Below are 288358 nucleotides of genomic sequence, written 5' to 3' on the forward strand. Positions count from 1 at the left end.
ATTAAGCTATGAGGGGCCAGGAATTCATGCTCACCAATGCAAAGCAAAGCCTGTTGTTTTAGCAATTGCGAGTTTTGAGGTCTGATCTCCTGTCCTTTGGGGTACTCCGTTGCCACGTGGTCTTAGGGCGCGGTGCTGGAGCTGCTGCTGCGACACACCTTTCCTCTCCTCAGCTATCGTCGTCGCCTCGTTGCGATGGGTTCTCTTCTTCTTCTCCCTCGGGCGGTCGTCGGCGGTAACATTGCGATTATGGGGCGGTTGGCGAGTTTATTGCTGGTTTGATTTTACTACCCAAGCGTCAAATGCCAGTGTATTCGCTATGGCGTGGACACCTGCGTTTAACACCAGCTTATACGCAGAGTTCAACTAGCCAACTTATTCTCACTTTCCATACATATATTTTCTTCCCCCAAGCGCCAGCTTATAACTAGGCGATCGGTCTTTTGTGTGTCTTCTGCTGCCCTTCTCTGCTCTTGTCGGGTCTTTACCTTTTTCTTCGTCTCGCTTCGTTTCGCCTCGTTTCGCCTCGTCTTGCCCTTTTGTAGCCCGTGTGTCCTGTATGACTTTGGACTCGGGTCTCGTCCCCCACCCGCAATTGGTATGGATGTCCTTGGCTGTTGAAAACCCAATGCGGGGAGCGAGGAGAGAACCCGCCACGAGGCCAGGGCATGAGTACGAGCGGCAGCAGCCCAAGACCAGACAAGAGGCCATTGTCAAGAGAAGAGAGCGATTGCTACTAAGGGCCTACAATTATACTCTTTCCGATGGCCCTTATCTGTGATCCAAATCAGGTCAGTCCATTGTTTCACTTTTGGCGGGCTGTTTTAAATGATTATACCAATCTAAACTAACTAGCTTTAGATGGCCGTTTATCGCACCTGATGGCCTGATGTTCGAGTTGTATTGTCATTAATGCATTTTAATCGGCCTGTCCAGCTTTGATGGCTTCCTTAAGCTGTTTCCGATTATTTATGCGGACAAACTAATGGCCTTGCTCTTAGGCCTAACTGGGTTGATCTGTTCCAGTCTGACGAAATGCATATTCAATGTTTGCCTAGCTGTCTGGCCCTTCAAACACAAAAGTCCTTTTCACAGAAATGCATTTTAAGTTTCGATTTCCCAAAGCAGCCTGTTCTGTGCTGCAGAGTCCAAGCTTGTAAAATCTTACAGGCTTTTGGTCACGAGGTGCGGACGCCATCTTTTGGGTACCCTTTTTAAATTGTCCATAGGGTCCCTTTTTGTTAATAACCTTGGGGGAATGTGGAGATTTTGAGAACCTTACAGTCCCCCCTGTGATACTAAAACTTGCTTGAAGTATCATCCTTACAAGGTGAGCAAAATTTTCTGACCCTTCATAGCCAACCTTCCCCTGTAATTACCTATCTAATATACCCACAACACATGCACTTCCCATTCCGTGAAAATGTAGTGTACATAAGTATACATAGAATAATTACAGTCTTTTACACACATCCAAGCATGGAGGGGGTTCATCATGCCTGCACCACTTGGTACACATACATCTTTATTTACAATGCATCGCAAAATCTTTAATAAAAACAACAAACACAAAAAAACAACAATCTTTAATCAAAAATGCAAGGAAAAAACTCAAACAGGTGTATCTCCCTCCACCTTCACATAATGTTCCTTCCAGCTCCTCTGGTTTCGGAACTCTAACAACTGACCTTTTCCCTTGCACTGGATGCAGACTAGATACAACGCTATCCCTAACTGGCAAACCACGAGAATGTGAGAAGCCAGTCTGATCCACGAAGGGACCTCTATGTTATTGAAAATGTCCCACCAGGGTGGAATCACAATATCCAATATCTTAGCCCCTATCTCTACTGTTTTCTGCTCTAGAGTGTAAAAATGTTTCTGTGAAACTATAACGGCCTTGAGTATTTTGGTAAGGTGTTCAGGGAGAGGGGGAATTTCGTAGCCAAAATGTGCTACATACTTCTGCAAATTGGTAAAATTCTCTTTCACAGTGAGGTGAACAGTGGAGGGTTCAGGAATGGGGACAATTCATTCCTGGGCCACTTGAACTTCTGCCTCGGGTTTAAAACAGAAACTGCTGTCACTAACTGGAGACCAGCTATGCTGTCCATATTGGTAGTGGGACGCTCCTGTGGTGACACAATATGTCCCACCTCCTATATATGCTACCTACGGGGGAACATGGCCTTGTGCCATTGCCTCCATGGTACAATTTATAGGTTTCGCGCCAGCAGCTCTGAACCCGCACTGCGGCTTTGAATAGGCATTCAAGTGCTGGGGACACAGGATTATGTGTGCTCCCCGGCTCCGGCACCCTGAGAGGTCAGTACCTGTCATAGCGTGCTCCCACTTTATGACGTAAGGTGGGACCGCTGTGAAACGAATGTGTGCACCCCCTTGAATGACTCCAATGTTCTTGACCCTGTATATTGGCGCGGGTCGGGCTGTCCTACCCATGACCGGCATCCTAACTTCTACTCCCATGATCGTGTGGTTGGACCGTCCACAATCTACTGGGACCGGGTAGGCTTCGGAAGCTAGCCAGAGTTGGCACAGGCTTAATGCATTCTCAAATGGATGGAGGGCTGCGAGGTGTTTGTTGCTGATCCAGGAGGGGACTAAACCCTGTTTTAAATCCTCCAGATTACTGCGGCCCTCGCCCAGCAACCACGCCCCATACAGCATGCACATGTCATTCTGCGCAGCCTGGTCAGAAGCATTTCTGTCCTCCCTTATGCGGGCAGTTACCATCTTTGCATGCTTCTCCAACTCCGCTATAATCTCCTTTAAATGGACCGTCACGGCCTGGTCCTCATGCAACTCCGAGCCCACTACTTTGTTCTCATCCATTAATATCTTCCTTAACTGTATTTTTAAACCGTTTATCTGGGTCTGCAGCTCTATGTCATCCAGATTGTTGATGATAGAGGACCCAGTGTTAAACGCAGTAAAAACATCATTCCATACTCCCCTTCTTTGTCTCCCTGCATTACCCAAAAACTCGCGGGGTGTGGTGTACAGTTCGGTTTTGTCGACGTTGGCGAAATCGAACTCATATAACTTCCTGAACATGTCCTTCAGTAGGGCCTGGTATAGCTGCTCTGTTTCTTTGGGACACCACTCCGGTAAATGTACCTCGGTGAGATTTAAAATCACGGAGGTTACCGCGTAGTGTACCCCCTGGCACAGCACCTGATCTGTAGGCACTAGCACCAGCCCATTCCCTGGTCCCTTGGTGGTGGTGGGGCACCCTTCCCTGTGTATCCTCGCTGCCGGCGCCATGGGCGGGGGCTTATGGGGGCGGGTTACAAGCTCAGTGGCATTTACTGGGATCGGGGAGAATGGGACTGTGCACGCCTTCAGGCTGGTATCCCACTTCATCCCCTCCCCGGCGTCTTGCCACTGCCGGTGGAAAATGATGGATATGCCTGCGGGGCAGACCCTCTCTGACCCCCACATACAGATGTAAATTCCTTGATCCGGCTCCCACCACTTGTCCCAACACACACTTAATCCCCCGTGGGTCCCTGTAATCGTCCGCTGGGTATTGTTCCCCAACAATTCCGACTCGACTGCGGGGTTTCTCATATTTTTGCTCAGCTTCCTGAGCCACCACGACCTATCCAGAGGAATGTGTCCCTTGCACGTTAGACATACACGCTTCCCTATGGTGACGCTGACCCTTGTGGTAACAACCCGTACCCTGGGGCACAGGAGGGAGGCCTCCCTGTACGTGAATCCGGTCTGGCTGGAGTACTGAGATGAATTGGACCCCAGCCACCCCGGCCACCTTCCCTTGTGGATGTAGACGGCGGTCTCCTCCATCTCCCGTTCGCCGCTTCCGTCGGTTGCTGCAGGTGCCCTGTCTCCAGAGCACCCATAGATGTGGGATTCCTCCACATCACCCCTCTTTCCCAGGCTCAGTCCCATCAGGGCGAGTAGGATTACGATCCCCTTCATCCCGACAGTCTTTCTGTAACAGATACAAAAACATACAGCCAGGTCCCTAAGAGATTCTCTGGCTTGGGTGAAGCATGGTTGGGTCTCGCGACCTCGACCCAAATACACACACTCTTAGCAGACTATGACTTATCTCAAACTACCCATCACCTTACTTAACTTAAACTAAAACACCCAAACTTAAGCTAAATACTTAAACTTAAATACAAACTTACATTACCTAAACTATGTACATCCGCCTCCCGTCTCTGGGCGGCCAGGCTAATTCCTGGTTGGACTGCGGCACACCGCTTCCCCCGGCGTGGCTGCACCGTCCTGCACTTTTGATCCCTCGCTGCCCGTGGCTGCTGGCTGGGGACCTCTGTCCTTTGACTTCCCCCTGACTCGGCAGGCTGCCCCTTTAAACTGGGGAGTTGGTGACTGTAATGATCAATAACATGTCATTCTATAGTGGACACTAGGTGGAGCTGTAGAGCTGTGTAGAGCTATATATAAGACTACACTACCCAGCTGTATATATATATTAAGACTACATTACCCATGAGGCACTAGGCTACCCACAAGGCAACAGTCAAGATGGAAGCCTCTACAGATACTGTACCAGTCCACATGTGCTCAATCAAGTAACTAGCAAAAGCTAGCTGTGTTCATAATAAGAATGTCTATTTATTAATGAACATAAGATTGTACCAGGGTGGTGAAGATCTGCTGAAAATTGTGAAAAGCGACATGGAGAATTTGAAGCCACTAGAGCATTTGAAACTCACAGGAAACATCGACTACAACTGGCAGACTATTAAACAACAATTCGAACTCTACATTGCAGCCATCGGATTCGGTACGAAGCCAGACGCAAGGAAGATAGCGTTGCTGCTTACGGTTGCAGGCCCACAGGCGATAGAGGTATTTAATACATTTGTATTTAACCCAGTGGAGAACAGAGAAAAATTAGAAGATGTGCTAAAAAAATTTGATGCACATTGCTCTCCCAAAAAGAATGAGACCTATGAAAGATACATCTTCTGTTCTCGGACACAGCAGCAAAATGAGACTTTTGATAGCTTTATAACTGATCTGAAACTGAAAGCACAGACATGTAATTTCTCTGAGCTCAAAGCATCCATGATTCGTGACCAGATTGTGTTTGGTATTCATGATAAAAAAGTCAGGGAACGTCTGTTGAGAGAAACCGAACTGAATTTGGAAAATGCGGTGAAAATATGCCAAGCCAGCGAGCTAGCTCGAAAGCACGCGAAGACTTTCAGTGAAATCAACAATGATGCGATTGTAACGAGTGATAATGCTGCTGTCAGTGCTGTGCCCTATAAGGGGAAGAAACATGGGCAGAACAGAAATGAAAAGCAATCGGAGGATGAAATTTTTAATTGTAAACGCTGTGGTTACAAACACCAGTTAAGACAATGCCCAGCGTTTGGAAAAATGTGCACAAAGTGTAATGGAAAGAATCACTTTGCCAAACAATGCTTTTCAAAAGTACAAACTAAGAAAGGGCAACGAGTTAATGTGATTGAGGACATTGATTTAAGTGAGACATTTTTTGTAGGAATGGTGTCATGTGACAATATCAAAAAGGATACAGAAAATGTGCAGCCCTCAGAAATGGACAATGCTGAACATAAAGTTAATGCAGTAAAAGAGGACAAATGGATGATCCCACTGCAGGTAAATGGAGCATTAGTTACCTTGAAACTAGACACTGGGGCAAAAGCAAACTTAATCAGTATGAGTGACATTAACAATATGAAAGAAAAGCCCAAAATACAGAAAAAGTCAGTACTACTGAAGGACTATAATGGACAGAAAATAGATAGCTTAGGTGTATGCAGACTTAAAGTGACAGTCAAAGACAAAGTGCATCATCTCATGTTTTCTGTTGTGGCTGAAAGGCTTGATTCACTACTGGGTGACAAAGCTTGTGAGGATTAGAACTGGTCAAAAGAGTCTACCGTATAAACTGTGCCATAAGCAGACCAGATGACTCGGTGGATTCTGTAGTGAATAATTTCCAGGATGTGTTCAAGGGATTTGGAGTTCTACCATTCACTTACAAGATCCAGCTAAAGCAGGATGCTCAGCCAGTGGTACATGCTCCACAAAGAGTTCCAGCACCCCTGCGTGACCGGCTCAAGAATGAACTGGACAGAATGACCACACTAGGAGTCATCAGGAAAGTCGAAGAGCCAACAGACTGGGTTAACTCCATGGTATGTGTAAAGAAAAAGAACAATGATCTAAGAATATGCATGGATCCAAAGGACTTAAATGCAAACATAAAACGTGAACACTACCAGATTCCCAAGCGAGAAGAAATCACCAGTGAAATGTCAGGTGCCAGATACTTTACAAAGCTCGATGCCTCACAAGGATTTTGGCAACTAAAACTGGATGAAGAGAGCACCAAATACTGTACCTTCAACACACCATTTGGCAGGTATTGTTTCCTCAGAATGCCTTTCGGGATAATATCTGCATCTGAAATCTTTCATAGAGCGATGGAACACATAATTGAAGGTCTGGAAGGAGTTCAGGTCTATGTTGATGACATCATCATCTGGGGCTCCACACTGAAAGAACACAATGAGAGACTGACTAAAGTGCTACAGAGCATACGCCGGAATGGACTGAAGCTCAACAAAGCCAAGTGTCAGTTTGGCGTCCAGGAAGTCACTTTCCTAGGAGATAATCTATCTGGTAAAGGAATAGAGCCAGATATGGAAAAAGTAAACGCCATACTCAAAATGCCCCGACCCACTGACAAAAAAGGAGTGCTACGCATCATGGGGATGATAAACTTCATTGGAAAGCTCATTCCTAACTTGTCAGCCAAGACAGCCTGTCTGCGAGACCTGCTACATAAAACAAATGAGTTCGCATGGACAGAAAGACATGAACAAGAGTGGATAAACCTCAAAACAGTGCTGACAACCACACCTGTACTCACCTTCTTTGACCCAACAAAAAGAATCAAAGTGTCAACGGATGCATCAAAAGATGGCCTAGGTGCGGTCTTGCTACAAGCAGAGGGTGAAGATTGGAAGCCTGTTGCCTATGCCTCCAGGTCTATGACTGATACTGAGTGTCAATACGCCCAGATTGAAAAGGAATGTCTAGGCTTGGTAGTTGGACTAGAAAAGTTTCATGGCTACATATATGGACTTCCCACCTTCACAGTTGAGACAGACCACAGCCCTCTGGTTGCCATCATAAAAAAAAACCTGAATGAGATGTCTCCAAGGATTCAATGACTCATGATGAAGCTGCAAAGATATGACTTTGAACTGATCTACACACCAGGCAAATACATAGTGTTAGCAGATGCACTATCCCGAGCACCCACAATGAGTCGTGTGAGCTCTACTGAAGAAGACGTGGATGTTCATGTGAGTATGGTCACTGCTGCGCTGCCCGTGTCAGACACAAAATCAAAGCAAATAGCAGAAGAAACAGTAAAAGATACAGTATTACAAACAGTAATAGAGAACATTCATCATGGTTGGCCAAAAGGTTCCTGTCCAAAATATTTTCACATAAGGTCAGAATTGAGTGTCGCAAGTGGACTATTACTAAAACAGAACAGAATAGTCATTCCACAGGCTCTACATCAAGACATGCTCAAAAGGATTCATGAGGGACACCTCAGAATTGAAAAATGCAAAAGGAGAGCAAGAGACACTGTTTATTGGCCTGGCATAAATAAGGACATTGAGAACATGATAGGCAAATGTGAGACATGTCAGAAACACCAAAACAAACAAGCAAAGGAACCAATGATAGTAGCTGACACACCAACAGCAGCATGGCAAAAGGTTGGTATGGACCTTTTTCATTTAAATGGTAAAGACTACCTAATAGTGATTGACTACTATTCTAACTATCCTGAGATGGCGCTGCTCTCAAGCACCACAGCAAGCAGTGTCATAATGCATGTGAAATCCATCTTCGCCAGACATGGAATTCCCAGGATTGCCGTTAGCGACAATGGTCCGTGCTTCAACTGTAAGGAGTGGCAACAGTTTGCAGCACATTATGACTTTCAGCACATCACATCCAGTCCTTTGTATGCTCAGTCAAATGGTAAGGCAGAGAAAGGTGTTCAAGTTCTCAAGCAGCTGCTGAAGAAAGCGACAGAAAGCAAGTCTGATCCTTATCTCGCCCTGCTGAGCTACCGAGCCTTACCTTTAGACTGTGGTTCTTTACCTGCTGAACTACTAATGGGTCGCAAGTTGCGCACCATGCTACCCTGCTGTGCAAAAGAACAGCAAAGTGAGGAACTGAGACAGAGACTTCAACTGTTAAAGCTGAAACAGAAATCATACTATGACAAGTCATCCAAAGCTCTAAAACCATTGACAAGGGATGATGTTGTCAGGATTGAGGATCCAGATGCATGGAACAGGAAAGCTACAGTTCTTGAGGAAGTAGGACCAAGGTCATACACTGTTAGAACTGAGGAAGGACAGATTCTCAGGAGGAACCGCCGTTCCCTCCTAAAAACACAAGAGACTATTCAAGACCAGATTGATGACAATGCCGCAACTGCATCTTGTCATTCACCGACAGAACAATCTCATGAAGACACATCAGACTTACCCGTGTTGAGAAGATCCACACGTGAAGTAAAAGAGCCTGATAGACTTAATCTTTGAGTACAATGTAAAACTTTGAAAATGTGTTGACTGTTTTGAAAATGTTTATGTTTATAGAGCACTAACAAAAGTGTTACTGATATTATCTTTATTGTTTTCTTGAAAGTTGATTGATATTGATTTTGTTAAACCTCAAAGAAAGGGGGATGTAATGATCAATAACATGTCATTCTATAGTGGACACTAGGTGGAGCCGTAGAGCTGTGTAGAACTGTATATAAGGCTACACTACCCAGCTGTATATCTATATTAAGACTACATTACCCATGAGGCACTAGGCTACCCACAAGGCAACAGTCAAGATGGAAGCCTCTGCAGATACTGTACCAGTCCACATGTGCTCAATCAAGTAACTAGCAAAAGCTAGCTGTGTTCATAATAAGAATGTCTATTTTTAATGAACATAAGAGTGACCATGGCTTTCTCGGCTGGGGCGTCCGTGGGGACCTTCTAGGGACTTTGGCGGGTGGGGCTTTCCTGGCTGATGGGCCTTTAACCCGAACCGCTGTCCCCTCCGGTGCGGCCTTTGGGCTAACCACTGCCGCTGGCCGGGGATCTTCTTTCTTAAGCTTGACCTCTCCCAAACCTGGGCTAGGGGCAGGCAACTCTTTGCAGCCTGTTGCTGTAGGCTGAGAGTCTCCGCCCTCAGGTCCCAAAACTGGGTCCGGGGCGTGGTCTTCGCCCTCAGGTCCATACTCCTCTACACCTGGGTTAGGGGCGGGGTTTTTGCCCTCAGGTCCCTCCTCGTCTGGATCCCAGAAGAGCGGAGGGAGTGTCCCAATCGATGGGCGGGATGGCCCCGCCCTTTAAGCAAGCCACAGCGCCTGCCTGTGCAGTCTGTGAACTCGCTCCTGCTGCAGGCTGAGGATTTTTATCCTCAGACCTTACTCCAACTGGCTGTTCTTTCCTTTCAGGTTTGAACAGTTTGCACTGGTTGATATAACCAGCAGCCTGTTTGAAAACCTCGTCTACTGCCCCGAGCGGGCCTTCTAGGGATTCCCCGTTCTCTTCCCTTACTGGGACGGCTTTACAGACGGGATCTTGGGCTTGGACCTGCTTTAGGTCCGGGGCTAAAGCTACCCCCTGTGTGCCTCCCTTGTCCCGGACTGCGGCTACCGGGCCTGCTCTACAGGGATCCCAGAACTCTCCTTCCCTGGCCCTCTGCTCGGCCACCTCGTTGGTCCTTTGGTTACCCTCCCACGTTGTAGGGAGGGATCCTAAAACTATGGTCAAAAGTTTGGCCATTTCCCCAGCCTGCTCATACCCTGTGACTCCCATTGGGCTAAATGGGGCCTCGTTAGACCTGGGTGGATTGGTCGGGTCTTCCGAATGGACCACCGTGCTGGAAGCTCCAGTGTCCACTGAATATCTCCCCTGCACCGTCTCCACCCGCATCTTAACACAGGGCCTGTTCCCCTCATCGTTTTCAAGGGGACACAGGTCGACAGGCTGCGCTGGTTCTCGTCATGGCTGTGGGTTGGATGGGGCTGACGGGGTCAGCGCACCTGTAGTGACTGCTACCCTCCCTTGGCCAGTCAATATGGACCTCATGGCGTCCAAAAATGACTCGACTGTGGCGGGAGGAATTCCTGCCTCTGCCTTTTGGGCTGGGCCCATGGAATTCTTTCCCTTGTTGTCTTTTCAAGGGTTTTTGCACTCCTTCCGCCAGTGTGACCATCCTTCCCGCACCTGTAACAATTTGTCTTTGTGTTGCGGGGGTTAATCCCTTCCTGGTGCCACTCTTTCCTACCCGGTCCGGGTTTTACCTCATGCACCTTCCCCTTGGGTGGGTGTGCATCAGTTTCCCTACCGTTTTTATAGGCTAGAGTCAACTGTCTGATCACCGTAAGTTCAGTGGTCTGGGGATTTTTGGGGTTGAACCAGACTTCTGCCTTGGCCCGGACCTGTGGCAAGCTGTTCGCCACCAGGCAACGGAGTCAATGGGCCAGGGGATCCCCATTCAGGAACCCCCGGTTCGGCGCCCCCGGACAGGCCCTCCGGTGGCAGCGGGTGGAGGTGGAGCAGCGAGGCAGAGCGACTACAAGAGGCCCCAAAGGCTCAGGTAGGCCTCAGTGCGGCATCGGCAGCGGGTGGAGGTGGAGCAGCGGGGCAGAGCGACTACAAGAGGCCCCAGAGGCTCAGGTAGGCCTATCGAAGTCTCGACTCCCGAGTAAGACACTTTAAACACAAAGTATCGTTAAAGACAGGCTTTATTTGCTTGCAAGGGAAGGGTTGTGTAGTCAAAGGCTACATCAGAACTCTTCCAAGTAATACAGAATTTGTAACATATTTATACAGTACAGAAACAAAACAGGCTTTCTATGCCACATGACATAGTATTGAATCATACCTGATTACAAAGGCACAGACCTTGCAAATTACTGAAACAACGTATTCCAGGCTTCGTTAGAATAACGAACAGAAATACCTTGAGATAAGATTAACTAATCCTTTATTATGGGATCCTTCTGTTCTCCCACTGTACCAACTGAGCCTGTGGGCCGAAATTTATCTTATCCTGTCCTTGGCTATTTGTTTGGTAAACGAGGCTCCTTGTTAAGCTTGTCACAGATAAGGAGTACGTATGTAGCATTCCTAAATTGTCTCATCCCCTTGAAACTGATTAGTGAATCATTCTGTCGGCCATTTGAGTTTTTATTCTATGCCCAGGAAGCCATTTTGTGTCTAAGTGAGAAACTGTACTTCCACATTCTTCCCTTTTGTCCTTACTAGGACAACATAACTGAAATTAACCTATTCCTATTGGTCCTCATACCAAATTTAGATTTTAGCCAAGGATACCGACTTCTTTGCCGTTTTGAACCATCCTCGGGATATACCTGTATTGATGGTTGACCTTATCTAAGATCGTCTTTCTTCTTTGTTTATTCTTAGTGTTTGGGCGTGTGTTCTTGTAGGGGTTTAATTATGTTTGATTTGATTTCAGGTTTATGTCTTTATATAGTTCTGCAGCTTATGTTAGCCTGCAGTGTTCTAATTTTCCTGCAGCTTATATTAGCCTGCAGTTCGGGTGCCACTACGCACCTTCTAAAAGGATAGGGAACAGCAGCTTATAGAGGAGGACTAATTCATGGCCCACACAATTTATACCTAACCTGTGGGGTTCTCCTAAGCACACTATGTAAGCCCCCAAAGTGCGGACCAAGTGATATACAAGGTCGACGTCACTGGCTTGTTGTTGAAAGGAGTCCTCTCTCTTTTTCCTAGCCTGCAGTTCCCATTTGAGTGGAAAAATATGTTTTACAGAAAGAGGAGAGCATGTGGAATATATATGTATATATTTTGTCTAAGTCTTCTAATCCTTATACAGGTAGACTATCCTTTATCCGAAAACCTCGGGACCAGCCGAGTTTCGGATAAAGGAGAATTTCGGATTTCGGAAGGTGGGTTGGCGGGGGTCCGTGGGGGGGTCGGCGGGGGTCCGCGGGGGGGGTTGGCGGGGGGTCGTGCGCACGACTTACGCTGACGCTCAGCGTAAGTCAGTCGGGGTCGGCGGGGGTCGGGGTCGGCGGTTGTCGGGGCTGGCGGGGTCGGCGGTTGTCGGGGCCGGCGGGGTCCGCGGGGGGGTCGGCGGGGGGGATTGGCGGTTGTCGGGGCCGGCGGGGTCCGCGGGGGGGTCGGCGGTTGTCGGGGCTGGCGGGGTCGGCGGTTGTCGGGGCCGGCGGGGTCCGCGGGGAGGTCGGCGGTTGTCGGGGCTGGCGGGGTCGGCGGGGGGGGTCGGCGGGGGGTCGTGCGCACGACTTACCCTTTATCCGAACTTCCGAAACCGGAACCCTCTAAAAACCGAAGGTTTTTTCGTTCGTACGCACGACTTGCGCTGAACGAAAAAACCTTCGGTTTTTAGAGGGTTTCGGTTTTCAGAAGTCCGGATAAAGGGTAGTCTACCTGTAATTGTATTTTATTCAATCATCTCAGTTCCTCATCTAGGGGACCATTCTTTTCCTCTACTGACTTTACTTCTCTCTGTATCATCATATTCATTGCAGGCAAGACTGCCTTGCCTAACCTATTGCAACAACACTTAATTGTTGTGACAAACAGAGCAATGCATACAATTAGGGCTATTACTACTACCAGTTCATGCAATAATATTTGTCCTGCTGATCCCAGCCATCCTCCCAATATCCAGTCAGCCCAGCCTTGGTTCTTTGGGTTTTCATACTGACTTACTGCGTCTAGCATATTCGTAAGACATGTACAAAAAAGTATGCACGTGTAATTCTCGTTTCTTTCGGGATCTTTCCCCATCTCCTTGGCATATTAGACTCAGTAGTCCGATTAGTATACAAAATATAAGTAACGTCTTCATTGTTAGAGTCTTTCAAAATTCAATTGTCTCTATTCGGTGCCTTCTTGCAGTGGGATGCGTGAATCCAGGAAGATCTTTCCTTGACTTTTACGGCTGTGTTTGTAGTCAGGAGCACTTGATATGGTCCTTCGAAGCGTGGTTGCAGACCGTTCTTCCTTTTAAAAACCTTCACGTAGACGTCATCTCCAGGTTCCAAGTCGTGGCACTTTCCCTCTGCTGGACTCGTTTGAGCTTCCTTTACCTGTTGGTGAAAGCTGGAAATACATTTAGTTAATGCGATGCAATAGTTTAGCATAGCCTCGTCCATTTTATGAATGTCCATTTGTTTCACCGTAAATGGTGCTGAAAATGGCAGCCTTAGGGATCGTCCCATAACAATCTCATGTGGAGACAGTCCATTTGTCCTGTTAGTTGCTGCTCGCATTATCATCAATGCTAAGGGTAATAGTTCGACCCATTTAAGCCCAGTTTCACTGCAAAGTTTAGAAATTTTATTCTTCAGTACTCCGTTATGTCTTTCCACCAGTCCTGCGGATTGTGGATGATAACTGCAGTGAAAATGCTGGTTAATCTGCAAAGCTTTACATAGTTCTTTTATAATCGCTCCAGTGAAGTGCGATCCTCTGTCGCTTGAAAGCTGCATAGGTATTCCAAACCTTGGTATGATTTCTTTTAACAAGCACTTTGCTACTGTTACAGCATCATTCTTTTTACATGGGAAAGCTTCGACCCATCTTGAAAACATATCTATAATTACTAACACATACTTAAATCCTAAACATGGAGGTAATTCAATAAAATCCATTTGTAAATGTACGAAAGGGCCTGATGGATTTGGGTGGGAGGCAGCCTGTACTTTCTCTGTCTTGCCTGGATTCATTTCCTGGCAAATGGTGCACCTTTCACTAATTTGTTTTGCAATTGCCGAAATACCTGGTGCATACCATGTTTGATTAATATAGTCTGCCATCCCCCCTTTGTCCGCATGCGTGAAAGCATGAACGCATCGGGCAATCCATGGAAGTAAAGACTTTGGAGCCACCATGCGGCTGTCATGGTGAACCCATACTCCTTCAGGCGTTTTAAAGCAAAAATCCCTTGCCCAACTTAACACTTCGTCCGGGTTAGCCTGTGACTGAAAGGCTAAAACATCATTAATAGAAGGTGGGTCATTATCTGATTTTTGTTGACGCAAAACAAAGGCTGAGACCTGTGGCCCTGTATCTGACAGAGCGGCTGATTTAGCAGCTCTATCTGATCGCTCGTTACCCAAGGATATCTGATCCTGACTGCCTGTATGAGCCTGACATTTAATAACTGAAATCTTAGTGGGGCACACTAGAGCCTTTAAAAGATATTGATTTGCTCAGCATTCTTAATAGTTGATCCTGAGGAAGTTAGAAACCCCCTTAATTTCCAGATCTGTCCGTAATCGTGAGCAACTCCAAAAGCATACCTGGAGTCGGTATAAATGTTAACAGTTTGATCAGTAGCCAATATACAAGCTCTGGTAAGAGCGAAGAGTTCTGCTTGTTGCGCTGAAAAGGATTGAGGTAGTGAGAGTGCCTCCACAATCGAGTGATCATCTGATATGGCATATCCAGCCCTAGGTGATCCCTTGTCATCCCTAAGGGCTGACCCATCTACGTAGTACGCTAAGTCACTATTGGAGATAGGAGTTTCTGATAAATCTGTTCGGGGCTTAGTCACCAATTGGGTGATCATTTCGCAGCAATGTGGAGTTCCGTCTTCTTCTGTGGGTAGCAGCGTGGCTGGATTCAAGGCCGAACATCTTTGAATTAGGAGGTTAGAGTTGGATAATAACTCAACCTCATATTTACTGCTGCGGGCTGATGTCAGATGTTGAGTGGCGCATTTTGTCAATAGCACCTCAACTGAATGTGGCACAAATAAAATAGTCCGGTGATTGAGCGTGATACCTTGAGCTTGTTGTACAGCATAATAGGCAGCAGCTAGAATTGGCAGGCATCCAGGCAGGCCGCATGCAATGGGATCCAATTGAGTAACTGTCTTTTATACTCGTGTCTTTTCCCGTGCCTTCATAAAAGGCAGTGCAATGCAGATTCATGTGCCAGCTGTCTAATTTCAAATCCTTCTGGTACTCTGAGACTGTTCTTGAGGCACATTGCAGTGCTCCTACAATCATCATTAATGTGTGGCTTAATTCTTGGTTTTTGTTTGTCCACTGGTAGACGATGGGAGGGGAGCATTCTTGTAAAGGGCACATAGTACATCTATCGGTAGGGATGTGCACCTGCAGTCCTTTTTCTGAACAAATTATTGTTGCCTGCATTTTGCACAGCAAATCTCTCCCTAAAAGGTTCATGGGGGCTTCACCTGATAGAAGAAAGGCATGCTAGCCAGAGAAATTGTCTGCTTGTATTTCTAATGGTTGTGACCACATCATAGTCTGTGAGACGCCGGAAGGTCCTACACATGTGACATTCTTTCCCGTACACGGAGTTCCTCTAGCGTATTGCTTTGTTAATAGTGAGGTTGTGGCTCCTGTGTCAATGAGAAAAGGGACTCTAATGCCCTGCATTTCTATGGATAAATATGGCTCATCGCTAGAATTTAGTGATACTAAGGGTAACTGCAGGAGGTGGGTAACGTCTGAGGCTGCGTCTCTGCGTCATGCTGAATAATTTTGCACTGGCATTCCGGATTGTCCTTCCGTATTTTGCGTTTCCCAGGGGTTCCCTGTTGTGAAATTTGCCTGCGGACGATTGTGAACCTGGGCTTGGGTATTCATATTGTCGGGTGCACCTTCCCAACCTTGATTGTGCGGTTTTGGGTAAGGGCAATTGGCTTTCCAGTGGCCGATCAGACCACAATTAAAACATGAGCTTGTATTTCCTCCTCCGTTCCACTGGCCCCTGCCACCACCTCCTCTACCCCTGCCTCTGAATCTGCCTCTGTTATACCCTCTACCTCATCCCCTGTTTTGACCCTGGTAGTAAATAGTAGCCTGGGCGATCGGGGCTGGAGAAGCTGCCTGCTCCATTAACAAAGAAATTTTACTCTTTTGATCTTTATTCCTTTCCTGTATTCCTTTCAAGATTTGTGTCAATTCAGGAATGGTTTTATGTCTCCAGTCAAGGCAAACTAAAGTCAATGGTTCCTTAAGTTCTGTTCTGAGGCCGTTTACAAGGGCGTTAATTAAAGGGATTTGGTAATTTTCTTTTGTCATACCCGAATGCTGTCCCATAACTGTTTCCATTCTTTCTATATAATCCTCAACGTCTTCATCCCTTTTCTGAGTTGTCTCAATTATCTTATCTAGTGTTGATTATATTCTCCTGACTTACAGCACTGGGGTCGGGTGATTCACCACCCGCTGCGCCTTGTTGTTGCACTTCGTATTCAGGAGGCGGGGCTGGTCTTCTGAACCATCCCTGATCCTCGTCATCACTGGAATGAGTCGTGGGCATGGGAGGATATTCATAAGGGAGGAGCGGTAGGCTTCGGGTTTTGTCTTAAAGGCATTAGCGTAACCTTTTCTTGTTTAATCAATTTATTCATTAGATCTCTTTTCTTATTTTTGTTCTCAATTTTACTAGCTAATATGCTGCGTTCCTTACGTTTTTCTGCTTCCCTTTTCCAATCTGAGAAGGCAGACCAATTTACTGACTTTGCACCCCTTCTCCTTGGGTCTCTGCCTGCTAGGCAGTTTTCTAGACACGTGATTCTATCTAGATTAAATGTACCATCCACGGGGAAAGGGTGTCTGTCTTTCTTGGTCCATCTAACCCACTTAGGTAAATCATTTATGGATATCTGACCATAGTAGGTAAAGACATAAGAAGCGGGAGTTCCTTTTTCTGGGATCTTGCTCTGTGCAGCTCCCATCTTAGTTAGTTTTTTTTTTTTTAAACTAGGCTCTCTTCTTCTAGATCGCAAGTTTCGCCCCTTACCCCCTTACGACTATTACTGACTGTCCAAAGGACCATAAGTGATGAAAAATAACAAGTAATAACAACAGTCAAAGAAATGACAAGTAATGCAGCTGCCCAAACAGGCAAACAGACCAAATATTCAGACATTTATCTTATACTCTAAACTAAACAAATAGTCAATTCTCAGTTTGCGTTGTACGCCACTACAAGCTGAGTCCTTAACATTTAACTTATACTTTATGTGAGAGTCTTCTGTCTTAACATTGTCAATAGTCAACAAACAAAACGGAAAACAATGGTTGCGATAATTCTTAACCTCTATATTCATATAAAATCCTTATGCTTTAATGCGAGGTGCTTGAACCCTCATAGAAGGTATCTCAACGGAGAATAGTCCTGAGCCTGGTAATACAGGTCATTAAAACACAGTGACAATCCTCAAACGATACTTTCTGCCGCAGGACTTTAACCCTGGCTCAAGGGACCCACCCTTGATACTGCAGTTTTAACTTGGTACCTTATCTGTCTGGGACTCAGCCCTGTCGACTTTCCTCTTGCCTTCTTTGCCCGATACTTTTTTTTTCAAAGACTTGAGTTGTCAGTATTCTCCTCCTTTCAGTGGTCAACAATAAAAGAAGCAAAAGTTACAGGATTCAACTCAAATCTGAAACACGAGTCTTAACTTGATCGCAGTACTCCCGTCGGAAGAAACAGACCACACCAATTCAATATCTAATGAGAAATCCTTTTATGTGATAAAACATCACTGTGGCCATTCAGGATCTGTCATTGGAGATTCACGATGTCCTTGTCCGTGACTTACCGAAAGGCAGCAAGCGATCTCGGTGGAACCTCCAATTAATACTGTCGAAGTCTCGACTCCCGAGTAAGACTCTTTAAACACAAAGTATCGTTAAAGACAGGCTTTATTTGCTTGCAAGGGAAGGGTTGTGTAGTCAAAGGCTACATCAGAACTCTTCGAAGTAATACAGAATTTGTAACATATTTATACAGTACAGAAACAAAACAGGCTTTCTATGCCACATGACATAGTATTGAATCATACCTGATTACAAAGGCACAGACCTTGCAAATTACTGAAACAATGTATTCCAGGCTTCATTAGAATAACGAACAGAAATACCTTGAGATAAGATTAACTAATCCTTTATTATGGGATCCTTCTGTTCTCCCACTGTACCAACTGAGCCTGTGGGCCGATGTTTACCTTATCCTGTCCTTGGCTATTTGTTTGGTAAACGAGGCTCCTTGTTAAGCTTGTCACAGATAAGGAGTACGTATGTAGCATTCCTAAATTGTCTCATCCCCTTGAAACTGATTAGTGAATCATTCTGTCGGCCATTTGAGTTTTTATTCTATGCCCAGGAAGCCATTTTGTGTCTAAGTGAGAAACTGTACTTCCACAGGCCTCAGTGTGGCATCGGCAGCAGGTGGAGGTGGAGCAGCACGGCAGAGCGACTACAAGAGGCCCCAGAGGCTCAGGTAGGCCTCAGTGCGGCATCGGCAGCGGGTGGAGGTGGAGCAGCGCGGCAGAGCAACTACAAGAGGCCCCAGAGGCTCAGGTAGGCCTCACCAATCTCCAATCTCAGGCAAGGAGAGAGGTAAAAGGTATTCAAGGTGTGACGTCACCACAAAACAGGTAGGTGATTGGTTGGAGTATTTCTCTCGTTTTAAAACTTTAAGTCTGTGGTTTATAGTTTTTAAGGTTGCTGTGGTGTACCAAGGCCTTTCTGGTGCAGAGTGACTGTTGGTAAACCATTTAACTGGTGTAACTAGAGGGATTGATTTAATTTAAATCCAATTAATTAAAGGGGATACTAGCATCTAAAATCGGGCAGAGTGTGTCCATAACTAACAATAAAAAATTTAATTAATTAAATAGAATGGAGCAGGTGATGTGTTACTGTTGCGAGATATGGGAGCCGGTGAACCCCATTGAGGCTCGCGGTGATTATGTCTGTGACAAGTGTCTGCTGCTACAGGAACTCCAGCTCCGTGTTGATGAGCTGGAGTCTGAGCTTCAGACACTGTGACACATCAGGGAGGGGGAGAAGTACCTGGACTCTGTGTATCAGGAGGTGGTCACACCTATGAAGTTAAGTAATTCAGATGTAGCCCATGGTCAGGGACAGGACGGTGTGACTACGAGTGAGGCAGGTACGGGGATCCAGGAGGTAGAGCTGGAGGAGCCGCAGCCCTTGCTCTTGACCAACAGGTTCGAGGTTCTTACTCCCTGTGGGGACAGGAGCAGGGACTGCAGGGAGGATGAGCAACCTGGCCAAAGCACTGTGGATTGGGGGGCCATTCAAGAGGGGGGAGTAAATAGAAATGTTGTCGTGGTAGGGGATAGTATTATTAGGGGGATAGATAGAGTTCTCTGCAGCCGAGAGCAAGAGTCCCGAAGGCTGTGTTGCCTACCCGGTGCCAGGGTTAAGGACATCTCCTCTGGGCTGGAAAGAAACTTGCAGTGGGAGGGGGTGGATCCAGTTGTCATGGTCCATGTTGGTGCAAACGACGTAGATAGGACTAGGAAGCCGGTTCTGTGAAAGGAGTATGAGCAGCTAGGGGTCAAATTAAAAAACAGAACCTCAAGGGTAATAATCTCTGGATTATTTCCTGAGCCACGAGCGAATTTGGCTAGGACAAATAAAATTAGAGAGTTAAATGCGTGGCTCAAAGACTGGTGTGGGAGAAATGGGTTTTGCTTCCTGGGACACTGGCACCAGCACTGGGGCAGGAGGGAGCTGTTCCGTTGGGACGGGCTTCACTTGGCCAGTGCTGGGACTAGAGTCCTGGCGGATCATATAACTAGGGCTGTAGAGAGGGCTTTAAACTAACTAGTGGGGGGGAGGTTCCTAGAGAGCAAATAATAAAAATGACAACAGAGAAGGTCATAGACTTAGGTAGCAGTGGGGAAATTAAAAACCAGAGTGTGTCAGGAAGGGGCAGAAGGTATGGAGTAAAAGGTAAAGTAATAAAAAGGGCAAAAGCAGGAACTAAGTGTCACAAAACATATTTGAAAGTTCTCTATCTGAATGCACGTAGCATTCGTAACAAAATAGACGAGTTAATGGCACAAATAACTACATATGGGTATGATCTTGTGGCCATTACAGAAACATGGCTGCAGGGTGACAATGCCTGGGAATTAAACATACCAGGTTATTTAACGATCAGGAAGGACAGGCAGGAAGGAAGGGGAGGTGGGGTGGCTATGTTAATAAAGGAAGGAATCACTGTAATACAGAGAAATGATATTGGGTCAAAAGATCAGGATAATGAAACAGTTTGGGTGGAGGTAAGGAATAATAAGGGGAAAAAAACACTAGTGGGCGTAGTCTATAGGCCTCCGAACAGTTGCAACTCTGTTGGACGGAGTATCAATCAGGAAATAGTTGAGGCTTGTAATAAGGGAACATCTATAATTATGGGGGATTTTAACTATCATATTAATTGGACAAATCAAATTGGGCAGGGCTGCCTTGAGGATGAGTTCATTGACTGTATTAGGGATGGGTTTCTTGAGCAGTATGTAACTGAACCGACCAGGGGGCAAGCAACCTTAGATCTGGTCCTGTGTAACGAGACAGGATTAATTAAAAATGTCCAAGTAAAGGATCCCCTTGGAGTGAGTGACCATAACATGGTTGAATTCCATATTCAATTAGAGGGTGAGAAGGTTGGATCTCAAACAAGCGTGCTAAGCTTGAATAAAGGAGACTATGAAGGTATGAGAGTGGAATTGAGTAGAGTGGATTGGGAAAATAGATTAAAGGGTAAGACGATACATGATCAGTGGTGTACATTTAAGGAGTTATTTTACAACTTCTAAAAAAAATATATTCCACTGAGAAGAAAAGGGTGTAAAAGAAAAGACAGCCATCCGTGGCTAAGTAAAGAAATTAAGGATAGCATTCGACTAAAAACAAGGGCATATAAGGTAGCCAAATCTAGTGGGAGGATAGAGGATTGGGAAAACTTTAAAAGACAGCAAAAAGTAACAAAAAGATTGATTAAGAAAGGGAAGATAGGTTATGAAAGTAAATTAGCAAAAAATATAAAAACAGATAGTAAGAGTTTTTATAGTTATATAAAAAGAAAAAGGGTGGCTAAAGTAAATGTTGGTCCCTTAGAGGATGAGACCGGGAAATTAATGGTGGGAAATATGGAGATGGCAAAAACACTGAATGAATATTTTGTATCAGTCTTTACAGTAGAAGACACTCAGAATATCCCAACACTGGACAAACAGGGGGCTATGGGGGGGAGGAGCTAAACACGATCAAAATCACTAAGGAAGTGGTACTCGGTAAAATAATGGGACTCAAGGCGGATAAATCACCTGGACCTGATGGCTTACATCCTAGGGTCTTGAGGGAAGTGGCGGTAGGGATTGTGGATGCATTGGTAATAATTTTCCAAAACTCCCTGGAATCAGCAAAGGTCCTGGCAGACTGGAAAACTGCTAATGTAACGCCCTTATTTAAAAAGGGCAGTCGACAGAAGGCTGGAAACTATAGACCGGTTAGCCTAACATCTGTGGTAGGTAAAATATTGGAGTCCATTATTAAGGAGACAGTAACAGGACATTTGGATAATCATAATTTAATAGGACAAAGTCAGCATGGTTTTATGAAGGGGAAGTCATGTTTGACAAATTTGCTGGAGTTCTTTGAGGAAGTAACATATAGGGTGGATAAAGGGGAACCAGTGGACGTAGTGTATTTAGACTTCCAAAAGGCATTTGACAAGGTGCCACACAAAAGATTATTGCTTAAGATAAAAAATCACGGGATTGGGGGTAATATTCTGGCATGGATAGAGGATTGGCTATCTAACAGAAAGCAGAGAGTTGGGATAAATGGTTCATTCTCGGACTGGCAATCAGTAACTAGTGGTGTTCCACAGGGGTCAGTGCTGGGTCCCCAACTCTTTACAATCTATATTAACGATTTGGAGGAGGGGACCGAGTGTAACACATCAAAGTTTGCAGATGATACTAAGATGGGAGGGAAAGTAGTGAGTGAGGAGGACATAAAAAACCTGCAGGGGGACATAGACAGGCTAAGTAAGTGGGCAGAGATTTGGCAGATGGAATACAATACTGGAAAGTGTGAGGTTATGCACTTTGGCAGGAAAAATCGTAGAGCAAGTTATTATCTTAATGGCAAGAAACTGGAAAGTACTGAAGTACAAAGGGATCTGGGGGTCCTGGTGCACGAAACTCAAAAGGTTAGTATGCAGGTGCAGCAAGTGATTAAGAAGGCCAATGGAATGTTGGCTTTCATTGCTAGGGGGATAGAATATAAAAATAGGGAGGTATTGCTTCAGTTGTACAAGGTATTGGTGAGACCGCACCTGGAATACTGCGTACAGTTTTGGTGTCCATACTTAAGAAAAGACATACTTGCTCTCGAGTCAGTAGAAAGAAGGTTCACTCGGTTAATCCCGGGCATGAGCGGGTTCCTCTAATGAGGCCTTATGGGTAGAACTTAAAAACAAAAAGGGGGCAAGCACTTTGCTGGGAGTGTACTATAGGCCCCCAAACAGTCAGGGGGAGATAGAGGAACAGATATGTAGGCAAATCTCAGAGAAGTGTGAAAATAATAGGGTAATAATAGTGGGGGATTTCAACTTCCCCAATATAAATTGGGATAGTCAGAGTGTGAAAGGCTTAGAGGGTGCAGAATTCTTAAAGTGCATCCAGGAGAGCTTTTTGAGCCAACATGTAGATAGTCCTACAAGAGAGGGGGCGGTACTGGACCTAATTCTGGGGAATGTAGCCGGGCAAGTGGTGGAAGTATCAGTAGGAGAGCATTTTGGCGACAGTGACCATAATTCGGTGAGATTTAAGGTGGCCATGGAAAAAGACAAAGACAGCCCGGAAATAAGGGTTCTAAATTGGGGGAAGGCCGATTTTAATATGATAAGGCAGGATCTGGCCAAAGTGGACTGGGAGCAGCTACTTATAGGAAAATCCACATCAAAACAGTGGGAGACTTTCAGAAGGGAAATAGAGAGAGTACAACGCCAACATGTTCCTGTAAAGGTCAAGGGTGGGACCAACAAGCAAAGGGAACCTTGGATGACAAGGGATATACAAAAATGCATTAGAAATAAAAGGGGGGCTTTTGGCAGTTACAAAAGACTAAAGACGGAAGAAGCCCTAGAGGAGTATAAAAAGTGCAGGGGCATACTTAAAAAAGAAATTAGGAGGGCGAGGAGGGGCAATGAAATAACACTGGCGAGCAAAATAAAGGAAAATCCTAAGATGTTTTATAAGTATATTAAGGGCAAGAGGATAACCAGGGAAAGGGTAGGGCCCATTAGGGACCAAAGTGGCAATCTGTGTGTCGAGCCAGATGATGTAGGCGGGGTTTTAAATGAATTTTTTGCATCTGTGTTCACTATGGAGAAAGACGATGCGGACATAGAAATCGGGCAAGGGGACTGTGACATACTTGAACATATTAGCATTGAGAGGGAGGAGGTGCTAGCGGTTTTAGCAGGCCAAAAAGTGGATAAATCCCCAGGCCCGGACGAGATGTATCCCAGGCTGCTGTGGGAGGCAAAGGAGGAGATTGCAGGGGCTCTGACACAAATTTTCAGAACCTCTCTGGCCACAGGGGATGTACCAGAGGACTGGAGAACAGCTAATGTAGTACCATTATACAAGAAGGGTAGCAGGGATAAACCAGGGAATTACAGGCCAGTGAGCCTAACATCTGTGGTAGGGAAATTATTGGAAAAAATTCTGAGGGACAAAATTAGTCTCCACTTGGAGAGGCAAGGATTAATCGGGGATAGTCAGCATGGCTTTGTCAAGGGTAAATCATGTCTGACAAATCTGATTGAATTTTTCGAGGGGGTGACTAGGGGGGTGGATGAGGGAAATGCTGTGGATGTGGTTTACATGGACTTCAGTAAAGCTTTTGACAAAGTCCCGCATAGGAGACTGGTCAAGAAGGTAAGAGCCCATGGGATCCAGGGTGCCTTGGCGCGTTGGATCCTAAACTGGCTGAGTGGCAGGAGGCAGAGGGTGATGGTCGAAGGTTGCTTTTGTGACTGGAAGCCTGTGTCCAGTGGGGTACCTCAGGGATCGGTGCTAGGTCCCTTGTTGTTTGTAATCTACATAAATGATTTGGATGAGAATGTAAAAGGTATGATCAGTAAGTTCGCAGATAACACGAAAATTGGTGGGGTGGTAAATTGCGAGGAGGAAAGCCTCAGGCTACAGGACGATATAAACGGGTTGGTCAGATGGGCGGAAAAGTGGCAAATGGAATTTAACCCTGAAAAGTGCGAGGTGATGCATTTTGGACGGACAAATAAGGCAAGGGAATACACAATGAGTGGTAGGACCCTAGGAAGTACAGAGGGTCAGAGGGACCTTGGTGTACATGTACATAGATCCCTGAAGGCAGCGGAACAGGTAGATAAGGTGGTTAAAAAGGCATATGGGATACTTGCCTTCATTAGCCGAGGCATAGAATATAAGAGCAGGGAGGTTATGATGGAGCTGTACAAAATGCTGGTGAGGCCACAGCTGGAGTACTGTGTGCAGTTCTGGTCACCTCACTATAGGAAGGATGTGATTGCTTTGGAGAGGGTGCAGAGAAGATTCACCAGGATGTTACCTGGGATGGAGCGCCTCAGCTATAAAGAAAGACTAAACAGGCTGGGGTTGTTTTCCTTGGAGCAAAGAAGGCTGAGGGGGGACCTGATTGAGGTGTACAAAATGATGAGGGGCATAGATAGGGTAGACAAAGAGGAACTTTTCCCCTTAGTAGGGGGGTCAATAACAAGGGGGCATAGATTCAGGGTAAGGGGCAGGAGATTTAGAGGGGATTTGAGGAGCAACCTTTTCACCCAGAGGGTGGTTGGAATGTGGAACTCAATGCCTAAAAGGGTGGTAGAGGCAGGAACCCTCACAACATTCAAGAAGCATTTGGATGAGCACTTGAAATGCCATTGCATACAAGGCTATGGACCAAATGCTGGAAAATGGGATTAGACTGGACAGGGATGGATGGGTGTCGCAGACACGATGGGCCGAAGGGCCTCTTTCTGTGCTGTAAAACTCTATGACTCTATGACTCTATGAGGGGATGGACATATGAGGAGAGGTTGAGTAGATTGGGACTCTACTCATTGGAGTTCAGAAGAATGAGAGGCGATCTTATTGAAACATATAAGATTGTGAAGGGGTTGGATCGGGTGGATGCGGGGAGGATGTTCCCAATGATGGGTGAAACTAGAACTAGGGGGCATAGTCTTAGAATAAGGGGCTGCTCTTTCAAAACTGAGATGAGGAGGAACTACTTCACTCAGAGGGTGGTAGGTCCATGGAATATGCTGCCCCAAAAAGCTGTAGAAGCTACATTATTACATAAATTTAAAAGAGAAATAGACAGTTTCCTAGAAGTAAAGGGAATAAAGGGTTACGGGGAACGGGCAGGAATTTGGACATGAGTCTAGGTTCGGATTGGTCATGGCCCTGTGGGTAGCGGAGCGGGCCCAGGGGCCATGTAGCCTGATCCTGCTCCTATTTCGTGTGTCTAATTCTGTTAGATTCAGGAGATGGTTCAGTGATAGTAGATTGGCGGTTAGGATCAGATCAGCCATGATCTTATTGAATGGCGGAGCAGGCTCGAGGGGCCGATTGGCCTACTCCTGCTCCTATTTCTTATGTTCTTATGTTCTTATGTTCTTATGTACACCGGCCATAACTGGTCCGCGAAAGCCTGCGGGGTTTCCCCGGCGAGCTGGACCGTCTTCTTCACACGGGAGAAAGGACTTCCCTCATTCATCCCCATGGCCTCCAGAACTGCATCCCTGAGCTCCTCATACCCGCTCTGCCCCTTCTTACACTCGTCAGAGAGGGATTGGAGGAGACTACTCTCCAGGGAGAATAGCAGCATCTTGGCCTGCTCAGCGCCATTGCAGTCGTTGACGCTGGCTGCCTGGTCTATGTCCCTGAAGTGGATCGAGGGGTCTCCCTTTTCAGACAGCTTCAGGATATGGTTGACCATAGCCCTAAGCTGTTGGGTGCTATAGGGTAATACGAACTGGTTTTGGAGGGGTCCTTCATCGTCGCCATTGACGGGTGGGCCGAACCTCCGATGCCGCACTGGGCACATCGGTCCCGGCTCCGACCTCTCTGGCGGGGGTTGCTCCACCTCCGCTTCCACCTCTGGCTCCAACCCCCCTTGCTGCCAAACCTCGCTGAAACTTGGCGCTACGGGTGGTGGTTGTGAGATCTCCTGTCCCTCAACTGGGTCGTCCCTGGGCACTACCGGTGACGTTGGAACTGTCCTCCCCTCGTTCCCCATAAAATCCACCAGGCCTGCCTTTGGGCTTATGAGGCATACCATGCCTTTTGCCTTCTGGAGGGCCCGGCTCAGATTTTCTATCCGCTCTTTACAGGGGCTGTGGTCTGCCTCCTCAAACCCCTGCTCGCTCGCTAGCTTGTAAGCGGCCTTTACCTCCTGTACATTCTCTTCCTGTTCCCTAATCTGCCTTGCCAAGCGGGCGTTCTTCTCCCGCAACCTTAACTCATTTCCCTTGGCCTCGGTGACTTGGCACCGTAGGTATTCCAACTTGGCCTTGTGTTCTCCCATTAAATGCACTCTCTCCTGATTCAAGGCCTGCAATGCTACCAATAACTTCTCCCCTGCTAGAGCCTTATCCTGGAACTCCAGGGCTGACTCCTTTAACTCGGCTGCCTGTGCTGCAACGAGCCTGTCCAAAAGCTGGACCTGCTTTTTGAAACACATCAGCCAGACTGCCTTCTCTAAGGACTTCTTGTGTTCCTTTCCCTCTGTCCACTTAGCTGCTGCATCTACCGGACGCCCAGCCCTTAACAGAGTGATGACCCACTTCTTTGTGATATTCACCTTGCTAAACACATAATCAGGAATCCTTTCCTCCATCATGGTTTGCTCATCCGAACCATTGTCTACTGTATCGCAACCCTGTTGCTGGTGTCCTGCCGGGGTCGTCATTTTCTGTAGGGGGTGGTTGGTGGCGCGTGCGCCCAGTCAGTTATGCTTCTGACTGTCTCTGAGCGGTTTGAATCGCTCCCACACCCCTGGGCTCTAGACACCGGACTTAGGTACAGGCGGCGATACAGAAAACTCGAGTAGACAGGTGGTTTGGTGTAAGAAAACCAAGATTTTATTAAAACAGAAACGAAAACACAGTCTTATGAGAAATTACTGGTAGAAAAATTACAGGCATATAACAATAATTATAGTTATACAGGGAATGGGGAACACACGGCACATCCAGGGAAGAACAACTACTTTAACAATCCCCTTATCCTTACCCCACCCCTATACCTAACTAGATTAAGCTATGAGGGGCCAGGAATTCATGCTCACCAATCCAAAGCAAAGCCTGTTGTTTTAGCAATTGCGAGTTTTGATGTCTGGTCTCCTGTCCTTTGGGGTACTCCGTCACCATGTGGTCTCAGGGCGTGGTGCTGGAGCTGCTGCTGCGACACACCTTTCCTCTCCTCAGCTACCATCATCGCCTCGTCGTGATGGGTTCCCTTCTTCTTCTCCCTCGGGCGGTCATCGGCGGTAACGTTGCGATTATGGGGCGGTTGGCAAGTTTATTGCTGGTTCGATTTTACCACCCAAGCGTCAAACGCCAGTATATTAATTATGGCGTGGACACCTGCGTTTAACGCCAGCTTATACGCAGAGTTCAACTAGCCAACTTATTCTCACTATCCATACATTTATTTTTTTCTCCCAAGCGCCAGCTTATAATTAGGTGCTCGGTCTTTATTAGTGCGTCTTCTGCTGCCCTTCTCTGCTCTTGTCGGGTCTTTACCTTTTTCTTCGTCGCGCCTCGTTTTGCCTCGTTTTGCCTCGTCTCGCCCTTTTGTGGCCCGTGTGTCCTGTATGACTTTGGACTCGGGCCTCGTCCCCCACCCGCGATTGGTATGGATGTCCTTGGCTGTTGAAAACCCAATGCGGGGAGCGAGGAGAGAACCCGCCACGAGGCCAGGGCACGAGTACGAGCGGCAGCAGCCCAAGACCAGACAAGAGGTCAGAGTCAAGAGAAGAGAGCGATTGCTACTAAGGGCCTACAATTATACTCTTTCTGATGGCCCTTATCTGCGATCCAAATCAGGTCAGTCCATCGTTTCACTTTTGGCGGGCTGTTTTAAATGATTATACCAATCTAAACTAACTAGCTTTAGATGGCTGTTTATCGCACCTGATGGCCTGATGTCCGAGTTGTATTGTCATTAATGCATTTTAATGGGCCTGTCCAGCCTTGATGGCTTCCTTAAGCTGTTTCCGATTATTTATGCGGACAAACTAATGGCCTTGCGCTTAGGCCTGACTGGGTTGATCTGTTCCAATCTGACGAAATGCATATTCAATGTTTGCCTAGCTGTCTGGCCCTTCAAACACAAAAGTCCTTTTCACAGAAATGCATTTTAAGTTTCGATTTCCCAAAGCTGCTTGTTCTGAGCTGCAGAGTCCAAGCTTGTAAAATCTTACAGGCTTTCGGTCACGAGGTGCGGACGCCATCTTTAGGGTACCCTTTTTAAATTGTCCATAGGGTCCCTTTTTGTTAATAACCTTGGGGGAATGTGCAAATTTTGAGAACCTTACATATTCCATCACACTCCTTACTTGTGCCTTGTAGATGGTGGAAAGGCTTTGGGGAGTCAGGAGATGAGTCACTCGCCGCAGAATACCTAGCTGCTGACTTGCTCTTGTAGCCACAATGTTTATGTGGCTGGTGAATGGTGATCCCCAGGATGTTGATGGTGGGGGATTTGGTGATGGTAATGCCGTTGAATGTTTAGGGGCAATGGTTAGACTCTCTCTTGTTGGAGATGATCATTGCCTCGCACTTGTGTGGCAGAAATATTACTTGCCACTTATCAGCCCAAGTCTGAATGTTGTCCAGGTGTTGCTGCATGCGGACACAGACTGCTTCATTATCTGAGGAGATGTGAATGGAACTGAACACTGTGCAATCATCAAAGAACATCCGCACTTCTGACCTTATGATGGAGGGAAGGTCATTGATGCAGCAGCTGAAGATTGTTGGGCCTAGGACACTGCCCTAAGGAACTCCTGCAGCGGTGTTCTGGGATTGAGAGGTTTGGCTTCCAACAATCACAACCATCTTCCTTTGTGCTATGTATGACGCCAGCCAGTGGAGAATTTTTCCCCTGACTTAAATTTTACTAGTGCTCCTTGATGCCACACTTGGTTAAGTGCTGCCTTGATGTCAAGGGCAGCCACTCTCACCTCACCTCCAGAATTCAGCTCTTTTGTCCATGTTTGGACCAAGGTTGTAGTGAGGTCTGGAGCCGAGTGGTCCTGGTGGAACCCAAACTGAGCATCGGTGAGCAGGTTATTGGTGAGTAAGTACCTCTTGATAGCACTGTCAACGACATCTTCCATCACTTTGTTGATGATTAAGAGTAGACTGATGGGATGGTAATCGGCTGGATTGGATTTGTCCTGCTTTTTGTGGACAAGACATAACTGAGCAATTTTCCACTTTGTTGGGTAGATGCCAGTTTTGCGACTGTACTGGAAGCCCTGTCTACTCTCTCAGGTGGACGTAAAATATCCCATGGCACTATTTCAAAGAAGAGCAGGGAAATTATCCCCGGTGTCCTGGCCAATATTTATCCCTCAACCAATTTAACAAAAAGAGATTATCTGATCATTGTCACATTGCTGTTTGTGGGACCATGCTGTGCGCAAATTGGCCACCGCATTTCCCACATTTCAACAGTGACTCTACTTCATTTGCTGTAAAGCGCTTTGAGACGTCCGGTGGTCGTGAAAGGCGCTGTATAAATGCAAGTCTTTCTTTCCCACACCACTCCTTTAGCCACATGTTCACTTCCCTAATCAGCTTATCCATATGCCAATTTGCCCATAGCTCAGGTAATAATCCAAAGATTATAACCCTTGATGTCATGTTTTTTAATTTAGATCCTACTTCTTGGTACTCTCCAAACAAGACCTCTTGCCTACTCTTCCCTATGTTGTTGGTCCCAACATGGACCACAACGACTGGTTCCTTCCCCTCCCTCTCCAATATCCTTTCAAGCCAGTTCGAGATGTATCTCACCCTGGCACCAAGTAGGCAACATACCATTTGGGACTCTTGATCTTGCTTACAAAGGATGCTATCCGTCCCCCTAATTATAGAATCCCCTACAACTACCACATTACGCTCCTCCTCCCCGCTTAGGACAGCCTTCTCCTCCAAAGTGCTATGATCCTGTTGGGGTGAAAATAAATTCACATCTAAACCATGTAAAAGTAAAAAGATGCAGTTTATTATCAGAGCTCTGGGAGAAGCGCCTTAGACCCCGCGGTCTGTGTGAGCACCTTCTCGTTCTCTCTTGGTTGGTACAGCTTTTTATTCTATTTTCATCCAATCACATTGTATTACAATAATCACCTGATCACATTGTATTACAATAATCACCTGATCACATATGGATTCTTTTCAGTATTAATAAAGGTTAGTTACATCTTACTATGCCTTTGGTTACAGGTCAAATTCCCATGACCCCTATATTCTGCTGTGTCTACAATTTTTAGCTAAAGCAGCATATTCCTTATCGCTTACGCAAAACGCACATATTCTGTCTGGTCCCACAACTGCGTCCTATCTTGGTTTTTCGAAGCTTCTCACATTGTTCTTTGTTTTAGTTTCGCCTCTTTACGTAAGTCAATTTTTATTGTGATATTTCTTATCTTATTCACTTTCACATGGCCCCACTCCTTTGTTCTGAGTTTAATTTTGCTGGCATCACTTAAGTAGTGGTCACCTCGGCTGTCCGAATTCTGAGAGGTTCAATTTAACCCCTTCAATACAATAGCTAATTAATCCTCCCCTGCAATGATTCTGGCGGTTAGGCCCTCGTGACCCTTCTTGGTCTGCAATACTGGGTTGCAGGTCATAGGTTACAGTATCAACAACTCGTTTGTAACTGAGCCCATTCTTTCTGTTCTGTTCCTTATTTCTGCCACCTGTGTTATGACGTCTGGTTCTACAGTTGCTAGGCTGAGGTTTCTTTAATAATCTACGCAAGCCATTTTGTTTCTTTATGTTACTACTTTAAGTTTAGCTGATTTTATTAAATCTTTCTCACAGTTCAGCATTAGCTGTGTGTAGCTTGGTGGCTATGCCTTATCTTATTCTTGTAAGGCTCCATTGTATAAAGTCCTTGAGCTGGGCAGACATTTTATCTCGCCACCTGGCTTCTCCTCAGCTCTTAGTGATTTCGCACATAACCCCTTTCTCTTTCCTTTGTAATTTGTTTGCTTTGCATTTTAAACACTGAGAGGATTTGCTTTTAACCCTTTCAATCCGCATTCTGGCTGTCCTTCTGACAATTATTCCCAGTAGTGTTTTTGACTGAAGTTGAATTTTTTTTTGTATAAAGGATAGTAATTAATGTTATTTTTATTGGTTATTTAAATTCATTTTAATTTATTATTTCAGTTTTAAATTAAAATGTTTATCTCTTTAATTCATAATCTTTCCTACTGGAAAACAATTGTAAACATAGAAACATAGAAGATAGGAGCAGGAGTAGGCCATTCGGCCCCTCAAGCCTGCTCCGCCATTCAATGAGATCATGGCTGATCATCCAAATTCAGTACCCTGTTCCTGCCTTCTCTCCATATCCCTTGATGAGGAGGTGGACATATGAGGAGAGGTTGAGTAGATTCAGACTCTACTCATTGGAGTTCAGAAGAATGAGAGGCGATCTTATTGAAACATATAAGATTGTGAAGGGGCTTGATCGGGTGGATGCGGTGAGGATGTTCCCAATGATGGGTGAAACTAGAACTAGGGGGCATAATCTTAGAATAAGGGGCTGCTCTTTCAAAACTGAGATGAGGAGAAACTTCTTCACTCAGAGGGTAGTAGGTCTGTGGAATTTGCTGCCCAGAAAGCTGTGGAAGCTACATCATTAAATAAATTTAAAACAGAAATAGACAGTTTCCTAGAAGTAAAGGGAATTAGGGGTTACGGGGAGCAGGCAGGAAATTGGACATGAGTCTAGGTTCGGAATGGTCATGGCCCTGTGGGTAGCGGAGCGGGCCCAGGGGCCGTGTAGCCTGGTCCTGCTCCTACTTCTTGTGTTCTAATTCTGTGTTAGATTTCAGGAGATGGTTCTATTCACAGGGATTAGTGGAGACATCGAACAGGCTGCCAGCTAGGTGTCCTTCAAGAGTAAATTGGGCCTGTTCCTGGCTGGGGTGGAGATCACCTTTTACAGAAGGTAAGTTCTGTAGGAAATACAGGGACAGAGTGATCTCCTGGACGAGTTTCGATCGCCTAGATGGGTCGGAGAGGAATTTCCCAGATTTTTTCTCCCAAATTGGCCATTGGGTTTTTTATCTGGTTTTTCACCTCTCCCGGGAGATCAGATCGGTTCGGGTGGGATGGAGAGTGATAATAGATTTGAGGTTAAGATCAGATCAGCCATGATCTTATTGAATGGCGGAGCAGGCTCGAGGGGCCGATTGGCCTACTCCTGCTCCTATTTCTTATGTTCTTATGTTCTTATGTTCTTATCCCTTTAGCCTTAAGAAATATATCCAACTCCTTCTTGAATACATTTAATGAATTGGCCTCTACTGCCTTCTTTGTTAGAGAATTCCACAGGTTCACCACTCTCTGGGTGAAGAAATTCCTCCTCATCTCTGTCCTAAATGGCTTACCCCTTATCCTTAGACTGTGACCCCTGGTTCTGGACTCCCCAACCATCGGGAACATCCTTCCAGCATCTAGTCTGTCCAGTCCTGTTAGAATTTTATAAGTTTCAATGAGATCCCCTCTCAATCTTCTAAACTCCAGCGAGTGCAAGCCCAATCGACCCAATCTCTCCTCATACGTCATTCCTGCCATCCCAGGTATCAGCCTGGTGAAACTTCACTGCACTCCTTCCATGGCAAGAACATCCTTCCTCAGATAAGGCGAACAAAACTGCACACAATACTCAAGATGTGGTCTCATCAAGGCCTGTACAACTGCAGCAAGACATCCTTGTTCCTGTACTCAAACCCTCTCGCTACGAAGACCAACATACCATTTGCCTTCTTAACCACCTGCTGCACCTGCATGCTTACCTTCAGCGACTGGTGCACAAGGACGCCCAGGTCTCGTTGCACTTCCCCTTCTCCCAATCTATTGCCATTCAGATAATAATCTGCCTTCCTGTTTTTGCCACCAAAGTGGATAACCTCGCATTTAACCACGTTATATTGCATCTGCCATGCTTCTGCCCAATCACCCAACCTGTCCAAATCATACTGGAGTTTCTCGGCATCCTCCTCACAGCACACACGCCCACCCAGCTTTGTGTCGTCTGCAAACTTGGAGATATTACATCTAGTTCCCTCATCTAGATCATTAATATATATTGTGAATAGCTGGGGTCCAAGGACCGATCCCTGCGGTACCCCACTAGTCACTGCCTGCTACTCGGAAAAAGAGCCGTTTATTCCAACTCTTTGCTTCCTGTCTGCCAACCAGTTCTCTATCCAAGTCAATACCTTGCCCCCAATCCCATGTGCCTTAACTTTACACGCTAATCTCTTATGCGGGACCTTATCGAAAGCTTTTTGAAAGTCCAAATACACCACATCCACTGGTTCTCCCTTATCTATTTTACCAGTTACATCCTCAAAAAATTCCAGTAGATTAGTCAAGCACAATTTACCTTTTTTAAATCCATGTTGACTTTGTCTGATCCGGTCACTTTTTTCCAAGTGCTCTGCTATTACATCCTTTATAATGGACTCTAGCATTTTCCCCACTACCGATGTCAGGCTTACCGGTCTGTAATTTCCCGTTTTCTCTCTACCACCTTTTTTGAACAGTGGGGTAACATTAGCTACTCGCCAATCCATGGGTAATGTTCCAGAGTCTATCGACTTTTGGAAGATGACCAGTTATTTCTAGGGCCACTTCCTTAAGTACCCTAGGATGTAGATTATCAGGCCCTGGGGATTTATCGGCCTTCAATCCCATCAATTTCCCTAACACCATTTCCCAACATTAAAAGCTTTATCATAAAAAATAGAAAATGCTGGAAATACTCAGCAGGTCAGGCAGCATTCGTGGAGCGAGAAACAGAGTTAACGTTTCAGGTCGATGACCTTTCATCAGAACTGGAAAAAGTTAGAGATCTAACAGGTTTTAAGCAAGTGCAGAGTCAGAGAAAGCGTTATTAAAAACTTTATTTCATTGATTTTTAGGTCTTTATAAAATTTCAAGTTTCATGTATTTCCAGATTGTGTTTCCTAACCAGAGGCTCATGAAAGTTCCTGTCGCAATATAAGAAGGAAATAAAAATATAAGAAATGAAGAATATGGATAATTTTATGTTTCATTATTCAATAGGTTTTAAAATTTGTTTGTGCTGCTTTTTATATTTGTTTATCTATTTTTAGAACTGGGCTGTTTGTTTAGATATGAAAGGTGTAATGGGTTACAGGAAGGCAAATCAGTATTGACTCATTGTATTGGGTTACTTAGGCTAAAAGTCAGCAAGATGCCTATCACAACATTGTCTGCAGTCATGGGTGGTCTGGTAGTGCTGACTTTGGAGCTGGATAACGAGGTGTACAGCAAGAAAGCCAGGAGGGAGCAGGAGTGACTGTGACAATAGGGAGGAGGAGGAGGAGGGTACTGCACGGAAGCCCATAACCATAGTGGGTATTCAGGGAGCACTTGTCTTACATTAACTTCACTGAGGAGCAACGTATGATGCGCCTTCACTTCATAAAGGAGGCTGTCGCCAAGCTATGCTACTTGCTGCAGCCACAACTTGAACCTCGCACCACGGCATGGACAGCACTGCCTATGGCTGTCAAAGCCCTTAACTTGTACACCACAGGCTCCTTTCAGGCTGCAACAGATGACATGAGCAACATCTCATAGTTTGCAATCCACTGCTGTATTAGGGAGGTCACTGAGGCTGTCTACACCTGGTGGAATAGATATATTGACCCAGAAATTCGGGTCCCCACGCGTGAGTATGCACTGGGTACTCACGCGTAGGCCAAACAAAAGTGCCGGTTTCATGTATGCACTGCGCATGTGCGGGAAACCTGAACTTCCATTCCCTTGAAAGAAGGGGTTGACAGGTGGAACGCATGCGCCGGAGAGGCAGCGCGTGCGCATTGAACTTACCTTTTTTTTGCAGGTTTCTCCGGGAGGGTAAGTCTCCAGCAGTTACACTTTTGAAAAGCAGGCGCAAGGCCTGCTTTTAACAAGGTAAGTGGTGAATTAATTAAAATTAAAACATTTTTTCCACAGGTTTATTATTTTAAATACTTTAAAGAAGGGTAAGTTTATTTTTAGCCCCGTTAGAAAATGTAATTAATTTTTTCAAAATTTTAAATTATTGTTTAAAATAGTTATTTCATATAATTTATAGTTATTTTAAACATGTGGGGGAAGAAATTCAGTTGTTAGCGCCACCTGTTAGCGCCTTAAGAGGGCGATAAGTGGGGCGTGAAGCGGCTAGCGCCCGGGCACGGCAAGACTGCGCCTCTCGCGAAATAGAGCAGACATTTAGCGGTGGCGCAAAACCGCAAAGCCCGCTCAGCTGTGCGCGCAGACCCTGACATCATTTCATGGTGCAACGCCCTTGGGGCGCCTCGAACCGGAACTTCAGTGGCGCCCTCCTCCTTTCCGCCTGGCGCTCCCAGCGACTGGTTGAGTGGAACGGTTTCCAGTCGCTGTGGGGCTGGGGGGGCGCTATTTAAAGGGGGCTCTTCCTGGCTTCTTTGTGGTAGCCACTTTTGGACCACTCCTTCTGTGAGAGAGAGAGAGATTTGCAGAGAGACAAAGGGAGAGAGCTTTCTGCATTGAGTCAGCGCTCGCACAGGTACTTCTGGCTTCGGCCCAGAACTTTGTAGTTGGTTTGATTTTTCACTGGCATAACCTTGATGGCCACATACTATGGGGGCTGCAATGGGTGGAAACGTTGGGTTTCTCCACTGCCTTGAGAGGGCTCAGAGACGCCGAGAGAGAGTGCCAATCATGGCCAGACGGAGGAGGGCCAACAGGCATCGGCACAGGAGGCCTTACCCTCCCAGGGTATTCCGCCAACAGTTCTCCCACCTCAACATGTCTGAGGAGCAGTGTTTTCAGAGGCTTCGATTCAGCAGGGAGGTGGTCACTGAGCTCTGCCACCTGCTTCAGCCAGATCTGCAGCCTCAACTGAGGAGCAGGACGTCTCCGTCGGTGGCAGTGAAGGTGACAGTGGCTCTCAACTTCTATGCCACTGGCTCCTTCCAATCCGCTACTGGGGACATTGCCAATGTTTCCCAGTTCGCGGTGCATTGCTGCATCCGCCAAGTCACGAATACCCTCTTTAAAAGGAGACATCACATTTATTCCCCATGACCCTGGACAAGCAGCAAGAGCACGCAATGGGATTTGCAAGAATAGCGGGCTTCCCCATGGTCCAGGGCGCCATTGACTGCACGCATGTGGCTTTGTGGGCGCTGCAAGAGAATGCCGAGGATTACCGCAACCGGAAGGGGTTCCATTCGTTAAAAGTCCAGTTGGTGTGTGACCACAAACAGGTGATACTAACTGTCAATGCCCGCTTTCCAGGCAGCAGCCACGATGCCTTCATCCTGCGCCAGACTTCTGTGGCAGACCTTTTTGAAGCTCCGGCTCACCCAGGAGGCTGGCTTCTCGGGGACAAGGACTATCCTCTGTGCACCTGGCTGATGACCCCGCTCCGTGTGCCCAGCACCCCTGCTGAAGAACGATACAATGAGAGCCATCAAGCGACCAGGAACATCATTGAGCACACAATCGGCGTGCTAAAGCAACGGTTCCGCTGTCTGGACCATTCCGGGGGAGCCCTTCAGTACTCACCTGAGCGAGTCTCCCATTTCGTTGTAGTATGCTGCATGCTGCATAACCTGGCAATCCTCAGGACTCAGCCACTGCCACCAGACATTGGAGCACCAGCAGAGGAGGAGGAGGAGGAGGAGGAGGAGCACCAGGACGGGAGGGAGGCACAAAGTGCAAGGGCCATCCATCAGCAGCTTATTGCAAGTCGGTTCTAGGCCCCCTCTGAGGGAATGGCTTGTGCCATTGAAAGAACATGAATGGAACCGTTCCGCAACCCCTGAACCGGTCAAGGCAACAAATAGTTCAAAGAGCAAACATGCACAATCTGAATAAAGACACTTCTTTATTTAACAAACTGTGTGCCCTTCCCGCATGACAAAGTAATAGAGAACCCCTCCGCAAAAAGCAATCAGAAACATAACTGGCTCTCACAACCTGGAGACAATGAACAAAAGAGTAAACAAAAAATGACCACAATCCTCGGCCTTCACTAAAAAAATTAACAGCATTTTGCCACACCTCCTACTTTTTGCCCTTCGAGGGTGATCTGCTTCGCTTGCGAGATTGGCCCCTTCCCACCCTGCAGCTCCTCCACAATGGGACCCCAGTGGTTGCAGCAAGGCTGGGGGAAGGCTGCTGGGTGTCAGAAACTGAGTCGGCAGATGCCCTTGGGGGACGGCCTGGACCAGCTCTGGGCCTGGAGGGCCCGGCTGCTGACTGCTCCAACTCTGCATGGGCGGCAGCAGTCTGTCCTACGAGTGGTGGCAGCTGCAGTGGAGAAGTGACAGTGTTGGCAGCAGGAATGCTGCCATCCTGACAGAGGACAGGCACTCCCTGGTCAAACGACGCACTGGCACTCCCATGGGGCAGCACTGCAGCATGCGGAGCAATCTGCTGAAGCACAGACTGCTGGCCTGCTGCGGCGCGGCGAGGGCCCCGGCGATTTGTGCCCAATCCAGCGAGGGTGGCAGCAGTCAGTGCTCGTGTGGCCTCAATCTGTGTCTGCATCAGACCAGCCACTGACTGCATTGCACCACTAAGCAGTTGCGTGGAAGCTGCCTGTGCTGCCTGTGCTGCACCGAACTCCTGCAGACTCCTTGCCAGTGCTGCACCGAAGTCCTGCAGACTCCTTGCCTGTGCTGCACCGAAGTCCTGCAGACTCCTTGCCTGTGCTGCGCTGAAGTCCTGGACACTCCTTGCCAGTGACTCAATGGATTTGGGCATCCTTGCCACTGCAGCCATGAGCTCAGTGTGCCTGTGCTCCGCCTGGGCGCCCAATTCAGCGAGGAGCCGCACCTCTTCTGCGCTCACTGTAGCAGGACTGGAGGCCAGACTCTCCCTCCGGGGAGAAGGCCGCCGAGCTACCCTACCCCGCCCCCCCCGGCATTGCTGCAGCCCGCTGGGCCCCGGAGCTTCACCCTCCTCAGACCCTTCCCCCCTGCTCCCCTCCAGGGAAGACGTGTCCCCATTATGGCCATGGGCTGCCTCAGCTGAGAGTGGCACTGATGGTCCGGCTTCCTCTTCCTCCTCGCCTTCAGAATCACTCACAGTGGCAGTTTGAGGGCTCGCCTGCTCACCTGGCGAATCAGCATCTGAAAGCAGGGAGGTACAAGAGTTGCTTTAGCGTGAGGACAGGGCGGCAGTGAGGGAGGCATGAGTGCTGCAATGCACTGTATTGGTTCGATAGTGGCAAAGGATGCTGGTGTGAGGCACAAGTGGAAGGAGAGAGGTCAAAAAGGTGATGACCTTACTATTGCTGTCCAGAACGGGGTCGGCATCTCCAGTGGCGATGGGGCCAATCATCTGGCCTGCCATAATGCGCTGGACTCGCTGCTCCAGATCGCTGAGGTCTTGAAGGTGAGACCGGCCTCCCCTGGTCTGTTGCTGCTGCCTCCTGTTATGGGCCAGCTTGCCCTGCAAGAGAAAGGACGGGCTCTGAGTACAGTGTGAAGCCCTGATCTTGGCTGAACTGCCTCCCATGGTGGAATAGCCCTTACAGTGTGAAGCCCTGATCTTGGCTGCACTGCCTCCCATGGTGAAATAGCCCTTACAGTGTGAAGCCCTGATCTTGGCTGCACTGCCTCCCATGGTGGAATAGCCCTTACAGTGTGTAAAGTGCTGAATGTGCGTGTGAGTTTCATGAAAGGCCCATAGGTGTTGGATGAGGGCTGGGCATTGGGGCTTTCAGGACCCCTTGGCCATAAAGCGAGGTGCACATGCAGGGATGAAGAGGATACTGAAAAGGGTACTCACCCTGACGACCCGAGTGAGGTCGTTGAACTTCTTCCTGCATTGCACAGGGGTCCTAGGCACCATGCTGCTGGAGGTCACTCTGTGAGCCACCTCCCTCCAAGCTTTGCGATAGTCGGTGGGCAGCGGCCTCCTGCCACTGTCCGGAAACAGGATAGATCATCTGCGCTCCACCGCGCCAACCAGAACCTGCAGGGCCCCCTCACTGAACCGCTGCGCTCGCTCCCTGGCCCGCTCCATGGTCCTGGGCGTTAGAATGTGGCAGCAGGTCTGTCCAGGCCGAGAATCAGGGCTCTGATGTGCAGGGTGTGGCTGCAATCCAAGATCGACCCTCCCATTTAAGAGCTGACCGGCGCCAGCATGTCTGTGTGCAATCGCTAACTGGCTGCACCTACGCTGCGCCCGCCCTTGGTGGTAGCACCTCGCTTCTCCAGCTTAGCGCCTTAGGACAGTCGTGCAGCGCCTGTTTTAGCGCTCCAAGCACCTCCTGGGGCGAAGCAGGTCAATTTAGCGGTAGGTGGCGATAATTTGCGCCAGGCGCCAAATTTCGCACCCGCTCGAGTATAATGCCCCAAACATGGCGATACTGAATTTCTCCCCCGTGATCTTTAAAAAAAAATTATTTGAAGTTTTAGTTATGTTTTGGGGCTTATAGCATTTATTTATAGGTTTGACAGCTCTTCCTGTCAAATTTATGAATGAAGCATTCCCTGCTACCATTGGCTCTCCATGGCCCATGTGATCCCAGGGGACGCTTTGAACTAACTGCGCCCCTGGGATACACAAGCACTGTGCGCCGGCAGTTGGAGGAGGTCCAGGATCGGAATCGCACGCAGGCCCACAGCTCAATGGCCGGCAAGCAAGATAAGTGCAGGTCGGAGGCTTGCACCCGCGGGAAGCCTCCGACCCGAATTTCTGAGCCATTAATCTCTCCATGGATAGACTGAAGCAGGATGAGAGAGCACTAGTCTTCACTTGCATGGCAGGCTTCCCCAGATTGCAAGTTGCCATAGATTGCACCAACATACCCTTGCATGCTCATATGCCACATTTATTCCAGCCAGGCCATCAGGCCACTGACTGGCTACAGGGCGACGAGGGCTATCCCCTCCAGACATGGCTCATGATTGCTGTTAGGAACATGGGCACAGTTGCAGAGCTGGCCTACAACAAGCTCCATGTTGTTGTGTCCGTGTATAATAAGACACAGACTGCAGGAGAAACGGTACAACAGGTGTTTACTAAACGTGGCTCACACTGGAACTGATCTGTACAGATTACTGCTCAGTGTTATATACAGGTGTGGTCACTGCCGGTACTGCAGTATACATGAGCTGTAAAAGATAGTCCCCCCCTTAAAGGTATATACATTACAATTCCTCCCCTTTTAGATGAACAGTACCATAACACTCATTTAACAATTAAATATCAAACTAATTACAATTAACACTTTTAACATGCAACATTAGCTGAAAATAGTCTATTTATATATTCAGTCTTTGGGGAGGCTTCCTGATCCTTTCTGGATAGTGCCTTTCCCGAGTGTCTTGCTCTTGGTGTGGAGGCGATTCTGGTCCCCTGTCGTCGGTTGGTTCATCAGCTTCCGATGCTACTGTTTCTGGGGTAGATGCGACCTGTATGTTGGGTTCATCACCAGGTACGTATGGGCGAGGCATGGGGTTGACTTGTTCCTGTGACTAGGATCTGGTCAGCATGGCGTCTCACGATGCTCTCCCCAACGTCCACTGTGTACATTAGTGGGCCCTGCCGTGTGCATATCATTCCTGGCTGCCATTTTTCTGTTTGGTAGTCGCGGGCCAAGACTGGTTGCCTTACATTGAAGCTCGTTGTTGGCTTCTCATGGATGTACTGGAATTGCTTACTCTCAACATCTCTTCGTACGTTTGGTCTGAGCAAATCCAGGCGAGATCTTAACCTTCGGTTAAAGAACATCATGGCTGGGGCCTGGTTGGTGACTGCATGTGTCGCATTCTGGTAGGCGAACAGGAAATTGTCCACCTTGTGCTGCAGCGGAATGTTGTCATTGTACATAGCCTTTATTGCCTTCTTAAAGGTTTGTACGAACCTTTCAGCCAATCCATTTGTGGCTGGATGATACGGGGCGGATGTGTAATGCCTTACCCCATTCCTTTTCATAAATCTTCGAAACTCTTCGTACACAAACTGTGGTCTGTTGTCGGAGCAAACCTGTTCTGGCAAGCCATTCCTGGCACAAATGGTCCGTAGGACTGCAATAGTTTTCTCCGTGGTGGTGGAGGACATTTTGATGACCTCAGGCCATTTCGAGTGCACATCCACGGCTATTAAAAACATTGAGTCCATGAATGGACCAGCAAAATCAATATGCACCTGTTGCCATGGAGATGAGGGCCACTCCCATGGGTGTAGAGGGGCCTGTGGTGGTGCATTTTGGACTTTCTGGCATCCTGAGCAGCTCTTGGTCAGGTCCTCGATTTGTTTATCGATTCCCAGCCACCACATATAAGCCCTGGCTAGGCTTTTCATTTTTACCCTTCCCAGATGACCCTCATGAAGCTCATTGAGCACTCTATCCCTTAACTTGGGTAGAATTACCACTCGGGATCCACACATCAAGGTCCCCTGGCACACTGACAGCTGTTCTCTCCTTGTCGAGAATGCTGGCAACAGTGAGTCGCCATGTGCTGGCCATCCCTTCACCGTCAAATCATATACCCGAGACAGTGTCGGGTCATTTCGGGTTTCCTTTTCGATACAAGCGTTAGTTACCGGTAGGTATTCAACTATAGACGAATGGAATATTTTGACAGGATCCACTGCTGGTGCTTCCTCTGCAGTAGGCAGTGGCAGGCGTGATAGCTCATCAGCATTTCCATGCTGTTTCGTGCCCTTATATTCAATCTCATAGTGGTGCGCCCCTAGAAAAAGTGACCATCTTTGTAGTCGTTGCGCAGTCATCACCGGAACGCCCTTCTTCGGATTAAAAATGGAGACAAGAGGCTGGTGATCAGTCAGCAAGGTGAATTTCTGCCCGTGCAGATAGTGATTGAACTTTTTCACTCCCCACACGAAGCTGAGGGCCTCCCTGTCAATCTGGGCATAGTTACGCTCGGCTGAGGTTAGTGATCGTGACGCAAAGGCTATTGGCCTCTCTGAGCCGTCCGAGAATTTGTGCGACAGCACCGCTCCAATGCCGTAGGGTGACGCATCACATTCAACCGAATTGGTAATGCTGGGTTGTAATGGGCCAATACCTCTTTTGATGTGATTAGTGTTTTGCTCTTCTGGAAAGCTCGTCTACATTCGTCACTCCACTTCCATGGCACCCCAGTTTGCAGTAGGGTGTTCAGTGGGTGTAGTATTGTAGACAAATTTGGCAAGAACTTATGGTAGTAGTTTACCAGCCCGAGGAACGACCTCAGTTGTGAAACGTTTTCCGGTGCTGGAGCCTTGACTACTGCCTCAATCTTCTCTGGGGACTTATGTAACCCCTCTTTATTGATAACGTGGCCACAATACGAGATCTGTTTTCTAAAAAACTCGCATTTGGGGCGGTTAGCTCGGAGCCCATATTCCTGCAATCTAGTGAGCAGCTGCTCCAGGTTGGCAAGGTGATCACTGTCATTTTCGCCCGTGACCAGGATGTCGTCCAAATAACACTGGGTCCCTGGGATCCCTTGCAGGACTTCTTCCATTGCCCTCTGCCAAATAGCCGGAGCTGATGCTACCCCGAATACCAGCCGGTTGTATTGGTAGAGACCTTTATGGGTGTTGATTGTGAGGTATTTTTTTGATGCTTCTTCTACCTCCATTTGCAGATACGCCTGGGCCAGATCAATCTTAGTGAAGCGTTTCCCTCCAGATAGCGAGGCGAAAATATCTTCAATCCGCGGAAGTGGATATTGTACGGTGTGAAGGACCGGGTTCACTGTTACCTTAAAGTCCCCACAGATGCGAACCTTCCTTGGTTCCCCAGGCGTGCTGCTCAATGACTTTTTCATCACAGGGATGATGGGTGTAGCCCACTCGCTCCAGTCTACCTTGGACAGTACACCTGAACGTTGCAGACTCTCCAGCTCTGCTTCGACGGCTGGGCGGATCGCATAAGGTACCGGTCTGGCCTTAAAAAATTTTGGGCTTGCGTTTTCTTCAATTTTAATCGTCGCTGTCATGCCTTTTAGTGTTCCGAGTCCTTGCTGGAACACTTCTTTCACGTCCGTTGGGATCTTTGACAGTCGCCCAGGTGTGACGTCGTCATCCTTTTTGTCAGCCACAGTCAGTGCCTGTATGGAATGCCAATCCAGTTGTATTTTGTGGATCCATTCACGTCTCAGTAATGGTGGTCCTCCATCTTGCAATACATACAGGTCTAGTTTTGGTGTTTCCTTACCGTTATATATAACGGTCACCCTTATTTTTCCTTTGGTGTAGACTTTTTGCCCCGTGTATGTCTTCAAAATAATTTTTGTGTCTCTCAAGGGTATGTGTGAGAATAGCCGCTCGTAGTCCCGTCAGTTTATGACTGTTAGGGCTGACCCTGTGTCCAATTCCGTCTTTACCTGGACTCCTGCTATCTTGAGAGTGACCCAAATGGTTCGGTGATCCTCCATTGTGATCACATTATGTAGTTTCAGACAACTCAGTTCCCTGATTTCGGAGTCGTTATCACTCTTTTGTTCGTCTGAACTATTTTCCGTCATCTTATGTACCTTCTTGTACTTTCCTTTGGTAGGTTTCTTATTGCTGGTTTTCTTTCCCGACCTGCAGACTCGTGCTATGTGTCCTACTTTTCCTCACTGTCTGCACACTTTGTCTTTGAACCAGCAATCATTCTGGTCGTGTGTTGTTCTGCTGCAGCGATAGCACTTCTCTGTTCCGTATGTCATTTCGTTTGTGCCATATTCTTGCGGTCTCTGTTGTATCTCTGCAGCGCCCCGTGCTGCTGCTTCATATGATACCGCAATGCTGAAAGCCTTGTCCAGCGTAAGGTCCTTTTCAGATAAAAGCCGTTTCTGGGTTCCTTCACTTTGAAGCCCACACACAAACTTGTCCCTTAAGGTATCTGCCAGTCCCGCTCCAAACTGGCAGTGTTTCGATAGTTTGCGCAGTTCTGTTAAATAATCAGCATTGCTTTCATCCTTATGCTGGTTCCGTTTGTGAAACTTGAATCTTTCTGCTATCAGCAGCGGTGTGGGGTTTAAATGTTCTTGTAGTATCGTTACTATGTCTTCAAAACTCTTTTCCATTGGCTTCGTTGGGGTTACTAGATTTTGTAATAAACCATACGTCTTTGCACCCATTAAATTTAACAATACTGACGCTTTCTTGTCATCTGACACCTCATTTGCCTTGCAGTACACCTCTATTCGTTCGACACATGTAGTCCAATCTTCGACTTCATTGTCAAATGCGGTGATACTGCCACTCTTCGGCATTTTGGGTGTGGTTTAAAATGGCGTCTCCCAATGACTTAAAATGGCGTCTCCCGTGCTTTCCTTCCTCCCCCGCTGCTGCCAACGCCGCTCCCGGCGGTTCTCGTGGCAATGGCGGTGCCCTGTAGGTTTCGCGCGCTTCTCCTGCACTGCTGCCAACGCCGCTCTCGGAGGTCCTCGTGGCAATGGCGGCGCCTCGTGGGTTTCTGCGCATCTCTCTCTCCCTCTCTCCGACGCTGCTCAGCCCCTGAACACCGGTTGTGTCCTGTGTGCTCTGCCCTCTCTCTCTCTCCCCCGTCGACGCTGCTCGGCCCTTTGCTGTGCTGCTCAGTCAGCTCTAGCCCGCCACTGTCCGGGAAGGGTCTGCGCACTACCTGTTGCCAGCCCGTTTCGCTGGACCACCTCGACTGGAAAGCCAAACCTGGCTCTCGACAGCCTCACCCGCAATTCTCGAGTCTCTGCTGGATGACTGGGTGGTTGCCCGTGGTCGACACCCGCGTCTCTGGCCTTGACCTCCAATCCACTGATCTCCAGGAACGAATCCCCGGGAGGTGATGCAGAGTTGCAGGTAGGTTCGAACTTGCCTTGTCGCCAATGTTGTGTCCGTGTATAATAAGACACAGACTACAGGAGAAACGGTACAACAGGTGTTTACTAAACGTGGCTCACACTGGAACTGATCTGTACAGATTACTACTCAGTGTTATATACAGGTGTGGTCACTGCCGGTACTGCAGTATACATGAGCTGTAAAAGATAGTCCCCCCCTTAAAGATATATACATTACAATTGTCACCACCAGAAGCGTGATTGAGCAAGCAATCGGCGTGCTCAAGCAACGTTTCTGCTGCCTGCACCGTTCAGGAAGAGATTTGCACTACACACCTGAGCGGGTTTCTAGATTAACTGTTGTCTGCTGCAGACATCATGAGGGACCAGACTTTACCAACACTTGGGCAGCAGTGAGTGCAGCAGGAGCAGGAGCAACATGAAGAGGAGGAAGAGCAGAAGCAGCATTGACCAGTAGCACCCATAGCTGCCAGAACTCTCAGAGCAACTTATCGAAGAGTGCTTCTCCTGAACCATCTCTCCCATTTGCAATACACCAACAGTCTCGCTATCCTTATCACCACCATCCTTACTACCACCATCCGATTGCCTTCCTTCAGTCCAGCCTTATGAGTCTTGACCCTATCTCACAACAAATATAAACATTAACACCAAATCCAGAACAAAATTCAAATTTAGCAAACACTCAATTCCAACTGTATCTAACAGTTAACAGAAATAATTAGGAATCACCCATTTGCAAATCCTTCATGCCTATCATCTGTCCTTGTTTACCTATCTTAGTGCTCCTACAAATTGTTTCCCCAGTGGCTACAGCCTGGGAACTGGAAGTGTGGAAGGCAGCCGAGCTTCCATTGGGTGACCTCAAGCAGCTCTGGGCCTTGAGGGTCTAGTTGCAGACTTTAGCATCTCGGCGTGGGCCAGGGCAGCCTGGCTGAGCTGTCTGTGTGGCACTAACAGAAGGAGTGACATCGACCCGTGGATACTGCTGCAGTCAGGTGAAGAAGGACGGGTGTTATGTCTGACATTGGTGATAGGTACTCGATTGCCTTGGCCTGAGCACATGGAGTTTGATAGTGCTGTGATCATTGTATTATGTATAGGTATTCAATTGCTTGTGCCTGGAAGTGTGTGTGTGTGGCAGCCATATTAAAAGCAGCATGAACTGAACTCACTGACGGTCTCTGGATTATCTTTGCAAACGCAACATTTGGCGACAAGGATGGCTGAAATCTCTCTTCCACCACCTCCTCCCTTCCTTGCACTACCCGGTGAGCCCCCGATCCCATGGGTTCGCTGGTTACAGTCCTTTGAAACCTACCTCATTGCTCTTGGACTAGAAATTGTGAGTACGACTCGGAAAAAGGCACTGTTATCCCATTGCTTGGGAGCGGAGGGCCAGTGTGTTCTTGGGACATTATGCACAGCAGACTCAATCCAAACATATGATGAGGCTGTGGCTCTGTTAAGCACACACTTCTCTGCCCCACAAAGTGCCCTCCTGCGGCGATTCATTTTTAGACAGCGTCACCAACTCCTCGGCGAGTCAGTGCATCAATACGTGGCTAATTTGAGGGGGTTAGCTAGCTCGTGTAAGTTCGGTGCATTACAAGATGAGATGGTGCGTGATCAACTAATAGAGCACACAAACTGATACGCTTATCAATTACTCCATAAAAGGCGATGAATTAGGAAAGTAATGAAAAGGTTTTTATTAACTAAAGAACAGAGCATGCCTCTCGTGGACGACTGGTTCCAAGAAGGAAGTGGGTTGCCGGGCAGCCACCTTTATACCAGGTCATGTAGGCGGAGCCAGCTGAGGCATGCATTGGTACACAGTGAGTAGCAAGAGGTAACAATGTGCAATAACGATAACAGTAGTGAACAACGATGAAAACAATAACAGTGGTTTACCACATTCACCCCTTGTTTAAAATTGAGTCCGGCGGGGTGAAGTGTACTAAAAGTTCGTGTAGGTAAGTCTATCAGGAGGCCTTGTATGCCATCCTGATCATCGTAGCAGCGGCGGCGGTGCTGCAGTATCCAACGTCGAGTCTGGTGTCTGAGTGGTCGACGAAGGGTCCTGGGGCTCCGGCATGCCGTCTACAGGGGTTGGGTTGGGAGAAGTGGTGGATAATAACGGTGGTGATTCAGGGGCGCCCGAGAGTGCGAGGTCTCGTATGGAGACCGTGTCCTCACGCCCGTCTGGGTATGCCACGTAGGCATACTGGGGGTTGGCGTGTAGGAGGTTCACCCTCTCGACCAGGGGGTCCATTTTATGGGTCCTCACGTGCCTCCGCAGTAGGACGGGCCCAGGAGAAGTCAGCCATGTCAGTAGCGAGGTTCCCGATGTGGACTTCCTGGGGAAAACGAACATTTGCTCATGAGGGGTGGCATTGGTGGCAGTACAAAGCAGTGACCGGATGGAGTGGAGCGCCGCAGGGAGGGCCTCCTGCCAGCGAGAGGTCGGAAGGCCCTTAGATTTTAAGGCTAAGAGGACGGCCTTCCAAACCGTCGCGTTCTCTCTTTCCACCTGGCCGTTCCCCCGGGGGTTGTAGCTGGTGGTCCTGCTCGTAGCAATACCTCTCGTGAGCAGGTACTGACAAAGTTCGTCGCTCATGAAAGATGAGCCCCGGTCGCTATGTATATAGCTGGGGAACCCGAACAAGGCGAAGAGGTCATTCAGACATTTGATGACCGTGGTACTGGTCATGTCTGGGCAAGGGATGGCAAACGGGAAATGGGAGATCAACAATGTTGAGGAAGTACACGTTGCGGTCAGAGGAAGGGAGGGGCCCCTTAAAGTCGATGCTCAAGCGCTCGAAGGAGCGAGTGGCCTTGATCAGGCTTGCTCTGTCTGGCCTATAAAAATGCGGTTTGCATTCGGCACAGATTTGGCAGTTCCTGGTCATAGTTCTGACCTCCTCGATGGAGTAGGGCAGGTTGCGGGACTTAATGAAGTGGCAGAATCTGGTGACCCCGGGGTGGCAGAGGTCATTGTGGAGGGTCCGCAGTCTATCAACTTGCGCGTTGGCGCATGTACCTCGTGATAGAGCATCTGGGGACTCATTGAGTTTCCCGGGCCGGTACAAGATATCGTAATTGTAGGTGGAAAGTTCAATTCTCCACCTCAAGATCTTGTCATTCTTGATTTTGCCCCTCTGCTTATTATTGAACATAAAAGCAACTGAACGCTGGTCAGTGAGAAGGGTAAATCGTTTTCCGGCCAGGTAATGCCTCCAGTGTCGCACCGCTTCCACAATAGCCTGGGCCTCCTTTTCGACAGAGGAGTGTCGAATCTCGGGGCCCTGGAGGGTCCTTGAGAAAAAGGCCACGGGTCTCCCCGCCTGGTTAAGGATTGCAGCTAGGGCGAAGTCGGATGCATCGCTCTCCACTTGGAAAGGGATGGACTCATCCACGGCGTGCATTGTGGCCTTCGCAAGAGTGAAGGCTGCACACGCCTCTGATGTCAGGGGGAAGGAGGTGGACTTGATGAGAGGTCTGGTTTTGTCCGCATAGTTGGGCACTCACTGAGCATAGTAAGAGAAAAACCCCAGGCATCTCTTCAGTGCTTTTAGGCAGTGGGGGAGGGGGAGCTCCATAAGGGGGCGCATTCTGTCGGGGTCGGGCCCGATGGCTCTGTTCTCCACTACGCAGCCGAGGATGGCAAGGCGCGTGGTGTGAAACATACATTTCTCTTTATTGTATGTTAGATTCAGCCGCTGGGCCGTACGGAGGAATTTCGCTAGATTAACGTCATGGTCCTGCTGGTCATGGCCGCAGATGGTGACGTTATCCAGATAGGGAAAGGTGGCCTGCAGCGCGTTCTGGTCAACCATCCAGTCCATCTCCCTTTGGAAGACCGAAACCCCGTTGGTGACGCCGAAGGGGACCCTAAGGAAGTGGTAGAGGTGGCCGTTTGCCTCGAAGGCAGTATACTGGCGGTCCTCATGGCGGATAGGGAGTTGGTGGTATGCTGACTTAAGGTCAATGGTGGAGAATACCCTGTATTGCGCAATCTGATTGACCATATCAGATATGCGGGGAAGGGGGTATGCGTCCAGCTGGGTGTACCGGTTTATGGTTTGGCTGTAGTCGATGACCAGGCGGCGTTTATCGGCGGTCTTAACGACTACAACCTGGGCTCGCCATGGGCTGGTGCTCCCTTCGATAATGCCCTCCTTCAGGAGTCGCTCCACCTCAGCGCTAATAAAAGCTCTGTCCCCGGCGCTGTACCGCCTGCTCTTGGTAGCGATGGGTTTACAGTCGCGGGTGAGGTTAGCGAACAAGGGGGGGGGGGGACTTTGAGTGTGGAAAGGCTGCAAGTGGTGCGTGGTGGGCAATTTAAAAGCTGTTGGTTGCAGACTGTGAGTGGGGGAAGGGGTCCACCGTATGCCAATGTGACACTTTTGAGGTGGCACTGAAAATCCAACCCTAGCAGAACGGCAGCGCAAAGACGGGGCAGGACAAGAAGTTTAAAATTTTTATATTCAGTGCCCCTAACCGAAAGGGTCACCACACAGTAGCCGCCGACGTCCGTTGAATGGGACTTGGACGCCATAGAAATCCGATGGCGCGTTGGCAGGACCGTGAGGGAGTGGCTACGCACCGTGTCGGGGTGAATAAAACTCTCCGTGCTCCCGCTGTCAAACAGGCAAGTAGTGGCGCGGCCGTTTACCGTAATGTCCATCATGGACCTGGACAGATGATGAGGGAGGGCTTGATCCAGCGTAACGGAGGCCAGTGTATGGCTGAGTGAGCTGATATGGTCGTCCGACGGGACGGTGGTCGAGTCCGGAGACAAATTGGCGGTTGAGTACGGCGGGCAAAATGGCGGCGACCATGATTCCGATCCCCACGCGGCCGGAGGTGCACAAAATGGCGGAGAAGATGGCTGCCCCCACGGTTCACACGCGGCGCTGCTGGCGTTCGCGGGTTTCCCTCTGCAGGCGTTGGCGTAATGGCCTTTCTTCCTGCAGCCAGAGCAGGTAGCGGTCTTCGCCGGGCAGCGCGCTCTGGGGTGTTTTAACTGGCCACAGAAATAGCATTTTTGGGCCTGGTTACGGGACATCGTTGCAGTAGTTGGCACCGGGGGCGGCGGTCCCGGTTGCTTTCGGGACATCGCAGCAGTAGTTGGTACCGGGGGCGGCGGTCCCATGTCCCAAGGTCGCGATGACCATGGCGCGGCCCCGTTACGTGCGTATGCTTCGAGGTTTCGGTGGGCCGCATCTAGTGAGAGCGCGAGGGCTACGACCGTCTTCAGGTCGAGCTCCTTGCTTTCGAGCAGTCTCTGCCGGGAGTAGTCGGACTGGAGGCCCTTAACGAAGGCATCACAGGTAAGTCCCTCCGCGTGCGCCGCAGCCGTTACCGCCTTACAGTCGCAGTCCCTGCAGAGCGTCTGTAACGCCCGTAAAAATGCCTCTACCGATTCCCCCGGTTGCTGCCTGCGGGATCCCAGGAGGTGTCTGGCGTAAATCGTATTCACTGGGCGCGTGTATTGCCCTTTTAGCAGGTCGAGAGCCGCCGTGTACGTAGTAGCGTCCCGGATGAGTGTATATACTTGAGGGCTCACCTGGGCGGTCAGGACTTTTAATTTGTTCTCCTCCGATGTCACGGCGGAGGCTTCTAGGAAGGATTCAAAGCAGCTCAGCCAGTGTTCGAAATTGGTAGATGAACCCGCCGCTTGGGGGTCGAGGTCCAGGCATGCTGGTCTGAGGGCTCGCAGCAACGCCTGCTGTTGTTGCTGCTCAGTTCCGGACATTTTACTTTTAGTTAATAAAATTGATACGCTTATCAATTACTCCATAAAAGGCGATGAATTAGGAAAGTAATGAAAAGGTTTTTATTAACTAAAGAACAGAGCATGCCTCTCGTGGACGACCGGTTCCAAGAAGGAAGTGGGTTGCCGGGCAGCCACCTTTATACCAGGTCATGTAGGCGGAGCCAGCTGAGGCATGCATTGGTACACAGTGAGTAGCAAGAGGTAACAATGTGCAATAACGATAACAGTAGTGAACAACAATGAAAACAATAACAGTGGTTTACCACACAAACAACGTGAGAGTGCGTGAAAGACTGTTACTCGAGTCCGACGATCTGTCGTTGTCACAGGCAGTCAACATTGCCTTTCAAGTGGAGTCTGCAGCCGAATGTGCAGCGAAATTAGCACACACACCCAGTGACAGCGCCCTCGGCCCCGACAGCTCTGACACGATAATGCTCGCGCGACGGCAGCAACGCGCACTACTGCGGCAACAGTGTGGAAACTGCGGATCTCGTTCACATGCTACCAGAGCGCAGAATTGCCCCGCGCGCGGCCAAGCCTGTTGCAATTGTGGAAAACAAAATCACTTTGCCAATGTCTGCCGCTCTGCCCCGGTTGCTACAAATGAACACTCTCAGTCCTCAAGCAGTTGGCCTATAATTCACAACGTGAGCTCTGGGCCAGTAGTGGCTTTCAAATCATGCACAATTAACCTGAATGATGTGTGCATCCCGCTGTTGTTGGATACCGGTGCCAGCGTCTCACTGCTGAATGTGGACACATTCAAACGCTTTTTCAGCTCCCTGCCACTCTCTGCGCCCTCCACTACCCTTTGTGGGTATGGTAATTCGAAAATTGGACTAGTGGGCTCAGTCAACCTCACAGTACGCTATGGAACAAAAGTTTTGCCAGATTTTTGTTTTCATGTGGCACGCCAAGGAGCTAACCTGATGGGACTGGATCTTTTCACTGACCTGGGTTTTTCTCTCTTGGACACCGGTGGGTCTGCGATTCTGCACGTCGCCTCACCGTGGTGCCAAACATGGCCAGCACTCTTTGAGGGTCTGGGCTGCCTGACTGCCTTCACCCACCAGCCCATGGTTGATTCCACCGTTACCCCTGTCATTCAGCCACTGCGCCGCATCCCGCTTGCTCTCCGTGACGGGGTCACAGCTGAACTAAAGCAGCTACTGGAAGCCGGCATCCTCGAACCAGTTGATGCCTCCCCATGGGTCTCCAACCTGGTGGTCGCAACGAAAAAGTCAGGTGGTCTACGTGTCTGTGTCGATCTTCGAGCAGTGAATAAGGCCGTAATCCCTGACAAGTATCCACTGCCCACGTCAGAGGAACTCACAGCGCAGTTCTATGGTTCCATCCTGTTCTCGAAACTGGACCTTCGACAGGGCTATCTACAGGTTCCCCTCCACCCCAGCAGCAGGGACCTCACTGCTTTTGTGACACATGCTGGCGTCTTTCGGTACACTAGGATGCCATTTGGACTTAGCTCTGCACCCAGCTGCTTCCAAAAGGTGATGGCCTCTGTGCTCGCGGGCATTCCTGGGGTGGCCATCTACCTGGATGACATCGTCGTGCATGGGCCCTCGACCTCCACTCACAACGAACGCCTTCACAGAGTTTTCGCAGCTCTAGCAAAACACAAGCTCACACTGAATGGCGAAAAGTGTGTCTTTGCTGTTTCAGAGATCGAATTTGTGGGGTTTCGGTTGTCGGCTGATGGTATATCCCCACTCCAGTCAAACGTGGATACCATTCACAGCATCCCAGAACCCAGCTCTGCAGCACAGGTTGCCTCCTTCCTTGGCATGACTGGGTACTACCTGAAGTTTTTGCCCCAGTACTCAGCCACCACAGCCCCACTGCACCAGCTCCTGCGAAAGGATGAGCCCTGGGTGTGGTCACAAGCCTGTACGGAAGCTGTTCGCCTCCTCAAATCGCAGCTCACGTCGCCTCCAGTGTTGGCTCACTTTGACGTCGCCAGCCCCACCCTAGTCACCTGTGACGCGTCCGCTGCAGCTGTGGGGGCGGTGTTATCGCAGATACAGAATGGAGTGGAGAAACCAATCGCCTTTGCCTCCCGAGCCCTTAGCCCCACCGAACAGAAGTACTCAGTAGGCGAGCGTGAGGCGCTGGCGTGCGTCTGGGCATGTGAGCAGTGGCACCTGTACACGTATGGCCGTGCCTTCACCCTGCGAGCCGATCACCAGGCTCTCACTGCCCTGCTGTCGACATCCGGCACGGGCCACAGACCACTGCGTCTACACCGCTGGTCTGACCGCCTCCGCCAATACAATTTCAGTCTCCGGTTCACACCAGGACATGACAATGTTGTTGCAGATCTGCTCTCCCGCACTGTCTCTGCCCCAGCCCCACTCGTCGGGTCTGAACAAGTGGAACAGGATATCGTCCAGATGCTGCACACGCCTCTTCAAACCACAGTCTCTCTCCAGGAGCTCAAAGAGGCCTCTGAACAGGGTCCGGCCCTCTCCCAGCTGTGCACCTTCATCAGAGATGGCTGACCTCACAAGGTGCCTGAGGAACTGTCTGCGTACTCCAGAGTTAAAGAGGAGCTCTCCTGCTGGAATGACTCCTGTGTTGCACGTGGGCTCTGCACTGTGGTCCCAAGTGCCCTTCGTGCGCGTGTTTTATCCATGACGCATGAGGGCCACTTGGGCATAGTGAAGCTCACACAACGATGCCGAGACCTAGTGTGGTGGCCGGGTATCGACAGGGAAATCGAGGCCCTGGTCAAGGACTGTGCAGCCTACCTTGTAAGTGGCAAGACTGGCCACCAAGCTCCCCCACCCCTGCAACCCCTTGCCTGGCCCTCTCAGCCCTGGGAGCACCTGCAGCTGGATGTCTGCGGGGAGATCCATGGTGTCCCCCACCATCAACGGTTCCTATTGGTGACCTATGACCTGCACTCAAAATGGCCAGAGGTCACTGCCATGGGCTCCGTCACCTCTCGGGTCATCATTGATATCCTTGAGTCCCTCTTCTCCCGCTGGGGGCATCCAAAGGCCATCACCACAGATAATGGCCCCCAAATGGTCTCTTCAGAACTCTCCTCTTACCTTGAGAGCAAGGGCATCCGTCACATACACACAGCGTACTACCACCCCGAGTCAAATGGGGGGGGTGGAGCGTTTTAACCAGACTCTGAAAAATGGCCTCAGAGCACACCTATCCCAGGGGTGTGCGTTTGACAAGGCCCTCCTCCACACACTGCTGCACTACAGAGCCTCCCAGCATTCCACTACAGGGGTCTCACCCGCATCCCTCATGCTAGGCCGTGAGCTCATGCTGCCCCTTGGCAGGCTCCGCCCCTCGCTAGCTCAGAGCCCTGCTCCACTGGCTCAAGCCACAGTCGCTAGACAGCAGGAGAAGATGAAACTCCGCTTCGACCAGTCGAAGAGGGCCAAGGCGCCCAACATCTCAGTCTCCGATTGGGTCAGAGTCCGCAGGCCTCACCGCAATAATAAGATGGCGTCATTCTGGTCCTCCCCTCTCCAAATCAGCCGGCAACTTGGACCAGCCACTTTCTGCCTCACTGACGGCTCTCGGTGGCATGCCAGCCGCCTTCGGAAGGTGCCAGCACCCCCTGATGCGGGATTATACGGACCTAACCCCCAAGCCTTACCCCCAGAGTGGCGGGATGCACATGTGGCTCAGCCAGCCAACCCTCAAGCAGATGTTGTGCCTCAGCCTGCTCCTCACCAGTCCACACCTCGGCCTGTTCGTACACGTTCTCGCCCTGGCCACCTACAGGACTTTGTCACTACATTTCATGTTTGAAATTCTGTGAGGGGGGAGGAAATGTTATTGTAATGTCCGTGTGTAATTGAGACACGGACTGCAGAAGTTGGTTATAACAGGTGTTTACTGAATGGAGACAAAACTGGAACTACTATACAAAGTTACTACACAGGCTTATATACAGGGATGGTCACTACTGGTACTGCAGTATACAGGGGCTGCAGAATATAGTTCCTTCTTCAAGGTACATACACTACAATTCCTCCCCTTTTAGCTAAACAGTACATAACATTCGATTAATAATTAAATAACATATTTACAATTACAGTTGCTATATACATTAGCTGAAGTTAATCAATTATAAATTCATTCTTTGAGGAGGCTTCCTGATTCTGTCTGGATAACGCCTCTTTGGGGTATCAGGTTCTTCTGGCAAAGTTGATTCGGGATCAACGTCGTTGTTTGGTTCGTCTGCTTCCAATATCACCGATTCTGAGGTAGATGCAATTGGTACTTCGGTTTCATCACCAGGTGTATAGGATCGTGGTGTAGATTTGACGTTTTCCAGTGACTCTAGAATCTGGTCAGCATGGCGTCTTACAATGCTCTCTCCAACGTCCATGGTATACATTAGAGGTCCTTGCCGTGTACAGATTGTTCCTGGCTGCCATTTCTCTGTGCGGTAGTCCCGGGCCAAAACTGGTTGACCTATCTTGAAACTCCTGGTTGGCCTTTCATTCGTTTTCTGAAACTGCCTGTTCTCCACATCTCTTCTGATGTTTGGCTTAACCAAATCCAAGCGGCATCTTAGTCTTCGATTGAAGAACATCATGGCTGGAGTTTGGTTGGTAACCGCATGTGTCGCATTCTGGTAGGCAAACAAGAAGTTATCCACCTTGTGTTGTAGGGGTATGTCTTCATTGCGCATTGCCTTGATAGCCTTCTTGAATGTTTGAACGAACCTCTCAGCCAATCCATTGGTGGCTGGATGATATGGGGTGGATGTGTAATGCTTAACACCATTGTTCTTTAAGAACCTCCGGAACTCTTCAGACACAAACTGTGGTCCATTGTCGGAGCAAATCTGTTCAGGCAGCCCATTTCTGGCGAATATGGTTCGTAAGACTGTGATAGTTTTTTCTGTGGTGGTTGAGGACATTTTTATTACCTCTGGCCACTTTGAATGTGCATCCACCGCAATTAAAAACATCGAGTCCATAAATGGACCAGCAAAATCAATGTGTACCCTTTGCCATGGGGATGAGGGCCACTCCCATGGATGTAGAGGGGCTTGTGGTGGGGCATTTTGGACCTTCTGGCATCCTGTACAGCTCTTGGTCATCTCTTCGATTTCTCTATCGATTCCCGGCCACCACACAAACGCTCTGGCTAAGTTCTTCATTTTTACCCCTCCCAGATGACCCTCATGAAGCTCATTGAGCACTCTATCCTTCAACTTGGGTGGAATTACTACTCTGGATCCACACATCAAGGTTCCTCGGCACACTGACAGCTGTTCTCTTCTCGGCGAGAATGCTGGCAACAGTGGTTCGCCATGTGCTGGCCATCCCTTCACCGTTAAATCATAGACCCTGGAGAGTGTCGGGTCATTTTGTGTTTCCTTTTCTATGTTTGCATTCGTCACAGGTAGCCATTCGACTATGGTCGAGTGGAATATCTCCACAGGATCCACTGCAGGTGCTTCTTCCAACGTCGGCAACGGTAGGCGCGACAATCCATCAGCATTCCCATGCTGTTTAGTTCCTTTGTACTCGATGTCATATTGGTGTGCCCCTAGGAAAAGGGACCACCTCTGTAGCTGTTGTGCTGTCATTATCGGGACGCCCTTCTGAGGGTTGAAAATGGAGACAAGAGGTTGATGATCAGTTAGTAGAGTAAATTTCTGTCCGTGCAGGCAGTGATTGAACTTCTTCACCCCCCACACCAGGCTGAGGGCCTCTCTGTCAATCTGGGCGTAGTTACGCTCGGCTGCAGTTAACAAGCATGACGCAAAAGCTATCGGCCTCTCTGAACCATTAAGGGATTTATGTGACAGTACCGCTCCAACGCCGTAGGGAGACGCATTACACACCAGTCTTATCGGTAGTGATGGGTTGTAGTGAGCCAATACATCTCTTGTACTGATCAGGCCTTTACACTTCTGAAAGGCCCGCTTACATTCATCGCTCCATTTCCATGCTACTCCAGTTTGTAGCAGGGCATTCAGTGGGTGCAGAATTGTGGACAAATTCGGCAAAAACTTATGGTAGTAATTCACCAATCCGAGGAATGACCTCAGTTGCGACACATTTTCAGGCGCTGGAGCCTTAACTGCCGCTTCAATTTTGTCAGGGGACTTATGTAACCCCTCTTCATCAATCACGTGGCCACAATACGATATTTGTTTCTTAAAAAACTCGCACTTGGGGCGATTGGCTCGTAGCCCATGTTCTCTTAGTCTAGTGAGCACCTGCTCTAGGTTGGCAAGGTGTTCACTGTCATTTTCACCTGTCACTAGGATGTCGTCCAAGTAACACTGAGTCCCCGGAATCCCTTGCAGGACTTGTTCCATCGCTCTTTGCCATATAGCCGGAGCTGATGCTACTCCGAGTACCAGTCGATTATACTGGTAAAGACCTTTGTGAGTGTTTATCGTGAGATATTTCCTAGAGGATTCTTCAACCTCCATCTGCAAATATGCTTGCGCTAGGTCAATTTTTGTAAAACGTTTCCCTCCAGATAGTGAGGCGAAAATATCTTCTATCCTCGGAAGAGGATACTGTACTGTGTGAAGGACTGGGTTCACAGTCACCTTGAAGTCCCCACAGATGCGAACCTTCCTTGGCTCCTCAGACTTATTGTTTAACGTTTTCTTCATGACAGGAACGATGGGTGTCGCCCACTCGCTCCAGTCTACCTTAGATAACACGCCTGCATTTTCCAGATTCTCCAGCTCTGCCTCGACGGCTGGGTGAATTGCATACGGTACCGGTCTTGCTTTGAAAAACTTGGGAATTGCATTCTCTTCTATTTTTATCGAGGCGGTTACGCCTTTAAGAGTTCCCAGTCCTTGTTGAAATACCTCTTTAGCGTTAGCTAAGATTTTTTGACAATCGGCCAGTTGTGACGTCGTCATCTTTTTTACCAGCCACAGTCAGTGCCTGAATGGAGTGCCAGTCTAAACTTATCTTTCTGATCCATTCACGTCCCAATAACGGTGGCCCACCATCTTGCAGCATGTACAGATACAATTTCTGTATTTCCTTGCCGTTGTATTCGACAGGCACCCTTATTTTCCCTCTGGGGTATACTTTCTGCCCCGTATATGTCTTCAAGACAATGGATGTGTCTTTCAAGGGTATGTGTGAGAATAGCCGCTCGTAGTCTCATCGATTCATGATGGTCAGGGCTGATCCTGTATCCAATTCCATTTTAACTTGGGACCCTGCTATCGTGAGGGTGACCCAAATGGTTTGGTGATCCTCTTTTGCGATTACGTTGTGTAGTTTGAGACAGTTTAGTCTCTTGTTCCCGGATTCACTATCGCTCTTCTGGTCTTCGGAACTACTGTCCGTCATCTTTTGTACTTTCCTGTACTGTTCCTTAGTAGTCTTTTTGTTGTTGTTAGTCTTCTTCCCGGACGTGCAAACTCATGCAATGTGTCCCATCTTTCCGCATTGCCTGCATGTTTTGTCCTTGGACCAGCAGTCCTTCTGGTCATGGGTTGTTCTGCCGCAGCGATAACATTTTTCAAATCCCCGTGCCATTTCATGGGTGCCGTATTCCTGTGGCTTTTGCTGTATTTCCGCAGCTCCCCTTGCTGCTGCTTCGTACGATACTGCCACGCTGAAAGCCTTATCTAGCATCAGCTCTTTCTCTGAGAGTAACCTCTTCTGGGTTCCTTCACTCAGGAGTCCACAGACAAATTTGTCCCGTAGGGCATCTGCCAGTCCTGCTCCGAACTGGCAGTGCTTTGATAGCTTGCGTAGTTCTGTAAGGTAATCAGCATTGCTCTCATCTTTATGCTGATTTCTCTTGTGGAATTTAAATCTTTCTGCTATCAGCAGCGGTGTAGGATTTAGGTGTTCCTGTAGGATACCAACAATTTCGTTAAAACTCTTCGCCATCGGTTTGACTGGAGTGATCAGGTTCCGCAATAGGCCGTACGTTCTTGCGCCCATTAAGTTTAGTAGTACCGATGCCTTTTTCTCATCGGCTACTTCATTTGCCTTGCAATATACTTCGACTCTTTCCACATACGTGGTCCAGTCTTCTATTGCATTATTGAAGGCAGTGATATTGCCAGTCTTCGGCATCTTGGAGATCTAAGATGGCGCCTCCCGCGCTTTGCCTTCTTCCCCGATTGAACAAAATGGCGCCTCCTGCACTTTGCCTTCTTCCCCGCTGGATTAAGATGGCGCCTCCCGTGCTTTCTGCCTTTTCCGCTGCTGCCAGCGCTGTTGCTGGCGTTTTTATGCCTTGATGGCGAGGCCCTATGGTCTTCGCACGCTTCCCCCCGTGCTGCTGCCAACGCCGCTCTCCGCGGTCCCCGTGGCAAACTGCAGCTCCTCGCGGCTTTCTGCGCTTCTAATTTGTTTTTCTTTTCTTTTAATTACTGTTCCCGTCGTCAGAGCAGACCCTATGGGACACTTCCCTCCCTCTTCTCGGGTCTGTACGCTGCCTGGCTTCATAGCACCGGCCGCGCCCTGTGTGCTCTACCCTCTCTCTCTCTCTCCTCTTCCCGACAACGCTGCTCGGCCCCGTTGAAAAGCCACCCAATCGAGCTCTAGCCCGCCGCAGCCCAGGAAGGATCAGTGTACTACCTGCCACCAGCCCAATTAGCTGGAACACCATAGACTGGATAACCAAGCCCAGCTCTCGACAGCCTCTCCTGCAAATCTTCGAATTCGATGAATCAGAGGGCGGTTGCCCACGGTCGACGCCCGTTTCTTCTGTTTGTTTTTTTTGGATTTCTTCCTTCTGGCTTCGACCTCTAATAACTTCGCTTCAGGGATGGATCCCCGTGAGGTGGTGCAGAACTGTAGGTAAGTTCGGATCTGTTCGTCACCAATGTAATGTCCGTGTGTAATTGAGACACGGACTGCAGAAGTTGGTTATAACAGATGTTTACTGAATGGAGACAAAACTGGAACTACTATACAAAGTTACTACACAGGCTTATATACAGGGGTGGTCACTACTGGTACTGCAGTGTACAGGGGCTGCAGAATATAGTTCCTTCTTCAAGGTACATACACTACAGTTATGTCTGACATTGGTGATAGGTACTCGATTGCCTTTGCCTGAGCACATGGAGTTTGATAGTGCTGAGATCATTGTATTATGTATAGGTATTCATAAGAACATAAGAAATAGGAGCAGGAGTAGGCCAATTGGCCCCTCGAGCCTGCTCCACCATTCAATAAGATCATGGCTGATCTGATCCTAACCTCAAATCTTCTATCATTCTGCATCCACCCGAACCCATGTGATCTCCCAGGAGAGGCGAAAAACCAGATAAAAGACCCCATGGCCAATTTGGAAGAAAAAAATCTGGGAAATTCCTCTCTGACCCATCTAGGCGATCGAAATTCTTCCAGGAGATCACTCTGTCCCTATATTTTCTACAGTACTTACCTTCTGTAAAGGCGATCTCCACCCCAGCCAGGAGCAGGAATAAAACCATCTCCTGAAATCTAACACAGAATTTGAACACAGTAGGAGCAGAACCAGGCTACACGGCCCCTGGGCCCACTCCACTACCCACAGGGCCATGACCATTCTGAACCTAGACTCATGTCCAATTTCCTGCCCGCTCCCCGTAACCCTTAATTCCCTTTACCTCTAGGAAACTATCTATTTCTGTTTTAAATTTATTTAATGATGTAGCTTCCACAGCTTTCTGGGGCAGCAAATTCCACAAACCTACCACCCTCTGAGTGAAGAAGTTTCTCCTCATCTCAGTTTTGAAAGAGCAGCCCCTTATTTTAAGATTATGCCCCCTAGTTCTAGTTTCACCCTTCATTGGGAACATCCTCACCGCATCCACCCGATCAAGCCCCTTCACAATCTTATATGTTTCAATAAGATCGCCTCTCATTCTTCTGAACTCCAATGAGTAGAGTCCCAATCTACTCAACCTCTCCTCATATGACCACCCCCTCATCCCCAGGATTAACCGAGTGAACCTTCTTTGTACTGACTCGAGAGCAAGTATGTCTTTTCTTAAGTATGGACACCAAAACTGTATGCAGTATTCCAGGTGCGGTCTCACCAATACCTTGTACAACTGCAGCAATACCTCCCTGTTTTTATATTCCATCCCCCTAGCAATAAAAGCCAACATTCCATTGGCCTTCTTGATCACTTGCTGCACCTGCATACTAACTTTTTGAGTTTCGTGCACCAGGACCCCCAGATCCCTTTGTACTACAGTACTTTCCAGTTTCTTGCCATTAAGATAATAACTTGCTCTATGATTTTTCCTGCCAAAGTGCATAACCTCACACTTTCCAGTATTGTATTCCATCTGCCAAATCTCTGCCCACTTACTTAGCCTGTCTATGTCCCTTTGCAGGTTTTTTATGTCCTCCTCACTCACTACTTTCCATCCCATCTTTGTATCATCTGCAAACTTTGATATGTTACACTCGGTCCCCTCCTCCAAATCGTTAATATAGATTGTAAAGAGTTGGGGACCCAGCACTGACCCCTGCGGAACACCACTAGTTACTGGTTGCCAATCTGGGAATGAACCATTTATCCCAACTCTCTGCTTTCTGTTAGAGAGCCAATCCTCCACCCATGCCAGAATATTACCCACAATCCCATGATTTTTTATCTTGAGCAATAATCTTTTGTGTGGCACCTTGTCAAATGCCTTTTGGAAGTCTAAATGCACTACGTCCACTTGTTCCTCTTTATCCACCCTGTATGTTACTTCCTCAAAAAACTCAAGTAAATTTGTCAAACATGACTTCCCCTTCATGAAACCATGCTGAGTTTGTCCTATTAAATTATGTTTATCCAAATGTCCCGTTACTGTCTCCTTAATAATGGACTCTAACATTTTACCAACCACAGATGTTAGGCTAACAGGTCTATAGTTTCCAGCCTTCTGCCTACTACCCTTTTTAAATAAGGGTGTTACATTAGCAGTTTTCCAATCTGCCGGGACCTTTGCTGAGTCCAGGGAGTTTTGGAAAATTATTACCAATGCATTCACAATCCCTACCGCCACTTCCCTCAAGACCCTAGGATGCAAGCCATCAGGTCCAGGGAACTTATCTGCCTTGAGTCCCATTATTTTACCAAGTACCACTTCCTTAGTGATTTTAATCGTATTTAGTTCCTCCCCCCCTAGAGCCCCCTGTTTGTCCAGTGTTGGGATATTCTTAGTGTCCTCTACTGTAAAGACTGATACAAAATAATTGTTCAGTGTTTTTGCCATCTCCATGTTTCCCACCATTAATTTCCCGGTCTCATCCTCTAAGGGACCAACATTTACTTTAGCCACCCTTTTTCTTTTTATATAACTATAGAAACTTTTGCTGTCTGTTTTTATATTTTTTGCTAATTTACTTTCATAATCTATCTTCCCTTTCTTAATCAATCTTTTGGTTATTTTTTGCTGTCTTTTAAAGACTTCCCAATCTTCCATCCTCCCACTAGATTTGGCTACCTTATATGCCCTTGTTTTTAGTCGGATACTATCCTTAATTACTTTACTTAGTCACGGATGGCTATCTTTTCTTTTACACCCTTTTTTCCTCAGTGGAATATATATTTTTTGGAAGTTGTAAAATAACTCCTTAAATGTACACCACTGATCATGTACCGTCTTACCCTTTAATCTATTTTCCCAGTCCACTCTAATCAATTCGCTCTCATAACTTCATAATCTCCTTTATTCAAGCTCAGCATGCTTGTTTGAGATCCAACCTTCTCACCCTCTAATTGAATATGGAATTCAACCATGTTATGGTCACTCATTCCAAGGGGATCCTTTACTAGGACATTTTTAATTAATCCTGCCTCATTACACAGGACCAAATCTAAGGTTGCTTGCCCCCTGGTCGGTTCAGTTACATACTGCTCAAAAACCCATCCCTAATACACTCAATGAACTCATCCTCAAGGCTGCTCTGCCCAATTTGATTTGTCCAGTTAATATGATAATTAAAATCCCCCATAATTATAGCTGTTCCCTTATTACAAGCCTCAACTATTTCCCAATTAATACTCCGTCCGACAGAGTTGCAACTGTTCGGAGGCCTATAGACTACACCCACTAGTGTTTTTTTCCCCTTATTATTCCTTATCTCCACCCAAGCTGTTTCACTATCTTGCTCCTTTGACCCAATATCATTTCTCTGTATTATAGTGATTCCTTCCTTTATTAACATAGCCACCCCACCTCCTCTCCCTTCCTGCCTGTCCTTCCTGATTGTTAAATAACCTGGTATGTTTAATTCCCAGTTGTGGTCACCCTGCAGCCATGTTTCTGTAATGGCCACAAGATCATACCCATATGTCGTTATTTGTGCCGTTAACTCATTCATTTTGTTACGAATGCTATGTGCATTCAGATAAAGAACTTTCAAATATGTTTTGTAACACTTAGTTCCTGTTTTTTCCCTTTTTAGTACTTTACTTTTTACCCCATACCTTCTGTCCCTTCCTGACATGTTCTGTTTTTTAATTCCCCCACTGCTACCTAAGTCTATGACCTTCTCTGTTGTCATTTCTGTTATTTGCTCTCTAGAAACCTCCCCCCCACTAATTAGTTTAAAGCCCTCTCTACAGCCCTAGTTATATGATTCGCCAGGACTCTAGTCCCAGCACTGGCCAAGTGGAGTCCGTCCCAACGGAACAGCTCCCTCCTGTCCCAGTACTGGTGCCAGTGTCCCAAGAAGCAAAACCCATTTCTCCCACACCAGTCTTTGAGCCACGCATTTAACTCTTTAATTTTATTTATCCTAGCCAAATTCGCTCATGGCTCAGGTAATAACCCAGAGATTATTACCCTTGAGGTTCTGTTTTTTAATTTGACCCCTAGCTGCTCATACTCCTTTAACAGAACCATCTTCCTTGTCCTATCTACGTCGTTTGTACCAACATGGACCACGACAACTGGATCCTCCCCCTCCCACTCCAAGTTTCTTTCCAGCCCAGAAGAGATGTCCTAACCCTGGCACCGGGCAGGCAACACAGCCTTCGGGACTCCCGCTCTTGACTGCAGAGAACCCTATCTATCCCCCTAATGATACTATCCCTTACCACTACAACATTTCTTTTTACTCCCTCCACTTTAATGGCCCCCTGTAGCACGGTGCTGTGGCCAGGTTGCTCATCCTCCCTGCAGTCCCCGCTCCCGCCCTCACAGGGAGTAAGAACCTCAATCCTGCTGGACAAGAGCAAGGGCTGCGTCTCCTTCAACACTACATCCTGGATCCCTGCACCTTCCTCACTCGTAGTCACACTGTCCTGTCCCTGACCACGGACTACATCTGCAGTAATTAACTTCATAGGTGTGACCATCTCCTGAAACATAGAGTCCAGGAACTTCTCCCCCTCCCTGATGTGTCGCAGTGTCTGAAGCTCGGTCTCAAGCTCCATAACATGGAACTTGAGTTCCTCTAGCAGCAAACACTTGTCGCAGATGTAATCACCATGAGCCTCAATGGGGTCCACCGGCTCCCACATCTCGCAACAGTAACACATCACCTGCTCCATTCTATATAATTAATTAAATTTCTTATTATTAGTTATGAAGACCCTGCCCGGATATAGATGATAATATCACACCACTATTCAATAGGACTTACCAACTTAAAGGTATAAAAGAGAAGAGAAGGAAGAAAACCAACCAACCAATTCAATTGCTTGTGCCTGGAAGTGTGTGTGTGTGGCAGCCATATTAAAAGCAGCATGAACTGAACTCACTGACGGTCTCTGGATTATCTTTGCAAACGCAACAACAGGGACCGGTCACCTCCAGATCCAGGCCTACAATCAACATCAGTAATGACCAGCCGCATGGGTGATTGTAAGTTTCAGCCAAATCTCTAAGGGGTTTTTGTCTGTGGTTTGTTGGTTTTAATAGTTTTGGGTTGAGCCTAAACATTTGTGTCGTGTATATTTTGTTCCTGTAAATCCAGAGTCCAAAAATCCTTATAAGGCACAAGGGAACTGAACACCTTACATCGGTAAAGTGACAGAAGATCAGTGGGAGATGTTTAAAAAAGAACACAAGGTGCGACAGAACCAGTTTATACCCCTGGGGGGGCAAGAGCTCTACTTGCCCCCAAAAAACAGCCATGGATGACTAAAGAGGTAAGAGACAACAGAAAATTAAAAGAAAAAGCATACAAAAATGCAAAAAATAGCACAAATCCTGGTGAATGGGAGAGATACAAAGAACAGTAAAGGGTGACAACACAGACAGTAAGAACTACAAAAAAGGAGTATGAAAAGAAACTTGCAAGGGTATCAAAATCAATACAAAAAACTATTATATTAGAAAAAGGAGGGTGGTTAGAGCAATATGGGCCCCGTAAAAACTGACAATGGTGATATAAATGAAAATAAGGAAATGGCAGATGTGTTGAAAAATTACTTTGCGTCAATATTTACAATAGAGGAAGAGGATAGCATACCAGACATCCCAAGGAAACTACCAATGAATCAGGGACGGGGGCTTACCAAAATTAACGTAAGCAAATTAACAGTAATGAAAAAAATAATGGCACTAATGAGTGACAAATCCCCAGGACCAGATGGTTTTCATCCCAGGATTTTAAAGGAAGTAGGTGAGCACATTGCAGTTCTGAGCACACCTTAGGAAGGATATATTGGCCTTGGAGGAAGGATAGCGTAGGTTTACCAGAATGATACCAAGGGTTAAGTTACAAAGACAAATTAGGGTAGTATTCCCTAAAATTTAGAAGGTTAAGGGGTGATCTGATCGAAGTTTTCAAGATATTAAAGGGAACAGATAGGGTAGATAGAGAGAAACTATTTCCACTGGTTGCGGATTGTAGGACTAGGGGGCATAGTCTAAAAATTAGAGCCAGGCCTTTCCGGTGTGAAATTAGGAAACACTTTTACAGACAAAGGGTGGTAGAAGTTTGGAACTCTTTTCTGCAAACGGCAATTGATGCTGCGTCAGTTGTTAATTTTAATTCTGAGGTTGATAGATTTCTGTTAACCAAAGGTATTAAGGGATATGGGCCAAAGGCGGGTATATGGAGATAGGTCACAGATCAGCTATGATCTCATTGAATGGCGGAATAGGCTTGCTAGGATTTCAATGGATATGAAAATCAGGTAGGTTCTATAACGGGTGAAAGTGCCATTTCACTAGTGTACTGCCGGTGACATTTAAACCTACCTCTAATTTGCTTAGAATTTCCATGTGCAAATCGTGACAAAAAGTAGATAAGAACAAAAGCAAAATTACATCAGTACATCAACAAATGTAAATATAGTTCAAGAAGTGCAACTTTCAAACCCTAATACGTAAAGGAAAAAAATAGGCACACATTAATCACAGGAACACACACTAATTATGAATGAGGAAGGCTTTTCATCCCATCTTATTTTATCCAGCCAGAAAACCCTACAGTCCTGCTCAGGTTCTAATTGTTCTTAAATGATTCCTGCATTTTTACTTCCGGACACTTAGGCTGCGATTTTCCGAGTGTAGGCGGGTTGAAGGCGGGTTCGATGTTCGGCGGGTTCCGGTCCAGCTGCCGGTTTAATCCGCTCTGAAATAACAATTTTGGCTTAAGTGGGCTGATTAAGCCCATCGTGCATGCTACCCGGCCCAATCAGTGGGTTCTGGTCTGCTGCTCGCCTCTGCTGACGTCTTTCAGCCAGCTGCATTTAAGGGGCCCATGCAGCCTTGTTGTTGCTCAATCCTATTCTGCTGCTTCTCAGTGTGGCACATTTCAAAATGAATGATCTGCAGCCTCAACTGATGACTAGGACGTCTCTGTCAGTGGCAGTGAAGGTCACAGTGGCTTTGAATTTTTATGCCACCAGCTCCTTTCAAGCAGCTACTGGAGACTTCGCCAATATCTCCCAGTTCGCGGCCCATTGCTGTATCCGTCAGGTCACAAATGCCCTCTATAAAAGGAGATGCCAGTACATCTCTTTCCCGATGACCCAGGCCAAACAGCATGAACGCGCATTGGGCTTTGCAAGGATAGCGGGCTTCCCCATGGTGCAGGGCGCCATTGACTGCATGCATCTGGCATTGCGGGCACCGCATGAGAATGCAGAGGTTTTCTGAAACCGCAAGGGGTTCCACTCCTTAAACCTCCAGTTGGTCTGTGACCACAGACAGCTGATACTCGCTGTCAATGCCCTCTATCCTGGCAGCAGCCATGATGCTTTCATCCTGCGCCAGACTGCTGTGCCAGAACTTTTCCAGGCACCGCATCAGCCAAGTGGTTGGCTCCTCGGGGATAAGGGTTATCCACTCTGCACCTGGCTGTTGACACCGCTCCGTAACCTCAACACCCCTGCTGAGCTGCGGTACAATGAGAGCCATCTCACCACCAGGAACATCACCGAGCAGACGATCGGCGTGCTCAAGCAACGGTTCCACTGTCTGGACCACTCAGGAGGAGCCCTGCAGTACTCGCCTGAGTGAGTTTCCCTCTTCATAGTTGTGTGCTGCATTCTTCATAACCAGCCAATGCCACCAAGCCTTGGTGCACCACCGGAGGAGGAGGAAGAGGAAGAGGAGGAGGATGATCAGCAGCAGCACCAAGGCAGGAGGGAGGCCCACAATGTTGAGACTGCAAGGGCCGTCCATCAACGACTGATAACAAGCCGCTTCTAGGCCCCTAACTCAGGAAATGGCTTCTGGCATGGAGAACAACATGAATGAAAGCAACCCGCAACCCCAAAGCCGGCCAAGGCAGCAATGATTCCAAAGGCCAAACATGTACATTTTGAATACAAAATCTCTTTTATTTGACAAACTCTGTGTGTGTCATTTCTTCATGACAAACTAATAGAAACAAACACAAAAGATCATTCATTAACATTACTGGTTCTCACAACCTGGAGATAATGGCCAAAACACTAAACAAAAGTTTTAACATGAACCTCGGCCGTTAATAAAAACATTCCCAACATTTTGCCAGACTTCCTACTTTTTGCCCTTCGAGGGTGATCTCCTTCCCTTGCGCACTTCCACGCTTCCCAACCTACTGCTCCTCCGTAATGGGGCCCCAGTGGCTGCAGCAAGGCTGGTGGAAGGCTGCTGATTGTCAGAAACTGAGACTGCAGATGCCCTTGAAGTATGGCCTCGACCAGCTCTGGGCCTGGAGGGCCCGGCTGCAGACTGCACCAATTCTGCATGGGCGGCAGCAGTCTGGGCTACAGGCGGTGGCAAGTGCAATGGGGAAGTGACAGTGGTGGCAGCAAGAATGCTGTCATCTTGAGAGAGGACAGCACCTCCCTGCTCGACCAACACACTGGCACTCCCACGGGGCAGCACATCAGCATCCGGAGCAATCTGCTGGAGCACAGATTGCTGGCCTGCTGCGGCGCAGTGAGAGCCCCGGGGAAATGTGTCCGAACCAGCGATGATGGCAGCAGTCAGTGCTTGCATTGCCTCAATCTGAGACTGCATGAGAGCAGTCTGAGATTGGATAACAGCAGCCAGTGACTGAATTGCAGCACTAAGCAGTTGCGTTGAATCCTCCTGTGCTACAGCGGAGTGCTCCACACTCCTTGCCAGTGCATCAATGCTTTCAGGCACCCTTCCCACTGCACCCATGAGCTGAGTGTGCATATCCACCACCTGGGTGTTCATTTCAGCGATGAGCCACTCCTCCTCTGTGTCCAGTGCAGCAGGACTCGCTGGCCTACTCTCCCTCCGGGGAGAAGACCCCCGAGCTTCCCTACCCCCATCGTGTTGCTGCAGCCCGCTGGGCCCCGGAGCTTCACCCTCATCAGACCCTTCCCCCTTGCTCCCCTCCAGGGAAGACGTGGTCCCAGTGTGGGCATGGGCTTCCTCGGGAGAGGGTGGCGCTGAGGCTCCGTCTTCCTCTTCCTCCTCGCCTGCAGCTTCACTCCCACTGGCAGCTTGAGGACCCGTCTCCTCAGCTGGTGAATCACCATCTGAAAGCAGATAGGTACAAGAGTGGCTTTAGCGTGAGGACAGGGGGGCAGTAAGGGAGGAAGGAGTGCAGTGATTTAGTAAGTTGGATTGAAAGTGTCAAAGGCTGGTGTTGTGAGGGACAAGTGGAAAGAGAGAGGGAGAGAAAGCTGATGATTTTACCATTGGCGTCCCGAATGGTGTCGACCTCTCCAGGGATGACGGGACCGATCACCTGGCTTGCCACAATCTTATGGACGCGCGCTTCAAGATCACTGAGGGGTTGCAGCTGAGGTCGCCCTCCACCCGTCCGTTGCTGCTGTCTCCTATTATGAGATAGCTTGGCCTGCAAGAAAAAGGACAGCGTCTGAGTAAATATACAGCCATGGTCTTGCCTGATGTGCCTCCCATAGTTCAATAGCCCTTACTCTATGCAGCCATGCTCTTGCCTGATGTGCCTCCCATACTTGAATAGCCCTTACTGTATGCAAGGTGTGGAATGTGCGTGTGTGTTTTATGAGAAGGCCATAGGTGTTGGATGAGTGTTGGGCATTGGGGTTTTAAGACCCTCTGGCCATAGAATGAGGTTGAGGTGGAGGGATGGATAGGTGTTGAAAAAAAGCCACTCACCCTGATGACCCGAGTGAGGTCGTTGAACTTTTTGCGACATTGAGTATGGGTCCTGGTCACCATGCTCCTGGAGGAGACGCTCTGAGCCACCTCCCTCCACACTCTTCTGTAGTCACGTGGCAATGACCTCCTGCCACACTCAGGGTACAGTATAGATCTTCTGCACTCCACTGCACCAACCAGAGCCTCCACGGCCCGCTCGCTGAAGCACTGAGCTTGTTCTCTCACCCTCTCCATAGTCCTTGGCTGGCACAGGTCTCTCCAGGCTGAGATTCAAGGCTCCAATGAACAGGGTGTGGCTTGAGAGCAAGATCGACCCTCCCCTTTAAGAGCTGGCCAGCGCCAGTGTGTCTGTGTTTCATCGCTAACTGACATCACCTGCGCCCACGCTCTGAGTTAGCACTTCGCTCCTCGGCCTTTGCGCCTTAAGACAGGTGTGCAGCGCCTGATTTAGTGCTCCATTCACCTCCAGGGGCGATAAAAGCCAAGTTTGTAGTCGGAGGCGATAATTAGTGCCAGGCGCTAAACTTTGCGCCCGGCCGATAATTGCGCTCCAAACGTGGCGATACCAAATTTCTCCCCCTCACTCCATCTTTGTGTCCCTCTAAGCATCAATGCTATGGATTCTCTAAACTCACTCTATCAATCTCGCTGAAACTCCACTTGTGTCCCTCATTGCAGGAAAAGAGAGCCCGCAATAAGGGGGAGAGGGGCAGGACAGGAGGAGGGCCACCTTCGATTGCCCCCTTGACCACCGCTGAGGAGGCTGCTCTCGACATCATCAAAGGTGCTGAGGAGCTGGAAGTGGGGGACGGAGAGACGGGCGCAGTAGAGCATGCTGGTGACAGAATAGATTCACAACCCTCTCATTTAGATTGCATGAGTGACTGACATGGCATCTGATGTTCATACAGATTGAGGTCTGATCAGCTGCACAATTTGATGTGCCTGCTACGTTAATATCACATGTATAACTCATGCCTTTACTCCCCCACAGAACCATCGAGAGCCCCCCCTCCCCACTGTCTAGGAGGAAGAGCCGGAAGACTCCTCAGAGGAAGCTGCAACCTCTGAGGGTGCAGTGTCAGCAGAATTAAGCGCATCCAGCACCAGTGCAGAGATGCACACCTCAGTGATGCTGTAATCGTGACCATCTTCAAGAAAGGTGCCAAGTCCGATTGCGGTAATTACAGAGGAGTTTCCCTGCTGTCTGCCACAGGGAAAGTCATCGCAAGAATCCTCCTCAATTGCCTTCTCCCAGTGGCTGAAAAGCTCCTCCCAGAGTCGCAATGTGGATTCCATCCACTAGGGGGCACAATGGACATGATCTTCACCGCGCGCCAATTACAAGAGAAATGCAGGGAACAGCACCAACTGCTGTACATGGCCTTCTTTGACCTCACAAAGGCCTTCGACACTGTCAACCGTGAGGGATTATGGAGTGTCCTCCTCAAATTCGGCAGCCCTCAAAAGTTTGTCACCATCCTCCGCCTGCTTCACGATGCAAGCCGTGATCCTGACCAACGGTTCCACCACAGACCAAATTCACATATGGACCGAGGTCAAGCATGGCTGTGTCATCGCACCAACGCTCTTCTCAATCTTCCTTGCTGCAATGCTCCATCTCACCCTCAGTAAGCTCCCCGTTGGAGTGGAGCTAATTTACAGAACAAACGGGAAACTGTTCAACCTCCGTCGCCTCCAGTCCAGATCCAAAGTCTTCCCATCCTCTGTCATCAAATTACAGTATGCAGACCACGCTTGTATCTGCGCAGACTCGGATGTCGAACTCCAAACCATCGTTAACACCTTCACCGAAGCGTATGAGAGCATGGGCCTTACACTAAACATCCGTAAGACAAAGGTCCTCTACCAACCTGCCCCCGCCACACAGTACTGCCTCCTGATTATCAAAATCCATGGCGAGGCCTTGGACAACATGGACCACTTTGCATTTCTCGGGAGCTTACTGTCAACAAGGGCAGACATCGAAGACGAAGTCCAACACCACCTTCAGTGTGCCAGTGCAGCCTTCGGTTGCCTGAGGAAGAGAGTGTTTGAAGACCAGGACTTCAAACCCGGCACTAAGCTCATGGTCTACAGAGCAGCAGTGATACCCGCCCTGCTTTATGCCTCAGAGACATGGACCATGTACAGCAAGCACCTCAAAGCACGGGAGAGGTACCACCAACGCTGCCTCCGCAAGATCCTGCAAATCCATTGGCAAGATAGGCGCACCAACATCAGTGTTCTCGCACAGGCCAACATCCCCAGCATCGAAGCTTTGACCACGCTCGATCAGCTTTGATGGACGGGTCACATTTTCTGCATGCCCGATACGAGACTCCCAAAACAAGCGCTCTACTCGGAGCTCCGACATGGCAAGAGAGCCCCAGGTGGGCAGAGGAAACACTTCAAGGACACCCTCAAAGCCTCCTTGAAAAAGTGCAACATCCCCACTGACACCTGGGAATCCCTGGCCCAAGACCGCACAAAGTGGGGCAGAAGCATCCAGGAAAGCACCAAATACCTCGAGTCTGTTCGCCGGGAGCAAGCGGAAGCCAAGTGCCAGCAGCGCAAGGAGCGCACATCAACCCAAGCACCCCACCCACCTGCCCCTTCAACCACTGTTTGCCCCACCTATGACAGAGACTGTAGGTCCCGCATTGGACTCATCAGTCACCTGCGAGCTCATTTTTAATGTGGAAGCAAGTCATCCTCGGTTCTGAGGGACTGCCTAAGAAGAAGAGAGACGCACACCTCGATGGGTCAATCGTGAGATAGAGTAGTGTTGTCACCTTGTGTATCACAGCTCACAAGTGAACATCAGCAGATGGTGGAGACAGGGACAGCAGTGGAGAGTCCTCGTCAGAGGCCGCAGGATGCTCCTAGCTCTGCTCAGCTGCATGTGAACCCCGTGCCTCTCGGGTCATCCAGAAAGAGATTGGTGCTGGAACTTCACCAACAACTGCAGGAGTCTCTGGCAGGTTTTGCATCCACAGTAACTGTGTGTGTGCAGAGAATGGAGGAGTCCATCTCAAACATAAGCAATGCCATGGTGGAGGCAACGGCGCATGAACATGCTGTTGTGTATGCACCTTTAAGAGAATAACTGGTCTCAGACTGCAGTACCGGCAGTGACCACCCCTGTATAAAAGGCGCTAGTGAGCCTCTGTTGTTTTCAGTTTCACTATTGACTTCCATCAGTAAAGACGTGTTTTGTTCAACTCCTGCTGTCCGTGTCTCAATCATTCACAGACGTAATACTGGCGACGAGCAGATATGAACCTACCTACAGTCTGCACCAACTCCTGGGATCCATTCCTACAGCGAAGTGAGCAGAGGTCGAGGCCAGAAAGAAAAGAAAGTAAGAGGCAGTAGAAACGGGCGTCGACCGTGGGCATCCGCCCTGTGTTGCGGAGTTGAAGATTGCTGGAGAAGCTGTCGGAAGCGGGGCCTGGTTCCTGTCGACGGTGCTTCAGCTAATCGGGCTGGTGGCAGGTAGTGCACTGGTCCTTCCTGGGCTGCGGCGGTCGCGAACTCGAGCGGGTGGTTTGCAACGGGGCCGAGCAGCGTTGTTGGGAAGAAGAGAGAGAGAGGGTGGAGCACACAGGGCGCGGCCGGTGCTACAAAGCCGGGCTGCATATAGACCCGCGAAGAGGGAGGCAAGAGTCCCACAGGGTTGTTCCACGACGGGAAAATAATAAAAAAAGAAATACTAAACGCGCAAGAAACCGCGGAAAGCAGCGCTAGCAACAGCGGGGAAGAAGGAAAAGCGCGGGAGGCGCCATCTTAATCAGCGGGGAAGAAGGTAAAGCGCGGGAGGCGCCATTTTGTTAAATCGGGGAAGAAGGCAAAGCGCGGGAGGCGCCATTTTAGATTTGCAAGATGCCGAAGACTGGCTGTATCACTGCTTTTGATAATACAATAGAGGACTGGACCACGTATGTGGAAAGAGTCAAGGTATATTTCGAGGCAAACGAAATAGCGGAGGAGAAAAAGGCATCGATATTGCTAAACTTAATGGGCGCTAGAACGTACGGCCTATTGCGGGACCTGATTACTCCAGCCAAACCGAAGGCAAAGAGTTTTAATGAAATTGTTGCTGTCCTACAGGAACACCTAAACCCTGCACCGCTGTTGATAGCAGAAAGATTTAAATTCCACAGGAGAACTCAGCATAAAGATGAGAGCAATGCTGAGTACCTTACGGAACTACGCAAGCTATCAAAGCACTGCCAGTTCAGAGCAGGACTGGCAGATACCCTACAGGACAAATTTGTCTGTGGACTCCTGAGTGAAGGAACACAGAAGAAGTTACTCTCAGAGAAAGAGCTGACGCTAGATAAGGCTTTCAGCGTGGCAGTATCGTATGAAGCAGCAGCCAGGGGAGCTGCAGAAATTCAACAAAAATCACAGGTATACGGCACCCACGAAATGACACGGGAATTTGCAAAATGTTATCGCTGCGGCAGAACTAACCATGACCAGAAGGACTGCTGGTCCAAAGACAAAATATGCAGGCAATGCGGGAAGGTGGGACACATTGCACGAGTTTGCAGGTCTGGGAAGAAGACCAGCGACAACAAAAAGGCTACTAAGGAACTGTACAAGAAAGTACAAAAGATGACGGACAGTAGTTCCGAAGACCAGATGAGCGATAGTGAATCCGGGAACAGGAGACTAAGCTGTCTCAAACTTCACAATGTAATCGCAAAAGAGGATCACCGAACCATTTGGGTCACCCTCACGATAGCAGGGTCCCAAGTTAAAATGGAATTGGATACAGGATCAGCGCTAACCGTCATGAATCGACGAGACTACGAGCGGCTATTTTCACACATACCCTTGAGAGAGACATCCATCGTCTTGACGACGTATACGGGGCAAAAAGTATACCCCAGAGGAAAAATAAGGGTGCCTGTCGAATACAACGGCAAGAAAATACGGAAATTGTATCTCTACATACTGCCAAATGGTGGACCACCGTTATTGGGATGGGAATGGATCAGGAAGATAAACTTAGATTGGCACTCCATTCATGCAATGATGGTGGATGGTAAAAAAGATGAAGATGTCACTCCTGGACGATTGTCAACAATCTTAGCTAACGCCAAGGAGGTATTTCAACAAGAACTGGGCATGCTTAAAGGCGTAACCGCCTCGATAAAAATTGAAGAGAATGCAGTTCCCAAGTTTTTCAAAGCAAGACCGGTACCATATGCAATTCGCCCAGCCGTCGAGGCAGAGCTGGAGAATCTGGAGAAGGCAGGCGTGTTGTCTAAGGTCGACTGGAGCGAGTGGGCGACACCCATCATTCCTGTCATGAAGAAAACGTTAAGCAATAAGTCCGGGGAGCCAAGGATGATTCGCATCTGTGGGGATTTCAAGGTGACGGTGAACCCAGTCCTTCACACAGTACAATATCCTCTTCCAAGGATAGAAGACATCTTCGCCTCATTGTCTGGAGGGAAGCGTTTTACAAAAATTGACCTAGCACAAGCATATTTGCAGATGGAGGTTGAAGAGTCCTCTAGGAAGTATCTCACGATAAACACTCACAAAGGTCTTTACCAGTATCATCGATTGGTATTCGGAGTAGCATCGGCTCCGGCGATATGGCAAAGAGCGATGGAACAAGTCCTGCAAGGGATTCCGGGGACTCAGTGTTACTTGGACGACATCCTTGTGACAGGTGAAGATGACAGTGAACACCTTAACAACCTAGAACAGGTGCTCACTAGACTACGGGAACATGGGCTGCGAGCCAACCGCCCCAAGTGCGAATTTTTTAAGAAACAGATATCGTATTGTGGCCACGTGATTGATGAAGAGGGGTTACATAAGTCCCCTGACAAAATTGAAGCGGTTGTTAAGGCCCCAGCGCCTGAAAATGTGTCGCAACTGAGGTCATTCCTCGGATTGGTGAATTACTACCATAAGTTTTTGCCGAATTTGTCGACAATTCTGCACCCACTGAATGCCCTGCTACGAACGGGGGTAGCATGGAAATGGAGCGATGATTGTAAGCGGGCCTTTCAGAAGAGTAAGGACTTAATCACGTCAAGGGAAGTATTGGCTCACTACAACCCAGCACTGTCGATCAGACTGGCGTGTGATACATCTCCCTACGGCATTGGGGCGGTACTGTCACATAAATTCCTTGATGGTTTAGAGAGGCCGATAGCTTTTGTGTCACGCTCGTTAACTTCTGCCGAGCGTAACTACGCCCAGATTGACAGAGAGGCCCTCAGCCTAGTGTGGGGGGTGAAGAAGTTCAATCACTACCTGCACGGTCAAAAATTTACTCTACTAACCGATCATCAACCTCTTGTCTCCATTTTCAACCCTCAGAAGGGCGTACCGATAATGACAGCACAAAGGCTGCAGAGGTGGCCCCTTTTCCTAGGGGCACACCAATATGACATCGAGTACAAAGGAACTAAACAGCATGGAAATGCTGATGGATTGTCACGCCTACCGTTGCCGACGGTGGAAGAAGAAGACCTTGCAGTGGATCCAATGGAGTTATTCCACTCGACCATAGTCGAATGTCTCCCTGTGACGAATGCAAACATAGAAAAGGAAACACGGAATGACCCGACACTATCACGGGTCTATGATTTAACGGTGAAGGGATGGCCAGCACATGGCGAACCACTGCTGCCCGCATTCTCGCTGAGAAGAGAACAGCTGTCAGTGTGCAGAGGAACCTTGATGTGTGGATCCAGAGTAGTAATTCCACCTAAGTTGACGGATAGAGTGCTCAATGAGCTTCATGAGGGTCATCTGGGTGGGGTAAAAATGAAGAATTTAGCCAGAGCGTTTGTGTGGTGGCCGGGAATCGATAGAGAAATCGAAGAGATTTGCAGGATGCCAGAAGGTCCAAAACGCCCCACCACAAGCTCCTCTGCATCCATGGGAGTGGCCCTCATCTCCATGGCAAAGGGTGCACATTGATTTTGCTGGTCCCTTCATGGACTCGATGTTTTTAATTGCGGTGGATGCACATTCAAAGTGGCCAGAGGTAATAAAAATGTCCTCAACCACCACGGAAAAAACTATCACAGTTTTGCGAACCATATTCGCCAGGAATGGGCTGCCTGAACAGATTTGCTCTGACAATGGACCACAGTTTGTGTCTGAAGAGTTCCGGAGGTTCTTAAAGAGCAATGGTGTTAAGCATTACACATCTGCCCCATATCATCCAGCCACTAATGGATTGGCCGAGAGGTTTGTCCAAACATTCAAGAAAGCTATCAAGGCAATGTGTAATGAAGATATACCCCTACAACACAAGGTGGACAACTTCTTGTTTGCCTACCGGAATGCGACACATGCGGTTACCAACCAAACTCCAGCCATGATGTTCTTCAATCGAAGACTACGATGCCGCTTGGATTTGGTTAAGCCAAACGTCCGAAGAGATGTGGAGAACAGGCAGTTTCAGAATATGAATGAAAGGCCGACCAGGAGTTTTAAGATAGGTCAACCAGTTTTGGCCCGGGACTACCGCACTGAGAAATGGCAGCCAGGAACGATTTGTACACGACAAGGACCTCTCATGTATACCGTGGACGTTGGGGAGAGCATTGTAAGACGCCATGCTGACCAGATTCTAGAGTCACTGGAAAACGTCAACTCCACACCACGATCTGATACACCTGGTAATGAAATCGACGTTCCAATTGCAGCTACCGCAGAACCGGTAATATTGGAAGCAGATGAACCAAACAACGACATTGATCCCGACTCAACATTGCCAGAAGAACCTGATACCCCAAAGAGGTGTTATCCAGACAGAATCGGGAAGCCTCCTCAAAGACTGAACTTATAATTGCTTAAACTTAACCAATGTATCTAGCAACCGTAATTGTGATTGTAATTAGTTATCATTTAGTTGTTAAATGAATGTTATGTACTGTTCATCTAAAAAGGGAGGAATTGTTGTGTATGTACCTTTAAGAGAATAACTGGTCTCAGACTGCAGTACCGGCAGTAACCACCCCTGTATAAAAGGCGCTAGTGAGCCTCTGTTGTTTTCAGTTTCACTATTGACTTCCATCAGTAAAGACGTGTTTTGTTCAACTCCTGCTGGCCGTGTCTCAATCATTCATGGACGTATAACATGCCACCATGAAGAGGGTGGCAATCTTCTTGGAGGACATAAGTTGCCAGACTCACCAGAGCATGGTGACTCTTCTAAATAGATGGTCTGCTATGGAGGATAGATGGGCATCTATTGAGGAGAGACACCCGAGGTACATGGACATCCCCGTTATGAGGACTGTCAGTACAGAGACGGTTCCTCATGGCCCCACTGATGTGCAGCAAGGTGCTCTCCAGCTACTTGCTAGCAGTGAAGTGCGGGCGACCCATGAGAGGGATGTTGGTGGTCGACAACAAGGAAGTGTGGGCTCCTATCCAAGCGCTCACACTCCCATGCCACTGTGGAGCCCTCGGTCAGAGCCCCAGATTCCTCACCCAACTGAGATGGCCGTCTCAGCCCCTGAACAGCCGCAGGAGGAGCAAACTGTTGCCGAGCCATCCCAGGCTCCCAAACCCAGAGGATACCCACCAAAGGTGTTGAAGCAGGAGCAGCATGAAAGTGAGCAAGGTGCCTCAACATCTGCTGAAGCCACAGGGGAAGCACCACGTAGAAGCACCCATAAGAGAAAGTTAACACACAAATAGGCGCAAGGGTAGTCACTTGGGTGTTTTGATGTAATACAAATTGAAGATGATCATTGTCATTTCAATTGTAATAAAGAAATGCGATGGTAAACCTTAAAAGAGTTGGCCTATGTGTGCCCAGAAATGGAAGTGTCACAGTGAGGTATCAGGGCACCTTTCACCTGTAATGATGGTGGTGAGAGTGATAGGAACCCACAGTTTATTGTACAGGTGGTGTAGGGTACGTTAAGAAGGCGGCAGCCACATGTGTTTGCTTTGTAAACTTAAGCAAATCTGGCATGGATAAGTGCATCCTTTGCCTCACGGCCAGCAATGTGCTTGCGTGCTGGTGGAACTGGCACATCTGCCTCCGCAAGGTCTTCCTCCTCCTCCTCCTCCTGCTCTGAGGAGGAGGCTGTGCACTGAGTCACTTGTTCCTCAGGCAGCGGTCAGCCACGCTGCTGTGTGATATTGTGCAGTGCACAGCAGACCACAATGATTCTGGAAACCCTGGCTGGTGCATACTGTAGGGCACCACCAGATCTGTCGAGGCATCTGAATCGTATTTTGAGCAAGCTGATGATTTGCTCGATGATGGTTCTGGTGGAAATGTGGCTCTCATTTTAGCGCTCCTCAGCTCCTCAATGACGTCATTAGCCACATCTTCAGGGGATAGCCCTTGTCTCCAAGTAGTCATCCGGAAAGTTGGGTTGGCGGATAGAAGAGCTGAGGCACAGTAGACTGCCGCAGGATGAACGAGTCATGGCAACTGCCAGGGAACCTGGCGCAAACATACAAACTGTTCTTCCTGTGGTTACACACCAGCTGTACGTTAAAGGAGTGGAAGCCCTTGCGGTTGACAAATACAGCTGGGTTGTGATGGGGTGTCCTAATAGCCACATGTGTGCAGTCTATGACGCCCTGCACCCTTGGCAAGCCTGCCATATTTGCAAAGCCAACCGCATACAGTGTTATACTTGCTTCATCCTAGATAGCGTGGATAGGAAAGACTTATTTCCCCTAGTAGAGAGGTCAATAACAGGAGGCATAGATTTAAAGTAATTGGTAGGAGGTTTAGAGGGGGGTTGAGGAGAATTTTTTTCACTCAGAGGGTGGTGGGAGTCTGGAACTCACTGCCTGAAAGGGTGGTAAAGGCAGAAACCCTCGTCACATTTAAAAAGTACTTGGATATGCACTTGAAGTGCTGTAACCTACAAGGCTATGGACCAAGAGCTGGAAAGTGGGAATAGGCTGGATATCTCTTTTTCGGCCGGCACAGACACGATGGGCCGAATGGCCTCCTTCTGTGCTGTAAATTTCTATGATTCTATGATTCTATGAATTGTCAAAAGAACCAGAGGGGAGATGAGGAGAATATTTTTTTACACAGCGAGTTGTTGAGATCTGGAATGCACTGCCTGAAAAGGTGATGGAAGCAAATTCAATAGTAACTTTCAAAAGGGAATTGGATATATTGCAGGGCAATGAGGAAAGACCGGAGGAGTGGGACTAATTGGATAGCGCTTTCAAAGAGCCGGCACAGGCATGATTGGCTGACTGACCTCCTTCTGTGCTGGCTGATTTTATGAAAGAATTCCACTCTGTAAATTTGCAGCTCTTTTGCATTCAGCATCACTGCATCATTCAACTGAGTGCTCACTTCACTGGCAGCTGCTGTGATGCCCTCATTTTAAGGCAATCCAGCTTCCCAACACTGACTAACCCTGAAAGGAAAGTCTCGGGGTGGCTCCTGAGAGAGCAAGGCTCTCCTATGCAGCAATGGCTAATGATATCTGTGTGAGATCCTAGAATGTGTGCGAAGGACGAATATAAAGAGGTCCACATAGCCAGTGGTCATAATTAAGGACACAGTTGTGATATTGAATGTTCACTTCAAGTTATTGGATGGATGTGAGGACATTTTGCAATATAATGCAGCTAGAGCTTCCTGCTGTACAACTTTTGCCTTAAAGAAGATTGTTCCCATAGACTGGATAGAGGCTTTTGTGGTGCCAATATTTAACTAGGGGAGTAAATTCGAACCTGCGAAAAACAATTTGGGCTAGATTTTCAGTATAGACAGTTTTGGGGCGCTAACCTTAGCGCCCGCCCGAAGTTAGCGCCCGCCCCAAAGTAGCGCCCCGTTGCCGGAAATTCAGTGGCTTCGCCCTAAGAGGTTGGTGGAGCGCTAAAAGAGGCGTTCCACTACTATCTTTAGGCGCTAAGCCGGCGGTGCAGAGCGCAGCGCCCGAGCTCGGACGCAGCGCACGGCAGACACTCTGGTGCCAGTGAGCTCTTAAAGGGGAAGGGTGCATGTGTTTTTTTCAAAGGCAGAGTCTGGGGGGGAAAACAGGAGGAGGAGGAGGGGGGGGGGGAGAGAGATGAAGAGGAGGAGGAGGAGGAGGAGGAGGAGGAGGAGGAGGAGGTGGTGGTGGCCGGAAACATTAATACACCGTTCACTGGAGCCTTCCACACAACACATACAGACTGCCTTTTATAGTGCAGGAGGAGTGCCCTTTAATTTGTGCTCCCCAGGGTGTGTTGCGTTCCATTTTACAAACGCTCTGGACGCCAGCCGCACAATGGGGCGGTCCGACTGAAGTTTGGATTCGGGGCGGCCAAAGGGCGTTGCACGAGGATGTGACGTCATTTTCTGCGCGCGCATCCAGGCGGCCGCTAAACTTTGCGCCGGCGCTAACGGGCAACTTAATTTGGGGCGGGGCGCAAACTGCGCTGCGCCCGGGCGCTACATGCATAGCGCCCGAAAATCACTTCTCTTAAGGCGCTAACTGCTGGCGCAAGCAACTGAAAATCTAGCCCTTTGACTTTAGTTGTAGGTAAGTTGTTAGGGATGCACTGTATATTTACTTCTAACAAAGCAACAGGTATTAGGGATTTTTGTAGTGGTTTTTAGAAATCAAAGTCCTGTCTCACTAACCTGGTAGATTTGTTTCAAGAAGTGACAATGTTGGTGGATAATGGTAGCCTAGTAGATATTGTATAGCTTGATTTCCAGAAAGCCTCGAATAAAGTGCCATGCAGAAGGCTATCAAATAAGGTTTTAGGTAAATAAGGTGTGGAATCGGTGGGCAGGTTTTATGCAGGATACTGATTTGCATGCATTCTCATAGGCAGAGGGTAATAATTAATGGAAATAGGTCTGCATGGGTTTCTTTGTTGGGACCTCTTCAGCAATTTTATCAATGGTTTGAATGAAGACGTCAAGAGAACAATTATCACGTTTGTTGCTAACTCAAAGTTGCGTGTGGATGTAGGTTAAACTAAATAGGATATAGGCTGATCTTTGGGGGAAAGGACTCGTGTGGCATATATCCTTCAATGTGGATAAATGTTGTGTGATGGATTAGGGTTCCAGTAATTTCAGGCATGTGTATACCCGGCAGAGTTACCTGCTTAATGTTGCAGAGCAGGAGAGGGACCTAAGGATTATAATTGACAAAATATTGAAGGTTCACCACCAGTGTCGTGAGTCCATAGGGAAAGTGAATAGGATAAGGAAAGTGAATATGGTTTTAGTGTTAGAGATGCGGTAATTGTGTGTGTTCTTACTTATAATTTACTCCTCAAATCAATAGGGTTCGCAACATTGAATGTCAGATATCACAGATTTATTAAGCATACTTTAATTAAACATACATTAACAGCAGTACTGACAACAAAATATTGAGGCCCTGGAAATGGTCCAAAGGATGGCTATCAAAATGATACCTAGGGGGAAAAATTTGGTATCAACCATTTTGGGGCACTAACATTGCCCGGGTGCTAACTTTAGCGCCAGTGAATGCGAAATTGAGTTTTAGCGCCCCAAGCACTTTTCTCAGGATGCTAATGTCGCAGAGCGGGGTGTTACCTTCAGAGCGCTAATCAAGTTCCGCGCTGTCAATTAGAGAGTCCTCAGACAGACTGGTGCCTTCCAATTCTTAAAGGGGAGGTTCAATCATGCTGCTTGTGAACTGGGCCTGCAAGGAGCTGCAAGCCTTCATTCAAGCAACTGATGGCTGATCAGAGGCCCAGAGAGAGAGAGCCGGTTCAGCGACCACGCCTTGGAGGCTCTGGTTGCGGCTGTGGAACACCAACGGGCAGTGCTCTTCCTGGACACTGGCAGGAGGTCATTGCCACAGGCCCTTAGGAGGATGTGGAGGGAGGTCGCCCAGCACATGTCGGCTAGAAGTGTGGTCCACAGAACTCCCACCCAGTGCCTGAAGAAATTCAACGACCTCACTCGGGTGGTCAGGGTGAGTACATGCTTCAAAAACCTTTACATGCCACCATCTCAACCTCACTCTGTGCACACACTGTATAAACCGTCACATCCCCAACACTCAGCCACCAACTATGCCCTCCTACTAAAAGTCACATTCACATCTCACGCCTTGCATACATTAACAGCCATTCAACTATGGTAGGCACATCTGCCAAACACATAGCTGCACACTCACTCACACGCTTTCCTTTTTCTTGCAGGCCAAGCTTGCTCACAACAGGAGGGAGCAGGTATGAATGGGAGGAGGTGAGGCAGACCTGCGCCCCTTTACAGACCTGGAGGAGTGAATGGGCCGCATCATTGCCGCCCAGGTCATGGGCGCTGTGGTCATCGAAGACGTCGACCCCCTTGGGGACAGCAACGGTATGTTCATCAACCCTCCCTCTTCTCTCATACCCCTTCCCCCTCACGTCACAAGTCTTTCCCACTTTCCATCTAAGTATACTGTCTTCATTCCTTGCTTCCTTCCTGCCCCCTCCCCTGACCTTAACCCCACTCTTGTGCCTTTATGCTGTCAGATAAGCAGCCACCAGCTGACCAGCCTGTCCCTCAGCCTCCCAGTGGCAGTGACGCGGGAGAGGAGGAGGAAGAACAAGCCAGAGCCTCACTGCCTGTGTCTCCCAAAGATGCTAGGTCCGATAATGGGGTGACGCAGTCGCTGGAGGGGAGCAGAGGAAATGGCTCTGATGTGGGTGAAGCCCCGGGACCCAGCGGGCTGCAGCAATGCCACGGGGAAAAGAAAGCTCGGGGGCCATCTCCCTAGAGGGTCCTGGTCCTGAGCTGAGGCTGGAGCTCTGGCTGCAGGAGGTGACAAAACTCTGTGACCACCTCCTTGCTGAAGCGGAGCCTTCTAAGGCACTGCTCCTCTGAGAGATGAATGTAGGAGAAGTGCTCCCGGAATACCCTGGGAGGGTAAGGTCTCCTCTTGAGAGCCCTGTTGGCCCTCCTCCCTCTCGCTACATTTTGCAATCTTTCTCTCTGCCTCCGCTGCCTCTGATGGTGATGCTGGAGGGCCAGGTCCAGTGCCAGTAAAGCCCCCATTAAATGATGGAAATGTTGCACTTTCAAATGTAACCCAAATGAAAGTGATAAATTTTTCTCAGCCAGAATACTCCTTCAAGTTGAAAACGATCAAATGGGTCAAAATGCCTGTCTGCTTGTTCAAACTGACAAGGCATAATTGTTTGCCGACAAAAAAAAACTCGGAAGTTGACCCCTTTATATAGTGCTCCTCCAGCACTCATCCGACTGCATTCTGCCTCCTCTACCTGTCATTGCTAATGGTAGGCGCTCAGGCAGGGGGCGAGTGTGAATTTCTGAGCCGGGACGTCATGACCTCCGGGCGCAGGAGTCCATGGCGCTAGTGGTCACCGCTGCCACAAACCTTCAGCTCAATCTCACGGGCGTCGGTACTATTGCCGTGCTCGGTCGCAAAGCTGGTGGCGCCTTGTTGGCGCCCCCCGGAGGTGCTAACGGGAGGCACTAAAGTGCCCAATTTCTCCCCCCTAGTTTTAGGGCTCTTAGGTATCAGGAACAGGGCTTTTTTTTACTGGATAAGTGTAGACTTTAAGATGATACGATTGAGATTTATAAAATGTAATGGGGAATAAATTATGTTCAGATGAAAAAAAGAGAAGTAAGTTGGGACTAGCTAATGAGAAAAAACTTTGTTTTGTCACTAAGCTTTTGAAATCACCTATGTTTCACACAATTCTTACAATAGTATTCCCTAAGACCTGTTTAAACCCGAGACTTTCCCCCAGAAATATAGAGATATCAATGGTGTTCTGCAAATTGAAGACTGTGCATGATGAAACTTTACATTTTTACTATGGCCTGGACTTTCCGGGGCCTATGACCGCTTATGCAGAGCACGCGCGAAAACCCGAAACTTGCGATCTGTCAAGTTTCAGCTTGACCGACCGATCGTCCGCACCCGCTGGAAATGAACATTCAGTGACGCAGAGCAACGAATGCCCACGAAACATAGAAACATAGAAACATAGAAGATAGGAGCAGGAGTAGGCCATTCAGCCCTTCGAGCCTGCTCCGCCATTCAATGAGATCATGGCTGATCATCCAAATTCAGTACCCTGTCCCTGCCTTCTCCCCATATCCCTCGATCCCTTTAGCCTCAAGAAATATATCCAACTCTTTCTTGAATATATTTAATGAACTGGCCTCCACTGCCCTCTGTGGCAGAGAATTCCACAGGTTCACCACTCTCTGGGTGAAGAAGTTCCTCCTCATTTCAGTCCTAAATGGCTTACCCCTTATCCTTAGACTATGACCACTGGTTCTGGACTCCCCGGCCATCATAAACATCCTTCCTGCATCTAGTCTGTCCAGACCTGACAAAATTTTATAGGTTTCGATGAGATCCCCCCTCAATCTTCTAAACTCCAGTGAGTATAAGCCCAATCGACACAATCTCTCCTCATACGTCATTCCTGCCATCCCAGGTATCAGCCTGGTGAATCTTCGCTGCACTCCCTCCATGGCAAGAATGTCCTTCCTCAGGTAAGGTGACCAAAACTGCACACAATACTCAAGGTGCGGTCTCACCAAGGCCCTGTACAACTGTAGCAAGACATCCTTGTTCCTGTACTCGAACCCTCTTGCTACGAAGGCCAACATACCATTTGCCTTCTTAACCGCCTGCTGCACCTGCATGCTTACCTTCAGCGACTGGTGCACAATAACACCCAGGTCTCTTTGCACTTCCCCTTCTCCCAATCTATTGCCATTCAAATAATAATCTGCCTTCCTGTTTTTGCCACCAAAGTGGATAACCTCACATTTATCCACATTATAGTGCATTTGCCATGTTTCTGCCCAATCACCCAACCTGTCCAAATCGTACTGGAGTTTCACGACATCCTCCTCACAGCTTACCCTCCCACCCAGCTTTGTGTCGTCTGCAAATTTGGAGATATTACATCCAATTCCCTCGTCCAGATCATTAATATATATTGTGAACAGCTGGGGTCCTAGGACCGATCCTTGCGGTACCCCACTAGCCACTGCCTGCCACTCGGAAAACGACCCGTTTATTCCAACTCTTTGCTTTCTGTCCGCCAACCAGTTCTCTATCCAAGTCAATACCTTGCCCCCAATCCCATGTGCCTTAATTTTGCACGCTAATCTCTTATGTGGGACCTTATCGAAAGCCTTCTGAAAGTCCAAATACACCACATCCACTGGTTCTCCCTTATCTATTTTACCAGTTACATCCTCAAAAAATTCCAGTAGATTAGTCAAGCATGATTTACCTTTTGTAAATCCATATTGACTTTGTCCGATCCTGTCACTGCTTTCCAAGTGCTCTGCTATTACATCTTTTATAATAGACTCCAGCATTTTCCCCACTACCGATGTCAGGCTTACCGGTCTATAATTCCCCGCTTTTTCTCAGGCTGCTGTAGACGTAATACCGGGGGTGAACACATCGGTATATAAGCACTGTGCAGTAATCTTGTATTCAGTATAGTCCCTACCTCCAACCAGTAAAGACCTGTTTTTATTGTTACTCATTAGTCTGTGTCTTAATTAACTAAATAATTCACAGACTTAACACTGGCGACGAGTCAGGTTCTTACCCTGCGGCAGTTATTCCACGGCGGTTGAAGAGAGGTTTCAAACCTCACCACTCACCACCCCACTGGAAGCGACAGGCATTAGGACCCTGAAGCCTCCATCAGCTTGTGAACCGGAGTAGAAGACAGGACTGGGGAAGAGAGAGGTACAGGGCGATAGCGATCGGCAGATAAGGGCCGGGCCGCTTTGAAGTGAGGGGCGCAGCCGGGCCATCGATCGCAACCACCGATAAGGGCCGCACTCGGGCTGAAAGGGCAGCGGCTGCAGAAATTGAAGGCGCGAGAGCCGCGGTGAAAAGCGCGGGCCATCGATCGCGATCGGGAGATAAGGGCTTTGGAGTGCGAGGCGCAGCCGGGCCATCGATCGCAAGCACTGATAAGGGCCGGGCCGCTTTCAAGTGCGAGGCGCAGCCGGGCCATCGATCGCATCCGCTGATAAGGGCCGCGCTCGGGCGATCGCGGCGAAGATAAGGGCCGCACTCGGGGGCTGAAGGGAGACGGCGTCGGGGGACGGGTGAAGACCGCCAAGCGCGGGAAAACCGCCATTTTGTGGGCGGAGGACGACGGCAAGAGCGGGAAGCCGCCATCTTTGATAACAAGTAAAGAAAATAAAATCTGAGAAATTGCAAATCTACAATGCCTAAACACGGGAATATTAGCACCTTTGATAGTGACCTCGAAGATTGGGCCATATATGTTGAAAGAGTAAAAAATTATTGTAAGGCCAATAAAATTCGTGACCAAGATAAAGCTCTAACATTATTAAATTTAATGGGTGCGAAGACATACGGGCAATTGAAACACCTGTTATCACCAGATGAACCGGCGGATAAGACGTTCAATGAGATTGTTACTGTCCTGAAAGATCATCTAAACCCCACGCCGCTGATGCTAGCGGAACGATTTAAATTTTACGACAGAAGGCAGCTACAGCATGAAAGCAATGCTGAATATTTGCTGGAATTGCGTAAATTAGCGAAATATTGCCAGTTTGGAACGGGACTGACAGATGCACTACGAGACAAATTTGTGTGTGGTTTATTTAAACAGGATACACAAAAGCGACTGCTCGAGGAGAATGAGCTGACGCTTGAGAAGGCGGTCACTATGGCAGCAGCACACGAAGCCGCAGCGAGAGGCACGGCAGTAATGCAGCTACGGTCACCGGAGCTCAGTGCACACAAATTGGGTGTGAGTTCTGTTAAATGTTATCGTTGTGGAAAGACAACGCATGATCAGAACCAGTGTTGGTTTAAGAACCAAGAATGCAGAACATGTGGTAAGCTTGGACATATAGCTAGAGTATGCAGGTCAGGGAAGAAGACCAGCAACAAGAAGTCACCGCAAGGGAAATACGCAAAGGTACACAAGGTGGCCGAACAGGAGTCCGATTCAGACACTAGCAGTATTGAACTGGCTAGCTTAAGGGTACTCAACGTTGGTAAGGGTGCAGACCTCCAGACAATTTGGGTTACTCTTCAGATAGAAGGAGTCCAAGTAAAAATGGAATTGGACACTGGATCGGCATTGTCGGTCATGAATAAGAAAGATTACAGAAGGTTATTCCAACATATTCCCCTACAGGATACGGAGATTATATTGACAACCTACACGGGGCAGAGAGTGTACCCCATCGGGACAATAAAGGTTGCAGTGGCCAACAAGGGCGAAGGAAGTCAAATAATGGACTTATATGTGCTACCGGAGGGAGGTCCACCACTACTAGGCCGGGAGTGGTTTAGAAACATAAATATGGACTGGCATTCGCTAAAAGCCATAAAGAGTGAGAACTCGGTGCAGATAATCAGCCCAGACTCTAAAACTGATGATGGTAAGACCAACCCATGTGCAAAAGACAAAGTTTCAGCACAGAATTCCACTGAGCAACAACAACATAGTTTAACAGAGAATTCTGAGTCTGTCAAGTCTACTGATATGCACATTTTTGAGGGACACTGGGCTCGAACTCAACTCCATTTCAAACTACAACAGCAATTAGAACAAATGATTCGCCGTTTTGAGCAAGAGATGAATGAAATAAAAAAGTTCTTTGTTGCAGAGTGGGAGAATCTGGAAAGTCAACAGAAGCAACTGATGGAGAAAATGGAGCAGGAGCACACCAACCATCTGCGCGAGGAGGCCGAACGAATCAAAGCTGATTCAGGTTCTGAATGTGCGTGCCATAATCTGGTGTCAGAAGAGTTAACGGTCAGCCAACTCCTTCATATGCTGAGGGACAAGACTCTGAAATGGGAAAAACTTGAACACGAGCTGCGATCTTCAAAGGAAAAGGGTTCGGAGCTCTCAAAAGTCATTGAGATGGCTGATGTGACGACACAGACTGAAACGACTGCAACAGAGCAGCCATTGGATGCCAAAAGTACGCTGACTCACGTCAATGTAGAACAACAGACCGCTGAAACAGCTGCTCCGGTAGAGGGATTGCATAGTCCGATCAATCAATCTCCAAAGGAAGTTGAAGTATTAAAATCACAAATGAGGTCACTAGTAAACGACTTGCTGAAAGCCCAGAAAAAGCTGGATGCAGAGGTACACATGAAGAAGTCTCTTCAGGAAAGATGTCTGGATTTGGAACAAGAGCTGGCTAACGTCCAGCTGGGTATGGAGGAAATAGACGACCCTCTCACTGGTCTAGCTCAGGACGACACCGAATATTACCATGACCTGGTGGACGACACCGAATATTACGATGTCCTGTCCTGCCCAGCTTGTAACTTCGACTCCCAAAGTGCAGAAATCATGGAGGAGCACCAAAAGTCTACGGAACATCGGGAGAAGCTGGCTCTACGACGGAAACAGGAGGAAGAGAAGGAGGAACTGCGCATGCAGCTGGCAGCTGTGGCAGCTGACAATGGAGCCCAGAGAGTCTCCAAGAAGCAGAAAAGGAAAAGTAAAAACAGAAGATGACCCATCTGAACCATTATCACCTCTACCAGATCACACACGTGGTCCCTCCGAACGGAGCCAAATCAGTTCGGAAGTTCAAGCTGTTAAATCCATGAAAGGACTATTGAATGAGTAACATGAACCGACTACACCACAGAGATTGAATCTGTGAACTGTTTTCCGCAGAGACTGAATCTGTGATATGTTACGTTAAACATGAAGTTATATATGTATATATGTTATTACGTTATGTTAAATGGGGGGATGACTATAAAGCTAAGAAGGGAGGAGTGTTGTGTATGTAACCTGTTCCACCTTAAGAGAGCTTAAGCCTGTTCCACCTTAAGAGATGTACTACTTTCTCAGGCTGCTGTAGACGTAATACCGGGGGTGAACACACCGGTATATAAGCACTGTGCAGTAATCTTGTATTCAGTATAGTCCCTACCTCCAACCAGTAAAGACCTGTTTTTATTGTTACTCATTAGTCTGTGTCTTAATTAACTAAATAATTCACAGACTTAACAGGGGTAACATTAGCTACCCTCCAATCCATGGGTACCGTTCCAGAGTCTATCGAGTTCTGGAAGATGACCAGCAATGCATCTATTATCTCTAGGGCCACTTGCTTAAGTACCCTGGGATGTAGACCATCAGGCCCTGGGGATTTATTGGCCTTCAGTCCCATCAATTTTCCTAACACCATTTCCCTACAAATACTGATTTCTTTCAGTTCCTCCCTTTCATCAGACCCTATGTTCCCCGACATCTCTGGGAGGTTATTTGTGTCCTCCTTTGTGAAGACAGAACCAAAGTATGTATTTAGTTGGTCTGCCATTTCCTTGTTCCCCATTATAAATTCCCCTGATTCTGACTGTAAGGGACCTACGCTTGACTTCACCAATCTTTTTCTCTTCACATATCTATAAAAGCTTTTACAGTCAGTTTTTATGTTCCCTGAAAGCTTACTCTCATATTCTATTTTCCCTTTCTTAATTAATCCCTTTGTCCTCCTTTGTTGACTCCTAAACTGCTCCCAATCCTCAGGATTATTGCTTTTTCTAGCCAATTTATATGTCCTCTCCTTGGATCTTATGCTATCCCTAATTTCCCTTGTTAGCCATGGTTGAGTCACCTTTTTTGTTTTATTTTGATGCCAAACTGGGATGAACAGCCTTACGCCTGGTAAAAGCAGCCATAAGGCCTTCGTTTACCAGCGTGAGGGTTTAAATAAATATTAAAATAAATTAAAAAAAATGATTTAAACATACAAACACCTTTAAAATTAGTTTAGGTTATTTTTGGCCCCTTTAAAAATGTTTACATTTATTTTTCAAAAATGTAATTTTTGTTTTAAATGTTTAATTAAATTGTATTTTAATTAATTTTGAACATGCTTTGATAGTGTGTTTTTTAGGTGATTTCTTTTATGCTTATGGGGATTCCGTACGTAAATGGAATCCCTATAAGCATAATGGGAATCCCCACTTTGTGATTGGTTGGGCTGGCCCACATGATCCCAGGGACGCTTGCGAGCCACATGCGCCCCTGGGATACGTGGGCCTTTACCCAGGTGTACGTCTGCAGGCCCAGTAGTGTGAGTCTTCGAAGGTACGGAGGCACCAGTTAGGTGCGGAGTTTACTTACGTTTCGGAGGCATTCACCCGGGGGAAGCCTTCGACCGCAATTTCCAGCCCTATATCTTTTTATGCGCGAATGAAGCCAACCATATTAAAGGGGCACAGCCTCCTTTCAAATTTCATTCAATTACATAAATCACATTGAAACACATTTATGTGTTACTTGTGTGTGATATCATTATGATAAAAAAGTGATGCAGTCTCTTCAAATGCTTGCAAAAAAAGGCAATTTTTTCAAGATCATCATGGCCCAAGTAGGGGTGCATCCTGGCATCAGTACCAAGATGCACCTGGTGGGAATCTCTGCTGATGGCCCTGACGGGGTTTTCGGGGTCAGGGGAAGTTCCCTACTTTGTATTGCAATGGCAGGCACTTATATCACTGGGGTATATCTAGGGCAACTGCCTAGATGGAGAGGCAAGGATTCTTGGTGGAGGTTGCTGGTTCTAGAACGTGTGTTGGGCTCCCTGTGAAGAAGTAATAGATGTCTCCAGTGGCCCCCTTTGTTTACAAAAATATTTATTCCTTCAGGAGTTTTAGCTACCATCTTGGCCTAGAACCCCAGATGGACCCCACTTTTGCCAATTGGCGGCAAGGAGTGCCTGCTCATCCCGGGGGTTGGGAATGTGGTATCTCCCAATGTAGGGAGTCCCCGGTCCCACACTCTTTACACTGTTGGCCTTGCTCGGAGTGGCTGGAAGCTCCGCCGCAAGAAGACCAATCTGGAAACTGCTGTACAAGACCAGGACCCAATGTATCTGGGTCCCAGCCTTTCTGGCTCTTCTGGCAGACTCCCACCAAAGTTACAGCAGCAGTACATGGAAGGATTGGGCGTGTTTAAGGCCTGTGCCGTTACATTTAAAGCATTACATTGTACCTGTATATAGTTTGTAAGCCATAAGTATAAATAGTCACTGCCAACCTTTTTTTTATATAAGTACAAATAAAATTGTATTGTATAGATGAACTTTTCATGAAACTGTTGTAAAATGTCAGGATTGTTTTATTAATAAAATGTATTGATTATATGGTACATTTGTGCCATCTACTGGTATAACAGAGGAACTGAAAATCTTGGTTGAAAAGTGTTACAGAGTTGGACTGTAAGAGTGATTGTTACAAGTTAGCACTCCTGATTTTTTGGTCACTAAAATTATTAAGTGAAAATTGGGATGGCTGTGAATCAGGTGCAATGCCCTCTGTGCCTGGTTGACTGACCTGCCCTCCTGTTGAGCGGGACTGGGTCGCGCACGCTATTTCGTTAGATTTGCCTATATGTCTTAGGTAACTATATAAAATGCAATAACTATTTCTCATATTGGAAAAGTGTGAAAATCTTGTAATACTCTTATTGCTCTCATTCACGTAGGAGCACCTTATATCTCGTGCTTGCAACAATTAGATTAGCAATTGCATAGTAAGTGTTCAGAACTCATAATTTACACTTGGTTGTTTGCCTAGAGAAGCCACACCAGCTGATGTCAAGCTCAATTACAAGCAGAAATGAAAGACTTCATATTTGGTCTTTTCTGGATATTCCATGAGCTCGGTAGCTGATAGAATCTGGGAGTAGAATACATTCAGCAGCTGCACCCATTCCTGTCTCTACTGACATTCCTGTTCGTTGGTCACTCTTTCTGACAGTGAAGGCAGTTCTGAATACTTGACAGAGAAACCTTTAACTAATTACATATTATGTGTAGGCAATCCAGCAAAGAAACATCTATTTGTTAAAAAAAATGTGCCGAAGATAAACAGCAATTAGGTAACCAATCTTCCGCTTTCAAATGCGGATCGCACGCAGTGCACACAGCATTTTCTATATTTTAGTGCTCATGGTTTTCTTTTATTCCTTAAGTTACGTTTGAAAAAAAATTAGGGCGATTGTTCAATTTTGCAAAATTGTCCCTCTGCCGATGAACCTCACCTACTGGAGTGCATTCTGGAAACTTGGATGTGTACTTGCCATCATTTTCTACTTATTAAAATGGATAAAGCTCCCTGATGCAAGTGTGATTTGTAAAATCAACCCTATTGTTCAATGAGTTTTAAAGTCCAGATAATGAACTGTTCACTAAAGAGACTGTAAGATTAGAACATAAGAACATAAGAAACAGGAGCAGGAGTAGGCCATTTGGCCCCTTGAGCCTGCTCCACCATTCATTAAGATCATGGTTGATCTTCTACCTCAACCCCACCTTCGCGCACTATCCCAAAATTCCTTGATTCCCTTAGTATCCAAACATCTATCGATCACTGTCTTGAAATACTCAATGACTGAGCAGCCACAGCTCTCTGGGGTAGAGAATTCCAAAGATTCACCACTCTCTGAGTGAAGAAATTTCTCTTCATCTCAATCCTAAATAACTGACCCCTTATTCTGAGACTGTGACCCCCGAGTTCTAGACTCCCCAGCCAGGGAAAACATCCTCCCAGAATCTACCCTGTCAAGTCTCTTAAGAATTTTATATGTTTCAATGAGATCACCTCTCATTCTTCTAAACTCTGGGGAATATAGGCCTAGTCTACTCAATCTCTCCTCATAGGACAATCCCCTCATCCCAGGAATCAGTCTGGTGAACCTTTGTTGCACTCCCTCTAAAGCAAGTATATCCTTCTTTAGGTAAGGAGACCAAAACTGTGCACAATACTCCAGGTGTGGTCTCACCAATGCCCTATATAATTGTAGTAAGACTTCTTTACTCTTATACTCTAATTTGCTTCCCTAATTGCTTGCTGTCCCTGCCTCACACTTCTCCACAATATTGGCCCAGAAATTCGGGTCTCCACGGGTGAGTATACATGGGGTACTCACCTGTAGGCCCAATGGAAGTGCCGGTTTCCTGCATGCACTGCGCATGCGCGGGAAACCGGCACTTCCGTTCCCCTGAAAGCAGGGGTTCAGAGGTCGAACGCGTGCGCGGGAGAGGCTGCGCGTACGCATCGAACTTCGTTTTTCTTTACAGGTTTTCCCGGGAGGGTAAGCCTGCAGAATTTAGAAATGTAAAAAGCAGGCGTAAGGCCTGCTTTTTACAAGGTAACTGGTGAATTAATTAAAATTAAAACATTTTTTCCACAGGTTTATTATTTTTAAATACTTTAAAGCAAGGTAAGTTTATTTTTAGCCCCGTTAGAAAATAGTTACTTTTTTCAAAAATTTAAATTATTGTTTAAAATAGTTATTTCATTTAATTTATAGTTTATTTAAAAAATGTGATTTAAAAAAAAAATTATTTGAAGATTTAGTGATGTTTTGTAAGAAGAAAGGGCCCGTAGTATTTCTGACAGCACTTCCGGTCAGACTTATGAATGGAGCATTCCCTGCTCCGATTGGCTCTCCATGGCCCACGTGATCCCAGGGGAGGCTTCGAACTAACTGCACCCCTGGGATACGCAAGCACTGCGCGCCGGCAGCTGGACCATGCCCTGGATCGGAATTCCACGGGGTCCCACAGCTCAACGGCCAGCGCGCTAGGTAAGTGCAGATCGGGGGCTTGCACCTGCAGGAAGCCCCTGACCCGAATTTCTGGGCCATTATATTCCATCTACCATGTCCTTACCCAATCACTTAACCTGTCTAAATCCCTTTGCAGTCTCCTTGTGTCCTCCTCACAGCTTACTTTTTCTACCTAACTTTGTATCGTCAGCAAACTTGGATACATTGCATTCGGTTGCGGTTGTAATGCAAATCTATCCTTATCAGTCTAACCTCAATGTCACGGACGCTAAGCATTGGCCAGAAAATAATGCGATTATCAATCCTTAGGGGGTGAAATTGGGTATCAATTGAGTATCTAACTTTTTAAAAATTTGGTTTTCTTGCTCCAAGAGGTGGAGTGCTAAATCAAGCACTCCACTTCCCTTTTGGAGCGTGATCGGCAGCGGGCGGGGCGCTGAGTTCTGCAGTGCTGCACATTGGGCCGTGCAGCGCTGCTGTGTTGGAAGGCTCCTTCCCTCCCTTAAAGGGAAGGGCCATCACTGCAGGCTCTGCAAAAGAAAGGGCACCTACCTGGACCACCAAGGGAGCAGCGAACCCGTGCGATCTGCCCGGCACTCACTCAAAGTGCTGGGCTGATGGGTTGCCGGCAGGAACCTGCAAAAAAAAAGGGATCAACTAAGGCAAGTTTTTTTTTACTTACCTCGGCCACCTCGCCTTTAAGCATCGCCCCCGAAGCGGCCGGTCGCCTGATGCACGTCCCCTGAAGCTGCCGTTGTTTTCGCTCGGCATTGCTTCAGGGGGTGGAAATGAATTTCGGGTCCAGGGCGCTACCGGGGCGATGCGTGGCCGGATGGTGTCACGATCTCCGGCCGCAGGTGGGCGTGGCAATAAGGATTACCGCCACCGCAATCCGGCAGATGAATTTTGCGGGCAGCAATAACATTGCCGCGCCCGGGCGATAAGACCTTAGTGCACCGTTATCGCCCCCTGGAGGCAATAACAGGAGGCACTAAGGCACTGAATTTCTAGCCCTTAGACTATCCTGTCAGCAACAAACTTTTTATAGGAAGCCTTGCTGTCATAAATGACACTACCAAAATGACATTAAGATAACATTCTTTACATCACTTTGCTTTTTCTGCTTTTCTGTTTGGTTTCTGTGCTTTCATTCTTGTCCTCTTCTTTCAGCATTTCCTCTAGTTCGTAGATCTGGAAATCTGCATTTGTGAGAAGCAGAGCTTTCTTGCAACTTGATCCAGTGATCTGCTCTCTTTTAATGGCTTGACCATTACTTCTTGGTTGCGGCGTTGTATTAAGGAGAGAGCCACTACACAATTCGATTGGAAAAACTGTGTGTGTAAAAAAAGTTGAATGTTTTACTTACTACTGGTGCAGACAACATCAAAACCCAGGAAGATTTATCCAAATAAGTGGTCAGCGATACGTACAATGCAAAGGGTTGATTTTACAGGCCTTGGTGTCCAGCGACAGTCCATTTTGCAGCGGTAAAGGTGCAGGCCTGCAGAGGTATTCGTATCTCCTGCACTGCTTTCAACTGTCAAGCCCAGTCATGGGGCGGGCCGACACCAAGGGTTTCCCTTGGACAGGAAATCGTGGTACTCCTGGGCCTGGACAGTCAGGAGACCAGGAAAATTATCCTCTTTATGTTTAATGCACCTACCACTAAGGAATGATTCAGCAAAAGCTGCTGATTAAAGTATCAAGTTTTCTGCTAAGAAACTATTCACTTATCAACTGACTAAACACTATTCCCATGTCTAGAGAAAAGCTGCAGAATATTTTTATTTCTCTTGGGATGTGGACAATCCTGGTAACACAGTGTTTATTTGAGGGCATTGAGTCAACTACATATTGTGGGATTGGAGTCACATGTACTCCAGACCAGGTAGGGATGGCAGAGTCCCTTCCCTGAAGGACATTATTGAACCAGTTAGGTTTTTACAACAATCTGGAACTTTCATGGTAATTTTCTGGTCCTAGCCCACAAATTACCAGATTTAATCAATGCAGTTTCACAATTTGCCATGGTGGGATTTGAACTCACATGTGGGTTGCTAGTCCAGTACCATAACCACTAGGCGGTGCCACCCATTAATTAAAAGAATGTCATCTTTAGTTAATGGATGGAGTACACCTGAATTTCTGACACACACTCCTAACACATGAAGACAAAAATTTACCCCAGCTGTTGATTGCCATTGTTACTTTTTAATGCAATGTGGATCCATAGCGGCCAAGCATTGATCAGAACTGATGAAAAGGTACAGAAGATTTTTTCCTTCTCCAGTTTTCTCACCTGCTCTCCTGAAGGCACTGACTCATGCTGCAATTTGGTTTGGTGGGTGATAGCAGCCATCTGGTACTTCACCCCATTGGTTGATGTCAAGACCCAGGAATAACTCAACAATGCTCAGAAAAAAGGGAGTTAATCTACTCCAGCAAATCATCAAGATTTCATTAGAGCAACCATGTTAGCTTCAAATTTCACAGCTTCCCTATCCCAGGTTACTATTTTGATGTGCTTCCAACCTCTTTTAGTTTGCAATTTTATAGCTTTCAGCTTCATCCTTTATTACCCATTTTGGGACAGGATTCCCTCTGCCTCTCCATCTCCCTCTCCTGCTTGAAGGCCCTCCTTAAAACTCACCTCTTTGACCAAGCTTTTGGTCGCCCTTCCTAATTTTGTATGTTAAATGCAAATTGTGTTGTTGGATATATAATTTCTTTCACCGTGTCATGTTGTTAAGGATCAGTCAGGTTGGGTCCTGCATATACATAGGTGGATTTAACTCCACATATATGCCATCCAATTTACTTTCTAACTTCAGTAGATAGAATGGGAGCAGCTCAAATAAATGGGCAAGGCTATATACAACATAATTTCAAGGACATGAACATATTCTTTTAGAAGGGACACGTTTCATCTGTGGAAAAATCAGGGCATTTGAGACATTTATACAATATGCAGGTTATGTAATTAACAATGTGTAATTAAGAGGGAAGCGTTGCATGTATATATATCTTGTACACAGTTGTACTTTTCATTAAGATTATTTGCACAATGTTCTTTTCATTTACTTTGTTCCATTTTCTTCATTTCCTGGTAAATCCTTCTGTTCTTCTCAGGGTAGGTCACTTCACATAGTACTAATTTATAGATGGCTTTGTTGTTAGTGGTCATCAGCAGAAACATAATTGTGGAAAGGCAGAAAGGCCAAGTGCATGCAGGTAATCCGACCTAGAAAACAACCCAAAATGAAACAGTTACACGGCAACATCAGTTCTGCTTCAAAAAAAAACTGCTGAGGTAAGTGAGGCTGGATTGATACTGAATGCTTTGGTTGGAGACATCCTCCTGGAGGGGACCTAACATCTCAGCAGTTTAGTGTATTTGGTAGTCTTCAAATTTATACTGCCATTTTTGCATTGATGTGCACATGAAACCGGTTTGTATCAACAGTACAAATGGCAGTATAAATGCAGCTTAACAAACAGTGAAACTGCAAAGCTAATATTTATTCATTCCATTAAGGGCTATAGGGAATTTGGGAATTTTTGTTAGTTTGTGCTCTTATTTTGTACAATGCAGATATAACATACTTCTACTCAAAATGACTTAGAAGTGCTTTTGTTTTTTTCCTCTTATGTCAAAGAAAATAATGTTCATGACACCATGATTTCCTACTCTGGTGGATAAAGTTACTGAGTGAAGTCACTGTGGAAAGGGAGCTCTGTGTATGTGTCCAAGCAATGCTGTCTTTGTTACGGTTGTGAATTGGCAATATAACCAGGGACTATCCAGTATCTGTACCATAACTGCAACCATTAACATGGACATATATGTAAAATGAGGCTACCATTGTATTACCACTTGCACATTAATGTGAAGTGGTTCTGGATGTGGATTAACGTGATTGCAATGGTTTAACTTTGGAGTCAGCTTATCCATTGGATCTCCTTTCAATTTTGTTTTATACTTTATGAAATCTTTCTATAAACTTTCTGGAACCTTATTATTAGTTGGAAGCCCATACTTCCTTCCAACATCAAAAATTACCCACCTTGGGAACAAAGTTTTGTAGATGTGTCCAAGCACTGATCTCAGTGTAATCTGCAGTGAGGTGCAACTCGTAGTGCAAGTTGGGTTTGTCAGCTATTTCTCACATATAAATATAATAAAAACCGCACTGCCCCACATACCATAGTCACATTCTCCCTCCCACCCTGGAACTGTATATCACTTGAACCGTGAGCGCACAAGAACATTCTTGATCACTGGACTGTGTGCACATAGGACTCTTGTACCTTAACCTTAACTTATAACTTATATAACTTATAACTCATTTGTACATTGCACACTGCATTTTAACTTATACTTATTTATATATAAATATATATATTATACTTATACTACCATATACTTACATTACTATTACTTCCAGTGGTAATAGAGGCTTTTTGCAATATTCATCATATCCTGCAACTTGGACTGTCATTGCTATACTTATTTGCTTATTTGCTTATTGTTTCTATATTTATACTTGTTTTTACTTTTGCTTTTTATATTTATACTTATATTGTGGGACTGAGTGGGGAGTAAGCATTCCATTGTACCAGTTACATATGGCAATAAAATAATCTTGAATCTTGAATATAAATAATTGGAAAATTGTGGGCAGCGCAAGCTTGCATTTCCAATATTGCTGCCGGAGGATGAAGCTACCCGCCATCAGACAAACTCGTAAAATTCTACCTTATATGGTCTGTGTATCTATGATATAACAGATTCTATGTTGTCAATGCCACTTCTTTCTCCCTGCTATACTTTGCCTTGTTGCACACTAATAAGTTTGTACAATTCTAGTTTGGTCTATAAAGTCATAGTGCAATGCAACGGTAGCACAGCATTAAAGTCTCCATAAACTTGAGCCTGTATCCTAACTCGCACCAACTCCAATTCACTCATAACCTCTCTGCTCGCTGATTTACATTGGCTCCCGGTTGACCAATGCCTCAGATTTAAAATTCTAATCCTTGTGTTTAAATCCGTCCATATGCCTCGCCGTTCCCTATCTCTGTAAGCTCCTCCAGCCCTACACCGCCAACCCCCCCACCCACACCGGAGGACTCTGCGTTCCTTCAATTCTGGCCTCTTGTGTATCCTCGACTTCCTTTGCCCGATCATTGTTGGCCATGCTGTCTAGGCCCTAAGCTCTGGAATTCTCTTCCTAAATCTCTTCGCCTCTCTCTCTTCCCTTTAAATCCTATCTCTTTGAACAAGTTTTTGGTCACCTGTTCTAATGTCTCCTTCTTTAATATGGTATCAATTTATTTGTCTTATTATGCTCCTGTGAAACATCTGGGATGGTTTACTTTGTTAAAGGCGCTATATAAATGCAAGTAAACCTTTAATAATGCAGAATTGGGCAAGCTATGTAACAGTTGCAGGGTGCTCAGTATACAGACTGCTAAAACTAATGATAAAAATATCAACCGTTCCTGTGAGAAACTCGTGCATGCAGCTCATTCTACAGATTCTGATCCACTAGACAAAAACTCTTCTGATCATGTCTAGCCCAAGACACCACACTTATTTCAAAGCTGCATTTCCTAACTGCCAGAAAGATTCTTACTTTAGACCAGAACTATAGTAGACATCGACAGTGCTATCAAGCGGCACTTACTCACCACTAACCTGCTCACTGATGCCCAGTTTGGGTTCCACCAAGACCACACGGCTCCCGACTTCATTACAACCTTGGTCCAAACATGGACAAAGGAGCTGAATTCCAGAGGTGAGGTGAGAGTGACTGCCCTTGACATCAAGGCAGCATTTGACCAAGTGTGGCATCAAGGGGCCCTAGTAAAACTGAAGTCAATGGGAATCAGGGGGAAAACCCTCCACTGGCTGGAGTCATACCTAGCACAAAGGAAGATGGTTGTGGTGGTTGAAGGTCAATCATCACAGCCCCAGGACATCGCTGCAGGAGTTCCTCAGGGCAGTGTCCTCGGCCCAACCATCTTCAGCTGCTTCATCAATGACCTTCCCTCCAACATAAGGTCAGAAATGGGGATGTTCGCTGGTGACTGCAGTGTTCAGCACCATTCACAACTCCTCAGATAATGAAGTAGTCCATGCCCACATGCAACAAGGCCTGGATGACGTTCAGGAGGAGGATGCAGAGAACCTCCAGCATGATTTGGACAGGTTGGGTGATTAGGCAGATGCAGTATAATGTGGATAAATGCGAGGTTATCCACTTTGGTGGCAAAAACAAGATGGTAGATTATTATCTGAACGGCAATAGATTGGGAAAAGGGGAAGTGCAACGAGACCTGGGTGTCCGTGTGCACCAGTCACTGAAGGTAAGCATGCAGGTACAGCAGGCGGTTAAGAAGGCAAATGGTATGTTGACCTTCATAGCGAGAGGATTTGAGTACAGGAGCAAGGATGTCTTGCTGCAGTTGTACAGGGCCTTGGTGAGACCACACATTGAGTATTGTGTGCAGTTTTGGTCACCTTATCTGAGGAAGGATGTTCTTGCCATGGAGGGAGTGCAGCGAAGATTCACCAGACTGATATCTGGGATGGCAGGAATGACGTATGAAGAGAGATTGGGTCGATTAGGCTTATATTCGCTAGAGTTTAGAGGAATGAGAAGGGATCTCATTGAAACTTATAAAATTCTAACAGGACTAGACAGACTAGATGCAGGAAGGATGTTCCCGATGGTGGGGGAGTCCAGAACCAGAGGTCACAGTCTAAGGATAAGGGGTAAGCCATTTAGGAGGAGGAATTTCTTCACCCAGAGAGTGGTGAACCTGTGGAATTCTCTACCACAGAAGGCAGTTGAGGCCAATTCATTAAATATATTCAAGAAGGAGTTAGATATATTTCTTAAGGCTAAAGGGATCAAGGGATATGGGGAGAAAGCAGGGACAGGGTACTGAATTTGGATGATCAGCCATGATCTCATTAAATGGTGGAGCAGGCTCGAGGGGCCGAATGGCCTACTCCTGCTCCTATCTTCTATGTTTCTATGTTTCAGGCTTGGGCTGATATGTGGCAGGTAACATTCACGCCACGGAAGTGCCAGGTAATGACTATCTCCAACAAGTGAGAGTCTTAACCACCGCCACTTGACATTCAATGGAATTACCATTGCCGAATCCCCCATTATCAACATCATGGGGGTCACCATTAACCAGAAACTTAACTGGACCAGCCACATAAATACTGTGGCAACAAGAGCAGGTCAGAGGCTAGGTATTCTGCGGCAAGTGTCTCACCTCCTGACTTCCCAAAGCCTTTCCACCATCTACATGGCACAAGTAAGGAGTATGATGGAATACTCTCCATTTGCTTGGATGAGTGCAGCTCCAACAACACTCAAGAAGCTCGACACCATCCAGGACAAAGCAGCCCGCTTGATTGGCACCCCATCCACCACCTTAAACATTCACTCCCTCCACCACCGGCGTACCGTGGCTGCAGTGTGTACCATCTACAAGATGCACCGCAGCAACTCGCCAAGGCTTCTTCGGCAGCACCTCCCAAACCCGCGACCACTTCCACCTAGAAGGACAAGGGCAGCAGGCGCATGGGAACACCACCACCTCCAAGTTCCCCTCCAAGTCACATACCATCCTGACTTGGAAGTATATTGCCGATCCTTCATTGTCGCTGAGTCAAAATCTGGGAACTCCCTACCTAACAGCACTGTGGGAGTACCTTCACCACATGGACTGCAGCGGTTCAAGAACGCGGCTCACCACCACCTTCTCAAGGGCAATTAGGGATGGACAATAAAGGCTGGCCTTGCTAGCGATGCCCAGAGTCCATAAACAAATAAAAAAAACGTAATTTGGGTCTGGTAAAGTCTTGAAAGTTTGCAGCTTTGATAAGACATAGTGTAGTTAGGATTGTTAAATCTCAACAAGTCATTCATTTGTTGGGACTTTAATGATCTGGAATCTGTATGCAGGAAGGGAAGGGGCAACAGCCAGGGCTACTGTCTCTTCTAACTGCTCCTCATTCTTCCAAGAAACTTGAGAAAAAGCTTGAAAAATTTGAGAGCTGAGAAACACTTTCAGAAAATACTCAGAGAATCATAGAATCGTAGAATGATACCGCACAGAAGGAGGTCATTTGGCCATCGTGTCTGTGCTGGCACTTTGAAAAAGCTATCCAATGAGTCCCACTCCCCTGCTCTTTCCCCATAGCCCTGCTATTTTTTCCACTTCAAGTATTTATCCAATTCCCTTTTTAAAGTTATTATTGCATTTGCTTCCATCACCCTTTCAGTTAGCACATTCCAGATCATAACAACTCGCTGCGTAAAAAAAATTCTTCTCATTTCCCCCTAGATTTTTTGATAATTTATCTTAAATCTGTGTCCTCTGGTTCCCAACCCTTTTGTCAGTAAAAACAGTTTCTCTTTATGTACTCTATCAAAACCCCATATAATTTTGAGAGCTTGGACCTGTGGGAGAGCAGCAGCGCGACCGGCGGCACTTAAAACCGGCGGGTTCAGCAGAGGCGAGGTCAGAGAGCTTGGACCTGTGGGAGAGTAGCAGCGCGACCGGCGGCACTTAAAACCGGCGGGTTCAGCAGAGGCGAGGTCAGAGAGCTTGGACCTGTGGGAGAGCAGCAGCGCGACCGGCGGCACTTAAAACCGGCGGGTTCAGCAGAGGCGAGGTCAGAGAGCTTGGACCTGTGGGAGAGCAGCAGCGCGACCGGCGGCACTTAAAACCGGCGCGAAGACCGAGGCGGGACCAAATCAACAGCAGAGGAGAGAGGTAAAAAGTAATCAGAGTGTGACGTCACCAGGGAGCAGGTAAGTGATTGGTTGGCGAGTATTTCTCTTTTTTAAACTTAAACTCTGTAGTTTATAGTTACTAGGGTCTTTTCTGGTGTAGCAGGGACTGTTGGTAGACTATACAAGTGCCTTAGAGATATTTTTAATTGGTGATAGTAAATTAATTTAAATTAAGTAAAGGGAAGGTCATGCCAGGTGAGCCCAGCCCCGTGATATGCTCCTCTTGCTCTATGTGGGAATTCAGGGACACTGCCGGTGCCCCTGATGACCACGTGTGCCAGAGATGCATCCATCTGCAGCTACTAGCAAACCGCATTGAGGCGCTGGAGCTGCGGGTGGATGGGTTGTTGAGCATTCACGATGCTGAGAGGTTCGTGGATAACACGTTTAGTGAGTTGGTCACACCGCAGGGAAGGGCTGCACAGGAAGATAGGAAATGGGTGACCACCAGGAGGAGCAATAGAAGCAGGCAGGTAGTGCAGGAGACCCCTGTGACCATTCCCCTCTCAAACAGGTATGCCGCTTTGGATACTGTTGAGGGGGATGACTCACCAGGGGAAGGCAGCAGCAGCCAACTTCCTGGCACTGGGGGTGCTCCTGCTGCCCAGGAAGGGGGGAAAAAGAGTGGGAGAGCAATAGTGGTAGGGGATTCTATAGTAAGGGGAACAGATAGGCGTTTCTGTGGCCGTAGACGTGAATCCAGGATGGTTTGTTGCCTCCCTGGTGCCAGGGTCAAGGATATCACTGAGCGGCTGCAGGGCATTCTGGAGGGGGAGGGTGAACAGCCAGAGGTCGTGGTCCACATTGGTACCAACGACATAGGTAAAAAGAGGGATGAGGTCCTGCAGCAAGAATTTAGGGAGCTAGGTGAAGGATTAAAGAGCAGGACCTCAAAGGTTGTAATCTCTGGATTACTCCCAGTGCCACGTGCTAGTGAGTATAGGAATGGGAAGATAGAACAGATGAATGCGTGGCTAAAGGGATGGTGCAGGAGGGAGGGCTTTAGTTTCCTGGATCACTGGGTCTGCTTCTGGGAAAGGTGGGACTTGTACAAGTCGGACGGTTTACACCTGAACCAGAGGGGAACCAATATCCTTGCGGGGAGGTTTGCTAGCACTGCTGGGGGGGGTTTAAACTAACTTGGCAGGGGGATGGGGTACAGAGTGGAGCTATAGCAGGGGGTGATTTACAGCCAAATACAGAGAAAAAAACAAGGCAGAGCAAATATGCGAAGGCAAAAGGGAATATGGCAGGGCTGGAAGGCATTTATTTTAATGCAAGGAGTCTTGCAAATAAGGTGGACGAACTGAAGTTGTTGTTGAACACATGGGAGTACGATATTGTTGCTATCACGGAGACATGGTTGAGGGAGGGTCAGGACTGGCAGCTCAATATTCCGGGGTATAGAATCTTCAGGCGAGACAGAGGGGGGTGTAAAAGGGGAGGGGGTGTTGCAATATTAATTAAGGAGTCAATTACTGCTGTAAGGAGGGATGATATATTAGCGGGTTCCTCTAATGAGGCCATATGGGTAGAACTTAAAAACAAAAAGGGGGCAAGCACTTTGCTGGGAGTGTACTATAGGCCCCCAAACAGTCAGGGGGAGATAGAGGAACAGATATGTAGGCAAATCTCAGAAAAGTGCAAAAATAATAGGGTAATAATAGTGGGGGATTTCAACTTCCCCAATATAAATTGGGATAGTCAGAGTGTGAAAGGCTTAGAGGGTGCAGAATTCTTAAAGTGCATCCAGGAGAGCTTTTTGAGCCAACATGTAGAAAGTCCTACAAGAGAGGGGGCGATACTGGACCTAATTCTGGGGAATGTAGCCGGGCAAGTGGTGGAAGTGTCAGTAGGAGAGCATTTTGGCGATAGTGACCATAATTCGGTGAGATTTAAGGTGGTCATGGAAAAAGACAAAGACGGCCCGGAAATAAGGGTTCTAAATTGGGGAAAGGCCGATTTTAATATGATAAGGCAGGATCTGGCCAAAGTGGACTGGGAGCAGCTACTTATAGGAAAATCCACATCAAGACAGTGGGAGACTTTCAGAAGGGAAATAGAGAGAGTACAACGCCAACATGTTCCTGTAAAGGTCAAGGGTGGGACCAACAAGCAAAGGGAACCTTGGATGACAAGGGATATACAAAAATGCATTAGAAATAAAAGGGGGGCTTTTGACAGTTACAAAAGACTAAAGACGGAAGAAGCCCTAGAGGAGTATAAAAAGTGCAGGGGCATACTTAAAAAAGAAATTAGGAGGGCGAGGAGGGGCCATGAAATAACACTGGCGAGCAAAATAAAGGAAAATCCTAAGATGTTTTATAAGTATATTAAGGGCAAGAGGATAACCAGGGAAAGGGTAGGGCCCATTAGGGACCAAAGTGGCAATCTGTGTGTAGAGCCAGATGATGTAGGTGGGGCTTTAAATGAATTTTTTGCATCTGTGTTCACTATGGAGAGAGACGATGCAGACATAGAAATCGGGCAAGGGGACTGTGACATACTTGAACATATTAGCATCGAGAGGGAGGAGGTGCTAGCGGTTTTAGCAGGCCAAAAAGTGGATAAATCCCCAGGCCCGGACGAGATGTATCCCAGGCTGCTGTGGGAGGCAAAGGAGGAGATTGCAGGGTCTCTGACACAAATTTTCAGAACCTCTCTGGCCACAGGGGATGTACCAGAGGACTGGAGAACAGCTAATGTAGTACCATTATACAAGAAGGGTAGCAGGGATAAACCAGGGAATTACAGGCCAGTGAGCCTAACATCTGTGGTAGGGAAATTATTGGAAAAAATTCTGAGGGACAAAATTAGTCTCCACTTGGAGAGGCAAGGATTAATCGGGGATAGTCAGCATGGTTTTGTCAAGGGTAAATCATGTCTGACAAATCTGATTGAATTTTTCGAGGGGGTGACTAGGGGGGTGGATGAGGGAAATGCTGTGGATGTGGTTTACATGGACTTCAGTAAAGCTTTTGACAAAGTCCCGCATAGGAGACTGGTCAAGAAGGTAAGAGCCCATGGGATCCAGGGTGCCATGGCGCGTTGGATCCTAAACTGGCTGAGTGGCAGGAGGCAGAGGGTGATGGTCGAAGGATGCTTTTGTGACTGGAAGCCTGTGTCCAGTGGGGTACCTCAGGGATCGGTGCTGGGTCCCTTGTTGTTTGTGATCTACATAAATGATTTGGATGAGAATGTAAAAGGTATGATCAGTAAGTTCGCAGATGACACGAAAATTGGTGGGGTGGTAAATTGCGAGGAGGAAAGCCTCAGGCTACAGGACGATATAAACGGGTTGGTCAGATGGGCGGAAAAGTGGCAAATGGAATTTAACCCTGAAAAGTGCGAGGTGATGCATTTTGGACGGACAAATAAGGCAAGGGAATACACAATGAGTGGTAGGACCCTAGGAAGTACAGAGGGTCAGAGGGACCTTGGTGTACATGTACATAGATCTCTGAAGGCAGCGGAACAGGTAGATAAGGTGGTTAAAAAGGCATATGGGATACTTGCCTTCATTAGCCGAGGCATAGAATATAAGAGCAGGGAGGTTATGATGGAGCTGTACAAAACGCTGGTGAGGCCACAGCTGGAGTACTGTGTGCAGTTCTGGTCGCCTCACTATAGGAAGGATGTGATTGCTTTGGAGAGGGTGCAGAGAAGATTCACCAGGATGTTACCTGGGATGGAGCGCCTCAGCTATGAAGAAAGACTAAACAGGCTGGGGTTGTTTTCCTTGGAGCAAAGAAGGCTGAGGGGGGACCTGATTGAGGTGTACAAAATGATGAGGGGCATAGATAGGGTAGATAAAGAGGAACTTTTTCCCTTAGTAGGGGGGTCAATAACAAGGGGGCATAGATTCAGGGTAAGGGGCAGGAGATTTAGAGGGGATTTGAGGGGGAACTTTTTCACCCAGAGGGTGGTTGGAATCTGGAACTCACTGCCTGAAAGGGTGGTAGAGGCAGGAACCCTCACAACATTCAAGAAGCATTTGGATGAGCACTTGAAATGCCATTGCATACAAGGCTATGGACCAAATGCTGGAAAATGGGATTAGACAGGACAGGGGTGGATGGGCGGCGCGGACACGATGGGCCGAAGGGCCTCTTTCTGTGCTGTAAAACTCTATGGGCTAGATTTTTAGTTGCTTGCGGCAGCATTAGCGCCTTAAGAGAAGTGATTTTCGGGCGCTATTCATGTAGCGCCCGGGCGCAGCGCAATTTGCGCCCCGCCCCAAATTAAGTTGCCCGTTAGCGCCGGCGCAAAGTTTAGCGGCCGCCCGGATGCGCGCGCAGAAAATGACGTCACATCCTCGTGCAACGCCCTTTGGCCGCCCCGAATCCAAACATCAGTCGGACCGCCCCATTGTGCGGCTGGCGTCCAGAGCGTTTGTAAAATGGAACGCAACACAACCTGGGGAGCGCAAATTAAAGGGCACTCCTCCTGCACTATAAACGGCAGTCTGCATGTGTTGTGTGGAAGGATCCAGTGTGTTGTTGTGTGTTGTTGTGAACGGTGTATTTATATTTTCCTCCTCCTCCTCCTCCTCCTCCTCCTCAAAAAACACATGCACCCTTCCCCTTTAAGAGCTCACTGGCACCAGAGTGTCTGCCGTGCGCTGCGCCCGAGCTCGGGTGCTGCGCTCTGCACCGCCGGCTTAGCGCCTAAAGATAGTAGTGGAACGCCTCTTTTAGCGCTCCACCAACCTCTTAGGGCGAAGCCACTGAATTTCCGGCAACGGGGCGCTACTTTGGGGCGGGCGCTAACTTCGGGCGGGCGCTAAGGTTAGCGCCCCAAAACTGTCTATACTGAAAATCTAGCCCTTTGACTCTATGACCTCTATTAAATCTTCCCTTAACTTTCTCTGCTCTAAGGAGAACAATCCCAGCTTCTCTAGTCTCTCCACATAACTGAAGTCCCTCATCCCTGTACGTTAGCAAAATACTGCAGATGCTGGAAATCCGAAATAACAACAGAAAATGCTGGCAAAACTCAGCAGGCCAGGCAACATCCGTGGAGAGAAAGTAGAGTCAACGTTTCGGGTGAAAACCCCTTTGTCAAGACTAAAGAAGCACAGGAAATGAAATGGATTTAGAGGCCAGGCTGGGAGAGAACAAAAGAGAAGAAGAGACATTAAGAGGTATTCAAAATGAGACGAGATGGTGATAGGACTAGTGGAGACAAAAGACGGCTCTAGATTAGATGTGAAATGCACCGGCAGGGTGGGAGACAGCTGCCATGTGGGAGAGAGAGAAAAAAAAGAAAGTGGGGGGGGGGGGGGGAAAGGGCCAAAATAAAGGTGTGGATAAAAAATATAAGTGAAAATGTAATAAGGGCCGAGGTTATGATCTGAAATTGTTGAATTCGATATTGAGTCCGGAAGGCTGTAAAGTGCCTAATCGGAAGATGAGGTGCTGTTCCTCGCGTTTATGGTGAGCTTCCGTGGAACAATGCAAGAGGCCGCAGATGGTGAGGTCCGAGTGGGAATGGGGCGGTGAATTAAAATGACAGGCGACCAGAAGCTCGGGTCACCCTTACGGACTGAACAGAGGTGTTCCGCAAAGCCGTCACCCAATCTGCGTTTGGTCTCCCCAATGTAGAGGAGACCGCATCGTGAGCAGCGAATACAGTATACTAGATTGCAAGAAGTACAAGTAAATCGCTGTTTCACCTGGAAGGGGTGTTTGGGGCCCTGGACAGTGGGAAGGGGGGAGGTATAAGGGCAGGTGTTGCATCTCCTGCACTTGTAACACCTGCCCTTATAACTCCCCCCTTCCCACTGTCCAGGGCCCCAAACACCCCTTCCAAGTGAAACAGCGATTTACTTGTACTTCTCGCAATCTAGTATACTGTATTCGCTGCTCACAATGCGGTCTCCTCTACATTGGGGAGACCAAACGCAGATTGGGTGACGGCTTTGCGGAACACCTCCGTTCAGTCCGTAAGGATGACCCCGAGCTTCCGGTTGCCTGTCATTTTAATTCACCGCCCCATTCCCACTCAGACCTCACCATCCTTGGCCTCTTGCATTGTTCCATGGAAGCTCACCGTAAACGCGAGGAACAGCACCTCATCTTCCGATTAGGCACTTTACAGCCTTCCGGACTCAATATCGAGTTCAACAATTTCAGATCATAACCTCGGCCCCTATTACATTTTTACTTATATTTTTTATCCACACCTTTATTTTGGCCTTCCCCCCCCCACCTTTCTTTTTTCTCTCTCTCTCCCACATGGCAGCTGTCTCCCACCCTGCCAGCGCATTTCACATCTAATCTAGAGCCGTCTTTTGTCTCCACTAGTCCTATCACCATCTCGTCTCGTTTTGAATACGTCTCTTCTCTTTTGTTCTCTCCCAGCCTGGCCTCTTAATCCATTTCATTTCCTGTGCTTCTTTAGTCTTGACAAAGGGGTTTTCACCCGAAACGTTGACCCTATTTTCTCTCCACGGATGTTGCCTGGCCTGCTGAGTTTTTCCAGCATTTTCTGTTATTCCCTCATCCCTGTTACTATTCTAGAAAATCTGCACCCTCTCCAAAGCCGTGACATCCTTCCTAAAGTGTGGTACTCAGAATTGGATACAATACTCTAGCTGATGTCTAACCAGGTTTAGCAGAACTTCCTTGCTTTTGTACTCTAAGCCTTTATTTATAAAGCCAAGGCTCCCATATGATTTTTCTTAAAAGCCTTATCAATCTGTCTTGCTACCTTCAAAAATTTGTATATGTGAAATCCCAGATCTCTCTTTTCCTGCACCCCCTTTAAAATGGTACCATTTTAATTTATATTGCCTCTCCTAATTTTTCCTTCCAAAATGCATCACTTAACACTTCTCTTCATCAAATTTCATCTGCCATGTGTCTGCCATTTCATCAATCTGTCTATGTCCTCCTGAAATCTGCTACTCATTTTCATTTCCAAGCTTTGTGTCATCTACAAATTTTCAAACAACCATTCACCACTACTCTCTGCTTTCTGTCTCTTAGCCAATTTCGTATCCATGCTGCCACTGCCCCTTTAATCTCATAGGCTTATATTTTGCTAACAAGTCTATTATGTGGTACTTTAATAAACACCTTCTGAAAGTTCATATACACATCAACTGCACTACCTTCATGAACCATCTCTGTTATTTAATTGAAAAACTCAATCAAATTTGTTATACACGATTTGCAGTTAAAAATTCCATGTTGGTTGTCATTTATTAGCCCTTGTTCTTCCAAGTGACAATTAATTTCGTCCCGGATTATGGTCTGTCGATATTTCCTCACCACTGATGTTAGGCTGACTGGCCTATAGTTACCTGATTTATCTCTCTCCCCTTTTTTCAATATGGGGGTAACATTTGCAATTTTCCAGTCCTCTGTCACCGCTCCCATATCCAAGGAGGGTTGAAAGATTGTGGTCAAAGCTTCTACTATTTCCCTCGGCAACCTAGGATGCAACCTATTTGGAATGGGTGACTTTTCTACTTGGAGCCATTTAAGTACCTCCTATTTCTAGCCTATCCAATTTCTCTATCCCCTCCTCCTTTACTGTGATATTGGCAGCATCCACTTCTTCAGTAAAGGCAGATGCAAAGTACTCATTTAGTACCTCAGCCATGCCCTCTGCCTCCATAATAATATTTTCTTTTTGGTCCCTAATCGGTCCACCCTTCCTTTGACTATCCATTACTCTATATATGTTTATAAAAGACTTTAGTGTTCAATTTAATGTTACCTGCTAATATTTTCTCATACATTCTCTTTGCTCCTCTTATTTCCTTTTTCATTCCTCCATTGCGCTTTCTGTATTCTACTTGGACTCTGCTACAAGCACCTTTTATGGCCATCACCTCCCATAATAATCAAAGTCCTGTGCTCTCCATGTAACCACTGAACATCTTTGATCTGCAACCAACATATACTGGACAAACTTGCATGGGAAATATAAGAGTTCCAGATCCTTTGAGACAGGTCAGTCTGTGCATATTTGAATTTGAATGTTCAAATGGGGCACAATTCTATCAGGAGGCATAATTTGGCATGGAACCCAGATCCACTGGGCTTCCACCTCATGGAAGAAATATTAAGCAAGTACACTTCAGGGGATTGAGCGCTTTTTCGGCCTGTCCCATAATGTAATTGGGCAACTTTGTCTGTGGGCATTCCCAGTCCTGTGGTGGGCCTAAAGTGGAGCTTTAAGATTTGAGGTGACTGGTAATCAATCCCAGTAGGAATGATTGTCCTCTCCAAGTGGCCCCTAACTGGAGCATTCAAAAATGTGTGCAGTTTTTTCTTCAGCCTGAATTCCGCCTCCCCAGCAGTGTCGGTGCCCCTGTTGCGCTACTACATGCACCGGCTCCAAATATTTAAATGAGCGCGGTCCCTGGATTTGGGATGGGGTTAATGGCTGGTCACAGCAGTGGGTGGAAGTCCTTTCCAAATACATTGTGGGATTTCTACCCTATGGCTCTCGTCTGTTATGCACTTCATCACGTTCTTTAATTTACACTTTAATCAGGATGGCAGAGCAATTACAAATAGTGATTTCATCTTTCACACTTGTTTTATTTGCTTTTCTGTGAGTATAGCTTACTCTGGCAGCGCACTGCTTAACGTCGTTTATAAAATTCCTTGATGTACTATTTCAACAAAATCGTTAACCTGTTTATTTTAAATGGAGTAATGACTATATTGAAATAGAGCACAAAAGAATGATATTAACCAGTAGACTACAAGAGAAAATGATTCCCTTGACAAGTATACTCATTTCACACATTCTAACATCAGCATCTTGAACAGGGTAATAATTGAACTAAATATGCATGGTACATTAATATACTATCTTGCTTGAAGAGCAAGTCATGTATCTGTTAATAAAAACATAGATAGAGTCAGAGGGCCAGAAATTCAGTGGGCTTTGCGCCCAGTTACCGCCCAAAGAGGGCTTCTGCGCAAGTGTAAGAGGGTGCGCTGATATTCAGCGCTGCGGTAATGGCGGCGGTAGCCGGTAGCGCTGCGCCGACACCGATGACGTCATCGGTGTGCGCAGTGCCCCGGTTCCGCCCCGCTTCCGGCCCAAATCCCATATTTAGTTGCAGCCGCCTCTTCTGCAGCGGCCGCAAACAGCGATTGAAAAACGGGGCCGTACTGCTGCGCTACTGGGGCGCTTTAAGGTGGAGGTGCGGCCAGCCGCTTTTCCGGCGGCCGCCTGCCCGCACCTCCTTCCCCGGCCTCCTCCACCCCCCCCCGCGGCATTGCCGGCTGCTTTCTGTGAGCCCGGCACTTCTGCTTGGTGCCGGGCTCATTTGCCGGCACAATCCAGCGGCGATCTCGCTGTTGCAGGCACCTCCACCTTAAGAGAAGGAGGAGGCCTGCAGTACTGCAGCATGCCGTACTGCATCAGGTGGCGCAGCGGCACTTAGAGCGCTGAAATTCAGTTTCAGCGCCCCAAGCGGGGGCGGGCACACCCTGGAATAACGGCTGGTTCCGACTTGGGGCGCAAAAGCCGAATATCTGACGGGCGCACCTGGCTCCGCGCGCAGCGCTAACTTTTGGGCGTTAGCCTGATGGCGGGCCTTAACTGAATTTCTAGGCCATAGAGTTACATAGCACGGATAGAGGCCCTTCGGCCCATCGTGTCCGCGCCGGCCATCAAGCCCTGTCTAATCTAATCCCATATTCCAGCATTTGGTCCGTAGCCTTGTATGCTATGGCATTTCAAGTGCTCATCCAAATGCTTCTTAAATGTTGTGAGGGTTCCAGCCTCCACAACCCTTTCAGGCAGTGAGTTCCAGACTCCAACCACCCTCTGGGTGAAAAAGTTCTTTCTCAAATCCCCTCTAAACCTCCCGCCCTTTACCTTGAATCTATGCCCCCTAGTTATTGACCCTTCTACTAAGGGAAAAAGCTCCTTAGTGTCCATCCTATCTATGCCCCTCATAATTTTGTGCACCTCAATCATGTCCCCCCTCAGCCTCCTCTGCTCCAAGGAAAACAAACCCAATCTGCCCAGTCTCTCTTCATAGCTGAAGCGCTCCAGCCCTGGTAACATCCTGGTGAATCTCCTCTGCACCCTCTCCAAAGCTATCACATCCTTCCTGTAGTGTGGCGACCAGAACTGCACACAGTATTCCAGCTGTGGCCTAACCAGTGTTTTATACAGCTCCATCATAACCTCCTTGCTCTTATATTCTATGCCTCGGCTAATGAAGGCAAGTATCCCATATGCCTTTTTTACCACCTTATCCACCTGTTCCGCCGCCTTCAGGGATCTGTGTACTTGCACACCCAGATCCCTCTGACCCTCCGTCTTGCCTAGGGTCTTACCATTCATTGTGTATTCCCTTGCCTTGTTAGTCCCCCCAAAGTGCATCACCTCGCACTTTTCCGGGTTAAATTCCATTTGCCACTGTTCCGCCTATCTGACCAACCCATGTATATCGTCCTGCAGACTGAGACTACCCTCCTCGCTATTTACCACCCTACCAATTTTTGTATCATCCGCGAACTTACTGATCATACCTTTTACATTCATATCCAAGTCATTTATGTAGACCACAAACAGCAAGGGACCCAGCACCGATCCCTGTGGTACCCCACTGGCCACAGGCTTCCAGTCACAAAAACAACCTTCGACCATCACCCTCTGCCTTCTGCCACTAAGCCAGTTTTGTATCCAATGTGCCAAGGCACCCTGGATTCCACGGGCTCTTACCTTCTTGACCAGTCTCCCGTGCGGGACTTTATCGAAGGCCTTACTGAAATCCATGTATACCACATCCACTGCGTTACCCTCATCCACACACCTAGTCACTCCCTCAAAAAATTCAATCAAATTAGTCAGACACGATCTTCCCTTGACAAAGCCATGTTGACTATCCCTGATTAATCCTTGCCTCTCCAAGTGGAGACTAATTTTGTCCCTCAGAATTTTTTCCAATAATTTTCCTACCACTGATGTTAGGCTCACTGGCCTGTAGTTCCCCAGTTTTTCCCTACTCCCCTTCTTGAATAATGGTACTACATTAGCGGTTCTCCAGTCCTCTGGCACATCCCCTGTGGCCAGAGAGGTTCTGAATATATGTGTTAGAGCCCCCGCAATCTCTTCCTTTGCCTCACACAGCAGCCTGGGATACATTTCGTCCGGGCCTGGGGATTTATCCATTTTTAGGCCTGCTAAAACCGCCAATACCTCCTCCCTCTCGATGTTAATATGTTCGAGCATATCACAGTCCCCCCGCCCTATTTCTATGTCTACATCGTCCCTCTCCATAGTGAAAACAGATGCAAAAAATTCATTTAGAACCCCTCCTACATCTTCCGGTTCCACACACAGATTGCCACTTTTGTCCCTAATGGGCCCTATTTTTTCCCTAGTTATCCTCTTACCCTTAATATACTTATAAAACATCTTAGGATTTTCCTTTATTTTGCTCGCCAGTGTTATTTCATGGCCCCTCCTTGATCTCCTAAGTTCTTTTTTAAGTATCCCCCTGCACTTTTTGTACTCCTCTAGGGCTTCCTCCGTCTTTAGCCTTTTGTATCTGCCAAAAGCCCTCCTTTTTTTTCTAATCCATTCTCGTATATCCCCTGACATCCAAGGTTCCCTGTGGTTTATGGAACCACCCTTGACCTTTACGGGAACATGTTGCCATTGTATGATCTCAAACTCCCTTCTGAAAGCCTCCCATTGCTCCGATGCGGATTTTCCTACAAGTAGCTGATCCCAGTCCATTTTGGCCAGATCCTGCCTTATCCTATTAAAATCGGCCTTCCCCCAATTTAGAACCTTTATTTCCGGCCCATCCCTGTCCTTTTCCATGACCACCTTAAATCTCACCATATTATGGTCACTGTCACCAAAGTGCTCACCTACTAGCACTTCTTCCACTTGGCCGGCCACATTCCCTAGAATTAGGTCCAGTACCGCCCCCTCTCTTGTAGGACCTTCTACAAGCTGGCTCAAAAAGCTCTCCTGGATGAACTTTAAGAATTTTACACCCTCTGTGCCTTTCACACTCTGACTATCCCAGTTAATATTGGGGAAGTTGAAATCCCCCATTATTATTACCCTATTATTTGCACATTTCTCTGAGATTTGCCTACATATCTGTTCCTCTATCTCCCCCTGACTGTTTGGAGGCCTATAGTACACTCCCAGCAAAGTGCTTGCCCCCTTTTTGTTTTTAAGCTCCACTCATATGGCCTCATTAGAGGAACCTGCTAATATGTCATCCCTCCTTACTGCAGTAATTGACTCCTTAATTAATATTGCGACACCCCCTCCTCTTATACCTCCCCCTCTGTCTCACCTGAAGATTCTGTACCCCGGAATATTGAGCTGCCAGTCTTGCCCCTCCCTCATCCATGTCTCCGTGATAGCAACAATATCATACTCCCATGTGTTTATCAACACCTTCAGTTCATCCACCTTATTTGAAAGACTCCTTGCATTAAAATAGGTGCCATCCAGCCTTGCCCTTGTATATTTGCCCTGTCTACCATGCTGACTTGTTTTTTTCTCTATAATTGGCAGCACATCACCCCCTATTTCAGCTCCCCTCTGTATCCCATCCCCCTGCCAAGTTAGTTTAAACCCCCCCCAACAGTGCTAGCAAACCTCCCCGCAAGGATATTTGTCCCGCTCTGGTTCAGGTGCAACCCGTCTGACTTGTACAAGTCCCACCTTTCCCAGAAGCAGGCCCAATGATCCAGGAAACTAAAACCCTCCCTCCTGCACCAACTCTTTAGCCACGCATTCATCTGTTCTATCCTCCTATTCCTATACTCACTAGCACGTGGCACTGGGAGTAATCCAGAGATTACAACCTTTGAGGTCCTGTTCTTTAATCTGCTACCTAACTCCCTAAATTCTTGATGCAGGACCTCATCCCCCTTCCTACCTATGTCATTGGTCCCAATGAAGATGATCCAATTTCAGCAGCAATCAATCTTATTTTTTAAAAAAGCTCTGAAAGTTGTGGTCACTGAAAATATTAGATAAGTGCTGAAGTGAATTAAAAAGTTAGCAAACAAAAGAGAAGGCAATTTGATCCTTTGCTCTTGTCCCAGTGGGTCGCACTTTCACTTCTGAGTCAGATAGTTGTGGGTTCAAGTTCCATCCCAGAGACTTGAGCACATAATCTCGGCTGGTACTTCAGTGCAGTACTGAGCGAGTGCTGCACTGAGGTGTCACCTTTCAGATGCGATGTTAAACCAAAGCACCTCTGTCCTCTCAGGTGGATGTAAAAGATCTCATGGCACTCTTCAAAGAAGAGCATGGACGTTTTCCTGGTGTCCTGGCCAACATTTATCCCTTAACCAACACCACTAAAACAGATTATCTGGTCAATTATCTCGTTCCTGTTCATGGGATCTCGTTGTGCACAAATTGGTTGCTGCGTTTTTTACATTACAACATTGACTAAATTTCAAAAGTACTGCATTGGCTGTGAAGTGCTTTGCTATATTCTGAGGTCATGAAAGGCGCTATATAAATGCAAGTTTGTTTTTTCTCTTTTTTTCTGTAACTAAAACCTGTGCATTTAGTAAAATTGTGATTAATTCCAGACTAAGCATATGCAAAACGCTACTTTCATTTTAAAAGTAAATGCATCTAAATTTTGACAATTAATGGTCGTGACTTACCACAGACATTATGTTCATGAGTGCCTCTCCTAAGTAAGCGCAGAAAAGTGCTATGGGGGAAGATAGAAAACTATTTAGTAAACGTGAGAAACATTGGTTAGTTTTTTATATAATTAAATTACGATAAATGTTTATCTACTGCCATTAGTCTTTAGGTTGAAACATATTGCGATCTTATCTTTAAGGAAAAGGAAAATTGAGGGTCAGGGTGAGGGTTAACCAAAGGCATAATCGGAGAGTTAGATTTTGAAGAGGTTTTGAAAGCATGGAAGCAGGGACACAATGACTGAAACACAAGCCTCCGATGGTGGAGCAACACTTGAGGGTTAAGTAGTAATTTGGAGTCAAAGGAATAAAAGATGTGACTGGGGACATACTGCTGGAGAAAATTTCCCAAATACGGTTAGGGAAAGCTTTGGAGGGCTTTGAAGACAAAGATGGGGATCGTCAAGCTGATTCACAGGGGTAAGAGGAACCAGTGGAGCTGGGCAAGGATGGGGTGATGCGTGTGCGAGACTTCGTATGTGAGAGGACTTGGGCCACAGAGTTCTAAATCAGCTGGAGTTTGTGAAGTGTGGCCGCAGAGTGCCCAAAAAGGAGAGCATTAGATAAATTAATCCTCTAAGAAATAAGGACCTGGATGAATATTTCAGCACTGGGGAGGTGAGGTAGGTGTGTAATATTCTGAAGGTGGAAGAAGATGGTTCTGCCGATGGAGCTGATCTGGGGTAGAAAGCTCAGCTCATGTTTGAAGGCAATATCAGTGAACTTAGCTCAGCCTGAGTGAGCAGCCAGTGAGGTAAATGGTGTCAACGGCAGAAGCATGCTGACATTGGTGGGGACTGAACAGCTTGGCCGCAGTTTTGCTGATGCTGAGCTGTATGATGTTATGACTCATCCTGCACATTGGGCACGATCTTGCCAGCCCTGGGGAGGCGGGTTTAGAGGCGGGACTGCTGGGAAAATGGCAGAATCTGGGGGTGGGTGCCCATCCTGCCCCCAACCCGCCTCCGTGCCATCTTCCCAGGAGGTGGGTAGCCGACCCGCGCCGGATCCCGTCTCCTGGAGACGGGAAGGGGATTACAGCCACTTAACTGCCTGTTAACAGGCAGATAAGAGGATTATCCCCATTTTATTCCCGAAGGCTGTGAACTCCACCAGGGTCAGCGAGGCGAGCAGTGGGTCTGTGGGGGTCAGAGGGGTGCAAAAGTGCGCTGTGAAGGTAAGTGATGGGTGCAAGTGTGGAGAGGTAAGTGTGTGAGGTGAGTGGAAAGTGATAGAAAATGTTTACTTATCTTTGTTTCTTCCTGCAGGCTTCAAACATTGGGGATGCGGAGAGTCTCGCATCTCACCAGCGGAGATGATAGATGGCTGCTGCATTCTCCAATGCAACAACCATCTAATTTCTGCTCACAAAAGAGGTTTGATCAGTCTTGAATACAAGAACTCATCAAACAACATAGAATGTCAGTGTTTGACAGCTTCACAGAGCTGTGAAATGATGACAGTTCATCTTTGACAGATGAAACGTTTTACGCTGACGTTCCCTGTAACCGGCTTCCCCTTCCTGCTAAGCCCGCTGGGCGGGTTGAACAAGGTCAATCAAGGGAAAATAGCGTGGGTTGGCCAGAAATCGATGGAGGCGGGGCTAAAACCCGACAAGTGGGAGTCCCGCCTCCAAAAGCTCCCCATTGGCAAAATCCAGCCCATTATGTTGGTCAAGCAGTCAGACAGCACAGCTCTGGATTCAAAGGTGCTGATGGACAGGTCGATAGGTAGTTGGATGCTGTCATTGTACATGTGGTAATTGAGCCGGTGCTTGTCAATGATGTTGCTGAGGGGCAGCATGTAGATGATGAATATGAGGGCATCAAGGAGGGATGCACCAAAGTTGACTGTACAAGCATGTGAGGAAAAATAGTTTGAGGACATGTTGGCCGTGAAATTCGGCTCCGAAGCGCCCAGTGTTCCGGCGCTTTGGGTGCCGTTTTGTGTCCAAAATGGCGTCCGCGTCACGTGCACACACTTCTGGTGCAGGCCGCGCCGGACACCATTTCGGTGAGGTCATTAGCGCGGGTGCTGGGAGCGGCACTGGAAGTACGCAGAGTAGACAGATTGTAGCGTCAGTCAGCGTGTAATGCTGATTTGACACCAGCGCTGCCAGTTTTGATCTCAACACTCCAGCTAACACCCTCTCTTAAAGACGCACAGCTGAACATGCATTCAGCAGCAGGAGGGACCCCCAGCAGCGCTAATTAAAGGGATCATCAACTGCTTTCAGGTTAGTTGCTGACTGATTTCTACTGGCTTTGGTGAATTTGTGTTTGGAGGTTTGTTATCTCATTTGACGTTGATGAAGTCTCCAGGAAGTGGTGCGGCAGGTTGTTTCTCCCAGTAGTTTATATCCTCCTTGGCCTGCAGCATGACAGCGAGAATGAGCAGAAGCGACACACTGGAGGACCTCTGCTCAGACCAGTTTCTCCCAGTAGTTTATATCCTCCTTGGCCTGCAGCATGACAGCGAGAATGAGCAGAAGCGACACACTGGAGGACAAGCTGCTCGAAGAGGGAGGAAGAGGAGGGGGAAGAGGAACAGGAAGGGAGCCTCTTTCTGGCCGGGCTGTCCGTGATCGACTCATCCGACTGTGGCACCAGCAACCGCAATCCCAATTCCCCATTCAGCAGCCTTCCACACATAACCTTCCATCTGTTACTGACCATCACACCATCCTCTTGGCCACAATGCTACAATAAAAACCACCACAAACAAACATTCCAAACCAAATTTATAAATCAAACCATCCACTGTTACATACCAAAGTCAACTAATCACCCTTGTGCATTCCCTTAGTGCCTGTCTTCCATGTGCCTTTGCCTGTCTTAGTGCTTCTACGTAGTGCTATCCCAGTGGCTGCAGCATGGCTGGTGGAAGGCTGCAGACATTCAATGGGGGAGTCTGCAGATGGCCTTGGAGGAGGACCTTGAGTAGCTCTGTGTAAAGTCTGTGGGTTGTATAGCGAAGTAATACACAGACTACAAGAGTAACTTAAACAGGACTTTACTATTCGAAGGTCAGGGCGAATCTGCCCAATAAATTCTGCCACAGCACTTATATACCGGTGTGGTCACCGTCGGTATTACAGTATACAGCAGCCAGGATAAAGTAGTGCCACACCTAAAATAGTTCTCTTAAAGGTGGACGGTTACATAAAATAGTTCTCTTAAAGGTAGAACGGTTACATACACTACAATCCTCCTTTTTTAGCTTACAACATACTTATTCGCCATTAAACATACATGTATTCAACTTCATGTAAAACAATTCACAGATATAGTCTCTGTGGAAAACAGTTCACAATTTCAGTCTCTGTGGAAAACAGTACACAGATTTAGTCTCTGTGGAGGCGTCTCCTGTGCTTCTTAACTCAGTCCGGACAACGCCTCCGTGGTGTAGCAGTTCCCGGTGGTGTAGTCGGTTCACGTTGCTGGAGTGACTCATCCAATAGTCCTTCCCTAAACTTAACAGCTTGAACTTCCGTCACTCCTGAACCAGCATTGCTGACTTTTAAAAACCACTGGATTCCTTGGGAAGTTTTTCTACTTCCAACTGATTTGGCTCCATTCGGAGGGAGCACGTGCATGGTCTGGTAGAGGTGATAATGGTTCAGATGGTCATTATTTTCTGCTTCGTCTTTTCCTTTTCTGCTTCTTGGAGACTCTCTGGGCTCCACTGGCAGCTGCCAGCTGCCTGCACAGTTCCTCCCGTAGTAGCGCCACCATCTCCCGATGTTCCTTAGACTTTTTGTGATTCATCAAGGTTTCTGCACTTTGGGAGTTTTCATCACAAGCTGGGCAGATCAGATCCTCGTAATGTTCGGTGTCGCTCAACAGGCCATGGTCATATTCGGTGTCGTCCTGAGCTAAGCCAGCGGGAGGGTCTTCTATTTCCTCCCTACCCAGCTGGATGTTAGCCAACTTTTGTTCCAAATCCTGACATCTTTCCTGAAGAGACTTCTTCATGTGTTCAGCTTCATCCCGCTTTTCCTGGGCTTCCTGCAAGTCTTTTACTAATGACATCATTTGTGATTTCAATACTTCAACTTCATTCGGAGATTGATTGATCGGACTATTCAATCCCTCTACTGAAGTAGCTATTTCAGTATTCTGTTGTTCTGCATTGCCGTGCGTCAGCGTACTTTTGGCATCCAAGGGCTGTTCTGCTGCAGACTTCTCAGTCTGGGTTGCCACCTCAGCTCTTCCAATGACTTTTGAGAGCTCCCTTCCCTTTGAAGATTGAGGCTCGTATTTAAGTTTTTCCCATTTTAGAGTTTTATCCCTCAGCATATGAATGAGTTGGCTGACTGTTAACTCTTCTGCCATCATCCCTTTTCCATTAACTACAGGGCTGTTTATAACCTTGCCCTGGAGGAGTTGGCTGACTGTTAACTCTTCTGTCCTCATCCCTTTTCCATTAGCTGCAGGGCTGTTTAGAACCTTGTCCTGGGGCTCCTTTGCTGCTTCTACTTCGCCATCATCCGCAGCCCCCATCATTCGAATTTCCACTAATGAATCGTCCGGTGATGCTGCGCCCAACTTCAGTAGGAGCTCGGAAGTCATGTCGACCAACTCAGCTTTTTCTGCCTGCAACCTGCTAACCAGCGCCTTCAGTTGCTGAACATCTTGCTCCACCAGATTAGAGCACGCACCTTCAGAGACCGAATCAGCTTTGATTCGTTTGGCCTCCTCGCGCAGACGGTTTGTGTGCTCCTGCTCCATTTTCTCCCTCAGCTGCTTCTGTTGTCTTCCCAGATTCTCCCACTCTGTGTCCAAGAACTTTTTCATTGCTGTTGTCTCTTGCTCAAGACGGCGACTCAATTGTTCTAATTGCTGTTGTAATTTGAAATAAAGTTGAGTTTGAGCTCGGCGTTCCTCAGTAATGTATATGTCTGTAAACTGGACAGACTCAGAATTCTCTGTCAAACTATGTTGTTGTTGTTCAGTGGAATTCTGTTCTGAAACTTTGTTCTCCTCTGGCGCATAAGCCTTTATGCACGCCTTCGTTTTTCCAACCTCAGTCAGCAAGTCCATTTTAGCCTTGTCTTTCATACTTGGGCTGGTCTTATCATCATCCGTTTCAGAGTCTGAGCTGATTGTCTGCACCGAGTCCTCACTCGTTATTGCTTTTAGGTAGTGCCATTCCATGTCTATTTTCTTGATCCACTCCCGTCCTAGAAGTGGTGGTCCTCCCTCAGGTAGTACGTATAAGTCCATTCCGGGGTGTTCTTTGCCCCTGTCTCTCACCTTGACTCTTATCTTTCCCATGGGGTATACTTTATGCCCCATGTATGTCTGCAATACGAACTTGGTATCTCTCAAGGGTATATGTGAGAATAGCCGGTTGTAATCCCTTCGATTTATGACTGATAGGGCTGATCCAGTGTCCAACTCCATTTTTACTTGGACTCCGGCTATTTTTAGTGTGACCCAGATAGTTTGTAGGTCAGCTTCCTTACTCACATTGTGAATTCTCAGACTACCCAGTTCCTGGCCATTTGGGTCTGAATCCGAATTCTGTTCGTCTGAACTCTTCTCAGCCACCTTGTGTACTTTGTTGTACTTTTCCGGTGATGGCTTTTTTTGGTTGTTGGTCTTCTTTCCTGACCGGCATACTTTAGCTATGTGCCCCAGTTTGCCACATTTTTGACATTCCTGGTTTTTAAACCAGCATTGGTTCTGGTCATGTGTTGTCTTCCCACAACGATAACATTTCGTTGTACCCGAAGTAATTTGATCCACACTAAGTACCGCTGCCTTTAGCTGCATTTCCGCAGTTCCTTTCGCTGCGGCTTCGTGTGATGCTGCAATAAGGACAGCCCTATCAAGTGTAAGGTCGTTCTCTTCGAGCAGTCGCTTTTGCGTTCCTTCCTTCGACAACCCGCACACGAACTTGTCTCGCAATGCCTCTGTCAGATTTCCTCCAAACTGGCAGTATTTCGCTAATCTACGCAGTTCGACCAAGTATTCCGCGTTGCTTTCCTCTTTCCGTTGCGTTCTCGCATAAAATTTGAATCGTTCCGCCAACATCAGCGGTGTGGGGTTCAAGTGATCCTTCAGAACAGCAACAATATTAGCGAAGGTCTGATCCGCCGGTTTAGCTGGTGATAGAAGATGCTTCAATAACCCGTATGTCTTCGCGCCCATCGAGTTTAGCAAGGTTATAGCTTTATCATCATCTTCTATTTTATTGGCCTCACAATATATCTCGATACGTTCTACGTACGTGGCCCAATCTTCCACCTCGGCATCGAAGTTGTTGATGTTACCATGCTTAGGCATCTTCACTATCTCTCACTATCTTTCTGCGAAACAACAGGATTTCTCTTTAACTTTTTAACTTTTTCTTTTTTCCAAAATGGCGGGTTCCCGCGCTTGTCTTCTTCCCCGCCTACTGGCAAAATGGCGGTTTCCCGCGCTTGTCTTCTTCCCCCCTACTGGCAAAATGGCGGTTTCCCGCTCCTGACTTCTTCCTCTGGTGGGAGGGGTAAGCTTTGCCCTCGGGCGACGACCGCTGGTTTACGGGGTTTGTAGCCTGTGCGCCGGCTTCAGTTTATTCTGAAGCGCGCGCTAGAAAAGCCGATCGCGTTCCTTGTCCCCCCCCCTTCTTCTTTTCGGCAGGGGCAACTGGCGCTGGGGACAACCAGTTGGCGTCGGACAGATCCAGCTCCTGGTCCTTCACGGCAGCTGCTGCAAGCCGCTGGCCGGAACCTCGCTCGGTCTCTCTCTCGGGCTCTGTCTCTCCCGCTCGCTCGGCTCTCGCTCGCTCTCTCTCGGGCTCTGTCTCTCCCGCTCGCTCGGCTCTCCCTCAGTGGCTTTAAACGCCTCTCCCAGACCTCCCGCAGTCCGGTCCTTTCCTCCCCGGCTGCGGCTGATTCTTCGCGGGTTATTTAGTTATTTATTTATTTATTGCCTCCGCGCCTTATGATCCCGGTCGCAGCGCCTCGCGGCCTCGGTAGGTGCCCGGCCTTTTTCGCTCCAATCGCGCCTCCCAGCCCTCTCGCAGTCCGGTGCTTTCCTCCCCGGCTGCGGCTGAGTTCTCCGTGGCTTATTTATGTTTATATCTTCCCGCGCCTTACGATCCCGGTCACAGCGCCTCGTGGTCGCGGTATTTGTCCGGCCTTTTTCGCCGTCGCGGTCTAGTCGTCTCACGACGCTCCCCAGCCCGCTTGTACCGCGGCTTCTGCTCCACGCTGCCCCAGTCTCAGCGCCTCTGGGCCCGACTTCTGTCCGGCTCCTTTCCCCCTCGACCGTGGTCGAGTGCACCGCCCTTATCCTCCGTTTATTTGTTTCTATTTTCCCTTTACTCACAGTCACCGTGGCCGACTTGCTTCTCGTGTTGATCGGCTCACTCACCACCGTGGCAGAAGGGACAATCCGTGCCTGTTGCTGATGGAAGACTTCGTGTTTGAAATCTTCCTCCTTTCTTGGTCTGCAGACTCGAGTTTTCTCTCAGCAAAACGACGAGGGCGGGTGCCTCTTCTCGACGCTCGTTTACTTCTTCAGAAGTATTGTTGCCGCAGGGTAAGATCGAACTCGTCGCCACTGTAAAGTCTGTGGGTTGTATAGCGAAGTAATACACAGACTACAAGAGTAACTTAAACAGGACTTTACTATTCGAAGGTCAGGGCGAATCTGCCCAATAAATTCTGCCACAGCACTTATATACCGGTGTGGTCACCGTCGGTATTACAGTATACAGCAGCCAGGATAAAGTAGTGCCACACCTAAAATAGTTCTCTTAAAGGTGGACGGTTACATAAAATAGTTCTCTTAAAGGTAGAACGGTTACATACACTACACTCTGGGCCTAGAAGGCCCAGCTTCGGAATGCACCATCTTTGCATGAGCGGCAGCAGTCTGGGCTGGCTGGCTGATAGGCAAGGGCAAGGGCACTGGGAAGTGGCAGCGGTGGGAGGACGAATGCTGTTGTCCTGAGAGAGGGCAGCAGGTTCATGCTCCATGAAGGCACTGCCACTCCCCTGTGGTGGCACCTCAGCAAGCCTAGTAATCTGTTGGAGGGCAGATTGCTGGACCGCTGTGACACCCTGCAAGCCCCTTTCAACACTGGGAAGCACAGCCACGGTGGCAGCAGTCTGAGCTTGTGTGGCAGCAAGCTGAGCTTGCAGGACAGAAGACTGAGCTTCCACTGCAGCACCCAGATGTTGGGTGGCTTTTGCTTATGCTGCAATGGAAGCTGAGACATTGGCCATCAGACGCTCTGTCATGGTTAGATCCACAAGTGCGCTAATGGAGTTGGCCATCACTTCCATGCTGGAAAGGATGGGCTCCAAGCTCTGTGCGAAGCCCTGTGCAAGGTTTTGCTGGACTCCTCCATGCTCTTCAACATTGAACGCAGGCTTTCTGGCAGGCTTCCCAATACACCAAGCATTTCATTGTGCAGACCCACCAGTCTTCTTCTGTGGGACGCCCCATCGAAGTCCTCATCTGAGTCCTCTGCAGCAGAACTCGTGTGAGATCTTGCCCTCCTGGGAGCCGGCACCTCATTACCCTTGCCCCCGGCTGCAGGCCACTCATGCCCAGTGTCTCACCACATGTAGATCCCATGTCTAAGCTATCCTCTAAAGTATGCAGAGTGTCAGTATCTGAGCTGGTGGCTGCGCGTGTGAAATCGAGTGATGGTGCTGTGTCTTCAGCATCACTTCCTTCTTCCTCTTCCAGTTCTTACACCTCCGCCACTCCCTGGCCAGGTTGCAGTTCTTGGCTATCTGAAAGGCGAAAGGTAGGGTTGCAGTGAGGGGAGGGTGTGGGGGAAAAGCAGGAGGTGCATGCTTACACCATCTGCAGCTTGTAAATCAGAAGAGATTGTGGGATGAGGGGGAAGTGGGATGTGAGAAAAAGGATTAGGTATGAAGACAGTCTTCTTCGACTATTTCAGCCCTTTCGCTGGCCACGACTCAGCGATGGCAGCTGCAATAATCTCCCCCACCATCTCCTCCATAGGGGTTAGGTCATGCAAGCGTGCCTGTCTAGTGGGTAGCCCTGCTGCCTCCGGATTTGCGCCACCTTGTCCTGCAAGAGAGTGGGAAGTGTGTCAGTGAATGTGGTGCAATATGTTTGGGTGAGGTGCCTGTCATGGTTGAATAGCTGCAGTGTATGCAAGCTGTGAGATGTGGGTGTGAGGCTTGCAGCTGTGCTACGTGTGTGAGGGTGCGGTGAAGCTATGAATGTGAGGTATGACTTGTGATTGATAGAGATTGTCGGTAGGTGAGTGATGGGTGGGGGGTTGGAGAATTGAGCAGTGTCTGAGCCCAGTGTTTCAGTTGTAAGGATGTGGCTTTTGAAGATGAATTCACTGACTTTGACCACATGTGTGAGGTCATTAAACTTCTTGCGGCACTGCACCCAGGTCCTCTGAGTTATACTGCTGGCATTGATCTTCTCCAATTGCCTTCACAGAGTTTGTCTGGAGGGCCCCCTGGCATCCTATGGATAGAGGATGACTCTCCTCCTCTCCACCTCCCGCACTAAGGCCTCAAGTGCTGTGTCAGAAAATCTTGGAGCCTGCATCGGACTCAACGGGCCTGTGCCTGTTTTCGGGGGCTATCGAATTTAGCACCCACTGTGTGTAGGTTTGTGACAGATAGGAGTGTAACCATAACAGCACTGTACCATAGAGGTGGAACATAAAGGAGAAAGGGTGGAAGATGGTGGTCAAAAGTGTTATGAGAAATTAGCTGGAAGGGTGATCTGGTTTTATTTAAGGACTATTTCTCCCATTACTCATGTTTAACCTTTATTTTGCACTGAAACAATTTTAATACTCTGTGACAACAAATATTCATAAGCTGCCGACAAAGATTTTTTTCTACTTACAGCTTATTATTGCCAAGAGGTGAGTTTGCCATGTCAGGGCATAGAACATTCCTCCCACTGCAGTACAGGCCAGAACACAGTTGTAGCTCCATAATCCATCATAGATTTTCTGGAATGGTGAAGCCAGGGATAATCCTGTAAGGCAAATTAATAAACAGAGTAAAATATGTAACTGCTTGGTCCCCTACTGGTTGCTATTTACTTCTATCCTGTTTCAGTACAAGTATGTCTAATGTATTAGATCACTTAACACACAAAACTAACTGACTTTTTAAATATTCAATTTAATGCAATGAACAAGTGAAACAAATAGTAGGATCTAAGGTTTATGTCAGTAAGCAAGCCAATAAACGTCCAGAGGTTAACCAACAACCTAAAAGGACAAAGCTCTATGTAGTGATTGCGCCCTTTAAATAGCGCTGCTGAAAGGCCCTTCCTGCCTGTTAGTGAGATGCTCAGTGAGTTTATCACTGGGAGAGTCAGGCACGAGGGCAGACCAATATCTCAAAAGGGTCCTACAACAAGCTTATTTAAATATTTTACTCATTGTTTATCACACTTTTGGCGGGCGCCCTGGACGCCTATGGAGAAGCCTGATCCAATATGATGGGTGGTGCACTTTTGGCAAGGAATAAGCGCACACACACCACTCGTCATGTTGGATGCTTAGGAGCCCGTTTTGTGCCTGAAAAACAGCGTTGGGCCAATGAATTTCTCGGCCTCTATATTCATGCCCTCAATCAGTATTTTATTTTGCCAAAAAATAGGAACTTCAAAGTTTGGGTTTCTGGCTCATACCCACCAGAAATTGAATTAAAGGTAGGGTAGCACAGTACTTGTGTTATTGGACTAATGATCCAGAGAACCTGAGTTCAAATCCTACCATGGCAATTTGAGAATCTAAATTCATTGTAAAACATATATAAAAATCTGGTGTCAGTAAAAGTGACCATGAAACTGTCAGGTTATCGTAAAAACCCACTGGTCCCTTAGGAAAGGAAACCTGCTATTGGTCGGGCCTATATATGGCTCAAGTCCCACACTAATGTGGTTGACTCCTCACTTCCCTCTGAAATGGCCTAGCAATCCACATTGTTAGGGCAATAAATGCTGTCCTTGTCCAAGAAAGAATTACCATTGTAGAATCCCCCACCATCAACATCCTGGGGGTCACCATTGACCAGAAACTTAACTGGACCAGCCACATAAATACTGTGGCAACAAGAGCAGGTCAGAGGCTAGGTATTCAGTGGCGAGTATCTCACCTCCTGACTCCCCAAAGTCTTTTTAGCATCTACAAGGCACAAGTCAGGAGTGTGATGGAATACTCTCCACTTGCCTGGATGAGTGCAGCTCCAACAACACTCAAGAAACTCAACACCATCCAGGACAAAGCAGCCCGCTTGATTGACACCCCATTCACCACTTTAAACATTCACTCCCTCCACCACTGGCGTACCGTGACTGTAGTGTGTACCATTTACAAGATGCATTGCAGCAACTTGCCAAGGCTTTTTCGGCAGCACCTTCCAAACCTGCGACCTCTTCCATCTAGACGGACAAGGGCAGCAGGCACATGGGAACACCACCACCTCCAAGTTCCCCTCCAAGTCACACACCATCCTGACTTGGAAATATATCGCCGATCCTTCATCGTTGCTGGGTCAAAATCCTGGATTGTAATTATAATTGTTCTTGGCTGGTGAAATAAAAGACTTCGGGCTAAAAATTCGAGTACGCTGGAAACCTGCTGGTAACAGCGTTGGCCAAGGCTAATGGCCGCCTGCCGAGAGAGTGCAGGCAGCACCGGTATTTTGGTGCTGCCCGCGAATTAACATCAGCGTAGCATTGATTTTGTGGTGTAACGTGCTCTATGCAGTGCTAAGCTCAGCAGGAGGCCGAAGGTCGTGGCTGTCTCCCGCATGCAGAGAAGGGGAATGGGGAAGAAAGGGGCAAACCTGTAGGCCATGTGCAGAACAGTTGCCGTACTTGCTCCAAAAGTATTACCTGCCACCCGATGTTCGTGAAATGAATGCATCTGCATTCTCTGTAACACTAATCTTTCCTCAATGGTTATGCTTGAAAGTGTTTAAATGTGTAGTAATCATGCCAGCATTTAATGTGCCTTGCATACTTGACACAAAATAATTATTTGATAAATAATTGGTTATGGAAGTTTGCAAAAATGAATTATAATTCCTTAAAATCTTAAGCAGTTGAGTACAGGGGGTGACGTTCTGGCGACACTATCAGAAAGATAAAAGAGATCTTAGAATCATAGAAATTTACAGCACAGAAGGAGGCCATTCGACCCATCATGTCTGTGCTGGCCGAAAAAGAGCTATCCAGCCTAATCCCACTTTCCAGCTCTTGGTCCGTAGCTTTGTAGGTTACGGTACTTCAAGTGCATATTCAAGTACTATTTAAATGTCAGCTGTGGCTCAGTGGGTAGCACTCTCTAGGTGGGAGGGGCTAGGAGTGAGCCAGGTGTTACTGGTTGCCTGATTGCAGCTGGGAGTTGGAGGGAGTTTTGTAAAAAGTTGGTGGTGGGTTTTCAGGTTTTAGGGCCTTTTTGGCCCACAAAAACAGCCAGATGGCTGCTGAAGGGTCTGGAGTGCCGGGCCCCTCAGAGGACAATGTTCCCGAGAGGAATTTAATTAGGGAAGAAGCTGTGGTGGGAAAGGGAAAAAAAAGGCCCAAAGATTTGGGCCGGGACCCCAGGAGGTTTGGTAAAGAAAACACGGTGGTGGTGCAGTGTGAGGATAAGAAGATTCATGCTTGGGATATTATCCAGGCGGTTCATGAGGACTGTGGCGAGGGAAGCTGCTTTGCTTGCCGACCAAAGCCAAATGTGGGATTCGAGGTGATGGTCAGTGGTCGTGAGGAGGTGGAAAGACTGTTATTCAGTCTGAAAGTTGGTGAGAAATTCTGGAGGTGACTCTGCTATATTCAGAGGAGGTGGTGGTTTCATTTTTAAACTTGCCAGTTTACATCGAGGACGAAGTGCTAAGCAAGAAGTTGGAGTCGTGGGACATTAAAATCTGTTCTGCAATAAAAAGGAGGTACTGTCCGGGAACACGGGTAGCAGACGGAACCTGGTATGTAAAGGTGTGGTTCCCGGAGGGAGTGAGGTCATTGCCGTACAGTATGAAGTTCGAGACACTGGAAGGAGTGCAGTACTTTCGTGTGCTGCATGATAACCAAGTAAAGGTGTGCTATTATTGTCTTGGACATGACCATCTCATAAGAAACTGTCCAGACCTGTATTGTTACAATTGCAGTGAGTCGGGACACATTGCTCGGAGCTGCAAGGCGGAGAGCTGTGGAGTGTGTCGCAAAGGCCCCACCCGCTGTGAGTGTGTGGCAGAAGGGAGCGATATGAGTGATGAGGGGATGGGAGAAGGAGCAGGAGATGAGAGTGGAACGGCTGGAGGAGCGGTGCAGTTGGAGGACACAGCTAGTAAAATGAAGGAGAAAGGAGCACAGGAAGAGGCAGAGGATGGCGGAGCGGAGAACGGGATGAAGATAGCGGAAAACACGCCGAGTGCTGTGGAGGGGAACAAAGACAGCAGCGGGCAGCAAGGGTCGAGTGCAGACTCGAGCCTTACTGCAGTTCGGCTCCCCATGGGGAGTCTGGTGTCTGCGGGGGGGAGAGGTAGTGGGAGCGGGGTGTGTGGTGGATGTGGGTGCTCCAGGGAGAGGCGGGGAGTCGGATATCTTGGTGAGCGGGAGGGGGCAGGACGGGGAGAGGGTGCAAGAGGCAGGAGCCTTAAGGGACAGCAGGATGGGATCGGCGAGATAGAGACGTCAGAAGGGAACAATTTAGGTGCGCCATTGTCACATGGAGTGAGGGAACAAGGTGCAAGGGTCAGAGGTGGAGATGTGGTCGAAGGGAGCGGCACAGTGGGAGAAACTGCGATAGCAGGAAGACTCTCTATTGGAGATGAAATATCTGATGGGGAGCAGGATTATGGATCTGACGGGGAGCAGGCACAGTGGGTTGCAGAAGAGCTTGAGTGTGAGGAATTAGAGGGGGACAGAGACATGGAAGTCGGGGGTAGGGTGGCATCATGTGGAAAGGGAAAGGTTAGTGAGGGGCAGAAGGAGGGAGAAAGGGCAGCTGCTGGGCCCAAACTTAATGCAAGGAAGAGGCTGAAACAGCAGGGAGGGGTCAAACAGGAGGTGAAAAAAAGCTGGAGGCTGCAGGAAAAAGCAACAGCTGCCCGAAAAGTTGAGAAGGAGCATGAGAGGAGGGAAGAGCCAGAGATTAAATGATGGGGAGATTATCAGGCATACTTCCCTTCTTTGGAGCCATGATTACATTGGTCTCGATGAATGTGAACGGACTGAGGGGTGAGAAGAAATTGCAGCAGTTGTTGCAGGGTTTTAAAGGTTTGGATTTGTTGGGGTTGATTTTCCTGGAGCCGTCAGGCGGGGTTTCAGGCATGTGGGGGGGGGGGGGTAAATCCCGAATTTGGGGGTCCCGACACCATCCCGCCCAAAACCCTGCCCCACGCAAGTTTCAGGGGCGGCGGATACCCGCCCCGCACTGTGACCCGCCGAAACCAGGCGGGAAGGGATTAGTGCCAATTAACTGCCTGTTAACAGGTAGTTAACAGGCAGTTTTTAGCCTAATCCCTATTTTGAGGGGTTTCGTGTGGGATTCCCGACGGCTCCAAACCACGCCAGGTTAGAGCAGGCGGGCCGTCGGGGTGAAGGAGTTGGAGGGGTCACGATGTCAGTGCTCAGGTGAGTGATGGGTGCATGAGTGCAAAGGTAAGTGTGTTTGGTGTGTCTAAAGTGTGTAAAGAACTTTACTTGCCTGTACTTACCTTAACAGCCTTTCTTCCTGTAGCCATTGGGAGCCCATCACTCAGCCGGCACTTAAAGCTGAACGGCTGCGATCTGTGAAAAGTGACAGCCTTCAGCTTTGAGTGCTGCTGAGAGTTCTAACTGAGTCTGTGCAGAAGGACTCATGTTAGAACTCAGACTGTCAGTGTTTCACAGCTTCAAACAGCTGTGAAACACTGATATTTCATCTGTCAAGAACTCTTGACAGATGAAATTGCAATCTGTGACGTCACCTGTTGCCGGGTGGCCCTTAATTGGCCTGCTGAGCCCGCTGGGCGGGCTCAACAAGGTCAATGAAGGGAAAATCGCGTGGATTGGCCGGACGTCGAAGTAGGCGGGTCTAAAACCCGAAAGTTGTAGTCCCGCCTTCTTCCCGACAGCTTCAGGAAAATCGACCCCATTGTGTCTGCAAGAAACCTTTTGGGATGAGGATATTCTAGGAAGAGTTCAGAAGGTTTGGAAGGGAGAGGTGTTTGCAAGTTGTGCAAACAATAACCGTAGAGGGGTGGCTGTTTTGGTGAGTCCGCCCATAAAAGAGAACGTTGCCTTGGTGGACAAGGACACTGAGGGGAGATTTTTACGGTTAAGGGTAAAAATGGAGGGATTTAATTGCGATCTCTTTAATATCTATGCACCGAACAACCATTGCAAGCGTCGCGAGTTTTTTCGAGGGTTATTCACTGAAGCGGCAGAGGTGGAAAATTCTTGTATAGTGGGGGATTTTAATGTATTTTTATCTCGGATGGACATTTCAGCCCAGATGACCTTTAAGGATGGTAACTCCAGAGGGATGATGACAAATATAAATTTGAGAGACATATGGAAGGACCGGAACCCCATAAAAAGGGAGTTCTCCAGAGCAGGTTGGGTGGGTGATGTTTTAAAACAGAGCCGAGTAGATTTTGTGTTAATGTGGGAAGGGTTAAGTTCGGAGGTGATGGAGATTTATTATAAAAAAGTATTTGTTGGTGATCACTCGGCTTTGGTTCTTAGAATTAGGAACAGCAGAGTTAAGGTCGGTTCAGGGGTGTGGATTTTAAACAATCAATACCTGAAAGAAATTGCTTATAAAAAAGGGATTATAAATAAAATAAAGAATGCTCGGAAGGAACTTTTGTTCTTGAAAGAAAGAAGAGTTTGGTGGGACAATTTCAGATATGAGGTAAAAGTTTTTTCGGTACGTTATGGGAAAAAGAGGGCGGCAGCTAACCGGCATCGAGAAGAGAATATAAACAAAAGGTTTACGGATGTCTGTAAAGCAGTTGACAGAGGGGATAAGGGAGCTGAGACTAAGTTCCGGGTGCTAAAGGAAGAGTGGGAATTATTGCAAGCTGAAAAATGCAAGGGGGCCATTCTCCGTGCAAAGGCTAGAGATGCATTGGAGGGCGAAAGATGCACTAGATATTTTCTAGTGCAGACGTCGATGACGAAGTCCAACACTGCCTTCAGTGTGCCAGTGCAGCCTTCGGTCGCCTGAGGAAGAGAGTGTTTGAAGACCAGGACCTCAAACCCGGCACTAAGCTCATGGTCTACAGGGCAGCAGTGATACCTGCCCTGCTGTATGCCTCAGGGACATGGACCATGTACAGCAGGCACCTCAAAGCACTGGAGAGGTACCACCAACGCTGCCTCTGCAAGATCCTGCAAATCCATTGGAAGGATAGGCGCACCAACGCCAGTGTTCTTGCTCAGGCCAACATCCCCAGCATCGAAGCTCTGACCACGCTCAATCAGCTCCGATGGACGGGTCACATTGTCCGCATGCCCGATACGAGACTCCCAAAACAAGCGCTCTACTCGGAGCTCCGGCACGGCAAGAGAGCCCCAGGTGGGCAGAGGAAATGCTTCAAGGACACCCTCAAAGCCTCCTTCAAAAAGTGCAACATCCCCACCGACACCTGGGAATCCCTGGCCCAAGACCGCACAAAGTGGAGGAGAAGCATCCGGGAAGGCGCTGAACACCTCGAGTCTCTTCGCCGGGAGCAAGCGGAAGCCAAGCGCAAGCAGCGCAAGGAGCACACGTCAACTCACGCCTGCTCCACCTGTGACAGAGACTGTAGGTCCCGCATTGGACTAATCAGCCACCTGCGAGCTCATTTTTAATGTGGAAGCAAGTCATCCTCAGTTCCGAGGGACTGCCTAAGGAGAGAAGGAGATATTTTCTAGAGCAAGAGAAGCTGTGACAGAGATTATCGTTAATTGAAGAGTTGAAGGTTGGGGAGAAGATCATTCATGGAAGTGGGGAGATTTTAGAAGCGGCTAGCAGCTTTTATCAAGAGTTATATACAAAAGAAGACATTTCCAAATTGGCGATGGAGAAGGTTGCTACTTTTATTGAAGAGGGTTTAATGGAGGATGAGAGAAGCATGTGTGACAAAGAAGTAGGATTAGCGGAAATAAAAGTAGCAATAAGTGAAATGAGGGGGGGGGAAAGCCCAGGGTCTGATGGACTAAGTGCAGAATTTTATAAAGAATTTTTCGAGATTTTAAGTCCATTGCTCTTAGAAGTTTTTAAGGAAATGAAAATTGAGGGAAGCCTGGCCCCATAGGCCGGGACATATCAGACTCTGTGGTCTCAATCCGAGATGCGATAGAGCTCATGGAAGAGAGTGGAAGGGAGGCTTATGTATTAAAGATCGATCAAGAGAAAGCCTTTGATAGGGTCTGTTATGAGTTTTTATTGAAGGTTTTGGAAGCATTTGGTTTCAAGGAAAATTTCATTCAGTGGATAAGGATTTTTTATTCAAACATATTTAGCTGCGTTAAATGTAATGGTTTTTTATCCAAGTATTTTCCGATACAGAGATCAGTGAGACAGGGTTGTCCCCTCCCCCCATTGTTGTACACATTGGTAGCAGAACCATTAGGTTACATGATGCGAAAGAAACAAGGTGTAGTTGGGATAGTGGTCCCCAGTTCTGGGCTGGTGTCGGTGATACACCAATATGCAGATGACACAACCTTAACATTGAGGAATGGGGAGTCAGTGAGGAAAGCTATGGATGTAGTGGAGGAATATTGTAGAGCGTCAGGAGCCAGAGTGAATTATAGTAAGTCCCAATGCCTGGTTGCAGGGAGGGGTAGGGGGGAATGGTTGGGGGAATGTCCCTTTAAGGTGGTGGAGGTTTTGGAAGTTCTGGGGGTGCATATGGGGTGCAAGAAAGACAGGGATGAAGTGGATTGATTAAATTGGGAACCGAAGGTTATGAAAATTAAAAAGATTTTGGGAAGATGGGAAAGAAGGTGGTTGAAAGTGCAAGGAAGAGCGACAGTGGTGTCTGCTTTCCTGCTATCTAAGCTATGGTACTTATTGACGGTGGAGGATATTCCTGAGTGGGCGGAAAGGTCCATCCGAGAGGCTTGTGTGAGGTTTTTATGGGAAGGGAAACCAGCCTTGGTGGCATACAATACCATCATTGGACAGAGAAATCAGGGAGGACTCAATTTTCCAGATATTGATTTGAAGAAGAAATCCTTTAGAATCAAATGGGTGAAGAGATTTCTTCAGAAGTCAAATACAAGTTTTTGGAAGAGTTGTTTTGAGCATTTTTTAAAACGAAGTGGGATAGGAGGGCAGGGGATATTGTATATGGAATACAATAATATGTTTTTGAAATCGATTAAACTTCTCCCTAGGTTTTATAAGGGGGTTGTAGAGACTTGGGCCCAATTTTTAAAGAGTGTGCAGTTTATGCCCAAGGGGGCTGAGGAATTTTTAGAACAGCCCTTATTTTTGAACAGGTGGGTCAACATCGAAGGAGAGGTTTTATTTAATCAAGCTTTTATAAAAGCTGGGATTATATCTGTGAAAGATGTATTATACGAGGTAATTCCAGTTTGGTTGCCGGAAGCGATAGTGAGGGTCATGGTGTGGGAGGAGGATCAGGAGGTAGAAGGAAAAGCAATAGGAATCATGTATGAGAAGATTGTGAGGGCAATGCCACAGGATTGGATGGGAGAAATAAATGCAGAAATCTCCAAAGGAAGTAAAATGCGTCCTGCTTTTCCAAGCTTTGTACTGGAGAAAGGGGGAGGGCTGGTCCAATTTGACAACTGTAATACTCGAGATTTCTATGAGGTATTCAGAGAATGGAGATTCAAGACACTTGCTGGTCAGGAGTTTTGGCAGGGTATATACCCACAGCTGGACTTCAACAGGATTTGGAAGGAAGTGTGGGTGAATTTTAAATGCCCAGAATGGATTGAACTGGATTTCAAATTGGCTCATAACCAAATTTTTACCATGACGGTCTTGTGCAAGATTGGACGAGTGGAGGCGGCAACTTGCCCAATGTGTGGGACACGGGATGAGACTCTGTCCCATTTACTGGTGTTATGTCCGCAGTTAAATAACTTTAAGTACTATGTTCGACAGTTGTGTGAAGCTTTTTTGCTGGGTGGGGACTGAAGAGCGAGAATGGGAATCCCGTGGGACTCAATTTTGAGATGGGGATTGCAGGAGAGTCTGCCCGAGTCTAGCGGAGCGGCAATTAATTTAATGTTCAGTTTGGCTAGATTCAGAATTGTGCAAAGAAGGAATGCTCTGTTTTTTAAGGGGAGGGGAATCAATCTAAAAGAGTATTTTAAATATAAGCTAAAAGATCATTATAAGGTTCTGTGGATGTTTTATTCAGAAAGGAATTTAAGGACAGTATTTTACAACCAATTTTTAAAGTACAATCGATTAATATATGTTACAGGTGACAAATTAAACTTCAGGTTTTGATGTTAAAATGTGGTGGTGGAATGGCTGTGCAGAGCGGTGGAATTGATTTGTATCATACAATGTAATGATCACGATATTGTAAATGTTCTTAATGTTCAATAAAGTATAAAATTTAAAAAAAGTGGGTAGCACACTTGCCTCTGTGTCAGAAGGTTGTGGGTTCAAGTCCCACTCCAGGAACCTGAGCACATAAAGCTAGGCTGACACACCAGTGCGGTGCTGAGGGAGCACTGCACTGTTGAGGTGCTGTCTTTCGGATGAGATGTTAAATCGAGGCCTCGTTTGCTCTCTCAGGTGGATGTAAAAGATCCCATAGCACTATTTTGAAGAAGAGCAGGGGAGTTATCCCGGGTGTCCTGACCAATATTTATCACTAAACACAAATTATCTGGTCATTAACACATTGCTGCTTTTGGGAGCTTGCTGTGTGCAATGAGAAGAAATTTCTTCACACAGAGGGTGGTGAATCTTTAGAATTCTCTACCCCAGATGGCTGTGGAGGCTCAGTCATTGGGTATATTCAAAACAGAAGTCGATAGATTTCTGACTAGTAAGGGCATCAAGGGATATGGCGATAGGGTCAGTGAATAGAGTTGAGGCAGAAGATCAGCCATGATCTCATTGAATGGCGGAGCAGGCTCGAAAGGCCAAATGGCCTACTCCTGCTCCTATTTCTTATGTTCTATGTTCTTATACGGGACCTTATCAAAAGCCTTGCTAAAATCCACATAGACAACATCAAACACACTACCCTCATCAACCCTCCTTGTTACCTCCTCAAAAAATTCAATCAAGTTAGTCAGACACAAACTTCCCTTAACAAATCCATGCTGACTGTCTTTGGTTAATCCGTGCCTTTCTAAATGATGATTAATACTATCCCTTAGAACTTTTTCCAACAATTTGCCCACAACTGAGGTTAAGCTGACTGGCCTATAATTACTCGGTCTAACCCTTTCTCCCTTTTTAAGCAATGGTGCAACGTTAGCAGTCCTCCACTCCCCCGGCACCACACCTGTCACCAAAGAATTGTATATCACATGAACCGTGAGTGCACAAGAACATTCTTGATCACTGGACTGTGTGCACATAGGACTCTTGTACCTCAACCTTAACTTATAACTTATATAACTTATAACTCATTTGTACATTGCACACTGCATTTTAACTTATACTTATTTATATATAAATATATATATTATACTTATACTACCAAATACTTATCATATTACATTACTATTATTTCCAGTGGTAATAGAGGCTTTTTGCACTATTCATCATATCCTGCAATACTTATTTGCTTATTGTTTCTATATTTATACTTGTTTTTACTTTTGCTTTTTATATTTATTATACTTATATTGTGGGACTGAGTGGGGAGTAAGCATTCCATTGTACCAGTTACATATGGCAATAAAATAATCTTGAATCTTGAATCTTGAAAATGATGGTCAGAAATTATCTTCGAACATTGCAATGGAGTTCTAGGTAATCTTATGCTCTTAAGGAATTCATTTTTTATTTGCTGGGTATCTGCCGAGGGATTTGCAGTTTTGTACAGTTCTGAACTAAAAGCTTGTTCCACAAGGTTTCACCCATTGACTTACTGACCCACAAACACTGTAGGCCTCCTGGAAAGCCGCCAGAAAATGCAACCCCCCCGCATCGCCACTGATGGACAAAAAATGACAGTATATAAAAAGAACCTTGGCAAAGGAGGCGTTTGAAGTTCCAGCATCCACCTGAGGTGTTTTTAACATGTCAGCCTTCATCCTTGTATACAATCTGCCAAGTCCTGCCAGACTCCTTATGGCCGTTAACGCTGATGAAACGCTTTTAGCAGCTGCAAGCACTGGTGTGCTTTACAGTGGGTGGCAATAGGAGTGGAAAAATCCAAAATGGATGAGCGGGTGTCAACTCGGCGATGCATGCCGATTGACGCCATGCTCTGACTCATTACAATACTTTCAGCGAGCGCAGACAACGGCAATGCCGAAAATGGCGGCACCACCACAGGACCCGCCGGCAGCGGGCAATAGTGCAGCAGCCACCATTTCCCCCCCCAAATCTGGCGGCAACGGTTTGGCGCTAACCCCCCAAATTTTTAGCCCTTTATAGTCTAATTAGTGGGTTAGCTACTTCTTTTGAGTTTTATGTTTTTTTCCTTTTGGAAGTGATAAAAATTCTTTAATTCAGAATGAAGGGAGCGTGTTTTTGGGGTACATGTGTGTGGTGCATGTGTGTGGGGTCCATGTGTGTGGGATCCATGTGTGTGGGGTGCATGTATGTGGGGTGCATGTATGTGGGATCCATGTGTGTGGGGTCCGTGTGTGTGGGATCCGTGTGTGGGGATTCATGTGTGTAGGGTCCGTGTGTGTGGGGTCTGTGTGTGTGTGGGGTGTGTATGTGTGTGGGGTGCATATGTGTGGGGTCCGTGTGTGTGGGGTCCGTGCGTGTGGGGTCTGTGCGTGTGGGGTCCTTGTGTGTGGGGTCCATGTATGTGGGGCCCGTGTGTGTGTGGGGACCGTGTGTGTGGGGCCCATGTGTGTGAGGTCCATGTGTGTGGGGTCCATGTGTGTGGGGCTCATGTGTGTGGGGTGTGTGTGGGGTCCATGTGTGTGGGGCACATGTGTGTGGGGTCCATGTGTGTGAGGGGTCCGTGTGTGTGGGGTCCGTGTGTGTGGGGCCCATGTGTGTGGGGTCCGTGTGTGTGGGGTCCATGTGTGAGGGATCCATGTGTGTGGGGTCCATGTGTGAGGGATTCGTGTGTGTGGGGTCCGTGTGTGTGGGGTCCGTGTGTGAGGGGTCTGTGTGTGTGGGGTCTGTGTGTGTGGGGTCCATGTGTGGGTTCTGTGTCATGTGTGTGGGTTCTGTGTGTGTGTGTGTTCTGTGTGTGTGTCATAGAGTCATAGAGTTATACAGCACAGAAAGAGGCCCTTCGGCCCATCGTGTCTGCGCCGACCATCAATCCCTGTCCAGTCTAATCCCATTTTCCAGCATTTGGTCCATAGCCTTGTATGCAATGGCATTTCAAGTGCTCATCCAAATGCTTCTTGAATGTTATGAGGGTTCCTGCCTCTACCACCCTTTCAGGCAGTGAGTTCCAGATTCCAACCACCCTCTGGGTGAAAAAGTTCCTCCTCAAATCCCCTCCAAACCTCCTGCCCCTTACCTTGAATCTATGCCCCCTTGTTATTGACCCCCCTACTAAGGGGAAAAGTTCCTCTTTATCTACCCTATCTATGCCCCTCATCATTTTGTACACCTCAATCAGGTCCCCCCTCAGCCTTCTTTGCTCCAAGGAAAACAACCCCAGCCTGTTTAGTCTTTCTTCATAGCTGAGGCGCTCCATCCCAGGTAACATCCTGGTGAATCTTCTCTGCACCCTCTCCAAAGCAATCACACCCTTCCTATAGTGAGGCGACCAGAACTGCACACAGTACTCCAGCTGTGGCCTCACCAGCGTTTTGTACAGCTCCATCATAACCTCCCTGCTCTTATATTCTATGCCTCGGCTAATGAAGGCAAGTATCCCATATGCCTTTTTAACCACCTTATCTACCTGTTCCGCTGCCTTCAGGGATCTATGTACATGTACACCAAGGTCCCTCTGACCCTCTGTACTTCCTAGGGCCCTACCACTCATTGTGTATTCCCTTGCCTTATTTGTCCGTCCAAAATGCATCACCTCGCACTTTTCAGGGTTAAATTCCATTTGCCACTTTTCCGCCCATCTGACCAACCCGTTTATATCGTCCTGTAGCCTGAGGCTTTCCTCCTCGCAATTTACCACCCCACCAATTTTCGTGTCATCTGCAAACTTACTGATCATACCTTTTACATTCTCATCCAAATCATTTATGTAGATCACAAACAGCAAGGGTCCCAGCACCGATCCCTGAGGTACCCCACTGGACACAGGCTTCCAGTCACAAAAGCAACCTTCGACCATCACCCTCTGCCTCCTGCCACTCAGCCAGTTTAGGATCCAACGCGCCAAGGCACCCTGGATCCCATGGGCTCTTACCTTCTTGACCAGTCTCCTATGCGGGACTTTGTCAAAAGCTTTACTGAAATCCATGTAAACCACATCCACAGCATTTCCCTTATCCACACACCAAGTCACCCCCTCGAAAAATTCAATCAGATTGGTCAGACATGATTTACCCTTGACAAAGCCATGCTGACTATCCCCGATTAATCCTTGCCTCTCCAAGTGGAGACTAATTTTGTCCCTCAGAATTTTTTCCAATAATTTCCCTACCACAGATGTTAGGCTCACTGGCCTGTAATTCCCTGGTTTATCCCTGCTACCCTTCTTGAATAATGGTACTACGTTAGCTGTTCTCCAGTCCTCTGGTACATCCCCTGTGGCCAGAAAGGTTCTGAAAATTTGTGTCAGAGCCCCTGCAACCTCCTCCTTTGCCTCACACAACAGCCTGGGATACATCCCGTCCGGGCCTGGGGATTTATCCACTTTTTGGCCTGCTAAAACCGCTAGTACCTCCTCCCTCTCGATGCTAATATGTTCAAGTATGTCACAGTCCCCTTGCCCGATTTCTATGTCTACATCGTCTTTCTCCATAGTGAACACAGATGCAAAAAATTCATTTAAAACCCCGCCTACATCATCTGGCTCTACACACAGATTGCCACTTTGGTCCCTAATGGGCCCTACCCTTTCCCTGGTTATCCTCTTGCCCTTAATATACTTATAAAACATCTTAGGATTTTCCTTTATTTTGCTCGCCAGTGTTATTTCATGGCCCCTCCTCGCCCTCCTAATTTCTTTTTTAAGTATGCCCCTGCACTTTTTATACTCCTCTCGGGCTTCCTCCGTCTTTAGTCTTTTGTAACTGCCAAAAGCCCCCCTTTTTTTCCTAATGCATTTTTGTATATCCCTTGTCATCCAAGGTTCCCTTTGCTTGTTGGTCCCACCCTTGACCTTTACAGGAACATGTTGGCGTTGTACTCTCTCTATTTCCCTTCTGAAAGTCTCCCACTGCTTTGATGTGGATTTTCCTATAAGTAGCTGCTCCCAGTCCACTTTGGCCAGATCCTGCCTTATCATATTAAAATCGGCCTTTCCCCAATTTAGAATCCTTATTTCCGGGCCGTCTTTGTCTTTTTCCATGACCACCTTAAATCTCACAGAATTATGGTCACTGTCGCCAAAATGCTCTCCTACTGACACTTCCACCACTTGCCCGGCTACATTCCCTAGAATTAGGTCCAGTACCGCCCCCTCTCTTGTAGGACTTTCTACATGTTGGCTCAAAAAGCTCTCCTGGATGCAGTTTAAGAATTCTGCACCCTCTAAGCCTTTCACACTCTGACTATCCCAATTAATATTGGGGAAGTTGAAATCCCCCACTATTATTACCCTATTATTTTCGCACTTCTCTGAGATTTGCCTACATATCTGTCCCTCTATCTCCCCCTGACTGTTCGGGGGCCTATAGTACACTCCTAGCAAAGTGCTTGCCCCCTTTTTGTTTTTAAGTTCTACCCATATGGCCTCATTGGAGGAACCCGCTAATATATCATCCCTCCTTACAGCAGTAATTGATTCCTTAATTAATATTGCAACACTCCCTCCCCTTTTACACCCCCCTCTGTCTCGCCTGAAGATTCTATACCCCGGAATATTGAGCTGCCAGTCCTGACCCTCCCTCAACCATGTCTCCGTGATAGCAACAATATCGTACTCCCATGTGTTCAGCAACAACTTCAGTTCATCCACCTTATTTGCAAGACTCCTTGCATTAAAATAAATGCCTTCCAGCCTTGCCATATTCCCTTTTGCCTTCATATATTTGCTCTGCCTTCCCAGCTGACTTGTTTTTTCCTCCGTATTTGGCTGTAAATCACCCCCTACTATAGTTCCACTCTGTATCCCATCCCCCTGCCAAGTTAGTTTAAACCCCCCCCAACAGTGCTAGCAAACCTTCCCGCAAGGATATAGGTCCCCCTCTGGTTCAGGTGTAAACCGTCCGACTTGTACAAGTCCCACCTTTCCCAGAAGCAGACCCAGTGATCCAGGAAACTAAAGCCCTCCCTCCTGCACCATCCCTTTAGCCACGCATTCATCTGTTCTATCTTCCTATTCCTATACTCACTAGCACGTGGCACCGGGAGTAATCCAGAGATTACAACCTTTGAGGTCCTGCTCTTTAATCTTCCACCTAGCTCCTTAAATTCTTGCTGCAGGACCTCATCCCTCTTTTTACCTATGTCGTTGGTACCAATGTGGACCACGACCTCTGGCTATTCACCCTCCCCCTCCAGAATGCCCTGCAGCCGCTCAGTGACATCCTTGACCCTGGCACCAGGGAGGCAACAAACCATCCTGGATTCACGTCTACGGCCACAGAAACGCCTATCTGTTCCCCTTACTATAGAATCCCCTACCACTATTGCTCTCCCACTCTTTTTCCTGGGTTCTGGGTGTGTGGGTTCCGTGTGTGTGGGTTCCGTGTGTGTGGCTTCCGTGTGTGTGAGTTCCGTGTGTGTGGGTTCCGTGTGTGTGGGTTCCGTGTGTGTGTGATCCGTGTGAGTGGGATCCGTGTGTGTGGGTTCCGTGTGTGGGGTGCGTGTGTGTATCCAACCTTCTGACACACCAGTGAGTTAACATTGGGGAGAGGCCGTTCACCTGATCCGTGTGTGGGAAGGAATACACAAATTCATCCGGTTGGAAGAACATGATCCATGTCTAAGAGAGGGGGGAGAACGTGATCTGTCTTCCCAGCTGGATCATGTTCTCGCTCTCATACCCCATCATTAGATCTGGATCACATTCTTCCCCCATCCCCACTGTTCTCTCTCATGCAGTAACCCCACCCCCCCGGGTTCCTGACCTTCTTCCCCTCCGAGCTCCTGACCTTCTCCTCCCGAGCGCCTGACCTTGTCTCCCCCCGTGGTCCTGACCTTCTCCTCCCGAGTTCTTGACCTTCTCTCCCCCCACTCCGAGCTCCTCTTTACCCCCCCGAGCTCCTCTTTACCCCCCCCAGAGCTCCTCTTCTCTCCTCCCTCTGATCCCCTCTACTCTCCCCTCCTCTGATCCCCTCCGATTCCTGACCTTCTCCACAGGGAGCTGAAGAAATCATGGTTGACGCTGCAGGCCGCTGCCCTGTAGCTAGGTGCATGCACGTTTGGAACCTCTGGTGTGCATGTGCAGCTGGTTCCGGGACAATGTTTAGGCTCCGCCCCCATATGGTGCACGATGCAGAAGACCCAACAACAACAACTTGTATTTATATAGCGCCTTTAACATAGTAAAACATCCCAAGGCGCTTCACAGGTGTATTATAAGATAAAACATTTGACACTGAGCCACATAAGGAGAAATTAGGGCAGGTGACCAAAAGCTTAGTCAAAGAGGTAGGTTATAAGGAGCGTCTTAAAGGAGGAATTCCAGAGCTTAGGGCCTAGGCAACAGAAGGCACGGCCACCAATGGTTGAGCGATTATAATCAGGGATGCTCAAGAGGGCTGAATTAGAGGAGCGCAGATATCTCGGGGGGTTGTGGGGCTGAAGATTACAGAGATAGGGAGTGACGATGCCATGGAGGGATTTGAAAACAAGGATGAGAATTTTGAAATCGAGGTGTTGCTTAACTGGGAGCCAATGTAGGTCAGCGAGCACAGGGCTGATGGGTGAACGGTACTTGGTGTGAGTTAGGACATGGGCAGCTGAGTTTTGGATGACCTCAAGTTTACATAGGGTAGAATGTGGGAGGCCAGCCAGGAATGCGTTGGAATAGTCAAGTCTAACAGTAACAAAGGCATGGATGAGGGTTTCAGCAGCGGATGAGCTGAGGCAAGGGCAGAGATGGGCGATGTTACGGAGGTGGAAATAGGCGGTCTTATTTATGCCATGGATATGTGGTCGGAAGCTCATTTCAGGGTCAAATATGACACCAAGGTTGCGAACAGTGTGGTTCAGCCTCAGACATATGTTAGGGAGAGGGATGGAGTCAGTGGCTACGGAACAGAGTTTGTGGCGGGGACCAAAAACAGTGGCTTCGGTCTTCCCAATATTTAATTGGAGAAAATTTTCTGCTCATCCAGAACTGGATGTCGGACAAGCAGTCTGACAATTTAGAGACAGTGGAGGGGTCGAGAGACGTGGTGGTGAGGTAGAGCTGGGTGTGGTCAGCGTACATGTGGAAACTGATGCTGTTTTCGGATGATGTCGCCAAGGAGCAGCATGTAGATGAGAAATAGGAGGAGGCCAAGGATAGATCCTTGGGGGACACCAGAGGTAACGATGCGGGAGCGGGAAGGGAAGCCGTTGCAGGGGACCTGTGGTTATTCGCACGACCCCATGTGAATAATCACAGTGCAAAAGGAAACATTTCACTTGGAACCCTTACAGGCTTTCATCTCAGAAAGCACTGATGTAATCTTACCTGCCAGTATACCCACACAGGATCCAATTGCAGCATGCAGACATATGATTGGAGAGGAGATAATTAATGCAACAAGAAAAATGCCACCAGTCCAGGGATTGTCACAGCCATACACCTGCCCAACTCCCACTGGGATAGATCTCAGAAGCTGAATAAAAATGAAGCAAGGAGACATTAAGTGATTTTTAAGGAATGTGAATTTTCTTTCAATAAGTTGCTGGTGAAGTAGACAATCAAGGCAAAACTGCTGACAAACAGTGGAAATGCAGTGCATACCTCATATTTGCACCAATGCAGCTATTTAAAGTGCATCATATAAATAGTGTTTAATTGGACAATTATTTATGAAAAGGTGTTTATTTGTTATGGAAATGATCACATACCTGTCTACTTTTCACAAGATAAAGGTTTTTTTTAAAGATCAGGACACTAATGTAGGATTCAGGAACTGGCCCACATTGTAAACTAAGCTTCCCACTTTTGCCGAGCAGTACAATCAGTTTGTATCACCGCAAATGAACTTTGGATCCAATTGATTCGACCTTTTTTATATTGCCAAAACCAGCTAAAAACTGTGTTTTCTTTGCGTAGAAAGCAAATGTTGTAAAAATTATTAATTGAATCTTTTCGTCTTTCTGGGCCAGATAGGCACCATGGAGCCTTGAGCCACATACAAAGTTTAAAACCATGTCCCTTTAATCTCGATACTAACAGACTGTGCTGTTCTAATTTAAAAATTATCCAATGATGAAGCAACTTTGCTAAAAATACCACTTACAAAACCTTCAGACCCACAAATAGAAACAGGAAAAGCCAGCAAATAAGAAACATCGGCACAAATGGGCTGAGTTGCCAGGCCTTGGAGGCTGCAGTTAGCCATAGGGCCACAGGTTGAACATTTCTGACATATGGTTAAATTTGATGTTCGGTAGCAAGACACTTCATAGGACAAATGCCTTTAAGGCTGTTAATTATTTGTTTAACTCTATTATGTTTTTATCTCTTATGTGCCGATAGTAATGTAGGATACTTGGCTGACATTTTTGGCAAGTTGACATCAGATCTTGGGTAGTGGGGCTGAAAGTTCACAGCCCTTCTGGTGCAATCTTGCAATAACTCTGGCAGGATGTGTTGGAAAGGTCAAAGATTAGGCTGAGATCTAGATTATGTTGAGATTAGGCAGTTGGCCCTACATGGGTGTCCAGGGCAGACACTTAAAGAAAAATGTAGATCTTTATAAAATGACTTTAAAGTGGTCCCCTTACAAAGGGGGCTGCTGAGGCACATCTAAGTTCTTTCCTGGGAGGTTCCTGGCACCCCACCAACCCTCCCCCACCCCCGAACCGCAAAGTTGAGCCAAACTTTCTGTACTGTCTCTTACGATACCTGACCCTTTGTGGACCTCACCTAGGATCGAGCCTCCCCCCCAACCCTCCCACCCACCAAACCCCACTAAACTTACTTGTGTTGAGCTGCTTGTGATCATACTGTGCTTTTGAGGCCACCAGATTTTACGCTTTCTTCGATTGGCAAGCTGCTTACTGATGGTATGGGAATGAAGCCCAGCCATGAATATTGGTGGGGCCTCAGACTGGTAGTGGGTTCCTACAACCCACCTCTCACCCACTGGAATTGGACACATGAACATCTATCCCTATATGTTTTCACGGCAGATTTGTAACCAAGTATTATTCTGAAAAGTATTATGAGAGCCTAGTGCACAAAAGAGGGAGATTATCCTATTATTGTAATCAATGCAATTCACAGCCAGTTTGTATGCACTTGTATATTAACAGATGACTTTTAAGTCCTTCAGTAACATATATAATTGCATATATAAAGAAAAAATATATAGTTGCAAATTAATAGTTATTCAAATGAGAATATAAGTTTATTCAAAATTAATTACATTTGAATAGATATATTTTACTGTCTATATTTAATGCTACCTCTACCAGTTTAATGTTCTTGTGATCATACTGTGTTTAAGGACTGTAAAATGACATATTATATTCCTTACCATTGGAATACTGAGATCAGGCCATGTAATGTTTTGTGATGAAATCACAGGTTCAATAAGAACCTGAGGGAAATGCTGGTTGTAGTGTCCTGTTGCAGCCATGAACAAGCCAACAGACATATTAAAAGGCAAAGTGAAAACTGGTAGGTCCCATTTTCCCATCACAGCGGCCAGGGCACTTGAAATAATAGGGCTGCAAAAAGAAATTGCTTTTAGTAACAAATATAAAATAAAGTTTTCATTTATTAAAAGACATTATTTCCCTCTTACAAAAAGAATAAATGATCTTTAATCACTATTTGATATTCACTAACAAAATGGCAGAAACGTGTGGTTTTAAATTGTTTGCTTTCATTTGCGGGAACAAAAAAAAGTCCAATTATAACACACCTATAATAATGATTAACATTTCTCAAGCAGTTAGTGAGCCAGCTAACCAATATAAACAACAACAACTTGTATTTGTATTAAAATTCAATCCAGCTGTGGGATGTGCAATACGACTCACCAAAATAGCTGGGTGACCATAAAGTAAAGCCATTTTCCCCCCAAGTTTTCTTACATGGAAGTCTGAGGTGTGGAAAAATGGCAGGACCTTTTTGATTTCTAAGGAGGTGCCTCCAAGCATGCTTTGGAGAAAGCAACAATAGCAATACAAAGAGGAATGCTTACAAGGCTGTAGGAAGTGAGAATAACAAGGTTTTATGTAAATGTTATTATATATTGCCATGATGGCAATAGTAATGTACACAGGCCAAATCTTTCTCTGCCAAATCACCTGTCTGTGTCCATATTCCTGTTTTATTTAAAGACAAAACTTTCACATAATAGCAGGGTACAGTGTTGAATGAGTAGTGGGACCCTATCACTAGAAACCTTTCGCTGAATATGAGAAGAATATGGATTTATTTAGGAGGGAGGTTCTGAAAGACTTTGGGAGTGCAAATATTGGCGGTCCTCACAGATCATTGGGATGCACCATATTAATCACACATTCTTTGTTAATTGTGTCAAATACATAGATTGCGTACAAACACTTGATAGTGGATTTTATGAGGACTTAGTAGTTGGATGGATAGATGTGTAATTTATTTATAATGTCCCATCTGCTCTCTTCACAGAGCAAGGAGAACCAGTTGTAGCTCTTTTACCTCTGAGTCAGAAGGTTGTGGATTCAAGCCCCACTCCAGAGGCTTGAGCACATAACCTTGGCGGTGTAATGTATATACCTTTAAGGGGGGAACTACTTTTTACAGCTCATGTATACTGTAGTACTGGCACTGACCACACCTGTATATAGCACTGAGTAGTAATCTGTACAGTTCAGTTCCAGAGTGAGCCACGTTGAATAAACACCTGTTGTACCATTCTCCTGCAGTCTGTGTCTTACTACTGATGGACACAACATTGGCGATGAGGCAAATTCGATCCTACCTGCAACTCTGCATCACCTCCCAGGGATTAGTTCCTGGAGACCAGTAGATTGGAGGTCAAGGCCAGAGACACGGGCGTCGACCACGGGCAACCGCCCAGTCATCCAGCAGAGACTCGAGAATTGCGGGGGAAGCTGTTGAGAGCCAGGCTTGGCTTTCCAGTCACGGTGGTCCAGTGAAACGGGCTGGCAACAGGTAGTGCGCAGACCCTTCCCGGATAGCGGCGGGCTAGAGCCCGACCGAGCGGCACAGCAAAGGGCCGAGAAGCATCGACGGGAGAGAGAGAGAGAGGGCAGAGCGCACAGGGCACAGCCGGTGTTCAGGGGCCGAGCAGCATCGAGGAGAGGGAGAGAGATGCGCAGAAACCCGCGAGGCGCCGCCATTGCCACGAGGACCGCCGAGAGCGGCGTTGGCAGCAGCGGGGGAGGAAGGAAAGCGCGGGAGATGCCATTTTAAGCCATCTTAAACCACACCCAAAATGCTGAAGAGTGGCAGTATCACCGCATTTGACAATGAAGTCGAAGATTGGACTACACATGTCGAACGAATAGAGGTATACTGCAAGGCAAATGAGGTGTCAGATGACAAGAAAGCGTTGGTATTGTTAAATTTAATGGGTGCAAAGACGTATGGCTTATTACGAAATCTAGTAACCCCAGCAAAGCCAGTGGAAAATAGTTTTGGAGACATAGTGACGATACTACAGGAACATTTAAACCCCACACCGCTGCTGATAGCAGAAGATTCAAGTTTCACAAACGGAACCAGCATAAGGATGAAAGCAATGCTGAATATTTAACAGAACTGCGCAAACTATCGAAACACTGCCAGTTTGGAACGGGACTGGCAGATACCTTAAGGGACAAGTTTGTGTGTGGGCTTCAAAGTGAAGGAACCCAGAAACGGCTTTTATCTGAAAAGGACGTTACGCTGGACAAGGCTTTCAGCATTGCGGTATCATATGAAGCAGCAGCACGGGGCACTGCAGAGATACAACAGAGACCGCAAGAATATGGCACAAACGAAATGTCATACAGAACAGAGAAGTGCTATCACTGCGGCAGAACAACACACGATCACAATGATTGCTGGTTCAAAGACAAAGTGTGCAGACAGTGTGGAAAAGTAGGACACATAGCACGAGTCTGCAGGTCGGGAAAGAAAACCAGCAATAAGAAATCTCCAAAAGAAAAGTACAAGAAGGTACATAAGGTGACGGAGAATAGTTCAGACGAACAAAAGAGTGATACCAACTCCGAAAGCAGGGAGCTGACTGTGGCTGCCAAAAAGGATGACGACGTCACACCTGGGCGACTGTCAAAGATCCTAACCGACACGCAAGAAGTGTTCCAGCAAGGACTCGGAACACTAAAAGGCATGACAGCAACAATTAAAATCGAAGAAAACGCAAGCCCAAAATTTTTTAAGGCCAGACCGGTACCTTATGCGATCCGCCCAGCTGTCGAAGCAGAGCTGGAGAGTTTGGAACGTTCAGGAGTACTGTCCAAGGTAGACTGGAGCGAGTGGGCTACACCCATCGTCCCTGTGATGAAAAAGTCGTTGAGCAGCACGCCTGGGGTACCAAGGAAGGTTCGCATCTGTGGGGACTTTAAGGTAACAGTGAACCCAGTCCTTCACACCGTGCAATATCCACTTCCGCGGATTGAAGATATTTTCGCCTCGCTATCTGGAGGGAAACGCTTCACTAAGATTGATCTGGCCCAGGCGTATCTGCAAATGGAGGTAGAAGCAGCATCAAAAAATTACCTCACAATCAACACCCATAAAGGTCTCTACCAATACAACCGGCTGGTATTCGGGGTAGCATCAGCTCCGGCTATTTGGCAGAGGGCAATGGAACAAGTCCTGCAAGGGATCCCAGGGACCCAGTGTTATTTGGATGACATCCTGGTCACAGGCGAAAATGACAGTGATCACCTCGCCAACCTGGAGCAGGTGCTCACTAGATTGAAGGAATATGGGCTCCGAGCTAACCGCCCCAAATGCGAGTTTTTTAAAAAACAGATCTCGTATTGTGGCCACGTTATCGATAAAGAGGGGTTACATAAGTCCCCAGAAAAGATTGAGGCAGTAGTCAAGGCTCCAGCACCGGAAAACGTGTCACAACTGAGGTCGTTCCTCGGGCTGGTAAACTACTACCATAAGTTCTTGCCAAATTTGTCTACAATACTACACCCACTGAACACCCTACTGCAAACTGGAGTTCCATGGAAGTGGAGTGACGAATGTAAACGAGCTTTCCAGAAGATCAAAACACTAATCACATCGAAAGAGGTATTGGCCCATTTCAACCCAGCACTACCAATTCGGTTGGCGTGTGATGCGTCACCTTACGGCATTGGAGCGGTGCTGTCGCACAAATTCTCGGACAGCTCAGAGAGGCCAATAGCCTTTGCGTCACGATCACTAACCTCAGCCGAGCGTAACTACGCCCAGATTGACAGGGAGGCCCTCAGCCTAGTGTGGGGAGTGAAAAAGTTCAATCACTATCTGCACGGGCAGAAATTCACCTTGCTGACTGACCACCAGCCTCTTGTCTCCATTTTTAATCCGAAGAAGGGCGTTCCGATGATGACTGCGCAACGACTACAAAGATGGTCACTCTTTCTAGGGGCGCACCACTATGAGATTGAATATAAGGGCACGAAACAGCATGGAAATGCTGATGGGCTATCACGCCTGCCACTGCCTACTGCGGAGGAAGCACCAGCAGTGGATCCTGTCGAAATATTTCATTTGACTATAGTTGAATACCTACCGGTAACTAACGCTCGTATAGAAAAGGAGACCCGAAATGACCCGACACTGTCTTGGGTATATGATTTGACGGTGAAGGGATGGCCAGCACATGGCGACTCACTGTTGCCAGCATTCTCGACAAGAAGAGAACAGCTGTCAGTGTGCCGGGGGACCTTAATGTGTTGATCCCGAGTGGTAATTCCACCCAAGTTAAGGGATAGAGTGCTCAATGAGCTTCATGAGGGTCATCTGGGAGGGGTAAAAATGAAAAGCCTTGCCAGGGCTTATGTGTGGTGGCCGGGAATCGATAAACAAATCGAGGACCTGACCAAGAGCTGCTCAGGATGCCAGAAAGTCCAAAATGCACCACCACATGCCCCTCTACACCCATGGGAGTGGCCCTCATCTCCATGGCAACAGGTGCATATTGATTTTGCTGGTCCATTCATGGACTCAATGTTTTTAATAGCTGTGGATGCGCACTCGAAATGGCCTTAGGTCATCAAAATGTCCTCCACCACCACGGAGAAAACTATTGCAGTCCTACGGACCATTTTTGCCAGGAACGGCTTGCCAGAACAGATTTGCTCCGATAACGGACCACGGTTTGTGTCCGAAGAGTTCCGGAGGTTTATGAAGAAGAATGGTGTAATTCATTACACATCTGCCCCGTATCATCCAGCCACAAATGGATTGGCTGAGAGGTTCGTACAAACCTTTAAGAAGGCAATAAAGGCTATGTACAATGACAACATTCCGCTGCAGCATAAGGTGGACAATTTCCTGTTCGCCTACCGGAATGCGACACATGCATTCACCAACCAGGCCCCAGCCATGATGTTCTTTAACCGAAGGTTAAGATCTCGCCTGGATTTGCTCAGGCCAAACGTACGAAGAGATGTTGAGAGTAAGCAATTCCAGCACATCCATGAGAAGCCAACAAGGAGCTTCAGTGTAGGGCAACCAGTCTTGGCCCGCGACTACCGAACAGAAAAATGGCAGCCAGGAATGATATGCACACGGCAGGGCCCACTAATGTACACAGTGGACGTTGGGGAGAACATCGTGAGATGCCATGCTGACCAGATCCTAGAGTCACAGGAACAAGTCAACCCCATGCCTCGCCCATACGTACCTGGTGAGGAACCCGACGTACAGGTTGCATCTACCCCAGAAACAGTAGCATCGGAAGCTGATGACCCAACCGACGACAGGGTCCCAGAATCGCCTCCGCACCAAGAGCGAGACACTCGGGAAAGGCACTATCCAGAAGGATCAGAAAGCCTCCCCAAAGACTGAATATATAAATGGACTATTTTCAGCTAACGTTGTATGTTAAAAGTGTTAATTTTAATTAGTTTGATATTTAATTGTTAAATGAGTGTTATGATACTGTTAATCTAAAAGGGGCGGAATTGTAATGTATATACCTTTAAGGGGGGAACTACTTTTTACAGCTCATGTATACTCTAGTACCGGCAGTGACCACACCTGTATATAGCACTGAGTAGTAATCTGTACAGTTCAGTTCCAGAGTGAGCCACGTTGAGTAAACACCTGTTGTACCGTTCTCCTGCAGTCTGTGTCTTACTACTGACGGACACAACAGGCGGACACTTCAGCGCAGTACTAAGGGAGTGGGATTGTCGGAGGTGCCATCTTATCGATGAAACATTAAACAGAGATGCAGTCTGCCCTCTCAAGTAGATAAATAACATCCCATTGCACTATTTGGAGAACAGCAGGGAGTTTGCCCTGTGTCCTGGCCAACATTTATCCTTCAAGCAACACCACCAGAACAGCTTATCTGATAATTTATCTCATTGCTGTTTGTAGAGCCTTATTGTGTGCAAATTAGCTGCAACTTTTGCCTAAATTACATCAACGGCCACAGTTTAAATATAGTTCATTGGTTGTGAAGCGCTTTGGGATGCCCTGAGGATTTGAAAAGTTCTATATGATGCAAGTTTTTTTCTTTCTTTCAAATGGTCTTCAAGGCACCACTTGCTCGAGCACCAAACAGTGCTGCTCACATGTGAAGCAAGTACCAACACAAATATTGACGTTTCTGTACCATGGTGCATGAAGATACAGGGTTTAGCCTCCTTACTGAAGCGATGCTTGGTAAATTGGCTGACTTCTGAAATGCCCCTTTGTGATTGCATGGAAGGAATTTGTGGCATAAACGTTGAGGCCAGTATTGAGCTTCACTATCACTGCTGGCACAGTGCAGGTGGTAAACTGTTCCTGCAGGACTTCTTTGATCTCACAGCATACCTCAATCACAGCCTCCCTGTTGAGCCTGGACCTATGCATCTACTGCTTCTCTGTCATGCCCAGGTAGGAAGGTACAGAGGAACATGGTGTACTATTAAATGCTGCTTTTGTGTTTGGGTAATTGACTTTATCTAATTATTTTCCTAATCTATATTAACATTGGCTACAAGTGGTAGGTATTGTGGAGAGCTGTGGGATATAATTTGCACGCAATCTGCTCATTTTTAAATTGGGCAATTGTTTAAATTGGCCAAAAAGCACAAACCAATTTTAGTTTCCATTATACTCAATTGCAAGGTTGTCACTTACAGCATGTTAAGCGCCACAGGTATTTTGGGCAGAAACACATGTTCACTCAGTATTCACGCCTCGTTAAGGTGCTATTACCTTGTATACTTCATCCCCTCTAACTGGTGTTGGGTTACAGCTTGAACTACTCAGCGTTGACTGCAATAGCTAAGTAAATTGTACCTCCAATGTACAATGTAGCCGGCAGATTATCTCTGCTGTAGTGTGACCGCCACCGCCTACCCTTACAACTGTACTTCACTAATTTATTTTTCAGCTTTCTGACTACATGAACCTTGCCAAATATTCTAAAATATCCAAAATCATTACGTACTTCTACAAAGGAATAGCTGAATCTTGATAAATTAAATTTTTATACATAGCTGGTGTCATTTTAGCATTAAATCTATTTCATTGATATTTCGATTCTTTCTTCTGAGTGTTGCAGGTGGAGGTGATTAACCGTCTAATGTATATAGCGGGCAAATCGCATTAGCACCAACTCAATCGCTATAAGCAGTGAGGACAGTAATATATAGGTGCTGAAGAGGCATAGTATAGGGACATATATTAATTTGGCTGTTTTTTTAAACCAAAAAACATAGGTGAAAGATCAAGGTTAAAAAGAGTAGAAGAAAACAAGGTAAATAAGGAAGTAATGATTAGGTGGCACCAAGCTTGGTCTCATTATTGTTGGAGGAAGGGAAGACTGAGATAGATTAGGGGGTTCCATAGTTTTGAGGTTTTTGGAATGAATGGGTTAGAGTAGGTAATGATGTGATGAGCGTTGACTTCAACACGTTGAAGATGCAGGAAAGAGGAAGAGCGTGCATGCCAGTACGTTTTTGCTTAAGAAGTATAAAAAGCTAAAGTTTGGAATGCACTGATTAATAAGGGAGAAATACGATAACCTATGACAGGGAGAAGAAAGGTAAGGGCTAGAAGTGAGATAGCTTTTCTTTATCAGTTGACTAGCTTTTTGCATCCTCTCCAGCAGTGCAGCTTTGGCAATGGCGGAAATGTGGAAGTTCCACTTAAGGTCAAATGAGACAGTGAGGCCAAGAATGTTAAATGATGAAGAAGGATTAATGATCAAGCAATTAAAGGTAAGAGTTGGTAACTGACACAAAAACAGAAAATTCTGGGAACACTCAGTCAGAGCACCCTTACTTCCATTGGCTCCATATAAGTCCAAGTTAGCCATGTTAGCTGTGGCTCAGTGGCTAGCACTCTTGCCCCTGAGTCAGAAGGTTGTGGTTTCAAGTCCCACTCCAAAGACTTGAGCACAAAAATCTAAGCTGACACTCCAGTGGAGTGCTGCACTGTCGGAGGTGCCGTCTTTCAGATGAGACATTAAACCGAGGCCCCATCTGCCCTCTCAGGTGGATGTAAAGATCCCATGGCACTATTTTGAAGCAAGAGCAGCAGAGTTATCTCTGGTATCCTGGCCAATATTCATCCCTCAATCAACAGCACTAAAACAGATTATCTGGTCATTATCACATTGCAACTTGTGGGAGCTTGTTGTGTGAAAATTGGCTGCCACATTTCCTACATTACAACAGTGACTACACTTCAAAAACAGTACCTCATTGGCTGTAAAGCTCTTTGGGACGTCCGGTGGTCGTGAAAGGTGCTATATAAATGCAAGTCTTGCTTTTTTCTTTCTTTAAAAAAGTTTACTGACCATTTTTCCGTGGGTTCCAGCTGTCCTTTCTCTTGGTTGGGCCACTGTAGAACTGGAAAAGCTATTTGGATCAGGAACAATGCATGCTCCGCTTACATTTCCACGAATATTGCAGATGGTCCTGAAGCAGGTGCAGGACCATTCTTTGCATTTTTAAATTGGGACAACGTTGCATTCAGATGACTGCCAGGGATGCCTAAAAACAGTGCGAACCAATACGGGTATGCTGGCAAAGCAGATCGGGCGCAGGACCTAATGACTAGCAATTGATACATTGCACACATTTTGCACATGAAAACTGGTGCCATGCATACCAATTTCGCCTCCACTGTTCCTATGATGATTTCTATTGCTTACATGAGGATTGACTAGAAAGCAAAATAAATACTACCAAAGCAATATCAGACTATCTTGCACATTTGCTAATGGCCGCACACAGTTGGGTTACTCAATTGCCCGGCCACTCAATCGCCTCTCAAATAGAGCAACGCATTTTCATAAAGTCCAGTGGACTACATCATTTTAGGCTTTCATGAGCCTAATACTAAGAGCCCCATACCAACTATTGTTCCTCATTGGCTCTGGATGTGACAAGCATTCCTCCGCAATCTTGTCATTTGGCTTGGATCCCTTACACCGCTGTCAAGAGTCTTTCTCAGTAATGCTTTACTCTCTTCTTTCCCAAATTAATTGTCTCCTCTGCAGCCTGACATAGTCATACTCATAGAATCATACCTTTCAGCCAATGTCCTAGACTCATCCATCATCATCTCTGGGTATGTCCTGTCCCAGTGGCAGGACAGACCCACCAGGGGTGACGGCACAGTGGTTTACCGTCAGGAAGGAGTGGCCCTGGAAGACTCCAACATTGACTCTGGACCCCATGAAGTCTCATGGCATCAGGTCAAACATGGGCAAGGAAACCTCCTGCTGATTACCACCTACCGCCCTCCCTCAGCTGATGAATCAGTACTCCTCCATGTTGAACACCGCTTGGAAGAAGCACTTAAGGCAGCAAGGGCACAAAATGTACTCGGGGGGGGGGGGGACTTCAATGCCCATCACCAAGAGTGGCTCGGTAGTACCACTACTGACCAAGCCGGCTGATTCCTGAAGGACATAACTGCCAGTCTGGGCCTGCGGCAGGTGTTGAGAGAACCAACATGAGGGAAAAACCTACTTGACCTCGTCCTCACCAATATACCTATCACAGATGCATCTGTCCATGACTGTATTGGTAGCAGTGACCACCGCACAGTCATTGTGGAGACCAAGTCCTGTCTTCACATTGAGGATACCCTCTATCCTGTTGTGTGGCACTACCACCGTGCTAAATGGAATAGATTCAGAACAGGTCTAGCAGCTCAAAACTGGGCATCCATGAGACGCTGTGGGCTATCAGCAGCAGCAGAATTTTATTCCACTACAATCTGTAACCTCATGGCCCAGCACATCCCTCACTCTACCATTACCATCAAGCCAGGGGACCAACCCTGGTTCAATGAGAAGTGTAGAAGGGCATGCCAGGAGCAGCACCAGGCATACTTAAAAATGAGGCGCCAAACTGGTGAAGCTGCAACACAGGACTACATGCATGCTAAACAGCAGAAGCAGCATGCTATACACAGCCCACAACAAACGGAGCAGATCAAAGCTCTATAGACCTGCCACATCCATTTGTGAATGGTGGTGGGCAATTAAACAACTAACAGGAGGAGGAAGTTCCATGAATATCCCCAGCCTCAATGATCTCATTACAGCCTTGGTCCAAACATGGACAAAAGGGCTGAATTCCAGAGGTGAGGTGAGATTGACTGCCCTTGAATCAAGGCAGCACATATTCAAATGTGGCATCAAGGAACCCTAGTAAAATACCTAGCACAAAGGAAGATGATTGTGGTTGTTGGAGAACAATCATCTCAGCCCCAGGATATCGCTGCAGGAGTTCCTCAGGGCAGTGTCCTGGGCCCAACCATCTTCAGCTGCTTCATCAATGACCTTCCCTCCATCACAATGTTAGAAGTGGGGATGTTCGTTGATGGTTGCACAGTGTTCAGTTCCATTTGCAACTCCTCAGATAATGAAGTCGTCCGTGCCCGCATGCAAGAAGACCTGGACAACATTCATGTTTGGGCTGATAAGTGACAAGTAACATTCGCGCCACACAAGTGCCAGGAAATGGCCATCTCTAACAAGAGAGTTAAACCACCTCCCCATGACATTCAATGGCATTATCATTGTTGAATCCCCCACCTTCAACTTGCCGGTGGTCACCATTGACCAGAAACCTAACTGGACCAGCCACATAAATAATGTAGCTACAAGAGCAGGTCAGAGGCTGGGTATTCTGTGGCGAGTGTCTCACCTCCTGACTTCCAAAGCTTTTCCACCATCTACAAGGCACAAGTCAGGAGTGTGATGGAATACGCTCCACTTGCCTGGATGAGTGTAGCTCCAACAGTCAAGAAGCTCGACACCATCCAGGACAAAGCAGCCGCTTGATTGTTACCCCATCCACCACCTTAACCATTCATTCCTTCCACCACCGGCGTACCGTGGCTGCAATGTGTACCATCTACAAGATGCAGTGCAGCAACTCGCCAAGGCTTCTTCGTCAGAACCTCCCAATTCCGTGACCTCTACCACCCAGAAGGACAAGGGCAGCAGATGCATGGGAACACCACCACCTACAATCCCCTCCAAGTCACACACCTTCCTGACTTGGAAATATATCGCCGTTCCTTCATCGCCGCTGGGTCAAAATCCTGGAATTCCCTCCCTAACAGCACTGTGGGAATACCTTCACCACATGGACTGCAGCGGTTCAAGGCAACGGCTCACTACCACTTTCTCAAGGGCAATTAGGGATGGGCAACAAATGCTGGCTTTGCCAGCGATGCCCACATCCTGTGAATGAAAAAAAAAACCTTAGTCTTTCTGTTGCTCATCAGCTGAGAGTGATACTTCAATTTGTCACTAACTTCTCCAACCCTTTGCCTTCTGAAAGTTTCATCAAGCCCTGTTAATGTCCCTCGGTTTATGAGATTACTGTCTGCACCATTGTGTTCCTAAGTTCTCAGTATGGTACCAATGGATCTGAAGGTGCAACATCTTGGAGTGAATTTGAACTCCACTTGGACTCCTCACTGAGCTCTATTAATATAACACCACATATTTTAAAGTCAACAACTTAGGTGCTGCAACTGTAACGATTGCTCAACCTTAATCAGTCACCACCAGAGTCTCTAACCAAATTCCCTTTAAAATTTTTCTTATCGATGCTCCAATTTTTCCCTCTGTTTTTCTGTGGCCACAGACGTGACTCCAGGATGGTATGTTGCCTCCCTGGTGCCAGGGTCAAGGATGTCACTGAACGGCTGCAGGACATTCTGAAGGGGGAGGGCGAACATTCAGAGGTCGTGGTTCACATTGGTACTAACGACATAGGTAGAAAGAGAGATGAGGTCCTGCAAGAATTTAGGGAGCTAGGTAGCAGATTAAAAAGCAGGACCTCAAAGGTTGTAATCTCTGGATTACTCCTGGTGCCACATGCTAGTGAGTATAGGAATAGGAGGATAGAGCAGATGAATGCGTGGCTAAAGAGTTGGTGCAGGAGGGAGGGCTTTAGTTTTTCTGGATCACTGGGTCTGCTTCTGGGGAAGGTGGGACCTGCACAAGTCAGACGGGTTGCACCTGAACCGGAACGGGACCAACATCCTTGCGGGGAGGTTTGCTAGTACTGTGTGGGGGCGGGGGGAGGGGGTTTAAACTAACTTGGCAGGGGGATGGGATACAGAGTGGAGCTATTGTAGGGGGTGATGCACAGCCAAATATAGAGGAAAAAACAAGTCAGCCTGGAAAGCAGAGCAAATATGTAACGGCACAAGGGAGTATGGCAGGGCTGGATGGCATTTATTTTAATGTAAGGAGTCTTGCGAGTAAGGCAGATGAATTGAAGGTGTTGATGAACACATGGGAGTATGATATTGTTGCTATCACAGAGACATGGTTGAGGGAGGGGCAGGACTGACAGCTCAATATTCTGGGGTATAGAATCTTCAGGCAAGACAGAGGGGGGTGTAAAAGAGGAGGGGGTGTCGCAATATTAATCAAGGAGTCAATTACTGCTGTAAAGAGGGATGATATCTTAGCAGGTTCCTCTAATGAGGCCATATGGGTAGAACTTAAAAACAAAAAGGGGGCAAGCACTTTGCTGGGAGTGTACTATAGGCCCCCAAACAGTCAGGGGGAGATAGAGGAACAGATATATGGGCAAATCTCAGAGAAGTGTAGAAATAATAGGGTGATAATAGTAGGGAATTTCAACTTCCCCAATATTAATTGGGATAGTCAGAGTGTGAAAGGCTTAGAGGGTGCGGAATTCTTCAAGTGCATCTAGGAGAGCTTTTTGAGCCAGCATGTAGAAAGTCCTACAAGAGAGGGGGCGGTACTGGAGCTGATTCTAGGGAATGTAGCTGGGCAAGTGGTAGAAGTGTCAGTAGGAGAGCATTTTGGTGACAGTGACCATAATTCGGTGAGATTTAAGGTGGTCATGGAAAAGGACAAAAATGGACCGGGAATAAAGGTTCTAAATTGGGGGAAGGCCGATTTTAATATGATAAGGCAGGATCTGGCCAAAGTGGACTGGGATCAGCTAATTGTAGGAAAATCCACATCAGAGCAGTGGGAGTCTTTCAGAAAGGAAATAGAGAGAGTACAACGCCAACATGTTCCCGTAAAGGTCAAGGGTGGGACCAACAAGCCCAGGGAACCCTGGATGTCAAGGGATATACAAGAATGGATTAGGAAAAAAAGGGAGGCTTTTGGCAGATACAAAGGACTAAAAACAGTGGAAGCCCGAGAGGAGTATAGAAAGTGCAGGGGGGTCCTTAAAAAAAATTAGGAGAGCGAAGAGGGGGCATGAAAAAACACTGGCGGGCAAAATAAAGGAAAATCCCAAAGCATTTTATAAGTATATTAAGGGCAAGAGGATAACCAGGGAAAGAGTAGGGCCCATTAGGGACCAAAGTGGCAATCTCTGTGCAGAGCCGGAAGATGTGGGTGAGGTTTTAAATGAATAATTTGCATCTGCGTTCACTATGGAGAAGGACGATGTAGGCATAGAAATCAAATGTAAAAAGTCACACAACACCAGGTTATAGTCCAACAGCTTTATTTGAAATCACAAGCTTTCGGAGCGCTGCTCCTTCTTCAGGTGAAGTGGAGAAATGCATAAAGACACAGCTTATATAGTCAGAGAATCATGTCAGATGTTTACAGGTAACCTTTCCAACTGCCATTAATCACACCTCGGCAGAGAGATAATCACAGCAGTCAAAGGTGTGAATGGTGTCTAAACAGGTCAGTCAGGGAAACATTACATCAAAGAACAATGAGGTGGGGTCACAAGGGGTCAAATATTGCAGATGCTGGGGTCTGTATGAAAAGCAAAAAAACAGACAAAAAACATTTTTTTTTTTTTTTTTTTTTTTTTTTTGGCTGGAAATCACAGCAGGTCCGGCCGCATCCGTGTAGAGAGAACAAGCCAATGTCGACTCGAGTCTGGATGACCCTGCATCAGGTGGGGTTACATGTAGCGTGACATGAACCCAAGATCTCTGTTGAGGCCGTCCTCATGGGTGCGGAACTTGGCTATCAGTTTCTGCTCGGCGATTTTGCGTTGTCGTGTGTCTCGAAGGCCACCTTGGAGAATGCTTACCCGAAGATCGGAGGCTGAATGTCCTTAACTGCTGAAGTGTTCCCCGACTGGGAGGGAACACTCCTGCCTGGTAATTGTTGCGCGGTGTCCGTTCATCCGTTGTCGCAGTGTCTGCATGGTCTCGCCGATGTACCATGCTCCGGGGCATCCTTTCCTGCAACGTATGAGGTAGACAACGTTGGCCGAGTCATCCAGACTCGAGTTGACATTGGCTTGTTCTCTCTACACGGATGCGGCCGGACCTGCTGTGATTTCCAGCCAAAAAAAAAAAAAAAAAATGTTTTTTGTCTGTTTTTTTGTTTTTCATACAGACCCCAGCATCTGCAATATTTGACCCCTTGTGACCCCACCTCATTGTTCTTTGATGTAATGTTTCCCTGACTGACCTGTTTGGACACCATTCACACCTTTGACTGCTGTGATTATCTCTCTGCCGAGGTGTGATTAATGGCAGTTGGAAAGGTTACCTGTAAACATCTGACATGATTCTCTGACTATATAAGCTGTGTCTTTATGCATTTCTCCACTTCACCTGAAGAAGGAGCAGCGCTCCGAAAGCTTGTGATTTCAAATAAAGCTGTTGGACTATAACCTGGTGTTGTGTGACTTTTTACATTTGTCCACCCCAGTCCAACTCCGGCATCTCCACACCATGGCATAGAAATCAGGCAGGGGCATTGTGATATACTTGAACAAATTAGTATTGAGAGGGAGGAGGTACTAGCGGTTTTACTGGGATTAAAAGTGGATAAATCCCCAGGCCCAGACAAGGGGCCAGAAATTCCAGGCCAGAAGCGTGAGTACGGTCGGGTTACTCACGCATCTGGCCGTTGGAAATGCCGGCGTTCAGCAGGAACAGCGCATGTGGGGAACGCCGGCATTTCCAGACCCGAGGTCTATTCACAGCGCGTGCGACTGCACAGGCAGCGCTTGCGCAGTGAACTTTGTAGATTTCACTGATGGATTCAGTGAGGGTAAGTCCCGAGAACTTGCACTTGAAAAAAGCAAGTGTAAAGTTGTTCATTGGCTGGGGAAGGAGATATATTTTATGGAGGAGCTTATGAAATGCAATATTTAGGTTTGGGAAAGGGAGGGAAGTTATTTTAAGAAATTTTAACTAAGTCTTAAACTTTAATTTTTTTTTTTTAAACGGGTTTTCAGAACGGTAGGTAGAAGGAGCAATTGTGGCTGTGTGAATGGAATGTGAGAATGAGTTATGTATGTATGTCCACATATATTCCTTTACGTATATGTATGTATGTTTTATATTCCTTTACTAATGTGTATGAATGTATATTTTTAATTATGATTTTCCAATAAGTTACTTTCTCTGAAAGTCATAATTAAATAATACATTCATACACATAAGTAAAGGAATATATACATAACACGCAAAGGAATATATACAGACATACATACTTTCAGAAGCTCCACGATAAGAAATATCTTCCTCCGCAGCCTCTGGAGCAACTGTACCCATGCTTTTTTCATGTGTAAGTTGTAATGACTGGACCTCACTGAAAGCATTAATGAAAGCGGCGAATTATACTGTGCACGCGCTGCCTGTGCAGTCGCACGCGTTCTGCCTCTGAACCCCTTCGTTCAGAGGACAGGAAATGCCGGTTTTCCCCACATGCACTGTGCATGCTGAAAACCGGCATTTCATCCGGCCAGATGCGTAAGTACCCCGACCGTACTAGCGCATTTGGAAGGGAATTACTGGGCCAACATTTTACATGTCAATAAAATAAAAAATTTAACAATTGCACAACTTGCCCCCTCGCATCTGCGACTGAGGGTCCAAGGAGGTGCATTGCGCAAGAGGTCATCATCGTACGTATCCTCACACTGTTCCCTTTGGGGAACTGTATGAAATGGTGGAAGGATTTATGGCCGTGATTAACGCTCATTCCGTGACCGTAACCATCTTTGAACCAGCCATTAGGGTGGTTAGTCCTATGGCGGGCGGGTTTTACGGGCCCCCACAACCCATCTGAGGGGGGGGGCCACCAACACCCACGGACGCAAGCATCCCGCTGGATGTCCACCCAGAATTTAAAGTTGGAGCTCCGACTCCACTTGCCGGGACTGTCTGGAGTGGGGTTCAAAACCCTACTCCTTCTGGCCCAGCGGCGGGGATGCTTACTGCTACGCAAAAGGCCCACTCCGCACAAAAGGTGACACCCATACGTTTCCTGCGCCTTTTCCCTCCCCGTGACTGGAGCCTTATGCTGCCATTTCACGTTGCTAATTGGATTGGGCCTTTGTCATAGCGGTAGGATCCCCGCCGCTGGGCCAGATCAGGGTAGGGTTTCGAACCCCGCTCCAGACAGTCCCGGCAAGTGGAGTCGGAGCTCCGGCTCTAAATTCTGGGTTGACATCCAGTGGGATATTTGCGTCCGTGGGTGTGGGTGGCCCCCCCTCCTTGTATAGCTTGTGGGAGCCCGTAAAACCCTCCCGCCATAGGACTAACCGCCCTAATGGCTGGTTCAAAGATGGTTACGGTCACGGAATGAGCGTTAATCATGGCCATAAATCCTTCCACCACTTCATACAGTTCCCCAAAGGGAACAGTGTGAAGACACGTATGACGACGACATTGCTAAATAAATAAATGGAATTTAAAAAATTCTTTTAGGGCTTTTAAAAGTCTTTAAATTGCTTTAATTCTCTTTAAAACTACTTCAGATTACTCAAAATAATGTAAACATTTTAAAAAGTTTATAAAAGTTACCAAAATCTTCAAAAAACTTCCAAAAACCTATTTAAACTGCTGCTTTGCATGTAAAAATCCTTAGCAGCTTGACAGAAACATTGGGGGCGTGTCCAGTGAAACTGAGACCTCAAGGGGCGTGTCTCACTTACACTGCACGCTCCTGGCTTCGTGCTGGCTGCACTCCTGGGCGGCGTGACGTCATACGCTGCCCGGGAATGTGCTTTCTATTTCTGCAAGTTCAGGCGTCCCAGAAGCTGATCGGCACGAGCGCGGGGTAAGTGCAAATACGGGGCTTGCACGCGCTGCAAGCCCCGTTCTGGAATTTCTGGGCCAAGATGTATCCCAGGCTGCTGTGTGAGGCAAGGGAGGAGATTGCAGGGGCTCTGACACAAATTTTCAGAACCTCTCTGGCCACAGGGGAGGTGCCAGAGGACTGGAGGACAGCTAATGTAGTACCATTATTCAAGAAGGGTAGTAGGGATAAACCAGGGAATTACAGGCCAGTGAGCCTAACATCAGTGGTAGGGAAATTATTGGAAAAAATTCTGAGGGACAGAATTAGTCTCCACTTGGAGAGGCAAGGATTAATCAAGGATAGTCAGCATGGTTTTGTCATGGGGAGATCATGTCTAACCAATTTGATTGAATTTTTCGAGGGGGTGACTAGGTGTGTGGATGAGGGTAGTGCAGTTGATGTAGTCTACATGGACTTCAGTAAGGCTTTTGACAAAGTCCCACATGGGAGACTGGTCAAGAAGGCAAGAGCCCATGGGATCCAAGGCAATTTGGCACATTGGATCCAAAATTGGCTTAGTGGCAGGAGGCAGAGGGTGATGGTCGAAGGTTGTTTTTGTGACTGGAAGCCTGTGTCCAGTGGTGTTCTGCAGGGATCGGTGCTGGGTCCTTTGCTGTTTGCAGTGTACATTAATGATTTAGATATGAATGTAGGAGGTATGATCAGTAAGTTCTCAGATGATATGAAAATTGGTGGAGTGGTAAATAGCGAGGAGGGAAGCCTCAGGCTACAGGACGATATAGATGGGTTGGTCAGATGGGCAGAACAGTGGCAAATGGAATTTAACCCTGAAAAGTGTGAGGTGAGGGAGGGCTAACAAGGCAAGGGAATACACAATGAATGGTAGGACCCTAAGAAGGACAGAGGATCAGAGGAACCTTGGTGTGCCTGTACATAGATCCCTGAAGGCAGCAGGACAGGTAGATAAGGTGGTTAAAAAGGCATATGGGATACTTGCCTTCATTAGCCAAGGCACAGAATATAAGAGCAGGGAGGTTATGATGGAGCTGTACAAAATGCTAGTTGGGCCACAGCTGGAATACTGTGTGCAGTTCTGGTCGCCATTACCTGGGCTGGAGCGCTTCAGCTATGAAGAGAGACTGGACAGGCTGGGGTTGTTTTCCTTAGAGCAGAGAAGGCTGAGGGAGGACCTGATTGAGGTGTACAAAATTATGAGAGACATAGATAGGGTAGATAGAAAGGAACTTTTCCCCTTAGTAGAGGGGTCAATAACCAGGGGGCATAGTTTCAAGGTAAGGGGCAGGAGGTTTAGAGGGGATTTGAGGAAAAACTTTTTCACCCAGAGGGTGGTTGGAATCTGGAACTCACTGCCTGAAAGGGTGGTAGAGGCAGGAACCCTCACAACATTCAAGAAGCATTTAGATGAGCACTTGAAACGCCATTGCATACAAGGCTACGGACCAAGTGCTGGAAAATGGGATTAGAATAGACAGGGCTTGATGGCCGGTGCGGACACGATGGGCCGAAGGGCCTCTTTCTGTGCTGTATAACTCTATGACTCTATGAGTCTATAACTCTATATTTATCCTGAACTTGAAAGAGAGAGAACAAAAAAATATATTTTGCTCCCAGATATTTCAGATAAATTACAATCTCTGGTGCAGTTTGTGAGGGCTCCCTGACTTATATTATAACTCTTGCTGTCTTTCTTCTACAAGAACATGTTGGCTTTTTTCCCATAAAATAACTCCTATCTATAAATGTTCTCCGTTAATCCCTTCTAAAGATGAGAAATTAGTTTAAATATTGCTATCAACAATCTCCCTGCGGTTGTTTAAACTGTAGTTATTTTTGTGGTGAGGTCTTTTACAAGGGTTGAGCGATTATATTATTTCCCTTTATTTTGCTATTTGATTGTATCTCAATTGGTTGTGCATTCCACTGCTTTTAGTCAGCAGGTAATTCATTCTCCAGTTCTGTGCTGTTTCATCCAGATTGTCAGCGAAAGCTCAAGACCTTTCCAGACCACGTCACCCACCAATGATGCTTGAACTCACATCTACCTCTTATAGTATTATTCTCCTAAAATGATTACAATCAACCCTTATTATTTTTATGAAATGGATCACAAGTTTAATCAGATGCACTTCTGAAAAGAAACAACTTTGCATATGGAGAATCATTTTTAATTCATCGGAACCGAATATATAATTTAAATGGTAATGTTCTGCCCTTGTGCTCTTAGCAGGGCACTTTTTCACTGGGAGAGCGTATTGGATATTCGGCCATGCCGCCTATGATTTTCTTACCAGTTTTGCTCAGAAAATTGTGTTTAGTGCGTGCCAGAATTTCTGATATATGCTCCCGGTGAACAAGGGTCCCTGCAATGTGAGAAGACAACGCTGCGAGAATAAATAAACATACTTGGCCTTAATAAATCAATTACGATGTAACTTTCCAATCTATGGGTGAGCAATTAATCTTAGTCCCATTTTTGGGCCCAGACCTCATCTACATCTCTGGGACGAGCTGCCGGTGCCTGTTGCACCTCTGCAGGCAGCTCGGCCCTCAGGGAATTTCCAAGATTGGGGGTTGGATCGGACAACAGGGGAGCCGATCACCAGGACTGTGGAGTCAGGGAAAGCACTCCTGCTCCTCCTGGCTCCACAGAAAAGCTAAACAAAATTGACCTGTAATTGGCGGCCACAGGGGCCACTGAAAGCTCGTGAGTGGGGCAGGTCCGATGCCTGCCCTGCTCATCAGGATCACATTTTGTAGAGGGGCCTTCAACAGGTTTTAGGCCCCTCAAGTATGTGTAAGGGCTTAATGCATGCAATGGACACATAAAAAATGGTCCCTCGAGTTTAGCAGTCAGACCAATGTCTGCGCAGATTCGACTCAGGTTGTCCCACTATTAAATTGGGATGCTGGTGCTTGTTTTACACCTGAAAAAAACATACCAATTCCTACTTCTATTTCTCTTGAATTTTTTTTATTCTGATTAATCTATCTCTAGGCTACTATTGTAACTACACTAAGGGATATGCCTGTTCAAAAGTTTGACTTTAATTTTTCCATTTCCGACACCCTTTCAGCATTGGATTTTTTTTGGATCTTTTCCTAAAGAGATAGCACAGATTAAGGATTTATTTACCTCCAGGCATGACCTGAAGGGGGAAATTTAAACCTAAAATAACGAGTGGGTTGGGGTTGTGTGGGAAGTTAAAAATCTGGATTGGATAAAAATTAATAAAGAGGAGGTACTAGAAAGGCTGGCTGTACTTAAAGTCACCAGGACCGGATGGGATGCATCCTAGGATGCTGAGGGAAGTAAAGGTGGAAATTGCTGGCCATAATCTTCCAATCCTCCTTAGATACAGGGGTGGTGCCAGAGGACTGAAGAATTTCAAATGTTACACCCTTATTCAAAAAAGGGTGTAACGTTAAACCCAGTAACCACAGGCCAGTCAGTTTAACCTTGGTAGTGGGGACGCTTTTAGAAATGATAATCAGGGACAAAATTAACAGCCACTTGGACAAGTGTGAATTAATTAAGAAAAGCCAGCATGATTTATTAAAGGCAAATTATGTTTAACTAACTTGATTGCGTTTTTTGATGAGATAACAGAGAGGGTTGATGAGGGCAATGCGGTTGATGTGGTGCACATAGACTTCCAAAAGGCGTTTGATAAAGTGCCACTTAATAGGCTTGCCAGCAAAGTTGAAGCCCATGGAATAAAAGGGACAGTGGCAGCATGGATACGAAACAGAGAGTAGTGGTGAACAGTTGTTTTTCGGACTGGAGGAAGGCACATAGTGGTACAGGGCACAATTTCAAAATTTGCAGATGACACAAAACTTGGAAGTATAGTGCTTGGAAGTATAGTGAACCGTGAGGAGGATAGTAATAGTCTTCAAGAGGACATAGACAGGTTGGTGGAATGGGCAGACACATGGCAGATGAAATTTGACGCAGAAAAGTGTGAAGTGATACATTCTGGTAGGAAGAATGAGGAGAGGCAATATAAACTAAAGGGTACAATTCTAAAGGGGGTGCATGAACAGAGAGGCCTGGGGTATGTGTACACAAATTTTTGAAGGCGGCAGGGCAGGTTGAGAAAGTGGTTAAAAAAGCATACGGGATCCTGGGCTTCATAAATAGAGGCATAGAGTACAAAAGCAAGGAAGTTATGATGAACCCTTACAAAACACTGGTTTGGCCTCAACTGGAGTATTATGTCCAATTCTGGGCACTGCACTTTAGGAAGGATTTGAAGGCCTTAGAAAGGGTGCAGAAAAGATTTACAAGAATGGTTCTAGGGATGAGTGACTTCAGTTGCGTGGATAGACTAGAGAAGCTGGGGTTGTTCTCCTTAGAGCAGAGAAGGTTGAGAGGAGATTTGATAGAGGTGTTCAAAATCATGAGGGGTCTAGACAGAGTAGATAGCGGGAAATTGTTCCCATTGGCGGAAGGGTTGAGACCCAGAGGACACAGATTTAAGGTGATTGGCAGAAGAACCAAAGGCAGCAGGAGGAAAAAAATGTTTACGCAGTGAGTGGTTATGATCTGGAATGCACTGCCTGATAGGGTGGTGGAGGCAGATTGAATCATGGCTTTCAAAATGGAATTGGATAAGTACCTGAAGGAAAATATTTGCAGGGCTACGGGGAAAGGGCGGGGGAGTGGGACTAGCTAAAGTGCTCTTGCAGAGAGCTGGCACGTGCCCGACGGACCGAAAGGCCTCCTTCTGTGCTGTTGTGGCGGAGCCACTAAGGGACTCTGATCAAATGTATATAATTCCCTTTAACAATATGTTAACTACAGCCTGAGTCTGTATCTTTGTATATACTGTTTGCATGTACAGAGCGCGGTCCCTTTAAGAGCGCGGGCAAATGCGATGACGTCATGCCGTTCATCACGTGATCCCCCATCGGCGGGAAAAACGTGATGACGTCATGACGCCAGCCACGGGACCGTCCAAGCAGTCCTCGTGGAGCTTCCGAACTGACTAGACCTGTATTCGTAGTTTTCTTGCATCTGTTTGTTAAACTCAATTAGTTTCACATTAAACATCGTTTGTTTGATCGCCTGAGTCGACCTCAGTCTCTTGATAGGAACTAGACATTCCTACATTGGTGACCCCGACTTTTGCGAACGGTTTTCGCAGAAGGAACGAAGCATGGAAACAAACGCCGTTGCATTGAAGCTACCGCAATTCTGGGAGCAACAAGCGACCGCCTGGTTCATCCAGGTCGAAGCCCAGTTTGCACTACGGAAGATCGTTGCGGATCAGACCCGATATTTTTACGTGGTCTCCGCACTCGACAGCTCCACTGCGTCGTGGATCGTTAGCCTGCTTGAGAACCCCCCGGACGACCGCAAGTATGAAACAATCAAGGCGCGGTTGTTACAGGTCTTCGGGCTCACGAAGTCGGAGCGCGCCCGCCGACTGCTCACTATGCCCAGCCTCGGGGACTCCAAGCCGTCTGAGCTCATGAGCCAAATGCTCACGCTCCTTGGCTCCGAACTGGAATGCTTCCTCTTTAGGGAGCTCGTCCTCAGTCAGTTACTGGAGCAGGTACAAGCTGCCCTGGCCAGGTCCGAAGTCTCAGACTGCGCAGCGCTTGCTGCCAAAGCGGACAAGATTTTCACGGTGACGCAGCAGTACTGCGCTGCCACGAGGCGCCCATCCCCCACAGACGCCACCCCAGCTCCTCAACCTTCGGGGCTCTGCTCCTACCACGCGTGGTTTGGCATGAAAGCCAGATGTTGCCGCCCTCCCTGCAGCTTCTCTCCCAAAAAAAACAACTGCAACCCCGGCAAAAGAAGAACGGGTCTGACGGGTGCCCCGTGGCTGCGATGGCAATCGAAAATTCTGGCAAGCTGTTGTTCATCATCGATTCCATCTCTGGTCGGCGATTCCTATGCGACACCGGCGCACAGTGCAGCATTATACCAGCGTCCGCTATTGATGTTCAAGCTGGGAGGCACGGCCTCTCACTCGAAGCGGCTAATGGCGGAGCTATCCGGACCTTCGGCAAACGACGGGTCCAGGTGTGCTTCGGCGGCCAGCGATTTGTTTGGGAATTTGTTACGGCCAGGGTTTCACAAGCCATCCTCGGCGCGGATTTCCTGTGCGCCAACAGCCTTCTGGTCGATGTAAGGAACCGACGGCTGATCAACGCGGCCACGTTTCACTCCATTCCTTGCCACCGTGGTACCACCATGTCACGGACCGTCTCCTGCGCTTTCCCAACTCCGGACGAGTTCGCTTGCCTGCTCGGTGAATTTCCGGACCTGACCAGACCTACGTTCTCCTCTACGGCCACGAAGCATGGTGTGGAACACCACATCACTACCACCGGCCCCCCGGTCCACGCGCGGGCCCGGCGCCTCGAACCCAGCAAGCTGGCGGTCGCGAAGGCAGAGTTCGCTACGATGAAACGCCTGGGGATTATTTGCCCGTCCAATAGTCCCTGGTCTTCGCCTCTCCACATAGTACCGAAACCTGGCGGCGGATGGCGGCCATGCGGCGAATGTCGGCGACTTAACGATGCTACCACTCCTGATCGATACCCGATCCCCCACATTCAGGATTTCTCTGCCCATTTGGCTGGGAGCACCGTGTTTTCCAAGGTGGATCTGGTCCGAGGCTACCACCAGGTCCCGGTACACCCGCAGGACGTGCAGAAGACCGCAGTCATCACCCCATTTGGCCTTTTTGAATTTCTGAGGATGCCTTTTGGGTTGAAGAATGCTGCCCAGGCCTTCCAGCGCCTCATGGACTCCGTGCTGTGGGACCTCAAGTTCCTTTTCGTCTATTTAGACGACATCCTCGTGGCCAGTCAAAATAAGGTGGACCACATCGCGCACCTACGCACCCTCTTTCGTCGCCTCAGCCAATACGACCTGATTCTCCACCCGGCCAAGTGTCAGTTTGGTCTGCCCCACATTGATTTCCTGGGACATCGCATTACATCGGAGGGAGCGGTGCGTTTGCAAGCAAAGGTAGAGGCGGTGACATTCTTTCCGCGCCCGCAGACCATCAAGGCCCTGCAGGAGTTCCTCGGGATGGTAAACTTTTACCATCGCTTCGTGCCTAAGGCAGCTCTGCTCATGCAGCCCCTGTACGACGCCCTCAAGGGCAAGTCTGGCAAGGACCCGGTAAGCTGGACGGTCGACATGGACCGGGCGTTCATTGACACAAAAAGCGCCCTCGCCAACGCGACCATGCTGGTGCACCCGCTGCCAAGTGCCACCATCGCCCTCACCACCGACGCGTCAGACTACGCCATCGGCGCAGTGCAGGAACAGTGGGTAAATGGAACGTGGCAACCGCTGGCGTTCTTCAGCCGTCAACTACGGCGAAACGAGCGGAAGTACAGTACCTTCAACCGGGAGTTGCTGGCTCTTTTTCTGGCCATCCGCCATTTCCGGTTCTTGCTGGAAGGACGTCCTTTCACTGCTTTTGTGGACCCTAAGCCACTAACGTTCGTTATGGCCAAGACTGCCGAACCGTGGTCAGCCCGACAACAGCGTCAGTTAACGTTTATCTCTGAATTCACTACTGATATTCAGCACGTGGCCAGTAAAGACAACCTGGTGGCGGATTGCCTCTCCCACGTGACCGTTCAGGCAGTCCAGCTCGGCATCGACTATGCCCTTATGGCTGCGGATCAAGCCTCGGATCCAGAGGTGCAAGCTTACCGAACCAGCCCCTCTAGCCTCCAAGCGGCCGACGTCAAATTCCATGCCGTAGGCACCATGCTACTTTGTGACGGCTCCGTAGGAGATCCTCGCCCTATCGTGCTGGTCACCTGGCGCCGAAAAGTGTTTGATGCCATACACGGGTTGTCACACCCTGGCATGAAGGCCTCGCAAAGGCTGATGTCGTCCAAGTTCGTTTGGCGGGGCATGCATATGGATGTCCGCGACTGGGCCAACACCTGCGTGGTCTGCTAAAAGGCCAAGGTGCAGCATCACGTCAAAGCTCCATTGGCCACCTTCGCTGTTCCGGAGCGACGGTTCGATCACGTGAATGTGGACCTGGTGGGGCCACTTCCACCTTCTCATGGGTTTACACATATCCTTACGATGGTAGACTGCACCACTAGATGGCCAGAGGCAGGTCCCTTTTCATCCACCACTTCGGCAGATGTAGCCAGGGCATTCATCTCCTCTTGGGTCTCCCGTTTCGGGGTACCGGCGGACATCTCTTCTGATCGTGGACCGCAATTTTCCTCTGAGCTGTGGAACACAGTGGCTGAGGGGCTCGGCATCAAGCTACATCGCACCACAGCCTACCATCCACAGGCGAACGGCCTGTGCGAACGGTTTCACAGGTCGCTCAAAGCCGCACTGAGGGCCAGCCTCCAAGGCGCTGGGTGGGTGGACAGGCTACCATGGGTCCTCTTGGGTCTTCGCACGGCACCCAAGGAAGATCTTCGCTCATCCTCGGCAGAGCTCGTCTATGGCCAGCCGCTACGCGTACCAGGGGATTTCCTTCCGACTCCAACAGAGCCATGGTCCGCATCCAATCAACTCATCAGCCACCAGGAGGCAGCCAGGTATTTTGCACCAGTACCAACATCGCATCACGGCTTTCAGAGCTCCCACATCCCAGCAGAGCTGAAGAACGCTGAATATGTGTTCATCCGCCACGACGCTCATCGGGATCCGCTCAAGGCCCCTTACACTGGTCCTTTCCGTGTGCTAGAGCCGGGAGACAAACTTTCTTGGTGGATATCGGAGGTAAACCGGACCACATTTCGGTTGACCGGTTGAAGCCGGCACACTTGGACCTTGACCGCCCGGTCAAGACCGCACAGCCGCCAAAACGTGGCCGACCGCCCACAGTCGCCGTGCCAGATCAAGCGCAACCGCCCGCCAGCCCGCCCGCCGTCCAGCAGCTTCCACTCCAACTGTACAGAAGTCGCTCTGACAGGCTTGTCAGGCCTCCTCGCCGTTTCACTTTTTCTGTTGAAGACAATTCTGGGGGGGCGCATGTGGCGGTGCCACTAAGGGACTCCGATCAAATGTATATAATTCCCTTTAACAATATGTTAACTACAGCCTGAGTCTGTATCTTTGTATATACTGTTTGCATGTACAGAGCACGGTCCCTTTAAGAGCGCGGGCAAACGCGATGATGTCACGCCGTTCATCACGTGATCCCCCATCGGCGGGAAAAACGTGATGACGTCATGACGCCAGCCATGGGACCGTCCAAGCAGTCCTTGTGGAGCTTCCGAACTGACTAGACCTGTATTCGTAGTTTTCTTGCCTCTGTTTGTTAAACTCAATTAGTTTCACATTAAACATCGTTTGTTTGATCGCCTGAGTCGACCTCAGTCTCTTGATAGGAACTAGACATTCCTACACTGTAACCATTCTATGATTCTATGAAATCTGAATCCCGACCAGAACCCGCCTCCAACCCACCCACTTCTGGCTTTAACAGAGGCGGGATGGGGGGCGTGCAGCCAACCCGCTCCCAAGAGGCGGGTCGGCCATTTAAATATTATAATGTGGCTGAAAGCCTCTGATTTAACCTGCATTTTGAATTTAACTTTAGCTGGTTGGGTTTTGCAGACCTCAAGAAACCTGCCAGCTTAATAGATCCAGCGACCCTCCCTAAACCACCCCCATGATCGGAGACCCCCCATAAGGCCTCTGACTCCCCCCGGCATCTGATCCTGTCTCCAGGCTTCCATTCCCCCCCCATGAGGCCTCATCCCCATCTTCCTCCTGTCCCCCAATGTTGTTTGCCTCCCCTTTGCTCCTCCTCCATCCCCCACTCCTTCTGGCCCCCCGGGCCCCTCCGGCCCCCCCACCCCGCTCCCCGACCCCCGATTGTTCCCAACCCCCTCTCCGTGCTCCTGCAGCCAGCCCCCATGCGATGCCTGCCTCCTTTCTGCGGGCTAGTGCCATAGGCCTCCCCGTCCACAGCCAGCCTCTCAACCTGACTGGCTGCAGGTGGGAAACAGAGATTTCCCATGCAAATCAGGCCCTGTCGTTAAATTCGGCAGGGCCTGAGGAAAACCCGTTCTCCTGAGCTTCCCGACTGCTTCTTAGCCCCCACCCTCCCAACCTGCCTCCCCATTAAAATTCAGGCCGAAGTCTTTATTTCAGCACAGCGGCACCTGGCCTGTATGTTCACTATGTTCTCCTTCCAATCAACTTCCGAAACATATTGCAAAGCAACAAACATTCGGGGGGGATTTTAACCCCAATAGATGAGTGGGTTGGGGTTGGCGGGAGGTTAAAGTGCTAGAAATCTGAATCCCGACCCTAACCCGCCCACTTCTGGTTTTAACAGAGGTGGGATGGGGGGTTGGGGTGGCACTTTAAATATTATAATAAGGCTGTGTGCCTCCTTTTGAAGCTCCTTTTTAAACTTAACTGTGGGCAGCCGAGTTTCCCGGGCCACGGGGAACCCAACAGCTAACGGAAGGCGAGGACTGCCTCGTCAACCCACCGGGATTGGGCACCCCCCCGACCCTTTCGCTCTTCCCTCGACCTCCCCCCGGCCTTCAATTTCCCCTCCCCCCCTGAGCCCACCAACCCCCCCACCTTAGCCTCTGATCCCCCTTGAGGCCTCCGATCGCCCCCCCTCGGCCTCTGATCTCCCACCCAGCTTCCGATCCCTCCCTCAATGTTCGATTCCCCCCCTCGGCCTCTGAACACCCCCAGCCTTCCAATCCCCCCTACCCCCATTGATCCTGGCCCCCGGCCCCCTTTGACGATCCTGGTCCCCTCCAACAATTCTGGCCCTTGAACACCCCCGATGATTCTGGCCCTGACTCCCTCTGACGGTTCCAGCCTTCCTCCTGTCTGTTCCCCAGACCTATCTGCCCGATAGTCAGCCAGTCTCTCACTCTGGCTGGCTGCAGGCGAGAAACAGATTTAAAAAAATTAAATCAGGCCTTGCCATTAAATTCAGTAGGGCCTGTTGCAACCCGTTCTCCCAGGTATTCCGCCACATTCCAGCACCGCCCCCCGCTCCCTATCTGCCTCCAAGATAAAATTCCGCCCTCCATGTTTCAAAGAAGATCAAAGAGGAAGTTTCAATATATATTAGCGCAGAGATAACTGCTGGCGATATTTGTGGACAAATACTTAACATGTCTGTATGACATTTCTTTATCTGCTTTTTTTAACACAGAGATAGGCCATGATCGCACTCACGACTGAACTCCGCTGCTGAGCCTGGTGTAATTCTTGGGGTCGGGGGAGGGGTTTTCAGCAGTTCAGGGGTTGCACCTGCAGCGTTCTCCCTATTCACCGAAGATGCTGTAAACGTTTGCCAGCTGGGGGAAGGATCTCAAGGTTTCCACCCCCACTGGAAAGATGGTGAACTTGTCCACAGTGTCCTCCTGTGTCGCAGGCAGCTTTCAACATAGGCGGGGGCTGGTGGAGTTTCGGATGAGAAACCCAGAAGTCAGGTTTCCCCGCACGTTGCTGTGCGTCTTTTGGCCCTGAAAGGTTCCCTGCCTGGAAGTCACCCTGATTGGCAGGCTTGGCTTCCAGTCGATGGGGAGCACTCAGGAGCAGGCCGCAGGATCAGGCAGGTCTGAGCCATGACCCTGGTCGGGGGCGGGGTGGTGGGGTTGGTGCTCCAATCCGGGGAGTCTCTGATGCTCTGATCCTCGACCTGGAGGAAGGGGTGGTGTCTCAGGGGGTCCGGTCCTCGACCCTGGGGGTCCTTTGTATTGGGGGAGGGGGAGCACCTGCTCCCTGGCCCACAAGCAGTGCTGCGAAGGCACTTACCGTCTCCTAAAATAAACACCCTAGTGTAATTATTAAGCATAATAAAGCTGCAAGATTCTCTTATCCCTTCATTGTATATCGCTACATTAGTGTACAGTATCTTTGTAAAAAATTCCAAAATCTGAAGTTATGTTCTCAGAATGTGGTTCCGATATTTAAATACTTCAACCACTATATTTACATATTATGACAAACGAAATAGTGAATTAGAGGCTTCCTCTTCATGTTTCATCATGCAATAACATCCATAAAGGATTAAAAAATTCCAACTTTATAGATGGCAAGTCATTTCTTTATTTTCGAAACACTCTTGGAAGATTTAAAAAGTTGAATGTAGAATGTGGTTACTGTAAATAGTGTTCGTGTAACTTCAATAAAATAAGAGCCCAAATAGATTTTTTAACATACCATGTCATCGACATGACGATCACAGCGAGCAACAACCACCAATACCAATCTCCTTTGTCACAAAACACAGCCATCAAAAGACCAACCAGGATGCCATTGTACCCATAAAGCCCTGCTGCAATCGCGGACCTAAAAAGATGAAAGTAAAAAACACTTTTCTGTATATATTTAAAGAATTAGCAAAATTATTTTGATTTCTTTGGGAATAGTCACGTCAAACAAATGCAACTATAAAATGAAAAACTTAAATACCACAACACAGACAGGAAGTGCATATGGGTATGAGCAGTTTATTTATTTTATTGTTCATAGAACATTTCAACACTACTAATCATAAGGAGCATCACAATAAGGCATTATTATAGAATAGTACAGCACAGAAGCACATTCGGCCTTAAAATACAGATCAGCCATGATCTAATTGAATTGTGGACAGGCTCGAGGGGCTGAATGACCACTCCTGTTCAACTGCTCCCTATAAGCTGCATGGCTGTGCAGCTGTGCAGCCATGCAGCACTCCAGGGATCTTGCGCAGCCGGCTTTTCAATGCAGAAACTGTGCATGTGTGGTATTTTGAATGGCCCACATGCGGTTCTCCCCAAATTCCTAAAGACTATTTTTAGGAGAAGTTGTACATGCTGTTGATTTTGGTACACAGAATCTGCGTTTATTTTGTTTCTAATGCTCACACATATATGCCATTACAGAAATAAAATTCTAGACTTAATATTTTTTCTTTGCAGCAACTATTATATACATTGAAAAGGTATTTTAGACTTCAAGTCTGCAATATGTTAAATGCTACATAATGGTTAATCCTGTGATGCAGTGGCCAGATTAGAAGTAGAGGAGTAACCACAATTACAGGGCAGTGTTGAGACTGAAGTCACCATAGGTCTGAATTGGCAACTGTATGATACGTTGGTGGGGGGTGGGGGGCGGCGGGACTGGCGGATTTTAACCCCTCAAAATTGGTGGGTTTGGGTCAGGTGGGTTGTTAACACTTTAAAAAATCTCATACTCGAACCCAACCCGCCTCAAACCAGCTTACTTCTGGTTTTAACAGACACGGGATGGGGTGGGCAACCAGGAGGCCGGTTGATCATTTAAATATTTTAATGAGGCTTCGTACCACATATTTTGCCTCCATTTAAAATTTTGCGCTGTCCGGCCGAGTTTCCCTTGCCTTGGGAAACCTAACAGCTGAAGGGAGGCGAGGATTGCTAGATGCAGCAGGTAAGTGCCTTTCCAGCACTGCTTGTGGGCCAGGAGGAGCAGGAGTGCTTCCCTCCAGCTGACGAAGCTAATCTACCTCCCCCCCACGAACAGCTGCTCCTCCCCCCGCCCCGTGATCGGACACCCCCTGCAATCCGATTCTCCCCTGCCCCGAGCCACAATGCCCCCTCGAACCATGACCTCCCCACGACCTTTCCAATCTCCCCCCCACCCCCGACCCTTCGACTCTGACCCCCACCTCCGTCCTCTGATCTCTCCCCACACACACCCACCCCCCGCCCCCGCCCCTAGCCTTTCCGATCCCTCCCTTCCTTCTCCCCACTTCCCGGCTGCAGCCTGGTGCCAAAGGCCTTCCCATCCGACAGCCAGGCAGTCTCTTAATCTGGGAACTGGAGAAAAAAAATGTTAATGAGGTCCTGCCGTTAAATTCAGCAGAACCTGAGCGAAACCCGTTCTTCCAGGTTTCCCGAATGCGAAACTGCCCCCACCCCCTCCCCCACCTCCCAGTAAATATTGTGGTGGTTCACTCTGTTTTTCCTTAAGCCCTGAAATGCTAGTTATTGCTTAGTGGGTGCATGAACGTGGCCCACGGGTTACCACAGTTTTTCTTTATCATTCATTGTAGCAAGATCTTGCATTAAGCAAGACTGTTAAATAGTAACCTTCATGAGCATGTAGCACAAGAAATTTCATAATTTTTGAAATATAAATAAAGCAGCTAATGGCACAAATAAAATGTTCAGAATGCCATTTTGGATTAATTTTTGCAAAGACACTTTGAAAATCAAATGTATATTACCACAGCACATTTACCTGTTCTGACTGAGCAAAAGTGCTGCCAGAGTCGAGAACACCGTTCCCACGAAGCCATTCAGTGCCCACCATGGATTCTGTACAATCAGCCCGACTAAAATAATAAGCCCGCTCAGTGGGTTGTTGACAAACATCACCTGAGCGGCACCACGTAAGATCCAATCAATAAATTGAAAGATAATGTTCTGCTCTGCAATGTTGTCAGAAAAAGGTACATAACTGTTAAAGAATATGAATTAAGCATGTTTCCAATGCAAAAGAGTAACAGGCCTATAAATTCACTGCAGATTTTGGAAGGTGCCAAGCAGTTCGCAAATGCCATTTGAATCCTAAAATTAGATCATAACTTTATTACTCAAGAACAGGCATTTGGCGTAATAACACACATTGATCTGATTTATATTTTTATAAAGTAGATCTCCAATAGCATTGTTGATGGTAAATCAGATGATCCACTGTTTTATAATGAGAAGAACATTTTCACCATTTTATGTACAATGTAGTAATCTGCTGCTATGGTAACCTTTCCCTTTAAGCCCCGAAAGTCTAAATACTATAGTAAATACAACCTGAAGTAATTCGGAGTTTAATTGTTGTACGGCGATGGGAATTGGCAGGTTGATATGTACTCATAACTGTTCCCACAGACCATATACAATCTATCCCATTACAGGCTCTACTCCGCTCAACTTTCTGATAGCTCCAAAAACTTATTTCCAAAAACATCCGGGATTGTTCTCCTCAGAGCAAAGAAGGGTAGATTTAATAAAGGTATTCAAAATTATGAGGGGTTTTGATAGAGTAGACAGAGAGAAACTGTTTCCACTGGCAGGAGGGTCGGTAACCAGAGGACACAGATTTAAGATAATTGGTAAAAAAGCCAAGGTGGGGGGAGATAAGGAGAATTTTTTTACGCAGCGAGTTGTTATGATCTGGAATGCACTGCCTGAAAGGTTGGTGGAAGCAGATTCAACAGTGACTTTCAAAAGGGAACTGGATAAAAAGAAAACAAAATCCAGGGCTATGGGAAAAGAGCGGGGGAGTGGGACTAATTGGTAGCTCTTTTAGAGAGCTGGCACAGGCATGATGTGCCGAATGGTCTCCTTTTGTGGTGTATGATTCTATGCTTCTGTGGTCAGAGGGGAACTCTAAAACATCTGTCCTCACACTTTGGCTGGTGAGTTTCTATAGTTCCAGTATTATCAAAGATATGTATGGGTGTAAGGACCTTAAATGAGAAAATAGATTACAGGCAGATTTAAATCCGATAGGGAAATTGTCTCGCATCCAGTAGATGTTATTCAATATAGATAAATGAAGTGTTGTATACATGGGTAGGGCCAACACCAAGCATGTGTACATGATGCAGTCTAGTTCAACTTATTAAAAATACTATCCGGAGGACGGTAACATCTTTAGTCGTTCCTTTCCTTTAGGGAGAGATAGTCTGAATCTTTAGACCCATTTAAGCGTCTTATGGAATTCGGCTATCTCTAACTTAAGTTGAGGGTGAACATCTGGGGAATAGCCCCAAAAGGGCTAGGACTGTAATTATCCCTTCAGCTTTAATGCCCTTTATTACCACAATAGGCTTAAAAAGTTGTAGACTTTGAGGACATTTGATTGAAATCTTTAAACTAATGAAAGGAATAAATTTGATCCATGTGAATAGGCTAGATAGGTTAGGGAGGACTAGGGGACATGAAGATAAGTTACATAAGGATAAAACTAGGTTAGATATTAGGAGGTACTTCTTTTCACAAAGAGTTGTCGACCTATGGAATAAGTTACTGATGCATGTAGTGTGTATGGATTGGCTGCACGCATTCAAAATGGAGATGGACGAGTTCCTGAGTGTGACCAACATAACTACATATAGAAGATAGGTGGGTGTTGGGGAATATGTCTCCCAGTCACCATGGTTTGGAACTTGTTTGATTACCTTCGGCGGTTGGAGAGGAATTTTCCAAAGTTTTTTTCCTAAATTGGCTTAAGGCTTTTTCTCTTTCTTTGCCTCGTCCAGGAAATTGCATGGCTATACGAGTTGGTGAAGGTGGGTTAAATGGGGAACATTGTGTCATCTGCTTCCATCTCTGTAATGTCGCCTATCTCTGCCCCTGCTGTAGCTTATCTGCTGCTGAAACCATTATCCATTCTTTTTTTACCTTCAGACTCAACTATTTCAATGCTCTCCTTGTTGGCCTCCCATCTTCCACTGCCAATAAACTTGAGCTCATCCAAGTCTCTGCTGCCGGTGTTCGAACCCGCATCAAGTCCCACTCACCCATCACCCCTGTGCTTGCTGACCTACATGGCTCCTGGTCCACCAATGCCTCGATTTTAAAATTCTCATACTTGTGTTCAAACCCCTCCATGGCCTTGCACTTCCCTATTTATGTAACCTCCTCCAGCCCTACAATCTTCCAAGAATCTGTGCTTGTCCAGATGGACTCTTGTGCATCCCCTATTTCCTTCACCCCACCATTGGTGGCTGTGCCTTCAGCCGTCTAGGTCTTCAGCTCTGGAATTCCCTCCACAAACCTTTCTCTCTCCACCTCCTTTAAGACTCTCAAAACCTACCTCTTTAACCAAACTTTCAATCACCTGTCCTAATATCTCCTTCTTTGGCTTGGTGTCAATATTTGTTTTATTATGCTCTTGTGAAGCATCGTGGGACATTTGCCTATGTTAAAGATGCTATATAAATGCAAGTTATTGTTGTTAAAATGGAAGCCTGAGAAATGTTTTACTGAAAATTTACAGAGGACAGAATGAAAGAAAAGAAGAAAATGTGGAGCAAGAAATGTCATTTAGTTCATCAAGCGCCTTCCTTCCACAGACCATGTACAATCTGCTTATTTTTGATTCTATCCATATCATTTCATCTCTTGAAGGAAGAGTCTGTAAAGTTTCCCTGTTCCTAAGCAAAACTCCAGACTTATCTAACTTTCATCCTACATTATTTATTTGTTACCATGTCCTTGGACTAACATTTCCAAGTCTTAACAGTTCAGGAACCATCGCATTCTACACAACATTTGATAATCTCCAAATGTAATTATCCCGATAACTCTCAATCCTGTTGCTAACCAGATAGCCTTCCAGCTATTTTCACCAACAAGGCAATAACTGCTTTATCGACAAGGCAATAACTGCTTTAGCTAGCATATCTATGGTGTAATATATATAGATATATTTATATTGGTTTATTAGTCCCTCTGAAGTCATCGTCGTACATGTCTTCACACTGTTCCCATTGGGGAACTGTATGAAGTGGTGGAAGGATTTCTGGCCGCGATTAACGCTCCTTCCGTGACCGTAACCATCTTTGTATCAGCCATTAGGGTGGTTAGTCCTATGGCGGGAGGGTTTTATGGGCTCCCACAACCCATACGGGGTGGGGGGGGCCACCCACACCCACGGACGCAAGTATCCTGCTGGATGTCAACACAGAATTTAGAGCCGGAGCTCCGACTCCACTTGCCGGGACTGTCTGGAGCGGGGTTCGAAACCCTACGCCTTCTGGCCCAGCGGCGGGGATGCTACCGCTACGCCAAAGGCCCACTCCCCCTCTGAAGTGAATCTCTGTCTTCCTTCACCCACTGGACATTTAAAAATATTTTCATGAAAATAAATTCCCGCATACTCACTTACGTTTGAGCCAGTAACCAAACTCACTCATATCACCAGACAAATAGCCAATTCCTTTGAAAAAGGTTTCCTTGAGATTATCTGGATTCAGGGTTGATATTTCTTCAACAATTGCTGCTTTCTTCTGCTCCATGAATGGATTCTGCTCCTCACAGCATTAAAAGAAAATCAAGTTGCTTTACGTGTTTAAAATCAAAATCAAAACTAAACTGTGATTGCATATTGATGTTAACTGTACATATCAAGTATTTGCTACATAACAGAAGCATTGAAATAAATCTCACTCAAATAAAGTCAGGCAATTGATCTTAAAATGTAACTCAGATGCAAAGCTACACATACCTGTATAGATTCAGCTTCAAACATTCAAGACGTTCTTGTCTTCACTGGCTAAAGTAAACTGCAAGGAAAGGACTGATGCTTTTATGTAGCAGAAGTGCAATGTGTAAAATTTGAAAGCAGATTGCAATCAAGACTGTAATATGGGTTTGAACAATTTTGTTTAATGAGCTTGTAATTGCATTGCCTAGGGTATTCTGAGCATGTGATGAAATATTTTACTTTCTTATCGATCAATAAATTACTTATGAAAAATTTACTGAAATTAGTAATTTGGGACAATGGAAAGTTACGGTGGCTTTTCTCCAGGAGCCAACGAAATGTGTGCTTTGATTCCAAGACTCTGATAGATCATCAGAAACCCTCACCTTATCAATTAAAATAAAACTAATCAACAGATTCAAGTCATCACCTTAGTAGTAATCCATTCTTCCTGACAGACTTGCATTTATATAGCACCTTTCATGTCCTCAGGACATTCCAAAGTGCTTCATAGCCAATGGAGTGCTTTTGAAGTGTAATCACTGTTGTAATGTAAACAACCACTGCAATCAATTTGCCCACAATGGGGGTGAAATTAGTCTTCGTCAAAAATACAAAATTGGCGATTTTGCACTGCATCTGATTTTCTTTTCGCCAAAGATCAACTTAGCCCCAAAAAGGTTCTATAAACAACAATGAGATAAATGACCAGATGATATGTGATGGCTAAATGTTGGCTCGGACAGCTTCCCTGCTCTTCTTCAAATACTGCCATGGGACCGTTTACATCCATCTGAGAAGACAGACAGGTTCTCAGTTTAGCACCTCTGACAATACAGCACTCCTCAGTACCGCACTGAAGTATGTGCTCAAGTTTTTGGTGTGGGGCTTGAATCTACAATATTCTGACTCAGAGGCAAGAATGATGCCACTGAGGCAAGGCTAACAAGGACCCTGAATTTCCTCAGACTTTCTACCACAGCACCTGCAGAACTTCACTGGAAGTGTGGTGGAAACCCCTTTTACACACATAAACAGCAAAGTTACTGCAGCCCGTGGCAGAAATCTGAGGAACTTCAGGGCTGAGGAGTAGCAAGATCATGACTGATACTCACAGCATGCATGTCCTATCCTTCTCAACATGAATCATTAGTTTAGGTTACCTGCAGCAAAATACCTGGGATACAAACATATTTGGCACTGAAGTTACTCCATCTTTATCATTGCTGTTATAGTATTTATCTTTATTTGTATATTTTGTCATCTTCTCAGTCTCACTGCTGTTTGTTATTTCTTCCTTCATCCCTGTAAGGTTCAAAAATTTCTGCACAACCCCAGAACACAAGGAAAGTCATTTTAAAGTGATTTTTGGAACATCACAGAAGAAATCTGTAAAAAGGACAACAGTGTGGTTGGGCCAAACAGGATTTCAAAGAGTTTAATTTAAGGAAGAGATTTTTGGACTGGTTTCAGAGTTATTGGGCAAAAAGGATTTAAATCAAAATCCCAGGAAGATTTGGCTGGTTTAAAAAGATATGTTCAGACTTCTAGGAAAAGGCTGCGACAGGAATGTGGGATTGACCTCTGCAGAGGAACAGTTTTATGTATTCGAAAGTAGCCAGACTGTCTGGGAGGAACAATAAACGAAACTCAGCCCCTATCTGGGAATTTGCATTCAATCATTAAATCAATGAAAACCCCAGCCTCACCTAAAGCCCAAAGCCCATTAAAACCCATACATAAAAGAACCTGCACAGAATTTGAAGGCCTTACAGGAAATCTAAGATTAAAAGACTGTTTGAGACATTCAAAACCACTTCACACCTTCTTCAACTACTCAGGAAGCTATCCCGAAACCAGTTAACTAAATGGGACCAATCAAGTGGTCCTTAACGAGCCAACCAAAAATCTAACAAGATTAGCAGGTTTCGTTTAGTATAAACTAAAGACCTGTCTCCACAAGAAAGCAATTCGTTCGATGGGTTCGAGCAGTTCGATCAGTACAGAGACAGTCGTTCAGGCAGAGAATTGAAACAGCAGTCAGTGAACTGAAGTCAGCAGTACAGTTCGGACAGACACAGAAATAGGCACAGCTCATTTGAAAGACATCAGCCTCGGGACAACAGAAGGAGAACGGAAGGAATCGCAGCAACCAAGGGCCCCACGAAACAAACAAGCAACAATATTACCAACAACTAGGTAATATTGGGCCACCGCAACCAACAAGAAACCAACCTGGAAGAAACGGAAGATCTGCAAGTTTTTCCCACTCTACAAACTATTCCTGCGTTTGGTGAGCATGTCCTGGTCCTCTGGAATTCAACCTAGTTAGTATAGTGGGATTGGGAGGGGTAAGATATTTTTGTCTATTGTCATTCAACCTTGCATATTCCGAAGTGTTCCCCCCTTTTAGAGTGATAAGATTTATTGTGTTGTGTATATTTTCTTGTCTCAAATAAAATCCAAGTTCTTTTCACCAACTCAGTTGTCTGTTGCAATTTCATTACAACCCCCAAATAAGTCCAGGTCTAGAACCAAGGAAGTGGGAGCGATTCGAACTGCTCAAAGGAGTCAGAGGTGAAGCTGACACACACGCCACCCCCTACATCCCTGGTCTTAATGTTTTTCTGCAGTTATTTACCTTCAACCAACATAACAAAAACAGATTATCTGGTCATTATCACATTGCTGTTTGTGGGACCTTGCTGTGTGCAAATTGGCTGCCGCATTTCCCACATTACAACAGTGACTCCACTTCAAAAGTACTTCATTGGCTGTTGTAAGGGGTCGTTTTAACGAGCTTATGGTGTGCTAGATCGGTTTTGATTTCGCACTGCTCGTGAGCGGTTCCGAAGCGCTCCCCCCTCACTGGTTCTAGACACTGGGCTTATTGCCAGACAACCTTGATGTGTAGCCCAACTTGTGACTCGGAAGACAAATGGATCAGGTGAGACAAGGTGAGTTTTAAATCAGAAATATCTTTATTTTCAAGGAGAATAAACACAGAGAATGCAAGAATCAATTTAGACAAAAACCATTAGCACGTCTCCCAATGGGAACTAAAATTTAACACACAAGGAATAACTTTGACTATCTTAAATCATACAACAATTCTTAATCAGCGGTATACTAAAACGGGGGTGGGAAAAGCGCATGGACACATCGAGGGATAAATCACACTCCTGAATTACAAAACCCTTAATGTTACAAACCCTCCCGTTGCTAAAATATACCTCAGCTATGTCAGTTAGGTAGAGTTGGGCCTTTATGCTCACCAGAATTTTAAAACCCTCCTGGACCTTGGCACTCCTTGTTACGTCCGGGATTTCCAATCTTCCTTATGGGACCGGCTCCTGGACCGGCTCTCCTGCACAAACTTGGAAGTCCTCCGAACTCCTCGAACCGTCTCCTCTCCACTCGGCCTTCGAACTCCTGATGGTCTTGGATCTGGACTGAACTTCTGAATCTGCTCTCCTGCTCGAACTTGTAGGCCCTCCGTGCTCCTCGAACCTCACCAGGGTTTTTAAAACTGTCCTTGACCCTGGTGCTCCTGTATGAAACTGTGTTGGATCTGTCTGAATCTCACTGAATGAAAAAAAAAAGGTCTTGCTGTCGATTTTCCCTCCACAGTTATACTGTTTCCTTGTCCTTATCTCGGCGCCAAATCAGGGGTTTTCTTTTGTCAAGGTAATGGGCAGGCTGCTTTGACAAAAGCAAGTACTTTATTTTAATGTCTTGTAAATGAAACTGATGGGATCTGTCCTGTGTCCCTCTGAAATGACAACAGAAAATGCTGGAAAAACTCAGCAGGTCAGGCAACATCCGTGGAGAGAAATTTGAGTTGACGTTTCGGGTTGGACCCTTCTTCAAAACTGGAAAGAAAAGAAACTAGATCGAAGGCAGGGCTGCGATCGGAAAAAAGAATAAAAGAAACAAAAGAAGTAAAAGAGATTAGAAGCTAGACGAGATGGTAATAGGCTGGGATTAGGTGTAAAGTGTACTGGCAGGGCAAAAGATAGCTGCCAGGTGTGAGAGAGAAACAAAAGGAAAGGGGGGGGGAAAGGAGTGGAACAAATACAAGAGAAAATGAAATGGGGGCTTCACATGGTCCATCTCGGACTCTTCCCTTCCCTTCCTCGACTTCTCTGTCTCCATCTCTGGGGATAGGTTATCGACCAATATTCACTACAAGCCCACCAACTCCCACAGCTACCTGGACTACACTTCCTCCCACCCCACTTCCTGTAAGGACTCTATTCCATTCTCCCAGTTTCTCCGCCTCCGCCGTATCTGCTCCGACGATGCCACCTTCCACACCAGTGCTTCAGACATGTCTTCCTTTTTCCGCAACCGAGGATTCCCCTCTACTGTGGTTGACACTGCCCTCGACCGTGTCAGTTCCATCTCCCGCACTTCTGCCCTCACCCCTGCCCCTCCCTCCCGGAACCACGATAGGGTTCCCCTTGTCCTCACCTTTCACCCCACCAGCCTCCACATTCAACGGATCATCCTCCGGCATTTCCGCTACCTCCAAAGTGATCCCACCACCAAACGTATCTTCCCCTCCCCTCCCCTTTCAGCATTCCGCAGGGACCGCTCCCTCCGAGACACCCTAGTCCACTCCTCTATCACCCCAAACAGCCCTTCCCCTTCGCCTGGCACCTTCCCGTGCAAGCGGAGGAGATGTAACACCTGCCCCTATACCTCCCCCCTTCCCACTGTCCAGGGCCCCAAACACCCCTTCCAGGTGAAACAGCGATTTACTTGTACTTCTCGCAATCTGGTATACTGTATTCGCTGCTCACGATGCGGTCTCCTCTACACTGGGGAGACCAAACGCAGATTGGGTGACCGCTTTGCGGAACACCTCCGTTCAGTCCGTAAGGGTGACCCCGAGCTTCCGGTCGCCTGTCATTTTAATTCACCGCTCCATTCCCACTCGGACCTCACCGTCCTTGGCCTCTTGTATTGTTCCACGGAAGCTCAACGTAAACTCGAGGAACAGCACCTCATCTTCCGATTAGGCAGTCTGCAGCCTTCCGGACTCAATATCGAGTTCAACAATTTCAGATCATAAGCTCGGCCCCCATTTCATTTTCTCTTGTATTTGTTCCACTCCTTTCCCCCCCCCCCTTTCCTTTTGTTTCTCTCTCACACCTGGCAGCTATCTTTTGCCCTGCCAGTACACTTTACACCTAATCCCAGCCTATTACCATCTCGTCTAGCTTCTAATCTCTTTTACTTCTTTTGTTTCTTTTATTCTTTTGTCCGATCGCAGCCCTGCCTTCGATCTAGTTTCTTTTCTTTCCAGTTTTGAAGAAGGGTCCAACCCAAAACATCAACTCAAATTTCTCTCCACGGATGTTGCCTGACCTGCTGAGTTTTTCCAGCATTTTCTGTTGTTATTTCGGATTTCCAACATCTGCAGTATTTTGCTATCGTACTTGTGTCCCTCTGAGTTTGGTACAGATAATGTTTTTTTTTCTGTGCTCAGCGATTTCAGAGATGGGTTTGCATTTTGCTAGCAATTAGCGCACCCCCAGGTGCAAATTCTTTTGTTTACGAGTTTGTTACTGCTGTAACCATATTATCATATCAATAACAGTAAGTTCTGGAATCTTCTAATCAGTGATGACTCAGGCTGCTGTAAGATACTGCTGGTGTGTCCTTTTGAACTGAGCCATGAGAACTGCCAACTCCATCTTGTGTTCTCACAATGTGGCCATTTCAGGGGTTTTACCAATCTAGACTGTATTTCTGGATTTTGCGAATCCTACACTGTAAAGCACTTTGAGACGTCCGGTGGTCGTGAATGGCGCTATATAAATGCAAGTCTTTCTTTCTTTCTCAGTTAGTGTTCTGTTCAAACTACTTATGAATACTTTGACAAAATTGACATTTGAACTGCCAATTTGATGTATACTTTGCTAGATTGAGATTGTTCGGTTTGCATGATGACGTCCATCAGAGTTTACAAAGGAGGCACTATTTTTGATCCATTGGTATCATTTAAGAACTTATTTGTATATTCTTACATACTATAAACATAATTGTGACAATTTCTGCGCTGATGTATATTATATCCTTCTACTAAACACCTTGCTTGGATTTTTTCCTTTATGCATAATGAATAAAGTTAAATGTTTACCCAGATTTAAAAGAAACAAAACTTTGGCACATTAATGTACTTAGACAAATATTTCAATGCATGCAAACAAGGGAAAAGCAGATAAACCTAAAATGCTATTTACAGTAAACTCTTTCTTATCCGGCACTTATGGGATCAGGATGGTGCCGGTTGATGAAAAATTCTGGATAACAGAGAGGTATATACCAAGGCAATTTTTAACACAAACAAAAATAAAAACCACTGACTAACTCGGCCACCGCAGGAGACTCGGATTCGACAAAACGACTGCTGGATGGATTCGACAAGATTACCGGTTAGCTATTTTGCCGGTTATTAAAGTATTCCGGATAATTAAGTGCCATTTAAGCAAAAGTTTACTGTACTTTGAGACCTAGCAATGTGTTACAAATTGCCCAAATGAGAGAGTAATGAAAAAAAGGACTTTTTAATAATTTTCTAAACATTTGCATATTCTTCAGTTATCTCCCTATAGTACAGGAAACTTTGTGCTATCCGGCACCGACAGGACCGAGCTGTTGCCGTTCCCTCAAAACTGCCGGACACACCAGCGTTAATACATAGATACATAGATACATAGAAGATAGGAGCAGGAGTAGGCCATTCGGCCCTTCGTGCCTGCTCCGCCATTCGATGAGATCATGGCTGATCCTTTAATTCAGTATCCCGTCCCCGCCTTCTCTCCGTAACCCTTAACCCCTTTTGCCCGTAGAAATATATCTAATTCCCTCTTAAATATATTTAATGAGCTGGCGTACACTGCCCTCTGTGGCAATGAGTTCCACAGGTTCACCACTCTCTGAGTGAAGAAATTCCCCCTCATCTCTGTCCTAAATGGTTTAGCCCTTATCCTTAAATTATGTCCTCTAGTTCTGTTCTCACCCGCCAAGGGAAACATTCCTTCTGCATCCAGTCTGTCTAGACCTGTCAGAATTTTATACACTTCTATGAGGTCCCCTCTCAATCTTCTAAACTCCAGTGTGTACATCCCTAAACTACATAGTCTCTCCTCATAGGTCATTCCCGCCATTCCTGGTATCAGCCTGGTGAATCGCCGCTGCACCCCCTCCATGGCAAGAACATCCTTCCTCAGATGAGGCGACCAAAACTGTACACAGTACTCGAGGTGTGGTCTCACCAGTGCCCTGTACAGCTGCAGCAAGGTATCCCTGTTCCTGTATTCTAACCCTTTTGCTATGAAGGCCAGCATACCGTTTGCCTTCTTGACCGCCTGTTGCACCTGCATGCTCGCCTTCAGTGACTGGTGTACAAGAACACCCAGGTCTCTCTGTACTTCCCCCTCTCCCAATCTATTGCCATTTAAATAATAATTTGCCCTCCCGTTCCTGCACCCAAGGTGGATAACTTCGCACTTGTCCACATTATAGTGCATCTGCCATTTATCCGCCCAATCGCCCAGTCTGTCCAAATCGCTCTGGAGCTTCCTGGTCTCTTCCTCTGAGCCCACCCCCCCTCCTAGTTTAGTGTCGTCTGCAAATTTGGAAATGCTGCATCCGACTCCCTGATCCAGGTCATTAATGTAAATTGTGAACAGCTGGGGGCCCAGGACAGATCCCTGTGGTACCCCACTTGTTACTGCCTGCCATTCAGAAAATGAGCCGTTTATTCCAACTCTCTGTTTTCTATCTGACAGCCAGTTCCCTATCCACGCCAAAACTTTCCCCTTTATCCCATGAGCCTCAATTTTCCATGCTAATCTTTTATGTGGGACCTTATCGAAGGCCTTTTGGAAGTCCAGGTACACCACATCTACTGGCTCTCCCCCATCTATTCTACCAGTTACTCCCTCAAAAAATTCCAATAGATTAGTCAAGCACGATTTACCCTTTGTAAATCCATGTTGACTCTGTCCTATCCTGTCCCCATTTGCTAAGTGCTCCGCTATTTCATCCTTAATGATGGACTCCAGCATTTTGCCCACAACTGATGTAAGGCTTACAGGTCTGTAATTACCTGCTTTTTCCCTACCCCCCTTTTTGAATAGTGGGGTAACGTTAGCTACCCTCCAATCCATCGGTACTGTTCCCGAGTCTAATGAATTCTGAAAAATCATCCTTAGTGCATCCGCTATCTCTAGGGCCACCTCCTTCAGTACCCTAGGATGCATGTTATCAGGCCCTGGGGATTTGTCCACCTTCAATCCCTTTAGCTTCCTTAACACCATATCCTTAGAGATATTGATTTGCGTCAGTTCCTCCTTTGCCAATGTCCCTATTTTTCCCGATATCCCAGGGAGGTTTTTTGTGTCTTCCTTCGTAAAGACTGACCCAAAGTATGCATTTAGTTGATCTGCCATTTCCTTATTTCCCATTATATATTCCCCCGTATCTGACTGCAATGGACCAACTTTGGTTTTCACCAGTAATGTTGAAGCATACGGAGCTTTTCATCTCCGTATCTGACAACAAACACTGTTGCTTAGCAACAGCTTCTAAACAGTCGGCCTGTGCCTTGGAAGCGTCTCTCTGAAGCTGTTGCTAAGCTACAGAGACTTTGCAGAGCCTGACTGTTTGAAAAAAAAGCCACGAGAAGAAAAAAACCTAACAAAACAGCTCCTGATTTTTGCCGGTGGCTCGAGCTTGCCGGACATTTAGCCTCTGGATAACACATAGTTTCCTGTATTTGGCCTGGTAAGATGGAACCCCAAACCCTCCACCAGCCAGAGGCACACAGCAAACTGGACTTCAAGGGAACTGGACTTCTTCATGACCCATGCCAGTGCTGATCATCTCCCATGAGTGTTGTACCAGAGCAAGCAGACTTTTCACTTCATGTATTTCTTTTTTCTTATTTTATCTTCATTTATTTTCCATTTTTACCCTCTTTTTCCATTTTTAAAATTTGATTTCCAAGACCAGAGTGGAAAATAGAAAGAATTTCATCTACTAGTACCTGATCACTTCTCCAGAAACATCTCAAAATGCTTCACGAGTAATAAGCTACTTGTGAGTGTCACATTGGCTAAGTTGGTATCACTTGTGCCTTTATGGTAGAAGGTTGAGAGTTCAAGCCCTAACTTCAGTGTAGTACTGAAGGTGCAATCTTTCAAATGAGATATTAAATGGAGTCCCTCTTCACCTGATCAGATGGATGCAAAGGTCCCTTGGCACTGTTTGGTGTTCTGACAATGTTCCTCTGTCAACCATAACCATTTTGACTACTATGCATTTACAAAATTTCTAAAGGAATTGACTTGTTGGGAAGTGCTTTGGGATGTACTGGGAATAATTTTTTTTTAATTTGTTCCTGGGATATGAGCAAAGCACATCTATTGCCTATTCTTAGTTACCCTGAGAAGGTAATGTTGGGCATAATCCTTCAACCACTGCAGTCTGTTGTGGTGATGGTGCTCCCACAATGATGTTAGGTAGAGAATTTTAGGATTTTGAGCCAGAAACTATCCAAGTGAGGATGATGTGTGATAAGAGGGGGAGGTGTTGGTTGTAATGATCAATAACATGTCATTCTATAGTGGACACTAGGTGGAGCCGTAGAGCTGTGTAGAGCTGTATATAAGACTACACTACCCAGCTGTATATATATATTAAGACTACATTACCCATGAGGCACTAGACTACCCACAAGGCAACAGTCAAGATGGAAGCCTCTACAGATACTGTACCAGTCCACATGTGCTCAATAAAGTAACTAGCAAAAGCTAGCTGTGTTCATAATAAGAATGTCTATTTATTAATGAACATAAGATGGTACCAGGGTGGTGAAGATCTGCTGAAAATTGTGAAAAGCGACATGGAGAATTTGAAGCCACCAGAGCATTTGAAACTCACAGGAAACATTGACTACAATTGGCAGACTCTTAAACAACAATTCAAACTCTACATTGCAGCCATTGGATTCGGTACTGTGAGGGTGCCAGTCAGTTCTGTTGGTAACCTCTAGATGGCACCTTCACTTGTTTGTTCCTTTGTTAATTGTTCCTAGTTTCCTGTGTTAATTGTTCTTAGCCCTGTGTTAATTCTTAACGGCCTGTTAGCTGTTCATGGGTTTCACCTGGTTTCTTGGTATATAAGTTCTGTTGTTGCTTCACTCTTTGCTCAGTCCTCACTAGGGTGAACCAGGGAGTTAGTCTTGACAATGTTCCTTGTCTTGACTAGGTGCTCTGTGTGACTAGCCTATTCTCTATGGTAGCTTGCCATCACAAGCTGGTTGCCATGGTTCTTGCTTGTGTTTTAAGATGTATTTAAGTCTGTTATTCTGTTAAGTTGCTTGTCTTGGTAAGGTGCTGTTTGGACAAGCGTGTTGCTATGTGGGAGCCGTTGGGAGCTTGTCTTGAGCTTTGCATTGATAAGCCGATTACCCTTGGGGTAGCTCGTCTGGAGTTTCGCCTCGGCAAGCCGCTTGCCCCTTGTGGTAGCTTGTCGCAAGCTCAGTATAGACAAGTGGGCTTTCTCATGGAAGCTGTCCTGAGTTCCTATCTTGACTAGCCGTCTTGTAACTGGTCTCTAGTTCTTATGTATGCTTGTTGTGTTTTCTGTCTCGAGTTCTCTTGTCTCTAGTTCTTATGTATATTGCTGTGTTCCTTGTGTTAATCTAGTTATGTGTGAATCTAGTAAAGTTCAAACAAAGTACGGTATATTTGTCTCTTGTCTGGTTTCTGCACTTGGGTCCAGAACCTACCTTACCCGGAGAGCCCGGCCCCGTGTGAACTCGGCTCCGTGGCTCCCCAACCCTGACAGGTACGAAGCCAGACGCAAGGAAGATAGCATTGCTGCTTACGATTGCAGGCCCACAGGCGATAGAGGTATTTAATACATTTGTATTTAATCCAGTAGAGAACAGAGAAAAATTAGAAGATGTGCTAAAAGAATTTGATGCACATTGCTCTCCCAAAAAGAATGAGACCTATGAAAGATACATCTTCTGTTCTCGGACACAGCAGCAAAATGAGACTTTTGATAGCTTTATAACTGATCTGAAACTGAAAGCACAGACATGTAATTTCTCTGAGCTCAAAGCATCCATGATTCGTGACCAGATTGTGTTTGGTATTCATGATAAAAAAGTCAGGGAACGTCTGTTGAGAGAAACCGAACTAAATGTGGAAAATGTGGTGAAAATATGCCAAGCCAGCGAGCTAGCTCGAAAGCACGCGAAGACTTTCAGTGAAATCAATAATGATGCGATTGTAACGAGTGATAATGCTGCTGTCGGTGCTGTGTCCTATAAGGGGAAGAAACATGGGCAGAACAGAAATGAAAAGCAATCGGAGGATGAAATTTTTAATTGTAAACGCTGTGGTTACAAACACCAGTTAAGACAATGCCCAGCATTTGGAAAAATATGCACAAAGTGTAATGGAAAGAATCACTTTGCCAAACAATGCTTTTCAAAAGTACAAACTAAGAAAGGGCAACGAGTTAATGTAATTGAGGACACTGATTTAAGTGAGACATTTTTTGTAGGAATGGTGTCATGTGACAATATCAAAAAGGATACAGAAAATGTGCAGCCCTCAGAAATGGACAATGCTGAACATAAAGTTAATGCAGTAAAAGAGGACAAATGGATGATCCCACTGCAGGTAAATGGAGCATTAGTTACCTTGAAACTAGACACTGGGGCAAAAGCAAACTTAATCAGTATGAGTGACATTAACAATATGAAAGAAAAGCCCAAATTACAGAAAAAGTCAGTACTACTGAAGGACTATAATGGACAGAAAATAGATAGCTTAGGTGTATGCAGGCTTAAAGTGACAGTCAAAGACAAAGTGCATCATCTCATGTTTTCTGTTGTGGCTGAAAGGCTTGATTCACTACTGGGTGACAAAGCTTGTGAGGACTTAGAACTGGTCAAAAGAGTCTACCGTATAAACTGTGCCATAAGCAGACCAGATGACTTGGTGGAGTCTGTAGTGAATAATTTCCAGGATGTGTTCAAAGGATTTGGAGTTCTACCATTCACTTACAAGATCCAGCTAAAGCAGGATGCTCAGCCAGTGGTACATGCTCCACGAAGAGTTCCAGCACCCCTGCGTGACCGGCTCAAGAATGAACTGGACAGAATGACCACACTAGGAGTCATCAGGAAAGTCGAAGAGCCAACAGACTGGGTTAACTCCATGGTATGTGTAAAGAAAAAGAACAATGATGTAAGAATATGCATGGATCCAAAGGACTTAAATGCAAACATAAAATGTGAACACTACCAGATTCCCAAGCGAGAAGAAATCACCAGTGAAATGTCAGGTGCCAGATACTTTACAAAGCTCGATGCCTCACAAGGATTTTGGCAACTAAAACTGGATGAAGAGAGCACCAAATACTGTACCTTCAACACACCATTTGGCAGGTATTGTTCCCTCAGAATGCCTTTCGGGATAATATCTGCATCTGAAATCTTTCATAGAGCGATGGAACACATAATTGAAGGTCTGGAAGGAGTTCAGGTCTATGTTGATGACATCATCATCTGGGGCTCCACACTGAAAGAACACAATGAGAGACTGACTAAAGTGCTACAGAGCATACGCCGGAATGGACTGAAGCTCAACAAAGCCAAGTGTCAGTTTGGCGTCCAGGAAGTCACTTTCCTAGGAGATAATCTATCTGGTAAAGGAATAGAGCCAGATATGGAAAAAGTAAACGCCATACTCAAAATGTCTCGACCCACTGACAAAAAAGGAGTGCTACGCATCATGGGGATGATAAACTTCATTGGAAAGTTCATTCATAACTTGTCAGCCAAGACAGCCTGTCTGCGAGACCTGCTACATAAAACAAATGAGTTCGCATGGACAGAAAGACATGAACAAGAGTGGATAAACCTCAAAACAGTGCTGACAATCACACCTGTACTCACCTTCTTTGACCGAACAAAAAGAATCAAAGTGTCAATGGATGCATCAAAAGATGGCCTAGGTGCGGTCTTGCTACAAGCAGAGGGTGAAGATTGGAAGCCTGTTGCCTATGCCTCCAGGTCTATGACTGATACTGAGTGTCGATACGCCCAAATTGAAAAGGAATGTCTAGGCTTGGTAGTTGGACTAGAAAAGTTTCATGGCTACATATATGGACTTCCCACCTTCACAGTTGAGACAGACCACAGCCCTCTGGTTGCCAGCATTAAAAAAAACCTGAATGAGATGTCTCCAAGGATTCAATGACTCATGATAAAGCTGCAAAGATATGACTTTGAACTGATCTACACACCAGGCAAATACATAGTGTTAGCAGATGCACTATCCCGAGCACCCACAATGAGTCATGTGAGCTCTACTGAAGAAGACGTGGATGTTCATGTGAGTATGGTCATTGCTGCGCTGCCCGTGTCCGACACAAAATCAAAGCAAATAGCAGAAGAAACAGTAAAAGATACAGTATTACAAACAGTAATAGAGAACATTCATCATGGTTGGCCAAAAGGTTCCTGTCCAAAATATTTTCACAAGGTCAGAATTGAGTGTCGCAAGTGGACTATTACTAAAACAGAACAGAATAGTCATTCCACAGGCTCTACATCAAGACATGCTCAAAAGGATTCATGAGGGACACCTCGGAATTGAAAAATGCAAAAGGAGAGCAAGAGACACTGTTTATTGGCCTGGCATAAATAAGGACATTGAGAACATGATAGGTAAATGTGAGACACGTCAGAAACACCAAAACAAACAAGTAAAGGAACCAATGATAGTAGCTGACATACCAACAGCAGCATGGCAAAAGGTTGGTATGGACCTTTTTCATTTAAATGGTAAAGACTATCTAATAGTGATTGACTACTATTCTAACTATCCTGAGATGGCGCTGCTCTCAAGCACCACAGCAGTGTCATAATGGATGTGAAATCCATCTTCGCCAGACATGGAATTCCCAGGATTGCCGTTAGCGACAATGGTCCGTGCTTCAACTGTAAGGAGTGGCAACAGTTTGCAGCACATTATGACTTTCAGCACATCACATCCAGTCCTTTGTATGCTCAGTCAAATGGTAAGGCAGAGAAAGGTGTTCAAGTTCTCAAGCAGCTACTGAAGAAAGCGACAGAAAGCAAGTCTGATCCTTATCTCGCCCTGCTGAGCTACAGAGCCTCACCTTTAGACTGGTTCTTCACCTGCTGAACTACTAATGGGTCGCAAGTTGCGCACCATGCTACCCTGCTGTGCAAAAGAACAGCAAAGTGAGGAACTGAGACAGAGACTTCAACTGTTAAAGCTGAAACAGAAATCATACTATGACAAGTCATCCAAAGCTCTAAAACCATTGACAAGGGATGATGTTGTCAGGATTGAGGATCCAGATGCATGGAACAGGAAAGCTACAGTTCTTGAGGAAGTAGGACCAAGGTCATACACTGTTAGAACTGAGGAAGGACAGATTCTCAGGAGGAACCGCCGTTCCCTCCTAAAAACACAAGAGACTATTCAAGACCAGATTGATGACAATGCCGCAACTGCATCATGTCATTCACCGCCAGAACAATCTCATGAAGACACATCAGACTTACCCGTGTTGAGAAGATCCACACGTGAAGTAAAAGAGCATGATCGACTTAATCTTTGAGTGCAACGTAAAGCTTTGAAAATGTGTTGACTGTTTTGAAAATGTTTATGTTTATAGAGCACTAACAAAAGTGTTACTGATATTATCTTTATTGTTTTCTTGAAAGTTGATTGATATTGATTTTGTTAAACCTCAAAGAAAGGGGGATGTAATGATCAATAACATGTCATTCTATAGTGGACACTAGGTGGAGCCGTAGAGCTGTGTAGAGCTGTATATAAGACTACACTACCCAGCTGTATATATATATTAAGACTACATTACCCATGAGGCACTAGGCTACCCACAAGGCAACAGTCAAGATGGAAGCCTCTACAGATACTGTACCAGTCCACATGTGCTCAATAAAGTAACTAGCAAAAGCTAGCTGTGTTCATAATAAGAATGTCTATTTATTAATGAACATAAGATTGGTGTTCCCATGACATTACTGTTTTTGTATTTAATGATGTTGGAGGTTGTGGGGATTGGAAGTTGTTTTGCAATAAATAAGGGGATGAGATGCTATATAAATGCAAGTTCTTAATTTGAAGTAGGTAAACATGACAGCCATTACAAAATGGCTATCAGTAATGAGGTGAATGACCAATGAGTCTGTTTGATGTGATGTTGGTCTATGGAGGAATGCTGGTTAAACACGGTGATAATAGCCTGCTATTCTTCAATTAATACCATGAATTTTTTTCTGCTTTTTTTTCTCACATTTCTTCTTTCAAATTTTCCACCTGGTTATCATACAGGTTATTGTGGCCCACACTGGGTTTTGCTGTTCCACAAGAGTAGGATGAAAACTACAACTTTCATGGTGCAGCAGTCTCACACACATATAATTTAACAGCCTCCGGCTGTAAGGAGGAATTATTTTCTTATATAGTTTAAGAAGTAAACAATACAGTAGAACTCAAATGTCCTAAAAACAAGCAGTTTGTGGCATAATGGATGAACAGTCTTGGTTTCAGCGCAGTGACGATGTATTGAGCAATAGCAGCATATAGGATGGTGTATCTGCAGCTTGGAAGAATAAGAGCTGCACCTTCAGAAGTGTAATGATCATAGTAGTATTGATAAAACAGATCAGAAAGAATGTTTCAGGAAGAGAAGGGCTGGAGACTAGAGGTGAGAGAAGAATCATTTATCAGATGTAAAGCTTTTTCTTGTAATCTATCCAAGAGTGCAAGGTAGGTATGGTAACCGAGTGGTTATGGTACTGGACTAGCAACCTCTTGGTGGAGGGTTCAAACCCAACCATGACAGTTTATGAAACCCAATTCAATAAATCTGGTAATTTGTGGGTTAACACCAGAAAAATATCTATGAAAAGCTTCCAGAATGTTGTAAAAACCCAACTGGTACACTAATGTCTTTTAGGGAAGGGATCCCAATCTATCCTACACGTAATTCCAGTCCCACAATATGGTTGACTCTTAATGCCCTCTGAGGTGGCCTAGTAAGCCACTCAGTTGTAAAGCAACCACTACAAAACAGGAAAGACATATCAGGCAGATCTATTGGCAATGACCCAAGCATTTTATCAGGATAAGGCTTGGGCAGTCTAAGCCCAGTCAACCATGCAATGTCCTTCTCACCTACATCTAGGGACTGGTGGACAGGCTGGGAGGGCTGCTCCACAGACCAGCCTGATATAATTTTATTCACAGAGTAATACCTATCAGATACTATCCCAGTATCCTCCATCACCATCCCCAGCATGTCCTGTCCCACCAATAGGATAGACGCATCATATTTGGGGGCACAATGGTATACATCTGGGTGGATGTGACTCTAGGCGTCCTCAACATTGACTCTGGAGCCCATGAAGTCTCATTGATTCAGGTCAAGGAAGGCCAAGAAAACATGTTGACTACCATCTACTGTTTCCCCCAACTCAACTGATGAATCAGTATTCATCCATGTTGACAACTACTTGAAGGAAGCACTGAGGGAAGCAAGGGCACAGAATGTACGCTGGGTGAGGGGCTTTACTGCCCACCACCAAGTGTGGCTTGGTAGTGCCAATGTTGGCTGAGTCCTGAAGGACAAAGCTGCATACTGGACATGTGTCAGGTGATGAGGGAACCAACATGAAGGAATAGCATACTTGACCTTGTCCTCACCAATGGATCTGACGGAGACACATCTGTTCACGATTGCATTGGTAGGTTTGACCACTGCAGAGTTATTGTGAAGCCTTGCTTTCACAGTAAGGATAACCTCCATCATGTAGTATGGCACTACAACCATGCTAAGTGAGACAGCTTAAGGACAGATCTAGCAGCCCAAAACTAAGCATTCATTAGGCTCCAAGAGCCACCAGAATTATATACCATTCATGATCCAATGCACATCCATCACTCCATCAAGCTGGCAGATCAATCCTGGTTCAATGTGGAGTGTAGAAGGGTGTGACAGGAGTAGCAACAGGCATACCTTAGAATGAGGCACCAACCTAATGAAGCTACAAAATAGGGCTACTTGTATGTTAAACACAAAAAGCAGCAGGCTACTGACAGAGCTAAGTGATCCCACAACCAATGGATCTGAGTAAAGCTCTGTAGCTCTACCACATCCAGTCAAGAGTTACGGTGGACAATCAGACGAGTGTTATACCACTATTCAAGCAAGGGGAGAGGGATAAACCAGGAAACTAGAGGCCAGTCAGCCTAACATTGGGGAAGTTATTGGAAACCATTATCAGGGACAAAATAAACATTCATTTGGAAAGGCATGGGTTAATCAAAGAGAGCCAGCATGGATTTGTTAAAGGCACATCATGTCTGACTAACTTGATTGAATTCTTTGATGAGGTAACAGAGAAGGTTGATCAAGATAGTGCAGCAGATGTTGCATATATGGACTTTTGGAAGGCATTCGACAAAATGCCACACAGGAGGCTTGCTAAGAAGATGGAAGCCCATAAAACTAAGGGGAAAGTGGTGGTATCGATACGGGAATTGGCTCAGTGACAGGAAGCAGAGGGTGGTGGTGGATGGATGCTTTTCAGACTGGGAGGTGGTTTGCAGTGGTTAGTTTTGGGCCCATTACTCTTTAAAATTTTTATAAATGACCTAGTTTCGGGGATAGGGAGCAGCATTATAAAGTCTGCAGATGATACAAAATTTGGCATGGCATCTTCCCAACAATATGGAAAATTGCCTAAGTATATCCCATCCACAAAAAGCAATCATTGCCTTATCAGTCTGCACCCTTATCAGTCTGCACCCTATCATCACCAAAGTGATGGAAGACGTTATCAATAGCAAGCCATCATATTACACCTATTCACCAATAACCTGCTTGCCGATGCTCAATTTGGATTTGGCAGGAACTACTTGACTTCAGACCTTATCACGACCTTAGTACAGACACAGACACAAGAATTAAATGCATGAGGGGAGGTGAGAGTAATTGCCATTGACACACAGGAAGATGGTCATGGTTATTAGAGACCAATCATTGCAGCCTCAGGACATTGCTGCTGGAGTTTCACAGGGCTGAGCCCTCAGCTCAACCATCTCCAACTGCTTCATGAATGACCTTCCCTCTGTCATAGGGTCAGGAATGGAGCTGTTTGCTGATTGATTCTACAGTATTCAGCTCCATGCACAACTTCTGAGATAGTGAAACATCCCGTGCCAGCCTGGACCTGGACAATATGCAAGCTGGTGCTGCCAAGTGGTAGGTAACATTCACACACATAAGAGTCCAAACACCTTGTTGTGTATGTACCTTTAAGAGAAGAACTGATTCTATACTGCAGTACCGGCAGTGACCACCCCTGTATATAAAGCCATAGCAGGCGTCTGTACGGCAGTCTTAAGTTACCCTCTGTTCAGTACCTCATTCACAGCATTGCTGGCTGTGCAGCAGCAAGCAGAAGGAGCAGCCAGACTAGGAGAGTGGAGAGTGGACTAAAGTGGTGGTCCCCTGACCAGGAAGAGGAGGATATCATTAGACCACCACCACCTCCACCTCCACCATCATCACAGCAACTGAGGTGCCTGGAGAGAGAGGACAGAGGAGGAGAAGGAGAAGGGAGGCCAGCAACAACACCAACCAGGGGATAGGCCTTTCCTATCACTGCCTCCCCAAATCGGCCTCCATTCCAGGAGAGAGGGGAGAGAAACAACCAACAACCACCAACTGTTTGGAAGGAGGGAAGAACAACATCATCTTTCAGGTGGGTGTTATTTGGTGCACTCTCCCAAAGACTTTGGCCTAGAAATTCAGTATAGCCACGTTTGGGGCGCTACAGCCGGGCGGCCGCTAAAGTTTGCGCCCGGCGCAACTTCACGCCACCTTTGCCGATATTCAGTGGCATCGCCCCAAGAGGTTGCTGCTGCGCTAAAACAGGCGATGCACGACTATCATTAGGCGCTAAGCCGGCGGCCCGGGGCGATACCCCCGAGGGCGGGCGCAGCGCAGGTGCGGCGAGTTGCTGATTGACGGCAGACACTCTGGCGCCGGTCAGCTCTTAAAGGGGGAGGGTGGATTTGTTTGCCTGCCACGCCCTGCACACTGCAGCCCTGAAGCAAGGCCTGACCACTGCTGCTTCATCTGTGCAACGCCCAGGACTATGGAGAAGGCCAGGGAGAGAGCGCAGCGCTTCAGCGACGGCGACCTGAGGGTGCTGGTTGGCGCAGTGGAGCGCAGGCGCCATGTTCTGTTCCATGAAGGTGGCAGGAGGCCGTTGCCCAGCGCCTATCGGAAAGCCTGGAGGGAGGTGTCAAACAGGGTGACCTCCAACAGCGTGGTTGCCAGGACTCCTGTACAATGCCGGAAAAAGTTCAATGACCTCACTCGGGTTGTCAGGGTGAGTACCCTTTCCAGTGTCCTCCTCATCCCTGCATGTGCACCTCAGTTTATGGGCAAAGGGACCTGCAAGCCCTAATGCCCAGCCCTCATCCAGCAGCTATGGGACTGTCATGAAAATCACTTGCACATTCAGCACTTCACACACTGTACAAGCTATTCGACCATGGGAGGCAGTACAGCCAAGATCAGGGCTTCACACTGTCAGGGCTAGTCCACCATGGGAGGCAGTGCAGACAAGATCAGGGCTTCACACTGTACTTAGAGGCCGTCCTTTCTCTTGCAGGCCAAGGTGGCGCACAACCGGAGGCAGCAGCGTGAGGCCGGGGGAGGCCGTCCTGACCTCAAAGAGCTCTCCGACCTGGACCAGCGTGTGGAGCGCATTATGGCAGGCCGGCTGATTGGCCCCGTCGCCAGTGGAGATGCCGACCCTGTTCTGGGCCCCAATGGTAAGGGCATCACCTTTTGGACCTCTTTCTTTCCACTTGCGCCTCAGAACAGCATCCTTTGCCACTGTCCGACCAATGCAGTGCATAGCAGCACTCATGCTGCTGCCCTGTCCTCACTCTAAAGCAACTCTTGTGCCACCCTGCTTTCAGATGGTGAATCGCCAGGTGAGGAGGCGGGCCCTCAAGCTGCCACTGTCAGTGATTCTGAATTTGAGGAGGAGGAAGAGGAAGCCGGCCCATCAGTGCCACCCTCAGCCGAGGCAGCCCATGCCGATGATGGGGACACGTCTTCCCTGGAGGGGAGCCAGGGGAAGGGTCGGAGGAGAGTGAAGCTCCGGGGCCCAGCGGCCTGCAGCAACGCGGGAGGGGTGGGGAAGCTCGGCGGACTTCTCCCCGGAGGGTGAGTGCGGCCTCCAGTCCTGCGACGGTGAGCGCAGAGGAGGTGCGGCTCCTAGAGGAAATGGCTGCCTAGGCTGAGCGCAGGCACACTGAGCTCATGGCTGCAGTGGCAAGGATGCCTGACTCCATAGAGTCACTGTCAAGGAGTGTGCAGGAATTCGGGGCCGCACAGGCGGCTTCTAGCCAAGTGCTCAGTCGTGCCGTCCATTCACTGGCTGGTGTCATGCGGACACAGACCAGGGCCACACGGGCACTAACTGCTGCCACCCTCGCTGGATCAGCCAGGCATCGCCAGGGCACTCGCCGCACCGCAGCAGCCCAGTAGTCTGTGCTTCAGCAGATTGCTGCGCATGCTGCAGTGCTGGCCCGTGCGAGTGCCAATGTATCAGCCGACCAGGGAGTACCTGTGATCTGTCAGGTTGGCAGCATTCCTGCAGCCGACACTGCCACTCCTCCATTGCAGCTGCCACCAGCCGCTGGACAGAGTGCTGCCACACAAGCAGAGTTGCAGCAGTCAGCAGCCGGACTCTCCAGGGCCAGAGCTGGTCCAGGCCGACCCCCAAGGGCATCTGCCGTCTCGCCATGTGACCCTCAGCAGCCTTCCCCCAGTCTTGCTGCAGCCACTGGGGTCCCATTGAGGAGGAGCTGCAGGGCGGGCAGGGGCCAGTCGCGGATGCGAAAGGCATCACCCTCGCAGGCCAAAAAGTTGAAGGTGTGCCCAAATGTTTTGTTTCACATGCAAAGGCCGAGACTGTTCGTTTTGTGTTTTTTGAAAGGCCGAGACTGGTCGATCTGTGTTTTTTGAAAGGCCGAGACTGGTCGATTTGTGTTTTTTGGGGGGGCTTCTCTCCATTAGTTTGTAATGTGGGAAGGGCAGAGGTTTCCAAGTAATAAATGTTCTTAAATCGCACTGTCCATGCTTTATTTTGGAAGTCCTGGTTGCCCTGCTCGGCTGAGGGCTTGTGGAGCGGCTACATTCATCTGGTGACATTGGCACAAGCCATTCCCTGAGAGGGGGCCTAGAACCTACGTTCAATAAGCCGCCGACGGGCGGCCCTTGCACTTTCTGCCTCCCTCCTGTGCTGGTCCTCCTCCTCCTCCTCCTCAGGTGGTCCTCCAATCTCTGGTGGCAGTGGCTGAGTCCTGCGGATAGCCAGGTTGTGCAGCATGCAGCACACGACCACGAAATGGGAGACTCGCTCAGGCGAATATTGCAGGGCTCCTCCGGAACGATCCAGACAGCGGAACCGTTGCTTCAGGATGCCGATTGTTTGCTCAATGATGTTCCTGGTTGCTTGATGGCTGTCATTGTATCCCTCTTCAGCAGGGGTGCTGGGCGCACGGAGCGGGGTCATCAGCCAGGTGCACAAAGGATAGCCTTTGTCCCCGAGAAGCCATCCTCGTGGGTGAGGCTGGGCCTCGAACATGTCTGCCACAGAAGTCTGGCGCAGGATGAAGGCATCGTGGCTGCTGCCTGGAAAGCAGGCATTGACAGCTAGGATGAGCTGCCTGTAGTCACACACCAACAGCACGTTGAGCGAATGGTAGCCCTTCCGGCTGCGGTAATCTTCGGCATTCTCCAGAGGTGCCCGCAAAGCCACATGCGTGCAGTCAATGGCGCCCTGCGCCATGGGGAAGCCCGCTAATGCTGCAAAGCCCATTGCACGCTGTTGCTGCTTGACAAGGGCCATGGAGAAGGAGATGAACTGACGTCTCCTTCTGAAAAGGGCATTGGTCACCTGGCGGATGCAGCAATGCACGGCAAACTGGGAGATGTTGGAAATGTCCCCAGTAGCGGATTGGAAGGAGCCGGTGGCATAGAAGTTGAGAGACACCGTCACCTTCACTGCCACCGACAGAGACGTCCTGCTCCTCAGATGTGGCTGCAGATCTCCGCGAAGCAGGTGGCAGATCTCAGTGACCACCGCCCTTCGGAATCGCAGCCTCCAAACACACTGCTCGTCAGACATGTTCAGATATGAGAACTGCTGGTGGTATACCCTGGGTGGGTAAGGCCTCCTTTGCCGACGCCTGTTGCCCCCTCTCTGTCTGGCCATGACTGCCACTCTCTCACGGCGTCTGTGAGCCCTTTGAATGCAATGGAGAAGGCCAACGTTTGCACCCATTGCAGCCCCCATTATATGTTTGCAATCAATGATATGGCTCTGAAGTTAAAGACAAGTGGAAAGCTGTGGCCTGAAGCCACAAGTACCTGTGCGAGTGTTGAGCCAAACCAGAAAGCTCTCTACCTTTGTCTCTCTGCAAAGATCCGTCTCTCACAAAGAAGGAGTGTTGCAAAATGGCTGCCTTTTCTACTGCAGGAGGAGTGCCCTTTAATTTGCGCCCCCCGCAGCGACTGAGAACCGTTCCCCTCTACCAGTTGCTAGGGGCGCCAGGCGCACAATAGGCTGGCGCCACTGAATTTCCGGTTTGGGGCGAACAAAGGGCGTTGCACGATGAAATGACGTCAGGATCTGCACGCGCAGCTGAGCGCGTGCAAAGGCTTTGCGCCGCCGCTAAATCTTTACTGAAGTTGGGGAGAGGTGCAGATCGCGCTGCACCCGGCCGCTTGCCGCCTAGCGCCCAACATCTCCTCCTCCTAAGGCGCTAGCGGCTGGCGCAAACAACTGAATTTCTAGGCCTTTGTATTTTAGGTGGGGGGAGAAAAGAAGAAACAAGGCCGGATCATCAAGGGGTGTCTGTGTGTGTGTGTGGCTCTTGTTAAAAACTAGGCCACACACACCACTAATAAGCACCCCTTCTATTGCCTGGCCTGGGACAGCTGGAGCTGCCTAGGTGAAGTCTTTAATTCCATTAATTGCATCGTTAAGACCTGGTGCAGGACTGAGCCTGGGCATCTCCAGCTTTCCCAGGTGAAGACATCTTCTCCCCCTGCCAGAAGACCACCACCATCAAAGACTTTTAAATCCCATCGGAGAGTGCACCCCTGCCAACACCCACCCACCCACCATCCTGAGTGGCAACACTGCCCTTGCGGCCTCCCTCCTTCCCACCTCCCTCTCTCTCTCTCTTTGTCTCTCTCTGCCTATTTCTCTGAGGCACCTCAATTTCATCTCTTTTTATTAATTGCCTATTGAGCAGAGGGGAGAAGGCCCCTCTCCCAATTTCAATCAATAAGGGGAGAGGTGTGTCTTCATTTTAAACAGCTCCCTCTGCTCAATAGAGGACCAAAAAATACCTGAGGCCATTAACGCCTTCAGGCCTGTGACTTGGGGTGAGTGTAGCCCTTATAAAAACACCCCATAATGGCAACTGCATCTTCGCCGGTGGCCGGGCCAGCCAGGACTTATGCGGGAGTGGCAGCCACAGCCACAGCTGCTCCCGCTGCTTCTGCTGCCCCGTCACCTTTTAAACTTATGACAAAAAAGCTTGGGGTGAAGAGCTACACTCACCCCACTATGACCATTGAGGCCTGCGTTAAAGCCATGGCTGGGGTTGTCGGCCCCTCGGCCATCGTCGCAGCCTCAAAAATGTACGGGAAGGCTGTGTTCTTCCTGGGGTCGGAGCGGGCGGTGTCCCTGGCCGTCGTCAAGGGGCTCACCGTGGGCGGGACCTTCCTGCCGGTGGATCCTCTCGAGGCCACTGCGCAGAGGATCGTCATCTCGAACATCCCGCCCTATGTTCCTGGTGAGCTCCTCCTCCCCCATTTATGCCAACTTGGGGAGGTGAGGTCGGGGATTACGCCCATCCCGCTCGACTTCCGGGAAGCCAGCCTTCGCCACGTCTTCTCCTTCCGGCGCGAGCTGTTTATCCAGCTGGCGCGGGAGGAGGACACCGATGGGGCGTTCGTCGTCCACCACGAGGGGACCGCCTATCGCGTCTTCTGGACGTCGGACGGTGTGCGGTGCCACGCCTGCAAGGAGGTGGGGCACATCCGGAAAAACTGCCCCGCCTCCAAGGCCGCTGGATCATCTCGTGCGGCTGAGGCTGGCGCCGCCGCCGCTCCTCCCCCCGGATCTGCCCGTGCGCCAGGAACGTCTGATGCGCGGTCGACGTCGGGGGCCGATGCCACCAAGGCCTCCGGCGGGAGGGAGGGAGCGCGTCCGGCTGGAAAGAAGGCACGGCGAAAAAATAAACGCCTTAGGGCAGGTCCCCCCGTGGACGGCCAGCCCTTGCCCCTTGCACCCCTTACACCCGCGCTCCTCGCGGAGTTAATCGGGGCAGACGCGAGTGGGAGGGGCCTCATGCCCGAGCCTGTGGACGCAACCGCCGTAGCGGAAGCGCCAATACCTGCTGCCGGGCTCGGGCCCGAGGAACCCGACAAACCTGCCCTGCCAGAGGGAGCGGACGAGGAGGCCCCTGCAGACATGGAGGTCTCCCTCACTCCCTCTGCGTTAAAAAGAAGGCGCCACCCCCTGGAAGAGGAGGAGGACCAGGAGGAGGAAGGTCCCTCCGAGCAGGGGGAGTCGTCGCCCGCCGCGGGTGCTGCGCCGCCCCCCGCTGTCATTACCACCGGCGATTGGCAGGGGTCGCCTGTCCCTCGGGAGGCTGAGGCAGATGGGTCTGTCCGGCACGTGCCTCCCGGGGATGGGGACGAGACCCTGCTCGTGGGTGTGGGCGCGGGACAACCCGCGGCGGTGATTGACATTTTATCTGTGCCGTTACCCCTAACCGGGTCGGACGGCCTGGGGTCTGGGTCGGGCGAGCTCGAGGAAAATGAGCTCGCCCAATGCGACCCGGACATCTCCCAGGGGCTGCTCGTCCCAGTGGAGGTTTTAATTGAAAACACCCCATCCGCTGGGTCGGAGGCTGGTGGCGGGGAGGAGGATGGCCCCCTGGCTGCGTCTCTGTTGCCGGACGTACTGGAGGAGCTGGGAATTGTTCTCTCCTCGGTTTCTCCGGTCATTCTGGCGTCTGAGGCGGGGGTGACTCCGAACCGCCGCCGTCTTCTGGCCCGGCGCCCCCTAGAGGAGCCCAGGGAGGAATCCTCTGCCGCCGATCCTGGGGGTGGGATCCGGGCAGAGGCAGGGCCGGCTGGTGTGGCCGAGCCGTTCGCTGCGCACTGCGCGACGGACGGGTCAGCCGCTGGTGACGACCCCCTGGAGGAGGATGGGGACTCGGTAATGGGCACGGAGGACGATTTGGACTCCACCGTCAACGAGGCGCTGGATGAACTCGTGCCCCTCGCCGAGTCTCTCCTCATTCCCGTAAGGGAACTCCGGGACTTTATGGCCACGTGACAGGGTCGGCAATATAAGATCCGGCTGGCCCTCGACAGGTGGTCGGAGCTGGCGCTGCTCATCGTGTCCGTCCGCGCTGCCATTAAAATCATGGGCGCGGACAAGGGCGTGGACCCGCTCGAGCTGCGTCGGCTCAGAACGTTTCTCACTGGGCTGCTGAGGAAGTGGCGGCTGACCAGCGGCTGCGCTCCCTCCCCCCGTTAGGTGTAGGTAGAGGTTGCACTATGCTTCTGACATGAAGATAACCATAGCCAGCCTCAACATCAACGGTAGCAGGGAGGCGTGCCGCAGATTGAACAACTTCTCGGTCCTTCGGGACGGGAAGTATGCGGTGTGTTTCCTGCAAGAAACCCACACTGTTCCGGGAGACGAAGCCACATGGCTCCTGGAGTGGCAAGGAGGGGTCAGCATGAGTCACCTCTCCAACAATTCCAGCGGGGTGGCTATCTTGCTGGCCCCGCATTTTCAGCCGGAGATCTTGGGGGTCAAGGAGCACGTGCCGGGCCGCTTGCTCCAGGTCACTGTTTGCCTGGGGGGCGTGCCGCTCCATCTAGTGAACGTGTACGCCCCTCAGACCGGTGCGCAGCAAGTGCGCTTCTTCGAAGAAGTGTCCGCTCTTTTGGGCTCCGTCGACGCGGGCGAGTGCGTCATCCCCGGGGGGGGATTTTAACTGCACCCTCGAGGCGAGGGACCGTTCGGGTCCCCCGCGAAGCCCGGCGGCAATGGAGAAGTTGAGGGACCTGGTCGGGTCCTTCGACTTGGTGGACGTCTGGCGAAATCTCCATCCCGACTCCAGCACCTTCACTAGCGTGAGGTCTGGGAGAGGAAGGTCCAGAATCGACCGCCTCTACATTTCCCGGGCGTACATCTCCTGCGTTCCGGCGGCTTCCATACGGCCGGTGCCGTGCACGGACCACCACCTGGTGTGGGCGGAGCTCACTCCGCTGCGCACACGGGGGGGGTCCGTGTACTGGCATTTTAACAACCTGCTGCCGGAGGACGCGTGGTTCCGGGATTCGTTTCGTCTGTTCTGGGCCGACTGGAGAAGGAGGCAGGGGGGCTTCCCCTCCTTGAGGCTATGGTGGGACGCGGGCAAGGCTCACATCCATCTCTTCTGTCAGGAGTACGCGAAGGGGTCGACCAAGAGGCGGGAGGCTCGGGTCGGGTGGTTGGAGAAGGAGGTGCTCGACCTGGAATCCCGTCTCGGTCAGGTCGTCGAGGACCCGGCCCTGCGGAAGGTGTACAAAGAGAAGAAGGGCGCACTGATGGACCTGCAGCTCATCGGGTCCCGAGGGGCGTACGTGAGGTCGCGGATCCAGCTCCTGCGGGACCTGGACCGCGGCTCCCCCTTCTTCTACTCGCTGGAAAAAAGACGGGGGGTCCGTAAGCAGCTCTTGGGGCTGCTGGCCGACGACGGATCACTGGTCTCGGATCCGGAGGGAATCAACGCGGAGACCCGCGCCTATTACGGGGCTCTGTTCTCTCCGGATCTGTCCAGCGAGGATGCGCGCAGAGTTTTGTGGGAGGACCTGCCGAAGGTCAGCCCGGAGGGCGCCGAAAAATTGGACGCTCCGCTAAGCCTGGCGGAGCTGACCGGCGCCCTCCGCCAGCTCTCAAGGGGAAAGTCCCTGGGGCTGGACGGGCTGACCGTGGAGTTCCACAGGGCATTCTGGGACGTCTTGGGGGGCGACTACGCGCGGGTCCTGGGGGAAAGTTTGGTGACCGGGGAGATGCCCCTCTCTTGGCGCAGGGCAGTCATCGTCCTGCTGCCTAAGAAGGGCGATCTCCGCCTCCTTAAGAACTGGCGCCCGGTCTCCCTCCTCAGCACGGGCTATAAAATCTTTGCCAGGGCCATGTTTGCTCGCCTTGGCACCGTGCTGGCCCACATGATCCACCCCGGCCAGTCCTACATGGTCCTGGGCCGGACCCTCCACGATAACATCCATCTGGTTCGGGACCTGGTCCACCACTCCCAGAGGGCTGGTCTGTCGGTCGCCTTCCTTTCCCTGGATCAGGAGAAGGCGTTCGACAGGGTGGATCATGAGTATCTCTTCGGGACTTTGCGCGCATTCGGGTTCGGGACGCATTTCGTCGCCCAGATCCAACTTCTGTACGCTGCCGCGGAGTGTCTGATTAAAGTTAACGGGTCCTTGACGGCGCCCCTTCGCTTCGGGAGAGGGGTGCGTCAGGGATGCCCCATGTCCGGTCAGTTATGCGCCATTTGCGTGGAGCCTTTCCTGCGCCTCTTGCGGAAGAGGTTGACGGGACTGGCTCTGCAAGGGCCGGGCATGGAGGTGGTCCTCTCGGCTTACGCCGATGACGTGCTCCTCATGGTCATGGATCCCGCTGACTTGCGGAGGATGCGGGAATGCCAGCAGATTTACTCGGACGCATCCTCCGCCAAGATCAACTGGCGGGTGGACTCCCTGCCGGAGGAGTTCAGGCCTTTCGCCTGGAGCACCACGCAGCTCCTCTATTTGGGAGTCTACCTTAGCCCTGCCGAGGATGCCTGGCCGGCGAACTGGCAAGAGCTGGAGGCCAAAGTCACCGCTCGCCTAGGACGCTGGACAGGACTGCTCCGAGTGTTGTCCTACAGGGGTCAAGCGCTGGTCATAAACCAGCTGGTGGCCGCCGTGTTGTGGTACCGGTTGGTCACTTTGAACCCTCCCCTGCGTTTGTAGCCAAGATGCAGAAGAAGCTCATCGACTTCTTCTGGGTCAAAAGGAAGCACTGGGTCTCTGCTGCGGTTCTGTGTCTCCCGCTTAGGGAGGGCGGTCAGGTGCTGGTGTGCCTTTGCACCCAGGCTGCGACTTTCCGTCTTCAGATGCTGCAGAGATACATGTACGTCGAGAATCCTCCGAGATGGTGTGCGCTGGCGACGTTTTTCTTCCGCCAGCTGCACGGCCTCAATTACGACACGCAGCTCCTGTTCGCGAAAGTGGGCGGCAGGCGTGCCGGCTTGCGGGAGCTGCCTGTCTTCTACCAGGCCCTACTATGGGTTTGGAACTACGTTGTTTCCAGGCGGAGCTCTCCCCCGTCAGGAGCGGCGGCTCTCCTTCAGGAGCCGCTGCTCAGGAATCCGCACCTCCACGAACGCGGGTTCGGGCGGCTGGCGGAGGGCAGGGCTGTGCCTGGCAAGGTGATCAGAGTCAGGGACCTGCTCGATGGCGGAAGAGCGGGCTGGATGTCGCCGGAGGAGCTGGCGCGGCGCCTGTCCTGGGCCAATGTCCGGCTCGCGGTCGAAGCCATCGAATCGGTGAAAGCGGCACTGGGCCCCGACTCCACTAGGTGTATCGAGGTGGCTCAAGCACGTGGGGCGATCCCGTCCGAGCTTACCCCCGTTCGGATGGAATTCCTCATCGGCTCCCAGCCCCGAAACTCCCCTCGGGAACCGGCGCTTCACAACTTGAGCCGTCTCGAGGAAATACCCTCCGTGCCTTTTCATTCCGCGCGGAGGGGTTTCCTGTACGGGCTGCTCCTGCACACTCTCCACTTTGCCACCTTCGTCTACTGTCCAGACACGCCTTGGCGTGGCGTCTTGCCGACTGGCGGTGGTGGAGGTCCCCAATGGAGGGCTCTCTACGCGGGAGTCCTCCCTTGTTCCATCGGGGACTTGGCCTGGAGGATGTTGCACGGACCGGTCCCGTGCAATAAGGTTTTAAGTAGGTTCACGGACTCCCAGGCCGCCTGCATTTTTTGCGGCCTGGAGGAGTCCGTGTTTCACGTTTATATGGAGTGTGAGAGGCTGCAGCCCCTCTTTCACTACTTGAAGGGGCTGCTCCTCGATTTTTGGTTGCACTTCAGTCCCACGCGCTTGATCTACGGTCACCCGGTGCGGAGGGGAGCGGACAGGTTGGAGGACCTCCTTGTGGGCCTGCTCCTGGGCCTGGCTAAAAGAGCCATCAATTGGTCCAGGCAGCAGGCTGTCGAGGGGGTCGTCCAGCCGGATTGCCTGCCTCTCTTCCGCGGCCATGTTCGCGCCCGGGTGGCCCTGGAGATGGCGCACGCGGTGTCCGCTGGCGCGCTTGAGTATTTCCGCGACCGGTGGGTGCTGCGGGGACTGGAGTGCATTATCAACCCGGAAAACCAAATTTTAATTTGATTTGTTAAGTTTTAGTTGAACTTTTGTTTATTTACAGTCCAATTGGTTTTTTTTTGGGTCCAAACAAAAAGAGTACCCTCTGTTCAAGTAAATTCCTGTTATTATTGTTCTCCTGCAGTCTGTGTATTATTTATACTCGGACACTGCATTGGCAACGAGTAGGTTCGAACTCACCTGCAGTACTGCATCACCTCACAGAGATCTTTCCCTGAGAAGAAGCTTTTGGAGGTCGAAGTCAGAACAACAGGCGTCGACCGCGGGCAACCGCCCAAGGATCCATCGGAGTTTGGAGAGTTGCAGGAGAGGCTGTGGAGAGCTGGGCTTGGCTCCCCAGTCAAGGTTTTCCAGCAAATCGTGCTGGTAGCAGGTAGTGCGCTGACCCTTCCGGACTGCGGCGGGCTCGAGCTCGATCGAGCGGCTCTGCAAAGGGGCCGTGCAGCGTCGTCGGGAGGAAAAGAGAAAGAGAGGGTGGAGCACACAGGGCGCAGTCGGTGCTCAAGAACCGGGCAGCGTAGCGAAAATAAAACAAGGGGAAGGAAAAGTGAGACGCGCCGAAGCCGCGGGTCGCCGCCATTACCCTGCAGAACGCTAGGAGCAGCGTGGCAGCAAGGGGAAGAAGGAAAAGTGTGGGAGGCGCCATTTTATTCCATTGGGGAAGAAGGAAAAGCGCGGGAGGCGCCATTTTAATCCATTGGTGAAGAAGAAAAAGCGTGGGAGGTGCTATTTTAAATCACCCAAGATGCCGAAAAGTGGCAGTATCACTGCTTTCGACAATGAGGTAGAAGACTGGACCATGTATGTGGAAAGAATTGAAGTGTACTACAAGGCAAATGAGGTGGCCGATGGAAAGAAGGCATCGGTATTATTAAATTTGACGGGCGCGAGAAGGTACGGCTTATTGCGGAATTTAATTACCCCAGCTAAACCAATGGAGAAAAGTTTTGAGGAGACTGTTAATATCTTACAGGAACACCTAAAGCCTACACCGCTGCTGATAGCAGAAAGATTCAAGTTCCATAAAAGAAACCAGCACAAAGATGAGAGCAATGCTGACTATCTTACGGAACTACGCAAGTTATCGAAGCACTGCCAGTTTGGAGCAGGACTGGCAGACACCTTACGGGATAAGTTTGTCTGCGGGCTCCAGAGTGAAGGAACCCAGAAACGACTACTTTCGGAAAAGGACCTGACGCTAGAACAGGCTTTCAGCGTGGCAGTATCCTACGAAGCAGCAGCACGGGGAGCTGCGGAAATACAACAGAAACCACAGGAATACAGCGCTAACGAAATGGCGTATGGAGCAGAAAAGTGCTATCGCTGCGGCAGAACAACCCATGATCAGAATGACTGCTGGTTTAAGGACAAAGTATGCAGGCAATGTGGGAAAATGGGACACATAGCAAGAGTCTGCAGGTCGGGAAAGAAAACCAACACTACAAGAACTACTGAGGAAAAGTACAAGAAAGTAAAGAAATTGACAGACAGTAGTTCGGAAGATCAGGAGAGTGATAAGGACTCCGGGAGCAGGAGACTAAGTTGTCTAAAGTTACACAACGTGATCGCAAAGGAGGATCACCGAACCATTTGGGTCACCCTCATGATAGCAGGGTCCCCAGTAAAGATGGAATTGGACAAAGGATCAGCCCTAACTGTCATGAGTCGACGAGACTATGAGCGGCTATTCTCACACATACCCTTGAAGGACACGTCCATTGTATTGAAGACATACACGGGGCAAAAAGTCTACCCCAGAGGAAAAATAAGGGTGCCAGTTGAATACAACGGCAAGGAAACACAGAAACTGTATCTATATATACTACCAGATGGAGGACCACCATTATTGGGACGTGAATGGATCCGAAAAATACAATTGGATTGGCATTCCATTCAGGCGCTAACTGTGACTGATAAAAAGAATGATGACGTCACACCTGGACGACTGTCAAAGATTCTAACTGACGCGAAAGAGGTGTTCCAACAAGGACTTGGGACTCTAAAAGGAGTAACGGCAATGATAAAAATCGAAGATAACGCAAACCCAAATTTTTTAAGGCCAGACCGGTACCTTACGCGATCCGTCCAGCCGTTGAAGCAGAGCTGGAGAGTCTGGAGCATTCGGGTGTGCTGTCCAAGGTGGACTGGAGCGAGTGGGCCACACCCATCATTCCTGTAATGAAGAAATCATTGAGCAGCACGCCTGGGGAACCGAAGAAGGTGCGCATCTGTGGGGACTTCAAGGTAACTGTGAACCCAGTCCTGCACACAGTACAATATCCACTTCCACGGATAGAAGATATTTTTGCCTCACTATCTGGAGGGAAACACTTTACAAAGATTGATCTGGTCCAAGCGTATCTACAAATGGAGGTGGAAGAAGCATCTAGGAAATACCTCATGATAAACACTCACAAAGGCCTTTACCAGTACAATCGACTGGTATTCGGGGTAGCATCAGCCCCGGCTATTTGGCAGAGAGTGATGGAACAAGTCCTGCAAGGGATCCCGGGGACCCAGTGTTATTTGGATGACATCCTGGTTACGGGCGAAAATGACAGTGAACACCTTGCCAACCTGGAGCAGTTGCTCACGAGATTACAGGAATATGGGCTACGAGCCAACCGCCCCAAATGTGAGTTCTTCAGGAGACAAATCTCGTATTGTGGCCACATGATTGATGAGGAAGGGTTGCATAAGTCGCCGGACAAGATTGAGGCTGTAGTCAAGGCTCCAGCTCCGGAAAATGTGTCGCAACTGAGGTCGTTCCTCGGGTTGGTGAACTACTACCATCAGTTCTTGCCGAATTTATCTACAATTCTGCACCCACTGAACGCCCTACTGCAAACTGGAGTAACATGGAAATGGAGTGATGAGTGTAAGCGTGCCTTTCAGGAATGTAAATGCCTAATCACTTCAAAAGAAGTGTTGGCCCACTACAATCCAACACTACCGATTTGGTTAGCATGTGATGCATCTCCCTATGGCATCGGAGCGGTGCTGTCACACAAATTCCTTGACGGTTCAGAGAGGCCAATAGCCTTTGCGTCGCGCTCATTAACTTCAGCCGAGAATAACTACGCCCAGATTGACAGGGAGGCCCTCAGCCTGGTGTGGGGGGTGAAGAAGTTCAATCACTACCTGCACGGGCAGAAATTCACCCTACTGACTGATCATCAGCCTCTGGTCTCCATTTTTAACCCAAAGAAGGGCGTTCCGGTGATGACGGCGCAACGGCTGCAAAGATGGTCACTTTTTCTCGGGGCATATCAGTACGACATAGAGTACAAGGGTACGAAACAGCATGGAAATGCTGATGGGCTGTCGTGCCTACCGCTGCCTATGGTAGAGGAAGCACCTGCAGTGGACCCTGTTGAGATATTCCATGCGACCATAGTCGAATGTCTACCTGTTACAAACTCAAGTATAGAGAAGGAAACCCAAAATGACCCGACACTCTCTCGGGTCTATGATTTGACGGTGAAGGGATGGCCAGCACATGGCGACTCACTGTTGCCAGCATTCTCGCCAAGGAGAGAACAGCTGTCAGTGTGCCGGGGGACCTTGATGTTTGGATCCCGAGTGGTAATTCCACCCAAGTTGAGAGATAGAGTGCTCAATGAGCTTCATGAGGGTCATCTGGGAGGGATAAAAATGAAGAGCCTAGCCAGGGCGTTTGTGTGGTGGCCGGGAATCGATCAAGAAATCGAAGATATGACCAAGAGATGCACAGGATGCCAGAAGGTCCAAAACGCTCCACCACAGGCCCCGCTACATACATGGGAGTGGCCCTCATCTCCATGGCAACGGGTACACATTGATTTTGCTGGTCCATTTATGGACTCAATGTTCCTAATCGCTGTGGACGCCCATTCAAAATGGCCAGAGGTCATCAAAATGTCCTCCACCACCACGGAGAAAACTATTGCAGTCCTACGGACCATCTTCGCCAGGAATGGCTTGCCAGAACAGATTTGCTCCGACAATGGGCCACAGTTTGTGTCCGAGGATTTCCGGAGGTTTCTGAGGAATAATGGGGTGAAACATTACACATCTGTCCCATATCATCCAGCCACAAATGGATTGGCTGAGAGGTTTGTTCAGACCTTTAAAAAGGCCATAAAGGCAATGTATAATGACGACATACCACTACAACACAAGGTGGATAATTTCTTGTTTGCTTACCGGAATGCGACACATGCAGTCACCAACCAAGCTCCAGCCGTAATGTTCTTCAGCTGAAGGCTAAGGTGTCGCCTGGATTTGCTCAAACCAAACATAAGACGAGATGTTGAGGATAAGCAATTCCAGCACATAAATCAGAAGCCAACCAGGAGCTTCAAGATAGGGCAACCAGTCTTGGCCCGCGACTACCGAACAGAAAAATGGCAGCCAGGAACAATATGCACACAGCAGGGACCACTAATGTACACAGTGGATGTTGGAGAGAGCATCATGAGACGCCATGCTGACCAGATTCTAGAGTCACAGGAACAAGCCAAACCCATACCACGAGCAGGTGCACCTGGTAATGAACCCGAAGTACAGATTGTGTCTACCTCAGAAGCAGTGGTATTGGAAGCTGACGAACCAACCAATGACAATGAGCCAGAATCAACTCCGCCGCAAGAACAGGATACTCGAGAAAGGTGCTATCCAGTCAGGATCAGGAAGCCTCCTCAAAGACTGAACTTATAAATGATTATTTCAGTTGATGTATATAGTACAGAGAAAATTGTAATTGTAATTAGTTATTATTTAGTTGTTAAATGAATGTTATGTACTGTTTATCTAAAAGGGGAGGAATTGTTGTGTATGTACCTTTAAGAGAAGAACTGATTCTATACTGCAGTACCGGCAGTGACCACCCCTGTATATAAAGCCATAGCAGGCTTCTGTACGGCAGTCTCAAGTTACCCTCTGTTCAAGTAAATACCTGTTATTATTGTTCTCCTGCAGTCCGTGTATTATTTATACTCGGACACTACACACCTCTCGCCCCATGACCCTGGCCTTGTGTCCATGTCCCCCACCATCAATATCCTGGGGGTCACAAGTGACTCACCTCCAGGCCCCTCAAAGCCTCTCCACAATCTACAAGGCTCAGGTCAGGTGTGGGATAGAATACTCATCGGTTCAAAGAGCTGTTCCACCATTACCTTCTCAGGGCAACTCGGAATGGGCAATAAATGCAGCCTTGCCAGAGCTGCCCATATCCTATGAAATAAAAACAGTTGTTAGAAAAGCTTGCCCAAATATAGGAGGAATAGCCTCATTTTGGAAAGACTTGGGCTTTATAAAGAGTTAGAAATTGTAGAAAGAAAATTAAATGTTTGGCACAAACAAAGAAACTGAGCCATTTGGAGGCAACTTTAGCAATAGAAACCATGTGGGAGCTTCAGGACAAAGTAAGACCAATATGTTTATAAGTAAAGAGGGATCAATTTTTATACCAGATCTATAGGAAACAATAGGACTTTAGAGCTGCCTGATCTTAGGAAACTATGTTATATCAAATTTGCAATTGTTTCAAAATGATGAGAAATGCTATAAGTAGACAAAATTATGGGTTGCAGTGAAGATGACCATGAATCATTTGTAAATCTTGCTTACATGTTCAACGTCACTGTGGAGACATTTATCATATCTTGCTGCTAGCCATATTACCTCTATACACAGTTCTGATGAAAGGCCATCGACCTGAAACATTAACTCTGTTTCTCTCTCCACAGATGCTGCCTGACCTGCTGAGTATTCCCAGCATTTTCTGTTTTTATTACCTCTATTCACGCTATCTGAAAGGTAACGGTGAAATTACTGAGGTAGAGGGAGAATTTGTTCAAAATGATAAGAGTACGCATATATTATTAATAGTGCCTTACTAGTCTCTTTGATGTGAATCTTTGACCTCTTTCACCTCCACAATCATGCTCAAAATTTTTGACCTGACCCTCATTGAAAATAAGTGACCAATATATTTTCATACCTTTGAGCCAATTCCTTTACTGAGATCTCTTCTGATAAAACCCTGTTTAATTGTTGCTTTATCCTGTATGATTTCTGTTTTCTGATAATCCATGATTGGAGTTGTTTCCAGAATTTTTTTTTTAAAGAAGTTCAACTTGCCTTTAAGCTTTGAAATTAGTAAATTTGTTAAAATGAATATGCAACTATTTCATTTTTGTGCTAATCAAACACTAGGGGCTAAAAATTCAGTTGGGTAGTGTCCATTGTTTGGACGCTACAGGTGCCGAATTGGCTCGAAAATGGTGTCCGAACAGCGCGCATGCACGTCTGGTGCGGGCTGTGCCGGACGGCATTTTGGTGAGGGCGTTAGTGTTGGTGCGCCGTAAGTATGCAGAGTAGGCAGATGGTGACTTCAATCAGCATGTGACGCTGATTTGACACCAGCATTGTCATTTTCAACTTCAATGTTGGAGCTAACTCTGTCTCTTAGCCTTGCACAGCTGAATATGCGTTCAGCAGCAGGAAGGACCCCACACCAGCGCGATTTAAAGCGATCATCACCTACTTAGAGGTTAGTTGCTGATTGATTTCTACTAGCTGTTGCTGAGTTTGTACAAGTGTTTGGTGCTTTCTAGACTTCTTTAAAGTTGCCTAAAGTCTACAAGGAGTGGTGTGGCACGTACTCAAGGACTTGGTGCTGACTTGCAAGGGGCCTACTCAGACCAGTTCCCCCCCAGACATGGGTGCAGTAGTCTGTATCCCCCTTGGCCTGCAGTATGACAGGGAGAATGAGCAGAGGCGACAGAGAGCAGGACAAGCTGGTAGAAGAGGCAGCAGGAGGAGGGTGAGGACTCTCAGCAGGAGACCATATCCACCCAGGGACTGCAAGGAGCAATTCTCCTACCTCAACCTCAGCGACGAACAGTGTATGCAATATCTCTGTTTTACTAAGGAGGTGCTCACTGAAATCTGCCACCTGTTACAGGCAGACCTGCAGCCTCAGTCCAGGGTGAGGACGGCATTGCCAGTGGCTGTAAAGGTGACCGAGGTCTTGAACCTCTTCACGTCGGGCTCCTTCCAGGCTGGAGCAGGTGACAGCTGCAACATTTACCAGTTTGCTGTCCACTTCTGTATAAAGGAGCTGAGTGAGGCTCTGTATGCAAGGAGAGCTGAACACATTTCATTCTCTCTTGCTAGAGAGAAGCAGGTGGAGTGAGCATGGGGCTTCGCCAGGATAGCAGGCTTCCCCATGGTGCAGGGTGCCATTGACTGCAAACACGTTGCTTTGCGGGCGTCACATCTCAATTTGGAGATGTACCATCAACCAGAAGGGATTCCACTCCATCAATGCCCAGCTGGTGTGCGATCATACTCAGCACATCATGCAGGTCAATGCTCGGTATCCTGGCAGCAGTCATGATGCCTTCATTCTGCGGCAGCCCACTGTCCCATCAGTGTTTGAGCCACCACAACAAACCAATGGGTGACTACTGGGCAACAAGGGCTATCCACTGACCACCTGGCTCATGACTCCACTGCACTACCCAGCCACACGTGGGCAGCCTGAATATAACAAAAGCCATGCTGCCACATGGAATCTGATAGAGCAGAAAATTGGCATCCTTAAGCAACGCTTCCGCTGCCTGGACTGCCACGGAGGAGCCCTGCAGTACTCACCAGAGCGTGTCTCAAGATTCGTCGTGGTCTGCTGCATGCTCTACAACCTCGCCATCATGAGGGCACAGCCCTCACCACCAGGCAAACGGCGACCAGCTGAGGAGGAGGAGGAGGAAGAGGAGAGGGAGGAGGCAGCAGAAGAGGAGGAGGAGGAGACAGAAGGGAGGCAACCCAGACAGCCCCTTTCTTCCCAGGGCTGTCTGTGATGGAATCATCTGACTGCGGTACCAGTGAACGTAACCCCAATTCTCCATTCAACATTATTCCCATACCTTCCCTACACATCGTCATCTTGGCCACAATGCTACAATAAAAGCTACTACAAAACAAACATTCCAAACCAATTTTATGAATCACACTATTCCAATATTTCAATAAAAAGTCAACTAATCATCCTTGTGCATTCCCTTAGTACCCGTCTTCAGTGTGCCTTTGCCTGTCCTAGTGCTCCTACGCAGTGCTACTCCTGTGGCTGCAAAAGGGCTGCTGGAAGCTGACTTTCAGTGTGGGAGACTGCAGATGGCCTTGCAGGACGACCTCGAGCAGCTCCAGGCCTAGTAGGTCTGGCTTTAGACTGCACCACTTCAGCCTGGGCGGCAGCAGGCTGACAGCCAACAGCAAGGGCACTGGCAAAGCGGCATTGTTGGGAGGACGAATGCTGTCATCCTGAGAGCAGGCTCGTGCTCCACGCAGCCACTGCCACGCCCATGGGGCAGCGTCTCAGCAATCCTAGTAATCAGTTGGAGGACAGATTGCTGGACTGCTGTGACACTCTGCAAGCCCCTTTCAAACTGGTAATCCCAGTCATGATGACAGCAGTCTGAGCTTGTGTGGCAACAAACTGAGCCTGCATGACTTCAGTCTGAGCTTCCATTGCAGCACTCAGATGTTGGGTGGATGCTGCTTGTGCTGCAATGGAAGCTGAGACATCGACATTGGATGCTGTATGATGGTTGGGCCCATAAGTGCACTAACGGATCTGCCCACCTCTTCCACCCTGGAAAGGATGGGTTCCACATTCTGCGCAAAGCCCTGTGCAAGGTTGGTGCTGGACTCCTCCATGCTCCTTGACATTGCATTCAGGCTTTCTGGCAGGCTTGCCAATGCACCAAGCATTTCATCGTGCATACCCATCAATGTTGTTCGGTAGGCCACCCCATCGAAGTCCACATCTGCGTCCTGTGCAGCAGAACTTGTGTGCGACCTCGCCCTCAGGGGAGCTGGCACCTGAGCTACCCTTTCCCCCTGCCCTGGCTGCAGTCCACTCATGCTTGGTGACTCACCCTTTGCAGATCCCATCTTTAAGCTACCCTCTAAAGTCCGCACAGTGCCAATATCTGAGCTGATGGCTGTGAGTGTTAGATCGAGTGATGGTGTTTCTTCTTCATTATCACTCTCCTTTTCCTCTTCCTCTTGTGCCACTGGCTGGCCAGGTTGTATTTCTTGGGTCTCTGAAATGAGAAAGGCACAAGGGTAAGGTTGTGATGGGTGGGTTTGGGGGGTGGGGGGAAGCGGTGGTGGGGGGGGGGGTGGGGGGAGGGGGATGGGGTGGACGGTGGGTGCAGAAGCAAGAGGTGCATGCTTATACCACCTGCAGTTTGTAAGTCAGAAGCGATTGTGAGATGAGGGGGAAGTGGGATGTCAGAAGAAAGATTAAGTATGGGTGTACCGTCATCTTCAATGCTTTCAGCGCTGCTCAGTCACGGCCACTCCAATTATGACGAGCACCGTCTCTTCAAGCAGAGTCAGGATATGGAGGTACGCATGTCCCCTCCAGCTAGCTGCAGCTGCCTACGATTGTGTGCCAGCTTGTCCTGCAAGGGAAAGGGAACTGTGTCAGTGAATGTGGTTCACTGTGTTTGGGTGATGTGGATGTCATGGGTGAATAGTTGACAGTGTGTGCAAGCTGTGACATGTGGGCGTGAGGCTTGCAGCAGTGGTAAGTGTGTGAGGGTGAGGTGAAGCTATGATTGTGAGGTATGAGTCATGATTGATAGAGATTGTTGGTCGGTGAGTAATGGGGGTGTGGTGAATTGATCAGTGTGTGAGGCTAGTGGTGCAGTTTGTGGGATATAGCATTTGAACATGAAATCACTGACTTTGACCACTCATGTGAGGTCATTAAATTTCTTCTGGCACTGCATTCAGGTCCTCGGGGCTACACTGCTCATATTGACTGCTACGGCCATCTAGTCCCAAAGCCTTCTCACATTGCTCTGGGTCTCCTGGCCCCCTGTGGATAGAGGAGCTCTCTTCTTCTGTCCACCTCCTACACCAAGGCATCCAGTGCTGTGCCCAACAATTTGGGAGCTCTCTCTGCTATTTTGCACCATCACTCAGTTTGTTTGCTCCCCAGTCTGTTTCCCTGCCACTTCCACCACCTGCTGAAGCCAGAATGCACCTCCCCTTTAAGAAGTGTAGGCTAGCTTTAATTGGTGCTAGCCTCGCACAAACCTGGGCCCCTGCTGAAGTGCTAAGCCACTGAACAGCGCAGTTAATGCTTCCTTACCACTGCAACCATTTTAATCAGACTCCAGGGGCCCGTTTTTAGGCCTTATACAATTTCTAGGCTTAGGTCCATTGTCCATAACAAATGTATGCAAATTAGCTTCAGTCAAATATTAAAAATATAGGTTTAATATGCAATCCAACAGAAAACTTGTTGCTTGGTCAGAGGAAACTAATCAGAATGAATTTATGCTTTTACTTTTAGTAAAAATGCATTGGATAAAAAATTTGCAATAGATTCCAATCAAAGCTACAGCTCTGGCTTTAACAACTTTGCTTAATTAGTTTGTTATCATACCATCTATAATATTTTATGCACGTGAGCAAATATTTCACTTATTTATCGATCAATAAATTACTTATGAAAAATTTACTGAAATGAATGATTTACTACAATGAAAAGTTTGGACACCTCTGTTCCAGGAACCTAGCAGATTGCTGAAATGATCCCATGTATGTGGCTTCTCAGATATCATCACCTTGTCATTCAGTGTGTGTGTGTGTGGGGGGGGGGGGCGGGGGGGAGGGGGGAGGTGTTGGGGGTCTCAAGTTACCATTATGATATAAATCTTTTTTTCCGTTGCACTCAAGAAGTGACAAAGATATCGCCGACAAGCTCACTATCGAATATTCATTTATAATCATGATGAAAGCTGTGGTGTATGTAACTTGTTCCATCTTAAGAGAACTTAAACCTGTTCCACCTTAAGAGATGTACTACTTTCTCTGGCTGCTGTATACGGTAATACCGGTGGTGACCACACCGGTATATAAGTGCTGTGTAGTAATTTGCTGGGTAGTACAGCCCTAACCTCCGAATAGTAAAGACCTATTGAAAAGTTATTCTTGTAGTCTGTGTCAGTAATTGACCTTAAATATAACTGGAACACACAGACTTAACAGTGGCGACGAGTCCGATCTTACCCTGCGGCAGTTTACATCCACGGCAGCTTCGTCCTCAGAACGGGCGTCGAGAAGAGGCATCCACCCTCATCATCCTGCTGAACAGCATGTCGCGCGGGAGGCATCGAGGACCCGGAGTGAAGAAGAGAAATTCTGAACTCGAAGCCCCCATCAGCGGCAGACAGCTATCTTCCTTCTACCACGGTGGTGGGTAAGCCAATCAGCGAAAGTCGGCCGCGTTGGCTGTAGCGAAGGGGAGGGAAGACGGAGGAAAGAGGGCGGTGAAATTGACCGCGGCCGGTGAAAAGGGCCGGGCCGCATTCGGGCCGAAAGGCGCAGCGACTGGGGCAGCTGAAGGCGCGAGAGCCGCGGTGAATTTGAACGCAGCGGGTGCACATAACCGGGCTGCAAGAAGGGCTGCGAGGCGCGACGGCAGGGAAGCGCGAATGCCCACGGGAACCGCGGTGGAGTAGAAGCAGCGTCGGGGGAGTTGTTAACCACTGGGGAGGCGAGACCGGCAGCAGCACAGCAATCGCCATTGCAGCCAGCGGGTGAAGAAGACGAGCGCGGGAAAGACCGCCAAGCGCGGGTAGCCGCCATTTTGGAAAAAAAAAAATTGCAAAGATGCCTAAACATGGGAACATTAATACTTTTGATAGCGACATCAAAGATTGGACCACGTATGTAGAACGCATAGAAGTTTATTGTAGAGCAAATAAGATACCAGATGGGGAGAAAGCACTAACCTTATTAAACTTAATGGGTGCGAAGACATACGGGCAATTGAAACACCTTCTATCACCAGAGAAACCGACGGATAAGACTTTCGCGGATATTGTTACCGTCCTGAAAAATCATTTAAGCCCCACGCTGCTGATGCTAGCGGAACGATTTAAATTTTACAGCAGAAAGCAGCTGAAAGATGAAAGCAACGCTGAATTTTTAATTGAATTGCGTAAGCTAGCAAAGTACTGTCAGTTTGGAACAGGACTAACAGATGCGCTAAGAGATAAATTTGTGTGTGGATTGTTAAAAGAAGAGACACAAAAGCAACTGCTTGAGGAGAATGAGCTGACGCTTGATAAAGCTGTCGCTATGGCAGCATCGCACGAAGCCGCAGCGAGAGGCATGGCAGTAATGCAGCTATGGTCACCGGAACTCAGCACAAATCAAATGGTCTTGGGTACAGTAAAATGTTATCGTTGTGGAAAGACAACGCACGATCAGAACCAGTGCTGGTTCAAAAATAAGGAATGCAGAAAATGTGGCAGGCTTGGTCACATAGCTAAAGTATGCCGGTCAGGAGAGAAGACCAGCAACAAAAAGTCACCGCAGGGAAAGTACAGAAAGGTACACAAGGTGACAGAGAACAGTTCGAATGAACAGAAGTCAGATTCAGACGCCAGCAGTAATGAACTGGGGAGCTTAAGAGTACACAACGTTGGTAAGGAAGCAGACCTCCAGACAATTTGGGTCACACTTCAGATAGCAGGAGTCCAAGTGAAGATGGAATTGGACACTGGATCGGCATTGACGGTCATGAATAAGAAAGATTACAAAAGGTTATTCCAACATATTCCCCTACGGGATACGGAGATTGTATTGAAAACATACACAGGGCAAAGAGTATACCCCATCGGAAAGATAGAGGTAAAGGTGGTCCACAAGGGCAAAGAAAGCCGAGGAATGGACTTATATGTGCTACCTGAAGGAGGTCCACCACTACTGGGACGGGAGTGGATTAGAAAAATGAATATGGACTGGCATTCCTTAAAAGCACTAACGGTAGATGCCAGGGAAACAGATGTCAAACCTAAACGATTGTCCAGAATATTGGACGATGCTAAAGAGGTGTTCCAGCAGGGACTGGGAACACTGAGAGGAATTACAGCAAACATCAAGATTGAAGAACATGCACAACCAAAATTTTTCAAAGCCAGACCGGTACCCTATGCGATACGACCTGCTGTGGAAGCGGAGCTGGAAGCGCTAGAACGTTCAGGAGTACTGTCTAAGGTAGACTGGAGTGAGTGGGCTACGCCCATTGTTCCCGTGATGAAACGTCCTTCGAGCAACAAGCCGGGAGAACCAGGGAAGGTTCGCATCTGTGGAGATTTCAAGATCACTGTTAATCCGGTGCTTCACACGGTGCAGTATCCGCTTCCGCGGATTGAGGATATCTTCGCTTCATTGTCGGGCGGGAAACACTTCACCAAGATAGACCTGGCGCAGGCGTACTTACAGATGGAAGTTGAGGAAGAGTCACGCCAGTACCTCACGATCAACACGCATAGAGGCTTGTACCGGTATAATAGACTGGTTTTTGGAGTGGCATCGGCTCCAGCAATTTGGCAGAGGGCCATGGAGCAGGTATTACAGGGAATTCCAGGCACACAATGTTACCTGGACGATATTCTGATTACAGGAGATGGTGACGAGGAACACCTCGCAAATTTGGAACTGGTGCTCATCAGATTGAAAGAATATGGACTTCGAGTTAATCGGCAGAAATGTGAGTTCTTTCAGAAGCGGATCTCGTACTGTGGTCATGTCATTGACCAGGAGGGACTTCATAAGTCTCCTGACAAGATCGAAGCGGTTGTGAAGGCTCCCGCTCCGGTTAATGTATCTCAGTTGAGGTCGTTCCTAGGATTGATTAACTATTACCATAAGTTTCTGCCAAATTTATCCACGGTACTGCACCCGCTGAACGCCCTTTTGCAGAAGGGAGTACCATGGGAGTGGAGCGAGGACTGTAAGAAGGCCTTTCGCAAAAGCAAGGAATTGATAACCTCAGAGGAAGTGTTGGCTCACTTCAACCCGACACTGCCTATTCGTTTGGCTTGTGATGCTTCTCCATATGGTATTGGGGCAGTACTCTCACACAAGTTGCCAAATGGCACGGAGAGGCCAGTCGCGTTCGCATCCAGATCATTGACCTCCGCTGAGCGCAACTATGTTCAGATAGATAGGGAGGCTCTCAGCCTTGTGTGGGGAGTAAAGAAGTTTAATCATTACCTGCAGGGCCAAAAGTTTACGTTTCTGACAGACCATCAGCCGTTGGTATCCATTTTTAACCATAAGAAGGGTGTGTCGGTGATGACAGCACAGAGACTCCAGAGATGGTCCCTTTTCCTAGGGGCACATCAATATCAGATAGAATTCAAAGGTACAAAGCAGCATGGTAATGCTGATGGGCTGTCGCGCCTGCCACTACCTGAAGAAGAGGAGACAACGAAGGTTGACCCTGTTGAGTTATTTCACTCGACCATCATCGAGTGTTTACCAGTCACCAATGCAAGTATTGAAAGAGAAACCAGGAACGACCCGACACTGTCCCGAGTCTATGAGGTGACAGTGAAGGGATGGCCAGCACATGGTGATTCTCTGTTACCGGCATTCTCGGCAAGACGAGACCAGCTGTCCGTCTGTCAAGGAACATTGATGTATGGAACGAGAGTGATTATTCCTCCTAAGTTACGGGAAAGAGTTCTAAAGGAACTGCATGAAGGTCATCTGGGGCGAGTCAAGATGAAAAGCCTTGCTAGGGCTTATGTGTGGTGGCCGGGTATCGACCAACAGATAGAGGAGCTGACGAAAAGCTGCTCAGGGTGCCAAAAAGTGCAAAATGCACCTCCGATTGCACCGCTGCATCCATGGGAATGGCCTTCAGCCCCATGGCAACGCATACATATTGACTTTGCTGGTCCATTCATGGACTCCATGTTTCTAATTGCGGTGAACGCACATTCTAAATGGCCAGAAGTGACCAAGATGACTACCACTACTTCAGAAAAGACAATTGCGGTGTTAAGAATGATAGTCGCAAGGAACGGATTGCCCGAACAAATATGTTCCGACAACGGACCACAGTTCGTGTCAGAAGAATTCCAAAAATTCTTAAAGAAGAATGAGGTGAAACATTATACCTCTGCCCCATATCATCCGGCTACAAATGGGTTGGCCGAGAGATTTGTACAAACATTCAAAAAGGCAATAAAGGCCATGAGCGAGGATCAGATTCCACTACAACATAAGGTGGACAAGTTTCTACTGGCATATCGAAACGCCGCTCATGCAGTGACAAACCAAAGTCCTGCCATGATGTTTTATAACAGGAGGTTGCGGTCCAGGTTGGACTTGTTAAAACCAAATGTGCGGAGGGAAGTTGAAAACAAACAGTTCCAGCATATTAATAACAAGACCACTCGGAGTTTCGAGGTAGGACAACCAGTGTTGGCCAGGGACTATGGAAATGAGAAATGGCAATCCGGAACAATTCGGGCCAGACAAGGACCCCTGATGTACACGGTAGATGTTGGTAAAAATGTAATACGGCGTCATGCTGACCAACTGGTAGAATCGAGAACAAGGGTCGAACCCATGGTTACGACAGAGACAACCGTGGAAGAAGTTAGTGAACCTGAAGCATCTACCTTGGCAGTGAATGTACCTGATGATGATGTCCAAGACATAAGAGACCAACTAGAGGAGTCACCTCAGCAACAAGAATCAGAGACCCCTGAAAGGCGTTATCCAACTCGAATCAGGAGGCCTCCTGAGAGACTGAACCTTTGAACTGTTTCTACATGAAGTTGTATATGTATATATGTTATTATGTTATGTTAAATGGGGATATAACTGTTAAGCTAAAAAGGGAGGATTGTGGTGTATGTAACTTGTTCCACCTTAAGAGAACTTAAACCTGTTCCACCTTAAGAGATGTACTACTTTCTCTGGCTGCTGTATACGGTAATACCGGTGGTGACCACACCGGTATATAAGTGCTGTGTAGTAATTTGCTGGGTAGTACAGCCCTAACCTCCGAATAGTAAAGACCTATTGAAAAGTTATTCTTGTAGTCTGTGTCAGTAATTGACCTTAAATATAACTGGAACACACAGACTTAACAAAAGCCACCTTTAGGTAAAAATTAGCAAGCCGAACAATAAAGGTGTTGTGCAATAGATGTCCTTACATACTCAGGCTGACTCCAGAAAATCCCTGACCCCCTTTTGTTACCTAGTTAGGATGGAATGCTCAAAAACAAAAGCTCATTTAGTAAAGCATTTCTTTGGAGTTGCTCCTGTTCTGTTGCCCTAACTTTGTTGGAAGTGCAGTGGAAGCCGAGGTCTCTGTTGCACCTCTGGTGCAGTTACAATGGCAGAGCGAGAGCAGTTCTAAGGAAACTGGGCCCATGTTAAGAAGAGACCAGGGGAAAGTAATGCGTGTAAAGTCTATGGCCTAGAAATTCAGGTGGTTTGCACCACCCGTTAGCGCCATGAAATGGTGAAAAAATGGCGGCATTTTTGACAGGTCATCTGCGCTGCCGCTAACTGCTATCAGCAAGAGTATTTTAATGAAGTAGAGCGTGATGTCAATCAGCGTGCAACGCCGAGTTGACGCCAACTCATCCATTTTGGAGTCCACTCGCATTGCTGCCCGCGCTAATTCATGCCAGGATTTACTGCTGCTGACAGTCTTTCAGTGGCGTTAATGGTCATGTGAAGTCTGGTAGGACTTATGAGGATGGACACCGGAACTTCAAATGCCTCCTTTGCCAAGGTTTTTCTTTTAAACTTTAATTTTTTGCAATCATGAGGGGTCTAGACAGAGTCGATAGAGAAAAACTGTTCCCATTGGTGGAAGGCATGGGTTCGACGGGCCGAATGGCCTTCTTCCGTGCTGTAACCATTCTATGATTCTAATGGTCGAGAACCAGAGGGCACAGCTTTAAGGTGATTGGCAGGAGACGACATGTGAAAAAAAACTTTTAAGCAGCAAGTGGTTATGATCTGGAATGCACTGCCTGAAAGGGTGATGGAGGCAGATTCATTTATGGCTTTCAAAAGGGAATTGGATAAGTAACTGAAGGAAAAAAATCTGCAGGGCTACGGGAAAGGGCAGGGGAGTGGGACTAGCTGAAGTGCTCTTGCAGAGACTTGGCACGGGCTCGACGGGCTGGATGGCCTCTTTCTCTGCTGTAACCATTCTATGATTCTATGATTGTTTTGCTCATCAGTGGCAGGGTTGAGGGTGGGGTTGCACTTTCTGGCAGCTTTCCTGGAGGCCTGCAGTGTTTGTCGGTCAGTAAGTCAATGGGTGAACTCCATTGCAATGATTAAAAATGATCTGTGATAAAACCTCTTTTATCTGCATTCATGTCATAAACAAAAAAGAAATCGATAAACATTGGGTGGCAGCTAATATTTTTGGTGCACATGTGGCAACTGGTCGGGTTGCTCCTTTCTTCCTCGCTCCCCTGCACTGCAAGCGGGAGACCGAGGCGACCTTTGGCCTCCTTCTGACATTAGCGCTGCAAAGAGCGAGTTACACCAGCAAATCACCGCCACGCTGATGATAATGGGCAAGCAATACCAAAATGCCAGTACTGCCTGCACTGTCTCGGCCAGCGGCCATTATCCTTGGCTGCCAATGTTACCGGCAGGTTTCCAGTTTTCCCCAATTTCTAGGCCGACATTTTAAAGTTGGCGATTTCAGCATTTCCCCTGATGTTGCTACAGAGCTCAAAAGAAATAGGTAGACTTTGACCTGATTAGGTACTGCTTTCTGATTTACATTACCTGGTATACATTAAGGGGGAAAAATTCGGTCGCGCTCTTTTTTGGGGCGCTAGTTTCGGCGCCCCAAAAAAGTTAGCGCCCCCGTGCCGTAAATTGAGTGGTAGCGCCCCAAACAAGAGGTGGGGCGATTCTGGAAGCGCTCCCCCTCCCTTCTGGGGCACTCCCATTCAATATCGAAGTGCTACATGCAACAGCGCCACACGTGTCGGCACGTAGCGCCGCAGTATTACAGGCCTCCCTCCCCTGATTAAAGGGGAGGGGCCTAGTGCAGCGCGCACCGGGGCCCTGCTGGACCACCGGGGAGCGGGGTGCCAGGAAAAGAGAACGGCACTCAAGAGGAGTGCCAGGCTGACCGATCGTGGCCGGCACCCCGCATGAGGAGGTGAAAGGGGGCAGGTGCTGGCAGGTGGCCCCCCAAAAAAAAGCCGCCCAGCACCTGCCGTTTAATTAGCGCCGCCGCGGCCGCAAAAACACCACCTTCACCCTGTTGGACATATCGTCTGACGGTAGGTGAGGGGGCGCGACCGAAGTTTGCGGCCAGGACGTGAGCGGGGCACTGCGCACGCCGATGACATCATCACCAGAGGCGCAGCGCCGTGGGGTGCTGCTGGCTACTGCCACTGCTAACCTCCCGCTGAATTTCACGGGAGGTGGTAGCGGCACCACGCCCGGGCGCTCGGGGCTTTGAGCCATGTTAGTGCCCTCCCGGGGCCCTAACGTGAGATGCAAAGCAACCCAATTTCCCCCCCTAAGAAAATAAAACTGAAGAACTCAGTAAAGAAGAAGCTACAATCAATAGCCCTGAACATATGTCTTATGACACAAGAAGACAAGGAGCTGCACTGAAACTGTAGTGGGACATGGGCAGATGATAACTTAAGCTGCAGTTATGTCCAACATTTTCTTCTGGTAGAAAAATTCAAAAGTACGTAAAAGCACAGTTTGCAGCAATGGTAAATATAGAAATTGCTGAAGAAGAATACGAGTACTGAAGGTATGAAATCTATTTACTAGGGAGATCTGGGGTATGCTTTCCCAAGAAAATTTAGATTTTTGACACTTTATTTTGTGCATATTAGAGCCTACTATAATTCTGCTTTTCAGCCAATCTTAGGTTTTCCTGGAAAGATTAGAGTTGGAAATAAAATTAGTTGTACAGGTTTCCATACAACCTGGCTCAGGGAAGATAAAAAGACTGATCCAGTTAATGGTTGTTAGTAAAGGTGGACTGGCTGATTAAAGATTCTGGAATATCAATGCTAACTAAATAATAAGTGATAAATATTGTTTAAATGTTGAATTTTTAAATATTAATTAAAGTGAAGAATGTCAGTACTGGGAATCTGAATGCATTTTTACTCTAGCACCAAGTGTAAGCATCAAGTACTACGAGGTGATTCCACAATCTAGCACTTGCAGAAAGTGCATCTCAGATAATCGCATTCGATTTTTAAAAATTTGTTCTTGGGATGTGGGCGTTGCGGGCAAGGCTAGCATTTATTGTCCATCCCTAATTGCCCTTGAGAAGGTGGTGGTGTGCTGCCTTCTTGAACCGCTACAGTCCATGTGCTGAAGGTACTCCCATAGTGCTGTTAGGGAGGGAATTCCAGGATTTAGACCCATTGATGATGAAGGGACACCGATATACTTCCAAGTCAGGATGGCATGTGACTTGGAGGGGAACTTGGAGGTGGTGGTGTTCCCATGTGCCTGCTGCCCTTGTCCTTCTAGGTGGTAGAGTTTGCAGGTTTGGAGTTTCTGCCAAAGAAGCCTTGGCGAGTTGCTGCGGTGCATCTTGTAGATGGTACACACTGCAGCCACAGTACGCCAGTGGTGGAGGGAGTGAATGTTTAAGGTGGTGGATGGGGTGCCAATCAAGCAGGCTGCTTTGTCCTGGATGGTGTCGAGCTTCTTGAGTGTTGTTGGAACTGCACTCATTCAGGCAAGTGGAGAGTATTCCATCACACTCCTGACTTGTGCCTTTTAGATGGCTTTGGGGAGTCAGGTGGTGAGACACTCGCCGCAGAATACCCAGCCTCCGACCTGCTCTTATAGCCACAGCATTTATGTGGCTGGTCCAGTTAAGTTTCTGGTCAATGGTGACCCCCAGGATGTTAACAGTGGGGGATTCGGCAATGGTAATGCCGTTGAATGTCATGGGGTGGTGGTTAGATGCTTCCTTGTTGGAGATAGTCATTGACTGGCACTTGTGTGTCATGAATGTTACCTGCCACTTATCAGCCCAAACCTGAATGTCGTCCAGGTCTTGCTGCATGCGGGCATGGACTGCTTCATTATCCGAGGAGTTGTGAATGGCACTGAACACGGTGCAATCATCAGCGAACATCCCCACTTCTGACCTTATGATGGAGGGAAGGTCATTGATGAAGCAGCTAAAGATGGTTGGGCCTCTGACACTGCCCTGAGGAACTCCTGCAGCGATGTCCTGGGGCTGAGATGATTGACCTTCAACAACCACAACCATCTTCCTTTGTGCTAGGTATGACTCCAGCCAGTGGAGAGTCTTTCCCTTGTTTCCCATTCGTCTTGATCAAAGGAAAATCATGGGCTGTATATTCACAATTTCCCATGATTCGCTTCCTGTGACCACCACTTTCAGCTGGGAGTGCCGGATCATGGAATCACCTCTTGCAGGTAACCTGTAGCATCATGCAATGACAGTGTAAAATTTCTTCAACTCAGCCCAAAAATGTGCTTTGTGTCCAAACTCATAAGACCATGTGCTACCGATTCAGGGAGAATTTTTCAGTTTCTAATTTAATGTCACTCAGTTGTAAATATGGACAGGATTGTTTTGAGTGCTTGGGGACCCTCCAGCAACAGGTTTGAAAATGCCCAAATACATTTCACATGCAGAACTGTGAGGACCTTGGGTTCATCCTCACAGTATGGGTTGGACTGAAAACCAGGTCACCGAAGTGAAAGCACAGTGTTAAAATCCCCAAATATACTTTTAAGGAGTATAGTGGTTAAGATATGCAACTCATTCCTTGATGGGTTGCTTGCAAGTATACAGTAATAAAGAGGTAGAAATGTTGAAAGAGGTTAAACAGGACAAGATACTTATTTTTTTGCTGATTTGAGAAGGCAGAAAAGAGGAAAATTTGCAAAGCCAAGAGAATTCAAAATAAACAGGCACCGAATTTTCACGTGGCGGGTTAATTTTGAGTTTGGGCGATAGTGAAATTGACGTCAATGGAAATAAAAATCGGGAGAGATGTAAAACAGGCTGCCGATTCACTGTCACTCATTTGACAAATCAGAATTACCCCCAGTGAGTTGCACCGCTGATATGCCAATGAAAAGGTTTGTACCTGCTAGAGGTCTGGAGAGGTAATTACATGAGGGTTTCCTGGGTCAACACCAAAATGGTCCTAACCAAAGTCATAAATGACATCCTCTGTTACTGTGACCGTAGTGCAGTATTGATCCTCATCCTTCTTGACTTCTCTGCAGCCTATGACACGGTCGATTACACCATCCTCTACTCCTTTGTCCAGCTGAGCGGGACTGCCCTCTGCTGGTTCCATTTTTAACTATCCAGTCATTACCAGAGAATCTCCTGCAATGGCTTCTCTTCCCACCCCATACTGTTACCTCTGGAGACCCACTGAAGGGTCTATCCTTGGTCCCTTTCTATTTCTCATCTACATGATGCCTCTCATTGACATCATCCAAAGACATCGGGGTAGATTTTCCCGCACCTGTCGGGAAGAAGGCGGGACTTCCCCTTTCGGGTTTTTGATCCGCCTACTTTGACATCCGGCCAATCCGTGCGATTTTCCCTTGATTGACCTTGTTGAGCCCACCCAGCGGGCTCAGCAGGCCAATTAAGGGCCACCCGGCAACAGGTGACATCATAGACTGAAATTTCATCTGTCAAGAGTTCTTGACAGATGAAATATCAGCGTTTAACAGCTGTTTGAAGCTGTGAAACACTGACAGTCTGAGTTCTACCATGAGTCATTCTGCATAGACTCAGTTAGAACTCTTACCGGCACTCAAAGCTGAAGGCTGTCACTTTTGACAGATCGCAGCCGTTCAGCTTTCAGTTCCGGCTGAGTGATGCGCTCCCGACGGCTACAGGAAGAAAGGCTGTGAAGGTAAGTACAGGTAAGTAAAACTTCTTTACACACTTTAGACACACCAAACACACTTACCTTTACACTCATGCACCCATCACTCACCTGAGCGCCAACATCGCGACCCCTCCAACTCCTTCAACCCGACGGCCCGCCTGCTCTAACCTGGCGTGGTTTGGAGCCATCGGGAAACCCACACGAAACCCCTCAAAATAGGGATTAGGCTAAAAACTGCCTGTTAACTACCTGTTAACAGGCAGTTAATTGGCACTTATCCCTTCCCGCCTGGTTTCGGCGGGTCCCAGTGTGGGGTGGGTACCCGCCGCCTCTGAAACTTACGTGGGGCGGGGTTTTGGGCGGGATGGTGTCGGGACCCCCAAACTCAGGATTTCCCCCCCCCCACACGCCTGAAACCCCGCCTGACGGCTCCATGAAAATCTAGCCCATTACATCAGGTTCCACATGTACGCTGACAACACCCAGCTCTACTTCACCACCACCTCTCTCAACCCTCTGTGTTGCCCGATTGCTTGGAAACACTGTCCAATATCCAGTTATGGAGGAGCCTCAATTTCATCGTTAAACTTTGGGAAGACTGAAGGTATCATCTTCGGCCTCTGTCATTTAGCCTTTCCACTAATTAGAGCCCCCCTGCCCGGCCATTGCCTCAGGTTAAACCAGACTGTTCACAACATAGGTGCGCTATTCAATTTCGAGTTAAGCTTCTGACCCCATATCCTCTCCATCACAACGACTGTCTATTTTCACCTTCATAACATTGCCCACCTCTTCCCCAGCCTCAGCCCTGGAGGCACCAAGATCATCCAGCTCCGATGTTGGTCAAGACCATAAGAGGAGTTCTGGAGAGGAAGGAAGCAATCAGTGGGTGGAGGGGGGTGGGGGTGGAGAGTGTTGGCCGGCAGCAGCCCGCAAACTTAACTACACCTGTAAAATATGCGTGGCGTGATCTAATGTCTAGGCCTATATGTTTATCATTCAATACTGATAAGGAATAACAATTATGGGTAGATTTTCCGAGTCCTCGCACATGCCGAATACTTCACATGCTGTGAGTACACATCGGGTTCATGATTCTTTGATGTGCACTTGCAGCAAGTAAGGTGCCTCACTACATGCAAGGACTCATTTGATTGAGAACTCAAGAGATGTCCCATCACATGTGCACCACCGAACAAAAACACAATTTTATTGCCGTTATAGGCATGTCACTAACAATAGAGGATTTGCAAATTTCAGTGACCATACAAGTGAAATGGTATGTGGCTGACATTTTAAAATTGTTCTATTAAATTCAAAACATTATGAGCTATTGACCTGTAGTCTATTGGAACAGGAAAATGTAGCTCTTAATAACAAAAACACCTTTAAATTAATGATACTATTAGCATACTTGTTCAATTGATTAAATACTTTAGAAACAATCAGAACAGATAAATACTTACTCACATACAAAAATGATGCAGTTTACTGCAGCATATCATCAGTACGTTGTAAAATAAGCTTCCATACTTCACCTTAATGTTGCATTGCTAGACTTCTTTCACTGGACTCTTACTAAACAATCAGTGTAACCATTCAACCTTAATTGTTGCACCCAAGTTCTTGTCAACGTTATTTTCACTTACTAACTATTCATCCCTATTTATAGTTTTCCAACACATTTATCATTTGGCTGAGGGCAATTCCTTCCACATAACAGATCTGAAGTCTAGTTTTCATTTGTTGCTTTGCTAATCAAGCCTCCAGCTCTGCCCAATAACTGCGATGCAATGTTTTTTCTATGACCAATAAGAGCACCAGAATGCTCGAGTGTGCTTTCATTGGCATCAGTGAATGTTGGTCATAAGTACGCACTAACTGAAAGGCATTGTGCCCGTCCTGGCTAAGACCTTCCCTGCCTGTCTTTGATTGACAAAAGTGAAGGCGAAGGAGACTGTGTTTAATGCTGAAAACTCTGAACTCTGCTGTATAAAGGTTCCACCATTTTTATTATAAAACATAGGCCAATGGGGAGAATTGAATTTTTCAGCAAAATGTGTGTTAGAGTTCTGGGTGCTAATCAGTTTCCTGGGCACACATCCAAAATAACTGTTGGCAAGGTGACAATCATAAGGATTCCTATTTTAGAAGCTGATTAAGGGTACACTTACACTATGGGCTGAATCTTAACTCCTAAAAGCGGGTGGGTTAGGGTTGGGTCAGAGGTTAAAATTCAAAATATCTGAAACAGGAACACTACCCGGCTCGAACCCGTCCACTTCCAGTTTTAACGGCGGCATGATGAGGGGCGAGCAACCAATCCACTCGCAGGAGGCAGGTTGGTCATTTGAATATTTTAATGAGGCTGCGTGCCTTCATTTTAACAGTGATTCTACTTTTAACCACATGTGGCTATGCTTCCCAGACCTCGGGAAACCCGGCAGGTGAAGGGCGGCGAGAAGGGCTGAATCCATGAGGTAAGTGTCGTTATAGCGCTGCTTGTGGGCCAGGAGGGGCAGGAGTATTTTCTGCAGGCCCCGCGATCTGTCTGCTCCCCCTGGCCACCATCTGCCCATCCCACAATTGGAACCCCTGTGATTGGAACCCCTGCGATTAAACCCCACCAGCAATCGGACACCCCCACGATTGTATCAACCTTGCGATGGTTCCCCCCCGTGATCAGATCCCCCCGCCCCACGATCAGATCCCTCCCTCCCTGCAATCAGATCACCCTCCCTGCAATGGTCCCCCCGCGATCGGATTCCCCCTCCCCGCGATCTGATCCCCCCTCCCTGCAATGGTCCTCCCCGCGATCGGATTCCCCCTCCCCGCGATCTGATCCCCCCTCCCTGCAATGGTCCTCCCCGCGATCGGATTCCCCCTCCCCGTGATCAGATCCCCCCCTCCCTGCGATTGGACCCACCCCCACGATCAGACCACCCCACGATCGGAACCCTGCAAATGGACCCACCCCCACCCCCGCGTGATTGGACGATTCCCCCATGATCGGACCCCATTCCCATGATCAGACCCATCCCACTGATCTCTCCCACCCCCCACTAGGCCTACTTTCTCTCAGCCCAGCTCGGCTGCGGCCTTGTGCTATAGATTTTCCACCCGACAGGCCTCCAGTCTGTCAATCAGGCTGGCTGTGGGTGGGAAACCTACAGAAAAAAATTAAAGTTTTGGAAAACCTGTACCTAAAACAGCACTGGCCCCACCCCACCCTTACCCGACCCCCCCCCTCCCCCACCCCGGCAATGGAATGCACCTCCGAGCTAAAATCCAGGCTTATGTCTGGCATTGGTACCAAACAGTTTCAGCGTTGCACCAAGGCTAAACCCGGGAGTGTAAATCAGATGTTATGGCCTGAACTGAGTATGATTTCCACCTCGATGCTTTGCTCCAGTGTCAGATTGGGCCCCGAGTCCAGCTTCAGGCTACACTTATAGTGAAATGCAATCTTAAGTCACCCAGACCAGAATAGGTCTGAAACCCCATATTCTTGAGTACTGGGCCTGGATTTTCCTCTGCTATACCACCCAGCTTGAGAGCAAAACTATTGGGGAAAATGCAGCGCTGCACCTTCTGGTTCTACCAAATTTGTAGAACTCTAAAGATATTTTTAAAAAATTGGTGATAAAATCTGAAGTTCTGAAGAACAATGTTTTGATAGATAATTTAATCATCAGCCGGGTTCTTGGAATCTGACTTAAAAGAAGATCAATATGAAAGGCCCTTATGTTGCTGGAGTTTGTATCAGTTACCGCGATAAATACTTTTCATGACACACAGTAGCTACCATGTTATTGTGGTGACTCCAGAACTTCCAAAAAACCTCAAATACCTTCACGATGATTGCTGCTGCATAGATAATTCTTAGTTCCTATCTGGATAGCTGAAAAATTGAAGTCTGCTGCCATCATAGAGAATTGCAGATACAAGATCTTACAAGCCTAGAGGTAACCATTGCTGAGATTACTGGACCAACCCTTAACACGTTTGTGCCATATTCCTATCACCTAGTATATTGCAGGCATTAACTCATGAATTTTAAAATAAATTAATACCTCTGTTAAAATAACAGATTCAAGACTCGTTTGACTGCCATACAAACGTATTAAAATGTTAACAAGCTGTATAAAAAAACATAAAATGCTGGAAATACTCAGCAGGTCAGGCAGCATCTGTGGAGAGAAAAACAGAGTTAACATTTAAGGTCGATGACCCTTCGTCGACTCTGTTTCTCTCTCCACAGATGCTGCCTGACCAGCTCAGTATTTCCAGCATTATCTGTTTTTATTTCAGATTTCCAACATCTGCAGTATTTTGCTTTTGTATATAAAAAAAAATCGCTGTTTCCTGCTGTTTGCACAGTACAGGTTGCTTGAAATCATGTACAGTCAACATGGCAGTCAAATTAAAATTAGGAAAAATTGAGTCTTTGATGTCTGGACATGTGTGTTACAGAGGGGTCCTATTTCACTTTACTTGCAAGTTTAAAGCTGCACTTAAAACAATGTGGTGGAGGGGGGAGGGAATTCAGATAGCAAAGTCATGGGTTTTGTAGTCACCAGAATAACAGAGACTACATGAACACCGTGAAATACAGGAAACTTTTTTTATCCGGCACCGATGGGACCGACGTGGTGCCGGTTCATCAAAAATTCTGGATAACCGAAAGCTATAGTAAAAGATACGGCGCTGAGAGCTCCGTATAAAGCAACAAACCCTGTTGCTTAGCAACAGGTTCAGAACAATGGCCACAAGTTCCAAGCGTCTCTGTAGCTTAGCAACAGCTGCAGCCACACCCTTGCACAGCAACAGATCGAGGAAGGCAAGTAATAAAACTTACCTGAACCTACTCCTGAATTTTGCCGGTTAACCGAGATTTCCGGTTATTTAGGTGCCGGTAAATCGAAAGTTTCCTGTATGTTGAGTTCTGATGATATGCCTTTGACCTGAAACATTAACTCTGTTTCTCTCTCTACAGATGTTGCCTGACCTGCTGAGTATTTCCAGCATTTTCTGTTTTTACTGTGAAAGACATGTTGTTTCGCATTAACTAACTGTGTATACTGTAAGATTGCTTGAAACTGGAAAGTCCGACAGTGTAACCCTGGTAATTCTGCTGAGAGAAATTATTTTGCTGCCTAAGAAATAGATTAACATTTCACAGGAAGAGAAAAATCTGGAAATCTGGAAAGTGAATGAACAATATCTTCACTACCAGAAATCTTTGTAGCTGGTGAGGCTACATTCTGTAGCACATTAGTTATGTGCACATATCCCCACTTGTGGGATACTTTAAGGTTGTACATTAAATTCATAGTTTGGAAGGACATTCATTCTGCTACACTCTACCATCCTCAAATATCCTACCCTCCCAAGAACCCAGTATGATGGCTGCTGGGGGACAAAGGATACACTCCTCATGACACCCCTCCTCAACCCCACCATGCCTGAGCCACACATGTAAAATCAAAGGCCAGGGGACCACTATGATCATTATTGAGTGCACCATCAGGATGTTCAAGTAGAGCTTTGGTTGTGGCCACAGGCCTGGGGGCTCCATGCAATATGCCCCCACAAAGAGCCTCCTGCTTTGTTCTGGTGTGCTGCGTACTACACAACCTTGCTTTACAGAATGGCCTGCATTTGGAGGAGGCATAACAATAGCAGCAGTGCTCATCGGGCGAGGAAGACCAGGGGAAAGATGAGTAAGTAGCAGAAGGAAGATGGCGACCTCAGCACTTTGCAGCTAGAAATGTGAGGGATGAGTTAATTGCTCCAGTGACCTGCTCATTCCTCTGCCCTGAAAACTTACACAAAGCCTGTCTGCAATAATAATCCTTGTTATATCCTTCACGACTCCCTTAATCCTAGAATAAAGGATGTTCAATCCATTCGGACAACCTCTATATCAACAACATACTGACAATGCAGACTCAGCAGCTATTAAGTCACACTGCAGACAAAAGTGCCAAAAGTGATAAAGGTGTGACATTTAATTCCCATCAAAATAATTGCTATCCATTCATTTCTCACCCAAGTGCCAGCCCATGGTGCTTTTCATAAAAGAAGGTTTCTAACTCTACGAGGCGTTGCCATAATGGACTGGGCAAAGCTGATGGAAGGTTGTTGTTGCTCAGGTTGGGATCCTTGAGATGCTCGTGGTCAATGGGTTCTTCTGGGTGCTCGAGCTTTTGAGGGCCTGGCTGCAGACTGCTGCACCTTGAGCTGATTTTCTGGCTCCATGGTGCATATTAATTGAGGGGGTAGCGAAGGAGCAGACTTGCTGACATCCTGAGAGAGGCCAACATGCACTGCTCCTATAGCATCATTGCCACTCCCATGGGGCTGTTTCTCATCACTTCCACAGCAAGAACTGAAAGTAGGGCTCCTGAAACAGCACTCTCAATGAGTTGCCCAGCAAGAACTGAAAGCAATGATGTAACCTTGCTTTAAGAGACGCATCCGCGCTTTAAATGCTCTTCATAAAGGGGACCCAGAAATGATGCATGAGAGTTCGATGGCTGCCCAATTTGTCTGTAGATTGGGAGGGCAGCCTGCCAGTCATATTTAAATGAGGCCTAGGAGTTAAAATGGCCTGAGCCTTGTTGTATCCATGTGTTAATGGAGACACGGAATGCAGGAGTTGGTTTCACAGGTGTTTACTGAACAAAGTCTGGAGGTGAACTAACAGATACAAGACACTATACAGGCTTATATAGTCCGAGTGGCCATTACCGGCATTACAGTACACAGGGGCTCTTAAAGGCACATACACCACAATTCTCATGGCAAAGGAAGGAAATAGCGGAAGCTCTGACCATCATGTTCCAATCCTCTCTGGCTACAGGTGTGGTGCCGGAGGACTGCTAACATTGTACTGCTGTTTAAAAAGGGAGTAAGGGATAGACCAAGTAATTACAGCCCAGTCAGACGAACCTCAGTGGTGGACAAATTGTTGGAAAAAATTCTGAGGGACATTATTAATCGTCATTTAGAAAGGCACGGATATATCAAGGCCAGTCAGCATGGATTTCTTAAGGGAAGTCCGTGTCTGACTAACTTGATTGAATTTTTTGAGGGGGTAAGAAGGAGGGTCGATGAGGGTAGTGCATTTGATGTAGTCTACATGGATTTTAGCAAGGTTTTTGACAAGATCCCACATGGCAGACTGGCCAGAAAAGTAAAAGCCCGTGGGATCCAAAGGAAAGTGGATCCAAAATTGGCTTCATGGCAGGAAGCATAGGGTAATGGTTCACAGGTGCTTTTATGACAGGAAGGCTGTTTCCAGTGGGGTTCCACAGGACTCAGTACTAGGGGCTAGATTTTCAGTTGCTTGCGCCAGCAGTTAGCGCCTTAAGAGAAGTGATTTTCGGGCGCTATGCGTGTAGCGCCCGGGCGCAGCGCAGCTTGCACCCCGCCCCAAATTAAGTTGCCCGTTAGCGCCGGCGCAAAGTTTAGCGGCCGCCCGGATGCGCGCGCAGAAAATGACATCACATCCTCGTGCAACGCCCTTTGGCCGCCCCGAATCCAAACTTCAGTCGGACCGCCCCATTGTGCGGCTGGCGTCCAGAGCGTTTGTAAAATGGAACGCAACAGACCCTGGGGAGCGCAAATTAAAGGGCACTCCTCATGCACTATAAACGGCAGTCTGCATGTGTTGTGTGGAAGGATCCAGTGTGTTGTTGTGAACGGTGTATTTATGTTTCCGGGCACCACCACCACCACCACCTCCTCCTCCTCCTCCTCCTCCTCCTCCTCCTCCTCCTCCTCCTCCTCCTCATCCTCATCCTCCTCCTCCTCCTCCTCATCCTCATCCTCCTCATCATCATCATCATCATCATCATCATTTCCCCCCCAGACTCTGCTTTTGAAAAGAACACATGCACCCTTCCCCTTTAAGAGCTCACTGGCACCAGAGTGTCTGCCGTGCGCTGCGCCCGAGCTCGGGCGTTGCGCTCTGAACCGCCGGCTTAGCGCCTAAAGATAGTAGTGGAACGCCTCTTTTAGCGCTCCACCAACCTCTTAGGGCGAAGCCACTGAATTTTTGGCAACGGGGCGCTACTTTGGGGCGGGCGCTAACTTCGGGCGGGCGCTAAGGTTAGCGCCCCAAAACTGTCTATACTGAAAATCTAGCCCCGTGTCCCTTGCTTTTCATGGTATCTATCAATGAATTAGACTTCAATATTGTAGGGGTTCGCAAACTTCCTCAGCCCCGAAGATACTGGAGATATTAATCCACATCGTGGACGGAGACTGTGTGTGATTTTAAATTGTCTCTGGGTTGGACAATGTTTTAAAACATGCCCAGAACCGCAAAAGGCTGCGTTGAGATGGGCAACACGTGGACAACACCAGAATCGAGGAACTTGGTGGAAAAAATTTGCACACTTTAAGACAGCACATTTTATTAAAAAAAATGTACTCTTGAGTTTTGAACTGTGTAAATTGCAAAGGGGTTTAAAAATGGCCGTCAGAAAAGCATGGCCAAGGTTAAAAGGCTTAGAAGCAGCTCGTGGATGTCTGTGAAGGATCAAGCAGTGGCAGTCAGATTCTGTCAATCAAAAAAAAAGGGAGTTTCCCTTCCCTGCAGAGGTAATGTTTGTTCAGGATGTTGACATAAGGGATTAAACCACTTGAGACTGCAGTTTCAGTGACCACAATGAATGGGTTTCTGTTTACATAGTAATCCAACTCCATTCAAAGCCCAGCACACAATTGAGACACACCTAAACTACGGAAGAGGCTTTATTTTAGACTAAGAAAAGGAATGAATGGGTTTGAATCACCCGTTACTCAGGCAATAGGGCAGTTGGGTCCCTTTTGTTTTAGCCAGATGAACTCCGGATGTGGGCGGGAACATTTCGGCCCCAGAATGAAGACACATTCAAACCACCCCAAGCTTTATTCGAAACCCATTCCAGACAAAGGAAGCAGTTTGGCCACTGGGAAATAGCCCGTTTGAATCAGCCAATCAGGGCCTTTCTCTTGTGTATTTGAACTTTTCGGCGTGAATTTGCACACAGACCTTTTCAGCGCCAAAACAGCAGGAGCTCACAGGATATAAAGATAGCTTCTCAGAAGCTCTCTCTCTCTTGTTCCTTGGACTGCAGGTGAGCTCTTCTCTCTCTTTGGACCACAGGTGAGCAGGTTTCTGACTCCACAGCAAGGCAATCTAGTAAGGAGTTAGAGGGGTGGGAATTTAAGGGAAATTGCTAAGATTGTAAGACTTACATTGTAGCCATTTATCCCTCATTTTTGCCATCTGCCTTCCCCTGTTAAGCAATTTTACATTGATCGTGTGGTGCAGTTTCTTTATTGCTTTGATCATGTGGTGTAGTTTCTTTAGTTAATAAAATTTGACTTTCTCACATCCAGACCATTTGTCCGTTTTAATATATCATTAATTATAAGTTCCTCCAGTCAGAACTGGAAGGTGGGGTTTAGCGATTCGAAACTGCTGTTTGGAATTGGTCACAGTGCAGGCAAAGGCGGCTGACCAGGTAAATTACCATAAACCAGGTAAAACATGCCCCCCTACAATATAGGGGGCATGATTACGAAGTTTGCAGATCATACAAAAATTGGCTGTGTCGTTGAGAGTGAGGAAGAAAATTGTAGACTGCAGGAAGATATCAATGGACTGGTCAGGTGGGCAGAAAAGTGGCAAATGGAATTCAATCCAGAGAAGCGTGAGGTAATGCATTTGGGGAGGGCAAACAAGACAAGGGAATACACAATAAATGGTAGGATACTGAGAAGTATGAGGGACCTTGGAGTGCATGTCCACAGGTCCCTGAAGGTAGCAGGCCAGGTAAATAAGGTGGTTAAGAAGGCATATGGAATGCTTGCTTTTATTAGCCGTGGCATAGAATACAAGAGCAGAGGGGTTATGCTTCAACTGTATAAAACACGAGTTAGGCCGCAGCTAGACTACTGCGTGCAGTTCTGGTCACCACATTACAGGAAAGATGCGATAGCAAAATACTGCAGATGCTGGAAATCCGAAATAACAACAGAAAACGCTGGAAAAACTCAGCAGGCCAGGGCAGCATCCGTGGAGAGAGAAACGAAGTTAACGTTTCAGGTCGAAGACCCTTCGTCAGAACTGGAAAAAAAGCAGGAAGAGGGATAGATTTTAAAGCAAGTGGGGGCTGGGAAATGGGGGAGGGGATGAAAGAACAAAAGGAAAGGTCAGAGATAGGATAGAAAGTAGGAGAGATTAAGAGACATTGAGAGACATTAAGGGGGAAAAATTCAGTTGGTAGCACCTTAAGAGAGTGCCAATTGGGGGGCAAAGCAACTAGCGCCCGGGCGCGGCAATGTTTGCGCCGCTCACGAAATTAACTCGACATTTTGCGGTGGCGCTAAACACTATCGCCACGATCTCCTGCGCCGGCAGATCGTGATGTCAGTCGAGCGCGCAATGCCTCGTTAGCACCCCGGACCGGATATTGAGTGGTGCCCCCTCCCTTACCGCCTGCTGCTAGCAATAACAGGTTGAGGGGAGCGTTATGCTGTCAGAAAGGGACTAGGGGAGCGCTATTGAAAGGTGACCGCTTCCTGCCCTTTTTTGTCGGTGACATTTTTGCACCATGCATTCTGAGAGAGAGTGACTTCTGGAGAGATTCAACGTTGTGTGAAGGAGTTTTAAGAACATAAGAACATAAGAAATAGGAGCAGGAGTAGGCCAATCGGCCCCTCGAGCCTGCTCCGCCATTTAATAAGATCATGGCTGATCTGATCCTAACCGCCAATCTACTATCACAGAACCATCTCCTGAATCTAACAGTATTAGACACACGAAATAGGAGCAGGATCAGGCTACACGGCCCCTGGGCCCGCTCCGCTACCCACAGGGCCATGTCCAATCCGAACCTAGACTCATGTCCAAATTCCTGCCCGCTCCCCGTAACCCTTAATTCCCTTTACTTCTAGGAAACTGTCTATTTCTGTTTTAAATTTATGTAATGATGTAGCTTCTACAGCTTTTTGGGGCAGCATATTCCATGGACCTACCACCCTCTGAGTGAAGTAGTTCCTCCTCATCTCAGTTTTGAAAGAGCAGCCCCTTATTCTAAGACTATGCCCCCTAGTTCTAGTTTCACCCATCATCGGGAACATCCTCCCCGCATCCACCCGATCCAACCCCTTCACAATCTTATATGTTTCAATAAGATCGCCTCTCATTCTTCTGAACTCCAATGAGTAGAGCCCCAATCTACTCAACCTCTCCTCATATGTCCATCCCCTCATCCCCGGGATTAACCGAGTGAACCTTCTTTGTACTGACTTGAGAGCAAATATGTCTTTTCTTAAGTATGGACACCAAAACTGTATGCAGTATTCCAGGTGTGGTCTCACCAATACCTTGTACAACTAAAGCAATACCTCCCTATTTTTAAGTTCTATCCCCCTAGCAATGAAAGCCAACATTCCATTGGCCTTCTTAATCACTTGCTGCACCTGCATACTAACCTTTTGAGTTTCGTGCACCAGGACCCCCAGGTCCCTTTGTACTTCAGTACTTTCCAGTTTCTTGCCATTAAGATAATAGCTTGCTGTACGATTTTTCCTGCCAAAGTGCATAACTTCACACTTTCCAGTATTGTATTCCATCTGCCAAATCTCTGCCCACTTACTTAGCCTGTCTATGTCCCCTTGCAGGTTTTTTATGTCCTCCTCACTCACTACTTTCCCTCCCATCTTAGTATCATCTGCAAACTTTGATATGTTACACTCGGTCCCCTCCTCCAAATCGTTAATATAGATTGTAAAGAGTTGGGGACCCAGCACCGACCCCTGCGGAACACCACTAGTTACTGATTGCCATTCTGAGAATGAACCATTTATCCCAACTCTCTGCCTTCTGTTAGATAGCCAATCCTCTATCCATGCCAGAATATTACCCCTAATCCCGTGATTTTTTATCTTAAGCAATAATCTTTTGTGCGGCACCTTGTCAAATGCCTTTTGGAAGTCTAAATACACTACGTCCACTGGTTCCCCTTTATCCACCCTATATGTTACTTCCTCAAAGAACTCCAGCAAATTTGTCAAACATGACTTCCCCTTCATAAAACCATGCTGACTTTGTCCTATTAAATTATGATTATCCAAATGTCCTGTTACTGTCTCCTTAATAATGGACTCCAAAATTTTACCTACCACAGATGTTAGGCTAACCGGTCTATAGTTTCCAGCCTTCTGTCTACTGCCCTTTTTAAATAAGGGTGTTACATTAGCAGTTTTCCAGTCTGCCGGGACCTTTGCCGAGTCCAGGGAGTTTTGGAAAATTATTACCAATGCATCCACAATCCCTACCGCCACTTCCCTCAAGACCCTAGGATGTAAGCCATCAGGTCCAGGTGATTTATCCGCCTTGAGTCCCATTATTTTACCGAGTACCACTTCCTTAGTGATTTTGATCGTGTTTAGCTCCTCCCCCCCTATAGCCCCCTGTTTGTCCAGTGTTGGGATATTCTTAGTGTCTTCTACTGTAAAGACTGATACAAAATATTCATTCAGTGTTTTTGCCATCTCCATATTTCCCACCATTAATTTCCCGGTCTCATCCTCTAAGGGACCAACATTTACTTTAGCCACCCTTTTTCTTTTTATATAACTATAAAAACTCTTACTATCTGTTTTTATATTTTTTGCGAATTTACCTTCATAATTTATCTTCCCTTTCTTAATCAATCCGTTTGTTATTTTTTGCTGTCTTTTAAAGTTTTCCCAATCCTCTATCCTCCCACTAGATTTGGCTACCTTATATGCCCTTGTTTTTAGTCGAATACTATCCTTAATTTCTTTACTTAGCCACGGATGGCTGTCTTTTCTTTTACACCCTTTTCTTCTCAGTGGAATATATTTTTTTTGGAAGTTGTAAAATAACTCCTTAAATGTACACCACTGATCATGTATCGTCTTACCCTTTAATCTATTTTCCCAATCCACTCTGCTCAATTCTGCTCTCATACCTTCATAGTCTCCTTTATTCAAGCTTAGCACGCTTGTTTGAGATCCAACCTTCTCACCCTCTAATTGAATATGGAATTCAACCATGTTATGGTCACTCATTCCAAGGGGATCCTTTACTAGGACATTTTTAATTAATCCTGTCTCGTTACACAGGGCCAGATCTAAGGTTGCTTGCCCCCTGGTCGGTTCAGTTACATACTGCTCAAGAAACCCATCCCTAATACACTCAATGAACTCATCCTCAAGGCAGCCCTGCCCAATTTGATTTGTCCAATTAATATGATAGTTAAAATCCCCCATAATTATAGATATTCCCTTATTACAAGCCTCAACTATTTCCTGATTGATACTCCATCCAACAGAGTTGCAACTGTTCGGAGGCCTAGAGACTACACCCACTAGTGTTTTTTCCCCCTTATTATTCCTTACCTCCACCCAAACTGTTTCATTATCCTGATCTTTTGACCCAATATCATTTCTCTGTATTACAGTGATTCCTTCCTTTATTAACATAGCCACCCCACCTCCCCTTCCTTCCTGCCTGTCCTTCCTGATTGTTAAATAACCTGGTATGTTTAATTCCCAGGCATTGTCACCCTGCAGCCATGTTTCTGTAATGGCCACAAGATCATACCCATATGTAGTTATTTGTGCCATTAACTCGTCTATTTTGTTACGAATGCTACGTGCATTCAGATAGAGAACTTTCAAATATGTTTTGTGACACTTAGTTCTTGCTTTTGCCCTTTTTATTACATTACTTTTTACTCCATACCTTCTGCCCCTTCCTGACATGCTCTGGTTTTTAATTTCCCCACTGCTACCTAAGTCTATGACCTTCTCTGTTGTCATTTTTATTATTTGCTCTCTAGGAACCTCCCCCCCACTGAGCAGCACTTTGCAGGTTTATTTTGATTTGCCCTTCCTTGCTTCACCAGTGCTCTGAGGTAGTGCCTCGCTCCTTGGCCTTAGCGCCTTAAGAGAGGTGTGTAGCGCCTGATTTAGCGCTCCAATCACCTCCAGGGGCGATAAAAGCCAAGTTTGCTGTCGGAGGTGTGGATTAAAAAAAAAAGAAAGGGAAAATATATGTATGTGATAGGGGCCGAGGTTATGATCTGAAATTGTTGAACTCTATGTTGAGTCCAGAGGGCTGTAGAGTGCCTAATCGAAAGATGAGGTGCTGTTCCTTGAGCTTACGCTGAGCTTCCGTGGAACAATGCAAGAGGCCGAGGGCGGTGAGGTCTGAGTGGGAATGGGGCGGTGAATTAAAGTGACAGGCCACCGGGAGCTCAGGGTCCCCCTTACAGACTGAAAGGAGGTGTTCTGCAAAGCGGTCACCCAATCTGCGTTTGGTCTCCCCAATGTAGAGGAGACCACATCGTGAGCAGCTAATACAGTTTATTAAATTGCGAGAAGTACAAGTAAATCGCTGTATCACCTGGAAGGGGTGTTTGGGGCCCTGGACAGTGGGAAGGAGAGAGGTATAAGGGCATGTGTTGCATCTCCTGCGCTTGCACGGGTAGGTGCCGGGCGAAGGAGAAGGGGTGCTGAGGGTGGTAGAGGAGTGGACTAGGGTGTTGCGGAGGGAGCGGTCCCTACGGAATGCTGAAAGGAGAGGTGAGGGGAAGATGCGTTTAGTGGTGGGATCATGCTGGAGATGGCGGAAATGGCGGAGGATGATACGTTGAATGTGGAGGCTGGTGGGGTGAAAGGTGAGGACAAGGGTAACTCTATCTTGGTTCCGGGAGGGAGGGGCAGGGGTGAGGGCGGAAGTGCGGGAGCTAGAACGGACACGGTCGAGGGCTGTGTCAACCACAGTAGAGGGAATCCTCAGTTGAGGAAAAAGGAAGACATGTCGGAAGCACTGGTATGGAAGGTGGCATCGTCAGAGCAGATGCGGTGGAGACGGAGAAACTGGGAGAATGGAATAGAGTCCTTATCGGAGGCGGGGTGGGAGGAAGTGTAGTCCAGGTAGCTGTGGGAGTCAGTGGGCTTGTAGTGAATGTTTGTCAATAACCTATCCCCAGAGATGGAGATGGAGAAGTCGAGGAAGAGAAGGGAAGAGTTGGAGATGGACCATGTGAAGGTGAGGGAAGGGTGGAAATTGGAAGCAAAGAGAATGACATTTTCTAGTTCAGGGCGAGAGCAGGAGACATAGAAACATAGACGATAGGAGCAGGAGTCGGCCATCCAGCCCCTTAAGCCTGCTCCGCCATTCAATGAGATCATGGCTGATCATCCAAATTCAGTACCCTGTTCCTGCCTTCTCTCCATATCCCTTGATCCCTTTAGCCTTAAGAAATATATCCAACTCCTTCTTGAATATATTTAATGAATTGGCCTCTACTGCCTTCTGTGGTAGAGAATTCCACAGGTTCACCATTCTCTGGGTGAAGTAATTCCTCCTCATCTCTGTCCTAAATGGCTTACCCCTTATCCTTAGACTGTGACCCCTGGTTCTGGACTCCCCGACCATCGGGAACATCCTTCCTGCATCTAGTCTGTCTAGTTCCTGTTAGAATTTTATAAGTTTCAATGAGATCCCCTCTCATTCTTCTAAACTCCAGCGATTATAAGCCCAATCGACCCAATCTCTCCTCATACGTCATTTCTGCCATCCCAGGTATCAGCCTGGTGAATCTTCGCTGCACTCCCTCCATGGCAAGAACATCCTTCCTCAGACAGCACCGATACAGTCATCAATGTACCGGAAAAAGAGGTGAGGGAGGGTAGGACTGGAACAGAAAGTGTTCCACATACCCCACAAAAAGGCAGGCATAGCTCGGACCCATGCGGGTACTCATAGCAACACCTTTGATTTGGAGGAAATGAGTGGAGTCAAAGGAGAAGTTGTTCAATGTGAGAACATGTTCAGCCAGGTGGATGGGGACTGGTTGGGCCTCTGTTCAAGGAAGAAGCGGAGCGCCCTCAGGCCATCCTGGTGGTGGATGGAGGTGTAAAGGGATTGTACGTCCATAGTGAAAAGGAGGCAGTTGGGGCCGGGATACTGGAAATTGTTAAAGTGGCGGAGGGCGTCAGGAGAGTCGCGGATGTAGGTGGGAAGAGACTGGACAAGGGGAGAAAAAATAGAGTCGAGATAGGAAGAGATAAGTTCTGTGGGGCAAGAACAGGCTGAAACAGAAACAGAAACTGAACAGTACAGGAAAGATGTGATTGCACTAGAGAGGGTACAGAGGAGATTTACAAGGATGTTGCCAGGAGTAGAGAATCTTAGCTATGAGGAAAGACTGGATAGGCTGGGCCTGTTTTCCTTGGGATAGAGGAGGCTGAGGGGAGACTTTATTGAGGTGTATAAAATTATGAGAGGCATAGATAAAGTGGATAGAAAGGACCTATTTCCCTTAGCAGAGGGGTCAAAAACCAGGGGGCTCAGATTTAAAGTAATTGGTGGAAGGTTTAGAGGGGATTTGAGGGGAAATTTCTTCACCTAGAGGGTTGTGGGGGTCTGGAACTCACTGCCTGAAAGGGTGGTAGAGGCAGGAACCCTAACCACATTTAAAAAGTACTTGGATGTGCACTTGGGATGCTCTAACCTGCAGGGCTACGGACCAAGAGCTGGGAAGTGGGATTAGGCTGGATAGCTCTTTGTGGGCCAGCGCGGACACGATGGGCCGAAATGGCCTCCTTCTGTGCTGTAACTTTCTATGATTCTATGAAGTGTAGAGGAACAGAGGAATCTTGGTAGCAGGACAGGTAGATAAGTTGGTTAAGAAGGCATATGGGATACTTTCTTTTATCAGCCAAGGCATAGAATATAAGAGCAGGGAGGTTATGCTTGAACTGTATATAACACAAGTTAGCCCACAGCTAGAATATTGTGTACAGTTCTGGTCACCACCTTACAGGAAGGATGTGATCGCATTAGAGAGGGTACAGAGGAGATGCACGAGGATGTTGCCAGGACTGAAGAATTTTAGCTATGAGGAAAGATTGGATAGGCTGGGGTTGTTTTCTTTGGAACAGAGGAGGCTGAGAGGAGATTAAATGAGGTGTATAAAATTATGAGGGGCCTAGATAGAGTGGACAGGAAGGACCTATTTCCTTTAGCAGATAGTTCAATAACCAGGGGAAATAGATTTAAAGTAATTGGTAGAAGGATTAGAGGGGAGTTGAGGAGAAATGTTTATGCCCAGAGGGTGGTGGGGGTCTGGAATGCACTGCCTGAAAGGGTGGTAGAGACAGAAACCATCATCACATTTAAAAAATACTTGGATATGCACTTGAAGTGCCGTAACCTACAGGTCTATGGACAAAGAGCTGGAAAGTGGGATTACGCTGAATAGCCCTTTTTTGGCTGGCAGAGACACAATGGGCCAAATGGCCTCCTTCTGTGCCGTAATTTACATTGATTCTATGATTCATGATGCATAACTGAGTTCTCCATTGCAAGAACCTCTGAAGTTTAGTAGCAGACTGCAGCACATACAACAATTGTGCTGTATCATTCATGTGTGAGATGGCTGTGAACAGCTGCATGCTGAAATTGTCCTCACTTCCCATACCATCTTCCAAGATAATGTGCATGGAGGCAAGTGACTGCACCATGTGGTGGTGCTGCTCCAACAGTCTCCATTGGAAATCTGGCCCATTAAGGTTTGTATCTCCATACAATTCAGGTGGGAGACTCAGCATTCTGGACCTCTGCTCTATACTAGCTGGCCCCTCATCAGTATACACAGTGCTACCCCTTCATCAGCCTGTACTTCTTTCTCAATATCACTATGATTATCTCCCATTGTTTGTGTATCTGTGTTTGTATCTGCTTGAAGTAGGCATTGACAATTAATGCTTTGGTGAATAGAGCTTTCAGGTGCAGGTAGACCACTCAGTTCACCTTACTCTGTGAAAAGAGCAGGTGGGACATTATTAATATAAGAACATAAGAAACATAAGAAATAGGAGCAGGAGTAGGCCATATGACCCCTCGAGCCTGCTCCGCCATTCAATAAGATCAAAGCTGAATGTTTACATCAACTCCACTTCCCCGCCCTATCCCCATATCCCTTGATTCCCTTAGTGCCCAAAAATCTATCGATCTCAGTCTTGAATATAATCAACGACTGAGCATCCACAGCCCTCTGGGGTAGAGATTTCCAATGATTCACCACCCTCTGAGTGAAGTAATTCCTCCTCATCTCAGTCCTAAATGGCCGATCCCTTATCCTGAGACTATGACCCCTAGTTCTAAGCACATTCATACATTTTGGAACTGCATTGCTGTTAAGTGCACAATGAAGTGCTTGTGCACAATTACTATATTGATATGTTGACGTAACTATAGTAATCTGGGATGTAATGCTTAAGTTAGCCACCAGATGGAGACAAATATTAAGGTAATGTCCTGGCACACCACTTATTAAGGTAGTGGCATTGCATTCTGGGTATGATTCAGAGGTTCATCCTCCATCTTTGTGATCGCACAGTAAGAAATAGAGTGTGCTTGCTGCAGCTGTAAGAGCTATGTTCTCTGCTAAATCGTTTAATTAAAAAGTTGAGTTTTGGATCCTGAAGTCTGGCTTATCTCAGTTTCTGACCTTACCACTCGGATATCACATTTGGCGATGAGGCTGAACAGATCTCATCTTGAAGAAGGATAGATAAAAGAAAAGCACTGAATCAAGGAATCATGGCTGCTATGGTAGGACAGCTCTCTGCTTTTGATGTTCAGACGCAGACCTGGAACAAGTACTGTGAGTTGCTACTGCATTTCTTTGTAGCAAATGATATAAATGATGTCGGAAAAAGGAGAGCTATTTTGCTCACTTCCGTGGGAAGTCAGATGTATAGTTTAATGAGAAACTTATGCAGTCCTGCAAAGCCGGGAGACAGTACATTTGCTGAATTGGTGGCCTTGCTGAAGGAACATTTCAATCCCAGACCGAGTGAGATTGTACAGCGTTTCAAATTTAATTCACGGAACAGGAAACCGGGAGAGACTGTATTGGATTATACACAGAATCCCCACAGTGCAGATAGAGGCCATTTCGGCCCATTGAGCCTGCACCGACACATATCCCACCCTATTCCTGTAACCCCACGTATTTAATCCCCTAACACACTAAGGGTCAATTTATCATAGCCAAATCAACCTAACCTGCACATCTTTGGACTGTGGGAAGAAACCGGAGCACCCGGAGGAAACCCACGCAGACACAGGGAGAATGTGCAAACTCCGCACAGACAGTTGCCCGAGGTTGGATTTGAACCCGGGTCTCTGGTGCTGTGAGGCAACAGTGCTAACCACTATGCCACTGTGCCCCCTGTAGCGGTGTTGAGAAAACTGGCACACAATTGCAATTATGGGAACAGTTTGAAAGACATGCTGAGAGATAGGCTTGTTTGCGGGGTAATGGATGCTCGAATGCAGCGGAGATTATTGTCTGAGACTGGGCTTACGTATGAAAAAGCGTTGGAACATGCTCAAGCCATAGAGACAGCTAACCGAGATGTAAAAGAAATACAAGGTTCAGACTGGGCTACTATGAGACAAGTTGGAGGTCCGGTTGTGCACAAGTTAAATATGAGTCAGAAACCACAACGTGAGCATGTAAAGGCATGTTATAGATGCAATGGAGATCACCTGGCGAGGGAATGCAGGTTTCTGGAGGAAAAGTGCCACAAGTGTGGGAAAAAAGGACATATAAAATGTGCATGCCAAGCAAAAGCTACCCTGGAGGTATACAAACCTAAAGGGGGAGAAAAGCAAAACCTAGTAAGAGAAGTGAAAAAACAAGGAGCACATCACATCAGTGGAGAAGGTGAGAGAGAAGACGACATGTTCATGTTGCATAGTATGGTAGAGGACATTCCAAAAGTGGATCCTATCACTTTGCAACTGATAATAAATGACTCTAAGGTCAACTTTGAAGTGGATACCGGATGTGGTGTTACCATAATGAACAGGGAGGAGTACTCAAAATTGTGGAACCGTGCAAAAGTTCCAGAGTTAAAGTCTTGCTCTATGCAGCTTAAAACCTATACTGGTGAACGAGTGGCGACATTGGGTACAGCTACTGTAACTGTGAAACACAGGGACACCATGGAACAGCTACCTGTAGTTGTAGTATCGGGTTCTGGACCAAACTTGTTAGGTCGGGGCTGGATAAAAGAACTTAAATTAGATTGGGGAGCAATAAATCAAATGGAGGGAGGCAAACAGTTGTCTTTGCAAGAAGTGTTGATTGAACATGAGAACGTGTTCAAGGAAGAACTTGGAACATTTGATGGCCCCCCAGCTAAGATTTATGTCGACAAGGAGGCACTGCCAAGGTTTTTTAAATAACGACCTGTGCCTTATGCCATGAAACCGAAGGTAGAGGCTGAGCTTGACCGTCTTTTGAGAGAGAACATACTGGAACCCGTAAAATGTTCAGAATGGGCAGCTCCCATTGTACCTGTTTTAAAACCAGACAATTCGGTAAGAATCTGTGGAGATTATAAATTGACAGTAAATAGGGTGTCTAAACTTGAACAGTATTCTATTCCTAAAACTGAGGATCTCTTTGCAAACCTGGCTGGAGGGAAGAAATTCACGAAGCTGGATATGAGTCATGCATACTTGCAGATTACACTCGATGAGGAATCCAAGAAGTATGTAACCATAAATACACACAAGGGTTTGTTTACCTATAACCATTTACCATTCGGTGTCTCATCTAGTCCAGCTATCTTCCAGAGGACTATCGAGGGATTCCACATGTTTCAATCTATCTGGATGATATTCTGGTGATGGGAAGAACTGACCAGGAACATCTGAGCACTCTGAGAGAGGTACTACAAAGATTGGATAAGGCTGGGTTATGGCTCAAGAGGAGTAAGTGCACTTTCCTGGGGAATGAGGCCGTGTTCCTGGGACATAGAGTGGACGCCACCAGGCTCCATCCAATCAAGGAGAAGGTACAAGCACTGCAGGAGGCCCCAGCTCCTACAAATGTGACTGAGTTAAAAGCTTACCTGGGACTGCTAAACTATTATAACAGGTTTTTACCAAACTTGGCAACAGTGTTAGCAGCTCTTCACAAACTTCTGTGCAAGGAGACACAGTGGCAGTGGGAAGAGGAACAGAGGGTTTCATTTGAACAGTCCAAGAAACTGATGCTGTCCTCGGATGTGCTGGTTCACTACAATGCAGAGAAAGACATCATTCTCTCTTGTGATGCTTCACCTTACGGGGTGGGAGCAGTTCTTTCACACAGCTTGGAAGATGGAACAGAAAGACCGATAGGGTTTATGTCTCGAACTCTGACCCCAGCGGAAAAAATCTATTCCCAGTTAGATAAGGAGGGGTTAGCAGTAATGTTTGGGTTACAGAGGTTTCACAAGTACATATATGGCAGGAAATTCACCATATGCACCGATCATAAACCTCTTCTATCTCTTTTTAATGAAATGAAAGCAGTACCACAGATGGTGTCACCCCGGATCCACAGGTGGGCAGTGACGTTAAGGGCATATGAGTATGTCATCATTTACAAGGCGGGCAAGTACCATGGGAACGCAGATGCCTTGAGCCATCTTCCACTACCAGGTACACCTATCCATGCAGCTCCAGAGGACAGAGTTTTGATGTTGGAGGACATGGATACGGCAATTGTGACTGCAGAACAAGTAAGGACTTGGACTGGTAAAGATCCAGTACTGTCTAGAGTCTGAGAATATGTGATGAGGGGTTGGCCACAACATCCGGAAGGGACTGATTTCATACCTTACAGTGTCAGGAAAACAGAGCTGAGTGTGCAGGATGGTTGCGTGATGTGGGGAGCTCGAGTGATTATTCCACAGCCAGCACGACAGTCTATCCTAGGGCAACTACATCAGTGTCATCCTGGAGTTTTGTGTATGAAAGCATTGGCAAGGAGTTACTTGTGGTGGCCAAAGCTAGATGAGAAGATAGAAAATCTAGTCAAGACATGCAGCACTTGTCAAGTACACAGGAAGGCACCAGCAGCGGCTCCACTCAACCCCTGGGAGTGTCCGGATAAACCATGGAGAAGATTACATGTAGAATATGCGGGTCCATTCATGGGAAAGATGTTCCTCATAATCATTGATGCACATTCCAAATGGATGGATGTGTATCCTGTAAATTCTGCTTCATCTACTGTTACTATAGACTGCCTGCGTAGGAGTTTTAGTAATCAAGGGGTACCGGAGATCGTAGTAAGTGACAATGCCACGTGTTTTGTGAGTACAGAAACAAAAGAGTTCATGAGAAACAATGGCATAGTGCATGTGACTTCAGCTCCATATCATCCGTCTTCAAATGGGCTTGCGGAGAGAGCCGTACAAACATTTAAGGAGATGATGAAAAAAGTGCGGAAGGGAGTTTGGCAGCAAAGGTGTCACGAGTTCTGTTCAGCTACAGAATAACACCTCAATCTACCACAGGACTCTCTCCTGCTGAGTTGTTGTTAGGACGGCGACTACGCTCCACTCTTGACCTGGTTCACCCAGACCTAAAAAGGAAGGTGGTAAACCGACAATTCAAACAAAAGGAGAACCATGACAGAAGGACAAAGAGCCGCAGTTTTGGAGAAGGAGATGCGGTCCTTACCAGGAATTTCAGTTATGGTCCAAAATGGATTCCTGGCATCGTAGACTCAATGACCGGTCCAGTTTCATATACGGTCATGGTGGGAACTGGTCAGGTAGTACACAGGCATGTGGATCAGATACTGACCAGACAAAGGGAAATCGAACTGGAGGTTCCAGAGGAAATGTTGGAGGACAAGTTGGTCCCCAGTTATCCAAATGCATTGGTGGTACCAACACCACGAACAGAGCCAATTCCACCTGGACCCCTTCGTCAAGAGGAAACCATCGTAGCAGAGTCAGATACTCTGAGTACTGCTCAGGAGCAGCAGGTGGCTCTACCACAATCAAGCAGGGACTTGACTGTAAGACGTTCACCAAGGACTCACAAGCCACCAGAGAGATTGATCACGACCTGCTAGATTCGTTCAGTATGGACTATCATTAACGGAGTTTCCTTATGGACTTTTTAAGAATGTTGTTAAGAAATTATTGTAAACATAGAGGGGGGGATATAGTAATCTGGGATGTAATGCTTAAGTTATCCACCAGCTGGAGACAAATATTAAGGTAATGTCCTGGCACACCACTTATTAAGGTAGTGGCATTGCATTCTGGGTATGACTCAGAGGTTCATCCTCCATCTTTGTGATCGCACAGTAAGAAATAGAGTGTGCTTGCTGCAGCTGTAAGAGCTATGTTCTCTGCTAAATCGTTTAATTAAAAAGTTGAGTTTTGGTTCCTGAAGTCTGGCTTATCTCAGTTTCTGACCTTACCACTCGGATATCACATAACATATGCAAATCATAGAAGATTAATATAGTACACATGGTTTGTGCATCCCCGCAATCTCCATAGTTCCAACGCTTTCCAGAATCTCCTTCCCAAATAAGTCAACCATTACTTTCCAATATGGAGTGACTTGTTTCATGATACAGGATTTACTACCTGTTCCACGCCATGCTCTCCTGTTCAATGTGAATTTTGCCTTTAAAGTAGAATAATAGTAGGAATGGAGGTAGGGTAACGGACATTCCTCCCTGTGTTCTTCTTTCCATTATGGCATGTATAATACAATTAATATACTGTAATACTATATTATAGTACAAAAGCAAAATACTGCGGATGCTGCAAATCTGAAATAAAAACAGACAATGCTGGAAATACTCAGCAGGTCAGGCAGCATCTGTGGAGAGAGAAACAGAGTTAACGTTTCAGGTCTATGACATTTCATCAGAACTGGAAAAAGTTAGAGATGTAATAGATTTTAAGCAAGTGTGGGGGCAGGAAAAGAGGGGAGGGGATGAAAGAACAAAAGGGAAGGTCTGTGATAGGGTGGAAGGCAGGAGTGATTAAATGGCAACAGGTATGATTGTACAAAGCAAAAGGAGATGGTAATGGGAGAAGTAAAGAAACAAAAGGTGGGTCTAGAAGAGGTGTAAATGGTGTAAGATTTGCAAAATTTCTACATTTCCCCAAAGGTTGTTATTAATAAAAGGGACCCTGCGTGGACATTTTAAATCAAAAAGGGTACCCAAGATGGCGTCCGCGCCTCGTGACAGAAAGCCTGTGAGATTTTTAAAACTTGGACTCTGCAACGCAGGCAGCTTGTGGAGAAATCAAAACCAAAGCTGCAGTTTCTGTGAAGAGAGACTTTGTATTTTGAAACCAGACAGGACTTTGAATTATGTATTAGATCGAATTGGAGACAAATCTAAATTCAGTTAGGCCTATAGTTAAGGCCATCAAGCAGTTTACATAAATAATCGGCAACAGATTAAGGAAGCCATTGAGGCTGGACAGGCCCATCAAGGAACATTCATAACAAAACAAATCAATTATCGGGCCAGTAGATGCGATGACCGGCCATCTAAAAACAGTTAGCATGGATTGCTACCATTATTTAAAATAGCCCGCCAAGATTAAGACAAAGAACTAACCTGATTTGGCGCGCAGATAAGGGTTTTCAAAAAGAGTATAATTGAAGGCCCCGGGTAGCAATCTCGCTCTCTCTCTGCTCGGCTCTTCTGCCCCTCGCCCTCGTGGCTGTTGCTCTTTCCCCGTCCTGCGCTTACCTCCTGGCCTTTGTCTGTGCCTTTTCCCACTCCATCTGGAAATCGCCCAGGCACTGCATTGGGCGGACACGGACAATTCAGGCCAGGCGAGGCGGGACGCGACGAGGGGAGGATGGAAGACCAACTGAGGAAGACCAACTGAGGGTAGGCTTCTAATCATCGGGCCTTCAGTCTCAGCCAACCTGTGACTTTCTTCATACAAATTCAAACTGTCGGCCGAAGAAGAGGAATCATCCCTGCAAGGTGGAGTCCCCAAACAGAGACTTTAACTTTGGGGTACTCGAACCTGGACAATACCCTTGCAGCACCCGGAGACCACGTGCCTACAGCAGGCTCCAGAGAGGACCAAGAGCGAACCCCGAACCCCACCGCTGTTTTGAGTTCAGCAAACCCTTTTTGATTGGTGAGCATAACTTCTGGTCCCTCATAGCTTAATCTAGTTAGGTATAGGGGGTGGGATAAGGATAAGGGGATTGTTAAGACAGTTGTTTTCCCTCGATGTGCCATGTGTTCCCCATTCCCTGTATAAGTATAGTTATTTGTATTCGCCTGTAATTTTATACACTGGTAACTTCTCATAAGACTGTATAATCTATCTGTTTAATAAAATCTTGAGTTTTGCTTACATCCAAACCACCTGTCTACTCGAGTCTTTTCTGTATCGCTACCTGTACATAAGTCCGGTGTCGAGAATCTCAGGGGCGTGGGAGCGATTCGAACTGCTCATGGGCCGTCAGAGGCATAACTGACTGGGCTCACGTGCCACCCCCTACAATGGGTATAGCAGAATCATCAACAGCTGCCATGTGAAAAAATAGGGGCAGATGTTATGGTCTGAAATTGTTGAACTTGATGTTGAGTCCAGAAGACTGTAAGGTGCCTAATCGAAAGATGAGGTGCTGTTCCTCGAGCTTACATTGAGCTTCATTGGGACAGTTTAAGAGGCCGAGGACAGAGAGGTCAGAGTGGGAGTGGAGTGGAGAATTAAAGTGACAGGCGACTGGAAGCTCGGGGTCATGCTTGCATAGAAACATAGAAGATAGGAGCAGGAGTAGGCCTTTCGTCCCTCGAGCCTGCTCCGACATTCAATGCGATCATGGCTGATCATTCAAATTCAGTGCCCTGTCCCTGCTTTCTCCCCATATCCCTTGATCCCTTTAGCCTTAAGAAATATATCCAACTCCTTCTTGAATATATTTAATGAATTGGCCTCTACTGCCTTCTGTGGTAGAGAATTCCACAGGTTCACCACTCTCTGGGTGAAGAAATTCCTCCTCATTTCTGTCCTAAATGGCCTACCCCTTATCATTAGACTGTGACCCCTGGTTCTGGACTCCCTGACCATCAGGAACATCCTTCCTGCATCTAGTCTGTCTAGTCCTGTTAGAATTTTATAAGTTTCAATGAGATCCCCTCTCATTCCTCTAAACTCCAGCAAGTACAAGCCCAATCGACCCAATCTCTCCTCATATGTCATTCTTGCCATCCCAGGTATCAGCCTGGTGAATCTTCGCTGCACTCCTTCCATGGCAAGAACATCCTTCCTCAGATAAGGTGACCAAAACTGCACACAATACTCAAGATGTTGTCTCACCAAGGCCCTGTACAACTACAGCAAGACGTCCTTGTTCCTGCACTCAAACCATCTCGCTACGAAGGCCAACATACCATTTGCATTCTTAACCGCCTGCTGCACCTGCATGTTTACCTTCAGCGACTGGTGCACAAGGACACCCAGGTCTCGTTGCACTTCCCCTTCTCCCAATCTATTGCCATTCAGATAATAATCTGCCTTCTTGTTTTTGACACCAAAGTGGATAACCTCGCATTTATTCACGTTATATTGCATCTGCCATGCTTCTGCCCAATCACCCAACCTGTCCAAATCATACTGGAGTTCCTCAACATCCTCCTCACAGCACACACGCCCACCCAGCTTTGTGTCATCTGCAAACTTGGAGATATTACATCTAGTTCCCTTGTCCAGATCATTAATATATATTGTGAATAGCTGGGGTCCAAGGACCGATCTCTGCATTACCCCACTAGTCACTGCCTGCCACTCGTAAAAAGAGACGTTTATTCCAACTCTTTGCTTTCTGTCTGCCAACCAGTTCTCTATCCAAGTCAATACCTTGCCCCCAATCCCATGTGCCTTAACTTTACACGCTAATCTCTTATGCGGGACCTTATTGAAAGCCTTTTGAAAGTCCAAATACACCACATCCACTGGTTCTCCCTTATCTATTTTACCAGTTACATCCTCAAAAAATTCCAGCAGATTAGTCAAGCACGATTTACCTTTTGTAAATCCATGTTACCTTTGTCCGATCCAGTCACTGCTTTCCAAGTGCTCTGCTGTTACATCTTTTATAATGGACTCTAGCATTTTCCCCACTACCGATGTCAGGCTTACCGGTCTGTAATTCTCCGTTTTCTCTCTACCACCTTTTTTGTACAGTGGAGTAACATTAGCTACCCGCCAATCCATGGGTACTTTTCCAGAGTCTATAGAATTTTGGAAGATGACCAGCAATGCATCTACTATTTCTAGGGCCACTTCCTTAAGTACCCTAGGATGTAGATTATCAGGCCCTGGGGATTTATCGGCCTTCAATCCCATCAATTTCTTTAACACCATTTCCCTACAAATACTGATTTCTATCAGTTCCTCCCTTTCATTAGACCCTATGTTCCCCGACAGCTCTGGGAGGTTATTTGTGTCCTCCTTTGTGAAGACAGAACCAAAGTATGTATTTAATTGGTCTGCCATTTCTTTGTTCCCCATTATAAATTCCCCTGATTCTGACTGCAAGGGACCTACGCTTGACTTCACCAATCTTTTTCTCTTCACATATCTATAGAAGCTTTTACAGTCAGTTTTTATGTTCCCTGCAAGCTTACTCTCATACTCTATTTTCCCCCTCTTAATTAATCCCTTTGTCCTCCTTTGTTGAATCCTAAACTGCTCCCACTCCTCAGGTTTACTGCTTTTTCTGGCCAATTTATATGTCCTCTCCTTGGATTTATGCTATCTCTAATTTCCCTTGTTAGCCACGGTTGAGTCGCCTTTTTTGTTTTATTTTTATGCCAAACTGGGATGAACAAATTCTGTAGTTCATCCTTGCGATCTTTGAATGTTTGCCATTGCCTATCCACCGTCAACCCTTTGTGTGACTTTCCCCAATCAATCCTACCCAACTCGCACCTCATACCATCATAGTTTCCTTTACTTAAATTCAGGACCCTAGTCTCTGATTCAACTACTTCACTCTCCATCTTAATGAAGAATTCTATCATATTATGATCGCTCCAACCCAAGGGGCCTCACACAACAAGATTGCTAATTAATCCTTTCTCATTACATAATACCCAGTCTAAGATGGCCTGATCTCTAGTTGGTTCCTCGACATATTGGTCCAGGAAACCATCCCGTATACACTCCAGGAATTCCACTCCACAGTATTGTTACTAATTTGGTTAGCCCAATCTATATGTAGATTAAAGTCACCCTTGATAACTGCTGTGCCCTTATTGCATGCTTCTCTAATTTCCCGTTTAATGCCATCCCCGACCTCCACGTTACTGTTTGGAGGTCTGTATACCACTCCCACTAACATTTTCTGCCCCATGGTATTTCTCAGTTCTACCCATACAGATTCCACATCATCAGAGCTAATATCCTTCATTACAATTGTGTTAATCCCCTCTTTAACCAGCAATGCTACCCCACCTCCTTTTCCTTTTTGCCTATCTTTCCTGAATATTGAATACACCTGGATGTTGAGTTCCCAGCCTTGGCCACCCTGGAGCTATGTTTCCGTAATCCCAATCATATTATAATCGTTTACCTCTATTTGCACAGCTAATTCATCCACCTTATTACGAATGCTCCTCGCATTAAGACACAAAGCCTTCAGGCTTGTTTTTTTAATGCTCTTAGATCTTTTAGAATTATGATTTACTGTGGCCATGTTTGATTTAAACCCTTGATTTCTCTGTCTGCCACTTTTGTTTTTCTCCTTCCTGTATTTTGCTTTTATCCTTGTTTCCCTTTCCTCTGTCTCCCCACTCAGGTTCCCAACCCCCTGCCATTTTAGTTTAAGTTTAGTTAGGAGGTGTTCTGCAAAGCAGTCACCCAATGTGCCCTTGGTCTCCCCAATATAGAGGAGACCGCATCATGAGCTGTGAATACTGTATACTAAATTGCAAGAAATACAAGTAAATCACTGTTTCACCTGGAAGGAGGTTTGGGGCTCTGTACAGTAGGAAGGGAGGATGTAAACGGACAGGTGTTGCATCTCTTGCGCTTGCACGGGTAGGTGCCATGGGAAAAGGAGAGGTTGTTGGGGGCGATTGAGGAGTGGACCAGGGTGTCGCGGAGGGAGCGGTCCCTTCGGAATGCTGTAAGGTGAGGGGAAGATCTGTTTGTGGTGGGATCATGCTGGAGGTGGCGGAAATGGCGGAGGATAATCCATTGAATGTGAAAGCTGGTGGGGTGATTGGAGAGGACAAGGGGAACCCTGTCATGGTTCTGGGAGGAAGGGGAAGGGGTGAGAATAGAAGTGCGGGAGATGTATCGGACACGGTCGAGGGCCATGTCAACCATGGTAGAGGGGAATCCTCGGTGGAGGAAACAGGAAGATATGGTATGGAACATGGCATCGTCAGAACAGATGTGATGGAGATGGAGAAACTGGGAGAATGCAACAGAGTCCTTACAGGAAGTAGGGTGGGAGGAAGTGTAGTCGAGGTAGCTGTGGGATGGGAGTCAGTCAGTTTATAGTGGATGTTTTCAATAGCTTATCCTCATAGGATTATAATATATAGTATAATACTATATTATAGTATATAATACTATTTTCACCTCTGAAGTATTACTTACCACATTTTGCTAACGTTTCTCTTAAATATTACAGTACATCATTTTTTTGTATATACCTTTATGAAGAATTATTTTGTTTTGACTATGTAGCACTCACTGACATGAATCTTGTCATTCATGTGGAAATGACTTATGAAATGATACTGGGTGGCCTGCTGGGAGAGTATAAATACTCGGGCATGGGCCCAGCTTGCTCAGGACATTCTTTAACAGGAACTAGTGAAGGACACAACTAGATCTCCATGTTGTAAAACAGTTGATTAAAGCCTTGTTTAATACTTAGACCAAGTGCCTAGTAGTTTTCTTACGTCACTCACTACTGCATCAAACTGGCAACTTAGATCACATGCTCAAGTCTTGGAGTAGGGCTTGAACTCACAACCTTTTGGCTCAGGCAAAAGTACTATCACATAGCCAAAGTGCCTCAGTGAAATGAAAAATGTAAAAAGTATAAGGAAAGGGTAGGGCACTGGAACTAAGTAGATAACTCTTTCAGCTAGACAGTGCAGGTCAATTGGTTGAGTGGCTTCTTTCTGTGCTGTAAAATTCTATTATTTTTCATATTTTCACTGGTACTGCATGAAAGAAAGCAAGCCAGAGTGATCAACAGCTATCATAGCCTGTTTGACTGCACCTGCCAATGTGCCGCTAGCCATATCTGCAGGCCTTGTCACACCTACCTACCAACGACTGTGGCCAATTGTCTTCACAGGAGCCCAGTCAGCAGAATTGCGGATACAGAGCTGTGCCATCTTCTGCAAGGACACCTACAGCTAGCATGTAGCATAGAGCTGGTACAGCCAATAATGTCAGATGCAGCCTTCAAACTGCTTCCATCTTTTTCCAGGCATACTGCAATGCTGATCCATGGGGCTGGTTCTGTAGAGTGGCAAACAGGGCCACCCGCCTGACATGTAGCTATGCAGCACCGCAAGCCATCAACATGTGGTGGTGTCCTAGGTTGCTCCATTACTTGTGTTCAGACTCATGCCTGCACATTGGTTGTCCTTTCATTTCACTTTTGTCTGTCACTTCCTATCCCTCTTTCCCATCAGCTGTGGCAAAGGTTGCCAATGGGCTGAGATGCCTTTTGAGCCATTCTAAGCCTATAACAATATTTGAATCCTATTCTGGCACTTCTGTTTCGTTGTTCGTAACCCGGTCACCTGAATTACAAGTTTCTGCTCCCACCACTAGTGTGCTCCTTATACAGGTCCACATCTGCAGTCATAGGTGTGAAGAATTTTGCAAATACTGTGACCCAGAAAAATTGCATGCTATCAGCATATTATTATTCTGGCAATATTCGCATCAGTTCTTAACCATTTAGAACTGATACACCAATATGTGAAAAATCAGCATCTGTGTTGTTTCATGAGGTACATTATATCGGGCCAGTAATTCCAGTCCCAACGCGTGAGTACGGATGGGGTACTCACGCGTGGGCCCGTTGGAAGTGCCAGATTTCAGCATGCACAGCGCATGCGCGGGAAACCGGCATTTCCTCTCCATCGAACTAAGGGGTTAAGAGGTCCAACGCGTGCGCGCAGGACTCTGCGCGCACGCGTTGAACTTCCTTCGTTTTGACAGGTTTGCACATGTGCAAGGGCCTGAACTTTTTGGAAATGAAAAAAGGAGGCGTAAGGAGTGGATTCTTGAAGGTAAGTGGTCTATTATTTTAAATTATTACATTTTTTCCACAGATTCATTGTTTTTAAGGACTTTACAGTAAGGTAAGTTTATTTTTAGACCCGATTTTGTAAAAAATTATTTTTTTCAAACATTTTATTAATTGTTTTAAATAGTTTTTAAAAGTTATTTATAGTTTATTTAATTATTGGGATGTTTTTTAAAATTTTAATTGAAGTTAAACTAGTCTTTTGGGCACCCGTACTTTTCATGAGTTTGACAGTCTTTACTATCAAACTCATGAATGAGTTTCCCCTCCCCTGATTGGCTGCAGAGTGCTCACCTGATCCCAGCCGGCACAGCGCACTAACTACGCCGCTGGATCAGGTAAGCACATCGCGCCGACATCTGAACCGGGCCTGTGACAGGAAATGCAAGCAGGCCCGGGCTTCAGATGTCAGCGCGCTGGGTGAGTGCAGATCGGGGGCTTGCACGCGCGGCAAGCACCCGATCCTAATTTCTGGGCCACTATCTGTATTTGGTCACTTTAACACTATTTCAACCCACAATAAAGGTTGACACATTACATTCCATGGTACAGAGCACCTCTAACTTAATTGATTTATTTCTGATTAAAAGCTTTTTTCCTGCAGTCCATCCTAATCAATATATTAGAATGTCAACAAGCTTTTCTCCTGCAAAGAAGTAATGTGGCAGCAACCTGGACATATTTGCAAGGCTCATGCTCCCAACACAGAGCCTCACTACATGGAAATGCAGGTTGGGGGTGAGGTTAGAATACCATAGGACTCTTCTCTAGTGAGGCTGTGTGAAATTTATTAACTCATCCACAGTGTGACCTTCATTTTGAATGCGCCATTTCTGAGTAAACAGAAAGAAGAGAACCCACGGAGAGAAAAAGTTCACATTTTTAGCACAAAAATATTCTGGAGAGATCAACATCGCCTTAAAGTACTGTAATTGAAATAACACCTCAGATACTCAAAATCAACAATCTCTCTAAGGTATCCAAAATGCCTGGGTCAACACGACTAATTCTGCTTTCCCAGTTGGAGATAGGGTTAAAACACTATAACCCTGATTCTCTGCTCCGTGTTGCCTACGTACGTGGCTGTCCACTGGGAGACTGGAATTAATTCAAAGAAGTTGACTTAATTACTCTAAGATAACCTGCATATGTATTTTGGCATCTGAAAATATTCCCAGAGCTGTGTAAACTGCTGATAAATAAGTCTCAACCATTTGAATGTATAATGTTGTCTGAACTTCTAGACAACATGGAAAAATAAACCTTTGGTCTAATCACAACTTTTTATCACTCAAATGTGATTGTTGTTTCCAATAATGCATATGTATTGAATGAACACTATCAATTTGAATATCCTCTACAATCCTTTTTTTGTGAGATAATGGCGGACTTTCTCTGCCGCAAAACAATAAACGCACTTTGAAAAATAATTAAGGGCTCGATTTTGCCAAGCCCGAGGAGGGGGGATTGGAGGCGTGTGAGTTGTTAAATTCACCAAAAATGGTGGGCGGGCCCGGTCCCGCCTCCGAGCAATTTTCCTAAATGCATGTTTTCTGACCCCCTTTCCATCCCACCTCCAAGAGGCGGGATAGGCCCTTAAGGCCCTTAACAACCACTTAATAGCCTCTATAATCCCATTTTGAGAGGCCTTTCTGACTTTTAGACATTCCCCCCATCCTTCACGCCTCCTCTGGAACACGCCAGGTAATGCTGGCGGCTACACAAGTGGATTGCTTATACACAGCTGCAGCTCCACCATTACAAAGGAGTTTTCACCAAAGATCGTTTTCAGGTGGCAGAACTTTGTTGTTTCAGGTCTGGGGAAACTTTTAGCAGGCATACTCAGTGTTGTGAAAGTTTGGAGCCTGACACCCATCTCCAGTGTGACCTCCTGGGAAACCCCTCTCCCCACCTTGACTAAGCGCTTCTTCAACTAAGGCATATTCCAGAAGCATGGCGAACATTTAATTCCTTTCCTCCTGGACATCAGACTCAGATGCAGACCAGCCGCGGCAGCAGCAGAACCATGAGCAACAGCAGCACCAACAGCAGGAGCATCAACAGGAGCAACAAGCTGCTAATCACCCACCTGAAGATCCATAGGCCAGAAGGCACCAGCACGCGACAACATTGCTGCCCGGGATGCACGGGACACACTCATGCTGGCTAGATTTGCTTAGCCTGCACAATCAAACACTTTTGTCTCGCTCCTTCTTACCAGAGCATCGACAATGGACAAGAATCTGTGGAATCCTATCACTCTGACCACCATTCTGATAATCGCAAGGCGCCCTAAGCCCTCTATGTGAAAGTCCCATTTGCGAAATGACACAGGCCACAACTTCAACAGTTTGCCATCAAAACACTTTATAATACAATCACAATGATGGCTGGTCCAAAAACAAAACAACACAGCACCCAAGTGACTACCCTTGTGACTACTTGTGCTTTATCTTCCTCTTACACATTCTCCTACGTGGTGCTTCCCCTGTGGCTTCAGCAGATGTGGAGGCCCCTTGCTCACTCGCTTGCTGCTCTTGCCTTGACGCCTTTGGCAGGCGTCCTCTGGGGTGGCGAACCTGTGCGGGCTCGCCAACAGTCTGCTGCTCCTGCGGCTGTGCAGGGGCTGAGACGCCCATCTCAGTTGGGTGAGGACTCTGGTGGGGCACTGACCAAGGGGTTTACTGTGGCATGGTCGTGTGAGCGCTTGGAGAGGAGCCCTCACTTCCTTGTTGTCTCCCACCAACATTCCTCTCATGGGTCAGCCCCACTTCAGAGCTAGCAAGTGGCTTGACAGCACCTTGCTGCACTGCAGGGGGGCCATGAGGACCTGTTTCTGCACTGGAAGTCCTACTCCAGAGGACTTGCATGAAGGTCTGGTTTGTTTGCTCAACAGCTGACCATCGCTCCTCAAGAGATGTCATTCTATTCTGAACAATGACCATATTTTTAATACCCTGGCAGCTAAGCTCCACCATGGACGTAGCCATCCTCTCCACTGGTGCTGTGTGCACTGAATTCTGCTGATGCTGCGCTCCCAGAGGTTGCAGCTTCCTCTGAGGAGTGGGGATGGGGGCTTTCGATGGTCCTGTGGGGGAGTAAAGGAAAGAGTCAGAGATGTGAGGCCAAGCTTGTTAGATCCGTGTATCTTAATGTTGTGTCCTTCAATAATCAGACAAAAGACTGCAGAGAACGATTCAACAGGTGTTTACTGAATGAGGGTTACTCTAGAACTAACTGTACAGATCACTACTCAGGGTTTATATACAGGTGTGGTCACTGCTGGTACTACAGTATACAGGAGCTGTAAAAAGTAGTTCTCCCCTTAAAGGTACATACATTACAATTCCTCCCCTTTAAGATTAACAGTACCATAACACTCATTTAACAATTAAATATCAAACTAATTACAATTAACACTTTTAACATGCAACATTAGCTGAAAATAGTCTATTTATAAATTCAGTCTTTGGGGAGGCCTCCTGATCCTTTCTGGATAGCGCCTTTCCCGAGTGTCTTGCTCTTGGTGCGGAGGCGATTCTGGCCCCCTGTCGTCGGTTGGTTCATCAGCTTCCGATGCTACTGTTGCTGGGGTAGATGCTACCTGTACGTCGGGTTCATCACCAGGTACGTGTGGGCGAGGCATGGGGTTGACTTATTCCTGTGACTCTAGGATCGGGTCAGCATGGCGTCTCATGATGCTCTCCCCAACGTCCACTGTGTACATTAGTGGGCCCTGCCGTGTGCATATCGTTCCTGGCTACCATTTTTCTGTTCGGTAGTCGCGGGCCAAGACTGGTTGCCCTACATTGAAGCCCCTTGTTGGCTTCTCATGGATGTGCTGGAATTGCTTACTCTCAACATCTCTTCGTACATTTGGTCTGAGCAAATCCAGGCGCGATCTTAACCTTCGGTTAAAGAACATCATGGCTGGGGCCTGGTTGGTGACTGCACGTGTCGCATTCCGGTAGGCGAACAGGAAATTGTCCACCTTGTGCTGCAGCGGAATGTTGTCATTGTACATAGCCTTTATTGCCTTCTTAAAGGTTTGTACGAACCTCTCAGCCAATCCATTTGTGGCTGGATGATACGGGGCGGATGTGTAATGCCTTACCCCATTCTTTTTCAAGCACCTCCTGAACTCTTCGGACACAAACTGTGGTCCGTTGTCGGAGCAAATCTGTTCTGGCAAGCCATTCCTGGCAAAAATGGTCCGTAGGACTGCAATAATTTTCTCCGTGGTGGTGGAGGACATTTTGATGACCTCAGGCCATTTCGAGTGCGCATCCACGGCTATTAAAAACATTGAGTCCATGAATGGACCAGCAAAATCAATATGCACCCATTGTCATGGAGATGAGGGCCACTCCCATGGGTGTAGAGGGGCCTGTGGTGGTGCATTTTGGACCTTCTGGCATCCTGAGCAGCTCTTGGTCAGGTCCTCGATTTGTTTATCGATTCCCGGCCACCACACATAAGCCCTGGCTAGGCTTTTCATTTTTACCCCTCCCAGATGACCTTCGTGAAGCTGATTGAGCACTCTCTCCCTTAACTTGGGTGGAATTACCACTCGGGATCCACACATCAAGGTCCCCTGGCATACTGACAGCTGTTCCCTTCTGGATGAGAATGCTGGCAACAGTGAGTTGCCATGTGCTGGCCATCCCTTCACCGTCAAATCATATACCCGAGACAGTGTCGGGTCATTTCGGGTCTCCTTCTCTGTACCAGCGTTAGTTACTGGCAAGCATTCAATTATAGTCGAATGAAATATTTCGCCAGGATCCACTGCTGGTGCTTCCTCCGCAGTAGGCAGTGGCAGGCGTGATAGCCCATCAGCGTTTCCATGCTGTTTTGTGCCCTTATACTCGATTTCATATTGGTGCGCCCCTCTCCCCTGTTGACGCTGCTCGGCCCTTGAACACCGGCTGCGCTCTGCGCATTTTCCTGTGCGCCTCTCTCCCCCGTTGACGCTGCTGGGCCCTTGAACACCGGCTGCGCTCTGCTCTCTCTCGCCTCTCTCCCCCATTGACGCCGCTCGGTCCTGAACACCGGCTGCGCCCTGTGCGCTCTGCCCTCTCTCTCTCCCCCGTCGATGCTGCTCGGCCTTTTTCTGTGCCGCTCGGTCGGGCTCTGGCCCGTCGCTGTCCGGGAAGGGTCTGCGCAGTACCTGTTGCCAGCCCGTTTCGCTGGACCACCGTGACTGGAAAGCCAAGCCTGGCTCTCGACAGCCTCCCATGCGATGCTCAAATCTCCGCTGGATGCAGTTGCCCGTGGTCGACGCCCGTGCTTCTGGACTCAACATTCTTCCACTGTCCTCCAGGAGCGAATCCCTGGGAGGTGATGCGGAGTTGCAAGTAGGTTCGAACTTGCTCGTCGCCACTGTTAGATCCGTGTATCTTAATGTTGTGTCCTTCAATAATCAGACAAAAGACTGCAGAGAACGATTCAACAGGTGTTTACTGAATGAGGGTTACTCTAGAACTAACTGTACAGATCACTACTCAGGGTTTATATACAGGTGTGGCCACTGCCGGTACTACAGTATACAGGAGCTGTAAAAAGTAGTTCTCCCCTTAAAGGTACATACATTACAAAGCTTACATGCACATTGAATATTGTAGATGATCATAAGTCAATCTGTTAGAGCATCAGAATCATTATCAATGACTCATGCTATGTCAATGAGAGAGATTCCAAACTATTCTGTCACCAGCTTGCTGTGATGCGCCCATCTGTCCGTCCCCTACTTGGGTATCCTCCTCGATCCCAGCAATTTCTAGGGCCGCCTCCTCCCAGGGGGTGAGCTGGGCTACTGAGGGTGGCCCTCCTCCTGTCCTCGCTCTTTCCCTCTTATTGTGGGCTCTCTTTTCCTGCAATGAGGGAGACAAGTGGTGTTTGAGTGAGAATGAAGGAGTGAGTGTAGAGAATCCATAGCATAGATGCTTAGAAGGATACAAAGGACCCTCCCTGTGTGTTGAAAGTTGTTGTTGTCATGGCATGACAGTGATAGGGAGTGTGAGGGCTGCATGGTCGAATAGGTAAGTGAATGTGACCATAGAGAGAGAGGGAATGGTTAAGGGCGCAGGGATGTAAGTGTCAAGTGGGATGTGGTGGAAGAGGTTGGCATAACAGAGTGCTGGTGAGGAGAGGCGATGGGGATCAGATTGAGGGTGATGGGAAAGTCATACTCACTTTTCCCATGCGGAGAAGGTCATGAAACCTCTTCCTGCACTGCAGCCAGGTTCTGCGGCTCAGCGAAATGGAGGTGACCTCCTGGGCCACTTGTAGCCATACAGCTTTGTTCTGCTGGGGTGGCTTTTTTCTCCCTGAGGAAGGGAACAGCACCTCTTTATTACAGCTGGCTCCGTGCCCCAGAGCTTGGAGGGAGGGCTCATCAAACCGAGGAGCACACTTTTGCTTGATCATTGACATATTCCACAATTCAACTCCTTCATATAAATTGCAGAGCCTTTGCAGTCTCCAGAAGAATCAAGGCTGCTTGCAGGCCTTAACTCCAACAGCATTGATGACGTCATTGGAGGCGACATTCTGTATGAAAAGACTAATTGGGCCAGGGGTTCCCACATGCAGGAAATTAATTGGCCAATTAGGGGAAAATCGCACTTTTTCAACACTTCACTTAGGAGTCGGGGTCCTGACACGATTTCCACCTGACACGCCCCAGCTCGCCCACACTGGCAAAATCCAGCCCTAAAAGTCTATCACAATTGTAACAGAGAATTTTGAAACTTTAAGACAACTAGATTATTCTTCAGTTATAATTATAACAATAAAAGTACAAAACCATCAATATGTAACCATGCATCCAATAGAAGTGGTACAACTGTACACATTTACTGTCTGTCTATTGAACTTCCTATGTCCCACTTTCGGTATCATATTTCAGGAATCACAGCTTTTCATATGCAAATTTAAGGTAGTATTCAGCAAGTAGAAATAAATGAACACCACCATTCACAAAATTAAAAAAAAAACGGAATTCAAAAGTAAATATCCCGATTTTAACCTCACCCACCTAATGAGAATGGGGCGGGATTGGTCAGATGCCCATTTACACTCCAGCCGAATTTATGTTCCACTGACTTCAAAATCGGACAGGATGTAAATTGAGTGTCCGACTCAAACCTGCCCCGTTCTTATCGGGTGGATGAGGATAAAATCAGGCTGACAACACTAACAACAGAAAAAGGGGAATTAATCAAATCACTCAAAATATTTGAGCTATCCAATTAGTTCCACTCCTCCACTCTTTCCCCATAACCATGTAATTTTTTTATTTTCAAGTGTTAATCCAATTACCTTTTGAACGTTACAATTGAATCTGCTTCCAACTCCCTTTCAAGCGCATTCCAGATCATAACTCGCTGTGTTAAAAAGAATCTCAAAATCTCCCCTCTGGTTCTATTGGCAATTACTTTAAATCTGTGTGCTCTGGTTACTTCCTACCATTGGAAACAGTTTCTCCTTATTTACTGTATCAAAACCCTTCATAATTTTGAACACCTCTATTAAATCTCCCCTTTGTCTTTCTGCTTTCAGATCAACAATTTCAGCTCTTCCAATCTCTCCACATAAGTCCCATCCTCAATGATGGTGGAGCCTAGCACGTGAGTGCAAAAGACAAGGCTGAAGCATTCGCAACCATCTTCAGCCAGAAGTGCCGAGTGGATGATCTATCTCAGCCGCCTCCTGAGGTTCCCACCATTACATAAGTAAGTTTTCAGCCAACTCCACGTGACATCAGGAAATGGCTGAGTGCACTGGATATAGCAAAGGCTATGGGCCCTGACAACATCCCGACTGTAGTGTTGAAGACATGTGCTCCAGAACTAGCCGCGCCTCTAGCCAAGCAGTTCCAGTACAGCTACAACACTGGCATCTTCCCGACAATATGGAAAACTGCCCAAGTATGCCCAAGTATGTCCTGTCCACAAAAAGCAGGACAAATCCAATCCGGCCAATTACCACCCCATCAGTCTACTCTCAATCATCAGCGAAGTGATGGAAGAGGTCGTTGACAGTGCTATCAAGCAGTACTTACTCACCAATAATCTACTTGCCGATGCTCAGTTTGGGTTCGGCCAGGACTACTCAACTCCAGATCTCATTACAGCCTTGGTCCAAACATGGACAAAAGAGCTGAATTCCAGAGGTGAGGTGAGAGTGTAAGATTCGAAAATTTTCATTAAATAATCACACAAGATAACAGGATTAATAATACAGCTTTATTGACCAAAAGAAGCTTGTACAGATAAAACCTTTGATAAAAGGGCATACAAAATGGCCGCCGGACCTCGTGATCAGTTTCTTGGACCATTTGATTTCTGTTACTGCAAGCCAGACAGGCTTGTGGATTGAGAACAGTAAACCCGCGAAAGCCAGTATCGGGAAACCGAAACTCAGGGAAATGGGCATACATATTCAATTAGATTCTAAGTACAAGACAGTTTCAGGCAACAGGATGGGGCCCATCAAGATATGGGCGGACAATGAGTGAACACTCAAACCCATTTAATGTACAAAGGAAAAACCGTTTAACAGCCATCAAGGGAAATCTCCATACCGATCAATATGCGAACCGAGTTACGGTGACAGAGTAAAAGACATTATCGGCCAGGAAGGCAGTTAAGCTATCACCGGCTCCCGTTACAAGACAAAGCGCCCCTGCAGAGATTTCTGCCCGCCAAAAATATTACAAAGACTGGACTATGATCTGGCGGGAGATAAGACTGTCCCAAAAGGGTATAACTATGAATTGAAAAGGTCCATGAGTAGGATTTTGATGGCGATTTCGTAAGGCGCTTCACCTCGACGGCTACGATTCATTCGGAGGACGATTCACTTCTTCGGTACAATTCGTAACTTCGGTGATGGCGAGAAGACTTTTGGCTGGGAAGCCAGCTCGGCCAGGCAAGGCTCAACCACGACGGGAAGACGAAGGAGGGTGGCCCGGGTACGTTTGTCGGGAGATCATCGACGACCCAGGCCGAAGGAGAAGACACCCTCTGGAAAAGCCTAAGCCAGGCGGGAAAGAGAAATAAACGAACTCTCCCATGTGCATCCAGTTATTCAGCATCACATCTGTGGCAGAGTCTCCCATGCATCCAGTTCTTCAACAACTTTAACGGATTCAGCCATGACGAGCACTCATCGAGTCTGTGTCCACTGCCTCATTGCCTGAGAGAGAGAGAAAAACAAGGAGACCAGAAGTTTCCAAATCCACGTGACGATGGAAAGCTGTGCCAAAAAGGCTGCGAACCCCCTCTTTTGCGAATCTGAAAGTGGTGAGCATGATCCCGAGTTCCTCAAGTCGAAACTTAGTTTAGGTCTAGGGGAGGGAGAGGGTAAGGGTAATCGTAATGTGTTTCCCCTTTTTCGATGTGCCGTGTGTTTCCCATTTCCATGGAATCAAGTTTATAGATATGTGCATGCTTGTAGTCGCTCTGATTTGTGCTTATGATATGTATTTTATAATGCTGCAAACTGTTTAATAATAAAAGCCTCCATTTCGTGCTATTCAACCTGGTCTATTGAGTCTTTCTCTGCACTACAGTTCCCTGCACCTAAGTCCAAGGTCTAGAACCGTAGGGGAGAGTGGGTCGAACCACTCAAGGGTAATTATTGCACGAAGCCTGGTAGGAGACCAGAACGAGCAAGAGAAACCCCCTACAAGAGTGACTGTCCTTGACATCAAGGCAGCATTTGATCGAGTGTGGCATCAAGGAGCCCCAGTAAAATTGAAGTCAATGGGAATTAGGGGATGACTCTCCACTGGCTGGAGTTATACCTAGCACAAAGGAAGATGATTGTGGTTGTTGGAGGCCAATCATCTCAGCCCCAGGACGTGGCTGCAGGTGATCCTCATGGCAGTGTCCTAGGCCCAACCATCTTCAGCTGCTTCATCAATGACCTTCCTTCCATCATAAGGTTAGAAGTGGGGATGTTCGCTGATGATTGCACAGAGTTCAGTTCCATTCGCAACTCCTCAGATAATGAAGGATACATGCAGCAAGACCGAGACAACATTCAGGCTTGGGCTGATAAGTGGCAAGTAACATTCGTGCCACACAAGTGCCAGTCAATGACTGTTTCCAACAAGAGTCTAACCACCACCCCTTGACACTCAATGGCATTACCATCGCTGAATCCCCCAAAATCAACATCCTGGGGGGTCACCATTGACCAGAAACATAACTGGACCAGCCACATAAATACTATGGCTACAAGAGCAGGTCAGAGACTGGGTATTCTGCAGCTTGTTCCTCACCTCCTGGCTCTCCAAAGCCGTTCCACCATCTACAAGGCACAAGTCAGAATTGTGATAGAACACTCTCCACTTGCCTGGATGAGTGCAGCTCCAACAACACTCAAGAAGCTCGACACCATCCAAGACAAAGCAGCCCGCTTGATTGGCACCCCATCCACCACCTTAAACATTCACTCCCTCCACCACCGGCACTCCGTGGCTACAGTGTGTACCATCAACAAGATGCACGGCAGCAACTCGCCAAGGCTTCTTCGACAGCACCTCCCAAACCCACGACCTCTACCACCTACCAGACAAGGGCAGTAGTCGTATGGGAACACCACCAGCTCCAAGTTCCCCTCCAAGTCACACACCATCCTGAACTGGAAATATATCGCCGTTCCTTCATTGTCACTGAGTCAAAATCCTGGAACTCCCTGCCTCACAGCACTGTGGGAGTACCTTCACCACATGGACTGCAGTGGTTCAAGAAGGTGGCTCACCACTATCTTCTCAAGGTCAATTAGGGATGGGCAATAAATGCTGACCTTGCCAGTGATGCCCACATCCCATGAACGAATAGTAAAAGAAGTCCCTCATCCCTGCTGTCATTCTGGTAAATTCTGCACTCTTTCCAATGCCTTGACATCCATCCTAAACTGTGATGGTCAGAATTGGGCACAATACTCTAGCTGAGGTTTAACCAGTGATTTATAAATGTTTAACATAACATCCTTGCTTTTGCACTCTATAACTCTATTTCTAAACCAAATATCCTGCAGTAATACTCTTATATGTTTGGCTACTTGTAACTTTAAGTAATTTACAATTTTAATTATTTGCTAAGGGAGTCAATGATTTGCATTAAGGAGGAAAAGTTAACTTTGAAACTTGTTAAATACAGCATACTGTTCCATCAAGAAGAACATTTTGTTTTTAAACATGTCTCTGCATGGAAAGGAATCCCGAAGCACAAGGTATCAGTCTTGGCTCAATTGTAACATTCTTGCCCCTGCTTCAGAAGGCTGTGGGCTCAGGTCCCACTCCAGAGACTTGAGCATGTAAGCTAGACTGTGCTGTATTGATTGAGAAAGCGTACAGACCTGATGCTTCATTAAAATAGTTTAAATTATAATATTCCGTTGTCCTGCAATTTATTATTTTTGTACAAAGTTTGCAAAACAAGACATGGTGTCAGAACAGGGATTTGACATGGACATCGTTGGAGCTCCCTTACCGCGAATGAATTGGGAATCTTTGAACTTACCTAGAGAATGGAGCAAGTTCAAGCAACACGTGGAGTTGATGTTTTCGGGTCCATTGAAAAGCAAAGGGGAGGAAGAAAGATGCAGCTACCTACTCCTGTGGATCGGAGAAAAAGGGAGAGACATTTTTAACACATGGTCTCTCACCGCGGATGAAGCAAAGGTACTGAAAAGTTATTTTGACCATTTTGAATCATATGTGATGCCCAAGACAAATATGATATTCGCTAGTTACAAGTTTCAGGAGAAAGTACAAGGAGCTAGTGAGTCGTTTGAACAGTTCGTGACTGAGTTAAAACTGCTGGTAAAAGACTGTGAATATGCAGATAAAGATGAGATGGTCAGAGACTGCATTGTGTTTGGAATACATTCAGCTAAAGTGAGAGGGAAACTTTTGAATGTTGGGACCGGGCTAACGCTGGACAAAGCTATAGACATAGCTAGATCGCACGAGATAGCCCAAGCACAGTTGAAAACCATAACCGGCGCCACGAGCAGCTCGAGTGAACTGACAGTGCACACAGTTAATAGACACACGCCAAAGAACACTGCCCAGAGAGCATGTTTCAGAACAGAAAGAACAGCGAGAGTTCTAAAAATGGGCGACACAGACATAAAACGCTTCAAAAACTGTGGATATTGTGGAAACAACTGGCATGGAGAAAAGGAGTACTGCCCTGCCAAAGGAAGGCAATGTACTAAATGTGGTAAACGGAACCACTTTGCTAAAGTTTGCAAGACTGTTTTCGGAAAAGCAGTACACACAGTGAGTGACAGCCAAATGTCAGATAGAGAGCCAAATGTAGAGGAACTGTTTATTGATACTGTGTCACAGAAAAAACAGATTTCAGAGACTGAGCAAGCTTTTGCCGATATTGAGATAGGAAAACAGGGCAAAGAGCTTAAGTTTAAACTATACACTGGATCTCAGGTTAATGTAATTCCTCTGAGTGAGTATCACAGCTTGAAGGATGAGTGTGAGCTACAGCCCACCTCACGCAGACTGACCAGCTATGGAGGTGAGCAGCTCATTGTAAAAGGCACATGCGTGATGAAATGCAAGTACAAAGAAAGCGACATGATGCTGGACTTATACATTATTGACACTCAAGCACCTCCAGTGCTAGGTCTAAAGGCATGTTTAGACATGGACCTCATCAAGCTAGTGCTATCATTGACAGCACCAGTCGAGAAGCAGACAGTCATGGAAGAGTTTGCTGACATTTTCAAAGGAATCGGACTATTCCCAGGTGAATGCACTATTCACCTTGACCCAGCAGCAACCCCTGTGGTTTGCCCACCGAGAAGGATACCCCTTGCTCTACGTAGTCGCCTGAAGGAGGAGCTGCAGAGCATGGAGAATACAGAAATCATCATCCGGGAAACAGAACCGACAAAGTGGGTCAACGCGTTACTAATGGTTGAGAAACCACGTACAGGTAAGCTCAGAGTCTGTCTCGACCCCAGAGATTTGAACAAGGCTATCAAATGTCCTCACTACCCTCTACCAACGCTAGATGACATCACACCCAAGCTAGTGGGAGCACGTTACTTCAGTGTAATGGGCGCACGATCAGGATACTGGAATATCAAGCTCACGGAAGAGTCATCTAAGCTAACAATGTTCAACACACCATTTGGACGCTATCGATTTCTGCGTTTACCATTTGGTCTTATCTCAGCCCAGGATGAATTCCAGCGGAAGATCGACGAAACCTATGAAGGCCTTGATGGAGTAGTCGCAATCGTAGATGACATCCTCATCTATGGCAGGAATAGAGAGGAACATGACAGGAACCTCCGTGCGATGCTACAAAGATCACGGGAGAAAGGTATTCAGCTCAACCCCGAGAAAAGCATAATCGGATCCACTGAGATCAGTTATTTCGGGCATCGCCTCTCAACTGATGGCATTAAGCCGGATCCAGAGAAAATCTCCGCCATCAAGAAGATGGAGCCGCCGAAGAACCGCGCAGAGCTAGAGACAGTACTAGGCATGGTTAACTACTTAGCCAAGTTTGCCCCGAGCCGCTCCGAAATCAACGCACCCATGCGTCAGTTGCTCAAACAATCCAATGAGTTCCTATAGGACAAACAACATGACACAGCATTTCAGAAAATGAAAGACCTAATCACCAGAGAACCAGGACCAGTTCTTGCCTACTTCGACCCCAACAAAGAGCTCAGACTACAAGTGGATGCGTCAAAGTACGGACTAGGTGCAGTATTACTGCAAGAAGGAAAGCCCATCGGCTACGCTTTCAGATCTCTCACAGACAGTGAAATCAACTATGCTCAAATCGAGAAAGAGCTATATGCAATTCTGTTTGGATGTAAGCGTTTCCACCAGTACGTCTATGGCCGACAAGTCATTGTGGAATCCGACCACAAGCCCCTCGAGTCAATCATGAGGAAACCATTAGCCGCAGCCCCACCAAGGCTACAAAGAATGATCCTTCAGCTACAGAAGTATGACTTCACAATCATTCACCGTCCAGGCAAAGACATTCCTGTTGCAGACACGCTCTCCAGAAAGTCTCTTAGCTACCAGGACAGCAGCGTCAGTGAAGGCATGGATGTGCAGGTACACATGGTGTACAACAGCTTACCTGTGAGTGACTCAAAACTGAAGGAGATCCGAGCAGGAACAGAGAAAGATGCACAACTCACACTGCTGAGCAAAGTCATACATGAAGGATGGCCTGAGGAAAGGAGGAAATGCCCTCAGAGCATATCTGAATTCTGGAACCACAGAGATGAAATGTCACAAATCAACGGAATCGTCTTCAAAGGGGAGAAAATCATCATTCCTGCCAGTCTCAGAGAAGAGATGTTGACAAAAATTCATGCTGGACATATGGGCATGGAAAAATGCAAACAAAGAGCACATGACATTATGTTTTGGCCCGGACTGTGCAAACACATTGAGGACATTGTCGGAAAATGTTCCATTTGTCTAGAACGCCGCCCATCAAATGTCAAAGAGCCCATGATACCTCACCGTATCCCAGACAGGCCCTGGCAGGTCGTCAGCTGCAAGCAAGTGCATGCAAAATGTGTACAGAGACAGCAACACCAAAAGAGATACTATGACAGGTCAGCTAGACTACTGCCGCCGCTGCACAATGGAGAATCTGTCAGAATCCAGGAGCATGACTACTGGAAGCCAGCAGTTGTCATCCAGCCAGCTGACACTGAGCGATCGTATCATGTCCACACCCCAGAAGGACGGGTGTACCGCCGCAATCGCAGGCACCTCCTGAACACCAAGGAACAACACCATCATTCCTATGAGAGGATCAGTTCAACAGGGTGTGATGAACAGAGCAATACACAAAACACATCATACTTACCTGAACCTAAACCTGAACCTGATTTGTTGACCAATTCAGGAGCATGCTCAGTTCCATACCACACAAGGTCAGGACGAGAGGTCAAGCCTAGAGTTATCCTTGACTTGTGAACTGCCAAAGGGTGTAGGCAGACCGCTGCCCTAAAAAAAAACTGTACATCGTTATTGAAACGTTGCGATGTTTTCAGTGCTAGTTAAATGTTGAGTTTACTTATATGTTCATGCTACTGAGAACATTATGCAGAAGAAAGGTTTAAAAGTAATGCATAACATTTTTCTTTTAAAAGAAAGGGGATGTAAAATTTGCATATTGAATTGTCATTGGCCCGCAGGCATGTGTAAGGAATACCTATTATATTCACATGTGATCACATGCTGAGTTGTCATTGGCCTGCAGGCATCTGTAAGGACTGCTATTGTTTAGGAGACCCAGGGGCCCTGATTCCATCTTGTCCACACGGTGCTGTATTGATTGAGAAAGCTTACAGACCTGATGCTTCATTAAAATAGTTTAAATTGTAATACTCCGTTGTCCTGCAATTTATTATTTTTGTACAAAGTGTGTAAAACAAGACACACTGCGCCAACCAGAACCTTCAGGGCCCCCTCACTGAAGTGCTGCGCTCGCTTCCTGGCCCTCTCCATGGTTGTAGGCGTAACGATGTCGCAGCAGGTCTGTCCAGGCCTAGAATCAGGGCTCCAATGCGCAGGGCGTGGCTGCAAGCCAAATCGACCCTCCCCCTTTAAGAGGTGACCGACGCCAGCGTGTCTGCCTGCAATCGCTAACTGGCCGCACCTGTGCTGCGCCCGCCCTCGGTGGTAGCGCCTCGGCTCGCCGGCTTAGCGCCTTAGGATAGTCGTACACCACCTGCTTTAGCGCAGCAACAACCTCTTGGGGCGATGCAACTCAATTTCACTGAAGGTGGTGCTAAGTTGCGCCGGGTGCTAAATTTAGCGCACGCTCGACTGTAGCGCCCCAAACGTGGTGATACTGAATTCCTAGGCCTTAATGCTTTAAGGGAATCTTCTCACCCACCAATAATTCATTTTTGTCTTACTCAAGGAGCACCTTGTAGAAATAGCAGATTGGAGCTCAAGTAAGATAGATAGCTGGCACATAGGGTAAACACAGTTTAAAAAGTAGTTGTTGGGTGAATAGATTTTCTTGCAACTTTTGGTGAACATTATTTTGCAAATTAAACACCTTTTTGTTAATTTCTGTGCATGCCTAAAAAGAACTATCCAGCCTAATCCCACTTTCCAGCTCTTGGTCCGCAGCCCTGTAGGTTACAGCACTCCACGTGCATATCCAAGTACTTTTTAAATGCGATGAGGGTTTCTGCCTCTACCATCCTTTTAGACAGTGAATTCTCAACTCCCCTCCAATCCTTCGACCAATTACTTTAAATCTATGCCGCCTGGTATTGACCTCTCTGCTAAGGGAAATAGGTCCTTCCTATTCACTCTATTTAGGCCCCTCGTAATTTTATACACCTCAATCAAGTCTCCCCTCAGCCTCCCCTTTTCCAAAGAAAGCAACCCCAACCTATTCAATCTTTCCTCATAGCTAAAATTCTCCAGTCCTAGCAACATCCTCATAAATCTCCTCTGCACCCTCTCTAGTGCGATCACATCTTTCCTGTAATGTGGCGACCAGAACTGTACGCAGTATTCTAGCTGTGGCCTAACTGGTGTTTTATACAGTTCAAGCATAACCTCCCTGCTCTTATATTCTATGCCTCGGCTAATAAAGGGAAGTATCCTGTACATCATCTTAACCGCCTTATCTACCTGTCCTGCTACCTTCAGGGATCTGTGGATCTGCACTCCAAGGTCCCTCTTTTCCTCTACACTTCTCAGTATCCTACCATTTATTGTGTATTCTCTTGCCTTGTTAGCCCTCCCCAAAAAGGTAGATAGAAACCGTCTGTTTTCAGTGTTTGAGGGGTCTAGATTGAAGAGATAGATGTAAGACATTTAGGGCAGCGAACAGGGTATTTTTTTAAATAGAGAGTTGTAAAGTTCTGGAATACATTACCAGAATTAATGATTGAAATAGAGATCCTATCAACATTTAAGAATAGGTTTGACAGGTGGTTGAATGAAAGTGGGATAAATGGATGTAGGAATAGGTTGGGTGCATAGGATTAGAATTATAGCTCGTGTGGAGGCTAAACATCAATATGGACTGGTTGGGCTGAACAGCCTGTTTCCATGTTTTAATTTCTATGTAATTCTATGAAAGCCTTTCTTGAGAGGTTTTCATATGGGGTTTGAGTCCCACGTGCATTCTATTAGTTGTCTCTGGCACCTCTTGGAACTTTATCAGTCAATAGAATTTGATAGTTCTTTCTCTTTGTTTCAATGACTGCCAGAAGAGAGCATGTCACCTTCTTTATACAGTGGTAACCTGCTCCTTGACTAAAGTGGCAAAAATGCTTCCTGGAAGAATCCAGTTACAAAGAAAAATCATGGCACTGGTGGTTTTGACCTGTACAGACATTAAAGGGGTGTGTATCCGCCTTAGCTCAGTGGTCACACTCTTGCCTCTGAGTCAGACTTATATTGATTGAGTGATTTTCATATTCTCAAGATGTCCCAAAGTGCTTCACAGCCAGTCAAGGACCTTTCAAGTCTAGTCACTGATGTAATGTAGGGAAATGCAGCAGCCAAATTGCATACAGCAAGGTCCCACAAACAGCAATGAGATAAAGGATCAGATAGTGTGTTTTTATTGAGGTTGGTTGAGGGATAAATGTTAATCTGGATACCAGAAGAACTTCCCTGCTTTTCTTTGAATACTGCCATGGGATCTTTTAGATCCACCTGAAAGGGCAGACAGAATCTCAGTTTAACATCTTGTCTAAAGGACATCACCTCCTGCAAGAAAGAAGGGAGTGTGTTCGTGACAGTCTTGTGAGGTGATAAGTGAATTTTCCTGTCATGACAGAATAGCTGGTATGCAGTTTGTAAGATGTGAGGGTTGGGTAAGTGAGGTTTGCAATAATAGTGAATGTGTGAGTTTGAGGAGAAGGAGGTGGAATGAAGTGTGGTGCACTGATTGTAGGAGAGTGAAGGGAAACTGGGGAGGGAAGTATTGTGAGTAGTGAGGCGGGAGGCGTGAGCCATGCACGCCGCCCATCATATTGGATGCTTAGGTGCCTATTTTGTGTCTGAAAAATGGACGCAGCTCAATCAAAATTCTAGGCCAGTGTTTGATTGCTGCATCAATAAATTGGTCAAGAAACCCGTACAAACATGGTCCATTTGGATCTTATAATAAGCAACAAGCAGAGACGCATACCATGAAGGAAGAAGGGTAACAGAGAGCAAAGACTGCTTTCAGCAACACTGGATGTAATGCGGGGAATAAGGAAAAAAAAGAGATTGGCCCGAGTTTCCACAGGGCCAGTGGCACAGTACCAGCATAAGGTTGCAGCATGGCTGCAGAGATGTCAATCAGGATCCAGGATCCAATAACATCCCAGATTTTCCAAGATACTCCGCCGGTGAGCAAAATCGCAGGATCACCCCTTACATATTTTTAAGCCTTTGCATTAAAAGTCACATCTGAAACAGATGGATAATAAAGAGCTGCTCCCCCAAATTACACAGAGAGATTGATTTAAGCACTTAATATATTTATTTATTTGTAGCAGGTAAGGATAACCTTGACCTCTGACTCACCGTGAGGCATAGAGAGGCTGGTGAGTAAATGCAAAGGAAATGCCAGTTAATGCGACTGTGTAAGAGAAGGTTAAAGGGTTACTTCTTTAGTTCAGCTATTGTTGCTCATTACTACACTTGTACCAGGACAAGCTTGGACACTGTCAATACTGAAGAGAACAAAGAGCGCTTACATTATCCACATCACATTCCTTCCTGGTGATTTACGCACTTGAAGTAAAGAGTGAGAAACAAATGATTTGAAATGTGTTTTTTGTGAAGCTAATTAAAATCATAGTTTCTAAGATACATCTGCTTGGTTGAATAAATCTTTGATTGCGGTAGTTGAATTTGTCACTATGAATGTTTGTCTGTTTAATTCTTTTGCAGAATGTGTTTGTGGAGGGCAAGAACTGTTTCACAGAATTTGATTGTTCTGAATTACTGAACATGGGAATAGAAACATAGAAACATAGAAGATAGGAGCAGGAGTAGGCCATTTGGCCCTTCGAGCCTGCTCCGCCATTCAATGAGATCATGGCTGATCATCCAAATTCAGTACCCTGTCCCTGCCTTCTCCCCATATCCCTTGATCCCTTTAGCCTTAAGAAATATATCCAACTCTTTCTTGAATATATTTAATGAACTGGTCTCCACCGTCCTCTGTGGCAGAGAATTCCACAGGTTCACCACTCTCTGGGTGAAGAAATTCCTCCTCATTTCAGTCCTAAATGGCTTACCCCTTATCCTTAGACTATGACCCCTGGTTCTGGACTCCCCGGCCATCAGAAACATCCTTCCAGCACCTAGTCTGTCCAGGCCTGACAGAATTTTATAGGTTTCGATGAGATCCCCTCTCAATCTTCTAAACTCCAGTGAGTATAAGACCAATCGACACAATCTCTCCTCATACGTCATTCCTGCCATCCCAGGTATCAGCCTGGTGAATCTTCGCTGCACTCCTTCCATGGCAAGAACGTCCTTCCTCAGGTAAGGCGACCAAAACTGCACACAATACTCAAGGTGCGGTCTCACCGAGGCCCTGTACAACTGTAGCAAGACATCCTTGTTCCTGTACTCGAACCCTCTTGCTACGAAGGCAAACATACCATTTGTCTTCTTAACCGCCTGCTGGGCTCACCGTTGAGGCTCTCAAATCAGTAGGAGGATCAGCAAGGAAAGTAGCAATGACCTGCACAGGCTGCAAGAAGAGGGTGTAGGAGCTATTACAGCATGTGGACATTCAGAAACAGAACATAGATTCATAGAAGGGGCCATTTGGCTCATCGTGCCTGTGTCAGCTCTTTGAAAGAGCTGGCCAATTTAATCCCACACCCCAGCTTTCTCCCCATAACCCTGTAAATTAGTTCTCTTCAAATACATGTCCAATTGCCGTTTGAAAGTTCCTATTGAATCGGATTCTGTAATGTATTATGATGTATTCATATATTATCATAATGTATGCAGTTACGATGCACATGGCTTTGTAAGAGCATGCGCAGTACACCCTTGCATAATAAACACACATGTGAACTGGCAACGTGTCCCTCATTTGTTCCACCCAAATATACTACATTTTTGGTGATGAGGATGGGATCTCACAGCCACTTTTAGGGATCATGGAAGGACACAGTGTTCAGCCTTCGAGTGGACAAGTTTAAGGTGAATTTGTGACACCTACACTGAATTTTTGAGATGTTATACTGTTAATGCTCATGCAGAATCATCTGTGCTTTGCCTTCCCGTGTATGTATACACAGCAACAGCGGTAGTGTGCTGAGTCACTGTTCGACAGGATCGGGACAATCATGGCCGCGCCTACGGGATTCATCGGAAGCCTTGGCATGTATGACTGAGCTCACGAACCATTCAGTTCTTACATTGAGCGGATGGAAATGTTATTAGGGCCAATAACGTTATTGAGACTGAAGGTGCAGATGAGAATATTTAAGCTCAAAATAAATCAATTCGTGATCGGAAAAAAGCAAATTTTCTAACAGCGATCGGACCACATGTCTAGTGAACGTTGACAAACCGAGAAAGCGAAGGATGCGTCGTTTAAAGACATTGTCGCGAAACTCAAGGACCATTTCAACCCAAAGAACAGAGTGCTAGTAAAATCTGACAGAAGTGAATGGGCTACCCCGATTGTGGTAGTGCCCAAAGCAGACAAAACTGTACGCTTGTGCGGTGACTACAAAGTTACTCTTCTTCTTTCTTTTTTTCTATTCATTGATGGGATGTGGGCATCGCTGGCTAGGCCTGCATTTAGTGCCCATCCCTAATTGCCCTTGAGAAGATGGTGGTGAACCGCTTTCGTGAACCGCTGCAGTCCATATGGTGTAGGTACACCCACAATGCTGTTAGGAAGGGAGTTCCAGGATTTTGGCCCAGCGACAGTGAAGGAACGGCGATACAGGTCCAAGTCAGGATGGTGTGTGGCTTGGAGGGGAACGTGTAGGTGGTGATGTTCCCATGCGTCTGCTGCCCTTGTCCTTCTAAGTGGTAGAGGTCGCGGGTTTGGAAGGTGCTGTTGAAGGATCTTTGGCGAGTTGCTGCAGTGCATCTTGTAGATGGTACACACTGCAGCCACAGTGCGCCGGTGGTGGAGGGAGTGAATGTTGAAGGTGGTGGATGGAGTGCCAATCAAGCGGGCTGCTTTATCCTGAATGGTGTCGAGCTTCTTGAGTGTTGTTGGAGCTGCACTCATCCAGGCAAGTGGAGAGTATTCCATCACACTCCTGACTTGTGCCTTGTAGATGGTGGAAAGGCTTTGGGGAGTCAGGAGGTGAGACACTCGCCGCAGAATACCTAGCCTCTGGCCTGCTCTTGTAGCCACAGTATTTATATGGCTGGTCCAGTTCAGTTTCTGATCAATGGTAACCCCCAGGATGTTGATAGTGGGGGATTCAGTGATGATAATGCCATTGAATGTCAAGGGGAGATGGTTAGAGTCTCGCTTGTTGGAGATGGTCATTGCCTGGCACTTGTGTGGTGCGAATGTTACTTGCCACTTGTCAGCCCAAGTCTGAATGTTGTCCAGGTCTTGCTGCATATGGACACGGACTGCGTCAGTATCTGACGAGTCTCGAATGGTGCTGAACAGTGTGCAATCATAAGCGAATGTAATACCCACTGGAAATGTTATGTACACTAAGTATGGTTATCAATCTTTAACTTAGACACTGTATTATCATTGTTATAAATCCCTGGGTTAAAGTTGCCCATGTGAAGGTACAGCAAGAACTTTTAAGGACACAATGTGACTAAGAGCAGACTTTCTATAATTCTGCACCAGTATCAACTGTTGCAGACAGTGAGGCTGCGCAGTCTCCAGGCAGAAACCCCAGGAGGAAGGGGTGGAGTCGGGGTTTTCGAGCGGGAGAAAAGGAGCGACTGGAAGAGAAGAGGGCAGGAGCTCTGAAAAGAGGGCTCAGGAGGCAAATGGCTGCCGCATCCTGTCCCGGGCTTCCAAACTCGGCCGCCACCCTTCGTATTAGTAGCTCTGCATCCAGAACTCAAAGTGGGATTCAGTGATCGTGAAGAGAATTCAACGAAGGGGTTCGGAGTCGTAAGTCTTGCAGACATTATACATACCATGAGCTCCAACTTAAGCGCGCCAACGAAAGAGTGCACTCGAATTTGGACACAGGGACAGATTCTCCTTTGAATCCATATAAATGGAGAATGTATGTTTATTATGTCTAGATTCATTCTAATGTATGCAAATGTCTAATTTAGGTCATTGACCCGTAATCTTCTTATACAGTCTGACGTTAAAACTATAAAGTAAGATAATTAGAATTAAGCCATTGTAGTAGTGATCTCCTTACTGGACTATAGAATACTGTCTACAACAGAGACCACATCTCACATATATCTAGAGAACCGTGAAGGGGTTACATTTTGGGGGCTCGTCCGGGATTGTGGTCTATTCATGTCAGTAAACTAACAGTATTGAATGCTCATTGCTAAGAGAGTGGTTTGTGGTTTCTACTGGGCTGTTTGAGCATAAAAGATGGATGTTATTGAGGTTGAAGCTTGGTGCAAACGGAAGCAGATAGCTACTACCCATGCCATTGTGTTGAATGGTGTTGCTAACGATGACCCTGATGATGTCTTGCTAAGGGCTCTGAATTGTGTCAAAGCCTTTGGAAAGGTTAGGATAGTTGAGCGCTGCTTGGATACAGCTACCAAGAAGCAGTTTGTGTTGATCCAGACATCAGAGAACCTGAGAGGTCATGGTTTACCTGAGGCAGTTGGGCTTTCTGAAGAGGCTGGTCCCTGGCCAGTTCAGTTTGTCCCTATTACTACTAAGGAAGAAGAAGGGTTTCAGACCAAGTTGTTGTCATTCTTGAGACAAGAAGGAAAGACTGTTGCTGATGTCAAAGGTCTGATAGGTCCTTCGGCCCTGGATATGAACACTCAGTTGGTCAGTGCCATTAGTTCTCTGGTGGATAAATGCACCAATCTGCCCTTCGAGGCTCAGGGATACCGTAAGCTCCGTATGTTCTCAGGAGTGAGACCAACTCCCAGTGGGGAAGAGGAGTATGATGCCTGGGCTAAGCAGACCCTGCCTCTGCTAGAGGAATGGCAGTGCAGTGACAATGTGAAGAGGCAGAGAATAGTAGAAAGCCTTAAGGGTCCTGCTGCTGACATTGTAAGATTCTTAAAGGCGCCGAACACCTCTGCTACTTCCTTTGACTACATGCAGGCTCTAGAAACTGCCTTTGGAACTACTGAAACCATTTCAGATTTGATGGTCAGATTCAGAAGCACATTCCAGTGTGAGGGAGAGAAGCTGTCCAGTTATCTGCTGAGAATAGACAAACTGCTGCATTGTATGTTACGGAAAAGAGGGATTGAGTTGCCTGAAATGAATCGGTTCCGCATTGAACAGGTTGTGCGAGGTGCATTGCTCGAAGACGTGACTGCTCTTCGCATACGCATGACCCATAAGTTGCGAGATCCACCTACCTTCACTGAGCTGCTAAGGGAAGTCAGAGAGGAGGAGGATATGCTTCAGGCCCGGAATGTAGCAAAGAGTGCTGTGATGTCCAAGCTTGTGACTCCTGTTACAGTTCCTACTCCTAAGGGTGATGTCAACTCTGAGATGGAACAGCTGAAGAAGAAAATAAATGTCATGAGAGCCGAGATGGCATATTTTCGGTCTAAGCCCAACACAGAAAGGGATGACGCACGGGTGCAAAAGGTTGAACACCCTGCGAAGTCTAACAGCAAAATGAATGATTCCTCTAAAGGATATCCCCATGAAGGAGATAGACCTGGAGTCTTTTGTTATAACTGTGGAAAGGATGGACATTTCAAGCGAGAATGTAGAGGTGAGGAAAATCTAAAAAAAGTAAATGACCGTCTCATAAAACTTACCAAGAAGTCTGGAAACTACAAAGGGGCACAGTAACGGAACGGCCTGCTGTCCCTGTAGTTAAGACACGTTCCGCTAAGTGCAATAATAGACGAGGGGATATGAAAGACATCATACCTGAAGGTTTAGTAGGGCCGAGTTCTGCTGTATCAATACAGATTGAAGGCATTTATACTAAAGCTATCCTCGACACGGGTTCTCAGGTTACCATACTGTACAGATCCTTCTATGACCGATACCTGACGCATTTGCGGTTAACCCCAATCAGTCTTC

General features: G+C 47.3%; 1 protein-coding gene across 1 annotated transcript; it reads right to left on the reverse strand.

The window, feature by feature from the left end:
* Window positions 1–96076: 96076 nt before the first annotated feature.
* On the reverse strand, window positions 96077–234687 carry LOC147123442 (urea transporter 2-like). The gene is made up of 9 exons (XM_085973149.1): window positions 234496–234687; window positions 181259–181397; window positions 177605–177794; window positions 175556–175684; window positions 146242–146434; window positions 144222–144369; window positions 126235–126369; window positions 116345–116394; window positions 96077–97126 (listed from the first exon to the last, which is right to left on the reverse strand). The coding sequence occupies exons 2-9, from the start codon at window positions 181386–181388 to the stop codon at window positions 96959–96961; spliced, it is 1143 nt and encodes a 380-aa protein (XP_085829275.1). The 5' UTR covers window positions 181389–181397; window positions 234496–234687; the 3' UTR covers window positions 96077–96958.
* Window positions 234688–288358: the final 53671 nt, after the last annotated feature.

This window comes from Somniosus microcephalus, chromosome 2 (genome assembly GCF_052327205.1).
Source record: "Somniosus microcephalus isolate GS21.2 chromosome 2, FLI_Smic_1.0, whole genome shotgun sequence".
Lineage (NCBI taxonomy): Eukaryota > Metazoa > Chordata > Chondrichthyes > Squaliformes > Somniosidae > Somniosus > Somniosus microcephalus.

Excerpts from the sequence above, each read along its gene's own strand:
- LOC147123442 (XM_085973149.1), bottom strand. The coding sequence starts at position 181,388 with ATGGAGCAGAAGAAAGCAGCAATTGTTGAAGAAATATCAACCCTGAAT. Across the intron at positions 175,685-177,604 it reads CTTTTGCTCAGTCAGAACAG|GTCCGCGATTGCAGCAGGGC; the intron begins GTAAATGTGCTG and ends TCATCTTTTTAG. Across the intron at positions 126,370-144,221 it reads CTGTGTGGGTATACTGGCAG|GATTATCCCTGGCTTCACCA; the intron begins GTAAGATTACAT and ends TTTGCCTTACAG.